The following is a 288,358-nucleotide window of genomic DNA, read 5'->3' on the forward strand; positions in this document are numbered from 1 at the left end:
TTCCTCATGCACCCGTCCGTTACACACCTTTCTCGCGCATCCTCTTGCGCACACTCTCCCGTTACATCCTCTGTAACACTCACCACAGGCGTGCATTCTCCCTTACTCTTGACAGCGCACTCTTTCCCCGTGCACCTGTCCATTACACACCTTTCTCGCGCATCCTCTTGCGCACACTCTCTCGTTACTCCCTCCGTAACACTCACCACAGGTGTACACTCTCTCGTTACATCCTCTGTAACACTCCCCACTACGCGCTTCCATGTGCTCCCTCGCCCACGCGCTACGACCAACTCGCTCTCGACAGCACACTCACTCCTCGGCGCGCACTTTTTCCTCACACACCCCAGAGTCGGACATTCTCGCACACCTCCTCCTTCCTCTTCTTCACCATTTCTTCCCTCTGGTCCTGAGTTACCCCTAACCCCTCTTCTAGCTCACCCACCTGTATCCGATCGCCTTGACTATCCATGGCGCGATTTCAAAATTCGGGTTTTTTAAAACAAAACAAATTTCGGCAGCTTGTAATTTTGAGCGCGTTAAGCGCGCTTTGGGTCCGACTCCGCTCCCGACACCAATTGTTACGGACCGCGGATAAGATGTTGTGTTTGCCGAGCGGATGGCACCGCGGCCGGACAGTTACCCCGACTAACCCGATTCCCTAACGTTGGCCGGATCGCGCCACAGGTAGTCAATAGGGAATAGACAAAGGCGACACGGATGTGAAGAAGAAGAAGAAGACAAAAAGGTTGGAAATACTACTACATTTATTCCTACTATTTACACGCTCAAAATTAACCAAGGAAGAAGGAAAGATAAGAAAATAATTTACAGAAGATATTAGAGACACAGTGAAAATCGCTAGCTTACCTACAGTCTTAATTAACCCAGGGACAAGACACACAGAACAAACTCACGTACACAAAAGGATGGAAAGGCAGGAGGTGGATGGCTGGAGGGAGAGGAAGGTCCAAAGGGTCCTGCAGCACGATCGGCGTGTTTCGCAGCCGCCGTTCCTTCGCGGCCCTGCTCAAAACTGCCGTCCAGGCCCCAAGCTGCTGTTGTTGCTGCTGTGGCTGTTGCTGCTGCGGCTGTGTGGACGGCGCGTGCTCTTTTCAGGACTCGTCTCTCTCGTCTTGTCAAAGCTCATGTGGTCCAACCACTCAACTCAACAACTTGCACGTCTCCCTGTCCAACTACTCAACTCAACAACTCCCTTGCTTAGTCCAACCACACAACTCAACAACAACCTTGCTTGGTCCAACCACTGCACTCAACAACTTGCACGTCTCCCTGTCCAACTACTACTCGGTTCTTGCGCGCGCGCTTTTATAGCGCCTCAGGCGATCAAGCCGCCGGCCTTCAGGACACGCCCCTCGGTCAGCTCGCCTCGGCCCTGATTGGTCGGCACGGCCCTCTGGCTCCGCCCTTGATGACGATGGGCGGCCACGCCCTTCTTCCCCGAGCTGAGCACATGTTCAATGGCGGCTTTGGGACGAAATCAGCAACCCACCGCTGTAACAAACCTGGCAAACTGCCCAGTGCGGTTGGCAATGGAGACTTGGAGGGGATGTAGCTGGAAATGGAGATTTTGGGAATGGGAATGAAAGGGGATCTATCTTGTTTCACTTGGTGCAATGGAGTGTCATCTTAATGGAAGACAAGGCCTTACCCTAATACACATAATAAAGATATAACTATCAACAAGGGGGAAATCTATGATTAGCTGACGTGATTGTTTATGACCTAATTATGGGACGCCCTTTGCCTTTATACATAACTGGAGTAAGGAGGGTCCAGAATAAAGCAATAATAATAAAAAACACAATAAAAAAAACACAATCCTCATATCCACAACAATATATATATATATATATATATATATATATATATATATATATATATATATATATATATATATATATATATATATATATTGTTGAGGTTTTGAGATTGTACATATAACATCATTAAAGGTTAAAGGTTTGCCCCCCATAGTTAGTCCACAAGCAACACGTAGGCCCATTAGAATTAGTTATGTCATAGTATGTGTAAGAGTAGGCCATTTCCCTAGTGACATCTGCGTTGTGTAAAGAATTGAGCTTAGGTCCTTTCATTTTGCGGCCACCCTCCAATTTCTATCTATGGGCAAACTCGATCCCGCGCCCCATTTTGGCTGATCCCTCCATGTGTGGCGCTTTGGCTGCCAGCAGCATTAGCTGTCCTTTGCTCGCTCAAACTAGTCCAATGACACAAGGTAGGCCTGGAAAGAGGGAGGAGCACGAGGTTGGGGTGTGGCCGCGACAAGCACATCAGAAGGCGGTGATGGTAAGAGCAACAGCCAACCAGAGCTCGGTGGGCATGGCATGATAGGGCGTGGCAAGAAACGCCTGGTGAGGCTCATAGTTAGTGGACGGATAGCGATAGTGTTGAGAAATGGTACCCTGCATGGGCGAATGGTAGCGTTACCATTCACACATTGGGGCACATGAGCATTAGATTATGGGATGGCAGTGAAAACTAGCCGAGGGCGGGCTAGGATATTGATAGGGATTTAGAGATGACAATAGGAGTGTTCCCTGGCAATCCCTGGCAATGGATTATGGATGATGGGGTGGCAATAGGAGACAATCCCTGGTGTTGGGCTAGCGGCTAGGGTGCCGGCTTAGGATACCTAGGATCCTGGGTTCGAATCCCGGTCGATCGCTGAATTAACGCCAGGGGGGTTGACTCAGCCTGTCATCCTTTCGAGGTCGGCAAATTGAGTACCAGTTCACTGGTAATTCCCTGTTTGTCGTTAAAGCGGCAAAAAGGGTTGGCGTCAGGAAGGGCATCCGGCCGTAAAACATTGCTTCAAAAAGGGGACCAAAAAACAACAACAACCACGGTTCCCGAAAAAGGCCAACCCCCGCTTGCGGGGAAAAATGGCCTCTAAAGGTGGTTATTTTTTTTTATAATAGGAGACGTGAGATTTAAGTAGTGACTTTTGTACCGGTAGAGGGGACGTAGTCAGATTAGATGGATGATAATGATGAGGGTGTGCTTAGTGTAAGGGAAGACAGGAAAGCGCGAGTATTTAGGTATTAGTGATTAGTCCTACGACCCTACTTCGCGCTGCCCGGGAGTGACGTCATAGGTCCCGGGTCCTGTCGGCCAGTAAAAGACAAGGGGACTAATCCCCCCTTGGTAAGGGGAAAAGGCCGGCGCTGAGATCCGCAACAATATATTGTTGCGGTTTTGAGAACCCACACTTGTAAATAAATATCACATCATTAAAAGTTAAAGGTAGCACCCCATAGATAGGCCACAAGCAACACATAGGTCACCATAGGACTTCAGTTATTCCTTCGTATGTGTTAGATAAGGCCATCTTCCCAATAGTTGAATCTGCGTTGTGTCAATTAAATAAGAAGTAGGCCCCATTCGTCCATTTTGACGGCCTCCCTCTCCAAGCGACGCCATAAAGCACGCTCCCCAGTCTGTGCCCCATGGCCCTTCCCAATTTGTTACGCGCCTTTGTTAGCAGCATTCGCTGCCCTTGAGCGTGAGCTCGCTAAACGCCGCCATAAGCCACAAGGTGAGGCCCGGAAAAAGGGGGCGGAGCACCAGGGAGAAGGTGTGGCCACGTCACCCAGCCATCAGGGCGGAGCCGGTAAGCCCTCACCAGCCAACCAGGGCTGTAGTGACATCGCCTGATAGGCGTGGCTTTTGGGCTCGCGGAGCGATCGCTGGCTGGATTATAAAAGCGAGCGCACAAAGCCCTTTCACAGGACTCGTTGGAAGGTTGGCTTTGTCAGGACTTGTTGGAAGCGCGCTTGGTAAACGGACTACTGTGATTTTGGAGAACTTACAGCGAAAGCGTGTGCTGACAGGACTTGTTGGGAGAGCACACTGGCAAAAGCACTGCGAGGATGAATGCGCTTGATCGTGGACTTGCACAATTGGAGCTTGCGTATAGGGCATTGGAGAGGGGGCGTTTGGCGCGAGTCGTGCAAATATTACGTACGCCGCCAGGATACCAGCCTTCCCCCAGTGATATAATTGGCCGTTCGCGTTACACTGTGAAGAGCAGCCTGCCGGGTTTTCCATCGCCTGGACCGGAGCCGGACGCGCTGGTGACCATCAACCTGTTCCTCTACAACCCCCGTGTGAGTGTCTGTGTGTGTGAGACGGGCTCCAAATTGTTTGGAGATCTTTTTAAATCCCTTCCCAGACTCGTAGGCATATATAACCTTCTTTCTGAAGGCCTCAGAGGGCTCTTTTGGTCTAGGCATGTTAACGCCGCACACTTCAACAACAAAGAGCAAACCAAACTAAATGTCTGAGGTTTAAATAAGACAGGTTCCTCCAAGATCCTCTCGAACGATGTTCTAATCATTTACACCTGAGCTGGTGCACCTGATTCTAATTTTAGGTATTTGAAGTAGTGATAAATGTAGGGGTGTACTTACATTTTACACATGTGAAATTTGCATTTATGTTTATTTAAATTATACAATGGACTACAAAATGTAAATGTTTCATGATATTTGTTATATTATATCACCTTTATATATCAATATTGTTGAAATGAGGATCAAATAGCTGTATGTTGAAATATGTTGAAAAAGTCAAAACCTTACATGGGGGGTACTTACTTTTTCACGTGACTGCATATATATATATATCTATTATATATATATATATATATATTAGTCCCCTTGCCCTTGACTGACCAGGCGTGATCCAAGGCCTATGACGTCCCTTCCGGACAGCGCGAAATAGGGTATTAGGACTGAAATTCGCTATTACCTAATTACTCGTGCTGCCCTGAAGCGAGGAAATACGCCTCGCACGAACCACGTGTTGAGACGCTGAGCGGTCCGTACACGCGATCTGTGCCATTTAGATGGTGAACCCGGTTCTAGCAGTCTTATTCGTGCCACGCTTAGTAAATGGCGAAATCACAAAGGCGATCAAATTGGAAAAAGGAAGAACAAGATTTATTTACATGATACAATGGTTCAAGAAAAAGGGGACACAGTGCAGCCTTATACAGTCTTACTTAATACCCAGGACAAACGGGCCCATCTCACACACACACACACACACACACACACACACACACACACACACACACACACACACACACACACACACACACACACACACACTCACACGGGGCTTGCAGCTGCAGGATGATGGTCCGCGCGTCCAGGGATGGCTCTCGTGCAGTTCCCTCCGGTCTCTGGCTCGTCCCGTGCAGATGGGAGGAGGAGAAGGCAGGAGCTCGTAGCGCGCTGTTTGGACGCACAGGGTTATTACGGGGCGAACGGTAGGGGGTGGGCTCTGGTGCGGTTGGCGGTTAATCACTGGCGGCTATGGCCGCGTTTACTTGCGTGGCTGGAATATTCGCTATTCACCACCGGCGCGTTTGGCTGTGGCCGCATACTCGTACCGCCAATGCCTCTTCTTCTTCCCCACTGGCGAGTTACAGTTCAAAGCCTCAAAGCGAGCGAGTCCTCAAATCCTCAAAGTGCTCTCGATATGCGCTCGTGGAAAAGTCCTTCTCCCTCAAAGTTCTGCTCGTAAGTCCTCCACATAAGTCCTTTCTCTGCGAGTCCTGTTCAAGGGCTTTGCACAGCGACTTATATAGGCACGCCCCGCGAACCTTCTCGAACTCACTAGACGCGCCTCTCCACGCCCTCTCACACCATGCCGCGAGAACCCTGATTGGCTGGTGGCTCTTACCGTCATCGCCTCTGACGCTCCGATCTCAACGCCGCCCCCACCCCGACCCCGTGCTCCTCCTTCTCAGGCCTACCTCGTGTTACTCGACTAGTGGACAGCCACTGCTTAACAATCTGAGCGGGCAGCCAATGCATAACAAACTGAGCGGGCAGCCAAATGGGGCGCGGGATGGATTCCGCCCATCGAGGTGGAATTGGAGGGTGGACGCAACATGAACGGGACCTAATCTCATGTCTTTACACAACGCAGATATTAATCGGGGAAATGGCCTATACTTACACATACTATGACATAACTAATACTACAAGTGGGCCTACGTGTTGCTCGTGGAACTAACTATGAGGGGCAAACCTTTAGCATTTATTGAAGTCAATATGTGCAAATCTCAAAACCGTAGCACTATATATATATATATATATATATATATATATATATATATATATATATATATATATATATATATATATATATATATATATATATACATATATATATATATTGTTACGGTTCTCCACCGCCCCTCTTCCCCTTACCAAGGGGGGATTAATCCCCTTGTTCTTTCTGGGCTTGGCGGAACCGGGAGAATTGAAACGCCTCTTCCGGGCTAGCCCGATCCCAAGCGCGCCAAAACCCTTTTTGCGCCAAACACATTCACACTCACCTTGGGGACCTTCTCTCTCCGGCAACACCTGCAAACTTTTATTGGGGTTAGCAAGCCCGACATCACGATGTGAACACGAACGTTGTGTGCATTCCATTTCTTCCCACGATTTATTTTCTAATTCTGCCGTCTCTTCGGCCCCAATTGTTTCTTCTATTTCAACTATTTCCTCGACGACCGCCGGCACGCATAAAATTTTTCTGTCCAATTCGGCGGCCGTCGGCTCTTTTATACCCCGAGTCGTGATTTCTATACCCTCGGTCAACTTGGCTGCGCTCTGCCCAAGCTCGCTCCCCATGCGCTCCTCACACCGCGTCACCTCGTCATGTCCCAATGCGACCTCCTCGCTCAACCTGCGCCTTATGTCCTTCCCTGCATTTTTCGTGTCCTTCTTCGATGCCGCCATAAAGTTTTCCAATTCCCGGGTGGGTTTGTCCCCTATTTCTTTCAATGTATTCTCCTGGATGTCCATTTTCCCATTCATTTTATTCATGTTATCATTTAGTCCCCGAATTTCGTCCTTCATTTCCCTTCTTGTTTTGTCCCCTTCCCTTTTTATTGATGCCATGAATTGAGTTAGGAGTAATTGCAGGTCTGAACCCCCTGGCGCCGCGGGCTCGGCTCTCGCCGCCACGTGCGAAGTGCCACCATTTTCTTCGCCAGCTACCGCCCCCTCATCAGTTCCTCCTCTTCTACCAATTCTTCCCGTGGGTCCTGGATCATTAATTCCTCCTTATCATCTACCTCCACCGGCATTCGACCGCCTTGGCTAGCCATGGTACGAATATACAATTTTGGATTAAAAAAACTAAATTTTGGTCGCTCGTAATTTGGAGCCAATTCGTCAAAAAAAATTTGGTTAGGGTTCCAAATCCCACTCCCGGACACCAAATGTTACGGCCAATATGTAAATTTGGTGTCCAAAATTTTGTCAAAACTTTTTGGCCCGGGTTCCAAATCCCCACTCCTGACTACCAAATGTTACGGTTCTCCGCCGCCCCTCTTCCCCTTACCAAGGGGGGATTAATCCCCTTGTTCTTTCTGGGCTTGGCGGAACCGGGAGACTTGAAACGCCTCTTCCATGCAAAACGCAAGGTAGGGTTTCGGGAACAAGTCTCGCTCGTACCTAAATCCCTGCGCCGCCACGGAAGTGAGGAAGCAAGCCTCGCACGAGCCGCATGTGATCTGGGTACACCGAGCGGATTGAGTAGCACGTGGCCCGTGCAGTTTTAGTAGTGGAACCCGATTTGAGCGGTTCTATTCGTACCACGCTGAGCCAATGAGGAAATCACAGGAACAATCGAATGGAAAAGGAAGAACACAGGTTTAATTATTATTCCCACACGTATGTACAATGATCGGGATGCAGAGACACAGAGCAGCACTTAGTCAGTCTTATCTTATTTCCCAGACTCGGGCCCATCACACTCACACAGGGAATTGCAGATGGGTTGATGTTCCAGCCAGACGCGTCGACATGGCTGTCCAGGAACGGCCCTGTCCGGCTCTCCACGGTCCCAGCACATCCCGCGAAGATGGCAGCAGGCGGTGGAAGGAACCTCGTAGCGCGTCTCCCGAGCAAAGGCAGCCGATGAGGTAGGAGAATGCGCGTCTCTCAGCGCGGCTGGCGATTACACAGCCGTTATCACTTGCGTGACTTAATGCACTGTACGCAGCTCGGCCTCCAGCTCAACGGAGCGTCACTTTATAATAGCGCGTATTCCGGTTCATGCGCGTCTTTCTTCACCCGCGTATCTCTCAATCATCAGCCGATCCTCCTGCGCTAGTCCTCCTTCTCTGCTGCGAGTCGAGTCGAGTCCTTTGATGCTCAGTGCGCGCGAGTCCTCCTGGGGGCTTTGCACAACTGCTTATATAGATACGTCCCGAACCTTCTTGAACCCTCTCGAACCTTCCAACCACGCCCTGTGACGCAGTGCTGCCGCCACAACCTCTGAGGCCTGATTGGCGGCTCGTGCTTACCGTCAGCTCCTCTGCCACCCCTCATTCGGCTTCGCCCCAACCCTCCGAGGCCTGCCTCGTGTTAATTCGCCCAAAATGAACCAAAGTCCGCACCAAGGGGCATGAGGTTAGGGAGGCTGGAGAGTCAGTAGAAGTAGGACCTATTTTCCTGACTCTACTCAACGCAGAACTAACATAGGAAAAGGACTTCGCTCACAAATACTAAGAAATAACTACACTATCGCGAGGCTACATGTTGCTTGTGTGACTAACTATGAGGGGGAAATTTTAACCTTTATTATACTGACTGTACAAACTCAAAACCACAACATATACAGACTTGGCATTTAATATGGAATTTTTTTTTTCTTCACTTGGGTTTACTTTCTTAACTCAGTATATCAATCTGGTGAGTTTCTTTTACACTTTGGTGATTTATTTGTTAAAAGAACCATGTCACTGATTGTCTGTCGCAGCAAGAAGTCAACAACAGGATTATATCACAGGTGGCGTGGCAAAATGTACGGACAGGTGCATTTGATGATTGGCTTCACAGTCGGGTATACAAGGGTTGTTGCGTTCTGTATTAGTGGAAAACAACTGCTGCACGTCTCCAAAAGTTATTGCCCCTTCCTCTGGAGATGGTCCGTCAACTCGACAATGCTGTTTGTCATGGAGTGGTGGCTTTACGAAATTACGGCATGAAACAGCGTGCTATTGCTCGGCAGTATGGCATCACTCAAGGTCAGGTGTCAAAAATCCTGAAACGAAATGCTCAGAGGGGTGTCCCTACTCCAATACCGAGGCCAGGACGTCCCCGCAGAACCACAAGGAGGGATCATCGCCAGCTGCACCGGTTAGTCCGCAATGGCCGTACCAAGTCAGCTAATCGGCTTAGGGCTGAGTGGCAGCAACTGACAAATGTGCCTGTATCCAGAAGGCTAGTCAACCAATGACTGGCTCAAGCAGGCTATCGTGCCAGGCGTCCCCTGAGAAAGCCACGCCTGACCAGACAACACTGCCAGCACAGATTGCAGTGGGCCAGAGAGCACCGTCAATGGCAGCCAGGACACTGGAATCACATGATCTTCAGTGACGAGTCGAGATTTCTGGTCTATCGTCAAGGTGGCCGCGTCCGGGTGCACAGACAAGTGCATGAAGCCTACAACAAAGATTGTATCGTGCCAAGAGTCCAAGCTGGAGGTGGTGGGGTGACCGTTTGGGCTGCTTTTCATGCAGGGGGAAAACTGACCTGGTTGTTCTGAATGGAAACCTGAACCAGTTCAAGTACAGGGCCATTCTGGAAGAAACATTGCTTCCATTTGCTCGTGCAGCCTTTCGAGGAAACTTTGTCTTCCAAGATGACAATGCACGGCCTCATCGTGCTCACATGATCCAACACTTTCTTGCTGACTGTGGTGTAGAGCATATGGAGTGGCCTGCCATGTCCCCGGATATTAATCCGATAGAGAACTTGTGGGCAGAATTAACGCGTCAAATCGACCACTTGGACCAGCAGCCGACCTCTGTGCTTGAATTGCAGCAGGCTATTGTCACTGCATGGCAAGCGATTCCTGTCCAAACCTTGGTAAATCTCGTGAACATTATGCCTCAACGTGTGCGTGCTCTCCTGAATGCTCGTGGGGGTTACACGAAGTACTGAACTGTAATTTTACTGTCCGTAATCCCAGTCGTAATTTTCCTTTTGTTTTTGTTAAAAAAAAAATTGGCTAATGTGCAAAATAAAGAGATACTTCTGGAAAACGTACAGAAGTTTAACACAGTACTGTCCATGAATTGAGTTCGATATCAGTTTACATCACTTTCAAGGATCAATTTATTTGTTTCGAAATGTCAAATGTGGTTTTTGTTTCTTCTAAAGGTCACATTAACAAAATCTAGAATAATTTCAACATAATTCCAATGAACTTTTGGTTCTAAGACATCTTGAAAAGTAAGTTCACCCCCACAAAAAAAAAAATTCCATATTAAATGCCAAGTCTTTATATATATATATATATATATATATATATATTCCTCCAACTTGGCAAAGCAGTGAGGCGCAGACCGAGTCCCATAACAGCAAATGTGGCATGATCTATTAGCCGCAAGTGTTGTCTCCCACATGTACACATTGTCTCTGTCTTGTTGAGCATCAGTTAGGAGGTGATGGTACGCATTGTCTCTGCGAGGTTTCAATCAAGCAAGATAAGTTAAACCAAAAGCGACTTTCTGTCGCTGAACGAGACATGATGCTGATGTCATGCACATATGCAAACCACCGCATCACCTCCAAACTCGGATGGCCTTTGTGGGATACGCAGGTCTTTCAAGATGGTGATTAAATGGTCACACGTAAATTATTGCAAAACTGTCAACTGGTTTTACCCTTATTTGAGCTCATCAGGACCGCATGCTGCAAATTTGGTTACTTGTGACCATGCTTAGTTTGTTTAAATACATATTAGTGAGACAGCGAGGCAGGAGAGTCCCACAACGGCAAATTCTGTATGACCTCTTAGAGACAAGCATCTTTTCCCACACAAACATATTATCTCTGCCCTGCTGAGCACCAATTAGGAGGTGAGGTCCAATCAGGAATGATAAAGTAAACCAAAAATTAATCTTCGGACCCTGAATGTGGCATGAGGCTAACGCAGAGCCATGCGTCAACGTCATGTGACATATCGCATTCAGGATTGGCAGAGTAATTTTTAGCTCACCTGGAACATTGTTCATGTGAGGTATTGGCGTCGCGAGATTCCATCAGTGTCAGTCAGTGAGTCAGTCTGTATGTAAACACTCGGATCTTCTCGGAAACTACACACACGATTTCGATGAAACTTGACATAGCGGCTAGGGTGCTGGCTTAGGATCCTAGGATCCTGGGTTCGAATCCCGGTCAATCGCTGAATTAACACCAGGGGGGTTGACTCAGCCTGTCATCCTTCTGAAGTCGGCAAATTGAGTACCAGTTCATTGGTAGTTCCCTGTGTGTCGCGAGAGGCGACTAACAGGGTTGGTGGCAGGAACGGCATCCGGCTGTAAAACATTGCTTCAAAAAGGGGGCCATGGTGCCCAAAAAAGGCCAACCCCTGCTCTGCAGAGAAAAATGGCCTCTAAAAGTGGTTATTCTTTCTTCTTCTTCTTTTTGACCACAACCTTCATGACCCAAGATGTACCAAAGTTTGTTCATGGCATTAAAAAAATCACGGTCTATGGAGTGGTATGGGAGTCAAAGTTGGTCAAGGCTTGACCCCCCAAAATACGTATTTGCTTTCTCCTCTGAAACTACACACGATTTCGATGAAACTTGACCACAACCTTCATCACTCGTGATGCTAAAACGAATAGTCCTACATTCACCAAACTTTGTAAAACTTCTGAGGATATAGGCCCTCCTGATGCCTTGCAAATCCCATGAAAAATTACATATAAAGTCGGTCAATTTAAAGGTCATAAGTCATTCGGATTCAGGGATTAACTTGTTAGGAATCATCTCTGCATGGTGCTTTCAGAAGTTTGTTCAAACCATGTTTTTCAATACCATTTATATATATTTTTGGGTCATCCACGCCGACCAGTGGTTTCCTGGTTGGTCATCTGTATTCAGTTATAAGAGCTTATTCCGACTTTTATTTGCAGTCTGTGAAAGACAGAACCATCCACTGCACACGAGCAGTGTGTTAATTGCTACCCGCAATATCAGTCAACCCACCATATTTAGCAATGTGAACCCACCCCCTTGGGAAGGGAATTGATCCATGGATACATTTCTGGCTCACTGGCCATGTGGTTTAAATAATTATTCCTAAACTGTTCAATATCACCTGAAAGTCGTTGAAATATATCCGTGGCCTGTCATTTCCGATGCTTTAATCCTAACCTGAACTAGCTCTGCTTGCTGTGCCCCACAAAATTGATTATTAAGGCATGAAAGCACCATCAATATATCTCAAATGACAGCTCTGCTCTTTGTTTAAAATTTCCTGTGCCTGACCCTTAAGAAGCTACTAAATGTGCAGAGTTTTCACTTTCCAACCAATTATTACCTGCGCCACCAAGGGAGGATGGGGATTATATTTTCACCCCTCTTTGTCTGTTTGCTTTGACGAAAATTGAACATTTTTGGTCTGTCTTGTTTGTCTGTGAGTATGATAACTCGTGAACGCTTTCAGCTATCTTCGTCAAACTTTACCAGAGGATTCTGAAGGCCAAAACTGAGGCTGTCAATGTTTTTTGACTATATAGGTCAAAGGTCAAGGTCAAAGATCTAGGTTCTAGTTTGTCCGGTCAATATCCTTTGAGCTAGGAAGCTGAAATTTCGGCACGGTAGTGAACAGTCCGCTTCGGTCCCCTTGTGTTTTATACCTCTCCCCCCCCCCCCCTCCCCTTCCCACGCCTCCTGCCCCCAAGCCCTCTCCCTCCCACACTTCTCCCTGCTCTCAAATGTTGTGGTTGTGTGCTTCCCCTTCTCTCCCCATCTTGTCTTCCGCTCCCTTTTTGTATATTTTGTTTGTCTGGTTGATTTGTTTGTGAAATAAATGTTAGCTCTTTCACGAGCCTCGATTCAGTATACAAAAAAAACAAAAAAAAAACAAAAAAAAAACACGTGCTTTGGAAAAAACGATTTTTTTTATTTTGAGTAATTAATTGATTCATTAATTACTTAATTATTATCGATTTATTAGGTGCTTATATATTTCCTTTCTCATCTGGGCAATATCTCAGGCACCTTTTGAGTAAGGAAACTGATATTTGGACATGACAATGACCAAATGATTTGGCTGAAAATGGTATTTTTGATTTACTTATTGATCAATTTATTGATTAATTTTTTTTTTTTTGATTCATTACCTAATTCATTAATTTTCAAAAAGTAACAAATTTGGATGAAACAGTGGTGGTTTAGGTATACTATTAGGCAATTGATTACGAATTTTTAAAAACTATTATTATATATTTCTTTTAATTACACAATTCATCAATCAATTGTTGATTCTCTTGATTTTAATCATACTTGTCAGGCTACCACCTGATGCCTTCTTGTCTGTTTGTCTGTCTGTGAGCAGGATATCTGCAATCGTTATTGAAAGATTCGGACGAAACTTGGTGGATGAGTTGAGTAGGCGGAAAGAACAAGCCGATTAGATTTTCGTTCAGGTCCGAATCTAGATATGGCATATCAGTGAGATGCAAAACATAAACTGTTCAGCCTGGTGGAGGTATGTGCTCTACTGAGTATCGTTCTAGTCTTACCTTGCAATACACCTCAACTGCGTCAAACATGGTTCCACATTTTCCTCCGCATCATATTTACACAACTTGTGAACTTGCTTCATCACCATTTTTATGCCTCCGTTTAATTTTGTTTTGAGGCATGTCACGTTAAGGTGGGTTAGACAGTGCGGTCCCCAATGTAAGAGTTTAAATCTGGCTGGGCTGAGTGGCGGGGGCGGTTTGGGGAACTCAGGGAGACTTTCCTTTGACATACAAATCCCCCCGAATCACATGCTCCATCCATTTTTCTGCCGAATATAATAGTCCGTGGGCTGAGTAGGGTTTACATGCACCCCCCCCCCCCCACAACTTAACTTCCCGGGTATGTCCATGTACCCCCCACCCTCAGGGTTAGGAAAAACGATGTTAACAGAAAAAAACTCATTCCCTCATAGTTTGACCTCTGGTGACCTCATTAGCGACCTCATTTGCATATAACACATATCATTGTAAAGAGTGTCCCAGGACAAACATTTTGAGGGGTCATATGCAACCATACGATGACTAGGTAAAGAGTTATGGCCATTTGAATTTCGCCTACCCCTAATTTTCGGAAATCACTGACACAGGGGGGGGGGGTAACATCAAAATATGCGTGGTAGGTACCTTGGGAATGAGTTTTTTTCTGTTAACATGGTTTTTCCTAACCCCTAGGGTGGGGGGTACATGGACATACCCGGGAAGTTAAGTTGTGGGGGGGGGGGGGTGCATGTAAACCCTACTCAGCCCACGGACTATAACTGCGGCCGAGTATATCTACATTTGATTAGGTTTTCCTCCATTTCCGAATCCTTTTCTTCATTTTTTTTCGTTGAGTGCCTTCTTGTGTTGCAGCTACATTCGTCTTTCACACGTTTCTACTCTCTGATCACCAAGTTCCACTCAATTTGATTCACAATTGTTCACAAAATCACTCACCCTGTGGACATCCTTACTCACACTTTCTTGATTTTGTTTCAATCTATATACTTTCCTTTTTCTTTTTTCAATTTTTTTCCCAAAAACAATGCGTTCTTTTTTCCTTTTTCGAGTTCCTATTCCCCATTGTTTATCCATTATTCTTTACTGCTTGCCTCATCACCTCATTTTAGCATTCCTTTTAGTCATGCCATCCCTTGCCTTCACGGTGGCAGTAACCACAGGAGTCTTCACACTTGCAATCTCTGCATTTACATTATAAAACTTTGCATACACCTTAACACTCATCTCAGTAATCTGTCCTATCATTTTTTTGTATCCAGTTCATTGACTTTCCCATTTTCGTTACTTTATACTCCATAATTTATTCCAAAGTTGCACAGTGGTCAATGGTCATCCATTCTAGCTTTTATTGTCTATATTATCATTCAAAATCTTTATGCTATCCTGTAAGTCCCAAAAACCCATTTGACTTTCTCAGGGTGTTTTAGCATTTGACAAATGTGTTTTAGCCTCAATGGTCCAAAAATATTTCTCACCACAACAACGCACACAAAAGCCTGAGCTGTGGTGCCTTCGCAACTAAGATTGCTGATTACTCAACTTATTATCAAAATCTCACACCATGGATGAGCAGAGAAGATAAAATGGAGACACTATAATTACAAAAACAATCCGACTTATTCAGCAGAGGCCGAGCAAAGTGAGGTCGAGGCTGTTTATTCATGATACATGAAACACCCTGCAACCCATGCCGACAGACAACAGACCTTTTGGAATGCCAATCATCACGTGACTTTGTTGAAAAAATTATACATGGGAAGGCGATTGTACGTTTAAAGTTTTGCGTCAATCACTCAAGCGGTTACAGAGAAATTAATTTAAAATAGAACGAGAAAACATCTGAAAATGCAAAGCCCGTCCGCGTCCGATTTGTATTCAGAATTATTCTTCCATATGCTAAACATGATGAAAGCAGCTAAAAGAATACAGAAGAATTGGCGATTTTAGATGGCTGTGACCTTTTGACCTCAAAAGCAATAGGCTCCAGTGACTAAATATGCAAAACCTGCTCAAATTTCAAGTCAATCGGATGAAAATTGACGATTTTATGCAACCTTGACCTTTTTGATCTGAAAAAAATAAACAATCGGCTTCTAGCTTTTGATTGGTGAACTAATTCAGTGACCCAACATGCAAATTTTTCAAATTTGATCCGGTCAATCATATGAAAATTGACGATTTCATGCAACCTTGACCTTTGACCTTTGGATCTAAAAAAACAAAAACAATCGGCTTCTAGCATTTGATTGGTAAACCAATTCTGTGATCCAATATGCAAATTCTTAAAATTTCAAGTGACTGTAAAAAGTAGAAATAAAGTTGAAAAAGTGAGGATGAAAGCAAAGAAAAAATGAGGGCCAATAATGGTTGTGGGCACTTACAACAACAACAACAACAACAACAGGCATTTTAAGGCCATTTCCCTGCAAGAGCGGGGGTTAGGGAATTGTTAATTATTTTGTTAGGGAAAAAGTTAAATTACATATGGAACCAAAAAAGCATTTCCGTTACTAAATGTCATTCAGTTCACATGTCAATCATATTGTTACAGTCGCCGGGTGTGGTGTTTCAAATCCCATGCCTCACCACTGTGACATCATGGGTCAGGTAACTCTGAACGGGATGTGTCTATGAAAAGACCACAGATGCCATCTACAACCCTCACCTCTGGCCAAATATTTGTGCCCAGGGTCCGTTTACCCACACCTGTGAGATGAACGAAGCAGACGGGGTACTGTACCTGCGACTATGCAGCGGCTACTAATTGGCCGAGCGAACCAATGCTACGTGTCACACTATTATTAAATAACGAGCCGATTGGTACTTGAACTACTACTCGCAGAAGCACTATCTCCTACCAAACCCAATCAGGATAAGTCAAGATATGATAATAAAACTTCCAAGCACTTTTTTGCAGTGAACAATTGAGCAGGAAATGATGGGAGGAATGGCAGTTGGGGAATTCAAATGGGAAAATGGCAGGAGAATTCAGAGAAGGCAAAGCAAAGCTTATTCAATAATTTACAACACTCATACGTTCCACTGATCCCCTTTGCGATAATACCCGCCCTCGGATGTCTTATTACGATGACTTATCACCTGTACACTAAACTGGACCCAGACATCCAAAGAAAACACTGAGAGTTTGGGAAGAGGGGTAAAAAAATTGGAGGTACGAAATTGTTTTGCATCTGACGCACCTTTTGCAACCCCGGTTGAGGCTGCAATTAACTTGTGACTCAGCAGTTCAGGCTTTCATGCCCCCCATGCAACTACTCCTGGCCAATCCCTCCTGCTCTGACGACACCTGATCATATGGGGTCACTCGAACTTGTGCCAATCATGATAGTCTGAGTGGCTGCGGTTTCTGGTGCCGAGGCGCAAGGGAGGTGCTGACTTGACAGCTTGCTTGTAACCGGGGTGCATAAACAGCATGCTGGGTGGGGTATGTCGGGTGTAAAAGCCATGATCAGTCTAGAAAGAAGAAATTAAAATAAGTCAGAAAGAGAAAAGTGGAAGGTCGGCAAGTTAGGAAGTTGGAAAAGAGAAGAAGAAGAAACATCGATGTCCATGTAGAAATGGTGCGGAGAGAAAACGTGAAGGGTGGAGCAGCTTGAACGAAAGACGAAAGCCTCTGAACCCATGAAAGGACCCAATTGAACTGCTACGAACTGTTTGTGCGTTCCTTCGTTTATTCCTTCCCCTCTCTTCCTCGAATTGGCATCCGCTCATTGATGCAGTGTTTGTGAGGGTGGTTTAGCAGCCCATGATGGTTATTGGTGGGCACCACTTCCCAAGGACGATTTGCTTCTACTTGAGGTCTCTGTGCAGAGATGTTAGGCTAACCTGAACAGGACCTTACAAAAGGGTTGAACATTGGGAATTCCTTTCCTATCCCTTTCTCCTAGTTTAAATAGTCAGTTGCATGTATTTGAATCAATGCAGGAACAGGTAGAGAGGATGAGTGGGAGGCAGTATAGCCAAGCTTTGGCGCAGCTTACCCAGCACGATGTATCAAAATGGTTGTGTCAGAAACACACAAACACCAACAACCAGGAGGACAGATTTACTTCCTTAGTGAAGTCACAAAATGGTGGAAACCACTCCTGGGCCTCAGACAAATGCAAGTGCAGTGCAAGTCAATCCCAAAGTCCAATCTGGCCTGAATAGTGTGGTTCATTTTTCTTGTTTTCCGACACCTTCCCACATCATCGTCTTTTTCCCGCACCTATATTGTGACTATTACATCAACGTCACTCACAGGGTGAGGTGTCGGTGCCACCACTCCCCCGACCGTGGGATCCCACAGATGTTGCTGTCAAAACTGTTGTACTTCTACTCAGTTGTAAATGGACCGCAACAGTTCCTTTTGGGATAATTATTACACAGCTGCCTTGAAACAATAAATGATGGTCATTCTTAGGCTCAGCCAACAGTCCCTCCCTTCCATTATATAACAACGGGTACAGGCAATACAAAAGTTGTTTGTTTTTTTTCTGTACAAGATCGAGGCTGGTGTAAGAGCTAACATTAATCACATAAAAACAAACTGACACATAAAACATATGATAAAGGGAGCGGGAGACAAGATGGAGAGAGAGAGAGGGAAGCACACAAGTCCAACAGTAGAAAACGGGGACATCGGAAGATCTGTGGGAGGGAGAGAGAGGGCTTGGATGAGATTCAAGTTTGACATGGAACGTTCCAGCGCAAATGCCTTGGCAAACTAACGCAGGCCCACAAGTATCCCTACATTCCTTTCCATGTAACATCACTGTTCTGACCCAGTATGTGCGCAGACACATATAGCAACTGATAATATATCACTCCCTATATGCCCATTTTATCCATACAAAAGCACATGTCACAACACACTCCCTTACATTTATCCCACTGCTGGAAATAATTTATATTGTTGCCATTAATCTTCTGATGGTTGCTGTTAGTTTAGCCACACTGTCTTCACAGCAGAGTATTTCTGAAAGATACTATTGGTGTCGCTGATGGGTTTTTTCATGAACCTTTTTTTAAGCCATATCGGCCATACCATTCTTCCCATCGAGCTAGAAGCAATAATGAGCACACCACGTGCTCCCACATGTCAATGAAGCCAGTTTCATATCCGTAACTTCTTCTTTTTTTTTTTTACATTGGGGACTTCAGGCAGTTCCTGCTATGCACCATCTTCAGCTAAAAGTTTTCTGTTGGGATGTGTCTTTTCTACATCAATACTATGATCCGGTCTTTATCTGCTGGAGCAGAGAGCAAATTCTCATCCCGACAAGTTATTGCAGAAGTTTCACACTTACTTTTCAGCTGCCCAGTTTCAGTGCCTCATAGGCAGGCTTTTGCTTCAATGACCTTGATATCTCTTTTGCCTTCAATGAACTCTCAAATTGGGGCCTCATGGGCAGGCTTTTGCTTCATTGACCTTGATATCTCTTTTGCCTTCAATGAACTCTCAAATTGGGGCCTCATAGGCAGGCTTTTGCTTCAATGACCTTGATATCTCTTTTGCCTTCAATGAACTCTCAAATTTGGGCCTCATCGGCAGGCTTTTGCTTCATTGACCTTGATATCTCTTTTGCCTTCAATAAACTCTCAAATTGGGGCCTCATAGGCAGGCTTTTGCTTCAATGACCTTGATATGTCTTTTGCCTTCAATGAACTCTCAAATTGGGGCCTCATGGGCAGGCTTTTGCTTCATTGACCTAGATGTATATTTTGCCTTCAGTAAACTCTCAAATCGGGGCCTCATAGGCAGGCTTTTGCTTCAAATGACCTTGACGTCTCTCGGATGATGCTAAATTTGGAACTGTTCTGCTGGAATTAGTTGTTGAATGTTAAAGATCTCACTACATCTCCTGATGAATAGTAGGTGAGGGCATGACTTGGCCCAATATATTTCGGAAAGAGGAAGGGTAAATAGTTGATGGGGGTTTAGAGGGGTTAACAGTCTTGACCCAAGTTGCCCAGCTAAGAGTGAAGCTCAATTTGGCAGAATCATAGTACATTACTCCAGGTTTGTCATTTTTGTCAACCAACTGGTGACAAATCAGGAGTAGTGTACTGTTCCACATGCAGGGACTGCAACAAATTCTATCTTAGTGAAACTGGAAGGAATCAGAAACAAAGGGTAGACGAGCATGATAGAGCAATCCGGCTGGGAAAGGAGACATAGTCGACTAGAGCACAATTCCCTGTAGTCAGGCCGCACATGGTTGCGGGCCATGTCCTAGATATGAAACCCATCAAACACCGATTGATTCTGGAGACATGGCACGTCAAGAGCCGAGAGTGGTCTAACTGGGGAAACCAGCGAAATACCCACACAATAAATTCCTCTGGACCTGTCCTATTCCTAATCTTTAAAAAACAATCGCTCTGACGCTGGAAAATCCTCTTTATCTCTTCACTGATGATACCACCCTCTGCCGTGACATCCCTCGTCCTTCAGAGAGGAAGGCTGCAGCCTCTTCCCCCTCTTCAGACATTGATGGAATCACAAGCTGGTGAAGCACTTGGAATATGTTTTTCAATCCTGACAAATCTCACACACTCTCTCTCTGAAAGCACCATCTGGCAAACCCTCCCATCTACTTTCTTAACAATCCTCATGAAGAAGTTCAGTCATTCAAACTTTTGAGTCCCACTATCAACTATAATTTTTCTTGGGCAAACCACATTCCTAAGTTGGCGTCCAAAGCCCTTCGCCAATTGGGCATCCTCCGTCATGCAAAATCCTTCCTCCGCACACCTGAACTCTTTTTCACCTACAAGGCTTTCATGTGCAGTTTTATGGAACACTGGTCTCCCCTCTGGGCTGGCTCCCCGCCTCCCATCTTGCTCAGATTGCCACCGTGAAAACCAAGACCTTCAATATAATTGGAATCTCCTGCGATGAAGCTGAGCCAATGCGCCCTATGACTCCCAAATCGCAGACAGGTCGGTGAATTTTCTGTCGTCTACCGCCTCCTTTCTGGTCTTGCAACCTCTGCTCTTCCCATCCTTTGTTTTCCCCTCCCTCACCCTCCCCACAGCTGCCCCACAGGTTTCTTCAAGAAGCACCGTCAACCAGCAAGCCCCTTCTGGTGAAACTCTCAATATCCAGAATCACTGCTCACCTCCACTCTTTTATTCATCTTTTTCCCCTGGCTGTTGAACTAACTTCCACATTTTCTTCAATCCCATTTGTCTCTTCAGGTCTCCAAAACAGCTCTTCACCACCATCTGACATCACCCCTCATCCAAATCCATGATCTTTTCTATCCCCATTTACCCTCCCCAATATATTCAAAATAGACCATTGTGAACACACATTCGTGTTAAAAGATTGACCTTTAAAACCTACCCTTGTGAACGGGGACAGACATCTGTACAAACACACAAACTGACATTGTGTTTCATATGGTAGATATATATTGTTACTGATCGCGGTTAGGATGTTATAGACCGAGCGGTGGTTTAAAACCGCGACCTAACAAAACTCACCCGATTCCACCCGAACGTTGGTTGTATCGCACCCTAGCTGCTCAATGAGGGAAAAGACAAAAGCGACGCAATGCAAGAGGAAAACGGAGACAAAAAAAGGTTTGAAATACTACTACATTTATTCCTACTATTTACACACAAGCAAAAAGACAGATGTCACGTTTATTTACAAGCACAAGACGCAGGTGACACAGTGCAAATTTAGCTTACCTACAGACTTAACTTATATCCCAGGACAGAACAAACAGAACGCTGACTCACGCGGGGAATGCCAGGGATGGCAGAAGGTGGATGGCTGGCGGGAGAGGAAAGGTCCAAGGGGGGGTCTTGCAGCTCAATCGTGCGTTTGGCAGCCGCCGTTCCTTTTTGTTGGCCCTGCTCCAAACCGCCGTTCAGGCCCCCTTTGGCGGTTGCCGGGTGTCGCTGCTGCGGCGGCCTCCGTCCGCTGCGTTCCCAGGACTTGTCTCACTGGTCTGGTCCCTCAACCCTCAACCCTCAACTCTTTCTTGCTTCTCTCACTTCTCACCACCGACTCCTCTCTCTGGCAACCGACTGTGACCAACTCCTTGCAACCAACTCCTCCTCTCTTTCTCTCAACCGACCCAGACCAACCCAGAGTGCTTCTCTCTTTCTTCTTCTCCCCTCCACTTCCGGTTGCGCCCTTTTATAGCGCCCCCAGCGATCACGCCCCCGGCGCTTTGGACACGCCCATCGGGGCGCTCACCTCGGCCCTGGCTGGTCGCACGACCCTCGGGCTCCGCCCCGGACGACGACGGGCGGGCGCGCCCCTCCCCTCCTCTGACGAGGTGGAGACACGCCTTTCTTCCCTGACTCGAGCCTCGTGGTCAATGGCGGTTATTGGAGGGGAGGTGATTGGGAATCGAGGGCTCAGCAATGACGAGAGGGGATGTAATATGGCAATCGAGGGTCGGCAATCACGAAAGGGGGATGTGAAGGAAATGGGGATTTTTTGGGGATGGGAATGAAAGGGGGATCTATTCTCTTTCACTGGTGCAATGGAGTACTTCAATTAATGGGAGACACAGCCTTATCCTAAAACACAGAATAAGATATAACTGTCAAAAGAAAAGATATATCGTGTCCTGCATGTATGTTTTTATGGACTAACTACGGGAACGCCCTTTGACCTTTATACAACCACAACGGAGGGAGGAGGGGTGATATTTTACAACATTTTACCACCACAACAAAATTTAAAAAAACATTCTCATATTCACAACAATATATATATATATACACACACAAACCCCCGCTAGAGTGGGGGTTAGCCTTGCGGGCCCCATGAGCTCATGGTTCCCTGTTTGAGGCAATGTTTTTTTATGGCTGGCAGGTATCTTATCTTAACAATCTTAACGATTGCTGGCAGGTATATATAATCAAGCACACAGTCATGCAATCTCCATAGACAAACATTGGCAGTGGAATGGGCCGTACTGAAGAGCTCATTGACTTTCAACGTGGCACCGTCATGGGATGCCACCTTTCCAACAAGTCAGTTCATCAAATGTCTGCCCTGCTGGAGCTACCCCGGTCAACTGTAAGTGTTGTTATTGTGAAGTGGAAACGTCTCGGAGCAACAACAGCTCAGCCGCAAAGTGGTAGGCCACACAAGATCACAGAATGGGACCGCCGAGTGCTGAAGCGCATAGCATGTAAAAATCGGCTGTCCTCTGTTGCAACACTCACTACCGAGTTCCAAACAGCCTCTGGAAGCAATGTCAACACAACAACTGCTCATCGGGAGCTTCATGAAATGGGTTTCCATGGCCGAGCAGCCGCGCACAAGCCTAAGATCACCATGTGGCTGGAGTGGTGCAAAGCTTGCTGTCATTCGACTCTGGATCATTTGAAACGTGTTCTCTAGAATGATGAATCACGCTTCACCATCTGGCAGTCTGACAAATTAATCTGGGTTTGGTGGATGCCAGGAGACCGCTACCTGCCCAAATGCATAGTGCTAACTATAAAGTTTGGTGGAGGAGGAATAACGGTCTGGGGCTGTTTTTCATGGTTCGGGCTTGGCCCCTTCGTTCCAGTGAAGGGAAATCTTAACGCTACAGCATGCAATGACATTCCAGACAATTGTGTGCTTCCAACTTTGTGGCAACAGTTTGGGGAAGGCCCTTTCCTGTTTCACCATGACAATGCCCCCGTGCACAGAGCTAGGTCCATACAGAAATGGTTTATCGAGATCAGTGTGGAAGAACTTGACTGGCCTGCACAGAGCCCTGACCTCAACCACATCGAACACGTTTGGGATGAATTGGAACGCCGACTGTGAGCCAGGCCTAATCAGCCCAACATCAGTGCCCGACCTCACTAATGCTCTTGTGGCTGAATGGAAGCAAATTCTCACAGCGCAGCAATGTTCCAACATCTAGTGGAAAGCTTTCCCAGAAGAGTGGAGGCTGATATAGCAGCAAAGGGGGGACCAACTCCATATTAATGACCATGATTTTGGAATGAGATGTTCGATTTTGGGTGTCCACATACTTTTGGTCATGTAGTGTATATATATATACAGCACACACACACACACACACACACACACACACACACACACACACACACACACACACACACACACACACACACACTAATAGAAAAAACATTGAGAGAAATGTGCCATCTTTAAGATTCCTGTGCTCATTAGTCTCTGAACTTAAAAGGAAACAAGAGCATCATTGGAGTTCTATTTGGTTGTGCATGGGTAGATGTCCAAAAGGAAGGATTGATTCAGGTTGTGCTATTTCTGGAATAGTAAGCTTGAGAAAATTGTGGTGAGTCAAAGATTAAGGCCTATCCAACTTCCCTTTGGCGAAACTGATGAGGGTCGATGATGAAAAGGCCATTTAAGCAGATTGCACAAGGGCAACTAGCTCATCAAGGCCTCTGCCATTTCTTATTTTGACTATCCATGCTGAAGAGCACTTGATAAGCAGGCCTGAGGGAGTATTGGAGGCATGGGTTATGGGAACAGACATTGGAAGCAAACCATGGTCCCAAAGAGATTATCGAGCTTGGACGACCCATCTCGGCTGGAATAGTGACACTAGCTGGTTCGTTTGAGGCTTGTCTGGTTATATTCCATCTATAATTGGCTTAATTCATATGAGGAGCATGATGGCAGCAGGTCTTGGGAATCGCATCTTGAAAGCTGATTATGTCTTAATGTATGCACACAAATACTGCCTGTGGCTCTGAGGTCAGCTCTTGAGCCTCAGTGGCTGGGAAAAAGGAGGTGTGTGAAAGGGTTTGAAGAGCCAAGTGAGGTGCAAGCTTTTTCATCAGAAGTATATAATAGTTAATGATACATTGATTTAAACAATATAGATATCAGCATATACTTTCTGATAAATATAGCAATTTTAAAAATTTTCATACACATCACCTAATCCTTTATTATATGCATATACGTATATATATATATATACACACAAGGTGTTTCAAACAGAGTGATACAACTTTAAACGTTTATTTACAAAGAAACAGAAACCTCAGTAACGTGAACCAAACATTTCTGGAAAGCTTATGACATGGTATTTTCTATCATTGATTGCTATTGCAGTAAGTCCCTGCTAAAGTTAGTGAAAGCCCAAAGTCTGAAATTGGCATTTATGCAAAATCCTTGTAATTGACGTTCTCGATGTGTGCCCCTCAGCAGTTCAGACAGGCATTGATCCTGACTCCAAAGTTCTGTCCAACTTTCCTGTAGGTCTCATGTGGCACTGCCTGGAGGTAATCTGACACCTCTTGCTTCAGATCATCCAGTGTGGCAGGGCGGTTGACGTAGACGGAGCCCTTGGCAGCCCCCCAGAACCAGTAGTCCAGAGGTTTCAAGTCTTGGATATGGGGTGCCCAGTCATTTTTTTTTTTTTTTTTGTATACTGAATCGAGGCTCGTGAAAGAGCTGACATTTACTACACAAACAAATCAACCAGACAAACAAAATATATAATAAAGAGGGAGCGGAAGACAAGATGGGGAGAGAAGGGGAAGCACACAAACACTTGAGAGCACACAACATTTGAGAGCAGGGAGATGTGTGGGAGGGAGAGGGCTTGGGGGGAGGAGGCGTGGGAAGAGGAGGGGGGGGGGGTGGGAGAAGTATAAAACACAAGGACACCAAGGACTTCCAGGACAGAAGTTGGTATTTCAAAAAAGTGGAATTGGGATGAAATTAGCAGGGGTAGAAAAGATCAAGGTTTTGGATGGGGGAAGATAAGAGATGGTGGTGAACAGCTGTTTTAAAGACCTGGAGGGTGGAGTGGGATTGAAGAGAGTGAGGGAGTTTGTTCCAGAGGCGGGAGAAAAGAGGAATGAAGGAGTGAAGGTGATATGAGCAGAAAGTCTTGATTTTGGCAGTTTAACCATAAGAGAGTTGCAGGCAGATCTTGTGCGACCTGTAGGAATATTAGGGGGACAGAGCCCAGAGAGAGCTGGGGGATCAAGACTGGAGAGGAGTCGGTAGAAGACAGAAAGACCACCAACCTGCCTGCGGTGAGTAAGTGAAAGGCCCTCGGAGTTAGCCTCATCGCGGGAGATTCCAATGACTGAAAGCTTTGGTTTCAACAGCGTGAGGCCGAGCTAGGTGTGAGGCAGGAGCATCGGCCCAGAGGGGAGAACAGTATTCCATTGAGCTGCGGATGAGAGCCTTGTATGTGATGAGGAGCTCAGGACTTCGCACGACGGAGGATGCCCAGTCGGCGACTGGCTTTGGAAGCCAGATTTGAAATGTGGTTTTCCCAGGAAAGATCATGGCAGATAGTGAGACCCAAAATCTTGAGTGACAGAACTTCTTGGAGAGCATTATTCAGAAAGTGGATGGGAGGGTTGTCCATTCGGTCTTTTCGGAGAGACAAAGTAAGACTGAGATTTGTCAGGATTGAAAGACATATTCCACTTGTTTGACCAGTCTGTGATTTTGTCCAGGTCTGCAGAGAGTGAGGGGGCTGCAGACTGCCGATCTGAGGGATGAGGAATGGAGCGGCAGAGAGTGCAGTCATCAGCAAAGAGATATAGAGGATTTTCAAGAGAGTCAGAGAGATCATTGATGAATGAATATGAATGAATGATCGTTTTAAAGGCCATTTTCCCTGCTAGAGCGGAGGTTAGCCTTGTGGGCCCCATGACAATCATGGTTCCCTGTTTGAGGCAATGTTTTTATGGCCGGATGCACCTTCCTGACACCAACCCTTGGTCCCGATCTTACGATGCGCAGGGATACAGTGTACCTATTCTAAACCGGGGTACACACCCACATCATTCATCCCAGCAAGCTGGTACTCAATTTGCCAACCGCAGAAGGATGACAGGCTGAGTCAACCCCCCTGGCGTTAATTCAGCGATCGACCGGGATTCGAACCCAGGATCCTAGGATCCCAAGCTGGCACCTTAACCACTAAGCCAACACCAGGCTAGAGAGATCATTGATGAAGACCAGAAAAAGCACAGGGCCCAGAACACTGCCTTGGGGAACTCCAGCCTGAACAGGAAGGGGGAGATGAGAGAAACACATTCAGGGCCACACGTTGACTACGACTGGAGAGGAAGTCCGCAAGCCATGCATGGAGATTTCCATGGATACCATAGGAGAGTTTGGTGAGCAGAGCGGGGTGCCAGACCGTATCGAAGGCACGTGATATGTCAAGGGAGACAGCTCTAATTTCCTGTTTGGCATTGAGGACCTCCATCCATTGTTGAGACAGCAGAAGTAGCATGTCCAGAGGAGAGTGACCTGGTCTGAAACCAAATTGATGATCAGAGATCAAGCCATTTAAGAAGAGGAAAGATTTGATATCCGAAGCAATGATGGATTCCATGACTTTGCTGATAATTGGGAGAAGGCTGATTGGTCTGTAGTTGCAAGGATCTGTTTTTGCACCTTTTTGTGTAAAGCGGTGATGTTGGCTGATTTCCAAGTTGATGCATGATGACCTTCAGCAAAAGAGAGGGTGAAGAGAACAGAGAGAGGGAGTGAAAGAGCGGCAGAGCAGGATTTTAGGACCCGTGGGCTGATGCCGTCAGGTCCAGTTGCAGAATCAGAGTCGAGGGCTGACAGAAACTTTTCCACCTTGTCAGGAGGAAAGGACACAGAGTCCAGGAGCAGCTGGGTACGACTGGGTACGGTGGGTACAGAGAGGGATGGGTTTGGGACACAAGATTTAGAGGCAAACACAGAGTTGAGGCATTCAGCTTTTTCACATGCGGAGTCAGCTGTGTAGCCGTTTGAGGTTAGGGAGGGGATGGAGGGGGAACAAACACCAGAAACGGATTTAACCAGACGCCACCAGGATTTGGAAGAGGGAGACAGGTTTGAGAGTAGTTTGAGGTCTTGAGAACGGAGAGATATTGTTTCCTGGCTCTTCTGAGGGTGGACACACACTTGTTTCGGGCTTTGTGAAAGGAAATGAGATTTCCTTCCGTTGGATTTGCTTTCCAGGAGGTGAAGGCAAGTTGTTTCTGGGCAACTGCCTCACTACAAGAATCCGTGTACCATGGACGGGAGGAAGGGTATGACAACTGAAGACGAGATGGGATAAATCTGTGCATGAGAGAGCAAATTACTTTGGAAGAATTCCCAGGATGAGTTGATGTCAGAGGCAGTAGAGTTGGGAAACCAGAAGAGCAGCAGACATTTGCAGGGAGTAACATTTGCAGGGAGTAATATTTTCGGGTACTGCTCTATCCTGTCACTGAGCCAATTGCACATATCAAGTCTCCTTCTCATGTCATCTTGACTCAGATTATGCCTAATAGAGATGATGTATGGGATAAGCTTCAGTTCCTTAGTGAGGATACACCAGACTGATGTTAGTTTGATGCCAAGCTCCTGGGAGCGCCGGCGGTGGGACTTTTTGGGACTGTCCACTGCAGAATCCCGCACGGCGTCTATGTTGGCTTGGCTCTTGGTTACTGATGCTGGCCTGCCACTGTTGCCCTTGCTCTGGTTGTGCACTGTACCCTTGTGCTCAAAATGTTTTACAAGATGTTGAGTGGCACAATGTGTGGGTCCATCACGTGTTCTGAAGTCATATTCCCGGCAGAACCTCCGGCGGGTGTCTACATATCATTTAGCCTCATACCACAGAGTTGACACTTTTGACTTCTGCTCCACTGTCATTGGCATCGTTGAGCTACGGAGCTAGAAATCCCAGGGAACAAACACCACGATAACATCACCAAACGCTGAAAAGAAAAACGGTATTGATCAAAACACAAAGAAATGGCAGGAAGTCAAAGTTGTATCAATCTTTTTGAAACACTGTATATATACAGTGCTTTATAGATTACACTATAAAGGTCTACACCCCCTTTCAAAATTTTCACCTTTTGTTGCCTTATAGCCTGGAATTAAAATGCATTAAATCAGACTTTTTCTGCCTTTATTTACACACCATAACCAACAACTTCCCAGTGAAAAATAAATTCTACAAATTTCAGAAAATTCATTGAAAATACAAAGCTAGAATATATTGGTTGGAAGAGTATCTTGGTTGGAAAAGTGTCCCTTATAATAGCAATTGTAAATAAGCTCATGTGTAACCAATCACCTTCAAAATCACACACAAAGTTAATTGGCCTCCATCTGTGTTAAATTGTAGCGATTCTGATTATTTCAGAATAAAATCAGCTGTTCCTAAAGGTTTGCTCTGCTGGGCGGTGCATTTCACAGCAAAGACTCAACCATGAGCACCAAGGAGCTTTTGAAGACCTCTGGGATAACATTGTGATCAGGGGATGGGTATAGAAATATTTCAAAGACCCAAAATATCCCTTGGAGCACAGTCAAGATGATCATTAAAAAGTGGAAGGCGTATGGCACCACCAAGACCATGCCTAGATCAGGCGGTCCCTCCAAACTGGATGACGAAGCAAGGAGGAGACTGATCAGGGAGGCCACCAGGAGGCCAATGGCAACGTTGAAAGATCTACAGGCCGTTATGGCAAAGACTGGTCACTGTGTGCACGTGACAACAATATCCCAAGCACTCCACAAGTCTGGCCTGTATGGTAGACTGGTAGAGTGGCAAGAAGGAAGACACTACTCAAAAAGCCCACCTGTTTGGGGTATGCAAAAAACCACTCTGGAGATTATGAAGCCATGTGCAAAAAAGGTTTGTTGTCTGATGAAACAAACATGGAACTTTTTGGCCTAAATGCAAAATATTACGTTTGGTGCAAACCCAATACAGCACATCACCCAAAGAACACCATCCCTACTGTGAAGCATGGTGGTGGCAGCATCATGTTATGGGGATGTTTCTCATCTGTAGGGACTGGGGCACTTGTCAGGATAGAAGGGACCCGCTTATAATTTGAAAGGGGGTACAGAAATACAGAAAATTCCAAAATACAGAAAAATCCGAGAGGAAAACCTGCTGCCCTCTGCAAGAAAGCTGAAATTAGGATGGAAGTTTACCTTTCAGCATGACAACGACCCAAAGCACACAGCCATACAAAAATATATATATTGCCCAATCAAGGTGTGCAAAATTGGTAGAGACCTATACCAACAGACTCACAGCTGTAATTGCTGTCAAAGTTGCTTCCACCAAGTATTAACTCAGGTGGGTGGACACTTATCCAACCAAGATATTAGTTTTGTAGTTTTTAATTAATTTTCTAAAATTTGTGGGTTACGATATATTAATTAAGGTGGAAAAATTCAGATTGATACATTTTAATTCCAGGCTATAAGGCAACAAAAGGTGAAAATTTTGAAAGGGGGTGTAGACTTTCTATAGGCACTGTACATGTGTAGGCACTGTATATATAAACATATATATAACTGTGTCAGATACACACACACACACACACAAAAAAAAAAGTGCTCCTCCCCCCCCCTCCCTCCCCCGTCAACAACCCCCCTCTTATTACAAGATGCTCTTACTGGTCATTCTATGTCTTTTTATTCTTATAAGTTAATTTTGTCGATCATGTCTGGGAAAAGTCAAAGCCTTCTTGCTAAACAATTATGGGAAGGTGTTGGCGTGCTCCTTCAGCCCCCTGTGCTACGGCAATGGCAAGAGGCCCCAGCCCTTTGAGCTGGTCTCAGTGGCTTGAATGTTGAAGCGTGAACGTGATATAGAGGTGAGGCCGTCGTGCACTTGAGTTACCCTGTCAAGGCACTGGGCTTGATTGTGCACTTAATCTGCTTAGCGTGTGAAGCGGTGTGGTCCAGACACAGCCATTCACACAAATTGGACCCCCTTGGTGGTGTTCTTTTCAGACAAAATCATTGAAAGGGACAGGGTGGTTCTGCAAGTTTTTCATTCCATGATTGTGGTGGCAGTTCAACATGCTAGCAGCCATAGTCGAGACCAAAAGTATTCTGAGACAGGGGCACCAGACAAAAGCAATTTGCTTGAATCTTCTTTGGATCTACTACTTCCCATGTAAGGAAAAACGTCAGGAAGAAAACATTATATGCAAAATCTTGCTCAGTCTTGAATATTTTTTACTACAACATATGATAAATAAAGAGTAAAACATCTGTACAAATCTATCTATTAAAATTGTCATGTTTGCTTTATATCTAACTAGAGGGAGTACCCGACGTTGCCCGGTGATGTTCTAATCCTGTTGCCATTTTGAAGAAATGAATTTTATTTTTCTATTTTTTTTTTTCTGGGGACCGAAAACACATCCCTACACCCACTGAGGAAAAATTATATTTAATATTATATTGCACACATGCACACACTAATCGTGAATAATTTAACATTACCTTTCACATAAGGTAATGTGAAAGCGCGAAGCGAGCCACGAAGCGCCCGCCTGGTGTTGGCTTAGCGGTTAGGGTGCCGGCTTGGGATCCGAGGATCCTGAGTTCGAATCCCGGTCGATCGCTGAATTAACGCCAGGGGGGTTGACTCAGCCTGTCATCCTTCCGAGGTCGGCAAATTGAGTACCAGCTTGCTGGGATGAATGATTCTGGTGTGTACCCCGGTTTAGAATAGGTACACCGTATCCCTGCGCATCGTAAGAGCGTGACCAAGGGTTGGCGTCAGGAAGGGCATCCGGCCAAAAAAAAAAAAAACATTGCCTCAAACAGGGAACCATGATTGTCATGGGGCCCGCAAGGCTAACCCCCGCTCTAGCGGGGAAAATGGCCTTAAAACGATCATTCATTTTCACATAGCTACAAAGGCTCAGGCACTATAGAACGAATAAAAATAAATAAAAATTAAAAAAAAACAAAACAAAAGAACAAAAATTTTAAAATCTAATTTTAAAAAAAATGTTTTTGCCTAAAACACTCCCCGGCACTCACTGAAGAACCTCTGAAGGGTTGATAACGATCCGTTCAGCCATCTCTGAGACATGGTGACACACAAAGACACAGACAAACGGCTCTATTACAGTGTAGACTATTTATTACCTCGCATATTAATGGCTGCCTTATTATTTTTCACAATCAGCAGCAATAACTTTTATATAACAGCTTTATAAACCTAAAATAACTTGAATCGATTGATTACTCAAAAACAACTTTAAATATGGCGATTGAACTGCTCTGTCTTTTGTTGTTCATACCCAGAGTGAAATCGCTCAATATTGCAAGTTGTTATGGCTTGTTATGTGACAGTTGGATGCTCAAATAGAGCCTAAAACTCAGGTGTATCATTCTATCGGTTACCTGCAGCGAATTCAGAAAGGAGAGGCAAGTGTATCGCCCAGTGAAGAAATAAAAATGGAGCCTGAGTGAGCATTCGCGATTGCCAACACTTCGCTTGAGGTAGGCCTGAACATGAGCGAGCACACACCATCCATTCTCATCTATCTATAATTCCAGTAATCTCTGTGTGTGTGTGTGTTTGTCTGTGTGTTTGTCTGTGACCGCTGTTTCTCGACAACCACGGGTCCGATATACTTTAAACTTGCCAGGTATATTGCTGGGGACCCGAGGATGTGCCTTTTCAAGGTTTCATATTAATCGGAGAAGTAGTTACCGAGCTATGTCCAAAAAACGATTCAACCAATCAGAGAGCAGCGAGCTATCACGTGTGCCGAACGTGCCGAACAGACTCTGCCTCGGACGGCACATTTGAGAGCGTATTCATTTATTTCACGTTGGCAAACTATGTTGGCGCTATGTTGGCGTTAAACTATGTTTTAAAACTAATTAAAACTAATTTGCGATTCATCGTAACTGCGATATGCGACCTTCCGGACAGTCAAATGAGGACGTCACTTCCGGACTTACGGATAGTCATAGTGACGACGTACTGATGCTGAACGTGGCGAGCAGACGCTGCCTCGGACGGCACATTTGAGAGCGTATTCATTTATTTGACGTTGCAATCTGTGTTGATTGTTGTAAGGTACGATCGATTGTAGTACACGTTTATAATAACTCTGCCGATACAGGCCCGATTAACTGCAGCGCCATCCGAGCTGCGGCGTCGGGACGATACATTCATTGTACGGTCACATCACGCACTTACGGGCACGCCCATGGGCCCATGGGCACGCCCATGCATGCATGGGCGAAGACATTTTTTTTTTTTTTTTTGTTGGCAAGGAACGGGCACCCACGTACGGGCACGTCCTAGTGTATTTAATGCGTAAAGTAACTGCTTAAACATATTAAATACACATGAAATGTTTATTCCTTTACTTGGTTTTGATGTGAAGCTTGGTTTTTGTTTGGAAACTTATGCTAGGTTGCTTTAAAGAAAGTTTGTTGAATTTCTTGCTATCAGGAGCAACATTTGCTGTTACAGTATGCTATCAGTACCACCAAAGGTGGACAGAAGTTATGCTTTCACCCACTGTTTGTTACTTGCGAAAATCGAAGATTTTTCAAGCGTATTCGTTGGTTGCGTGTGTTATTATGTCTGTCTGTTTGTATGTCAATCGCCTACAATTTTAAACCGATCTTCACGAAACTTCAACCAACGCCAGTAAAGAGTACCGTAAATGCCTCTCCTTCCTTCGGAGCGAAAAAAAATAAAACCGCCTTTAGAGGCCATTTTTCCCCGCAAAGCAGGGTTTGGCCTTTTTCGGGGACTGTGGTTGTTGTTGTTTTTCGGTCCCCTTTTTGAAGCAATGTTTTACGGCCGGATGCCCTTCCTGCCGCCAACCCTTTTTGTCGCCTTTTACGACAAGCAGGGAATTACCAGTGAACTGGTACTCAATTAGCCGACCTCGGAAGGATGACCGACTGAGTCAACCCCCCTGGCGTTAATTCAGCGATCGACCGGGATTACGAACCCAGGATCCTAGGATCCTAAGCTGGCACCCTAGCCGCTAGCCCAACACCAGCTCCTTCGGAGCGAATGTCCAACCAAAATACGTTCAGGCTTTGTTACATCAGCTTTTAATCATCGCACTTTATCGGATGACGAGGCAACACCACACCAAGATGGACAAGACACCGGAACTGCCGGGCCGCGCATGCGCAATAGCGTTGATGCATGCCTACCGGCATCACTTACCAACAACAGTAACCACATTAACATATAATGGCCTGACTAATTTTCACGTCTTGCTGATCACCATACTGCGCACAACCGGATCCACAATTTTATACTAGATTGGAACCTGGGAAATGTACAACAATTAACGATAGCCAATACGTGTGGTTATAGAGTTAAGTTTGTCAACTCAGTCCGGAACACAGAAGCAGGGACACATGAAGGCCAACAGCAACACCTATCTGCAGTCAACCCAACCACCATATATACATATACAAACAATGGCGAGATCATATTTCCCTTTGACTTCTGCTTCAGCTCCCACACACAATAAACCAAGTGAGTACCTACAAGGCAGGAGTGTTCAATGGCAGATCAACATATTATATATAGCAGTTGAGATGTTATTCATACAACAACAACAACAACGGCATTTTAAGGCCATTTTCCCTGCTAGAGCAGGGGTTAGCCTTGCAAACTGTGGCAACCTCAAAAGGGGTCTTTGAGACCCGGAACGGCACAGGCGGCAGAAGCGGTATAGGTGGTGACACGCAGGGGGTGGTGGTGTCCAACAATCCCCGGTATACTCCAGGTCGCAATCAGACTCCCAATGATAGCGTTGGAAGATCGTGCCAGCGGAGGAAGGATGGACGTGAGCTGGAACCCGACAACATCCGTCCTTGCGAACCCCATAGGCGGATGAATGCAGCATGCTTAAACCACGTGCCAAGCACTAACGTCATAGGCACAACAACAAGGTTGTCTTCCTCCCCTTCTTCTACATTACAATCGTCAATGGTTAAAGGGTAGTCGTTACTCCTCATGCCACAATCACTGACCTCGTAGGCATGAGGCTCAGGTTTCACGTCAAAGTTGTGTTCCTCTTCTTCTTCTTCACTATCGGCATTAATCCACAGAGGCTTCATATCAAGGTCCTTGTAAGCATGAGGGTCAGACTCTACACCAAGTACGTCTTCCTCCTCTCCTTCCCTCATAACAGAAATTGATCGTCAATTGGGTAGTCGTTAATCTCCATGTCACAAGCACTGACCTCGTAGGCACGATGCTCAGGTTTCACGTAAAAGTTGTGTTCTTCTTCTTCTTCCCCGTCGGAACAGTCGGTAACCCAACAGTCTAACGTATTCTTCTTCCTCCTCAATCTCGTAGTTGGTAATCCCCACGTGACGAGTACCAGCCATAAAGCGATGGTCAGGCTCGGGAAGAAACTTGCATTTACCTAAGAAAGGTTGTGGAGGCCGAGCAGTTGTCGTACACGGTGGACACAATTTGCTCAGCACACTCGAACGATCTTTCAGGTGGTCATCAGGTGAACAGTTGATTAAATTCTAGTCTATGAAATGGGCCCCAGATGTGTGAAATCCGTAATGGAGCCAAATGGAGGCCAAAGATGTAGAGGCCTTCACGATAGAGCCTCTGGAGATGATGGGACAATAATGAGCGATTTGATTCGGCATGAAGTGCAGGTGCAGCTCTTTCTGTTGTGCATTGCGTCGCAAGGCAGCAGGAACGCGTCCTCTCCGGCATCTGCAAGACCTCGAATGGGCGAATGGTTGGTTTTCTGTCCTCATGTGACGCCGTCGCTAAGAAAATATGAAAAGTTTGGATCGATTGAAAGGTTATACTGGACATTTTGTCGCCAGTTCTCTCGAAAGACGTAAATGTTTCCTGCTTCGTCAGACTCAATTGTTTGGGAGCCCGATGTGCCGCCGCCATTTTGGGAGTGCGGAGTTCTTCGACTGTTTCTGGGAGCCGGTCGGGCACATACGTACGACCTCTTCGGTCAGGAAATTGTCTTGGTGCCCGGTGTATATTTGCCATGTTTTACACTGTGTGCTGACGAAATGACAAAGCCCGTGCTATCCAGATTAGTATTCCTCTGCCTGGTTGGTCACGTATGTGTGAAAACGCTCGTGTGGAACGAGGTGGGAAATTACCAGTTCGTTCGTCGTCGGTTGTTGAATCAGCGGGCGAATGGTTCGAAGACGCTGCCACCGCCAGCGAAAGGTAAACGCCTCTCCTTCCTTCGAAGCGAATGCCCAACCAAAACACGTTCAGGCTTTGTTACATCAGCTTTTAATCATCGCACTTTATCGGATGACGAGGCAACAGCATCCCGAGATGGACAAGACACCGGAACTGCCGCGCATGCGCAATAGCGATGATGCATGCCTACGTCACTTACCAACAACAGTAACCACATTAACATATAATGGCGCAAATGGTTTTTCATAACGAAGAAATCTTTTGATTTTGAGGTCAACAGGTCAACATAGCCAAACTTTACCAAATTTCTAAAATCCTAAATTTTCATTCGATTGACTTTAAATTTGAAGAGTATTTACAGATCAGGTTGCTGAATTCAACCGCCAATTATTTTTGAGGTCAACATAGGCCAAAGGTCAACAACTTAGGTACGTACAATTTCGAAAATCTTCCAATTTTCATTTGATTGACTTGTTTTTCTAAAACGATCTTTCATGTTATCTTGATCTTCCAATTCCATGAGTCTCGAAGTAGTATATAAAAAGATAACTATTACTTTCGTTATGATAGAATGTACAGTATGTGTAACGATTGGGCAATGCAAGGTAACTGGTAGATGGCCTGTTTGTGGTATTTTATTTTGTAGTCTGCTATTAATTGGTTGCAGGTATTAATTGGTTTTTACCTTCAACCTGTGCTAATATTTGGATATTTGTGCATGCATTTGTATAAATTAGAGAGCTATAAAACAACAGTGGAGCATTTGATGAGTCATGTCAATAGCATACAGGACGAAATGATTGAACATGTCACAGGTTTGCAGCAAAAAATAGGATTGAGGCCGCTCAATTCCATATGACGTTGAGAGCGGAGGTAAAAGGGTCAGTAGACCAACTTAAGGAACAAATGGAGTTAATGCCGAGGACCCCTACTCGTGGCAATATTTGGGCCCAGAGGCCCAGTAGAGCTGAGAGGAAAGGGCTGGGAAAGTTAAGTGGTAATTTGGGAATGGATGTGGCTGGTACTCTGCATTCGGCCTCAGTCAAGGCCATTCCATTGGTTAATTTTGTGAAACAGGAAGCGTGGAGGCCTTCATTACCTAAATTGATTGTTTTCCAAATGAATGACTGTGGCTATTTCATTTTGACCTCCAACAGATGTGATAGCTGTGGTTCCTAAGAGGCAAATTGGGAGCCAAGAAATCATTGCAGCCCTAAGTTGCTGTTTTAACATCCGGAATCAAATTGAATTGGTACGGGTCAATTTCGACATCAGGGATGGTGCTCGGGCATCGGAGAGGAGTCATATCCTGATTTCCGAGTTTGGTCGTCTCGCAGCTGTAGGGGCAGCTCCATGAGCTCGGTCCTACATGGGCCTGAAGTTGAAGTTTTTGTTCAGCTTTTCCCTCTCCCTCCTGAGTCTGTGGTTCATTCTGTGCCCTTTTACACCCCGCTCACGCTCTCATGGCTTTCTCGCTGGGATCCTCTCTCCCAACCTGCATGGTAATGAATAGCATTTCAGCTCTCTGTGTTTCTGCTCTCAGGACTCTCCCATCAGGCTTCGCTTGTCTCATTTTAAATCCTTCCACCATTTGATTCAATTTATTCCACATTGCTATTTGCTGCCCCTGCTGGCTTACAGCATTATACATACATTAGTGTTATTGTTGCTTATTTATTATTCTTTCCTCTATTTTTTGTTATTGTAAGGCAATAATACTTTTTCTTTGTTTATAATCAATGTGGTGTTAGTCGTTTGCCCCAGTGATGCAATTAGTTCTCAATTAAACAATTTGGAAGGTTAGGAGAATGGGTTTCCTCGGCCTTGATTGACCATCTGACCTCACATTCATAATTTACCACTGGGCATTCATTACAAACTGCTGCTCGGAGTTGCATGACAATGTGTACCAATGGTTGCCTTGCAAAGATGGTGATTAGCTTAATCGCTACAATGTGGCACTCTGTAATGATGCGTCATCCATGATGGTGCTCATTATAACTTTTAGGGATTATGTCTATTATATTATTTAACTGGAAAATTCATAGAACACATTACCCCACGGTGTCTTGAGAAACATCTAAACATTTGTATGGAAAGAAAGTTTTCACCGTGTTCAAACTTTCCTCCTTGAAGGTGGGGAGTGTTACGGATCCGTCACTTCCGCCTTTGTTATTATATACTTGTAGAATATTTTTAGTTCAGGTGATTTTTTTTTGCCGGTGCCAGTCTACGAGCCGCAAATTTGATGGGTCGTGATGGCGTAAAATGCCGTAATATTTTGTCCAAATCTTGCTGAACCGAAGGGGTTTTGAAAGTGAAAAAAGGAAAGTTGTGTTCTACAGTGTTCAAGTACATAATTCAATCGAAATAAAACAAAAGATTTTAAAGGCTCTAGAAAAAAAAATTCTGGAAGTTTATCACCGTTGATGCAGCGTCTTCTACACCACCCTATCAGGTACAGTAGTTCTTCGTGCCTGTTGTTTGTGTCCTTTATGACGTCTTTAAAAACAGTAAGCTTCCTGTTTGGAATGATTTTCGACTTAGTTTGACTATTAGACAGTCAGGGAGAGTAAAAACATTAACCTGCTCTTCTCTACATTCGGGATGAATTCAGAGCCAAAGTACTGTTAAACTGCAGGTTCGTTTCCAATTCATGTTCAAAATGTAACGTTCAATTGAAATTAAGTTGTTGCTTGATCATAAATTGACATTTGTATACATCCCCAGCTCTCTCTGGCTCTGTCCCCCAAATACTCCTACAGATCGCACAAGATCTGACAGCAACCCTCTTATGGTTAAACTGCCAAAATCAAGACTCTCTATTCACCTTCACTCTTTCATTCCTCTTTTCTCCCACCTCTGGAACAAATCCCTCACTCTATTCAATCCCACTCCTCCCTCCAGGTCTTTAAAACAGCTGTTCACCACCATCTCTTATCTTCCCCCATCCAAAACCTTGATCTTTTCTACCCCCGTTAATTCACCCCAGATCCACTTTTTTGAAATACCGAATTCTTTCCTGGAAGTCCTAGCAGTGTCCATGTGTTTGTTTGGTTTTTTCTACCTCTCCCACCCACCCCCCCCTTCCCCTGCCCCGTCCCCCCAAGCCCTCTCCCTCACACAGATCTCCCGATGTCCCTTCTCTCCATATTGTCACCCGCTCCCTTTATCATATGTTTTATGTTTTATGTGTGAGTTTGTCTTTTTGTGATCAATGTTAGCTCTTTCACAAGCCTCGATTTTGTATACAAAAAAAAAAAGGACAGACAGACAGGAGTGAATCAATTGCCAATTGTGAGAGATGAACATCCACACCAGGAGGTACTACTACCACGAATGGTGCCAATTTGGTCAGTCAGATGCCAGGGAGGTGTGGCGAGTGACACTATTCTGAGTGTGGGATATGCCAGTTATCATGATGAGTTTTAACTAAATTTAATCCCCCAGGATAACAAATTACTCTGAACAAGCAACACGTGGGAGGCAGATTCCACAGCAGACACGCACATCTTATGAAATAATGATTTATTGAACAACAATAAAAGACATAAAATGTCATAACCCCCATGGTTTTAGTAATTTTGCTGTGCGGAGTTAAAGGCCGTCAGTCGGCCATCTTTGGTCAGATTACAAAACAAAATCTTCTACATATGTGTACTCACGTGTATTGTCTTTGTGCCAAGTTTGAACAAAATAGGTCCATGCATATCGAGAAATGGGGGGGGAAACTTTTAAGTAACAAAATAGCCGCCAGTCGGCCATATTTGATCGCATCGCGAAACAGAATTATGTGAATATGTATACCGTCATGTATTGTCTTTTTGCCAAGCATGAACAAAATCGGTCCGTACATCTCTGAGATATGGTTGCAGACGCACACACAGATGGACGGACGGACGGAGGAGACCCAATCCATAAGCCCCCGTTTTGGACTAAATCCAATGGGGGCTAATAAAAGGACCCAGGCACAAGATAAACAGATGGTTCAAAGGGATGACAAACACGATTAAGGTCAAAATTAAGAAATAGATAAACCATTTATGCGAGGATATATATGAGCTGTGTACGTGTGTGTACGTGTGTGTGTACGTACGTATGTACGCATATACACGTGTAGACCCCGAACACCCAAGAGACTCCAAAGACACAATAGACCCAGAATACCCCAGAGACCCTTAAAGACCCAAAAGACCATGAAGACCATGAAGACCCCAAGTACCATGAATACCCAAAAGACAACGGAGACCCTTAAAGACCCAAAACACCATGACGACCTAAAAGACCCTGAAAGCCCAAAACATCCTGATGACCCAAAACACCCTGATGGCCAAAAAAGACCGTTAAAGACCCTAAATACCCCCCCCCCCCCAAAAAAAACACAGTAAAGACCCTGTAGGCCCAAAAGACTTTGAGGACCCAAACTATGCCAAGGACTCTTAAAGCTCCCAAACACCCAAATTACCCAAAAGACACTTAAAAACCCCGAAGACCATTAATAACCACGAAGACCCAAAGCTAATATCCTCAGTAAAACAAGCCCGTGTCTCTGCAGCAACGTGTGGTGAGGCGAGCGTCGTGAGCCGATCCACACTAGTCGAAATATCTATAAAGCTCAGTTGACGTTTTGCTCCACCAAATAACAGCGAAACAGAGTTGAGTAAAAGGGTGAAAATTCTACAGATGCTGTGATAAATAACTACCTCTATCGGTTTGAATGTTTGAAAGAGAATTGACGTCTGGATCAATTTTTGAATTAAGTTTAAATCCCGATTTATCTCTATTATATAAAGGAGGAGTGTCTGTGTGTCTGTCTGGATGTCCGCTTATAACTCAAGAACTACACATCGGAGAAAAGTTTTAGACACAGATTCGGAATCAGCATAAAATTCCGGTGGTTAAAGGCTACTTTTTATTTTAATATCAATGGTTTAAAAAACCGCGCCAGCTGCAATTCCATGGTGTAGTTTGTGGCGGCGCTATTGCCCCTTTCCGATCCCATGACGCATTGCGGTTCCGATTCTCGATAAGGTCTATGCGCTATCACTGACACTTTTCCATATTTTCCATACCTTTTAATCAGATTTACCTTATCGTCCATCGTAACCACATTACGCTTGGAAACACTAGCATTATCCTTCTTCGGACCCATGGCTAACACAGACACAGTAAAGGAATACTGTATGTCGCCTCTGTTTTGAATGAGAATCAGCGGTTGCGCGTACGTACAGTATACTGTACGTACATATTTATATATATTGTTACTGATCGCGGTTAGGATGTTATAGACCGAGCGGTGGTTTAAAACCGCGACCTAACAAAACTCACCCGATTCCACCCGAACGTTGGTTGTATCGCACCCTAGCTGCTCAATGAGGGAAAAGACAAAAGCGATGCAATGCAAGAGGAAAACGGAGACAAAAAAAGGTTTGAAATACTACTACATTTATTCCTACTATTTACACACAAGCAAAAAGACAGATGTCACGTTTATTTACAAGCACAAGACGCAGGTGACACAGTGCAAATTTAGCTTACCTACAGACTTAACTTATATCCCAGGACAGAACAAACAGAACGCTGACTCACGCGGGGAATGCCAGGGATGGCAGAAGGTGGATGGCTGGAGGGAGAGGAAAGGTCCAAGGGGGGTCCCGCAGCACAACCGGCGCGTTCAGCAGCCGCCGTTCCGTTTCGGCCCTGCTCCGAACCGCCGTTCAGGCCCCCTTTGGCGGTTGGGTGGCGCTGCTGCGGCCGCCTGCACTTGCCTTGCCAGGCCTTGTCTCACTCGTCACCACCGACTCCTCACCACCGCAACCAACTGACCACCGACTCCTTTCTCTGGCAACCGACTGTCACCAACTCCTTGCAACCAACTCCTCCTCTCTTTCTCTCAACCGACCCAGACCAACCCAGAGTGCATCTCTCTTTCTTCTTCTCTCGCTCCACTTCCGGTTGCGCCCTTTTATAGCGCCCCCAGCGATCACGCCCCCGGCGCTTTGGACACGCCCATCGGGGCGCTCACCTCGGCCCTGGCTGGTCGCACGACCCTCGGGCTCCGCCCCGGACGACGACGGGCGGGCGCGCCCCTCCCCTCCTCTGACGAGGTGGAGACACGCCATTCTTCCCTGACTCGAGCCTCGTGGTCAATGGCGGTTATTGGAGGGGAGGTGATTGGGAATCGAGGGCTCAGCAATGACGAGAGGGGATGTAATATGGCAATCGAGGGTCGGCAATCACGAAAGGGGGATGTGAAGGAAATGGGGATTTTTGGGGATGGGAATGAAAGGGGATCTATTCTCTTTCACTGGTGCAATGGAGTACTTCAATTAATGGGAGACACAGCCTTATCCTAAAACACAGAATAAGATATAACTGTCAAAAGAAAAGATATATCGTGTCCTGCATGTATGTTTTTATGGACTAACTACGGGAACGCCCTTTGACCTTTATACAACCACAACGGAGGGAGGAGGGGTGATATTTTACAACATTTTACCACCACAACAAAATAAAAAAAACATTCTCATATTCACAACAATATTTAATGTGCTTTTTATTGTATTTTAAATTGTTTTTTTGCCTCTTTTATTGTTAATTTATGTACTATTTTATTTATTTTAAATATATTTTTAAGGAAAACAAATGTTTTCGCATCCGTAGGAGCGACATAATGTCGCACATAATGACGTTCGCTGCCCGGTCATGAAAGAAATTATGACTCTCTTGACAAAGTGACATGAAGATCAGGCAGTAAACCTCCAAACTGAGTTTCTCAACAGTCGTCAGCCTCAATTCTAAAATCCTTAATTTTCATCCTATTGACTTGAACTTTGAATAGGATTTACATATCGGCTTACTGAATTAAACCACCAACTATTTTTGAGATCGGCTTAGGCCAAAAGGTCAACGTAGGCCAAAGGTCAACCACATTTTTTTTTAGTTTCTAAAATCCTCATTTTTCATCCGATTCACTTGAAATTTGAATGGGATTTACATATCAGCAAACTGAATTCAACCAACAACTATTTTTGAGATCACCATAGGCCAAAAGAGCAACATAGGCCAAAAGTCAACAACAATTTCAAATTTCTAAAATCCTCAACTTTCATCTAATTGACTTGAAATGTGAAGAGGATTTGCATATCAGGTCACTGAAATTGAACCACCAATTCTTTTTGAGGTCAGCATAGGCCAAAAAGTAAACATAGGCCAAAGGTCAACAACTTTAGGTGAAGTTTTTAAAATCCTACATTTTCATCCAATTGACTTGAAATTTGGATAGGATTTGCATATCGGGTCACCTAATTCAACCACCAATTATTTTTGAGGTCTATAGGTGAAAATATCAATATGGGCCAAATTTCTAAAATCGTCAATTTTCATCTAATTGACTTGAAATTTGAAGAGGATTTGCATATCAGATCACTGAATTAAACCACCAATTATTTTTGAGGTTAACATAGGCCAAAAGGTAAACAACTTATTTCAAGAATATTTCAAGACATATTTCTGGCGCAGGGGCAATCAATGAAGGTTGTAGGCCTGAACTTCACAGAACAAGTGTTTGCCCCATGGCCTGCTGTACGTGGGCTGCTCGAGGGTTGGAAAACCAAGCAATCTTTGTCTTGGCACCAAGTAAGAAAACCAGAAATGTTGTATACCAGAGGTTTTGAGAAATTGAAAATTGAAAAAACGTCATGTCGGAAATGTACTGTGATATTGCTCTAAAATATACATGTTCTTTTCATCATATATTTGTATTATTCTTATTCAACCCGGGCGAAGCCGGGTACCTCACCTAGTATATATATATAAACGCGGGTTGTCTGTGTGTGTGTCCACGTTTTATTCAGAGATGGCTGAAAGGATCTTCATCAAACTTTCAGAGGTTCATCAGTGAGTGCCTAGGAGTGTTTTAGGGGGGGGTGGGGGGGGGGGGGGGGGGAGGAATCGTTTTTTTTGGAGTAAAAAAATAATAATAACAATAATCGCTCGATAGTGCCGAAGCCTTTTAAAATGAATGACAGTTATATACAAGTACACATTCGCATAAATAAATACAAAACAAGTGCAGATACATTCAAAGTACACCGCCCCCATGCCAAATAATTAAATATCCTACAGCGCGGCATTGCTGGGGCGCCTCAGGCACCAGGCAATACCGCAGTGCAGCTCATAGAGGCTGCATTGGGAGGGAGAGGTGTACGCTAATTGATTGATTAATTGTATAATTAAAATCAATAAAAGATTATCACAAAATTTTTTCTTAATAAATTGGTTAATAGCATAACTAAACCACTAGTGCTTCATCCGAAGATGTATCTTTTAGAAATTTAATTAAATAACTCATTAATAAAAAATTTAATAATAATTGATTAATCAATAAATAATTAATCGATTAAATGATTAATCAATAAATCAAAAATATCCTTGATAGCCACATCACTTGGTCACTGTCATGTCCAAATATTAGCTTCCCGGCTCTAAAAGGTGCCTGAGATATTGGCCAAATGAGAAAGAAAATAAATAAATGATTAATAATGAAAATAAATAAATAATAATCATGAAAAAATTAAATTATTAATCAATTCGGTCACAGAACACATAAACCACTACCATTTCATCAGAATCTGTAACTGATTATTTTTTTATTTTTTTTAGTAATTAATCGAATAATTAAATAATTAATCGATTAATTGATTAATTCATTAATCAATAAATCAAAAATATCCTTGATAGCCACATCACTTGGTCACTCATGTCCAAATATTAGCTTCCGAGCTCAAAAGGTGCCTGAGATATTGGCCAAATGTGAAAGAAAATAAATAAATGATTAATAATGGAAATAAATAAATAATAATCATAAAAAAATTAAATTATTAATCAATTTGGTCAGAGAACACATAAACCACCACCATTTCATCAGAATCTGTAACTTTAAAAGAAAATTATTTTTAGTCATTAATCGAATAATTAAATAATTAATCGATTAATTGATTAATTGATTAATTAATAAATCAAAAATAGCCTTTGCAGCCAAATCACCTGGTCATTGGCATGTCCAAATATCAGCTTCCTAACTCAAAAGGTGCCTGAGTTAATGGTCAGAAGAGAAATGAAATTTAATTAATTAAATAAGTACTTAATTAATCGCTAATAATTAAATAACTCCTTAATTAATTGGTTATTCAAAAAACAAAAAATACCGTTTTTGACAAAGGACTTGCTCACGACTGTGCCGAAATTTCAGCTTCCTAGCTCAAAGGATGGCTGAGATATCGTCCGGACAAACAAACAAGAAAGCAAGAAAGCAAGAAAAACAAACAAACAACCAGAGTGAAAACTGAGTACTCCCTTTCAGCGTGCGTCACTGGCGAGCCCCCTTTGGTGCCTGGCAATGACAATTTGCAATGCCTGGAGATGGCATAGGAAAGGTGTGGTGTACAACAATTACCAGACATTTGAATACAAATTAATCGAACAATTCCGGAAGTGTACGAATTTGGTAGTATGGCTTCTTCTTCTTCCTGATCGGCATCACACTTAACTCAGAAACGTGAGCCACATTCACTCAGAAACGTGAGCCACATTCACTCAGAAACGTGAGCAACATTCACTCAGAAACCTGAGCCACATTCACTCAGAAACGTGAGCCACATTCACTCAGAAACGTGAGCCACATTCACTCAGAAACGTGAGCCACATTCACTCAGAAACGTGAGCCACTCCCCTTCCTCTCCTGCCTCCCCCCTCCCCTCCCCTTCCCCCCCCCCCCTCACCCCCTCTCCCCACCATTCACCCCTCCTTCCCCCCCTCCGCTCCCTTCCCCTTTAAGATATATATTCTCTGTAAAAGAGCTTCCACTTCTAACTGCTCCCCTTCCATCTCTCCCCACCCTTCCCACCTCCTCCCCCCCTCCCCTCCCCCTCCCGTTCTCCCCTCCCCTCCCCTTTAAGATATAAATTCTCCGTAAAAGAGCTTCCACTTCTGACTGCTCCCCTTCGCCCCCTCCCCTCCCCCCCCGTCCCCTGCCCCCCCATTCCCATCTCCTCCCCGTTCCCCTCCCCCCTCCCCCGTTCCCCTCCCCTCCCCCACCCGGCAACGCCGGGTACTTCTGCTAGTTATAATATAAATGCCACAATTACAATAAATATCATGCATAATAAACGAAGATGCAATTCCCAATTAATATATCAGGTCAGCAATAAATCCGTTGACTGTCCAAACAGACCCCACATTCCCTAAAATGCTTTGATGAACTATATAAGCATTTTTTTTTCTTCCACACAAAATGTATATAGATTTAGTTTTCAAGTTGCAGAAATGCAAAATGTGTTACTTTTCTGAAAAATTTTAATGTGTGGAAATTTTAACAATATTCCTGTTCGATTTGTAAAAGGTGTTCCTTTGTAAATCATGAAAGTTGAAATCTTCCAAAGTCTGGCAATGGCTGAAGAAACTATTGATTCTCATGAGTGCTCAGGATCATCCGGACGCCCCTTAAAAGGCACCTGCCCGCATTCTTTGGAGTACATCTTGCTGTTATTGTAAATGTTGTTTTGACAGGCACCGACAGCCATAGGCCGAGGAGTTGTGGAAAAGTAAACAGATGGCTGCACCATTTTGCTCTTCCTCGTCTCACGTTCACCTTGCAGAGTGACACGCCCGCGTGCACGGTGCCACCCTGCGTGCACGGTGCCACCCCCGCGTGCACGGTGCCACCCCTGGGCAGAATGCTTCACGTGCCGCCACCACTGCATCGAATCGTGGATCAGCGCCTCTGAGCTTTCGGTCCATCCTCGGCTCTATCTCGCAATTCGCATCAGAATGAGGGGCTTCGTGAACATTTGGTCTGTGAAATTGCTTCGTGCCTGAATGTGGCAGCCATCCATTGGCAGAGCTTCAGCAACTCAGGCTGAAAAAGGGCAAAAGGGAACGAGCCGAATGCACGTTAAGTTCCATCGGATGCACGTTCAGCCGAGTACACCTTCTACTCACATTAGTCGGTTACCTGACCAGTTAGTTCGTCCAACTCTTGTGCCAAAACCTTTCCCCTGCCAACCTCATAAGAAAGTAGGATTAATTGGGGGAAAGGAATTAAAGGAGTCTTCAATGTATTACTATCGTCATCTCAGTGTGAAGCCGAGCGGCGTTTCTATATCTTAGGGATGGGGGGGATATCTTAGGGATATGTCCAGGAGTTATTATTTCAGAAGAGACTGAGGTCGTGCTTTGTTTTCCAAACACTTGTTGCAATCTTTACCTTTATGTCCCCTTCAATTGGATTGGCCTTATGTTCCCTTCAATTGGATTGGCCTTGCAGTTTCAAAGGGCAGGTTGCTTGGTAACATTTGCTTCCAAACATGTCTTTGCATAATAAAGCCTGAAAGGCAATTAACTCCAGAAGTCTCCATATATCAGCACCATGAAGCAATAAAAGGGAAGTGTTAAACAGTCTCTGGTTTGCAAAAATGTACATCTACAACAGTTTGGAATGCCTGGTCTGAATTTTATGGCTTCATTGAGATTAAGACTGGTTGATAGATTAGTATGAATTCCAAAGAGTTGTTTTGATTTCTTTCAATGCTGTTGAAAAATTTGTAACGTGTTTTGGAGAGTTTTCTTTCTTGTATGTTCTCCAAAGGGACATTTTAATTCAGCTGTCCTATCTTCTTCTTCTTTGGCTCACTTGTGAATGTCAAAGGTCCCACAACATCTATTACAAAAAGTAGGCCATTGGATGACATACTTGGCCAAATCTCACTTTCTTTGCATTGAGTAAACAGTTGTTGAGCCCTTTGTCTCCAAGAAGATCTGCAGCCGCCCCATTGGGGCTTCAGAATTGGGTGGTGAAGATCCATTGTGGTCTCAGGTCAGAGATCAGATTGAAGGAACACCTGGCCAAAATTGTTGAAAAGTATGCATCCTGTTATGAGTTATAAGGGTGCAACATCATGGAGTTTACACTGTTTCCAAAGCTCTGTGTGTCTTTTTTGCCCACCCAACACCTTGTGAGTATGATGGTGCCAGAGGGGGATGATTCTCAACTCTTGTTGTCTACCATCAAGGCATCGCAGCGCAGATCAAAGTGGAAGAGAGGATGTGATTCAGGATGCTGTAAAAAATGTAGAGCAAGGCCAGTTGTATTGCAGAGAGCAGTCTGAGTGGATGCGCACACCTGGTGGAATATGCTACTGGTTGCGGTGGACGATGCGATATTTGTGAGGAGTGACGGCAGCTAGAGAGAGATTTATGAGCATCAAGTTTCATCCAGATTGTTTTGAGCTTGTCTACCTGCTTCAAGGTTGCTGAGTTCTCGGAATGCGTTGCTACCAGATGCACATTTTTTCCTGACCCGGCCGACCTCATATAGAGGTAAGCCCTTTGCTGTTTCAAAATGGCCGTACCCATGGTGGACTTTCCTCTTCGGTAATCCAGCCGACACATGTTACCCCTTGGGATCTATCAAGGGATTCCTGTGCCAATTAGCATCAACAATGCTCAACACACCCTCAGATAAACCCCATGCAAATTATAAAGTAGAAAATCCAAAAAATCCCCACTTGTATCAGTAGACATAGTTTCTTTTTGTGCATGGAACGATATTCACTTTAACAAACCGGTACAGACTGGTTCCATCTTTGACCCTTCTGCTTTTGCATTACCTGTGTTCCTGAATGTGTGAAAAAAACGTTTATATTGTAGATTCCTGAATCGTAGATGTTTATTCATTTAAACCGTGCTCGCTGAATGATACCTAACCATGTAAATGTGTGCAAAATAGCTAAGCACCAAACCCTGACAATCTGTATGCTTAAAGCTTTTTTGGTACATTGGTTTTAGCCAGATCTGGATTCCCATGTGATTACTCGTGTTTTTGTGGTATTCAATCGGTATGCTTCTTTGGTGTTCCCTGGATTCTTCCCAATACGCCTGGAATTCACAATAACTTTTTGCACATATGTTCATTGCCTGAGATGTAGATTTAGTTGAGCCATAAACCCAGAATTTCCATCTTTTGCACAGATGACTTGACCATTGTTCTTTTTGACTCTTACGCACGACCCACATGTTTAGGTACTTCACCCAAGCTGTGTGAAGCGTACTCAGGATGTTTTGGCATTCCAGGTCTCCAAAGGAAGAAAACCAATCGGCACGTCCGCCCGCAATAAGCACTGGTCCATCAGACCTCACTGGAGTAAGAGAAAGCCGCCATGCTCATAACACTGATTTTGAATGTTACAGCCTGTTGCATATTCATTGTTTTTGGTACCATTATGCTTAATGAATGATAACGTTTTCTGCCTCATTAATTTGTTGCATACCCTCAGCATATTTGGGTTATACTTAATAATATGCTTTACATTTCCTTTTCCAAAACATAATGTTGCCATGAATATCGATGGGGTTGTATAAAATAATCAGGAGTACAAACTATATTTATAGGATCACAAAAATATTCTCCACAACATTTATGCATAAAATATTTCATTAGCATGTTCTGTTCCTCTGAATGCTTACCTTATGCTGTAGTCCCATGTCAAAATTCCACATACTGTGTTCATTTGTCCATCATAATGGTATTGATATATATATTCCGGAAGTGTTGATATATATATTCCGGAAGTGTTGATATATATATATATATTCCGGAAGTGTACGAATTTGGTAGTATGGCTTCTTCTTCCTGATCGGCATCACACTTAACTCAGCAACGTGAGCCACATTGAAGGTACAAACATTGAAGGTACAAATATATATGTATATATATATACCGTAAATATACATATATATATATATATATATATACCGTAAATATACATATATATATACCGTAAATATATGTATATATATATATACCGTAAATATACATATATATATATATATATACCGTAAATATACATATATATACCGTAAATATACATATATATATACCGTAATATATATATATATATATATATATATATATATAGTATATATATATATATATATATATATATATATATATATATATATATATATATATATATATATATATATATATATATATACATATATACATATATTTGTACCTTCAATGTTGCCAAACCCCTGTGCCAATTTCCCTGAAATGTCTGTACTACATAAATTTCACACTTGGCAGGTCAAGGTCACAATAAAAACTTTCAATTCATAATGAAATTGGTTACATACATAAAATAACAGCGCCTCTAGCGGTCTTGTATCGTCTTCTGGGTGAAGCATTCCATGCTCCGCCCCTCTCCTGGCCGAGAGAGTGATGTGCCACCATTGGATGATCAATAAAGCACTAATACGAAAGTCTAGATATCCCAATATTGATTGGTGGCCAAACTTGCTGTCATACATGTCTCCCAAGTCATGTTACAAACATGTCTCCAGGTCTTTAAAACAGCTGTTCACCACCATCTCTTATCTTCCCCCATCCATAACCTTGATCTTTTCTACCCCCACTAATTCACCCCAGATCCACCTTGTTTGAAATTCCAACTTATTTCCTGGATATCCTGGCAGTGTCCATATGTTTATACCTCTCCCACCCCCCCCCCCTTCACATACCTCCCCCCCAAAGCCCTCTCCCTCCCACAGATCTCTCGATGTCTCCATGTCTCTCGGTCCCTGCTCTCAAATGTTGTGTTTGTGTCCTTCCCCCTCTCTCCCCATCTTGTCTACCGCTCCCGATGTTATTTGTTTTATGTGTCTGTTTGTCTTTCTGTGTGATTAATTTTCGCTCTTTCACGAGCCTCGATCTTGTATACAAAAAAAAAAAAAAAAAAAAAAAAAAAAAAATATTAACCCCATGCTCTTCCAGCCAAAGAAAGCCAGGTAAAGCAAACAAGAAAGGCGACACAAGGTAAACCCTTTTCTGTTTCAAACACTGCCTGGTTCCTCCACAGCTGCAGACAATGACAAGTAGTACATAGATGAGAATCCCAATACCACATGCTCCTTTAGTCGCTGGATCGGCGTCATCACTTGTTGGCAAGTCATCAGTCACAGCCTCCGCACAGTAAATAAATCCGTATTAGTAATTATGGGGCTGCGACTTTGTAAATCTCTTATTTTATGGAATTGTCTTGTGAATCTTTGAACAGATGAGGTTATGCATTTGGTAATATGGAGATCACCGATAGGCTGAAGGGATGGAGGAGTCTTGGGTTATAATTGTTAGACAGTAATTACATATTGATCAGATCCAGATGTCTCACCATATGAGCTCAATTAGCGATGACTGACGGCCAGGATCACGTGTCAAGTTAGTTCTTAAAATTCCTTGTCTTCCTCTCTTTTCCTTTCCATGTCTTGGATTGGAATCCCCACTTTTGTATAATTTCATCCCCTTCATAGCGTGTGCGGAGATCCGAGGATAATTGTATTCAGTGTACTTTCTTCATTTTCCCCTCTTTCATGGGTAGAGTTTCCTTAGGCCCAGCCGACGTGTACACACAAGATACGCCATGACGTATGATGTATGGTGGGGACAGACGTGTGAGAGGAAAAAAGTGAAGGGTCTGGACATAAAGGTAAATGTGATGAGAGGCCTCAGTGAGTGTGTTGGGCTAGCAGGAAGGCATAAAGGTATGCACACTCACCTCTCAGCTGTCTCACCTGGGATTGAATCCTGACTTGGCTATAAGCTGTCATCTTGGTGTTTCACAGGCGGGTGATTAATCAATGTGTGTGCGGTGTAAGGTACTGCTTTATTCATCAAAGGCCATACCTATGTGGTGTCGTATCGCGAGATCTCACGTGATCCCATTTGAGTCGGAAGGGCACATGGTGCCATCCCTTGTTTGGACATTAAATTTGGCATCCCGCCTGCCACCATTAGTTGGCGGACGATATAGATCCCACAGTGTTCTTCGGAAAGAGTGAAGGAGCAGAGAGAAGGCAGCTCAGCTCTATTGCTGAGACTCCTGGTGAAACTTAGAGCTCTTTCATATGCCCCCTCCCACCTCCAGCCCCCCCCCCCCCCTCCCTCAACCAATAGAAATTCTTGACTATGCCAGTGCCTATGGAAAGCAAGTATTGACCTTTGGCCCCAGGCACCACAAACCTAACTACAACACTGATAGCAGTTAACACATAAATAACAAGACCCAATCATGTCTCTCACCCATTCATTGCTTATTTTTTTAAATCCTATCCTGATTTTCGTGGGAAGGCAATGGCAAATCACCCAGAGTATTCTCTAGCCAAACTGCTTTGGCAGCAGTGGCAGCTCCTAATTACTGCAAGAGAAAACAATGAAAAGTACACAGCTAAGTAAATCAGATTTGCTTGCGAAGTGTCAACATCAAAATTGATGCAATTTGAACTTTGTTTTGTAAAAGCCAAGCGAGCCAGGAAGAGTGGGCCCAGCAAGCCTAACAGAAGGCGTGTTGATGAATTGTTGTTTAACTAAAGCTTCACTGAACCTTATGACAGCATTCTGTTATGAGTTGTTTTTTACTGGTTGTTTGCCTTCGTTGTTTCTTAACAATTATTTTGACGCAGACTCTGTTCTTGTCCGCTATACATGCTAGAAGCCTGTTCAAAGAACGAAAACATCTGCGATTCATAGCAGCAGGTGTTATTTCAACCACGGAGTTTATTTGTTTCCCCACCTGCATTGTATGACACATAAAGAAAGTTACTTACATACTTGATATAAAAAGAGTTGATGAATGAGAAAAAAACAACCTTTGAGGGGAGAACGATACAAAAGTCCAAAAATCCCATTTCCCAAAATTTTCTGACATTCCCGACATCGGTTGGCCGATTCTCGTATTTACCCGGGATGAGCTGTGGTTCGTGTGGTTTGGTTTGATGTATTGTTTGCGTGGTGTGGGATGCGATGGATGGAGTCCATATTGGTCTGCCAGTCCTGCACCAAACTAAACTTTAAATGTTAGTTCGTGAGTCTCAGGACACGTCACCTCGTGAATAAGTGCATTGGTTTTGAAGCCAAGATGAATCAATGGAACAAATGACTTTTCATGTAATCTGAGGATTTCTTTGTACCATATGATGTATCCCTTATTTATAGGCCTGTACAAAAATATGCATCAACAAAAAAGGAAGATGAAAGATTGAGGCATGATATAGCTGCCACTTTCAGTAAAAAAAAAAAAAAAAAAAAAAAAATCAGGTCGTACGTGAAGGAGGATGGAATAAATTAGAGCTGTTCACATAATAATAGTTTCCTTTTGACCTTTTGTGAAGCTCTTGTATGTCACAGATCATTTATTTGGAGGTCAAGCTATAAGAGATAGCATGCCAGAAATGCATAGATTTTTCTTGTTAAAACAAGTATGCAAACCAAAAACCTGAGCAAAACTCGAGAGTTCATAGAACAACTTACCCCACGCAGTCTTGAGAAAAAGTACAAACCTTCACTTTTAAACACTTCCTTGCATTTATACAATTCATATTTCCTAAGAGCCGCAATTTTGCCTGAGTGCAAGTGGCAAATTTGATTGGTCGAAATGGCATAAAGTTTTGTCCAAATACTGCAACATTGGAGCTTTTTAGAAGTATCAAGAAGGCGATTTGTGTTCTGCAGTGTAAGTAAACAATTAAATTGAAATAAAAAAGATTTTAAAGGATGCAGAAAAAAAATAATTGGGAAGTTTATCGCCATTGATGCAGCATCTTTTACACCACCTTATTTAACACGTTACATTAGTTATCCGTGCCTGTTGTATGTGTCCTTTACGACGTCCTTAACAACAGTAGGTTTTCTATTTTGGAATTATTTTCAATTTTGGTTGACTGCCAGGCAGGCAAATATCCTAAATATGACAGACAGTTGAATAAGGAAGCATGCCTTGTAATGATAGACGTGTCATGTGGTTTGATGTGATCACTTTACAGATTATCTGCTACGAAGAAACCTCATTGAGAATAGCTTTCACTACTTGCACAAGTTGGAAAGCAAAACTCGTTTCATTAATTTAAGACAAGAGTTACAGTAAGTGAAGATATTCAAATCACAGTGCTGTGGTTGTATTGTATGGCTTGTGGCCTGTAATCTCATGTAATTGTAATCCTGTAATTGTAATCTCATGGTATTGTATGCCTTGTGGCCTGTAGGTCTTCTTTCACATTCTATCGTTTTTGTTACGAAATTACGTCGTTGCTTTTGAAAGTGAATAAAACTATTGATTCATGGTGATTCCACTACTCTTTGGAGCTCCCACTCCATAGTCTGATATATAGCTCCTCCATAGGTAGTCTCACATTGTGATGTCAGAGATTATGGCAAGATGCCTGAGTGGCAAGGTAACAATTCAGACATTTTCACAATTACTTGTAATGTATGAAAAAAACCAGTTCATTTAAAAGTTTTTGACAGTTTTGTTACTAATGTCAAATAAATTGTGACACTAATATTGATACATTTTCTCTCAGGTAATGGAATACGTTTGTTGTTCTAACTCACATAAAACCAAGCATAATGTCAAAAATATAGGTGTGAGTGTGAGTGTGCATCGTCAGTTGCTATCTCCAAATGTGAATTTCAGAAGGTGGGAATGGAGCCTCCCAATTATCAGTATACACCGTGTGTGTGTGTGTGTGTGTGTGTGTGTGTGTGTGTGTGTGTGTGTGTGTGTGTGTGTGTGTGTGTGTGTGTGTGTGTGTGTGTGTGTGTGTGTGAACGAACGTGTGCTTTTCCTCCTTGCTATAATTGTGCAAGTCCACGGACACTTCCATGTCGGATTGGAACAGATGACGATTCTGCCTCATATATGTGTCATGCACGGATGCAGCCTAAATAATCAGTGTCACCAAGAACAGATGGAGAAGCCATCAAGCGTTCAGCTCGTGCCAATCCGGCCACGCAGTTGCAGCTGCCACAGACTTGTCACCCTCCGGAGAGTCAGCAGCTTAAGCCACTGCTGCTGTCTGCATTTTTTTCCCCATCAAAAGACATCAGCTAGGGCCTTTGGTACTTGCTCTCATGGGTCCAAGAGTTACCGCCCATTCTTGAGGGTGCTCTCACATTTAGCTCCGATCCCTCCACTGCTGGAATCCTCATACCGCGGCATCCTTTATTCTCGCGTCTGCTTTTCAACCGGCATCTCAATCTTTTTTTTCTTCTTCTTAGATCCCAATGTCTCCCATGCCTGCAGTGAGTGCTTCCTTTACCGTAAAAAATGGCATTTTCAACCACCATAAAATCTGATTAAGGTAGACACATATCCCCAAATCTGTCATGGGCCCCTTTTGTTGTAATCTGCAATCCCTATGTCCTAATTTCACACTTGCGTTACCACCAGGTGATCCTCTTGCTCATCTGTCTGAAATAACAATTAAGTTTGTTTGCTGCCAACAGATGGCAGATGGAGCAGGAGGAAGGCTTTTCAAACTTTCTAAAGAAAACTTTTTTCCCTCCAGTATTTGGTTTCATTTACAAAGAAACATTATTATTACATAATCACAGAGGACCGGCAAATGGCTATTACCAAGTGGATACCTATTGCTTATTTGACTTGTGGTGCCACACATCCCATTTACTATCGGTGTGCGTACAATATGCCGCAAGACGAGTAGCAACCCAACAGATTCCGATTTGATTCACAGACACGTCAAGTTTTCAAATATTTTACCATAATCAGCCATTATCCCTGTCGTCATTCACTTGTGTAGAGAAAAAAAAACAAAAGAGACAGCAGTTTGCAAACGTGAAGGCTGGTTTGTACCAAAAGACTGCATTTAATCAAGCCTGCGGATGGAGGTCGGGAAGGGGAGGCTGGGTGGTTACCGAGGATGCTTTGGGTTCTGCCAGTCACTCCGCAGTGTTTGTTGTATGGGAGATGTACCACAGTGTGGGGTCTTTTAGAAACCCATTGTCCTTCCATACTCGGCACACACAAGGCCACTCAAGCCAAGGTGCCGGGCTTCCTGCGGCCCCTTTCAGGCCTCCATTCTCATGAGGTAAACGGCATTTGCACTTTCTTTTTTTTCCACTTGCTTTTATCCCCATTTATTCTCCTCTCTTTTCAGATTCTAAGCCCACACTGTGCGATGGCAAGGATTTCCTTGGATGTGGATTTCAATATATATGTGAGTGAACGAGTAGAACAAAGCAGCATCAACTTAAAGATTTATTCAGAGCTTTGCGAACCTTTGCATTTGTTTGTAAAGCTACATTGTCAAAATGCAACTATGAACATCATTATGGATTGCTTATTCCCCTTTATAAGATAATAGCCATACATCTTAAATTAAATAACGTAACAATAAACGTGAAAGGTTGCGATGAAACTCGGTTACGAAAGAGCACTACAGTTAATGGGAAGGTCCCTTATAATACGGGCTCTTCATGGTCGCTCCGAAAGAGAAGAAGCGGAGTAACGGAACACATCGACCCGAATGTACACTCTTTCCTTTTTCTCACAACAATTGTTTAACCAACTTTGAGATTTATTTCCCTTTTCTCCATCTACTTCTACTTCTAAAAATGTCTACAGCTTACAGATAATGCATTTTGCTCTTTTCCAATAATCATAGCATGTGTTAATAATGACATTTAAATCGAAGATTAACTTGACATAAAGTATTACTTACTATGATGTAAATATATATTTATATATATTTATATATATATAGAAAACGCCAGTGCCAAACACACCAACATTTATACAAAACACTTAAAACAAGCCTTCGTTTTCAAAATGATAAATTATACTGTTACCAATGATCATTACAAGGCGAAACCTACAAATACATTGTCAATTCAGATGCAGCACCCACGAACAAAATGGCAACACTGAAAGCGTTATTGAATATCCGATGAACATCAAAACCTTGTTGCTTTCGCTTTGTCTCCACAACCATGCTGCGGTCGTCCAGTGAACCCATGAGATTTCAAACAGAATCCTGCACTTCATACGTCGGTCTTAAAGGGAATAAAAACAAACAGTTGTGTAAAGTTTCCAACCTGGAGTTCTACGCTGAAGCAATGCTCTAAGTGGTAAAGTGACACCTTTTTCTGAAGTTCTGCTCAACATCTCAATCTTCCATGTTGCACCACGGGTTTTTTTTGTGGGTGTCGAGCAAACTGGTTTTCTCATGAACAATGGCTTCCATACAGTGGACACACTTTTTCTCCCGTTCAAAGCCTTATGGGTTTCAGAGTTGTACGTTGTTTAAATGGCTCTGCAGCCACATGTGCACAGCGAGGAAAGCCTGGCTCTTCTGGTTTCCTTTCTTCATCATAAGCTGTGTTCATGTGTCCTTTAATGCCATGATTTTCTGGTTATGTAAGCACGGGTGAACTCTCTCCTGTTGCGAGATACTAAAATGGCATGCGTCATTATAGACAGACATCAACATGCCTTGCTTCATGAAATAGTCAGTCCCATCGAACTTATTTTTGATAATTGTGAAAAGCAAAAAAAAAATTGTTTTTAAAGAATGAAGACTGTAAATATTTTTTCTTTTTGTTAAAACATCCCGACCTCTTTCCCCCAACCAACATCTCTCTTTCCATACACTGACGATATCCAAACCGCTGCACGATTGAACCAAGAAGGCATTTACTGTAGATATCTAAACGAGGCAATAATGGATCGTGGACTAGGTGACCCTTTGAAGCATGCTTTTCTTTCCTTCCTTCTCAAAGGAATTCATAAAAATCAACTCCACCACCTCCCTTCGCTTCCCATATCACAACAGCAGGCTGCTTGCCCTGGACTGCTCACGGCTTGCTGCAGCGGCCCTTCTTGTCGCGATGGTGGTACTTGCGCAGTCGCCTTGCCCACTGATCCCGCCATTGCATGACCACACTGCTGCGGCCGAGGGTTAGTCCACCATGTCGAGAAGCTTCTCTGCCAACGGCGCCGGCCCTGTTGCTTTCTGTGCCCAGCACCAGATACTTGCGGCCCGGCTGAAGGCGAGGGCAGCGGCACGCGGCATCACGAGCCGGGACCCACAACGCAAGGTCACCGTGCCGCGCGGGACTGGATCCTCGTCGTTTGAACACGGACACGACATTAACGGCGAACTGCATCCACTCACCGAGCAGCTGCTTGTGTAGGACATGCACCTGTATCGCTGTGGGAAAACAAGCAGGTTATTTCGCAATACAGATTTTTCATCTCTTTCGATACGCTGACAACTGATGTTTCATTTAAACTGGGTTTACATCTGGAACGACATCAGAACTGGATTGAATTTAGTTGCAAATTTTTTATGTTTCTGCAAATCGATAATACATACAACACATGTCACTTTGTTTTGATACATCATACAACCAACAACAACAGGCATTTAAAGGCCATTTTCCCTGCTAGAGCAGGGGTTAGCCTTGTGGGCCCCATGACAATCTTCTCCATTTTGCCCTATTTTCTGCATCTCTCCTTGTTAACCCCCTTGCCCACATTCCTTCTTCCACCACCTTTAGCCAAGTCTTTCTCGGTCTTCCCCGTCCTCTACTATCTCATACGTTCATTTCCATCACTCTTCTCAACCAGTCACTTTCATCCTTCCTCAACACATGATCAAACTATCTCAACCTGTTTCTCTTCACAGCATCCATCACAGGCTCTATTCCCATCTTTCGCAATTCATCATTTGTCTTCCTCTCTCTCAACGATACTCCACACATCCACCGAACGATTCGCATTTTCACCCTTTCCAGCCTTCGTTGCTGCTCTACGTTCATTACCCATGTCTCGCTCCCATAAATCATAACACTTCTCACACATGCAGCATACACCTTTCCCTTCAGATTAAACGACACTCCCCCCCTCATCAGCACGCCACTCAGTTCCCGAAACTTCTTTCATGCACATCTCACTCGAGCAACCGTTTCCGAGTCTGATCCACCTTCTCCATTCAGAATGTCTCCTAGGTAGCAAAATATTTTCACACCTTCCAGCTTCACGCCATCTCCAAGATCCAACTCGACATTTCCTCCATCTGCAGCTCCCTCTGTGCACACCTTACACTTGAACGTAGCTGCCACACTGGTGAATGACCCTCTCAGACCACTGCATTTTTGATGAACCCACTCAGCGCACATTGTACATTGAATGGAGTTCACTCCGACACTCTTCCTGCACACAGCACACGGCCACTTCCCAGTTCTTTCCACCTCACCACATGCTTTACCACTTGCGAGGGGGAGTTTAGGGTGAGAACAGCAAGGGAGAGTCTCGGAGGGGAGGGGTGTGGGGGGAGTTTAGGAGGGAAGGGGCAAGGGGGAAGATTTGAAAGAGATGGGTGATGGGGAAGATTTGGAGGGGAGGGGCAAGGGGGTAGATGTGGAGGGGAGGGGTGTCTTCTTCTTCCCCTCGATCTTTCCCTCGAACTCACCACTGTTCCCGTCCTTCGTCCTTACAGCTGTGCGCGCTCTCTCGTACATTGCCATCACTACTCTGATCAACCATTCCTCCACTCCTAACTTCCTCAATGCCCATGTCACTACTTTGCGTGGTACCCTATCGAATGCTTTCTCCAGATAAACGAACCCAAGAAACAACTTCTTCCCCTTCTCCATGTACTTCTCCTGCAACTGCCTAACAATAAAAAGTGCATCTGTCGTTCCTCTTCCTGGCATAAATCCAAACTGCATTTCGTCGATCTTCACTTTCTTCCTTATCCTCCTCTCCAACACCCTTTCCAATACCTTCATTCCATGCTTGAATAACTTTATCGCTCTACATGAGCCACAGTCCAAAGGGTCACCTTTGCCCTTGTAAAGAGGGACGAGGGTACTCAGTTCCCAATCAGATACATCATGCTCATATCAAACTCAAATTACTTGAAATATTTAAAAACATCAAATGAAAACCCAACTTCTGTGAATTATGTTGAAAGTGGTGTATTTTATGGTTTGGTAGGGTAAATGGAAGGTATATGGAAGGTTTCATCTAAGTACATTAATATACTTACACAGACGTTATGCAAAATAGATCGAGAGCATTGCCTAATTGTCAAAAACCTCATTTACACCGTTTACCATTTTAATAAAACAACATAGGAGCAATTGTTCTTTTGGTCTGCTTTTATCATGGTTTATATGGACAACGATTACACGTTTGGAAAATACTATATATGTGTATATGTATATGTATATATAATTACATACAGTCATAACCAAAAATATTGGCACCCTTGCACTTTTTTCAAATAACTCACAATTTCCTCTAAAAATAAGTTGAAATTGACTAAACTATTTGGTCTCTACAATTCTTTATTTCACTGTTAATATTACAGAACCTTTGTTTTTGATTCAGAACTTAATATATCCTTTTAAATCAGAAAATAAAAGAAATGGCATTGACAAAATTAGTGACACCCTAGACTTGATATTTGGTAGCACAGCCCTTGGACAAAATAACTGCAGTCAAGAGCTGCCTATAACCATGAATGAGCTTCCTAAACCTCTCTACTGGCAGTTTGTCCCACTCTTCTTGGGCAAACTGCTCCAGTATTCCCAGACTTGAAGGGAACCTTCTCCCAACTGCTGTTTTCAGATCTCCCCACAGGTGTTCAATGGGATTTAGATCTGGACTCATTGCTGGCCACTTCAGAACAGTCCAGTGTTTCGTCTTGAACCATTCCTGGGTGCTTCTTTTTTTTTTTTTTTTGTATACTGAATCGAGGCTCGTGAAAGAGCTAACATTTATTTCACAAACAAATCAACCAGACAAACAAAATATACAAAAAGAGGGAGCGGAAGACAAGATGGGGAGAGAAGGGGAAGCACACAACCACAACATTTGAGAGCAGGGAGAAGTGTGGGAGGGAGAGGGCTTGGGGGCAGGAGGCGTGGGAAGGGGAGGGGGGGGGTGGCGGGGGAGGTATAAAACACAAGGGGACCGAAATTAGCGGGGGTAGAAAAGATCACGGTTTTGGATGGGGGAGGATAAGAGATGGTGGTGAACAGCTGTTTTAAAGACCTGGAGGGTGGAGTGGGATTGAAGAGAGTGAGGGAGTTTGTTCCAGAGGCGGGAGAAAAGAGGAATGAAGGAGTGAAGGTGAGCAGAAAGTCTTGATTTTGGCAGTTTAACCATAAGAGGGTTGCAGGCAGATCTTGTGCGACCTGTAGGAATATTTGGGGGACAGAGCCCAGAGAGGGCTGGGGGGGCAAGGCCAGAGAGGAGTCGATAGAAGGCGGAAAGACCACCAACCTGCCTGCGGTGAGTGAGTGAAAGGCCCTTGGAGTTAGCTTCATCGCGGGAGATTCCAATGATTCTGAACGCTTTGGTTTCAACAGCGTGAAGACGGGCTAGGTGTGAGGCAGGAGCACCAGACCAGAGGGGAGAGCAGTATTCCATAGAGCTGCGGATGAAAGCCTTGTATGTGGTGAGGAGCTCAGGTGCGCCAAGGAAGGACTTCGCACGACGGAGGATGCCCAGTCGGCGACTGGCTTTGGAGGCCAGATTTGAAATGTGGTTTTCCCAGGAAAGATCATGGCAAATAGTGAGACCCAAAAGCTTGAGTGACAGAACTTCTTGGAGAAGATTATTCAGAAAGTGGATGGGAGGGTTTTCCAGTCGGTCTTTTCGGAGAGACATCGTAAGAGTGTGAGATTTATCAGGATTGAAAGACATGTTCCATTTGTTTGCCCAGTCTGTGATTTTGTCCAGGTCTTCAGAGAGTGAGGAGGCTGCAGACTGCCGATCTGAGGGAAGAGGAATGGAGCGACAGAGAGTAGAGTCGTCAGCAAAGAGATAGAGAGGATTTTCAAGAGAGTCAGAGAGATCATTGATGAAGACCAGAAAAAGCACAGGGCCCAGAACACTACCTTGGGGAACTCCAGCCTGAGCAGGAAGAGGAGATGAGAGAAACCCATTCAGGGCCACACGTTGACTACGACCAGAGAGGAAGTCCGCCAGCCATGCGTGGAGATTTCCATGGATACCAAAGGAGGAGAGTTTGGTGAGCAGAGCAGGGTGCCAGACCGTATCGAAGGCACGTGAAATGTCAAGGGAGACAGCTCTAATTTCCTGTTTGGCGTTGAGGACCTCCATCCATTGTTGAGAAAGCAGAAGCAGCATGTCCAGAGTAGAGTGACCAGGTCTGAAACCAAATTGATGATCAGAGATCAAGCCATTGGAGAAGAGGAAAGATTTCATATCTGAAGCAATGATGGATTCCATGACTTTGCTGATAATTGGGAGAAGGCTGATTGGTCTGTAGTTGCTGGGATCTGTTTTTGCACCTTTTTTGTGCAAAGCGGTGATGTTGGCTGATTTCCAAGCAGATGGCAGATGACCTTGAGCAAAAGAGAGGGTGAAGAGAACAGAAAGAGGGAGTGATAGAGCGGAAGAACATGATTTTAGGACCCGTGGGCTGATGCCGTCAGGACCAGTTGCAGAATCAGAGTCGAGGGTTGACAGAAACTTTTCCACCTTGTCAGGAGGAAAGGACACAGAGTCCAGGAGCAGCTGGGTACGACTGGGTACGGTGGGTACAGAGAGGGATGGGTTTGGGACACAAGATTTAGAGGCAAACACAGAGTTGAGGCATTCAGCTTTTTCACGTGCGGAGTCAGCCGTTAAGCCGTTTGAGGTGAGGGAGGGGATGGAGGGGGAACAAACACCAGAAACAGATTTGACCAGACGCCACCAGGATTTGGAAGAGGGAGACAGATAAGAGAGTTCGGTCTTGAGAACGGTGAGATATTGTTTCCTGGCTCTCCTGAGGGTGGACACACACTTGTTTCGGGCTTTGTGAAAGGAAATGAGATTTCCTTCCATTGGATTTGCTTTCCAGGAGACGAAAGCAAGTTGTTTCAGGGCAGCAAGTTGTTTCAGGGGAATTGTAAATGAATCTCCTTTACTTTGGAATTGAACTCATCTGTGGTGAGTTGCAGGTGCCTGCAATATAAAAATCACTCATTCAACCAGTTTGAAGAGAGAAAAGGAGTCGTTCTGCTGTTATTTGAAAAAAGTGCAAGGGTGCCAATATTTTTGGCCACGACTGTGTGTGTGTGTATATATGTGTCACGCTACCAGATTCTTGTACCAGATGCGCTAAACATCTACTGCGTATAAACGCCGTTGAAAGGCGGTGCCGCGTGTTTCACCGTTTTCGCTTCCGGATTGATCGTTTATCAGCAATAAACCACCGGAAATATACCTTTATTGGCCATCTGGTGACTCTGCTGCTGTTGGTGGCAAGTATGCCAGGCCAACCTGCTCTCACTGTAAGCCGGCCGGCCATCGCAGAAGCAACAGGGGTGTTGTGACCTGTCCACTACTTATATGACAATCTGATTCATTTTGTTGACTCATGCCTGAAAATGATTGAGACAGTCATTATAGTTTGTACAATTGATAAGACCTGTGCATGCTGCTCAGTGCTGTGCATCCAGTGTGCATGATATTTTATTCATATACTAGACAAAGAATATCGTTTACCGAACAATGCTGTACTTGTATGTACTTTGTGAATTAGGCTCACAAGACAATGACTTGACCTTTGAATCACACTTCTGGCTGCCAACTTAATATCCCGTGGGGTTTTCAAGTGTAAGTAGTATGATGCCACATGCATTTATTGTCCTTCATGGATAGGTCAAGCCTTGTGTACATACTTCTTGTAAATGGTGCTTCACCAAACATGTGTGTGAAAATTCTATACATGTAGGCCTACTCGTCATTTTGCCTTGATATTTTGGCATGACAGCTTGGGCTAGCATACAGATGGGGGGGGGGGGGGGGGGTGAGGATTTACAGTATTTGTGCACAGTTGCAATGCAGATTATGCTTGAAGATTCAATGCAGATTTATGCTGCACATAATAAATACAGCAGTAGTAGAAGAAACATGAGCGTGTTTGTTTCCCATAAATTCCAATTAAAATCAGTGCTGGTCACAACTTATTTGCTAGGAAAAAGTGAAAAATACAGAATATTGGCAAGGTGCCAAAAAAAATTGGCACTCGGCCAATAACTCTTATGGTACTTTTATTTACTTTACTTGTCCAACATCATGCTTGAAAAAAACCTTTAGAACTCTAGAAATTGATTCTGATTGTAAATTACTGGTTGGTATTTTTTGTGAAATTTTCTAGATTTCCTGGCATGAAAAGTTGAAAAACTTGACATTTTGGGTAACACATGAATATTTAAATTTTTGTTTTCATGCATTTGTAATTCCCCAATTTGACAAACCCTGCTATTTTATGGAGGTACAGGGTTGGTACTTTAATGCTGCAGGTATAACTCTAAATCCATAATTTGAGCATCTGGTACAAGAATCTGGTAGCGTGACACATATATATATATATATATATATATATATATATATATATATATATATATATATATATATATATATATATATATATATATATTGTGTACATGTAGACTGTGTATATGTGTGTATTTATATATACTAGGGCATGCCCGTACTATATATATATCTAAAATTATATCCCCCCCCTCTATTTACATGAAATGGTTTGGTCCAAAGCGAACGGCTTGCGAGTACGGTGACAATCCCCCCCCTCTATTTACATGAAATGGTTTGGTCCAAAGCGAACGGCTTGCGAGTACGGTGTTTTTTATCGGACCCGTGGAATTATAGATAGTAGTTTTAATTAGTTTTAAAACATAGTTTAACGCCAACATAGTTTGCCAACGTGAAATAAATGAATACGCTCTCAAATGTGCCGTCCGAGGCAGAGTCTGTTCGCCACGTTCGGCACACGTGATAACTCGCTGCTCTCTGATTGGTTGAATCGTTTTTTGGACATAGCTCGGTAACTACTTGTCCGATTAATATGAAACCTTGAAAAGGCACATCCTCGGGTCCCCAGCAATATACCTGGCAAGTTTAAAGTATATCGGACCCGTGGTTGTCGAGAAACAGCGGTCACAAACAAACATACAAACATACAAACATACAAACATACACACACACAGAGATTAGTGGAATTATAGATAGATATTTATATAAATATATATATATATATATATATATATATATATATATATATATATATTAGGGTGGGCTTCAAAAAATCAAAATGAAGATTTTCTCCGGGACATGGTCTATTTTTGTTCCTTTTGGTGTCAAAGGAACCCACACCAAATTTGAATGGAATCCAATAATACTTAGGGGTGCCACATCAGTGATGAATTTTCCCCCATGCAAAAATAGGAATTCCCATTTTTTGGGCTGTATATACACAAAATAAATACATAATTATATATATACATTAAATATAATATTAAAAATAAATATATAGTAAATATACATTAAATAATAATAATATATATTATATTATACATTATATATACAATTATACAATAGACAATTATACAAATATAGACAAATATAATACATTAAATAATGTATTAAAAATAAATATAATATATTAAAATTTAAATATAATAAATAAATATATAGTTATACAATATATATACATTATAATTAAATATACATTAAATTTATACATAAAATATACATTAAATAATAAATATACATAAATACACATTATACATTATATATATAGTTATATACAATATATTATACATACAGTTTTGAGACTTCCTATGATCACTACCTGGGCAATTTTCATGCATGTTTTGTACAGGTTCCCGGGGTCAGGGGTACGCTTTTTTAGTGTGTAATATGTAGGCCTAACTTATTGACTGTGGCTCTTTTGTAGAGAGTGACCCTGTGGAGTAAGAATTAACAGGATTTTACCCACATTCTTGCGTATTTTGCAGATATGGCATGTGCTAGTACCAGTGTTTCATTGAAAACTCGGGCTCAGGATAATGTGTATCTCATTGGGTCCACTTCTGGAGATGCCATCAAAGGTGCCAAGCTCCCGACTGTGCATCAATCTCTTGTCCTGTTTTTCCATCACCTGAAGAAGGAGAATCGCACTGCCCGGGAGAGTGCAACCCTCACCATTGAAGAGGTTGTGAAGTTCTGGGAAAAAGCTCACCTACCTACAACGACGAAGCAGCACTGCATCCATCGTTTGGAGAGGCTATATGAAGAATGGAGGAGCCTCCAAAAAGGTGCAAAGCGGGGTGGTGCGACCCAAGAGAAAAAGGAAGCATCCTTCAAGGCCTCCTTGGAGAAGACGTTTGATCTTAGGCATGCAGATTCGGAGGCCATAATCACCAACCCCGAGGACAGGAAGCTTCTTCACGATCAATTCTCAGAGAGGAAGGCTTCAATGGGATCTGTGGACACTGTGTTGGAAGCAAAAACGAAGCGAAAGAAAGAAAGGGAAGAAAAGGAGAAGACTAAGGCAGAGAAGGAAAATAAGAGACAGGAAATGGTCATGAAGGGTGCTACTGCTATGGAAGTCACAGACTCAGACTCTGACTCTGAGACCACGGCACAGGCTGGTTCTTCATCATCTGATGGTGGGATATCTCGTCCCAAGAAAAGAAGGCCTATCAACATTGATACCTACCTATCAACATTGATCCTGAAGTCGCAGCTTCTTTGGATCGTACGAAAACAAGTGACCGAATGGCTGTCCACAACTTGGCATCCATTTGTAGAGCAGTAGGATGGGATCCTGCAGAGCTGGCACTGAACCGATGGACAGTGCGGCGGAATCGCATGATGCATCGATGCAAAACCATGGACGAAATAAAAGAAGCATTTCATCATAATGTGCAGGGTCCTTTAGTGGTCCATTGGGATGGAAAGCTTCTTCCCGATGTCACTGGAGATTTTGTGCATGTGAAGGTGGATCGTCTTCCAATCCTTGTGTCCAACCAGTACCATGGAATGGAGCAGCTGTTGAATGTTCCCAAGTTACCTGACGGGGGAGGAGAAGCTATGGCAACCGCTGTAGTGGACACACTGAAGAGCTGGAACCTTGTGGGCAAGGTGAAGGCTTTGTCTTTTGACACAACGGCCAGCAATTCAGGTGTTCGTGGAGGGGCTGCTGTCCTCATTGAAAAGAAGCTACAGACTGAACTAATTCATTTGGCTTGCCGCCATCATGCGCACGAAATCATTCTGGGAGATGTTTTCACCACTCTTTTCGGTCCTTCATCAGGCCCTGACATCCAGCTTTTTAAGCGGTTTCAGGCGGAGTGGCCGTCCATTGCCCATCACCAACCAAAAAATGGATTCACAGATCCTGATACGGCAGCTGAGTTTGCACAGAACAATGACATGATGGATGAAGCTCTGGAATTTGCTCTTGTGTGTTTGAAAGATCAGCAGCCACGAGATGATTATCGTGAACTCCTAGAACTGACTGTCATCTACATGGGAGGAATCCCACCTCGTGGAATCCGGATCATGGCTCCAGGAGCAATGCACAGAGCCAGATGGATGGCAAAAGCACTATATTCACCACAGGTGTTCATGTTTCGGTCAGAGTTCCACTTGACACTTCGAGAGGCGAGAGAACTCCGAGCCTTCAACATTTTTGTCTGCCTTGTGTATGTACAGGCTTGGTTTCGGGCTCCACAAGCTATTGAGGCTCCCCTGAATGACATTAACCTCTTCAAGAAGTTGGAAAAGTTTGAACAAATCAATCAGAAGATGGCTCAGGCAGCCTTGAAGGCACTTGGCCGCCACATGTGGTCCATGAGCCCAGTACTAGTGGCATTTGCATTCTTTGACACCAGAATTGACAAAGAAAGCAAGATCAATATGATTGAAGCATTGAAAAATGACGGTGAAAACCCCTCTCCAAAGAGACCAGCTATCAAACGAGGAACCGCCCTGTCAATCGCTGGCCTCATAACAAAACACACCAAGCATTTCTTCAGCATCCTAGGGACCCCAACTGATTGGATGGATAAGGATCCTGGTTCATGGGAGCAAGAAACCAGCTTTCAGGAAGCAAAGAAAGCCGCCAGTGGCTTAGTCGTGGTGAACGACAGGGCAGAAAGGGGTGTCGCATTGATACAAGACTACAATAAGCTCCTTACAAAGGATGAAGAGCAAAAGCAAGCTCTGCTCCAAGTTGTTGCTACTCACAGGAAGATGTACCCCGATGCCAAGAAGGCAACAGTGGTGAAAAGGCCCAGAAATAGGAGTTACATTTCTCATTATATTTGGGTTTTTTAATATTATGTGATATGGTGTCTCTTCATTTTATGAACTGAACATTTGGATTGTTATCATTGAATTTGAGTTTTCATAGCAATATAGTGCTATTTGTGCAGCTATTGTAACTTGTGTTTGCTAGAATACAAAGAAAGTGAGTGGAGGGTGGATTTTCATAAAACAAACTTCTGGTTTTGCTTTCGATCCATATATAGAAAAGTTTTGTAGACACCTTTAGTTTGAAGGCTGATGTGGCACCCCTAAATAAAATCAGATTGCTTTCATATTTGGTGTCTTTTCATTTTGGAACAAAAGGAACAACATAAAGCCATGTCCCAGTAAATATTTAAAAAAAATTATTTTGAGCACCACCCTAATATATATATATATATATATATATATATATATATATATATATATATAATTACATCTGCCAAAGGTGGACGGAGGATGTTTTCACCCCTGTCTGTCTGTTTGTCGGTGATCAGGATATCGCAAAAAGTTGTGGACAGATTATGACAAAACTTGGTGAAGGACAAGAACAAGCTCATTTCATTTTGGTTCAGGTTGCCGACCGCATGCAGATACGACGTAGCAGTGGGATACAAAGGGTACACTGTTCAACCTGGCAGAGGTACACGTTTTACCAAGTGCCATTCTAGTTTCCATTGTTTTTATTTGCTTCCCTAAAGTTGGCATGTGATAGTACTCTGATGTGCTACTACTACTACCACTACGAATTAAAAAGCCCAAATTATTCCCATCTTCTTGTGGGGACAGCTGGGGAATGCTATTGGCCCAAGTCTTTCAGGAGCCGGCTGGCCAGGTCTGATGTTCAACTTCATGAAAAGAATTTGGAACTTAACGAGGGTGCTAACAATAACTCGCCAACTCTTTGCAAAGAACACCATTGTATCTTTAACGTCCACCAACTAATGTCAGCAGACGCCCAGTTTAACGTCCATTGGCGGGACGGTACACACATGATGCTTTGGTCTGACTACAACACACCAGGATGAGAGTTTATAGCTCAGTCGAGTTTCAAAAGCAGGTTAGACAGCTCAGAGGAGAGTGTGCGTACATCTGGGATCTCCTGTCAGCCCTATGAACTACTACTGCAGAATGCATCAATTGTTGCTAAACATATAATATACTGAAAACTTTGCTTCTACAAGTTATCTTCCTATTTTACAGGAAAACTAACTTTCAGTTATTGAACATTGATTAATGAGGAAAAGGCATCATGGGTGCCCTCCACGATGCCCCTCGGGTGGGTGTAAGTGAATAAAAGGACTATGAAAAGGATGAATAATAATTGGCGATAACATAAGCAGCTGGGGCGAAATGTTTCTCTTTCTTGCACAGTGTGTTCCTTGCACATTCTTTAAAAATGCAGTAACACTCACTAGCCATTCACAGATGACTCACTGTTTTGGCTCACATTTCACTTTTTCTCAGAATAACTTTACAGGGCATGTTGCATCATCCCATTGGAGCCCCTGAGAAATAAACCAGGCATTCTCACATCCATGGCCAAATTGAGTTTAAGCACGCTAAAGTAATCTTTCATTGTCCGTACACCTTTGGTGTTGATGCCAGCTATGAACAAAATGTTTGAGGCTGATACTGATCCGTGTTCAATGGGAATTGGATGGCATTCTAAATTGGAAGCTGAACTTTGGGCCCTTCATTATCAAAAGTTGTATTATGTGGTGTAGCCTGCTTTACTTCTCAGGGGCTCATTTATTCCACCTGTCATCATTACAAAATAAGGTTAAATAGTCTGACACTATCAAATGTGTTAGTGTGACATGTCCATACATTGTAGGTTTGGAAAAAAGACCATTTGAATTCCTTAAATTCTTTCCCCCCACTACAGCATGAAGGGAAATAATAATCATGAGAATGAAATGCACAACGCTCAGATTTCTTTTGTTTTTTTCTTTTCTTTCATGATTTTCTTTTTCTTTGCAGGAGCGAGGTTCAAAGTGGGACAAACATCAAGGAAATGATCGAACAGTTTAAGAGGAAGGGAGGAAAGACTGAAAATAGCTCTTACAGTAAGAAGTTAGCTCTTACAGTAAAAGTTCGCTCTCACACGAGCCTCGACTTGGTATACAAAAAAAACCAAGATGGTTCTGTTAGGAAAGGTAAATGGGGGGTAATAAAGATCATGGTTTGGAATGGAATTGGGAATGACCAGAGATGGCAGTGCACTGCTTGCTTGATGCTCTGGAGAGAAGAGCAAGACAGCCTCTGGAAGATGATTCCATAGACAGAAGTAAGGAATAAAATAGTTGAGGTGTGCAGTCAGCCTGGACTTTTGAAATTTAACCAGGAAGGGGTTACTGGAAGAATGCGTGCATGCTGGAGTAGATAGGGAGGATGGAATAACTGAGAGAGCAGAGGGAGCAATATTGTAGAAGAGGCGATTGAAAAAAAACCAAAAAAAAACAGACCACCGAACTGCCTAGAGCAACAGACCATGTGCTTCAGCTTTGGCATGAGCGATTCCAATATTTGTGAGAGCTTTGGATTCCACATAATCCAGGAGAAAAATATTTCATGCTGGGGTACCAGCCCATAGAGGGGAGGAGTACTCCATTGAGCTACACTGCAACAGGATGCTCTAGACTCCGTTGTGCTTCACTGAAACTCAGAGGTGGCTCAGACTCACTCGGATCTCTGACATTGCTACAAGGTTCATGGTTTCACATTTTCGAGATTTCTTCATCATGAAGAACTGTTTAAAAGGTTTTGCAGTCAGGGTAGAATACTTATTTGAACAGGGCTGATGAATAAGAATAATAGAGGATTTTGTATCTGTTTTAAATTAAATGGAAGGACAAAATAACGTACGGATTAGACCGACTACTGAGTATGACATTGTGATCCAAATCCCAGTTATATGGGTGTGGAAGTAGTGCGGACACAGCAAGATTACCTTTATGCATGGTTAGAGCACCTGCGCCTTTGAATAATGAATCATGTGAGACTGATTTCTAGAATTGATGTTCTTCAGCTTAGACCTGCTGCTAATGTCTATGAAGAGATACAGTGTTTTTAATTACAGCAGCAAGTCTGCATTGAGCAAAGCCTCAGGTTAGGGGGAGGAGCTAACATGCTTTAACCCCATTAGAGCCTCATAGCAAAGGCTTGAAACATTGCTAGTACCTATGGTTAATAAGTATATACAATAGTTGCAATATATACTTGTAGATTGAATAATATATCCAGTACCATTGGTGTTTATTAGTCTCGACCTGCAGGGGATGCGAGACGATCGCAAAGCCCCGTCACTGTCTGTGTGTCCAAGTCCATATATTTTCGCTTTAAACATGTTTTGTCTTTACAACCGTTTCTCCGATCAATGCAAAACTTTAAACATAGGAAGCACTCCCCACGGAGAATATTTTATTGCTAAAACTGATGTCATAGGTCACGTGGTATGGCAGCCATATTGGATTAAAGGAAAAATTGACAAATTTCTCTGAAACCGCTCAACAGAAAATATTGAAACTTGGCATATGCCATCAACTTCCCATGGAGTATGTAGGGTGATAACGATGACATCATCGGTGAAGTGGTATTCCAGCCATAATTGGTTGAATCGAAATCCTTATCCAAAAAATCTGAAACTTCATATATTTGATATATTACCCGAGGTGAGTGAAGAATTAAATTTACGACATACATAACCCATGCCAAGAAACTATGTGAAATAATAGGGTGCATGGATGATACAGGATAACAAGCATTCTGAGTATTCCGCTGCAATACATGTCCCCTACCAAAGTTCAAAGTGCCTTAACTTTGTCAAAAATGATCGAATATGCAAATTTATGCACGGTTGATGATGGTTTTCAAACTTGATCTGAGGTATGCTGAGACACATGTGTGTCATGCCTCGCCTCATTCATAAGCCCGCAAGGTCGCTCCGTGGAGCGGCCTGCACGTATTGCACTGTGTGAATTATATAAATTATTACCAACTCACGGTCTGAGGAACTAGCGATTCAAGAAATATCCATTTCTTAAATATTTTCGTTTAATTAACGATATCTGCCAAACCACGTGCCCTATCGCAAATTCCAAAAGGACATTTTAGTAGACTGACATGGTGAACAGATTTGTGAAGTTTCCCCTCGATTGGATCAAAAATGAGGGAGGGGTTCGGTTTTAAAGGTTCATGCTTTAAAACGTCATAACACTGAAACCATCAGTAATTTATTATGTTTTCCGGTTCACGATCAATGATCGATGTGTATATATAATTATGTTGCTCGGCTTGGCTCCGCCCCTCCCGAAAGCGCGCGCTGTGTCACGCTGTTGACGTTCGCGAGATGAGGCTGAGGACGCGCAGTGCGGCTTGAGGAGAACTCGAGAATAAACAAGATATCCTTTAAAAATATATATTTTCGTTCAATTAACGATATCTGCCAAACCACGTGCCCTATTGCAAATTCCAAAAGGACATTTTAGTGCTGAACAGATCTGTGAAGTTTCCCCTCGATTGGATCAAAAATGAGGGAGGAGCTCGGTTTTAAAGGTTCATGCTTAAAAACGTCACAACTCTGAAACCATGTGACGCATGATGTCATGCTCGCTGACTTTTTTGTTCGTCATGGGTATGCGATTCAGCCTGCAAAGTTTGGCCTCGATCTGTTCAGCCGTTGCAGAGAAAAAGAGGTTTTCGTGTTTTCACGAAAAAGAATATGGCGACCGAACCACGTGGCCTGTGACGTCATAATTACCATTAAAATATTCTACAGACCGAGTCCATCATATGGTGAAAATTATATCTCAATCGGTCCTATTATTGCAGAGAAATTGGTTTTTAAAGGAAATTAAAACTTAAAATGGCACTGAGTTAAGGATCATCAGAATTATCAGAATTACCAAAGTTCAAAGTGCCATAACTTTGTTAAAAATGATCGAAACGTCGTGAGGTTCGAACTTGACCTGTAACTTATCATGAGGAAACCTTGTGCCAAGTTTGAAATCATTAGCTTTAAGCGTTTAGAAAAAGAAGTCCGGAAAACTGTTCTTTGCGTGACGGACTGACGGACTGACAGACGGAGGGACGGCATGCAAACCTATAGTCTCCTCCGGTGTACACTGGTAGGGGACTAATAACAGCAGTGGCCATAACAACAGTGGGCCATAATAGTAGCGTGTTCAGTTAACGATGATATTTTTGTTCAGAATGAACGTGCGAGGTGAGACTATGCGCTCTTGAGTGCCCTTCTAGTTGGATGATTGTTTTTCATTCCAAGAACATTGTGAACTTTCCCCTACCCCCATTCCCACATCTAAGTGAACATCCCCTGCATCTAATTTAATATATGCACGTATGTGTACACATGTATGTGTACACATGCACATGCACACACAAACACCTACTCACCTACACGTATATACAGTATCTAGGAAAGAAAAACTCTTCAGGTTGGAAAAACATTCTCGAGAAAGCAAACTATGATTGCAAATCTTCTGCTAGCAACCACTAACAGAGTGAAGTCAAAGAAGTGCCAGTGGTACGGAAGGGTAGTGGAACCCTAGATTGAAGAAATGCCATCAGAAGGTGGAAGGATTGCAGTATACTATGTCTCAGCTTCTATAAATGGAGTGCAGCATATATTAAGAATATAAGGATTAGCAATAATTCAGCTACCTTTGCAATCACCCAACAATGGATGGAGGCCCCCAATCACAGAGATGAGATCAGGGCTGTCTCTCTGGACATATCCCATGCTTTTGATAGTCTGGAATCCTGCCTTACTCTCCAAACTCCTTGCTTATGGAATCGAAGGGCAACTCCACACATGGCTTACTGACTTCCTATTGTAGCCAACGTGTGGTTCTCAACAGAATCCTTTCATTTCCTTTCCCTGCCAAGACTGGAGTTCCCCAAGGGTGTGTTCTGGGCCCAGTGCTATTCCTGATCTTCATAAATGATCTCTCTGACTCTGGAAAATCCTCTTTATCTATTTTCTGATGACTCCACCCTCTGCCGTGACATGTTTCATCTTTCAGACAGGCAGGCTGCAGACTCTTCCCTCTCTTCAGACCTTGAGAAAAAAAATCACAAGCTGGTCAAACACTTGTAATATGTCTTTCAATCCTGACACATCTCACACTCTCACTATCTCTCTCTCTCCAAAAGGACACCATGGCAAACCCCTTTCTCCATCTACTTTTGTAACAATCCTCTTGAGGAGGTTCAGTCATTCAAACTCCTGCGTCTCTCTATCAACGATGATGTTTTTTTGGGCAAACCACATTTCTAAGTTGGCCTCCAAAGCCAGTCGCCGACTGGGCATCCTCTGTCATACAAAGTCCTTCCTTGACACACCTCTCTGTCTTCTACCGCTTAATTTCTGGTCTTGCTCCCTCTGCTATTTCCATACTTTGTCTCTCCTCCCAGGTTTCTGCAGGGCACACACCGTGCACTGTCAACCCCCTTCTGGTGAAACTACTTAAATCCATGATCAATACTCACCTACACTCATTTATTGCTCTTTTGCCCACCAGTGGAGCCAACTTCCATATTCTCTTCAATCTCATTCTACAATCCAGGTCTTCCAGACAGTTGTTCATCACCATTGCAGATAATCTCCAATCCAAAATCATGATCTTTTCTACCCTCGTTAACTCACCCAACCCCACGCAAATCCCTCCTCCTTCCAAATTTCCAGTTTCCCCTCCTGAGAGCTTCCTTCTCTATCCATATTGTACACACCATGCATCCTCTCCTGCCCCTACCCTAATTTCTCCTCATGCCCATTGTTTGTCCAAGTCTCCCTCTATCTCGGCCATCAACTCTGCTGTTGGTGTTTTCCCCTCTCTCAAATGTTCCTTTTGTCTTGTTGTGTCCTGATCCATTCAGTGTACTATTACTAGCTCTTCCATGAGCCATGACTATGTAAATTGTCAACGAAAAGATAAAAATCTGCTTGCAACTACAGTTTATATGTTGGAACCCATCTGTGGATCGGTCCCATCGGCCAATGGGTCTGACCCGTTTGGCGACCCATCTGTGGATGCACGAGAAATGACAATGCAGACCCATCGGCCGATGGGTCTGCGCCATCTGCGGATGTGTTGTTCACCTTGAAGGAATGTGTATGCATCAATGGTGGATGAGTTAACCTAACCCTAACCCTAACCCTAACACCCTAACCCTAACAACCCTAACCCTAACCCTAACAACTAACCCTAACCCTAACCCTAACCCTAACCCTAACCCTAACCCTAACAACCCTAACCCTAACAACCCTAACCCTAACCCTAACCCTAACCCTAACAACCCTAACCATAACCCTAATCATCAGCACCTGCCACTCTCTACCCTGCCACCATTCCCCTCCGCCATTATCAGAAGAACACCTAATGTTTTGTATGAATGTTGAGCACCATTCTGTCAACACATTCCTTCAAGGTGAACAACACATCCGCAGATGGCGCAGACCCATCGGCCGATGGGTCTGCATTGTCATTTCTCGTGCATCCACAGATGGGTCGCCAAACGGGTCAGACCCATCGGCCGATGGGACCGATCCACAGATGGGTTCCAACATATACATTAATCTCAAATTCTCATGTCACTGAATAATATGAACTTGTGATCAAGTTTCCTATGATCCACCTGCACAAGCGCATGTCATTTAATTTTCATTGTGTGTGACGAAAAACTTTATAACTTTCAACTTTTCCTTTAACGTGCCCTTTTACTCATTCGACTTTGACTTATGTGACTTGTAAATTATTTCAAGATGAGTCTGAGTGATGGGGGCAGGCTTGATCAGCTGTAACTCTCTAGTGAGGAAACACGTTAAGGTGACCCGAGGCGTACTCGGCAGATGGAAAAAATTGAAATACGTTCCCCGGGAATCCCTTAAGGTAACAGAGGTGTTCTCCTTTGGGATGTAGCCCTCCTCCCAATCAGGGTAACTCCTTACAAAAGGTGGCTATTAAAACCTCCCTGACTCATCCATACCCAGATGACTGCATCTGTTAGAGATCCACATAATGTGATTGTTACAACAAGGAATAAATAAAAACTTTTATAATTGGTTCTTGCAAAGTAAGAATACGGAATTACAACGTTCGAGAAGTCTGACCTGAACGAAGTACAATATCCATGACCTGCAAGTCTGATACAGTACGGTATATTATTGACTTTGCAGCATTTATGGAGACTCAGCCCGCTGATTCTGGGCTAGTCAAAGAAGAGAGACATCATTATGTTTCCAAGGGCAACTTGGCATCATTATGCACATTATGCACAACACAAATGAGCAAAATTTGGAGTTATATTTGCAGTAAAAAGAAGTTTCATCAAACCACCTGAACTGACATAAGCTCACTCTGATCACCTTATGACCATACAAGTCACAGTTGGACCAAACCATTTTCTGACGTATTGTCCCACAAAGCAGCACGGTGAACAAACTAAGGTCGCATTTTAATGCTGATCTTACGAAAAGAATCAATGGAATGCTGACAGAAGACAAGCTGATCATTCTAGGAGATTTAATGCCTGTGAATGAAACTATTATTACACATGACCATGTGTACCGAGACTGTATGTGTTGGCCAGAAGGTCAATGCTCCCTGCTTGCTCTGCGACAGTGGGCCAACATAATCGGTTGGCAGAAGATTGAGAACAAAAGCAAAAAAAAACTCTCAACTGATTTAATAGTTTAGGTTTCAAGAATGATGAGTGATGTTATTTGCTGAAATTAAAGACACAAGGGTATGGTAGAATAGTTATAGTGTCTGCTCTAGAGTCTGGAAGGTGGCGGTTCAGTGGTGCAATGGTTATAGCATCCCTGTGACAATATCCCTAAAAGGTGTTGCGACATATTTGCACACACACAAGGAGCCATCTGGAGAGAAGATTCTAATCCACAAAAATGGAGGGAAGAGTCTGGAGGGGGAAGGGAAGAGTCTGGAGGGAGGACCTGGACTGGCTTTGAAGACCAACTTTGAAATGTGATTTGTCCAAGAAAGATGAAGCTGATAGTGAGGGCTAGAAGTTTGAATGAATGAACTTACTCAAGAGGATTGGTCAGACAGTAGATGGGGGTTTCCCGTACAGTCCTTTTGGAGATGGATTTATCAGGATTGAAAGACACATTCCAAGTGTTTGACCAGCTTGTGATTTTTTTCAAGGTCTGAAGAAAGGGAAGAGTCTGCAGCCTGCCTGTCTGAAAGATTAAGCATGTCACGGCAGAGGGTGGAGTCATCAGCAAAGAGATATAGATGATTTTCCAGCGAGTCACAGAGATCATTGATGAAGATGAGTAAAGCTCTGGTGCAATAAAGACTGTCGAATCAAATAACTGTCTCAGATTCCTTCATAATTTCTACTGTGGTTTTCTTCAAGGTGCAACCCACGATCCTGGACTCTTCAGTAGAAGAGAATCATTGTGTCAGCATGCATCACCAGCATCATGACATTCCTCATGCGAACAGTCATTAACTGTTGGAACTAAAGTTGTGTACTGAACTCCAACAATCCACAATGGCGACATTGGTATTTACTGGATTATGTGAATTCGATGTGACAAAAGCCACGAGAGGACAAATCACTATTTGGTTATAAGAAAAATGAAACTTCATGTTGGAGAACTAGGCAGACAGTAGTGCAGAAACTCCAAAACAAATTTGAGGTTAATAAGTTGAAAAACCCAGAAATCAAAACAAACTTTGAACAGTCACTTCAAGTCACTCAATCAAAAACACGAGGATTATTGGTGCACCTTACACAAAACAGAAAATGGCTACACGAAATTGGATGCATCGAGAAACAACACAAATAATGGATTGGTGACACTAATGGCAGAGTTTCGGAATTACTGAACGAGCATAGTATATTAACCAGGTGAGCAATGCAAAGCGGCAAATGTGACGATCAGTTCTGAATTGCGAGAAATGAAAAACAGATGCTGGCATGAAAAAGAACAGGAAATCCACCAACATGCTGACTCAGGAAATACAAAAGCTATGTTTGCTTCATTGAAAGCCATTTATGAACCATGCTGCAGTCATTCAGGAGTGAGGGTTACAACGCAGACACATCCACATTATTTACATCATCGACAGATATCACAGAAAGACAACGGAACACTTTAAGAACTTGCTCTCACAGTTAACCGACATACGTCAACCGTTATTGTTTTCTGAAACTTTGTCTTACCAGTATTAACTGCAACGGCACTCAGTAGAGAGCATATCTCTGCCTGGTTTCCCATATCACATAACGGTGAAGAATCACTTATCAAAAATTCTACTACCTGGATCCGGATGTGGATCTTCACCAAAATTGAATCGATACTTCCTGTCACACACACAACCTGTCCAACAAGTTTTGTACAAATCCATCCATAACTTTTTGAGATATCCTGCTATGTATCGTTTTTGGCCCCATCTCCCAATGGTGAAGTATCACTTAAAAAATTAAATAATTCTCATATCCGAATCCATATTCAAATCTTCACCAAAATCGAATCGAATCGACCTTGTGAGACACCCAGCCGGTCCACCAAGTTTAGTCCAAATCCGTCCACAACTTTTTGAGATATCCTGCTATGTATCGTTTTTGGCCCTATCTCCAAATGGTGAAGAATCACTTTAAATATTCTAGTAGCCGGATCCGAATCCTGATCTTCACCAAAATCTAATCATTTCGTCCTTGTCACATACGCTACATCTATGCCAAATTTCGTCCGAATCTGTCAACAACTTTTTGAGATATCTTGTTCACAGACGGACAGACAAACAGCCAGACAGGGGTGAAAACATAACCTCCATCCACCTTTGGTGGCAGAGGTAATGAAGGGTCAATACATTTGAGAGACGAAGAGCTAACATTTATGTGAGCAGTCTGATTATGCTATGTCGTGCATTACAAAACAGTACGGGAAATATTGACTCAAGTATAATTCATAAACTAATAGAATCGATGCCAAATGGAGTTATACCCCACAAAGGTTAATAACATGACCCTTCCTGCCACTACTGTGGAGTTCTTCCAAGGAGTTTTTCATGGCGTTTTTCCAAAGCTGCTTCTCATTACAAAAGTAACAAGAAAGAGCAATCAGAGCTTGCAGACCCTCGCCAGGATTTGTTTTTAGTAGTTTTTAAGGCTTCTGTGTTAAAACAAATATGGCGGCCGAACCACGTGACCGATGACCTCATAATTTAAAAAAAATTCTCCACCAATTTATCCATAGATGATGCTCAAGAAATATCTTCTTGATCGGATGAAGTTTTGTATTTGTCGAATTATGATGTCATAATGGAGTTGAAAAACTTTGATGTGCTGACTATGACATCAGCTGACTATGGCTGACTATGACATCATTATTAACATATATTATTCCCCATGGAGAGTTCTTTACAGTGAGACATGTCTCAATATTTTATATGCAGCGCTTTTGGAAATATAGAGGTGCAAAGTTTTTCGGTTTTTCAAGATGGCGCCCATACCACCTGACCTATGACATCATAATTATCATAAAAAAATTATACAGGAGAAGTTGCACCAATGGTGAAAATTTTGTCAATTGGACCAACGGTTGCAGAGAAAATCATATTTATTCTGTGAGAACAAACAGACAAAGAAACAGACAGACAGACAAACAGACAGACAGACAGACAGACAGACAAACAAACAAATGGACCCAAATGCAATACCCTCTCCTCTGGCGATGGTAATAACACTTATTATAATAGCATAATATTCATGATATCGCCTCCGCCCCTCCCCCTCCCCGCCCCCACACCCTTGTCGAAGTGAATTTTATTATCGGGAATCTGACCTTTTCAATGACCTGATCCTGAGTATAAGTAATATACTTTTTTGACCTTTGACCTCAAAAACTATGCTCAATGAACCAATACACAAACCCTATTCAAATTTCTAGTCAATGGGATGAAAATTGATGATTTTATGCTGCGTTGACCTTTAACCTTTTGACCTCAAAAGCAATAGGCTTCCATTCTCAGACTAGCTATACCAGGTGGTTACGTTTTGTGAAGATTGGTGAATAATTGCAACCTGTAGGCGAATGAAAGACAGACAGACTCGACCAACCAATAATCTTCGACTTCTCAACCAATTAATTGCTTACATAATAGCAAATTCAATAAAAGCCTAAATAATCGTAAGTTGAAGATTAATCAATTGTACAAAGTCTCTATCTTATATTATGTCCATCACAACAACTCATGTAAATGTCAGAGGTGGTGCGCAAGCCAGAGAGATAGCTGAAAGATTGCCACCGCGACCTGGCCATCAAAAGGCCACCATTGATCATGTCCTTTCTTTGAATAGAATATGTTTTAGCTTCGAAAGGCAGATGGGCCCGAGGAATTTTCGGAAAAATTGAGTGTTCTTGTTTGTTGTAGTTAGTTGCACAATAAACTTTATTGCAGGAGGTGGCCATTTGTTGGCCTGTCATGCTTGTACTATATCAACACCACATTAATTTAATATTTCTGTTTAGCAAAGTAATCTTACTGGTGGGGTTGGGGGTGCAGGTGGGGGAGTGTAGCAGATGATGATGCTATGATTCCTGTTATATCTACTTTTCTAGAAAGAAAAATCCATAAAGGTTGATCAGGGTGGGGTGTCCAGGGATGTGATCATTCCTCATCTCTCCATCCACCCTACCCTTTCAGAAACAAATGCTTTCGTTATTTTTATTGTTTTAACGTTCTTCCATAAATCACCTTTATTGCTTCTTCTTCTTCTTCTTTCATATGCAGCACAAGGCTGTGGGTAGCATCATTGGCTGAGGGTGTGACTGTGCCGCTGATGCAATTGATACATTGTGTAGGTTGGAGTGGGAATTTGTAGTTTTTTTTTCAAAAAATTTTCAGGGTGCCGGTGATAGCTCATCTACTCTTTGTGAAGGACACTGTGAGACATTTAACATCCACCAAATAATGGCGGCCGATGGGACGTTTAGTTTAATGTCCATCGGAGGGACGGCACACACATTGATGAATCACTGTGGCTGTGAAACATCGGGATGACAGTTTATAGCTGGGTCGACATTCGAACCCAGGCAAGACAGCTTAGAGGTGAGTGTGTGTGTACCTGTATACCATCCTGCCAGAGGTGTTATGGCTCAAGATTATGGCTGACTCGTATGGCTCAAGATTTTTACTTCAGCAATCCACCTTGAACTATGAAAGCTTCAACCTTGGAGACATTGGCCTATCCTGGCAGGTGGCCAATGCACCAGGATTAATGCTTTCTTTCTTGAGACAGACAGGTTGGTGGCATCTAAATCTTGTGCTGGCTCTCATATTCTCCTACCGCTTGTTGTATTTTCTCTCCTCCAATCTTCAGCTGCATGAGATTTTGTGTGTAACTCACCATGCCATTACTTAAGGCACCAATAATCTTCTCACCTACATACAATTATTAACAATCTTCCTACCAGTTATGGAGGTCTCCTCTACAGACATTATCCTGAGAACTGAAAACATCTACCGGTACCTGATTGATGTCCAACTTCATTTTGATTTAAGACATCATATTCTCACAAACCCTTACGTGGAACCACCTGTCAAGTATGTTGGCCTTTGGCTCTCATTGTTTGGCAATTTTGTGAACTTAGATGCCATATAAATATATATATAATTTCAAAACACACCTGGTCACAAGTGTGCCTAACTGACCGGGTCCTCAGTCGAGGTCCTCAGCATCATCCCGTTTCGGCCCTTCAACCTCGATACGGTCAGCTAAGGTGGGCCAGCAGGGGCACATATGCCTCCACATGCAGCAGCTACACCTGGATGCGTACATACCCCCACCCCCAACCAGTGAGAACACAGACTACAACAACAAAACCGCCTCCACTCCCAGAATCCACAGCCCCTCACCCACTCACTCACATACCAAAAAAAAAAACACACCTAACCAACCGACCACCTACCCTTACAACATCTACCACTCAAACAAAATCACATTCATGCAAAAGCACACCCACTCCTGCAACACACACACACACACACACACACACACACACACACACACACACACACACACACACACACACACACACACACACACCATCCACATCACACATCTCCATTTCTCTTCTGCGCTCAGTCACTACCCCTTTTGACCGAAATGAACCACCACCCACAACCTCAACCTACACCGTTCGACGTGACCTGCACCTCCATAAACCTCCTCCATATCCAAAATGAGCCTTTCAAGGCAACCTGGGCCACTTTGTCACACATCCTCCTTCTTTCTGTACCACACACTCCAAGCCGGGCAAGAAATGCAGAAAAAGGAATTGCCAATATACCCTCTACACCCCACCTCAAATGGCTGACACAAAACTCGCCAACCCTTCTCCCGGCACTCTGCCTCCAGCTCACTGTACTTTCCTCTCTTCTTCTCGTGCACCTCCTCCATGTTCTCTTGCCAATGTACAGACAATTCCCCTAAGATGACCTGTCTTGTTGCACCTGACCAGATGACAATGTCAGGCCGCAACCTTGTCACACAGATCTCCTCTGGAAATACCAATTGTGGCTTTAGGTCTGCCACCACCTACCAAACACAAGCATCTGACAGCCCTCTTGCTTTCCACCTCCTCCACTTTCCACCTCTTACCACTTAGCCATCTTTGACAAACAACACCTCTCCCCCATCGGTCTCCTTCTCCACTCTTCTCTCTCTCTCTATCTCTATCTCAGCACCTCTTGTTGCACGATCTGTAGTACCACCGCCAATATATACACTGTATATATAATTTCCAAAGATGGCAGTTACTTTGCAGTTTTGAAATATTGTTCCTGTTGGGTTATAATACGTTTACAATAATGTTTAATCTTACTGTAATCCCTTTTGCAGTATCTTTTGAAGTTCAATCTTTGCTTTGCCTTGGGACTCCGGCAATGTTTTTCACAATCTGCAAAGCAAAGACAAGGTGTTAGCAGTAGTAATTTAATCATACCAAGTAGAGAAACCATAGCCAACAAAGAGGTGACATGCCAGAAGACCGACTAATGCCTGATTAATAAGGACTACAGACAGCGATAACGAGACCATGCTTGGCATAATGGAAATATTAGTGGTATTAATTAGCAGATGGATCTTTACCACAGAGTTCCTTCAGATGACTTCAAGCCTGGACTTATCTAGTTATATTGATATCCCAGTGGGTGCCACACCCACAGACAGAGCACATGCATTGATCGGCCTGTGCGGTGTTTGTGCAGCAGACAGGCAGGCGTGCTTGTCTGAATGTCCACACAATGCCAGGCCACCATGGGAATAAGAAGTGCAGCGACACATTTCAAAGTAGATTTGGCCAGCTGCTTTGCCCTGAAAGTTATTTCCATCTTGCACTCCCAGCCTTCCCAAGCAAACAGATTATTGTTGATGGTACAATTACTAAAGTATATTTATTAATCAATAATATTAAGTCTTGAGTACCCCATCTCAAAAGTGAAGATATTCCTTTTCATTTTGAGAGAATTTCCCACATGTGTCTGATTTGTGTAATTTGCTTAATTGTGAATGTCACCAACATACCTACCTTGCAAATAGTCAGTAAACAGTTTTATCTATCAGTTTTAGAACATCATGTAAGGAGTTTAACACAGTCCAATGAAGAATAATATATTCCCATCAAAATAACGGGTTGGAACAGTTATTCGACGGTGCAGCCTTGTGAGCGTGTCAAAGTCTGAAGCCTCGACCTAGTGTCAGATGTGCGTATATCTTCTTTATTTATTAAACATCCTATGGATGTAAATGAACACTCATTTTAATCTGCACGCATTTCACATCACAGGTCAGGTCAGGTCGGGTATATGAGCATGCGCCGGAGCAGCGCGTCGCCGCATCCACTTTCCGACGGTACTCCAGGCGCCTCCATCTGGCCATCCCCTGGGCTGATGCCTGGCCCATCCCTATCTCCTTGAGATACCGATCAACCTGCTGCAACCACGAGGCACATGGTTGGCCCATTGGCCTCCTCCACTCACGAGGCTCCCTCCCTAGCTGAGAGTATCTGGTGAGCTGGATCAGCTTACGGAAAACAAGCCACATTTTCATACAACCGCAGCTGGCGCTCACGGACCATACAGGAAACAAATCTCATCTGAGTCTCTCTCAGCAACCGCTCGTTGGACACAAAATTCGACCAGCGATAGCCAAGGATTCTCCGAAGAGACTTGGTTCCAAAGGAGTTAAGTCTCATTCTCTGGCCCTTGGTAAGGGTCCAAGTCTCGCATCCGTAGAGCAAGACTGGAAGCACCAAGGACTTAAAAACTCTGACTTTCATCCTCCTATATAGATACCGACAGTGCCACACCCCATGAGCCAGTGAATCCATGACTCCCCAGGCCCGATCCAGACGCCTATCAACCTCTGGCTCGCAACATGCGGAGACATGAATAACACTGCCAAGGTAAGTGAATCTCTTCATGACTTCAACATCTTTGCCACAAACATGCACATACAAGACAGCAGCATCCGAGATGTCAATGAAAGCCTGGATCTCGGTTTTGACCCAGGAAATCCATAATCCCAGCGGCATAAATAATCCATAATCCATAATCCATAGGAAATCCATAATCCTCCTCATTCAGTGCCTGGAGGGCCCCCATAAGAATATCCAGCATCTCCACAAAGATGACTGCATCATCTGCGAAATCAAGGTCAGAGATCTTGACACTCCCAAACGATGCACCACAGCCTGAACTCTCCGACATCCTCCCCCGAGCCAGTCCATACAAGTGCTGAAGAGTGTGGGAGCCAGTACACCCACCCCTGCTGAACTCCAGTAACAACTGGAAATAAGTCAGAGGTGGAGCCACCACACCTCACAGCACTCTCAGTACCAGCGTATAGTTCAGAGAACAGATTGATCAGCGTTGGTGGCACCCCACAAAGACGAAGAATCCTCCAGAGGGCATCCCAATTCACCGAATCAAACGCTTTGTGGAGATCAACATAGGCTGCAAGAAGCCCCTGACGAAACTCTCACTTGCATGCGGTGAGGACCCGAAGCGCAAGGATACAGTTAATCGTTGAAATCTTTGGTGTAAAGCCCAACTGCTCTGGTCACTGGTGCTCAAGCAGATGGCGGCGAACCCTCTCAAGAATAGATCTTGCCCGGCACCGAGAGAAGCGTCACCCCTCAGTAGTTGTTGCAGTCCTGGTGATCACCCTTCCCTTTCTAGAGGGGTACAACAACGCCCGTCTTCCAGTCAGTTGGGATGGTGCCTGTGCTCCAAACAGAGCACAGAACTGCATGCAGCAACTCAAGAACAGCATTTCCATCAGCCTTGAGAAGCTCAGCATGGGTGCCACAAATCCCAGGAGCTTTGCCCCCTTTCAGCCGGTTCACCGCCACCTGTGTTTCCACAAGTGAAGGCGGTTCACAGTTAATTGGTGGGGTCAGCATTTGGGATAGCAACACCCTTGACATCCAAATCAACAGCTGTGGGTCAGCCTAGTACAGCTGCTCAAAGTAACCGGCCCAGCGGGCCTTCACTTCAGACCCCTCTGTCAAGAGGCCACCACCCTCTGCTCTAACTGCAGTACACCTAGGGACCTGCTTACACAGGAATCTGTGCATTGCATTCCTCTAAGCCTGACGAGAATCACATGTCCACAAGTGATGCTCTACCCTTTCACAGATTCCTCGCACATAGGCCTCCTTGTCCACCCTCAGCGAGCATACAGTTTTACGCCTCAGCTCTCGGAACAGTTCAGCTCTGCCAACGAGCCTGGCCCTGTGACTCTGGTCGATGGTATCAAGCGTCTCCTGAGAGACAAAGTTCTTCTTCGCCTGACAGTGGGTTCCAAGACAGCCACTGGCAAAATCAAGAATGGTGGTCTTCACGGCACTCCACAACTCCTCAGGATCCCCTGAAGCATCCAGACCCCCAAAACCCCACTCAACCTGTTCGCAAACTCCTCAGCGACCCTATCCTCCTTGAGCTTGCCCACATCCAGCCTAGGCTGGAATGATAGCATTCTCTTGAATTTGAGCTGCAACTTCAGAGTTGCTACAACAAGCCTGTGGTCAGTGTTGAGGAAATGAGGACTCTGGTCGACCATGCAGTTCTGGAGCATCCGCCATCGACCATCAATGAGCACATGGTCAATCTCCTTCGCCACACCACCAGGATTGGAATACCAAGTCCAGCGATGAGGCTGTGGGTGCTGAAACCATGAGCCAGCCACCCTAAGTCCATGACTTCTTGCAAAGCCGAAGAACTTAGTGCTATTCTGGTTCACAGTCCCAGATCCATGGGGAGCAACGCATGCCTCATAACCATCCCTATCAGTGCCAGTCGATGCATGGAAATCCCCCAAGACCAGAAGAGTATCTCTCCTGGGGCACTGATCGACCACAGACTCGAGCGTGGTGTAGAATGCCTCCTTCAAAGTGAAATGTTGCACATCACGTGCAGCGAATTTCACCTCCCTGCACCTTGTATGTATTGTTATTATTATTTTCATCCCTTCTGTACACTGCCCTTGATGCTCGGTTTGCAAGCCACCTTCTACAATTCCAATAGAAGAGCCATAATTACTCTTCTATGGAAAATGTTTTTCGAGTTAGTTTTATCCTCAAAAGTATACTGGAGTGAACACACATTCGTGTTATAAGATTGAACTTTAGAACCTACCCTTATGGAGGGGGACAGACATCTGTACAAACACACAAACTAACATTGTGTTTTATATGGTAGATTGGCTGTCATGTGTGTCAACCTCCAATGGAATAATTTAAACTGTTCTCACCAACTCAAATCAACCATCAGGAATGCTATATTGAAGTGGAACATTACAATCTAGAAGGCCATTAGAAAAATCACCTTTGGTGTTTCAGAGAGAACCCTGAGACAGATTGGTGTAATGGAACAGATGTGACTTGTCACATAATCCTGCCATTCAGTGACAAAACCGTTGCTGGAATCAATTCGATTTCAAGCAAAGCCTGCGCGCAGTTTGTCACGCTATACATTGCACAAAATGCCAAAGAAGAGGAGCTGAGCGAGCACAAGTCTTCCAATCTTCTTCACCAGCCACAATTATTGCCACATTCTTGCTGGGTTGTCCGGGGGATGTTTTGGTCCAACTTTGTCACGAACCGGCTGACCAGGGCTGACCCAAACATTCATGAATTTGGACATAATGTCTGCAATAGCTCGCCTATTCTGCACACAAGTCTTCCAATAGGGTGATCAATAATATGCATATTAGATCGGCAGTCGATTATAAATATTTTCTGATAACATGCTACAGGAAAAGCACAATTAGCTTTAAGTCGTCTAGTCTGGGTTCGGTTCCTGACCCGACTATAAACGGTCAGATTGGTGCTTCGCAAGCAGGATGTTTTATCACAAAATGCACCGTCCGTTGGAGGGGCATTAAGCAGGGTGTTCCGTCTGGTAAAATTAGCTGGTTGACGTTAAATATCTCATGGTGTCCTTCATGAAGAGTAGGCGAGTTCATCACAGGCACCCTGGACAAATTCCAAATTCTTACCACCTTCGGTCAAATGTCGCACCCGTCATCTGTTTCCTAAAATCTTGACCCAGAAACCTTCCCTGGTCAATCCCAAAATAAGGTGGGAATAATTGGGGTTGTCAAAAAAGTAGTAGCAGCAGCAGCAGCAGTAGTAGTAGTAGTAGTAGTAGTAGTAGTAGTAGTAGTAGTAGTAGTAACTCAGATGTGAACACTTTCCTAAGGGCTACGCATTTATGCCACCGACACAGTGCCCCATGAATGTTTTGCCAGGAATTTGTAATTTTGCCAAGGTGCTGGTAATACCTCACCTATTCTTTGTCAAATGATACTGTGGGATCTTTTATTAACATCCACCAAGTAATGCCTGAGAAATGAACCAAACACTGCCATTTCAAACACACATCATATAGAGGCAATGAATGGGAATCCGGAGACCTCCACATGTGAAGGAAGCTTTGGCAGAGCGATGGACGAATCCAGATACACATTGTTCAAGTCATATCGTCGGGTCTGAGATGTTGTGGAATGACAATTATAAGCGCAGTAACAATTACAAAAAATTTCAAAGGAACTAGGGGATGCACTATCCAAAGAATGGCAAATCTATGATAAACTGTTAACAGATGTTCAGCTTGGAATGATGGCACAAGGAGGCTTTACAAGGTATTTAATTGCTGCACACCAAAGATTGTTTGGCATGGTCAATAAAAAAAAACTTTTTTATTCCATGACTTTCAGGAGGAAAGTGGAGGAAACATCGGTACTTGTAGTGTAGAAATATAAGTACGGTATTCTAATGTATTGTGAAAACATATCAAAAAAACCGGGAAAAAGGTTGTGACTATAGCATGCGTAACAATATTACCCAGTAAAAACGATCAATAAAGCAATAACAACTAAAATTGTGATATTAAACAAATATGTACAGATCGATGTAGCACTGCGACCCGATGACTGGTTGGAATAGATCAAATACTACAAGAGTGAAAGCTTATTGGCTGATGAGTAATTATAGGACTGGCGGGATAGCCAAGCGAGCGTGTTGGTTTAGCGGTTAGGGTGCCGGCTTGGGATCCTCAGATCCTGGGTTTGAATCCCGGTCGATCGCTGAATTAACGCCACGGGGGTTGACTCAGCCTGTCATCCTTCCGAGGTCGGCAAATTGAGTACCAGCTTGCTGGTAATTCCGTGTTTATTGCAAGAGGCGACTAACAGGGTTGGCGGCAGGAAGGGCATCTGGCCATAAAACATTGCTTCAAAAAGGGGACCATGATGCCCGAAAAAGGCCGACCCCTGCTCTGCGGGGAAATGGCCTCTAAAGGTGGTTCAGGATAGCCAAGCGGTATGTGCATTTACCTTTGATCTGTCTATCCTGGGGTCGAATCTCTAATGAACTATGAATTCTCACCCTGGTGTATTCCATGCATGGAGAAGCTTCGATATCTGTATCAAAAATATATCAAGGCGGAGGACCATTATGCCAGCACGGTTCACTGGTGGACGTTCAATATTCTATGTGGTCATTTTTTAAGAGTAAGAGAGTTATCAGCGGCACCCGGAGTAAATTACAAATTCCTGCCACCTTGAGTCGAACGTCAGGCTTGGCCAGACGGTTTGTGAAAGACTTGGAAAAAAAATGTTTCACAAAAGGTGGGGATCATTTGTGTCGTTAAATAAGTAACATTACAAGAAAAACGAAAGCAAATGGAAATCGAATTATTCGAGTTATTTAATAACTAGAACGGCACTCGGTAGAGCGCATACCTCCGCCAGGCCAGACGGTTTGTGAAAGACTTGGAAAAAAAATGTTTCACAAAAGGTGGGGATCATTTGTGTCGTTAAATAAGTAACATTACAAGAAAAACGAAAGCAAATGGAAATCGAATTATTCGAGTTATTTAATAACTAGAACGGCACTCGGTAGAGCGCATACCTCCGCCAGGCTACACAGTTTATGTTTTGTAACCCACTGAAAGGAGAGATCCAGATCCGACACGAAACAAAATCGAATTGGCTTGTTCTTGTCACCTAACGATCTCATCCACCAGGTTTGGTCATAATCCGTCCAAAGCTTTTTGAAATATTATGCTGTATCGTTTTTGGCCCCATTTCCCAATGGTGAACCTTCGGTGAAGGAGGTAATTACACATAAATACTAGACGGGCACTTGGTAGAGAGCATACCTCCACCAGGCTGAACAGTTTGCGTTTTGTATGAATTGTATCCCACTGATGGGCCGGATCAGGATCCGGACATGAATCAAAATCGAATCAGCTTGTTCCTATCACCTATCAAACTCATCCGCCTAGTTTTGTCATAACTCGGACACAACTTTTTGAGATATCACGCTATATATAGTTTCGCCCTATCTCTCAATGGTGAAGAATCACTTAAGAAATTCTAGTACCCAGATCCAAATTTGTATCTTCACCAAAATCTAATAAATTCTTCCTTGTCACACATCCAACCACTCCACCAAATTTAGTCCGAATCTGTCCATAACTTTTTCAGATATCCTGCTCACAGACAGACAGGGGTGAAAACATAATTAACTTTTGTCCACTTTCGGTGGCGAAGGTAATAATTAACACTGAGTAATCAAAAAACAATCATAAAGAATGGCTAAAAAAATTCCAAGGAAACAATATGACAGTCAAATTGAAACTGGGTTCGGAATAAAGGCACAAGAAGAACATGTTAACGAAACTTATAAAAAGGATGCAACTCGAAATGTGAAAGAAATGACCCCCAGATGGTTTTCAAAGCAAAACTATAAAATGAAGAAGAATCATTTAGGCATTTGAAGGCTCGAACCTCAGACCAAATACATTCGAATGCGCACAACAGAAAAAAGAAGTAAAGGATATAATTTAGGGAAAACCGAAGTTCATTCACAGACAGTATTTCATCTGGAATCTCACAGAATCGTCAGTTTGTGAAAGTACAAATGGTGTTTTATAGGACACCTTAACAAGTTGGTTTAGTGCTCCCAGAATCATGCTCTACCACTTCCTAGACTGCTTTCTCCGTTTGGGGGCACTTCCTCGACCACCGTGCATTTTCCTGTGGGTTAATTGGAGAAATTGACCCTTGTAGAGCAGCCCCCTGTGGAGATCGTTAAATTCACACCCATAACGAGATGGAGGCAAGGTGGAGCCAAAGCCTGTGCCATCATAGTCGCTTGAAAAGGCGAGACCGGACACCCGCTGAGGACTTCACCTTCTGCAGCTCAGAGAGTCAAACAATGTGGGAAGACATTGAGCCATGCACACCCCCTTCCCCACCACAAGGCATTTGAGGATGCCACCTCATTTGGATTGTTGGCCCTGTCAGATCCTGAGCCATTGATTGATATTCATTGGATAAATTTGAGCCTGAAAGGAGCTTCAGGCTGTGATCTTGTATCTGTTAGAACACTTCTTTTGTGATATCTGCTATGGTATCATGTGCAGACAGCTTGTTAGTTTGACATTACTCTTCGTTACGTAACTCGAAGATGCTTTTCTTTCCCAGAATTTCCAGCAAAGGTATAATTAGGCAGGAAATCAGTGTCGTCCGTAGTAGGTTTGGCTCAAAGCCTGAAGGAACTAGTGGGTGGCATAGATCTCACGTCTGGTCCTCATTAAAATAATGGAAAGTGAGATCAAGTCTTTTGGGACAGATTCGTGTCTTTTTCCTTGTATCACGAGGCCAGGAATGGGCATTGTGCCTGGCTAGTCTCTTCGTGAATCTACAACAATCGTAATTGAAATAGCAGGCAGACATGTTGGTGTGATTTACAGAATGATTAACATGGATTGAAAATACAGACCACTTCTATTTCACGGTGCTGACCAAAACCACAAACTATCTACAACAGAACTGGATGCATGAACTTTCTCTGAGGCATTTCCAGGTGGCCATTATAAAGCCACAAGCACCTGCTGCTGAAGGGGCCTGCTTCCTCTCTGAAAGGTACAGGCAGGTATGGAAGGCCGATTCCGAACATGAGATTTCACTCATTTGCAATATTCGGTGGACGCCTTTTCTGTTCAAAACTGGCTGCGTCATTGTGATAATTCTGTTCATAATGCACAATAAAGCCTTTGATTCTCTACAATAATTGTCTTTTAATTTACAACAAATACACAGTGTCATAGGGCGCATTATAAATAACGTATGAAGCCAGAACGGCACTCTGTAGAGCGCAAGCCTCTGCCAGGCTGAACAGTTTACGTTTTGTATCCCAATGATAGGCCGGATCTGGACATGAACCAAAGTCTAATCGGCTTGTTCTTGTCGCATATCCCACTAATCCACCAAGTTTTGTCATAATCCATCAAATTTGTGAAACATCGTACTATATATCATTTTTGGTGCCATCTCTTAATTGTAAATAATAAATTTAGAAATTGAAATAAATCTTGCATCCACATATGAATCTGCACCAAATTTGAATCAATTTTTACACACGCAACCTGTCCACCAAGTAGGAGTGACTTTCTTAGTGACTTTCAACGTGGCACCGTCAAAAGATGCCACCTTTCCAACAAGTCAGTTCGTCAAATTTCTGCCCTGCTGGAGCTGCCCTGGTCAACTATAAGTGCTGTTATTGTTAAGTGGAAACATCTAGGAGCAGCAACAGCTCAGCCGCAAAAGTGGTAGGCCACACAAGCTCACAGAACGGGCCGCCGAGTGATGAAGAGCCTAGCGCATAAAAATCGTCTGTCCTCGGGTACAACACTCACTACCAAGTTCCAAACTGCCTCTGGAAGCAACATCAGCATAACAACTGTTCGTTGGGAGCTTTATGAAATGGGTTTCCATGGCCGAGCAGCCATACACAAGCCTAAGATCACCATGCGCAATGCCAAGCGTCAGCTGGAGTGGTGTAAAGCTCGCTGCCTTTCGATTCTGGAGCAGTGGAAACGTGTTATTTGGAGTGTTGAATCACGCTTCACCATCTGGCAGTCCGACAAATTAATCTGGGTTTGGCGGATGCCAGGAGAACGCTACCTGCCCGAATGTGTAGTGCCCACTGTAAAGTTTGGTGGAGGAGGAATAATGGTCTGGGGCTGCTTTTCATGGTTCGGGCTCGGCCTCTTAGTTCCAGTGAAGGGAAATCTTAATGTTACAGCATACAATGACATTCTAGACGATTGTGTGCTTCCAAATTTGTGGCAACAGTTTGGGGAAGGCCCTTTCCTGTTTCGGCATGACAATGCCCCCGTGCACAAAGCAAGGTCGGTGTGGAAGAACTTGACTGGCCTGCACAGAGCCCTGACCTCAACCCCATTGAATACCTTTGGGATGAATTGGAACGCTGGCTGTGAGCCAGGCTTAATCACCCAACATCAGTGCGCGGCCTCACTAATGCTCTTGTGGCTGAATGGAAGCAAATCCCCGCAGCAATGTTCCAACATCTAGTGGAAAGCCTTCCCAGAAGAGTGGAGGCTGTTATAGCAGCAATGGGGGGGATCAACTCCATATTAATGCCCATGATTTTGGAATGAGATGTTCGACGAGCACATACGGGTGTGATTCGTCACAATTGAGTGATAGGGATAAAAACGATATATCTCATGAAATCTCAAAAGGTTGTGGAAGGATTATAACAAAACGAGGTGGATGAGTTCGTTATGTGACATTAACAAGCTGATTCGACTTTGATTCAGGTCCAGATCCAGATCTACTGCCAGTGGGATACAAAATGTAAACTGTCCAGTGTAGCGGAGGTATACGCTCTACTGACTGCCGTTCTTGTAAAAATTTTGTCTTTTTGTTAAGCATTAAATAGTGAATATCTGGTTCATAAAACGAATTGTTTAAAGATAAGTAGTAAAAAAAAAGTAAGCAGTTTTTAGATGAGATAAGTAAAACTAGTTATTTAGAGATAATTTTATTCAACATCTATTTAAACTTCTCTTTTTGACGATTCTAACCCAACTCGATCGCAAACACTCTACCAACTTAGAGCAGCGATGTTCTATCCAATCAGAAACCCAATTATTTTGCTCAATTCAAATTTTCCTACAAGGATTTTGTTGTGTAGTAAAGCAGCGAGACTCACAAAATAATATACTTCATGGTCGGAATAGTAAAATACTGATTTATTTGATAATCACATCGACATATGCCAGGTGCACAATGACCAGCCACAGTATTCTGCCAATGATAACTAGTTCATCAAGACGTTGGTTTTATCTATCCGAAAAGGAAATTGGTACTTGTATGTTAGAGAAGAAGAAAAACCTCCATCAAAAGCACAAAAGTATGGCAAAGGAGTTCAAAAAGAGCCAATGGAACGTGAGGTAACTCACGAAGAGACATCATGAATTCACTTCAAAGCTTCATGGAGAAAGCTCTGTTTCTATTGGCGGTTAGAGCTATGTTCAGAGACATTATTAACCAAATAGAGAAATGGAAATACACCATTTAAGTCTTTCCTGTATTGTTGTCTGGATCGTTCATTGATAGAAAAGAAAGAAAATACAGCGATTTGCTTAAACAGATATTTCTGTATTTAATAAAAGAACCTTCAAAACATGTCAAAGATGAAAGAGTAACTGTTTCCATGTCCCTTTAACCCACAATCGGGTATGACAATTACTTTGAACGAATGCTGTTTCAACAACAAAATTGCTTTAAGGAATGTCTTCTGCTTTTAAGTATTTGTTTCATGGTAACTTAGACAACATATAAAGCGAGCATAATTAAAGTGAGACAATATGTGACTACACCAGGCAGAGATTGAAGGTTTATGGCAAGGGGTTCCCTGGGCAGCATGCAGATACTGCTGTTTAAAAATTTTCCATTTTGTATTTACCACTTGTCACATGGAAACGTCACCCATGGAAAGAAACTTCCTCCAAGGGATGCCACCACTATATAACAGCTCAGCCAGCCCTGAACTTCACCTACCACCGCAACGTTAACTTCCGAGAGGCGGTGTACCATGTCTACCACAAAACCAAGCTTTGAGAAGTTGTGTTGCAATCCTCAAGGCCAAGTATCACACCAATCCAGGTAAGTAAACACCTGACAAAATTTGATTTACCAGAGTATAAATATTCAGTACAATGCCATATTTTTGACAAGTGAGTATTGATCTTGCCTACACATACCCAGGAGTGATAAGAATTTCTAAATGTCTGAATAGGATCACACCGAGGAAAAGGTTGGGAACCCCTGCCTTATGGTGTCTAAGGAAACCCAAGGGAAGGAAAAGGCTTGCACAAAGAAGCTGTAGCGGAGCAGGGTGAAAGAGAGTTGGAGCAATTGCTTTGTGCTCCATTCTTCTACAGACGGCCTTTATTTTTCAACAAAACTGGTTTTCATTGGGTGGAATGTTAGACTTTGTTGAGGCTAGTGTCAGTCTTTGCCGCTGGATAATTCGCTGGAGAAGTTTTATCAACTGCTGATTCAGAAAGGTAGGCTAATCACCGTGGGAAGCAAAGTAAAGCTGACGTTTCGGGTTTTAGCCCTTCATCAGAGCAAGAGGGCGGTAACTTTTACACGTTCACCGCAAAGCGTATGAAATAAATCAAAAGCATTGGCACCATCGATAAAAGAGTAAACCTATTTAACATGTTGGTTTACTTGATCAGAAACACAAATGCGTTTCACTGAAATTGTCAAAGCAATTGATGGGATTTAGAAGAAGAATGCATGTCCGACTTCCAGTTTGAAATGAAATGTTACCTTTTACACTTTTACCCAAAGCACTGTTACTTGTAAAAAAAAATTAAAAAATTCTCAATACCTCCTGAAGGTGCCTTTTTCAATGTAGGTTTAACACACTAGGAGGGGGAAGGGGTGTATGCATGCAGCTGTGCATGCACAGGCGGTGTGCAAATTTGGGAACTTGAGGGCAAACATAATCCTCACGGGCCTTTCCAATGTGCCTAGTGACTGGACCTTGAAGTCTCAGCACACAATCACTTGTCAAGTGCAGGAAATCAGCGCATGTAACTAGTACGGGAACCAGGGAAGGCCTTCAAAGGCCATGCCAAGGTGCGGAACCCAGCACAGCTGAGCACACACTACCAGGGGAAGCCAACACGACTCATCTCTATTCCTCCATCTTGTCTTCTTTTCGCAATCTCCGGCATGCCATCCTGCCTCTGCCTATTTTTAAAATGCCAAAAAAATTGCACATGAAAACTTCGAAGAAAAAAAACGTTGATTGGATATTGAAGAACAATAATGACCGCACTGTGGTTACAACCTGAGACACAATCCGGTAATGGGCCAATTGGGAAACGTGCATTTAAAGCACTCTTAAACGATGAACAGCACAATTGGGAAACACATTTAATGCGCTATTAGCCTTTTGAACCCTACGCTCCTTGCACTTTCGGCTCCCCCATCCTAGGTAGGCTTCCTGGAGAAAAATCACTAAAAAGTTGAACTTAGTTTTATTTCGGTTTTCTGCCTGTAAAAAAAAATTTCTAGTCCTATAATTTTAGACCGAAGAGTAGGTGTAACGTAACGGAGCCGCCAATTGCTTAGAAAGTTGCTCGTGATATGTTTGTAAACAAGAGAAAATTAGCCTTAGACTATGTATAAAACAAGCTCCATTACGAGCCGTAAACAATAAAAAAGAAAAAGAAAAAGCATGTGGCGGCCGGTCTACCGGCAGCCAGGGTATGTGGAAGTTTGAATAGCGGCCGGTAGGATTCGGAGGGTTTAAAGATTAACTCGATACCTCTAATCCATGCCACCCTCCGCCACAGTTATATCAGATTGAGCCATTCGTCACACAGTCATGAATTATTTAACCCCTTGTTTAACCTGAATAATTCATTGTTTTGCTTTGTTTTGTTTTGTTTTTGTTTGTTTTGCTTTGCCCACCGTGTACCCCTCCATCCTCCCCCAGCCCTCTCCCTTCCACAGATCTACCGACGTCCCTGTTCTCTACTGTTGTTGTGCTTGTGTGCTTCCCTCTCTCTCTCCCTCTCTTGTCTCCCGCTCCCTTCATTGTATGTTTTATGTGTCTGTGCATGTTTTAATGTTCAATATGTTAGCTCTTACACGAGCCTCGATTCTGTATACAAAAAAAAACAAAAAAAAAAACCTCAATTTGGGGCCGTTCAAAAATTAAGTAATGCTATTTTTTATATGTAGATGCGTACAATGTGTGCTGACAGGCTTGGTTAAATCTTACTAATAATTTTATTGGACTTATGATTAGATTGTTTGGGGTCCCTCATCATGAGCAACACTCGACCCAAATAAAGGCTAGGATATCTGACGCAACAAACCCAGGCAGTGTGCAATCAGCAGAAGCCCACAGGCCGGATGTCCAGAAAACCAAGCTAACGGTCATATTAATTCATCTGGATGTCATGGTGGGTGGAGTCAAGTGAAAAATGTGGATGGGGTCCGGTATCTTCTGACCAATGGGTGCACATTTCAAAAATCGACCACCAAAAAGAACCACAACAGCGGCAACAACAACCATGTGGAGCTCCTGTAGACCTGAGACACATCACAGGTAAATTGGCAATTGGGTTGTTTATCGCAAGAAAGATCATAATAGATGAAATTGTAATGAAACATATAACACCTCAAATTTTGCTTAATATTGGCTGTTGGTATATGAAAGTAAAGAAAGATAACGATGTGGAGGTGAACAACTTTGATCAGCTTAAGCATGTACTAATCTACATTATCTCAATCTGTCTGGTCTTCCCATCCGAGCACTTATCTCGTGATGCTGATACTCAATAATTAAATCTGATATTGCGTCGATTTGTCAATTTTGCCCACTAATTTGCATTTAATTTAAATGTACACTGATGTGACGCATCTTTGTCTTACATGTGCTAACTGTGCAGCTCCTCAATGAGCAGTAGACACGACAGAAACTAGAACAGCACTCTTCGATGTCCCAACGTCGATGGATATGTCTCTGCCCACATTATTACATGATTGTACATACTTGTAGCAAGTTTGATTGAAATCCCTTAAAATATTCTCAAGTATCACATCTTTACCCGACATGACCTCTGACCTTCGATGCCGAAATCTAATCAGTTCATCTTTGCATCATAATATATACTTATACCAGGTTTGGTCAAAATCCCATTACTGGTTCACAAGTTAGCGCAGTAACAGAAGTCTTACCTAATGGGACCTCTGACCTTTGACCTCTTGATACTATAATCTAATCAGTTTATCTTTGCATCATTATAGATACTTGTGCCAACTTTGGCTAAGATCCCTTCAGCCGGTCGGACAGCCGGACGGACAACCTGAAACTTCGTCGGCGTAGGCATAAAAAGAAAACCCCATCAAATCGCAGATGTTCATGTAAAAATAAACTGTTAGACAAGGTTACAACAAGCTCACCATCAGATTCATACTTTCTGTCCAACTTCTTCTTCTTCATTCATATGCAACACAAGGCTGCGGGGTAGCATCATTGGCTGAGTGGGTGGATGTGCCGCTGATGAAATGCCCTCTGCTGGTTAAGGTGGGGATATAGGATATTTGGAATTTCACCAGGTGATAGCCAGTGATAGCTCGCCTACTCTTCGCAAAGGACACCGTGGGATATTTAACGTCCACCAACTAATGTTGGCAGATGGGACGCCCGTTTAACGTCCATCCGAGGGAAGGCACACATATTGATGAATCACCCTGCCTGTGAAACACCGGGATCGCAGTTTTTTTATAGCTGGATCGGGATTCAAACCCAGGCTAGACAGCTTAAAGGTGAGTGTGCATACCTCTCGGCCATCCTGTCTGCCCTCTGTCCAACTATTATCTGTAGACAAACATCTTATTATGTGTTTGATGAAAACATCTTTAGTTTGAATGCGATTTTAACCTTTCCAACTTCAATCCCTTCTTATAGCATTACCATCTGTACATTTGGCTCATGATGCTCAGGGCCCAGGTTTTAATCCTATACACGGTACTATGCGTTTGTCCATTGTCTATTAACATCCATATAATTTCAGTATAGGTACACTGATGTCTCCTGAAGTTATTCCCCTGCCTGTGAATTCCCTGCCTACCTGTAAAGCCTCAGCTCAATCTGCCACTTCCTCCCAAATAAAGTATAAAGACCCTCAAATTCACCCATTGTATCAGCACACAATTGTATATTCTTTTTAAATACTGTACATACAATGGAATCTTAAATTCTCAATGGCAAATGCCATCAGATTGGACAGCTGCCCTAGTGATGTATAAGGGTTGCTGTACTTTATTGTGCACAGCCCTGTTTGAAAAGCAGCACAGTACTCGGATCCTAATTTGTCCGGAATCGAAGCATGACTAGACAACTATGGAGCGAGTTCTCTATTACTCAGCTCTCCTCGGAGGACCTCTTTTCTCAAAACAAACCTGCAAAGTGCTGTTAAAAAAAAAAATAACCACATTTAGAGGCCATTTTTTCCCCGCAAAGCGGGGGTTGGCCTTTTTCGGGGACCGTGGTTGTTGTTGTTTTTTTGGTCCCCTTTTTGAAGCAATGTTTTACGGCCGGATGCCCTTCCTGCCGCCAACCCTTTTTGTCGCCTTTTACGACAAGCAGGGAATTACCAGTGAACTGGTACTCAAATGTTGATGTTATCATATTGAAATCGAAATTGAATTGAAATTTATTCATTGGTCCAGAAAATGTGGGGAATTGCAATGTCAAACGAAGCTCACGAAGCTCACAATCTATGGTGGCAACGGCAAAGCAAATGGCGAATGTTTCAGACAATTTTACTAGCTTTTACTAGTTAACGGTTTGAAATGCAAACAAAATCCTTTAACCAACTTAAGAATCTGAGATAACAATTTCTGCACAAATGTACAATAGCAAACAAGCAATGTGGAGTGAAACGTCACTGGTTCATTCATCAGTGCCCTCGGCCTGACGATTTTTACTTTCCACATCATAATGACATTGTTTCACCTTTTTGAACAAGTCTAAGAAGACGGTTTTGGGTTCTTATATCGTTGGTCCTTGTAGCCAAAGATGACCATTCACAAATGACACGGTAACACCTAGGTGTGTGAATTTGTGAATAGTGTAGGAGCTGCTGCCAGCACAGCCACCACACTCTGAGATACCAAGCAGCATGACCTGTTGTCAAGGAATACCTTAGAAGCCCGGTCCACTTGCCGCTGGCATTTTGGGGCCGGAATTTGGTGAACCGTCCAGGCTGCCGGTGATAACTCACATACTTTTTCAATAAAAATGCCATGGGATTATCATCGACGTGCAGCAACTAATGCTGGCAGGTGGATCTCCTGCTTATCGTCCACCCGAGGGCCGGCAGACTGTCTTGGTGCAACGCATGGATTGAGGAGCACTAATTTGATGGTTTATGGTCAGGTTGGAAAAAAAGCCAGACTAGAAACATCTGTACCATCTTGCCAACAGCTTTTGGTAACAATCAACTGAAAGTGAGGCAACCAGAACAAATGCGAGAGATTGTGTTTGGGTTGATGTTGGCGTTTTTAAAGCTTTACATGCAAGTGCAGAAAACATGGGAATATCTCACCTTCAGGGACAGTGTCAATACGGGTGGGTGTAGAAATTGGGATTTCTGCAAAAGACAAAGGAAAACGTTCGTCACAAACAGCTTTGTAGTGATGAGAACTACGACTGCAGCAAAATCTGGATATGCAGAAAGGCACAGGCTGGAAAGAGGGAAAGGGCCCGGGGGGCTGTGGAGGGGGCAGGGGAGGCGGTTTGGGGTTGAAGTCAGCACTGGAAACTTGTCCCCTTGGACTCGATGGTCACCGGAACAAAGTATGCGTTGTTCTTGAAACCAAAATAAACAGCTGCTCTTTCCTTTGCCACACCGCAGCTCGTATGAGAATGTTGCCCACTTCCCATTCACAAAACTCCCTAGAATTCACCTCTGAAACAATAAACTACTGGAATGCAAAACTGAAACCGACAACCCCGAAGAAAATTCTCATCAAGCAATTTGATTGTAGAAAAGATGAATCGTTGTAATTGCGGGCCAAAGATTATTTTGAGTTTTAACACAAGGCAAATCTGCTGAATCACTTTCGCAAATTATTTGTAAAGCTGTAAATCTGTTTTTAGCCAAGTATACTTCCCGAATTTAGCTGTACAAATCTTCAAAGTTATACAATGTGTCGCTTTTCAATGACATATATGTATCAAAACCTAGTGCGTAAAACTTATGAAGATGTATTATAACATTCCTGTATGAGTCTCGTTTCATTTGCATCACAGAGAACATGCTGTTTAAATGAAAACACCTGCTTCTTGAAATTCACTTTAAAGTTGTTCAAAATATTTTTCGACGTTTTATGTTACTTTTGGCTTATTACTCATTGGCTGCAGGCAGTGGAGTACAGACAACACTACTGTTTGCACCTGTTAAAGATTGACAGCAGCATCGTTCTTCCAGACGAGAACAATAATTGCTGCATGATATCACCAAAATAAGGTGTCTTTTTAATCGCTACTTCGATCATTGTCGAGAATAGGGCATCAAATGACATTCTTAACGGATATGATACCCATGGAACAGGTTTTATTTTAAAAGATTGATGTTCGGGTTATCTTTGTAAGTGTCGTGCATACCAATGTGTGACTCTGGGTAATGTTTCTGGCACTTTAAAAGCGGTTGTCTATCTGTTGTGAAGAATATAATGTTAAATAGGGACTGTATAATATTTGCAACATTATCTCATACCCAAGGGGACTAACAATTGTTGGCCATTTTTCAGTAAAGTATCTACCATATAAAACACAGTCAGTTTGTGTGTTTGTACAAATGTCTGTCCCCCTTCATCAGGGTAGGTTTTAAAGGCCAATCTTTTAACACGAATGTGTGTTCATACGGTCTATTTTTTGAGGATAAAACTAACTCGAAAAACATTTTCCATAAAAGAGAAATTATGTCTCTTCTATTGGAATTGTAGACGGTGGTTTGCAAACCGAGCCTCAAGGGTGGTGTACAGAAGCGTTTGTTTTAAAATAACAATAAATACAAGCACAGGGAGGTGAAATTCGCTGCATGTGATGTGCAATGAACACAGAGTAACCGAATGTTCATTTACACCCATAGGATGTCTAATGAATAAAGATATCAGCACACCTGACACTAGGCCAAGGTTTCAGACTTTGGCATGCTCACGAATAAACTAACAACCTGTCATTTTTGATGGGATTTTTACTCGTATATATAATTATATATACTAGTAATACATATTTATATATATATATATATATATATATATATATATATATATATAGATATAGAGATATATAGATACATCAAACAGCGGTTTGTGTCTGTGTGAAGACTTTTTTTGATTTTTTTTTTTTATATATACAATTCGTACCTCTGGGCCAATCGCCCCAAATTTGCAGTACTATACCACATTATTTTCACATCCAGAATAAGGCGAACATCACAATAAAAAAATTCACTTCTTAATCAATTTGATGCAAAAACTTGAAATAACAGCACTTTCCACAAACGAGCGTTGTATTTAGTCAAATAACGTATGCCTGCCCCTCATCTCGCACTGGCTCAGGTGGACTAAATAACCGATGATCAGGTTTCCCAACTTGTGTGTGTGTTTATACTTTGTGTGTGTGTTTATACTTTGTGTGTGTGTGTGTGTGTGTGTGTGTGTGTGTGTGTGTGTGTATGCGTGTATATATGTATGTATATATATATATATATATATATATATATATATATATATATATATATATATATATATATATATGCATACATGCATACACACTGTATATCCTTAACATAATCCTATCCTATCCTATCCAACAAAAAGTTCAAATGGAGCACCTTGCCACCATTGGAGCATTTAAATTTCATCAAATTTGGCAATAGATGTCAATTGTTGCTCCCAGCCTGTCGGCTTGATTACAGAAGACGCCATTTGCATTTTTTCCACCTCCAACCGTTACCCCGTTTATAATCCCGCGAGGGCATGGGCAGCCTGTTCGTCGAGCTAATGCATATGTTGCTAAATATATACAGTATACATATACAATGAAAACTTAAAAATTGGTCACTTGGCGCTTTACATCACAAAAAAACTTTAGTGTGGTTCAGCAAGCCAAAATAAAGTTATAATATGTCCCACAATAATTTTCAGGTGCAGTGTCCCAGAAAAAAATGAGGACTGCAAATTTAATATGTTTTGCATTTTACATCACAAAACTCTCGTGTTGGCCGGCAATGCCAAATATGATTACAGTCGCGCTACTCCCAAAAAAAAATTCAGGTGTACAGTGTGTCCCAGAAAACATATCGCTGTTATATGAATGACGCATGGCATTTGAAATAGTAAATCAAGTATCTGTGGCCCTTTTTATAAATGTCTGTAGTCATGTCTGTCCAGACATTGCAAATGTACAAGTTACTCATACAAAAAGCGTCTTATGGAATGGACGATACCAGGCATTGCTAAAAGTGATGGAATTGTTGGCACCTTGTTAGGTTGATTGTGTTATTGCCTCTGACCATATACAAAAAAAAGAAGTCAGACAAGATGGCACAAAGTTTGCACAATTGCCATGAAGCTGTTGAGTTTGGCTTTGATTCTCAAATCAAATATAAACTGAGACTGGTACTTCACAAATAGTCTGCCATCCCTTAAGCTGGCAAAACATCTATCAGCATCGATTGCTGGCAGATGGTAAAGATTCCACAATGCCTTTTAAAAAGCAGAGGCCACTGTGTGCTGGCACGGTGATCAAATTCCAAATTAATGTCCGAACTAGCTCTACAAAGTCCAACCACAGAGTTGGGGCTCTGCCACCCATCACACAACCAATGGCCACGAGGAAAATCTGAAACAAGGTTGGGATAGTTAACATATTCATCAAGAACAACAACAAACTAAAAAGTGGCTTCGAAATACCTACTGAATATGGCCAAGTTATAAACAATTTCCATGAGATTCCTTTCACTGTGTTCATCTAACCACTGTGAGATTGCGAATTTCTAGCATATTTAGTTAATTACATCCAGGCAAACAGGAACAAAAGTTGTGGCACAATAACATGGTGCTTCAATCACACCCTTAAACTGCTCGAATGAAAAGCTAGATTCAATATAGTTTATATGTGTTATTGCGCATTTGTGCATGTTGGTAAAATGACACACTAATCATACTTATTGGGAATGAGATCGTTCGTTAAAGCAACGTTCTGGAATCTTCAAAAAGCATTTTAAAATAAAGAATTTGGGAAGAAAACTGAAAGGTGTTGTTTGAGAGGTGCATTTGTGTGTTTGCATGTTATATATTGGTTTTGAAAATCTGTTTATGAGTGCAGTCTCTAAAGTCGAATGCGTGTAATCTTAACTTTTGATCCTGATGACGGATCACGCTAAAATTAAAGTTATAGTAAACCCGTGTGGGAATCTCAGTTGGGTTTTCCACCTGCTCTTTCTTTGTGCCATGTGGAGTTCTTGGCAAACAAACAATAAAATAATCTTTCCATTCCACGTCGGCTCATTTTTTGGCATTTTAAGAATCAATCAGGATTTGCAATCTAAACCCGATTTTTACAGACGAAGTTAAAATTGGGAAAGAAAGATGCTGTTTGAAAAGAATCTTCTATGTCTGCTTTGGATGTTCGTCATCATTTGGATGTGCATCCCCAGGCTGTTCATCAGCATTGGCTGGGATTTGTTTTTCTCTTTTTGAGAGTTTGGCCTCGAGTGATGCCATAAATGTAATTATTGGCTGCATGGTCTTGACTTTCACGTATGGTCTTGACTTTCAGAAAGCGGTTGGTGGGGTTAAGGTGTGAGAGAGCAGACACCAAGCAAGTGAAAAAAACATGTATCGATTTCACTAAAGTCAGGGGCAAGTGAAATTGCATTGGTCTCTGTTGCCGTTAATTTTCTGGCAACCCTGCTTTCTACCCTCATCTCCCCACCTCTTCTCCCTCCTCCCCTCTCATTCCAATATCTAAAAAAAAAAATTAAATGACAACTTTACCTTGTTTAATCCTTGTCCACTCTCATTTCCAAATCTCAAATCAAATTTTTATTTATTTATTGTTTTCCAGAAATGTGTAGGTGGGTTGGGGTGGTCGGCCCACCAGTCCCAATGGTGAGCCCATACCTGGAATAGACCTTTGCTTAGCACTTTATTGCTCTCATGTTCAAATTTTAACCTTTTCAATTTTCATTGTAGACTGCCAAAGTAATATGAGGACTATCAAATCTCAAAATCTTGCATTCTACTAGCCAACCAGTTGCTTAACTTAAAATCTGCACAATAATAAATGTGGAATAACTAATTGGTGAAAAAATCTGTTCATTTGACATATAGATGACAGCACTCATTTGACTGATTGAGTTTGTTTTTCACATAAGGTTGGCTCTCTCTAATGTTGTGGACATTTTCTTTTGCCCAGCTCTATAACCAAGGGGGCCCGCCTCACCCCTCCTCCAACCCGCTCAGCTAATGCTCTTTTCTCTTTTCTAGTACTTCCTGCCCACTATTTTTGACATCTTTGAACTCAAAACCAGGCCCCCTTTCCAACTATGGGCTTATATAAAGGCCTCTTTATGCCCAACTCTCACTTCTGCCGTATCAGCTTTGTACTCTAAACAATTTTCCTTCCATTCAAGCAATGCACTATACGTATACTGTGCAGCACTGAGTCTTGGAATCCTTCGTTGTACATGCATCTTGATATTGAGCTCACTTGGGCCTTTCAACAACTGTGGATTTTAACAGCTGTAGGTTCGATTAAGTACTTTACAGCAAAATGTTCAAGGGATTCTCAGGATGCCTAACCCTTTACAATGGTTTACGGGTGTTTTTACAAATGCTGTTTATGGCAAATGTGACCACTCAGGTCACCAGAAAACATGTTCACATTACAAAGATGGTGAAGTAGGCTACAGCAGATACTAAGCAAGTGAGGACCAAGTGAGAACCTTCCTACCATTTTCGGCCAACAGGATCAAACAAACATGATTGGGACTTGCGGCCTGGGTTTTTCAAGTTGTATCATCATTATTTATGATGACATTATTTTTAAATTGCATGACAAATTCAACATTCATTAGGGCAGCGCGGTCACGGTCAGAAACCCAAGCGATCCCCCATGGACCGACCCTTACACTCTTGTCTTTATTTCTGCCTCACTCTCTCTCTCTCTCTCTCTCTCTCTCTCTCTCTCTCTCTCTCTCTCTCTCTCTCTCTCTCTCTCTCTCTCTCTCTCTCTCTCTCTCTCTAACCTTGTCGTGGTCCTGACTTCGTGAAGGCGGGGGTGCATCATCCTGGATGTGGGGGATATCTGGGAGATCGATCGGCTGTCTCTGTGTGCTGGCTTGCTCCATAGAACTGCCTTGGGCTATACAGCAACTTCTTGACTAATAAATTTATCCGACATATGATCAATTTGGAATTTCTTGTTAAATAACCCCCTTCTTTGCCATGTCTCACACAATTGACAAAAGGCTGAAGCTGCATCCTTGTCTGCTGATGTGGACAAAAATATCAACTGGTCAATCACCAGGAAGATGTCACACTTTGTCTCAACTTAAGGGATGCGCTCAGAATTAATGATAATATTAAAGCCTGGCTGGCACAATCAACCTCTGGCAAATCAAGTACAGTCTTTGGAGCTATTTGCACTAACAATTAACCATGTTCTTTTCTGGGCCAAATATATGACATATCTGGCCTCCAGGGGAATAAGGCACGTTTTTCCCCTCCGCTGCTTCAAGATAGTGAGCCATTGCCAAATGATGACACCCATTACACTTTTTTATATTTTCTTCTCCCACTGATTCTCCTCTTCAGTTTCCCTGCACTTTCCCACATTTCCAAGTCCCTGAAGACCCAAAAGACCCTGAAGACCCAAAAGACCCTGAAGACCCCAAAGACCCAAAACACCCCAAAGACCGAAAATACCCTTAAAGGCCCAGAGGATCCAAAAGACCCTGAAGACCCAAAACACCCCGAAGACCCAAAACGCCCCGAAGACCCAAAACACCCCGAAGACCCAAAACGCCCCGAAGACCCAAAACACCCCGAAGACCCAAAACACCCCGAAGACCAAAAACACCTCGAGGACCCAAAACACCTCGCGGACCCAAAACACCCTCAAGACCAAAAACACCCTGAAGACCAAAAACATCCTGAAGACCCAAAACATCCTGAAGACCCAAAACATCCTGAAGACCCAAAACACCCTGAAGACCCAAAACACCCTGAAGACCCCAAAGACCCTTAAAGGCCACGAAGACCCAAAATACCCCGAAGGACCAAAATACCCTTAAATACCCAGAAGACCCAAAAGCCCCTGAAGACCCCGAAGATCCAAAAGACCCCAAAGACCCCAAAACACCCCAAAAACCCAAAATACCCTTAAAGGCCCAGAGGATTCAAAAGACCACGAAGACCCAAATGACCCTGAGGACCCAAAAGACCCCAAATACCCAAAACACTGTGAAGACCCAAAATACCCTGCAGACCCAAAACACCCTGAAGACCCAAACACCCTGAAGACCAAAAACACCCCGAAGACCCAAAACACCCTGAAGACTCAAAACACCCTAAAGACCCAAAAGACCCCAAAGGCCCAAAATACTAAAAATACCGTGGAGACCCTTAAAGACCCTGAAGACCCAAAATACTACAAATACCGAAAAGACCCTTAAGGACCCAGAAAACCTTAAATAACCTGAAGACCCAAAAGACCCCAGAGACCCTTAAAGACCTAAAAATGCCCTGAAGACCCCAAAACACCCCAAAGATCCAAAAGACCATTAAAGACTCCGAAGAACCAAAATACCCCAAAGACCCTTAAAGACCCAGAGAAACTAAAAGACCCAAAAGACCCCGAAGACACAAAATATCCCAAAGACCAAAAATACCCTGAAGACCCAATTTTGGCCGCTCTCCCCCACCATCCCCCCATCACCATCCACCCCATCCCCCTCCACCATTCCCACCATCCCTCACTCCCTGAGAAAGCAGACATGGTCAAAGATGCCTATCCCACTGAAACGATGTGTGGTGAGGCACACGGAGCGCGCCGAGTCACGCTAGTATACACACACACACACACACACACACACACACACGTATATAATATATTTTATGTACGGTATATATATATATATATATATATATATATATATATATATATATATATATATATATATATATATATATATATATATATATATATATATTATATATATATATATACATACACACACATACATACATACAGTAAATACATACAGTAAATACATGCATACAGTAAATACTAAATTAATATATGTAATTAATAAGTAAAAATTATTTTGAAAATGTTTTTTATTTAGATTATTATATCTTTTTATACCTTTTTGTTCTAGTTTTTCGTTACCTTTTTCCCATCTTGGGCTATTGTAAGTATTTTGTTCAAATAACTTTTTGAATGTTACTCATGGTGCTCAAAACACAAAAGGCCAAAAGGGTGGAATAGCTCATGATGGTTCTGACATACTCGATTATGACATTTCATAAAAAGAAAAAACACAGAGTAAGTCTGATAGTTGAAAACTCGGTCATACCATCGATATACTCTTACAAACACCACACATATAGCACATAGGTGTGGTGGTAACCTACCGATGCATGGTGCAATGGGTGAACGGCTCTGCTGATAGCCCTTGGCACAGCGGTTGCAGGTAATGCCTGTTACGCCATCTTTGCATGGACACTGACCAGTCGTCTGGTTGCAGGTCTTTCCAGCAGCACCAACAGGGTGACAATCACAAGCTGGTTTATGCAAATAAGAAAAAAAAAACAATTAGCATTTTCAGTTCAGAAGGATGCAACAATACCTCAAACTGCATTGATTAGTCTTCTACTGGTTTCGCTGGATGGAACTATAGGTTTGCTGTCCATCTCTGTGTCTGTCCGTCTGTCCCAACTGTGGTTTTTCAGACGATTTCCATACCCATTAACATATTAGCATGTTCAACTGAAACTTGGTACATGACTTTATTATTATAAGTTACAGAACAACTTCGAGTTTCAAGGCGTTTTGTCAATTTTTCATAGAGCTATGCCCTTTTTGGACTTGGAAAATATCACATCGGTAAGGGACATCTATTGCAAAGCAATTCTCGCTCTTGTTTTCACCTTTCATGGGAAGGCCTCAACATTTACAACTTCAGAGCTTTTGCAAAAATAAACAGCACTCGTTTCATATTGTAAGTGAAAAAGAAATGTTTGACAACATTTCTTTACCAGTATAAGTTTTATACTATCTGAATTTTATGATATATTTTTATTATTATGGTTGAAAACCCAGTATGGTGAAACACAAACGGAGACCTTCAGCAGCTCAGGTCTTTTCAACTTGTGCATCGACCCTTTCAATGTTTTATGCATCTTCACTGATTCATTCGGATATTTTGTATGTGGAGTTTAACTGCAATTGCTGACATTACGGTTTTGTGGTTTCTGATTAACAAAGCTTTTCACAAAATGAAATCCACTTATGGGTGTCTGACAAGAAGGTCAGACCCATTTGCTGTCATGGTGGGACAACTTGGCATTGCTTGATTTTTACTAACGAATGTGGCAGTACACTTTGTATTGTGTGATATTGTATATTTTGTATTATCATACCTTGTCTTAAGTAACTTCTATTACTTACTATCATGCACTCTGTACTATCGTCCTGAGAATTTGAATATCTTTCAGAATGCAGATGAAGATCACGTAGTTACATGATTACGGAATGTATGGTTTGCATTCTGGGTGTTTTTTTTCTATATTCTCCCAGATCCTCACTTGTTAAAAGGTTAGGATACAAAACTAACAGGGATCTGCGGAACATCCGTGCAAAGTATCTCACAAACCCAAAGTCCGCAACCTCCACCTCTAAACCCCAAGTTCTCCTCCTTCCAATCCTAAGGCATCAATCCTCTCCACACTCCAAACCTTCAAACCCCCTTCCCACCACAACTCCTCTTCAATCTGAGCCCCCAACGAAAGTCCTCAAACCCTTCCCACAAGCCTCAAGTCCCCTTCCCAATTCGGTCCCATCTGTGCTTCGCCCTCCCTCCCCCATCCCACCCCACCAACCCAAACTCTGTCCTACCCTCCTCACCCTCCTCACACTCATAAAAGCAAATGGGCAATGCAATATCAAAACAGCAAAATATTTAATGCTTTCCCTTCCCCTATCATGCTATCACCGACTTCACAAAAACAAACGATTGAAACAGCTCCAACATGTCATGACTCATCATGGTCGCCTGTCCAACTCATAATCCCGTGAGATATGCGGAAAAAATATGTGACCATGAGCAGGTTATTATGCCAATAAATGACCCAAAACCTTTTTCTTCTTCCTGATGCATGGTTACACATTGTCAAAATATCGTTAAACACATCGTCAAAAGTAAATATTGACCTTGGACAAAGACCTTTATTATGGCATGGATATTATGACATGGATATGACATTATTATGACTTTATTATGACATTGATTACAGGTAGTGAGAATGTGACATAATGAGGTGATGAGAGATAATTAAGGCATGTAGCAAACATACAGATTGTGCTCGATTGTTCATGCTGTGTTGAGTGCATGACCATAAACTACAGCTTTAACACTCAAATGAGTCCTTAATGAGTGTTTGTATACAAGATCGAGGCTCGTGTAAGAGCTAACATTAATCACACAAAAAAAAATATGGACACACAAAACATACAATAAAAGTAGGGGGAGAGAAGAAATGTGACATCGGAAGATCTGTGGGAGGGAGAGTGCTTGGGGGCAGGAGGCATGGGAAGGGAGGGCGGGAGAGGTATAAAACACATGGACACTGCTAGGACTTCCAGGAAAGAAGTTGGAATTTCGAAAAAGTGTATCTGGGGTGAATTAGTGGGGGTAGAAAAGATCAAGGTTTTGGATGGGGGAAGATGAGAGATGGTGGTGAACAGCTGTTTTAAAGACCTGGAGGGAGGAGTGGGATTGAAGGGAGTGGGGGAGTTTGCTCCAGAGGCGGGAGAAAAGGGGAATGAAGGAGTGAAGGTGAGCAGAGAGGCTTGATTTTGGCAGTTTAACCATAAGAGGGTTGCTGGCAGATCTTGTGCGACCTGTAGGAATATTTGGGAGACAGAGCACAGACAGACCTGGAGGAGCAAGGCCGGAGAGGAGTCGGTAGAAAACAGAAAGAAAGAAAGAAAGAAAGAGTGTTACCACTTTCGTTGATGGTTATGCACCAAATGCCGCCAAGATAACTAAAAAAAAATCACTGCTTTAGGTTCAGGTAATTAAATGTTAATGAATGTAGTTGATGATTGATCATTTATTAGTCTTCTAAACCAGTTTTGTGGCGTGAAAGAATGTGATTGTTTATTATTGACTGTAAAATTTATGGACATTTATAGAATGGCAATATGGCAATTACATTCAAAATGGAAAGCCATACAGGTGTTCCCTTGATCTCGTCAAAGTGTTTGCAGTGTAGATGCGCCTTTTGGTTTTCTTATGTATACAATGGAAATCTCCCTTATCTTTTCCCATATTAACTTTATTTTACTCCAAGATTCCTTTTCTTTGTCAATCTACTTATGCTTCAACGTCCATGCCCATTGGTTGTGAGGACTCCCACAGATCTCGTATGCGCATTGTGGGAGTGTTATTTGCTCGGCCGCATCCTGGTGAGAACAGCTTGCGGCTGCAGACAACATTCATGTCCCACTCCCTCTGCCTTCGTTCATTACAAGGGTTGGATAGATGCTAGACAGGTGTGGAAGAAAGTGTTGACAAACCTGGGAGTGGTCCACCACATAATTGTGGGCAACAGAGCTACTAATTAACTGCAAAATGGAACAATTGCTTAGTGTTGGCAGGTTGGTGGTCTTGCGGTGTTTTACAAGCTCTATGCAAGTGTTATACTACATATTGGTGGTGCAGTAAAGAAATATCAACACATACCCTACACAGCTTAATAAACGAGATATAGAAGCAAGAAAAAATGCCTGAGGAATCGAAGCATGGTCTCATAATCAAACTACCAAACAAAGGGGACATAACGGAATGCAGGAACTGGAGAGGAGTGACCCTACTGTGCATTGCAAGCAAAGTTATTTGAAAGATAATGCTGAACAGAATGTAAAAGGTTGTTGACAGCACCGTAAGAAAGGAACAAGCTGGGTTCAGGAGAACCAGAGAATGCAGCCGATCAGATATTCACACAAAGAATAAGAGAACAATCCAATGAATGGAGTGGAAGCCTTTACCTATCATCACTTGACTCTAAAACGGCGTTCGACAGTGCGACGAGACAGGCAATGTGGAAGATACTGAGACATTATGGAGTACCAGATACATGTGTACAGATGATAAAGAGTTAAATGATACCTACAATGGATACAAGTACAGTGTCATAGTTCTGAACCGTTGTCAATGAGTACAATAAGTTGTCATCCGAATTTGAATTTACTACAGGAGTCCGACCAGGAATTGCTTGTTGTTGTTGTTGTTGTTGTTGTTGTTGTTGTTGTTGTATAGCCCTGGACAGTTCTCTCGAACAAGCCCGCAGTACGGAGACAACCAATCGATCTCCCAGGAGTGACCCAGAGATCCCACATATCCAGGATGGTGTACCCCCACCTTCACTAAGTCAGGGCCACAACGGAGTTAGAGTTAGAGTTAGAGTTAGAGAGAGAGAGAGAGAGAGAGAGAGAGAGAGAGAGAGAGAGAGAGAGAGAGAGAGAGAGACAGACAGACAGACAGACAAGGAAAAGGGCCGGCCCATGTGTACTGATTGGCGCTCTGACTGTGACCGTGCTGCCCGGACAAATCCGAGCAACAGCGAAGAATGGGGAAGATTTGGCCCCTGACTTGTACAACCATCGAGAAGTGGCATACCCGAGAGTTGTCGGAATTGCTTGTTGTCTATATTACTGTTTTTAGTGGTGTTGGACCGAGTGTTGCATTAAACAACTGAGCAGAGAAGAAACGAGATACTAGTCAGGTTCACTATGTTTTTTCGTTCAAAATCATGGTAGATTAGCAAACCTATACATTTTTGGAAACGTTATTACATGGAAAATCTGAAAATCAATGTTTACATTTGCCAATTCCGACCAATTCGATTCGACCAATTCGACCAATTCGACCAATCGACCAATTCCATTCGACCAATTCGACCATTCGACCAATCGCTTCGATCGACCATTCGACCAATTCGATCGATTCGATTCATCGAATTCGATTCGATCGACCATTCGACCAATTCGATTTGCCAATCAATTTGACCGACCTTTGCTCGTGTGGAACGGACTGTGAAAACGATGTGGACTATATTGTCGGATACGACACACAGGACAGTGATGACGAACTCTAAATGGCATATTCTGTAATCGTGTATGTTTGATGCCATTGACTGCCTGTGTATATTTTGTCATTGACTGCCTGTGTCGATGTGAAGTTATACTGACCGCATGTGTATATATGATTTTGCTGACTGCCTGTGTATGTTTGGTGATATGAATTATTGTGACACATTTTGATGTTATTAACTGCCTGTACAAAATGATAACATGTATTTGATTATGCAACTTATCGCGAATATAAAGACAGTATTTTGCAATTCAAAACCTTTGATTCGTATCTTTCCATTCCCCATAGCACTAATTTGATACTTTCATTGGATTCCTTGTCCCTGAAAATATAGGTTTAGTATATTTTAAAAGGTTTTTAGGGTAATTAGAGGCAGAAATAGAACAAAATATGTATTTTACAGTGGCCATTTTGAAAATCCAAAATGGCCGCCATACAGGTATCTCTCCAAATGTAAACATTGATTTTTAGTTTCCTTATGCTATAACCTTTCCAAAAATGTATAGGTTTGCTAATCTACCATGATTTTGAACGAAATATAATTTATTGACATAGTGAACCTGACTATACCTTGGAGAAAATTTTGAACAGCTAGGCTAGAGGAACTTTGCTTTGCAGATGACATATTCCTGATGTTACAGTCCTCACATAGCATACAGGTGGAAGTAAGTAGGCCACATAAGTACACGGTACAAGTGAGACTGAAAATTAACAGACAAAACGGAAAGCATGAACACAAATGCCACACACAAAACGACATCATACATTGTACAGCAATTCACCAATTCAAGAGGTTGACAAGTTTACATATCTTGGGTCCATGGTTACCATAACACAAGGGGCGATGCAGATGTACCACAATGGATACAAAAGGCAAGAGGTAAATTCATGAGACTCAAGGAAACTTTGGAAGTCAAAGAAGTGTAACTCCCTGATCAAGATGAGGATATTCGACAGCAACGTGAAATCAGTCCTTCTATTTGGGTGTGGATCTTGGAAAATCACCAAGGAAATAGCAAGCTGGAGTCTATAATCGACAGCAGCCATGAGAAAATCTTGAGAATCTTCTGGCCTGACAATGGTCAGTAAGAAAGAGGTTGAAAGGTTAACAGAGAGGACAAGAATGACTGCACTGTAGTCACAACTTGCAACAAAATCTGGTAACGGGCCGATTGGGAAATGTGCATTTAAAGCACTCTTAAAAGATGGATAGTGTGATTGGGAAACACATATTTAATGTGCTATTGAAAGATTAACTCGACACCTCTCATCCATGTCAGCCTCCGCCACGGTTATATCAGAGCGAGCCTATTTGTCACACAGTTATGGGTTGTTTAACTCCAGTATGGGGCCGATCAAAAAATAAGAAACTATTTTTTTAGGGAGGCGTGTACCACGTGCACTGACGGGCTTGATTAAACCTTAATAATAATTTTTATTCAACATTGATTAGATTTTTCGGGATCCCTCATCGTGATTAACACTCTATCCAAACAATCCAATGGAAATCTGATGCAACAAACCCAGGTAGTGTATTATCAGTTCATTTCTTCGGCCCACCAGAAAACCAAGATGGTGGCCATATTATTTCGTCGACGTGCTATGGTGGGTGGAGTCAGGGGCCAATTGTGGGTGCGGTCCGGCAGCTGTCTGACCAATGGGTGAACATTTCAAAAATCGCAACTCAACAAGAAAATTAGGAGTAATTGTATTGGTCACGTGTCATGCATGGAGGATCCATGATATATCGAAAAGAGCAATATGCTGGGCACCTGGTGGGTAGAGAAGGACTGGGCGGACAAGAGAGACCTAGCGACGTACCGTTGAGAAAGGAAATGAAAGGAATGAAAGTCATCTGGAATAAAATCGGAACATAGGCAAAAGACCGACGAAAGTGGCAAAAGTTCATAAAAGCTCCATATGTCAGGCGGACCGATTGGATAAATAAGCAATACTGGTCTTGCTACTCCTGCAGTCTCACCTCTCCACCCATTCTGTTCCGCTCTAATGTGCATGCATTCTGCCACAAATCCTTTCCTTCTTACCCGTCCTAAGTCTCACTTCAATGCTCACCTCCATTCTTTCATAACCCTCTCGCTTGTGGAGATGTCTCTCTGTGTCTGTTGTGTTGAACTCTTTGTAACAGGATTTCAAGTCCGCTGTCCTCATGGTCTCTTCCATATCCACTACTGATCTTTATTTCACCCACTGAGACCCTGGACTTCTCCAACAATTCCTCTGATCGTGCTGTGGTGCGATCGGTGAATACAGGCCTCCCTAAACTACCATTACTACTACTAGGTTGGTGCATCCATTTGTTGTCGTCTCAATGTTTCCCCCTATTTTGTCTAATGATCCATTGCCCCTGTCATTCTACTCTTCCAGGAGTCTCGACACCTTTGTTAAACGTAATAAAAAAGTTGGAAGAAACTGGAGACATGAACTTTTGGAAAATTGGAACTGCAAGGAATTCATATCCCCAAGAAACGTAATTTATAGTCTTTGGGGTGCTTTTAGGTTGCATTTCATTTGGGGTCCTGTCTTTTATGACCTTGTAGACTAATAAGTCTTTGACAGACATTATCCATCAGCTGAGGGAAAAGCTGGAATTGGGAAAGGCTGTCGGTTAATGACTTCCATTTTAGTGGCTCTGATGGCAGGAGGCAACTGTAACAGCGGCTTAACCGTGTGCCGATACATAGTACAGCTCGGAAAATAATTAGTAATCCAGCAAAATACGTCCTGGAAGATTTGGAGGTACAAATAATGTAAAGGCAGTGGCTTAGTGTGATCCACCTGCATGTTTGAGACTGCTTTGAATCAAATCATGGGTCGGTCTGTTTAGCGTTCCCATCTTAGCCCATGGCTCATGATGGTGATATCCCAGGTACATTTGAACCTGGAATATCACCATCATGAGCCAATGCTAAACAGGTCCATTTTTGGCCTCTTTAGCTTTCACATCTAAACTGATGGCTCATGATGTTCAGAACTCGGGCTCAAATCTCATACGCTACACTACATGTGTCTGCCTATTGCGTACGGATGTCATTGTAATTAACATTCGAGTACACTGATGTCTACGACTGTCTGGCCTGCATGTGATTGATGTACAAGCTCCACTAGCGATCGAGCATGAGATTAATGAAAGAAAAAAAAAGCATTCCTAATTATCAATTTATCAGCTGCTTTCTCTCGTCCCCTTCGTGTTTCCTCTTTCCCTCAAAACTCAAATAAATAGAATTAAAAATTAGGAAAATATATTATTTGTTTAAATTTCTTGAGCAACAAGACATCACGGTTGTTTTACATTACGTTTTACTACTACTACTACTACTACTACTACTACTACTACTACTACTACTACTACTACTACTACTACTACTACTACTACAGGTCTTGAGCAACAAGACCTCATGGTTTTTTCACATTACGTTTTACGACTACTACGACTACGACTACTACTACTACTACTACTACGACTACTACGACTACTACTTCTACTACTACTACTACTACTACTACTACTACTACTACGACTACTACTACTACTACTACTACTACTACTACTACTACTACTACTACTACTACTACTACAGGTCTTGAGCAACAAGACCTCACGGTTTTTTTGCATTACGTTTTACGACTACTACGACTACTACTACGACTACTATTACTACTATTACTATTAGTAATACTTACTTCTACTCTTGAGCAACAAGACCTCACGGTTTTTTCACATTACGTTTTACAACTACGACTACTACGCCCAGTTTAACGTCCATCCAAAGGACGGCACACACATTGATGAATCACCGTGCTTGTGAAACACGGGATGACATTTTATAGCTGGGTCGAGATTCAAATCCAGGCTACACAGCTTCGACAGAGTGTGCATACTTCTTGGCCATCCTGCCAGCCGGACAATTTTATAGTTTATGAAATGCAAAAATTACATCAATTAGAAAAGGCACTTTTCAATTTCCATGCTCAATATTCATCTTCACAGACTGAAAATTGCTTTTATTTATTCCCTCACTCTCGCATTTTGGAAACTGCTTTGACTTAAGCCTCTGAGCTTGTCGAGTTGGCATTCACATTCCTTCTCAAGCAATAGTTTGTGCACTGCTGTTTACCTGTAAACGTTGCAAAAAGGTAAAAGATCACATCAATATAATATACTACATCTCTGTTAAAAAGAATTAATAATAATAATAATAATAATACAATGAGGTTATCTTACAAGGGACTTCAATGCAGTAGGCCAATAGGCCCTTCAAGCGTATGCAATGGTTCCCAACCTATAGCTGTTTGTCCATGCGCTTTCCTTTTTAAATACTGATATGCCAAGCAAGGAAGCAGCAAGTGCGATTTTTAAAGTCATTGGGATGGCTCAACAGGGGTTCGAACCACAAACCTCCCAGTCCACCTAACGATGACAGCAGACTTCGGTAAATTCTGTTCCAAAGGAATCATTTTATTATTTATCGTCTTTTACTGCCGAGAAAACTGCTGTTCGTGCCACAGTATGCTGAATCAATTATCTTGGTCGTTTTTATTATCTTGAACTGGCTAGCTCTGCCAACATTAGTTAGTGCATACCAAACAACACACATGATGGACGAGATCATTGAAGGGACTTTGAGGTGATGGTGTTGTGAAAAATGTGCTTCCTAATGAGCCAATGTGGAATGATTCAATAGAGGGTTACGAGTCCATAAGTTGTGAGTCGCTTCTTCTCCAAAGAAATGTGAAATATAATACCAAATTTTTCTTATGGTGCCAAAATTGGTGACTGCCTTCGTTTAGTGTATATATATATCGTTTAGTGTAGTACTTACTTTTTCCACATGCGAAATTTGCATTTGTGTCTATTTAAATTATACAATGGACTACAAAATGTAAATGTTTCATGATATTTGTTATATTTTATCACCTTTATCTATCAATATTGTTGAAATGAAGATCAAATAGCTGTATGTTGAAATATGTTGAAAAAGTCAAAACTTTACATGGGGTGTACTTACTTTTTCATGTGCCTTTCACTAATCATTGTTCCAGAAGTGCTGGTCTTTGCCTCGGTGTTCATTGGCAAACTATAGTCTTGTCCTGATATTCTTTCTTGACAGCAAAGGTTTCCTCCTGGCACACCTCCCATGTAGATCAAATTTGTGCAGCCTCTTTCTAATGGTGGACTCGTGCACTTTGACATCAACAGTGGCAAGAGCTACCTGTAGGTCCCGTGATGACATTCTGGGGTTCTTAGAGACTTCTTTCAGCATCTTGCGGTCTGCTCTCGGGCTGAATTTGCTGGGGCGGCCTGGCCTGAACAAGTTGGCAGTTGTTTGGAATCTTCTCCACTTGTAGGTGATCTTCCGGACAGTCGAATGATTGATTTCAAATTGTTTGGAGATCTTTTTAAATCCCTTCCCAGACTCGTAGGCATCTGTAACCTTCTTTCTGAAGGCCTCAGAGAGCTCTTTTGATCTAGGCATGGTGACACCGCACACTTCAACAACAAAGAGCAAACCAAACTAAATGTCTGAGGTTTAAATAAGACAGGTTCCTCCAAGATCCTCTCGAACGATGTTCTAATCATTTGCACCTGAGCTGGTGCACCTGATTCTAATTTTAGGTATTTGAAGTAGTGATAAATGTACGGGTGGACTTACTTTTTCCACATGCGAAATTTGCATTTATGTTTATTTAAATTATACAATGGACTACAAAATGTAAATGTTTCATGATATTTGTTATATTATATCACCTTTATCTATCAATATTGTTGAAATGAAGATCAAATAGCTGTATGTAAATATGTTGAAAAAGTCAATACTTTACATGGGGTGTACTTACTTTTTCACATGACTGTACTGTACATATATATGTATAGCAAAGTACCAACAGATAAACACTGATAACTGAGAGAATGACAAAAGAGCAAGAAGGTATAAAAAAAACAGTTGGACAGACTGGGCATAGACAAACAAGGATCACTGGAATGGCTAAGAAGAGGTCAGTTCAACTGGAATGGAGAACAATTCGTTATAAATGCCCAAGACCAAGGACACCACAGCAATTGCTTTAAGAAGATGGTGGGACTGAGTCAATCAGACTAGTGTAGGTTCTGCAAGGTGGAAACAAAGTATAAGCCACCTCCTATCTGGATGCAAAAAAAAACTCATGTCAGAACACCTGTACACCCAAAGGCACAATAAGATGTTTCGAGTAATCCACTGGAACATCTGCAAAATTTTCAATATCCCAGTTCCAGAAAACTCATGGAAACATGAACCAAAAGCAATCACTGAAAACAAGTAATGTGTACTTATGACCTCATTATCCAATCGAGCATGAAAATAGAAAATAAAGCACTGTGACCGGATATAGCAATGAGGTACAAAAAAAAAGAAAGGAAGACATTGCTAATTGAGGTGTCAGTATCCATTGATTTTGGCCTAAACAATGCAGAAGTCAAGAAAATGACCAAATACCAAGACAACAAAAATGAAATGAAAAGACCCTGGAAGCAGAAGAGCGCCGAAATTGTACCAGTGATTAATGGAGCAACGGGAATGATAAAAAACGTCTAACGTCCATCCAAGGGGATGTCACACACATTGATGAATCACCATGGCTGTGAAACACCAAGATGACAGTTTATAGTTGTGCTGAGATTCCAACCCATGCTAGACAGCTTAGAGGCGAGTGTGCGTTCCCAGAGGCCATTCTGTCAGCCCAAAGAATAAATTATCTGAAGATAATTTCCTGAAATTGAAAAGACAAGGAGTATTTTTCTTGGACATTTACCTTGTAAGGATTGAATCTTTTGCATTGTATCATAATATTTATTCGGCTGAGGGGGCAAGGGAAACGTAGATTATTTAATGAACAGAGAAGAAAACTTGTGTTCGTAAAACAAAAATCGTTAAAACTGAATGCAATCAAATAATTATAGCCAAAAAACACGATATTCAGCCCGCATGAGATTTCTTTTGGTAGAAAATTATGAAAAAGGTACACGATGGGAAATTAATAATATTCGTTATAAAGTGAAAATATCCAGGATACACAACTATTCCAAATTGCACACAGCAACTTTTTCATTCAAACTTAATTTTTATTCCCCCTGACAATGATGGCGTAGTTTAAACAGAAACTTCCCGCAGCTGTGCCAGATATGTTATTGTTTGGCATTATATGGATGATAAATGAAGCTTAGTGTAATAATCCATCTGACTTTAGAACCGCATGTGTTTGCAGAAAAAAGATGTACGGCCAAGAGTATTTATTATGTATGCTCACCGAAATTGCTGAGATTAAACAATATTGGCAGGAAAATGAGAATGAACTTGGAATTTGGTTCGGGAAGGGGGGGGGCAGCGGGAAAGGGGGGGGCGGGGGGGATCTAAATTTTCGATGCAAATGTGAATCATGTTACGCCACTCCGGGTGGAAGAGTGTATTACAAGTCCCAGCTATTAACAAATTAAAATAGTATATCTGTATGAAAACCTTGTCGCATCCAACTCTACTTCGCCAATTTACGCGCGTGCTCTGTATTTTATGCACTGCTGTACCCGCGCTGAAAACAAAATAATTTGAAAAGTGGTGGTGGTACTCTGGGGGTGCATGGAAATGTTCTACTAAGTTGGGATGACCACATCCAACTTAGGCTTTTACTGTTATGTCAAAATGGGGAATTATCATAAGTCAAATATCATAAGTCATATCATAAGTCAAATTTCCCCATATCAAATGGGGAAATTCCAACTTCTTTCCTGGAAGTCCTGGCAGTGTCCATATGTTTTATACGTCTCCCACCGCCCCCTTCCCATGCCCCCCCCCCCAAAGCCCTCGCCCTCTCTCAGATCTCTCGATGTCTCCATGTCTCTCGGTCCCTGCTCTCAAATGTTGTGTTTGTGTCCTTCCCCCTCTCTCCCCATCTTGTCTACCGCTCCCGATGTTATATGTTTTATGTGTCGGTTTGTCGTTCTGTGTGATTAATGTTCGCTCTTTCACGAGCCTCGATCTTGTATACAAAAAAAAAAAAAAAAAAAAAAAAAGTGGGTGAATCATCATACCTGAGAATGCAATCCTCTACCGCCGGAGAGAATAACTTAAAAACTGGATGTTATACTGGGTGGCACTGCGTTAAAGAAGGCTGCCTCGGCCTGATTATATCCATATATTTATATATTTATATATAAATATATATTGTATACCAGTTCAAGACTCATGGAAGAGCGAGAACCTTGAATGGATCAGGATGCCACAGAACAAAAAGAACAGTAGAAAAAGAAGGGAAACAGCAACAGCACAGTTGAAGGATAAAATAGAGGGAGGCTTGGACAAATAAAGGAAGTTGGGAGGAATGAGGGGTAAGGGAGGATACACGTGGGGTGGACAAGATGGAGACAGAAGCAGACTCTCAGGAAGGGAAAACTGGAGTTTGGAAGGAGGAGAGACTGGGGTGAGGCAGGGGAGAGGGTTAAGGAGGGTAGAAAAGATCAAGTTTTGGATTGGGGATGGTCTGAGATGGAGGTGAACAGGTGTCTTGAATACCTAGTGGGAAGAATAAGATTGAAGTGAATATGGAAGTTGATTCCACAGGTGGGAAAAAAGAGGAATGAATGAGTGGAGGTGAGCAGTGATTCTGGATTTAGATGGAGTAGCTAAGGAACAAAAATATAAATGTCCTTAAATTGACCAGTCAGAGCCACAACCTAAATCCAATTGAAAATCTGTTGTGTAACTTGAAGATTGCTGTCCATCAACACTCCCCACGCACCTTGAGTGATATTGAACAGTTATGTACAGAAGGATGGGCAAATATTGCCCAATCAAGGTGTGCAAAATTGGTAGAGACCTATCATAACAGACTCACAGCTGTAAGTTGCTTCCACCAAGTATTAACTCAGGAGGGTGGACACTTATCCAATCAAGATATTCTAGTTTTGTATTTTTAATTAATTTTCTGAAAAAAGAATTTGTTTTTCAGTTGGAAGTTGTTGTGGGTTACGATGTGTAAATAAAGGTGGACAAAGTCTGATTTCATGCAATTTAATTCCAGAGGCTATAAGGCAACAAAAGGTGAAAACTTTGAAAGGGGTGTAGACTTTCCATACATATATATATATACTGAAACGCAAAAGAAACTTACCACCTTTGAAACCTTTAAATATCAACAATAACACTGCGTGTAGTAAATGTGTGAACTTATTTGTGGACAATAGTGTCCTCACTGTCAGACAAAACGGTCACGGATGGTCACTTGAACCTTCAATGGTCACTTCATAGCACAGCTGTTGAACAGCCGTTTTGACTGTCAGTGATTAGCCAAGGGGTACGGGATGATTTTAATGAGCTGCACGTGATGTCTTGATATTGGCTTTAAAAGGGCCAGTGCAAAATGGGCATTTCAATCAACATGCCACGATTGTCAAGGGATCAACGGCAGCGTGCCCTGGGCATGCTGCAAGGCGGACTGAGCTACCGTGAGGTGGCACGTCGCCTTGGCTGTTCACACCAGACGATATCGGCCCTGGTGGACAGAGACACCCTCCACAACTCTGCAGATGACAGACCTCGATCAGGGAGGCCAAGAGTCACCACTGCAAGGCAGGACAGGCAGATGGTCCGAAGTCACCTGCGGGATCGATTCCGTCCAGCATCCCGCACTGCGGCAGAAACTCCGGGGCGTGCAAACCCACGGATCTCCAATGATACTGCACGAAGACGACTGCATGACTATGGCCTGACTACCAGAAGACCATACAGAGGCCCCGTGATGACGGCTGCCCATCGCCGCAACCGACAGAGATGGTGCCAGCAGCATCAGCGGTGGACCTTGGCGCAGTGGAACGAGGTCGCTTTCAGCGATGAGTCAAGGTTCTGTGTGGACAGTCCTGATGGGCGTGAGCGTGTCTGGAGAAGAACTGGCGAGCGATATGCCGATTGTTGCGTGCGTCAAGCCAACAGGTGGGGTGGCCCAAGTGTGATGGTGTGGGCCGCCATATCAGGCCGGTACAGGACGCCACTGGTGGTTGTGGATGGGAATCTTAACGCCCAGCGGTATGTGGATAACATCCTGCGACCTCATCTGCTGCCATTCCTGCTAGAACACCCAGAACTGAGAACCTTTCAGCATGACAATGCTCGTCCCCATGTTGCTCGCTTTACCACTGCATTTCTCCAAGGCGAGAACATCAACACCATGCAGTGGCCTGCGCTCTCCCCTGACCTGAATCCCATAGAGCACCTGTGGGATGAGCTTGGGAGACGCGTAGTTGGCAGGGCCAGGACACGGGCAGAGCTGCTTCAGACATTGAGGACTGAGTGGGACAGAATCCAGCAGCAATCCATCCAAAGACTGGTAGGCAGTATACGCCGATGATGCACTGCCTGTATCCAAAACAATGGTGGCCACACACGCTATTGAAAGGGGACTGACATTGCACCCTGTGCTGTTCTGTACTGTAGAACAAACTGATGAGATGGTGTATCTTGGTCAAAAACTTGACATGTCATCAATAAAATGCCAATGTTTCAATTAGCAATTGTTGGTTTGTTTTATTTTGAACTGTTACAATTTTATTACATTTCAAACAAGTGGTAAGTTTCTTTTGCGTTTTCGGTCTTTTTGAAGTTGGTCAAAATGGTCAAAATGGTCAAATCTTTCGGTCAAAATGCCCATTTTGCACTGGCCTTTTTAAAGCCAATATCAAGACATCACGTGCAGCTCATTAAAATCATCCCATACCCCTTGGCTAATCACTGACCGTCAAAACGGCTGTTCAACGGCTGTGCTATGAAGTGACCATTGAAGGTTCAAGTGACCATCCGTGACCGTTTTGTCTGACAGTGAGGACACTATTGTCCACAAATAAGTTCACACATTTACTACACGCAGTGTTATTGTTGATATTTAAAGGTTTCAAAGGTGGTAAGTTTCTTTTGCGTTTTCGGTCTTTTTGAAGTTGGTCAAAATGGTCAAATTTTTCGGTCAAAATGCCCATTTTGCACTGGCCTTTTTAAAGCCAATATCAAGACATCACGTGCAGCTCATTAAAATCATCCCGTACCCCTTGGCTAATCACTGACAGTCAAAACGGCTGTTCAACAGCTGTGCTATGAAGTGACCATTGAAGGTTCAAGTGACCATCCGTGACCGTTTTGTCTGACAGTGAGGACACTATTGTCCGCAAATAAGTTCACACATTTACTACACGCAGTGTTATTGTTGATATTTAAAGGTTTCAAAGGTGGTAAGTTTCTTTTGCGTTTCAGTATATATTACCTTTATTCATGAGCTTTGAATAACAGGTGTGATGGCAACCATATTAAGCCGGTGTGGATCAAACGGAGCAGTCCCGAGCTGACCTTCTGCCAACTCTTTTCTTGGAGAAACTGACGATTTTGAAACGATCTTTGAGAAAAAGATGCACGGACCAAACAGATCTTTTGGACGAAGTTAACTCTGTCGTTGCATCGCCAGGCACCGCCATTTTGTCTGAAACTCACTGTTATTGCACCCTCAGAGCACACAACAAATTGGATTGGTCGAAATGGCGTACAATTTTGCTCAAGTACTGTGCTGATAAACTGAAGGAGCAATCAAGGCAATTTGTGTTCCACAGTCTTTAAATATATATTTCAATTGAAATAAGATTAAAGTTTTAAAGGCTGCAGAAAAAAGCATTGAATTAGCAGTTAAATTTACATGTTAAATTAGTTATCCATGCCTCTTATTTCTGTCCTTTATGATGTCCCTAAAACAGTAAGTTTCATGTTTAGAATGATTCTCACTTTCGTTTGTCCGTCATACATACAGACAGACTGAACCAATTGCTTTGCCACGCAGTGCGCATGCCCACTCGGGATGAGGCGCTGTACAATTCGCCAAATTCAGAGCCAAAGTACTGCTAAACTGTAGGTTTGAGTTCCGATTCGTTCCGATTTGTGTTCTACATTGTTGAAAAAAATAAAATTCAATAATTGCAATAAAGTCGTTCCTCAATCATATAAATAGACTAAGCTTGATGTTGGCTTAACAGTTAAGGTGGCTGGCTTTAGGATCTTACGGTCTTCGGTTCGAGCACGTGTCGTGTCATTGACATAACACCAGGTGGGTTGGCTCAGCCTGTTATCCTTCTAGTCAGGTTCACTATGTTTTTTCGTTCAAAATTTTGGTAGATTAGCAAAACTATACATTTTTGGAATATTCAGAGCATGAGGAATCCAAAAATTAATGTTTACATTTGCGTAGACACCTTTGCGAAAATGACACTCAGGACAGTGATGAAGATCTGTAAAAGCATATTCCTGAACGGTATAGACCTCGTAGATCCTGTGTATAGGACTTATAGTTCAATCTGATACTACCTATAACTTCCTATAACAACTTATAACTTCAAAGGACTTGCAATATCATGTATTATGTAATACAGGTATATCACAAATATAAAGACAATGGTTTTTAATTACCTTTGTTTGTTGCTTTTCTATAATCCTGAGCACTATTTTGAGGCCTTTATTGGATTCCTTGACCCAGAAAACATAGGATTAGCATATTTAATTAAGTCTCTAGGTTGACTAGAAGCCGAGATCGCGCAAAATATGTATTTTATGGCGGCCATTTTCAAAATCCAAAATGGCGGCCATGCAGGTGTCTGTGCAAATGCCAACATTGATTTTCAGATTCCTCATGCTCTGAAGATTCCAAAAATGTACAGGTTTGCTAATCCCAAATTTTTGAAAGAAATTATATTTGTTAACATAGTGAACCTGACTATTCTGAGGTCGTCGGTAAAATGAGTACCAGCTTACTGGTAACAGGTGAACTGCATCAGCAGCAGAGCCGCGCTTCCAGAAATGATGCAACCAGCAGCCATAGGCTGCATCCAAAACAACAACAACAACAACAAAACTGACTGATAGACAGAGTGAACCAATTGCTTCGGGCTGCTTTGCGCTATGCGTGGAATGTGATAACTTGCAACTTTCACCATGAACCACATTGTAGTTATACTACATAAATGATGACATAAAATGAAAACAAAAATAACTAGAACGGCACTCAGTAGTGAGCATACCTCCACCTGGTTGGCCATATCACTCAATGGTGAAGAATCACTTTAAAAAATTAATAATTCTCATATCTGAATCCATATTCAGATCTTCACCAAATTCGAATCGAATCGTCCTTGTCAAACACACAACATGTCCACCAAGTTTCGTCCAAATCCACCCACAACTTTTTGAGATATCCTGCTATGTAACGTTTTTGGCCCTATCTCCCAATGGTGAAGAATCACTTTAAAAATTCTAGTAGGCGAATCCGAATCCTGATCTTCACCAAAATCTAATCATTTCGTCGGTGTCACATACACTACATCTCTGCCAAATTTCGTCTGAATCTGTCCACAACTTTTTGAGATATTTTGTTCAGAAACGGTCAGACAGACAGATAAACGGACAGACAGACAGATAAACGGACAGACAGACAGGGGTGAAAACATAACCTCCCTCCACCTTTTGTGGCGGAGGTAATCAGAGAGTGAACCTTTAAACAATTGAGAATGACAATATAAGAAGCACGTGTGACCTGATCCTTCCATCTGGTGACACGAAAATGAAGCAGTTTTACTCGATATAGTGATAAGAAAAAGAAAAGAACACAACACTGATATATATATATATATATAATTGGAGTGTCTGCAAACAATTAACTTGGTGTAAAGAGGGCAGAAAATAAGTAAAACAAACAACACCTAAAATCAAAAACATTTTTGGAAGAGCATGTAATAAATTGGAGACATCTGCAATGATGTTTAGAGAATCTTATGCGAGCAAGACCAATATATGCTATTGGTATATGAAATGAATCTGTAAACAGGTGAAAAGAGCCTTGCCTGCCATAGGTAAGAGCTTTCCTGCAAGCAGGGCCATGCTGCAAAGCATAGTTAGGGATTTTCCCGAAGCACATCAAAAGAATGATGGAATAATGGAAGAAGCATGTACACAATTACACAAAAACAATTACGTTATTAAAAACAAAAGAGGACTAGTAGTGTGAAGAGTGCATAAAAGGGAAGCGTTTGCGGAGTGGGGTGACGATGTTCACAGACCATGATGCACAAGTCATACCGAGGGTAGTATTTCACATTTTACATGGATGCAACATGTAAAATGCACCTAGCATGACATCCGCATCACCCCATGCATTAACCTTTCTTCACGTCGCAGGGGTTCTTTCAAATTGTTTCAACTGTAAGGCATCCCTCACTTCCTCTCTCCATCTTTAGCTTTCAGATAAGCCTTTTGTACTCCTCCTAAACCACCTACTCTTCTGCAGCGTGGGACGCACCCAGCACATCCTCTTCCATCCCTGCTTTATCGATTAGAATATACAGGTGCGTCCATGAACATATCTGCACCTTCACTTAATGAAGTTGAAATGCTTCCAAAATGAAAATGAAAGGTAGCCAATTTCATCCAACAATGATTTGCGTCTTTACTTTAGGGAGGTGAAGGAAGGGACTCTCAAATCGCTGTCTGAGAGTTTGTTGCAGTTGTAATACACCTAACGGGGGATTCTTTAATGCGTGGAAAAGTCGTGGTGTGCACATTGCATGTACATCACACTTGTACGTGAAGATCATTGCATCAGTGGCAGAATTAACGACTTGAATCATTAAAACATGATGTGACGAGGAGGCAAAAAGCAACAATCAGAATAAAAAATTACATCACCAGAAATATCGGCTGGCAAGATGGCCGAGAGGTAAGCATAGTCGCCTCTGAGCTGTCCAGCCAGGGTTCCAATCTCGGCCCAACTATAAGCTGCCATCCCGATGCTTCAGGTGGTTCGTCAGTGTGTGTTCCATCCCTCCGATGGATGCTAAACTGGGTGTCTCATCTACCAGCATTAGTTGCGGTGGATGTTAAAGATCCCACGATGTCCTTCACGATGAGACCATCACCTGCACCCTGAACAAATTCCCAAAATTCCTGTCTAACCTACAGGGGGCGCTGCGGCAACGGAACAGCCATGCTCCCGGGGATAAATCCGATGATGCAACCAGCAGCCCTGGACTGCATAGAAAATGAGCGAATGAGCCGGAACTATAAAACAAGATTAACAGAAAAAAGACATTCTTGTATTTATGTTATTTTACGATCTGGTGCGCAATGCGCAACTCACATTGGTTGTAATTTATCCTCATGTGGATATCAAAAGGCAGAATGAGAGACACTCACCCAAAGTATGCCAAGGTACTCATATTCCATTGCTCTCCTGACTCATATTTCATCTCTACATGCTCACATTGCCTCACCTTTGATGGCATTCTCTCATCTGCACATGCCATAGCAGCAACCTTGGATACATTCCTGCTCCTGCAAGCGATCAACAACTCCGCTGCCTCCTTGGAAAGCTACCTTTTCCTTTTTTGTGGTTATTTATTACTTGCAAAATCGAAGATTTTTCAAGTACAGTATATTGGTTGGTTGCGTTTGTGGTTCTGTCTGTCTGTTTGTCTGTCTGTTTGTTTGTCTGTCTGTTTGTCACCGGCCTACAGGTCACAATTCAAAAGCGATCGTCACGAAACTTCACCACGTTGTATAGGTCGTCCCAATTGAGAAGCCTATTGATTTTGAGGTCAAAGGTCATCTGGAGGTCAAATTTCTAACATCGCCATTTTAAATCCGATTGACTTGAAAATTGAATAGCATTTGTATATTGAGTCACTAAATTGGGAAACATACTATTTTTGAGGTCAAAAGGTCGAAGGTAAACTCAAGGTCAAGTTTTTAAAATCATCAATTTTCATCGAAAAAGCCGTCAATTATCAACCGATTGACTTGAAAATTGAACAGCATTTGCATATCGAGTCACTAAATTGGGAAACATACTATTTGAGGTCAAAAGGTCAAAGGTCAACTCAAGGTCAAATTTTAAAAATCATCAATTTTCATCTAAAAAGCTGTCAATTCTCAACCGATTGACTTGAAAATTGCACAGCATTTGCATATCGAGTCACTAAATTGGGAAACCAAATTATTGAAATTATGGGAAATTGAAAAAGCTATTTTTGAGTTCAAAAGGTCAAAGGTCAAGTCAAGGTCAACTTTCCAAAATCATCATTTTTCATCTGAAAAATCGTCACTTTCTTCCTATTGATCTGAGCTTTGATCAATATTGTCAATTTTAATCTTGATAAAATTGACAATTTGCTGTATCAATGGATTTTTTTTTCTTGGGGAGGGGGGGGGGGCGGATTTTGCAAGTATCGTGCTCCGCATGACGTCTTCTTGTTTATTTATTCGTATGCAGCCTGTGGCTGCTTGGCTAGGTCATTTTTCTGAGGGCACAGCTGATCTGCTGATGCAATGCCCCAGCTAGCTGGTAATCATTTTGCCGACTGTGGAAGGATGACATGCTGAGTCGACCTGCCTGGTGTTAATTCAACGGTCCAACAGGGGCTTGAACTCAAGACCCTAGGCCTAGGATCTTAAGTCAGCCAACCTAACCGTTAAGCCAATAATAGGCTTCCTTTTTGTGGTGGTTCAACTATACTGGATAACCCCTGCACATCCTTCAGCTGCAGATTTTCTCTCCTTCAAAATAGAGGGTCATGCCTCGAACCATGCAGGACAGCTACAAAACACTACAAGAATATGTTAGAGGCAGTGAAAGCCTTAGGGTATAAATAACATTACTTTGACTTAAATACATTGACATTGATCATTGAGAGAAGCAGTTCCTCGTCCAACATGAGAAATATGCTAAACCCCTTCAGCACGTCATGATTTATAGAATTTAATTGTTGATTTTAGAAAACTTATCAGCACAACCTCCAATATATTTCTCCAATCAGCCTCCTGCAGATGTGCAGTCTTTGGAGCTCCTTGGAATAACATTGTGCCATGACCTTTCCTGGAATGGTCACGTGTCTGCTCTGGCTTCCAGGGCAGGTGCCTTAGAGTCCTGCACAGAGCTAAATGATTCCTCGACCAGTCTCAGCTTTGAACCGTGTACGAAGCTTTCATCCGCATGTCCTATGTGAGCTGTTTGCGAGTTTTTCCTGTCTACTTACATGTTCATTGTCGACTCAACCCACCCGATTACCTTGTCCTGTGTGCATGCTGCCTGCGTGTTCATGCCTTACGAATTTCTGTAACCTTGCTGTATCAAACACACCTCCCTTGTGTGCTAACTCCTACTTCATCGCTATGTCAACGTCCCCCCTCTGTCATTCAGCTCTCCCATGAGCCTCGATCTCTGCAAAGAAAAGTGTTTTACAATTATTAACCACTGGCAAAAGATTGTGCAAACACAACTAAAGGCCACATAGCATTTCCAAAACCATGTATTCTACAAAAAAATGTGCTGTTAATGGATAATGTTCTGACAGCTGCCATGAGGATTGATTTTGTTGGCATACGTGCAATATTACAAGCTGCCACTTTGCTAAGCTGTTAGCTATGTTGCTAAATGCCCAACTACACCTTCCCGTCAACCAACACCTCCCCAATCCCTACTCTCACATTTCCATCCTACATTTCTTCTCCTTAGTTCTTGTCCTATCATGCTTCTTAGGATTATTTCTATTATAGTACAGATTCACAGCAACTCCCAGTTCAGGAATAGTGAATGGCTTTGTTTTCATTACTCTTGTATGAACTATTTTGCATTGCCAACATACGTATACTCACAAAAAAGCAACAAAAGTTTTGATGCACGTATTATTTTTATTGTATGTTCAAACGTGCTCATATTTAATATTAACATATACACTCCATAAACAAACAAAAAACATCCATAAACAAACATAAAACATCCATAAACAAAATTAGTGGAAACCAAAGTTAGGTTGTTATGGCAAAACATGTCCGTTCGAAAAGATCATTGAAATTGGAAACTATGCCAATCCATAAATGATCACAGACCAGTTCAAATTTTGGGATAAGTTAAATCGGAAGGTGGGACTTTGCTATTAGGCCATCGGAATGATCTCATTCCTTTAACTGACAAGACTCATAGCGACATCCGAATGATGACAAGATAAGTTAATAAGCTAACTTGAAAACAAGCCGAACACACAAAGAGGCTCAATATATGTATGTCCTGCAGGTAGCAGGAGAAATTGATAGACCGACTGGTCAATGGTAGTAATTGAACCTAATAATGACATTCCAATAATGTTGAGAGCTTTTGGTTCCATTGACTCGGGGAGTTACCTGTGATACTGGGGGGCCAGCCAATAGAGAAGTGCCATACTCCATTGACCTATGAACGAAGGCGTTTTGTAGGCTGTGAGTTGGTGTTATTATTTTCAAGAAATGACTTGGAACGATGTAAGATAACCAGTCTGTGGCCGACCTTGCAGGCCAGCTTTGCAGTGTGGTTGGTCAATGAGAGGACATGGCTGATGGTGAGGCCTAGAAGTTCAAGAAGCTCAACCACTTCCAGTAACTCTTTCTTGGTTGAACTCCGAAAATCCATGGTAACTGCACACCTACACCCTTTTCTTCCTGTTTTCTCCAATTTGTTGAAATGCCTTCATGAGGATGTTCAATTGCATTGTTCCCCCCAGTGTCAAGCAAGTGGTGCCCCACCATCTCATGTCATCCCCCATCTATCCTTGGGACATTTTCTACTCCAATTTTCTACTACCTAAGTTAACCCTCATACCTGCAGGTTACTGTGTTTTCTTCCCTCCTCTCTAACCTCTTTTCCTGTTCGTGTAGCCCCTTCCTTGTTGAGTCCAAATGCGGCCCACTGCCCCAATGTCAGTTTGTTGCCTATTTTCCATCTGCCATCTCGCACTTCCATGAGCCTCGATCTTATATATTTTAAAACTGTAATTTGGATACAGTGTATGTTTAAGATTTCCTCCTGCCTGTTTGTATTTTATATTTACCGTAATACTAGTTTGGCTTTTACGTCAAAAAGATTATGGATGGCTATCATAGTTTATCTATGGAGAAAATATTAGAAAAAGGCCAAATAGTACCAAAACAGCAAGAAGTCCAAGCAACGGTAGAAAAAAAAAAAAACAGTGAGTGCTTCAACTTTTTCTGTCAATGTCCTTTAAAAAGTTAATGCACGACTAAGCCAAAGATGAATGATGCTGTCTGCCAGAGCCAAAGTACTTCAAAGTAATCGATGCTAATCCTTTGTGGCCCAGATCTACCAGCGCAAGATAAGACCAACAAATAAAGATGTTCAATATTAAGTGTATGTTCTACAGGTAGCAGGATAAAATTGATGGATGGACTTGTCAATCGTTTTAATTGAACCGTGCTGTAATAATAATAATAATAATTCATTTATTTTGTATAGCGCTTTTCAAGAAGCCCAAAGGCGCTTTGACAGAGTGGAAAACATAATGCATAACAACACATGAAAACAACAATTGCAAAAAGACAAGAATCAATAGGGAAATATTTAAAGCAAAAGGAGGGAGAAGGAGAGGAGATAATCAGGGGTTAAATGAGACGTAGACTGTAGTGAGACGTCTTGAATTACATACGTCCTCCAGAAGGAATAGAAACTTGTAAGAGGCACTGGGCATCATTCCTTCTTATTTAGATTAAACTTTTTTTGAAATGTAATTTGTATTCTTGACTTAAAGGAACTGTAAATTTACATTCACACGACGTTGCCATCACAGGTGAGAACTAGAAAAGCACTCAGCAGAGTGCATATACCTCCGCCAGGCTGAAGAGTTTACGGTTTATATTCCACCGATAAGTCGGATATGCATCCGGACCTTAACCAAAATCGAATCAGCTTGTTCTTCTCACATACCCAACGCATCCACCAAGTTTAGTCTGAATCTGTCCAAAACTCTTTGAAATATCATGCCATATCTCGTTTTTGGCATAATCTCTCAATGGTGAAGAATCACTTCGAAAAAATATATATATATCATATTTGGATCTGGATCCGGATCTTCTCCAAAATCGAATCGATTCATCCTTGTCCACTAACCTGTCCACTCCACAAGACTGTCCTGTCCACAAGAGGACAACTGGTAACAAGAGGACCTTGTCCTGAACCTGAACTGAACCTGTCCACAAAGTTTCATCCAAATCCATCCATAGCATTTTGAGATATCCTGCTCACAGACAGACAAAAGACAGACATGGGTAAAAACAATCTCTGTCCACCTTTGGTGGTGGAGGTAACAAGAGGACAACTGGTGTTTAGCACAAAAGTAACAGTACAAAGTTGTGTCAAGTCCTCAGAGAGTGAGAATGTGGTATATTGCCATCCTTAAAAGTGCAGAAGGAAGTAGCAGATGCAGTAACTGATGTTATTGCTCTTTAATGAAATTCGCTGTTGTAGAGAAAAAAGGAGATTGAAAGTAAAAATTCTAAAAAATTCCAAATTAGTTGATGGACACAATATGATGGATCCTCACAGAGTTGCTGTCTTTGGTCAAGGTAAATCTGTTAATGCATGCAAGGACTAAAGTAAAGTAAGTAGATCACAAAATGTTAACCAGTGGAAATGGCATTCACAGAAATGGCAAAAAATTGACAACATTGCAGGACAAAAAGTGAAAGCCTCCAGTCACGACCAATGATGACTTCTCTGGTGCTTTCAATTATCTCCGGGTGAGCAATACATAAAAACATGAAAAACACACCCGAACAAACAATCATTTTAAGTTGTGGGCAACCACCCAAGAAACACGTGACATTTCAAGGTTTCCATAATATCTTTTACAGTTCTTTTTATGATTAACGTGATTGTTTGCCATGTTTTTATAACGGTTTTATAACGTGACTGCTTCTCTGGCGGATATCATGGTTGCATGCACTCTTTAAACCTGATGCCAGATAATATCGGTGTTGTGTAAAAGCTTTGTGGCCTTGTGTACATTCCACTTATTATTACAACACAAGATGTAATAAGTTTTAAACATTCCAAATACATATTTGATATTCTCATTTTTCCTGTAATATTGTTATTGGAACAGTGAAGAATAGCTGATTAATTTATTGCACAATGCCAATGCTTGCTTCAACTTGTTTTCCGTACAAAAGTCAAGACTTGCTCTTTGTGAGCGAAACTCGGAATTTCGTGAAAAAATGTCATGACGCTCCGTCGGGACAATAAACTTGCAACAAATATGAGGGAAGCTGAAATAAGTAAGGTTACGTTTTTCTGTGACAATTTATGAAGAGCATTAGAGATTGGAAATAATTAACTTCACAGTCAGAGGTATCGGTGAGTGTGAACTTTGACAGTCTGGAGAAAAGAAAATGTGATCATTCTGGCACGATTTTGCATTGCGAAGTATGTTGTTGGGTACGGCAGGACAAGAGTCCTAGTTGAGGTAAAATACCCATGTCGGAAATAACAAAAATCTACAAGGTCTTCACTGATGTTTGTGGAGTGAACGGCTGTTCCCATTTATTTCTTACAGCTAGTACATACCAAATATGTCAGCAGGTGCTTACCTAACAAACTGTGGTGGAAAACGAATGCATTGTTATTTTTTGAATATGGTTGTTTTCGCTCAGCTGAGTGCCTTTCCATGTCATATCCTACATCAAAGAAGTTGTAAAAATTACTATCCCAAGCATCAGGCACAATACCTTTTGGGGAATTGTTAAGGCAACCCAAAGCTCATTCCAGTTATGAACATCTTGCATTCACAGTAACTTCAGTGTTAGAGCCTTTCAGAATCTCAGCAAAGCGACAAACAGCTTCATTCAACATACATTACAACATACCCAACTAACATACACCATGTCGGATTTAATGTTGTACGTGCTACGCCTGAAAATAGCATGAAAATACATGCGATGTTGCCTTACCCATTAATAGCCAAATCAATAAAACTCTATTCACAGCAGAAGGAGCCGAGTTCAAATCCAGACATTTACTTTCACTCCAGCAACTCGTGGCGAAAACTCTAAGTGCGTCACCTTGCCTTCAAATTAAGTGGCTAAATGCAATGAAACGAAAGATGGATAAAATTATCTTCGTAATATTTGGTGTATAATTTAATACACGTGGATGTGCTATGACCTTTAACTGAGGTATGCTTAAGACATTATTATTAAGAAAAATTAAGAAATATTTATGTAGGAATTTGGATTTTGTCCAGGGCCACCAGCGATACCTTACCTATTTTTCATCAAAAGATACAATAGAATCGAAATACAGTCCACTCGGTTATGCTGGCAGACTGGTCCCAAACGTACTGTCTATTTGAAGGGAGGGTACTCAGAGATGTATTATAACAACATAATTGGCAACATAATTCAGTCAATCACAGCCATGATCGAATCAGGTTGAGATAGTCATGAGGAATAGACATCTTCAATAAAAAATAAAAAGAATTCCCTTTTTAACGCCTTTTTCCCTGCTAGAGAGAGGGTTCGTCTCGCGGGCTCCATGACAATCCCTTTTTGAGGCAATGTTTTTATGGCCGGATGCCCTTCCTGACACCAACCCTTTAGTCGCCTCTTATGACACGCAGGGATACGGTGTACCGATTCTAAACTGGGGCACACACCGGCACATTTATCCCAACAAGCTGGTACTCAATTTGCCGACCTCGGAAGGATGACAGTCTGAGTCAACCCCCCTGGCGTTAATTCAACGATCAACCAGGATTCGAACTCAGGATCCTAAGATCCCAAGCCGGCACCCTAACCGCCAAGCCAGCACCAGGTTTAACAGACATCTTCAATATGAAAACAAAATTTTCAAAAGTGCATGGTCGGTTGGTCAGTCGGTCGGACGGATGGTCGGTCGGACGGATGCTCGGTCGGACGGATGGTCGGTCGGACGGATGGTCGGTCAGTCGTTTGGTCGGATGGATGGTCGGTCGGTCGGTTGGATGGTCGATCGGTCAGTCGGTTGGTCGGACAGAGCTCATTTTAATGTCCCCCATCTCCGACATTGTCAGAGGAACACGGGACAGAAATGAAATGGCCTCTGTTTCTTTTCAAATAATGATTTCCTTCCATTCCTTTTTATACAGCGATAATAATGTCGTTATTTTTGGGAGTATTAAACACAGGCAAAATGTTTCCACATTCTGTCAATGTCCAGCTACATCAACATTAACAGTGCAAGGATTGATTTTCTACAAATTCAAATGTGGGGACAGGAGTTGAATCCATCCTGGTTTGGCGTTTTGTAAATACCTTGTTTTCCCGAGAATAAAATAGCATGGAAAGAAGTGTACTGGATATTAAAAGAACAAATTTCAATCTTTTTTCATGCATTATAATGTGACATTGTCCATACACTGTGCTGTTGAGAAGCAAAATTCTTGACACTAATGGGGTTATGCTTTGTACTATTGTACATTGTATAAAGTGAAGAGCTGCTGAGGACTGTGGCTAAGTTCAAGGAATGCGGAGTAGGTATTTGGATGCTCTTTGTGAATATCTCTGTTATTTCCAATGAAAAAGACCTAATTATTTTCATGTGAAGAGTGTATGCTAGAGATTTGCACAACATTTATTACCGTAGTAATTCAAGCTTTATAAAGCTATATTCATTAAAAAGCAGCAACAGTGAAAGAGTACTTGACATTTAAAATTTCAAAACATTTTAACGATGAAAACATACATTTAAAGACGTAAAAAGAAACTCGTGTAAACAAGCCACAATGCACTGACGCTCAAACGAACTACATATAATGTAGTTAGTTATATGGTATGAGTGGATGAGCTATTTTCAAAGAACTTTTACAAAAGAGAATATATAATATATGTGTATATATATATATATATATATATATATATATGTATATATTTATATACATATATAAATATATATATATATTAATACATGTTTTTATATGTATATGTATCTGTGTGTATATACATATGTGTGTGTGTATATGTGTGTCTATATATATATATATATATATATATATATATATATATATATATATATATATATATATATATATATATCTCTCTATATATATATCTCTATCTCTATATATAAAGGAGGAGTGTCTGTCTGTCTGTCTTGATGTCCGCTTATAACTCAAGAACTACACATCGGAGAAAAGTTTTAGACACAGATTCGGAATCAGCATAAAATCCCAGTGGTTCAGGCGACTTTTTATTTTAATATCAATGGTTTAAAAAACCGCGCCAGCTGCAATTCCATGGTGTAGTTTGTGGCGGCGCTATTGCCCCTTTCTGATCCCATGACACATTGCGGTTCCGATTCGCGATAAGGTCTATGCGCTATCACTGACACTTTTCCACCTTTTCCATACCTTTTAATCAGATTTACCTTATCGTCCATCGTAACCACATTACGCTTGGAAACACTAGCATTATCCTTCTTCGGACCCATGGCTAACACAGACAGAGTAAAGGAATACTGTACGTTGCCTCTGTTGTGAATGTGAAGCAGCGGTTGCGCGTACGTACAGTATACTGTACGTACATATTTATATATTTTTAATGTGCTTTTTATTGTATTTTTAATTGTTTTTTAGCTTCTTTTATTGTTAATTTATGTACTATTTTATTTATTTTAAATATATCTTTGAGGAAAACAAATGTTTTCACGTCCGTAGGAGTGACGTAAAGTCGCACATAATGACAAAATGCGCGCCATTTTTTTGCGCCAAGAACGAATAAACGGTTTTTTTTAAAGTTGAGATTTTATTCGAATTCAAATTTCATTAAATTCCAACTGTTGGAAACAATAATTATTTCAACTGTTGGAAATATTTTTTTGGTTAACCAACGACGGTCGATTTAATCTCGACCTTCCCCAAATGCGGAAGTGTGCAGCACTGCAGGAGCGCAGGTGAAACCCAGGAAATGCACGTTGGTGTTCACAGTGGAAATGCCCATGGACCGCATCGTGGTTAACGGCATCGTGGTTAATGGCATCGTGGTTAACGGCATCATGGTTAATGGCATCGTGGTTAACGGCATCGTGGTTAACGGCATTGCTACGAATTCCTTCTGGGAATCTGACCCAAGCCACAATCTCCCAAACCCATATCCGTGCAAGTCCTTCTCTTCCCAGACACGGTAATGACTAACGTACCCTCCGACCTCCCCTCATCCTGCTTCCAGGCCCTGGGCTCCTCTGGCTTTGCCGATTGTGAGAGTCCAAAGCTTTTTAGCTCCAGTCAGAGCTGACTCGGTGCTGCAAAGTCTGCCATTTCAATCGTTGTGGGACGGGTTGGGTGTTGTGGGACGGGTCGGGTGTTGTGGGACGGGTCGGGTGTTGTGGGATGGGTCGGGTGTTGTGGGACGGGTCGGGTGTTGTGGGACGGGTCGGGTGTTGTGGGACTGGTCGGGTATTGTGGGACGGGTCGGGTGTTGTGGGACGGGTCGGGTGTTGTGGGACGGGTCGGGTGTTGTGGGACGGGTCGGGTGTTGTGGGACGGGTCGGGTGTTGTGGGACTGGTCGGGTATTGTGGGTCGGGTCGGGTGTTGTGGGATGGGTCGGGTGTTGTGGGACGGGTCGGGTGTTGTGGGACGGGTCGGGTGTTGTGGGACTGGTCGGGTGTTGTGGGACGGGTCGGGTGTTGTGGGACGGGTCGGGTGTTGTGGGACTGGTCGGGTATTGTGGGACGGGTCGGGTATTGTGGGACGGGTCGGGTACTGTGGGACGGGTCAGGTACTGTGGGACGGGTCGGGTACGTGGGACGGGTCGGGTGTTGTGGGACGGGTCGGGTGTTGTGGGACGGGTCGGGTGTTGTGGGACGGGTCAGGTGTTGTGTGACGGGTCGGGTGTTGTGGGACTGGTCGGGTGTTGTGGGACTGGTCGGGTGTTGTGGGACGGGTCGGGTGTTGTGGGACGGGTCGGGTGTTGTGGGACTGGTCGGGTATTGTGGGACGGGTCGGGTATTGTGGGACGGGTCGGGTATTGTGGAACGGGTCGGGTACTGTGGGACGGATCGGGTACTGTGGGACGGGTCGGGTACTGTGGGACGGGTCGGGTACTGTGGGACGGGTCGGGTACTGTGGGACGGGTCAGGTACTGTGGGATGGGTCGGGTACTGTGGGACGGGTCGGGTACTGTGGGACGGGTCGGGTACTGTGGGACGGCTCGGGTACTGTGGGACAGGTCGGGTATTGTGGGACGGGTGATGTTGAAGCGATCGTCAGAACGATGTTGTATCGAGACCAGAATCCCGCTCGGTTGACAGTCACACTGCCAAAGATAGGCAAAAGTGTCCTCAAGGGGCGGCTGGGAAATCACACCTTCGGGTATGGACGTTCAACGGCTCCCAATCGACGAACCGCAAATTCCCACTCAAAATCCACGTTACACACACACACCAGATTAACGTCTGGATGGTTGTGAAAATGGTTGAAGCGAGGTGAAGAACCTGGAGCGATGCGAAATCAGGCGCGAGACAAAACGTCATGTAGGCAATGTACTGTGATATTGCTCTAAAATATACATGTTCTTTTCATCATATATTTGTCTTATTCTTATTCAACCCGGGCGAAGCCGGGTACCTCAGCTAGTATATATATATATATATATATATATATATATATATATATATATATATATATATATATATATATATATATATATATATATATATATAGATATATATATATAGATATAGATATAGATAGATAGATAGATATATATATATATATATATATATATATATATATATATATATATATATATATATATATATATATATATAGGAATATATATATATATATATATATATATACACATATATATATATACACAGACTTGGCATTTAATATGGAATATATATTTTTTCTTGACTTGGGTTTACTTTCTTAACTCAGTATATCAATCTGGTGAGTTTCTTTTACCCTTCGGTGATGTCTTTGTTGAAAGAACCATGTCACTGATTGTCTGTCGCAGCAAGAAGTCCACAACAGGATTATATCACAGGTGGCGGGACAAAATGTACGGACAGGTACATTTGATGATTGGCTTCACAGTCGGGTATATAAGGGTTGTTGCGTTCTGTATTGGTGGAAAACAACTGCTGCACGTCTCCAAAAGTTATTGCCGCTTCCTCTGGAGATGGTCCGTCAACTCGACAATGCTGTTTGTCATGGAGTGGTGGCTTTACGAAATTCCGGCATGAAACAGCGTGCTATTGCTCGGCAGTATGGCATCACTCAAGGTCAGGTGTCAAAGATCCTGAAACGAAATGCTCAGAGGGGTGTCCCTACTCCAATACCGAGGCCAGGACGTCCCCGCAGAACCACAAGGAGGGATGATCGCCAGCTGCACCGGTTAGTCCGCAATGGCCGTACCAAGTCAGATAATCGGCTTAGGGCTGAGTGGCAGCAAATGACAAACAGAAGGCTAGTCGACCAACGACTGGTTCAAGCAGGCTATCGTGCCAGGCGTCCCCTGATAAAGCCACGCCTGACCAGACAACACCCAGCGCTGATTGCAGTGGGCCAGAGAGCACCATCAATGGCAGCCAGGACACTGGAATCACGTGATCTTCAGTGACGAGTCTAGATTTCTGGTCTATCGTCAAGATGGCTGCGTCCGAGTGCGCAGACAAGTGCATGAAGCCTACAACAAAGATTGTATAGTGCCAAGAGTCCAAGCTGGAGGTGGTGGGGTGAACGTTTGGGCTGCTTTTCATGCAGGGGGCAAAACTGACCTGGTTGTTCTGAATGGAAACCTGAACCAGTTCAAGTACAGGGCCATTCTGGAAGAAACATTGCTTCCATTTGCTCGTGCAGCCTTTCGAGGAAACTTTGTCTTCCAAGATGACAATGCACGGCCTCATCGTGCTCGCATGATCCAACACTTTCTTGCTGACCATGGTGTAGAGCATATGGAGTGGCCTGCCATGTCCCTGGATATGAATCCGATAGAGAACTTGTGGGCAGAATTAACGCGTCAAATCGACTACTTGGACCAGCAGCCGACCTCTGTGCATGAATTGCAGCAGACTATTGTCACTGCATGGCAAGCGATTCCTGTCCAAACCTTGGCAAATCTCATGAACAGCATGCCTCGATGTGTACGTGCTCTCCTGAATGCTCGTGGGGATTACACGAAGTACTGAACTGTAATTTTACTGTCCGTAATCCCAGTCATAATTTAGCTTTTGTTTTTGTTAAAAAATTTTTTGGCTAATGTGCAAAATAAAGAGATACTTCTGAAAAACGCACAGAAGTTTAACATAGTACTGTCCATGAATTGAGTTCGATATCAGTTTACATCACTTTCAAGGATCAATTTATTTGCTTCGAAATGTCAAATGTGGTTTTTGTTTCTTTTAAAGGTCACATTAACAAAATCTAGAATAATTTCAATATAATTGCAATGAACTTTTGGTTCTAAGACATCTTGAAAAGTAAGTTCACCCCCTCAAAAAAAACATTCCATATTAAATGCCAAGTCTGTATATATACGAGCTGAATGCATCCGGCGTTGCCCGGGTTCTTTTTGAATGAATTTAATCTTCTGTACATCGGTCTGACGCGAGCCCAGTATCAGTTAGTGCTCAACGATTCCTTGTACCGCATTTCGTTCATTTACTACTATAATTCAGCTTTTACTTGCGGCCGTAGAAGATTGACTACTATAATTCAGCTTTTACTCACGGCCATAGAAGATTGACGACTATAATTCAGCTTTTACTCGTGGCCGTAGAAGATTGACTACTATAATTCAGCTTTTACTCGCGGCCGTAGAAGATTGACTACTATAATTCAGCTTTTACTTACGGCCGTAGAAGATTGACTACTATTATTCAGCTTTTACTCAAGGCCGTAGAAGATTGACTACTATAATTCAGTTTTTACTTGCGGCCGTAGAAGATTGACTACTATAATTCAGCTTTTACTTGTGGCCATAGAAGATTGACTACTATAATTCAGCTTTTACTTGCGGCCATAGAAGATTTACTACTATAATTCAGCTTTTACTTGTGGCCATAGAAGATTGACTACTATAATTCAGCTTTTACTTGCGGTCGTAGAAGATTGACTTCTATAATTCAACTTTTACTTGCGGCCATAGAAGATTGACTACTATAATTCAGCTTTCACTTGTGGCCGTAGAAGATTGACTACTATAATTCAGCTTTTACTCGCGGCCATAGAAGATTGACTACTGTAATTCAGCTTTTACTTGCAGCCGTAGAAGATTGACTACTATAATTCAGCTTTTACTTGCGGCCGTAGAAGATTGACTACTATAATTCAGCTTTTACTTGCGGCCGTAGAAGATTGACTACTATAATTCAGCTTTTACTTGCAGCCGTAGAAGATTGACTACGATAATACAGCTTTTACTTGTGGCCGTAGAAGATTGACTACTATAATTCAGCTTTTACTTGCGGCCATAGAAGATTGACTAATATAATTCAGCTTTTACTTGCGGCCGTAGAAGATTGACTACTATAATTCAGCTTTTACTTGCGGCCGTAGAAGATTGACTACTATAATTCAGCTTTTACTTGCGGCCATAGAAGATTGACTACTATAATTCAGCTCAGCTTTTAATTGCGAAATGGGCCCAGCCCGGGGGAGGTGGGCCTCGACCGGCCTCGCCACCTAGCCTATAACCTTCCCGGGGCCCGTCCCGACATTTTTTGTTGCAGAGGTTTCCTCCTATCTTTCACCATTCAGGAGATTAGTGCGTGCAGACAAACAAACAAAAACTTTCTTTTATATATACTAGGGCATGCCCGTACTATATCTATATCTAAAATTATATCCCCCCCCCTCTATTTACATGAAATGGTTTGGTCCAAAGCGAACGGCTTGCGAGTACGGTGACAATCCCCCCCCTCTATTTACATGAAATGGTTTGGTCCAAAGCGAACGGCTTGCGGAGTTTGGTAAAGAAATCGCCATAGCATGCACAAACGCGCAGGAAAGCGAAAGAATCGCAAATTAGTTTTAATTAGTTTTAAAACATCGTTTAACGCCAACATAGCGGCAACATAGTTTGCCAACGTGAAATAAATGAATACGCTCTCAAATGTGCCGTCCGAGGCAGAGTCTGTTCGCCACGTTCGGCACACGTGATAGCTCGCTGCTCTCTGATTGGTTGAATCGTTTTTTGGACATAGCTCGGTAACTACTTCTCCGATTAATATGAAACCTTGAAAAGGCACATCCTCGGGTCCCCAGCAATATACCTGGCAAGTTTAAAGTATATCGGACCCGTGGTTGTCGAGAAACAGCGGTCACAGACATACAGACATACAAACATACAAACATACAAACATACAAACATACAAACATACACACAGAGATTACTGGAATTATAGATAGATATATATATATATATATATATATATATAATAATAATAATAATAATAATATATAAAATATTATATATATATATTGTTGCGGATATGAGGACTGTATTTTTTTTATTGTGTGCTTTATTATTACTAGGACGTGCCCGTACGTGGGTGCCCGTTCGGAAAAACATTCCAAACCGCGTGGCAGTAACGACCACAGAACCCCCCCCTCTATTAACATGAAATGGTTTGGTCCATTCGCAAAGCCAAAGCGAACGACCACAGAACCCCCCCCCCCCCCCCCCCTCTATTTACATGAATGGTTTGGTCCATTCGCAAAGCCAAAGCGAACGGCGAACGGCTAAATCGCCATAGCTCGGTAACTACTTCTCCGATTAATATGAAACCTTGAAAAGGCACATCCTCAGGTCCCCAGCAATATACCTGGCAAGTTTCAAGTATATCGGACCCGTGGTTGTCGAGAAACAGCGGTCACAGACATACACACAGACATACAGAGATTACTGGAATTATAGATAGATTATTGTTTATTCTGTGCCTCCTGCCTCCGGAGTTGTGTAAAGGTCAAAGGGCGTCCCATAATTAGTCCAAAAGCATACACGTCAGCCAATCATAGAATACCCCTGTTCGATAGTTATATCTTATTATGTGTTTTAGGGTAAGGCTGTGTCTCCCATTAATTGAAATACTCCATTGCACCAGTGAAAGAGATAGATTCCCTTCATTCCCATTCCCAAAACCTCCATTTCCCCTTTCGTCATTGCCAGGCCTCGATCGCCATTGCCAATTACATCCCCTCCAATTGCCGCCATTGACCACGAGGCAGGGTTGGTGAAGAAAGGCGGGTCCCCACCTCGTCAGGGAGGGGAGGAGTGAGCCAGCCCCACTCGACCAACCATGAACAAGGGGTTTGGCTTGAGAGGGCGGAGAGAGAACGTTTGGGGGAGGTTCGAAAAGGTTGAGGGGCGGGGCCTATATAACCCGCCGGCGGGGCGTTCCCAAGTGCAGACGAGAGGGAGTCCAAGCAGTTGAGACAAGGAGGGAGAGACATGAGATGGGCTGAGAAAGGAGAGGAGCTTTTAAGAGAGTCGCAAAAAGGTCCAAGGCAGATGAGCTGAGAAGAGAGAGGGTCCAAGAAAGAGCTGAGTTGTGAGGTCCAACAAGCAGAGATCATCCAAGGAAGCACCAAGCCTGCTATTCGTCACCTTGCTCGCGAGCGGCAGCGTCTACAGCAGCAGCAGCAACAACGCTCGCCAGCCGCTAAGGGGCCTGGACGGCAGTTCGGAGCAGGGCCGCGAAGGAACGGCGGCTGCCCAACGTGCGGATCGTGCTGCCGGACCTAGTGGACTTTCCTCTCCTTCCAGCCAATTCCTGTCATCATTCCCCGTGTGAGTCGTCTTTGTTTGTTCTGTCCTGGGTAGGTAATTAAGCTTGTATAAGCTAAAGATTTCACTGTGTCACCTGCGTCTCATGTGCCTGTAAATAAACGTGACTGCTTTCTTCTTGCTTATATGTGTAAATAATAAACCCAGTTACTCTTCTGTACGTCTTCTTCCTCTTTGCATTCGGTCGCTTTAGAGTTTTCCATATTGAGCAGCTGCGGTGCGATACGGCCAACGTTTGGGGTTGAATCGGGTTAGTCGGGGAATAACTGTTCGGTCGCGGAGCCTCCGCTCGGCAAATATAACATCTTTAACCGCGTACCGTAACTATATATATATATATATATATATATATATATATATATATATATATATACGTATATTATATATATATATATATATATATATACATATATATATATATATATATATATATGTATATATATATACTCGTGTATATATATATATAGTTGGTGGTTTGCCATTGCCTTCCCAACAGTATGGACAAGGGATGAATTTGTTCACACACACACACACACACACACACACACACACACACACACACACACACACACACACACACACCACTGCTTTTTTTAAACAATTATCTCCCTTGGCATAACTAGCTGATCGTGATGTAAAAGCAGCCACATACTGATTACGTTCCATGACTATATCATATGTTCGCTGAACTTAATTTATGATGACATTTAACTCCTTAATCATGACTTTTTCATTACTCTTATTGGTGATCCATAGCCATCAAAGTATTTTTGAAGCCATATAGTTTCCTACAACTTCTAGTTATTGTTAACTTTTCTATTAATTACTTCCGATGCTTCTATTAACTCCTCTTGCAAAGAAGTCACTTACGCTTGCAGGCCTTGCGGTTGTCCATGGCCCGGTTGAGATCACGATAGTATCCCTCCTTGCAGTAATGGCAGTGACGGCCAGCAGTGTTGTGTCGGCAGTTGAGGCAGATGCCTCCACTTTTTCTTCCTGACAGCTTGTACAGTTCCATGTTGAAACGGCATTTCCGAGCATGCAAGTTGCAGCTGCAAGCTAGAGTGGGAGTTGGAAGAAGCAAGAAATCAGAAATTAACTGAAGAATAAAGTATGACCATGTACCACCAACAACTTCAATTGGCAACCAAGATCATTGTATCGTTACTAGCATTGAGATTCCCGCCATCTCGCAACTTCGGTGGGCAATTTAAAGTGCTAATATTTCCACAAAGTGATACTTTTTTGTGGGACACAATGTACACTTGAAAAGAATTAGGATATACTGTAACCATATTTGGCCTTGCTGGACCACACTGTAAGGTTTTTGTGATGTAAAATGCCAAGGGCCAAATTTAAGAAAGGTGTTTAATGAGTGTCTTCCTGACACACGCCTAATCCTTAAAATCCTTAAACGTTGAGAAAAACATGAAAAACATCTTTGTAGGCGCACAGCTAATTACCCGTTTAAACATCAATTTACGAAGGGACATTAACATCCGTTTAGTTGTGCGCGTCTAAAAAGCCGATTGGCATGTGAACACTGAACATACAACATATCTCCAACATACGATTGAAATGATGCACTTGCATAGAATCAAAGAGCTACCTGGACAATTGTTGGAGGGGATTCAGCGCATTGTTCTTCATCGTAATCCAGGTCATCTTGCATTAGATTCAGCAGCCAACAAAATAATTCATTCAAGAGATCCATCCCTCCGAGATTATCCATCCCTCCTTCCTTCCACTCATCCATACCTCCTTTCACTCATCCATCCCTCCTTCCACTCATCCATACCTCCTTCCACTCATTCATCCCTCCTTCCACTCATCCATCCCTCCTACTCATCCATCCCTCCTTTCCCATATTCATCCCTCCAATGACCAATCATTGTTCATGGAATACAAAATCTGGAATGTGTACAATCTCTGTATCCGAGCTATGGTTCCCACATGTTTGCCACTCCGGGTAATCTGAATTGAAGTGATCGATGATTGTTATTGAAACATCTATCATGTTTTATGTTTGGGTTGTACACATAGTATTAAATTAATTAATGCCTATCTAATTATTTGGTATGCAGATCTGGTGACATTTTGCCACTCTTTCCATACCCTAAAATGGGCCGAATTTACGAAAGGCGTTTAGTGAGTGTCTTGCTAACCCACGCCTAACACTTAAACACTGACAAAACCATATTTGTTCGTGCAGAGCTAATTACCCGTTTAAACAGCTATTTACGAAGGGAGACTAACATCCGTTTAGCCGTGCGGGATAAACAGCAAAACAGCCATTTAGTTATGCACGCCTAAGGTATGATTCGTTCCTTTTAATCGTTTATTTTGTGTTCAGAGCAAAATATAGGAGGTTACCAAACCAAGTAACCTCAGTGACTCCGCATTGGCCTCGTCATACAACAAGTTCAAGTTTTAGTTTGTGTATTCCAACGGTGGCAGCATGTCGGTGGAAAAAAGAGGGGACAATTTTTCATTCGAGCAACGAATGGGTTTAGTCAAGGTAATGAAGGTTCACCAAGGAACAATCCAAGACAAGATAATTGACATATGGATGCAAATAAGAAAAAGCAGCTTGCATGGGAATGGATTTCAAAAAGGATGGCTGCCCATTTTCCAGAGTGCACAACATCCTCTGCCAGGGAACTCCGAGAACTGCCGAGGAGGATGAAGATGAAGATGAAGATGAAGGCAAAGGCACTGACTAGTGAGAAGAAACTGGGCATGCAAAAAACAGGAGGTGGGGAAGCTACGATCTGGATTCGGACCTGAACCAAAATCTAATCAGCTTGTTCTTGTCACCTAACCAACTCATCCAACCAAGTTTACTCAGAACTCGTCCATAACTTTTTTTAAATATCATGTTATATTTCGCTTTTCGCCCTGTCAATGGTGAAGAATCACATAAAAATTAAATAATTCTCGTATCCGAATCCACATTCAAATCTTCACCAAAACCAGATCGATTAGTCCTTGTCACACACACAACCTGTCCAACAAGTTTCGTCGAAATCGATCCATAACTTTTTGAAATATCCTGCTATGTATCGTTTTTGGCCTGTCTCCCAATGGTGAAAAGTCACTTACAAAATTAAATAATTATCATATCCGAATCCATATTCAAATCTTCACCAAAATCGAATCGTCCTTGTCAGACACCCAACCGGTCCACCAAGTTTCGTCCAAATCCGTCCACACCTTTTTGAGATATCCTGCTATGTATCGTTTTGGCCCGATCTCCAAATGGTGAAGAATCACTTGAAAATTTCGACAAGCCAGATCCGGATCCGGATATCAACCAAAATCTAATCATTTTGTCCTTGTCACATACCCAACCTCTCCGAAAAATTTCGTCCCAATGCGTCCTCAACTTTATGAGATAACCTGTTCACAATCAAACAGACAGACAGACATGGGTGAAAACACAACCTCCATCCACCTTCGGTGGCGGAGGTAAATATGTAAAGCACTTCCCATCTTAACATTTTTTTTCAATTTAAAATACAATTTATTATACTATAAAGCTGAAATTGGACAGCACAGTACCTATCTGAAAATATTCACTCAGGGTTATGACAATTTCCTGAAATATTTTGTTGGTGTTCTCCTTTTCTCTTTACAAGTGGTGATGTCAAATGATGAAAGGTCGTTGAAATAATATTGAAATCGTTAAAAAAAAGTCGTTTTCATTCAAATGAAAGTCGTAAAAAGAATCCACAAATTATTATATCGTTAATATCACAAATAAAACTTTGTTATATGTAGAAAGCTTAAAAGTAGTAAAATCATTCATTTTCACATTCCCACCAAGTACTTGAACATCACAAATTTGAATGTCAACTTGCAGTAATGAAATTTCAATCGCATTTGCTTGAATAAAGGTCAAAAGTGTGCAGCGATTCACTTTCATATCTCCATCAAAAACGTTATGAATGTCATAAAGAGAAACATAAAGGAAATTTCTCATTTAGCTGTGTTACTGATCTTGCTTGACCTTCATTCCTCATTTAAATTTCCATTATACTTTGCAACATCCATAGTTGCCTTACGTCTCGTCTGGTTATTGTTCCCATTGGTGCGCTGTTCCAGCATCGCTCTTGTGAAAGGCTCAATCATTCTGCTCATTTTCAAAAAGTAATGAAAAGCCTGGCAGCATTCTGAGACTGAGAGACCTGACCTGTATTCTTCTCTTTCACTAAAGGACTAATCAACAAGCATTGATTTTGCCCTTTGACAGGCATTAACTGTTCTATGGATTGGTTCTGCAATGACTGGCTTTTTCTGACATTAAATAGTTTATTCCATTTCATGTATGGCATCTACACTCTGCTCCAGTCTGGTTGTTTGTCCGTTCATGGGTGGGGCTTCACTCGTTGAGGGAGGGGTTACACCCGTTCTGGGAGGGGCTTCAAAAGCAAATCTCCACCATTTTGTTTTCTCCACATAACTCTGAGGCTCTCTCGGCCTCTGGTGTCCATTTTCAGACTGAATCAACACGTCTTCTATCATAACAAGTTATCTTTTGAAGAAACAAAGGTACATTTTGATTACAACTCATGCAAAGGAAACATTGCAATGCATGTTTCGGTCACAGAGATCGCAGCAGCGGTCTATTATACACTGCCCAAAGAAGATGCGTTTTCATAATGCAGAGGAAATAAATAAACACAGAGGGGAAATTGCTGAGAGATTTTTTTTAGTTCTTATTTTAGAAGTTATGTGCACGTACATTTTGAAGAAGATTATTTGAAATCTTTAATTTGAAAATGTCCTTTTGTATGCTGTAACGAAAAGAGTAATTTTGTTTTTCGCTGGAGAGAAGGACGTCTATCCCTGTGGGTTTCCCACGGATGCCCCACTAGTCTACACTATAATACTCTCCTCCAGTCTGTCTGCCAGTCCTTTCGGGTGGGGCTTCCCCTATTCATGGAGGAGCTTCACCCGTTCGTTCAGGGAGGGACTACACACGTTCAGTGAGAGGCTTCAAAAACAAATCTCACCCATTTTGTTTGCTTCGCATAGTTCTGGAGGCCTCATAAGCCTCATTTGTAAGGCTCGCGCTTTCTGACTCTCTCACGGATTTATCTCAACTCTAATTCACCATCTGATTTCATTTTTCAAAGTCGCTAAGATGGTTTAAGACTCGGTTGCAAAGAACGGGAAGAAAATTGTACGAAAGTTAGCATTTTAAGTCAAAAATGCATTTTAAATGCAATGAAGGCCTGTAATATAAAGTCCATTCAGAGTCCCTCACAGCTTTTCTCTACTCTAATTCACCATCTGATTTCATTTTTTGTAGTCGCTAAGATGGTTTAAGACTCCGTTGCAGCAAAATGTGAGGAAATTGTACGAATATTAACGTTTTATTGGCAAAAATGCATTCTAATATCCGTCGTTAATGTATCTGGTCGGATGTGATATGGGGATGGGGAGAGGAGGTGAGGAGTAAGGAGGCAGAGGCGAGGCGGGTGGGGGGGGGGGCAGGGGCGGATCAAGGGGGGGTTCAATGGGTGCACGTGAACCCCCACCCCCCACCACATCCGCCCCTACATTTTTTTTACCTCCGCCAACCAGAATGGACAGAGGTTGTTTTCACCGCTGTCAGTTTGTTTGCGTGCAGGATATCTCAAAAGGTTAGATGGATTTCGATGAAAACTGGTAAGCAGGAAGAGTGTGTGACAAAGACGAATTGATTTGAATTTTGTGAAAATCCGAATCCGGATCCGGATACGAGAATTATTAATTTACTAAATGATCAGATCAGATCAGATCTCGCGAGATCTTGGAGACGGCGGCAGGGATTTTCGAAGCTCCACACGGTCTCCACGTTTTTCGAAGTTAAGTCTGTTCACAATTGTATTTTGTCGAAACTGTATTTATCTTTCGGTGTGTGAAGTTATTGTGTGCAACTTTGGTTGTTTCTCGGTGTTTATCTTTCATAAATTGATCGTCTGTTTGCCGTGTCGCGAGCAAGGCCTTGTACAGTGTGCACTGTACAACCTTGAGGCTTTGTTTTTCTCTCAGTGGTCCGTCGTTTGTGATCCAATAACTTTCGTTCTCTGTATTCCCAGTCTTTTCACCCATAGCCTACTTCCTTGTGTAAATCTCAACTCAAAAAAAAAAAACAAAAAAAACATTTCCTTCTCTGTTCTCATTCGTTTATTCATTCTTATTCGTTCGTTCGTTCTTCGACCACATGTTTCTCCCCCATTTCCCCAGATAGTTTTCACTCATTAACCTTCAATGTTTACACTTTCCCCTCAAGTTATGTATTCCGTCATATTTTATAACACCTTTTTCTTCTTCTTCTTTAAAAGGCTGCTTTCGACTTGCTCACCAAATCAATTCATCCCAAAAAAAATATCCATCTCCTATAGTGCCTTTGTTCTACATTCCCTAAACTCTCCTGCACTCCATCCTCCATCCAGCGTCCTAAAACGTATTTTTAACTCGAAGGTCACAAGAAACTCATTTTGCAATAAATGTTCGTTTCCCATAAATCGTACACTTTCAAAAATCCAATCTCACCCCTCCCCTCCAAATCTTCCCCATAACCCCTCCCCTCCAAATCTTCCCCATCACCCCTCCCCTCCAAATCTTCCCCATCACCCATCCCTTTCAAATCTCCCCCCTTGCCCCCTCCCTCCTAAACTACCCCCTCACCCCTCCCCGCCAAGACGCCCCCTCGCCCCTCCCCTCCTAGACTCCTGCCTCACCCCTCCCCTCCAAATCTCCCCCATATCCCATCCCTTTCAAATCCCTCCCCTTGTCCCTTCCCTCCCAAACTCCCCCCTCACCCCTCCCCTTCAAATCTCCCCACCCTCATTGCTTCTCAATTTCCCCCCGCTCACTCCCCCTCCTCAAAGCGTCCTCCCCGCTTCTTCCCCCTTCAAACTCTCACCTCCATCTCCCCCAACCTTCTGCCTCGCTCTTCCCCCTCCTCAAATAACACCTCATTGTGGCTCACCCAATCACCATCAAACCTTTTGTCCGCCCCATCCTTCCCTTTCTCCGAGCTATTCTGAAATCTCTGACACACCTTCAACAGCTCTCCCTACCTCTTCCACCTCTTCCACATCTTACCCTACCCCTCCTCCCCCCTGTTCTGTATCTGATGCTCCCCCTTCCTCTTCATTAACGGTATGGACCTCAAACATCCGGGGCCTTCGTTCAAACTTAACCGATCTCTCCATACAGGTTGCTTCTGTCAAACCAGACGTGATCTGCTTAACAGAAACTTTCCTCCTTTATGATGTCTCTGATTCCATAGTATCTCTCCCGGGCTACTCCCTCCTCCGGTATGATAGACCTGAGCCTCGTCCTGGAGGCGGGGTTGCTATCTTTATCAAAAACTCTCTTCCTCACTCGCCCTGCACTGCACTCTCTCCACCTCACCCCCAGGAATACCTCTGGCTACGGCTTCCCCTTCGCTCCCACCTCTTGTTCATATGTGTGTTGTACCGTCCACCAAACAGTGATGACTCCATCTACATCTCGCTGTCTGATGATATGGACCAACTTCTATCTACTCATCCCAACTCTCTCTTCCTCATATGTGGTGATTTCAACTGTCATCATGCCAGTTGGCTGGGTGTGGGTACCTCTCTCACCAGCCATGGCTCCTCAGCAAAGGACTTCTGCGACTCACTGGGACTGACACAATCTGTCAATTTCCCGACCCGGATCTCAGTCAACGGAACATCTTCTCTTCTGGACTTGGTTATGACTAACTTCCCTGAAAATGTCTGCTGCTCTTCTTCTGCTCCGATCGGAACATCTGATCATGTCCTTGTTAAAGTGGACATCTCTCTGACCATCCTCAGGGAGCCTGCTCAGCGTCGACGAGTCTGGCATTTCACTCAGGCCAACTGGCACGGTCTTCAAGCAGCCATCAATCATCTGGACTGGTCTCCCATCTCTACCACCTCTGACATCAACTCATCCTGGGAATTCTTCCAAAGTAAATTGCTCTCTCTCATGCACAGATTTATCCCATCTCGTCTTCAGTTGTCATACCCTTCCTCCCGTCCATGGTACACGGAATCTTGTGGTGAGGCTGTTGCCCAGAAACAACTTGCCTTCGTCTCCTGGAAAGCAAATCCAACGGAAGGAAATCTCATTTCCTTTCACAAAGCCCGAAACAAGTGTGTGTCCACCCTCAGGAGAGCCAGGAAACAATATCTCTCCGTTCTCAAGACCGAACTCTCTTATCTGTCTCCCTCTTCCAAATCCTGGTGGCGTCTGGTCAAATCCGTTTCTGGTGTTTGTTCCCCCTCCATCCCCTCCCTTACCTCAAACGGCTACACAGCTGACTCCGCACGTGAAAAAGCTGAATGCCTCAACTCTGTGTTTGCCTCTAAATCTTGTGTCCCAAACCCATCCCTCTCTGTACCCACCATACCCTGCTGCTCCTGGACTCCGTGTCCTTTCCTCCTGACAAGGTGGAAAAGTTTCTGTCAACCCTCGACTCTGATTCTGCAACTGGACCCGACGGCATCAGCCCACGGGTCCTAAAATCCTGCTCTGCTGCTCTATCTCACCCTCTCTCTGTTCTCTTCACCCTCTCTTTTGCTCAAGGTCAACTGCCATCTGCTTGGAAATCAGCCAACATCACCGCTTTGCACAAAAAAGGTGCAAAAACAGATCCTAGCAACTACAGACCAATCAGCCTTCTCCCAATTATCAGCAAAGTCATGGAATCCATCATTGCTTCTGATATGAAATATTTCCTCTTCTCCAATGGCTTGATCTCTGATCATCAATTTGGTTTCAGACCAGGTCACTCTACTCTGGACATGCTGCTTCTGCTGTCTCAACAATGGATGGAGGTCCTCAATGCCAAACAGGAAATTAGAGCTGTCTCCCTCGACATATCACGTGCCTTCGACACGGTCTGGCACCCCGCTCTGCTCACCAAACTCTCCTCCTTTGGTATCCATGGAAATCTCCACGCATGGCTGGCGGACTTCCTCTCTAGTCGTCGTCAACGTGTGGCCCTGAATGGGTTTCTCTCATCTCCTCTTCCTGTTCAGGCTGGAGTTCCCCAAGGCAGTGTTCTGGGCCCCGTGCTTTTTCTGGTCTTCATCAATGATCTCTCTGACTCTCTCGAAAATCCTCTCTATCTCTTTGCTGATGACTCCACTCTCTGCCGCTCCATTCCTCTTCCCTCAGATCGGCAGTCTGCTGCCTCCTCACTCTCTGAAGACCTGGACAAAATCACAGACTGGTCAAACAAGTGGAACATGTCTTTCAATCCTGACAAATCTCACACTCTTACTATGTCTCTCCGAAAAGATCGACTGGACAACCCTCCCATCTACTTTCTCAACAATCCTCTCCAAGAAGTTCTGTCGCTCAAGATTTTGGGTCTCACTATCTGCCATGATCTTTCTTGGGAAAACCACATTTCCAAGCTGGCCTCCAAAGCCAGTCGCCGACTGGGCATCCTCCGTCGTGCGAAGTCCTTCCTCGGCACACCTGAGCTCCTCACCACATACAAGGCTTTCATCCGCAGCTCAATGGAATACTGTTCTCCCCTATGGGCCGGTGCTCCTGCCTCACACCTAGCTCGGCTTCACGCTGTTGAAACCAAAGCTTTCAGAATTATTGGAATCTCCCGCGATGAAGCTATCTCTGAGGGCCTTTCACTCACTCACCGCAGGCAGGTAGGTGGTCTTTCTGTCTTCTACCGACTCCTCTCCGGCCTTGCACCCCCAGCTCTCTCTGTGCTCTGTCCCCCAAATATTCCTACAGGTCGCACAAGATCTGCCAGCAACCCTCTGATGGTTAAACTGCCGAAATCTCGGCTCTCCGCTCACCTTCACTCTTTCATTCCTCTTTTCTCCCGCCTCTGGAACAAACTCCCTCACTCCCTTCAATCCCACTCCTCCCTCCAGGTCTTTAAAACAGCTGTTCACCACCATCTCTTATCTTCCCCCATCCAAAACCTTGATCTTTTCTACCCCCGCTAATTCACCCCAGATCCACCTTGTTTGAAATTCCAACTTCTTTCCTGGAAGTCCTGGCAGTGTCCATATGTTTTATACCTCTCCCACTGCCCCCTTCCCACGCCCCCCCCCCCCCCCCCCCCAAAGCCCTCGCCCTCTCTCAGATCTCTCGATGTCTCCATGTCTCTCGGTCCCTGCTCTCAAATGTTGTGTTTGTGTCCTTCCCCCTCTCTCCCCATCTTGTCTACCGCTCCCTATGTTATATGTTTTATGTGTCGGTTTGTCTTTCTGTGTGATTAATGTTCGCTCTTTCACGAGCCTCGATATTGTATACAAAAAAAAAGAAAAAAAAAAGTGATTCTTTGCCATTGAGAGCTACCGCAACAACGATGTATCGCACGATATTTCAAAATATTGTGGATGGATTCGGTCAAATCTTGGTGGGCAGGCCCAATGTGTGACAAGGAAGAATCGATTCGATTTTGATGATGATCCGAATATGGATCCAGATATGAGAATTTTTACAGTGATTCTTCGCTATTGTGAGATCGGGCAACAATGATATATCGCACGATATTTCAAAAAGTTATGGACGGATTTGGACGAAACATTGTTGACATGTTGGGTTTGTGACAAGGACAAATCGATTAGATTTTGGTGAATATCCGGATCAGGATCCAGATACGATGATTATTTAATTTTATAATTGATTATTATATATTATTCACCATTGCGTGATCGGGCTAAAAGCGATATATAGCATGTTATCTCAAAAAGTGGTGGACGTTTTATAACTAAACTTCGTGGATGAGTTGGTTAGGCGACAATAAGAAGCCGATTAGATTTTGGTTCAGGTCCGAATCCAGATACGGCCTATCAGTGGGATACAAACATAACCTGTTCAACCTGGTGGAGGTTTTTTGGGGGTTTTTTTGTATACAAGATCGAGGCTCGTGTAGGAGCCAACATCAATGTTGATCTGGGGTGTTTTAACGGGGGTAGAAAAGATCAAGGTTTTGGATGGGGGAAGATAAGAGATGATGGTGAACAGCTGTTTTAAAGACCTGGAGGGAGGAGTGGGATTGAAGAGAGTGAGGGAGTTTGTTCCAGAGGCGGGAGAAAAGAGGAATGAAGGAGCGAAGGTGAGCAGAGAGTCTTGATTTTGGCAGTTTCACCATAAGAGGGTTGCAGGCAGATCATGTGCGACCTGTATGAATATTTGGGGGACAGAGCACAGAGAGAGCTGGGGGAGCAAGGCCGGAGAGGAGTCGGTAGAAGTCAGAAAGACCACCAACCTGCCTGCGGTGAGTGAGTGAAAGGCCCTTGGAGTTAGCTTCATCGCGGGAGATTCCAATGATTCTGAACGCTTTGGTTTCAACAGCGTGAAGCCGAGCTAGGCGTGAGGCAGGAGCACCAGCCCAGAGGGGAGAGCAGTATTCCATTGAGCTGCGGATGAAAGCCTTGTACGTGGTGAGGAGCTCAGGTGTGCCAAGGAAGGACTTCGCACGACGGAGGATGCCCAGTCGGCGACTGGCTTTGGAGGCCAGATTTGGAATGTGGTTTTCCCAAGAAAGATCATGGCAGATCGTGAGACCCAAAAGCTTGATTGACAGAACTTCTTGGAGAGGATTGTTCAGAAAGTAGATGGGAGGCTTGTAATGGTATGCTCTGGTTGTAAAGATGTAATGTAATGGTTGTAAAAAAAAGTCGATGGGAGGTATGCTCCCTACCGAGTGCCTTTCTAGTCTGTCACATGATCATCGTGCGAAATGTCATTGGATAATGGACAATCACGTTCATATTTTCCTTTCACACAGCAATTAATCCAAGCCACGTTACTTTTCTCATCTAGCTCTGTGTTAATTCCTGTATGCAGTGTTTAGATTTGTTGTAAAATATTGTCATTTTACATCTTTTAGCTAAATATTGTCAAGTGAAAAAACAGAAGACAAATACATTGACTTGAATAAGGCTTGGTGATAGATTTTTCGATTTGTGAATATTTTAACCTCAAGTGAACCCCCCCTAAAAAAATTCTGGATCCGCCCCTGGGGTGGGTGGGGGGAGGAGAAGGAGAGAGGGAGGAGGGGAGAGGAGTGAAGGTGTGGAGAGGAGAGTGAGGAGGGAGAGGAGAGTGAAGGAGGGAGGAGAAGGAGAGAGGGAGAGGCATGAGGAGTGGCGAGGAGTGAGGAGTGGAGAGGAGAGAGAGGGGGAGAGGAGAATGAGGAGGAGAGGAGAATGAGGAAGATGAGGAGAGTGAGGGGGTAGAGGAGAGTGGGGGTGGAGAGGAGTGAGGAGTGAAGAGGAGTGATAGGGGAAGGGTGAGAGGAAGGGGAGGGATATAGGAGGTAGGGGTGGAGAGGGATGAGGGGTGGAGAGGAGAGGGAGGAGTAGAGGAGAGTGAGGAGAGTGAGGGGAAGGGGAGAGCAGGCATGGGGAGGAATTGAAGAGGAGTGAGGGGAGCGGGGTGAGGAGTGAAGGAAGGTTAGGGTTCCCTGCAGGGAAATTCGTTATTTATTATTACTTAGTAAATGTATTGTGACTGAAAACTGAAGTTAAGGATCGAACTGCAGTGTAAATATTTTTTAGCCGCGTCGCAGACGCTGCTGATAGAGGAGTGCCCTCTGCTGTTGTTGTTGTTCTTCTTCTTCTTCTTGTTGTTCTTGCAGAGAAGACAAAACCTCAAAGCTCCACCCATTCTGGGAACCATAGCTCCACCCATTCTGGGAGAGGCTTCATATAAACAAATATCCACCATTTTATTAACTCGCATAGCTTTGAGGCCTGTTTTGTAGGCCCGTGGTGTCTTCCTCTCTCACACAGTTTTATTTCAAATCAAATTAGATATATCATTTCATTTTTCACAGTCGCTAACATAGTTTTAGACTCGGTTGAAAAAAACGGGAAGAAAATCCGATGAAAGTTGCCCTTTATAGAACGAAATGAATTCTCAAAGGCCTGTAACTTCAAGTCCATTGAGATATATATTTTTTAAATCGCGGCATGGTCAGTCATACACCGCCCGAAATAACAGACGGGAAAATGCCAAGATATATTAAAAATTCGTCCATTTGATGACAATCGTCACGATGAAATATTTAATTTATACGTCGTCACAATAATGTGGAGAGAGGAGCATAGCTTCGTTCACGTGTCGCCACACACGGGAAATTGCCGAGATATATATATTTAAAATCGCGGCATGGTCAGTCATACACCGCCTGAAATAACAGACGGGAAAATGCCGAGATATATTAAAAATTCGTCGCCACACACGGGAAATTGCCGAGATATATTTTCACTTTGCACAAAAATAACATCAAGTAATCGAATCAATAGGAATGTCCTGTGCCTATAACATCGACGTTATAGGCACAGCTGCATCTAGGCATTGTGTAACATCGACGCGGCTTTTGTTTTAATTAAAACTTTTTGTACTTGTTTTCATATTCCTGGGGTGTATATAAAGAGTTTATTTCAGGTGAGTTTACTCTTTTCCAACTATGTAATTAAACAATACTTCGAAAAATCTTGTAGGTAATAAATTGTATATGTGGACTCACTATTGAATATAATATTTATGAAATAATAACATTTGGTTTTAAGCTATTTTTAATTTGTAAAGCGAAGTGTATTCGATGCTTTCAGATTTAAAAATGAACAACAGAAGTAAGTCAGTCAAACCCCCCCCCCCCCCACCCCCCCTCTCAAGTTAAGGTAGAAGTGTCACTCTCCCCCTTCTCCAACCTCTCTCACCTTTCTCCCCACTACCCTCCCTACTCTCCCCCTCACCCCTGTATAGTGTGCGTGATGAGAGGGTGGAGGGGGGGGGGGTGGAAGATTTGAGGTGTTGAAGTCACATTTTACATTATGTGGAATTACACATTACAAACTGTATTTACCAAGTGCGTAGACATGTATTCACATATTAGTGTATATGAAGTAAATAAATTGTGTAGATTACATCATTTCTGGATCTGACGAGTTGCCACTAACCATTTTGTAAAACTCTGGATGTCCAATGTCACACACGTATTTGCCCGTGGGTTTCCCACGGGTGCCCCACTAGTTCTATATTACAAAAGGAGCTACGTGTGTCTGTCTGTATGTTCGTCATGTTATAACTTGAGAACGGATTGACGAATTTCAGGATCTGTTAATCTCAGGAAGAATTGACGGATTAACGGGTCTTACATCTATCTATAATTCCAGCAATCTCTGTGTGTCTGTCTGTGTGTCTGTGTGTCTGTGTGTCTGTGTGTCTGTGTGTCTGTGTGTCTGTGACCGCTGTTTCTCGACAACCACGGGTCCGATATACTTGAAACTTGCCAGGTATATTGCTGGGGACCCGAGGATGTGCCTTTTCAAGGTTTCATATTAATCGGACAATTACTTACCGAGATATGTCCAAAAAACGCTTCAACCAATCAGAGAGCAGCGAGCTATCACGTGTGCCGAACGTGGCGATCAGACTCTGCCTCGGACGGCACATTTGACAGCGTATTCATTTATTTCACGTTGGAAAACTATGTTGCCGTTAAACTATGTTTTAAAACGAATTCAAACTGCGATTAAATTAAAACGATTCATCCTAACTGCGATTTGCGAACTTCCGGACAGTGACGACTGTCCGGCAGCACGCTTTCCGGCATCCAATCACAGAACGCTTTGTTGCGTAGGCGTGGCCGATGTGAGACGAGCGGAGCTGAGCGCGTTACGAGCTGACCGCCATTACGGTACGTAATTCGATTTCTTATGCGCATTATTTCTCCCAATTCATTCATCTCCCAATTTCTCCCAATTCAATTCGTATCACTAATAAAAACGAATTTGCGATTCATTCGCTTTCCTGCGCGTTTGTGCACGCGATGGCGATTGCTTTACCAAACTCCGGAAGCCGTTCGCTTTGGACCAAACCATTGCATGAGGGGGGGGTTCTGTGGTCGTTGCGAATGGACCAAACCATTCATGTAAATAGAGGGGGGGGATTGTCACTGTACTCGCAAGCCGTTCGCCGTTCGCTTTGGCGTTGCGAATGAACCAAACCATTTCATGTAAATAGAGGGGGGGGGGGGGATATAATTTTAGATAGATATATAGTACGGGCATATATATAGTACGGGCATGCCCTAGTCTATCTATAATTCCAGCAATCTCTGTGTGTGTGTCTGTGTGTGTGTGTGTGTGTCTGTGTGTGTGTTTGTTTGTCTGTGACCGCTGTTTCTCGACAACCACGGGTCCGATATACTTTAAACTTGCCAGGTATATTGCTGGGGACCCGAGGATGTGCCTTTTCAAGGTTTTAAATTAATCGCAGAAGTAGTTACCGAGCTATGTCCAAAAAACGATTCAACCAATCAGAGAGCAGCGAGCTATCACGTGTGCCGAACGTGGCGAACACACTCTGCCTCGGATGGCACATTTGAGAGCGTATTCATTTATTTCCCGTCGGCAAACTATGTTGGCGCTATGTTGGCGTTAAACGATGTTTTAAAACTAATTAAAACTAATTTGCGATTCTTTCGCTTTCCTGCGATATGCGACCTTCCGGAGCTCCTGTGAGAGCGTGCGCCATTACGGATAGTACGGGTACGGGCATGCCATATGTTGGCGTTAAACTATGTTTTAAAACTAACTAAAACCATTTCATGTAAATAGAGGGGGGGGGGGATTGTCACTGTACTCGCAAGCCGTTCGCCGTTCGCTTTGGCGTTGCGAATGGACCAAAACATTTCATGGACCAAACCATTTCATGTAAAGCGTTCGCCGTTCGCTTTGGCGTTGCGAATGGACCAAAACATTTCATGAACCAAACCATTTCATGTAAATAGAGGGGGGGGATATAATTTTAGATATATATATAGTACGGACATGCCCTAGTGTTAGCAATTATAACATTCACCTTACTCCTCCACACAAACTTGCAAAGATGAGCATCTACAAGGCTGAAAAATAATTTATGTTTTTATTCGACTCATTTTTCCATGATCCTCAACCTTGTAAAGGAAAAATAAGTAAATTAATAATTAGATTGAATTAAATTAAAAGACCAATCAACAGATTTCTGAAGTAAAGTCTGTAGTGTCTGATCTGTCTCTAACTACAGTGTGCGTTGTCAGCGAATCAAAAAATGCACCCTTTGTGTTTGCTCCTGCTTTATTTGATTTGGTTACAATGGATCATTATATACGTCGACAGATAAATCTGCATCACCAGCCTCTGTGGCATCGTGGTTAGTATCCGCTCTGAGTCTGGGAGATCTGTGGTTTGATAATGATACTGGCTGAGTCATACTAAAGACTATAAGAATAGTACATGCTGCTTCCTTGCTTACCACTCAGCATTTAGAGGATAGAGCATGGACAAACCCCATATTTTTTTTATAGGGTCAAAGGTTCTTGGAAGAGCTATCACACAAATCATGCACACACACGCAGACGGAAACACCAGCCAATCCAGTTGACATTCCATGTGCGTAGAGGGGCAGATAAATTTTCCTTAATTGCCCCACTGACTGTGATTGCTTACTTCTCTTCCCCCAAGGTCACTGGCTGTGTGTGTCTGAAGTCAAGTTCTGTGTTGTCTATTGTCACTGTATGCATGTACGTGCTTGATTTGTATGACAGCTCTTCCAAGAGCCTTAAACAATAAAAAAAAAAAAAACTCAAAAGGGTGAACAGTAAGTCCTTGGCCTGCCATAAACCTTCTCCACATGCCATGAAGTACCATCCCTTGTGGCCCAGAGCTCTTGCATTGAATCTCAATTCCAGATGCAGACAACTCTCAGACATTGTCCACTTCTTGAAACGAGACCGAGACATGTGGCTTGTTGCTTTGTCAGTACAGACGGGTGGGTAGCCTTTCATCTTGTACCACTTAAGCTATGTTTATAGTGGAGTGCTAACATCCAAGCCGAGCAAGTCACAATGATGAATGTGACCATGCATGACAGCAAATAACATATCCAAACTAGAACGGTATATTCGGTCGAGCACATACCTCTTTCAGGCTGAACAGGTTATATTTTGTATCCCACTGATAGGCCGGATCTGGATTCAGACTTGGACCAAAATCTAATCGGCTTGTTCTTGTCACCTCACCAACTCATTCACCAAGTTTAGTCATAACTTGTCCATAACTTTTTAAAATATCATGTTATACATCGCTTTTCACCCGATCACTCAATGGTGAAGAATCACTAGAAAATTAAATAATTCTCATATCCGAATCCATCTTCAGGTCTTCACCAAAATCTAATCGATTCTTCCTTGTCAGACACCCAACCTGTCCACCAAGTTTCGTCCAAATCCGTCCCCAACTTTTTGAGATATCCTGCTTTGTATCGTTTTTGGCCCGATCTCCCAATGGTGAAGAATAACTTTAAAAATTCTAGTAGCCGGATCCGAATCCGGATGTTCACCAAAATCGAATCATTTCGTCCGTGTCGCATGCACTACATCTCTGCCAAATTTCGTCTGGATCTGTCCACACCTTTTTGAGATATCTTGTTCACAGACAGACAAACAAACAGACAGACAGACAGGGGGTGAAAACATAACCTCCATCCACCTTCGGTGGCGGTGGTAACAAGCTGGTATCATGGAAATCGATCACATGTAATCACTACCCTTTTTCACGTACAACGTAAATGAGTCCTGATGTCTCATCTCACACCTTCAGCTCTTCTTGTTAAACTCCCAACATCCAGGCTCACTGCTCACCTCCACTCATTTGTTTCTCCTTTCTCTCGCAAGTGGAACCAACTTCCACAGTCTGTACATCCCCGTTCTTCCTTCCAGGGTTTCAAGACAGCTGTTCACCACTACCTCGGGTCATCCCCCATCCACGCTCATGCCCCCAAATGACCCCATTTCCAAGCACTGCCATTTTCCAGGTGATTGAGGTTTTTTTTTTCTCCCTCTCCCTCACCTCTTTTTCTAAATTACTTGTCTTTTGATTTGTTCCTTTTCTGTTTCATCCTTGCTTTCCTCTTCATCTTCTTGCTGTGGTTCATTCAGCTTGCGTGCAGCTCGTTCACCCCCATGTGTCCATCTCCCCCTCCACTTGATCTTGTTCTCACTTCGACTCCACTGTTGGTGTTTCCACCTTTCCACTCTAGCCAGGAGCGTTGATCGCTATTGAAAAGTGGGGGGAACATTTTCTGGGAAAATTATTTTGAAATGGCTATGAAGAAGATCATTATGTTTTTTGTCATTTTCATGAACATTTCATGCTGTGACAAATCTGCGACAGCAGCACACAAAGGGTTAAAAGTTTGAACAGCATCGCTGAACTACAAAATTGACAGAACAGAAATATCCCGTTTGTAATTCTTCTTTTCATTTCAGACAGTAACTCAACATTGGGTTAAACTCAGTACCTTGTTCAAACGTGAGTATACTGTATGTTACAGTCGGAAGGTCCATGACACCTCAAACTTTAAAGGATTCCACGAAAAGCAGGTGTAACTGCATATTTACACATTGGGCAATGATGTGCCAAGAGAGGTGGGCGGAACTACGACTATCAATCAGGCTGATGGGGGCGGGGCCACAAAACACATTTGACCGTATGTTCTATTTACAATGTTAGATCGTCTATAAAGTATGTACAGTGCTGTACCATTACAATGTGAGAACATCTATAAAGTTTGGACTACAACATTTATAAACTAGATGGTATTCATAGAATACTTACCCTGCGCAGTCAACTTCGTGTGAGCCAACTCTTCTGTTTTTGAACGTTGTTTTTTAAAATCCAATATGGCTGCTAGACCACGTGAGCAATGACATCATAAATTTATATTCTCTAATACAATTGTTGCATAGATCATGCTGAATAAATTTCAAACTGATCAGACTAAGTGTTGTCCCTGTCGAATTATGACGTCATAATTATGGCACCAATGACGTCATCGTTAACAACACCTATTCCCCATATTGAGTTATTTACAATGAGCCACGTTTCAATTTTTTTCCATAGAGCCGTTTTGGAGATATAGAGGTGCAACATTTTTCAGTTTTTCCAAAATGGCGCCTGTAACACATGACATGACGTTATGATTACCATTAAAATATTCTAAAGGAGGAAGCACTCCTTTGGTGTAAATTTTGTGTCCATCAGAGCAACAGTTGCTGAATTATTTTTAATAATGATCGGATGGATAAGTGTTGTATTTGTCGAATTATGACGTCATAACGAAGACACCGATGACATCATCATTAACATATCTTATTCCCCATGGGGAGTCTTTGACAATGAGCCAGGTCTCAATTTTTTCCACGGAGTGGTTTCGAGGATATAGAGGTGCAAAGTTTTTCCAAGATGGCGCCTGTATTACGTGACCTATGACGTCATAATAATCATTAAAATATTCTGCAGGAGGAGGCCCTCCTATGGTGAAAATTTCGTGTCAATCGGACCAAGAATTGAAGAGAAAAAAAATTCATACTGATCGAATCAAGCGTTGTACTTGTGGAATTATGACATTAAAGCGCGATGCTGCGCACGCTAATGCTTACGCAAAGAGCAAGCGGACAACGCGGTTCATAAAAGAGTCTTTATTCAAAGTACTCAAACTGCAGCACTAAGCTGCTCAGGGCTGCGCGCTCCGCGTATATCGTGAGGCCACGCCTCTCTCCCTGGCGTGGCCCATCCCCACTTGGTGTGCGGGGTGATGTCACCGCGTCAGTGCTTTCGTGTCCGCCACACGCGCCCCCCCCCCAGAATCCCCGCGCACCTGAAGGGTCAGTTTGCGGGGCAAACGGATGACCCGGCCGAAGCGCCCCCTGGCGACTGGCGGCGTCTGGGATGCAGGGATGCCATCTGGGATGCCTCCGGCAGCAGGACCGGGGGGCGGCGTGGCGGCGGGGCTGGGCGGTGCCGGGGTCCGCCCGCAAGGGGGCGGCCCCGACGCGGGGGTCGGGCCACTGGCGGTGGATGGTCCACGTCGAGGTGGGCCGGCTTGAGGCGGTCTACAGAAACGCGGTCAGGAGTACCGCCGATGTCCAGGGTGAAGTGCTTCGCCCCGGTCTCCAGCACGCGGAAAGGCCCGTCGTACGGGGGCCGCAGTGGTGTCCGGTGGGCATCGTGATGGACAAAGACGTACTCTGCCGTGCGAAGCTCCGGGGCGACGTGCGTCGGTGGGTGCCCGTGGCATGCCGTTGGCACCGGGGCGAACCTCTGGGCGGTCTCTTGCAGAGCAGAGCGCTGCTGTGCCGCGGACCATGGTGCCGTGGAGTCGGGGAGGAACTCGCCCGGCACCCGCAGTGGTTTCCTGAAGACCAACTCCGCCGCGGATGCGCGCAGGTCCTCCTTGGGCGCCGTCCGGAGGCCCAGCAGGACCCAGGGGAGCCTGTCGACCCAGCCGCCGTCGCGGAGGGTGGCCCGGAGCGCGGCCTTCAATGAGCGGTGAAATCGCTCACACAGGCCGTTAGCCTGGGGGTGGTATGCCGTGGTTCGGTGCAGCCGGACCCCGAGCCCCTGCGCGACCGCCCCCCAGAGCTCCGAGGTGAACTGGGGGCCGCGGTCGGACGAGATGTCTGAGGGGGCGCCGAACCGGGCGACCCAGGTGGCGATGAAAGCCTGCGCGACATCCGCCGCCGTCGTCGACGCCAAGGGCACGGCCTCCGGCCACCGGGTGGTGTGGTCCACCATGGTGAGGACATGGGTGAAACCCCGCGAGGGGGGCAGAGGTCCCACCAGGTCCACGTGGACGTGGTCAAACCGGCGTTCCGGCACCATGAACGGGGCCAACGGGGCCTGGGTGTGCCGGTGCACCTTGGCGCGCTGGCACGCGAGGCACGTCCTGGCCCAGCCGCGGACGGCCTTCCGGAGGCCATGCCAGACGAACTTGTCGGCGATCAACCTTTGGGAGGCCTTCGCGCCCGGGTGGGACAGGCCGTGGATGGCGTCAAACACCTGGCGCTGCCAGCCCGCGGGCACGATGGGGCGAGGACGCCCGAGGGAGACGTCGCACAAGAGGGCCGCGCCTGCGCCGTCGAATGGCACCTCGGTGACACGGAGGCCCGTGACGGCGGTCCGCAAGGCCTGGACGTCGGGGTCAGCGGCCTGGTCCGCTGCCATCCGGGCATAGTCGATGCCGAGGTGGACTGCGTGGGCGACGGCCCGGGAAAGGCAATCCGCCACCGGCTTGTCCTTCCCCGCGACGTGCCGGATGTCCGTCGTGTACTCGGACACGGCCGAGAGGTGACGCTGCTGCCGGGCCGACCACGGCTCGGTGACCTTGCCCATCGCGAAGATCAGCGGCTTGTGGTCGACGAAGGCCGTGAACGCACGGCCCTCGAGCAGATGGCGGAAGTGCCTGACCGCCAAGTGAAGCCCGAGCAACTCGCGGTCGAAGGTACTGTAACGGCGTTCGGGCGGGCGTAGCTGCCGGCTAAAGAACGCCAGCGGTTGCCAAGCTCCACGCACCCATTGCTTGTGCACCGCGCCCACCGCGTAGTCCGAGGCGTCGGTGGTGAGGGCGATCGGTGCATCGGGCGCCGGGTGCGCGAGCATGGTGGCGTTAGCCAAGGCGAGCTTCGCGCCCGTGAACGCCGTGTCCATCTGCTCGGTCCAGGTAACGTCGCCTTTGCCCGGCTTACCTCGGAGAGCTTCGTGCAGGGGGCGCAGGAGCTGGGCGATACGGGGCAGGAACCGATGGTAAAAGTTCACCATGCCCATGAACTCCTGCAGCCCTCTGATCGTGCGGGGGCGCGGAAACCCCTTCACCGCCTCCACCTTGGCCGGCAGGGGGACGGCTCCATGCCTGGTGACACGGTGCCCCAGAAAATCGATTATGGCGGCGCCGAACCGGCACTTTGCGGGGTTCACAATCAGGCCATGCTGGCCCAGGCGTTCGAAGAGCGTGCGGAGGTGGCGTAGGTGCTCTTCGCGGGACGCGCTGGCGACGAGGATATCGTCCAGGTAGACGTAGACAAAATCCAAGTCGCGCAGGACGCTGTCCATCAGTCGCTGGAACGCCTGAGCCGCATTCTTCAGACCGAAGGGCATCCGCAGGAACTCGAAGAGTCCGAATGGCGTGATGACCGCCGTCTTCGGGACGTCCTCCGGCCTGACGGGGACCTGATGGTAGCCGCGTATGAGGTCCACCTTCGAGAAGAAGGACATGCCCGCCAAATGGGCGGAAAAGTCCTGAATGTGGGGGACGGGGTAGCGGTCGGGGGTGGTGGCGTCATTGAGACGGCGATAGTCCCCGCACGGTCGCCATCCCCCGCCGGGCTTCGGCACGATGTGCAGCGGCGACGCCCAAGCGCTCTCTGAGCGCCGAACGATGCCGAGCCGCTCCAGGGTAGCGAACGCCACTTTTGCCACCGCCAGCTTCGTCGGCTCGAGGCGGCGTGCCCGGGCGTAGACCGGTGGCCCGACGGTGGGGATGTGATGGGCCACCCCGTGCTTGACGGCCCCCGCCGAGAAGGTGGGCCGCGTGAGGGCCGTGAATCCGGCGAGGAGGCGGGTGAATGCGTCCGCTGCCGGAAGCGTACAGACCAACGTGGCCGGAACCGAACCGTTCCGCAAACCGCTTGGCAAGCCGCTCGTTGAGCTGCTCGACGAGCTGGGCAGCGCACAAGCGAGCGAGCTGAACGTCTCGGCCTGGACAAGACGTCTGCGCTTTACGTCGACCAGGAGCCCATTAGTGCACAGGAAGTCCGCGCCAAGCAGTGCCTTGGGCACGTCGGCGGTGACGAACGTCCATCGGAAAACCTGCCCTCCGAACCGCAGAGAGAGGCAGCGTTTTCCGTACGTACGGATGGGCGTCCCGTTCGCGGCAAGCAGCGCGGGGCGGGGCCCCCGCCCGCGGCGTGCTTGTCTGACGTGCCGGCGGGAACGACACTCACCTGCGCTCCCGTGTCGCACAGGTAACGGCGCCCGGATAAGGTGTCCGTTATGAACAGCAGGCTGCTCGAACGGCCGGCGCTCATCGCCACTATTGAGCGCCGGCCCGGGCGTTTCCCGACCTGTTGAAGGAGCATGGCGGATGACATTGCCGAGCCTCGTGGCCAAACTTGGCGTGGAACCAGCACCAGGTGGTGGAGCTGGAGGAGCGCGGCTGGCTCCGCCAGGCCGGTGGAGTTGGCGGGTTTCCCCGCGGTGGCGGTTTTCACCGCGGCGGTGGGCGGGGCGTGGCGGGGGTCACGAGGTGCGTATCAGCATGCTGCGTATGCTGTATAAGCTGATGCTGTGGAACAGCAGCATCAGCAGCATTAGCAGCATCAGCCACGAGGGCCGTGACGGCCACGCCGACTCTCGCCCACGTGTCCGAAGCGGCGAAGTACTTGTCCGCCTCGGCCGCCAATGCTCGGGGTTCCGTTAGCCCGGTCCCGGCCAACGCGAGGCGAACCTGCGCTGGAAGTTGGCGACGGAAAAGCGCCCGGAATAGAGAACCGGGGGCTTCGTCGCCCAACAGTGACAGCATATGGTCCATTCTGACCGACGGGCGCGTGTCGCCGAGCTCGGGGAGATCCAGGAGGCGGTCGGCCCGTGCGTCGTCCGTGAGGCCGAACGTGGCTAGGAGTAGCCGCTTGAGTGCCTCGTACTTGTGGCCGTCCGGTGGGTGGCGAAGGACGGACACAACTCGAGCGGCCGTGCCGGGCCCGAGGGAGGCGACGACGTGGCAGTAGCGCATGTCGTCGTTGGTGAGGCGCCGAAGCTGAAATTGGGCTTCGGCTTGAACGAACCAGACTTCGGCCTGGGCCTCCCAAAATTCGGGAAGTTTAATCGCCATTGCCTTGTCGTTGGCCATTGCAATGGCGTCGTGTTCGGAAGGATCGCTACGGCAGATCCAACGTCGAGGTCACCATATAAAGCGCGATGCTGCGCACGCTAATGCTTACGCAAAGAGCAAGCGGACAACGCGGTTCATAAAAGAGTCTTTATTCAAAGTACTCAAACTGCAGCACTAAGCTGCTCAGGGCTGCGCGCTCCGCGTATATCGTGAGGCCACGCCTCTCTCCCTGGCGTGGCCCATCCCCACTTGGTGTGTGGGGTGATGTCACCGCGTCAGTGCTTTCGTATCCGCCACAACATAATAATTAAGGGGCCGATGACATCATCATTAACATATCCTATATGTTAATATTTTGACTAACCAACTATCCCCAAGCGGAGTACTTGACAATGAGCCATGTTTCAATTTTTTTCCATGGAGCGGTTTCGAAGATAGAGGTGCAACTTTTTTCGAATTTTCCAAGATGGCGCCTATACCACGTGACCTATGACGTCATAATTATCATTTTAAAAATTCCACAGGAGGAGCCGCTCATATTCTGAAAATTTCGTGCCAATCGGACTAACAGTTGCAGAGGAATTTTTTTTTTCATACTGATCAGATCAAGCGTTGTACTTGTCTAATTATGACATTATAATTAAGGCACCGATGACATCATCATCAACATATCTTAATCCCCATGGGGAGTACTTGACAATGAGCCATGTTTCCATTTTTTTCCATTGAGTGGTTTGGGAGATATCGAGGTGTAACCTTTTTCCAAGATGGCGTCCGTACCACGTGACCTATGACGTCATAATTATGAATAAAAAATTATGCAGGCGGAGGCGCTTCTATGGTAAAATTTAGTGTCAATCGGACCAACGGTTGCCGAGAAAATGAATTTTTAAAATGCAGACACGGCACACGTACGCACATGAATGCTTAACCGCGCTGTTCGCTTCGCCAGCGCAGGGTAACTAGAATGTCACTTATAAACTAGAGAGCATACCTCGGCCAGGGTGAACAGTTCACGTTTTGTATCCCTCTGACACTGATAGGTCAGATCTGGATCCAGACCTGACCCAAACTCTAATTGGCTTGTTTTTGTTGCCTAACCAACTCATCCACCAAGTTTTGTCGTCCACAACCTTTTGAAATATCATCGTATGTATCATTTTTGGCCCTATCACTCAATGGTGAAGAATCAACTGTAGAATTAAAAACAAGACCGAAAGTCAAACAGCGGTGTCGCCGGGCTTGTAAAATATTACAAACCACAAACACACATGAATAGCTTTTTAAACAGTCGCTAATGCTCTTAATAACATTAAACAAAGAAATTTGGAGGAATCCAGACATCCATGAGGTAAGTTTTACTTGCAGAACTGAGCGAAGATCTACTGTAATCTATATACCCCTTAAGGGTTGGAGGTGTGCTCATTTACCAAGCAGCTAGCTAGCGCTTGCCAAGCCAGCTGTTCCTTATGGGTTTTGAATGGAGTGCTTGCTCGAATGTTTAAACCACTTGGTGATCTCTCCACAAGAAACTTGGTAAATGAACACACACCCAATGTTCTTGAGACCCGATCATAGAGAGACTGTAATCTATCTACCCCAAAGAGAAATGACCCTTCCTGCAGCTCACATCGTGAGCGCGTGAAGGCCTACTTGTAAATTGAAATGTTGGTCGGTGGAGTTAGCCGTCGTAATGACATTGTAGACGTAATGACATAACGGACACAAAACTGCCGCTACTTTAATATGTCGAAGATGATATATTTTAACTTCCAGTACGTTTTCAGTCACTACGAAGGGATTAGTGTTACGATTAGATTTACTATAATATGAACGTTACGTTTATCATTATTGCGAAAATGATATTACGATCAAAAAATCGAGGATAATTCCTTACTTCCTCGGTTATTAATATTAGTTCCGAACACCACCCATCATTGCTCATGAACCATACACCGCTTCAATCCACTAACTTTCCATTCACGACATTGGGATTAAAGTGCTATGGTCATATTTACTATATTATTCCGAAAACGATACTACTGAAACGATACCCTCCTGTATTAAGAAACGTGGGCTTAATTTGTGTGAAGCGGTCCGAAGGTGAGGCATAACGCCGAAGGCCTATACGTACCATATTGTTGAAAGAGCCGTAACGCCGATGCTTTCAATATTTGATGATCATTTTAACAATGATCCCCCCCCCCCCCCCCAAAGCCCTCGCCCTCTCTCAGATCTCTCGATGTCTCCATGTCTCTCGGTCCCTGCTCTCAAATGTTGTGTTTGTGTCCTTCCCCCTCTCTCCCCATCTTGTCTACCGCTCCCGATGTTATATGTTTTATGTGTCGGTTTGTCTTTCTGTGTGATTAATGTTCGCTCTTTCATGAGCCTCGATCTTGCATACAAAAAAAAAAAAAAAAAAAAAAAAAAAAAATCGGTTTGTTTATGTTTCACACTGAATAAAAAACGTAAAGGTAGAGAATGGCGATTGTGATATATGGCAGGTTCGACGATATGTATGGCATGATCGAAATTGGAATCAAAATGGCGGTGTGTGGAGTCAGCCGCCGCACTGCCGTAATGACATCAGACGTCATCACATCACCATGTCATGTGACGAGATCCTCAGCTCCGATTGGTATACGTTTGAGGGGACATACATACATATATACATACATACATACATACATACATACATACGGATGGACAAACACTGTTCTAGACTGCTTAGCCCTATGAGCTACGCCGTAAAAACCCTTGTATCCCTTGTATCTTGACCAAAATTTCACCTTTAACCTTCACCAAAAAGCTTCAAAAAAACCCTTGTATCTTCACCAAAATTGAATCAATTCTGGCTCAGTTGGCACTTTCTCCAATGTAACAACAAGTAAATAAACTTTTCTTACCTGACAATTTAACTATGGGCGAGCAAAAAGGCTCCTTCGGAAGAAAACGTGAAGGAACATAGTTACACTGCACCACGGCGGGAATGTCTACCTGTATCACACTTTCAGTATTCACTAATCACATGATACATTTTTAGCGCATGCGTGCACCGTGCATTCCGTTCTTCGACCAATGAAATCCAGCACGACACGTACGAGCCGTTACCGCTCTATGTTATTAAATAATTCCCACCAGCGCAGTATCGATTTAAGAGATACCTTATTTGGGGAAAGTTAATATTGATTTATACATAATTAGAAGTATTTGGAGAACATCCCTCATCCGGGCCTGTCTGCATTGTACAGAGCAACGCATTTTATGTTATATTCAAGTAGCAGAATTCCTCCCCCCCCCCCCCCCCCTTCCCATGCCTCCTCGCCCCCCGGGTCCTCTCCCTCCCACGGATCTCCCGATGTCCCTGCTCTCCATCTTGTCTCCCGCTCCCTTTGTCGTGTGTTTTGTGTGTCAGTTTGTTTTTTTGTGATCAATGGTAGCTCTTACACGAGCCTCGATCCTGTATGCAACAACAAAATAAAAAAAGCAGAAAATCAATTTTATGTTAATCGATCAGTGTGTTCACAATGGAAGATGGACTCTTCAATAAAATTTTTGCATCCACCCAGGTGATGCATATATGTTGTTTTCAGGCAGGATATTGCAACTGCTGGTCTCCATGAGGATAATTCCTGGTAATTCAGACATAAGCATGAAAAGTGTCCAACAACCGGAATTGCTCAGCACAAATCTATTTTAGCGATGACTACTAACAACTGACAGCCACAAAACCACCTTCATAAAAAGAGAACAATGTGCACCATCAATATTCATATATTCATTGTGCTGGGTAAGTATAGGTTCCATTGTTTTCACTGGATTTGGTACTTAAATCAAACTAGCTTGAGCATTTAATTTGACCTTAGAGGACTAAGTAATGAATTGCAGAAAATATGTCGAAGCAAAGAGATTTTCTCCAATTTTTGCCTTTTGTTCGGATTTCCACTTTGGCATGCAAATGAGTGAGTCAGGAAACGTGTCTTGTGATGTAGCTTGGGCTTAACTGGCTGGGCAATTTGGTGGCTTAAAATTTCCAACCAAAGGGATTTGTGAACGATGTGCTTTGTACAAGCTTTGAAATTCCTGAGCTCGCATCTTGAGCCATTATTCCCATTTACGTGTGTTGGCCAAAACTTTAGGCAGAGCTTCCTTCGTGCATGCGATGCAGTTCCATCGCAAGTCATAAAATATTTTGAATGTGCATACATACCAATATATACATATAATACATATAATTTTCATATAATATATACTTTTTTTCTTTTTTTTTATACATACCGAACTATAACTATAACTGAAGCAAACCTTTGTACAGCTTTTCAAAATCCCATTCAATTTGAAGCATTTCAAGCATTTTGATTTAATTACTATACTGTACTGTATTTAACAATTTTACCATATTGTGGTGCTGTGCACACACGATTCGTTTGCCAAGAAGGTAGGCCACCACGCGTTGTACAAACTGAAATGCTTTATTAACAGCTCGCACGTAAGCACTGGGCGGGCTCGACTATCGAGCTCGCATATATGTCCCGAGGCCACGCCTTGCCCCCGGGCCTGGTCGGTCGGCCGAAAGGCGGGGCATGTCCTCAGTTCCACCTTGCGCCTCATGACGCCTTCGCTCCGGGCGTGGCCCGAGCTGCGCTTCCACGCCCGGACGCTCGCGCCACCCACTGGTGCGCGGAATTATTGCCCATTGACAATGTGTCCGCCAAACGCGCCCGCCCAGAATTCCCACGCACCTGAAGGGTGAGCTTGCGGGGAAGTCAGATGACCCGGCCGAAACGCCCTCTGGCGATGCGTGCAGGGCTGGGGGGTAGCGGGACGGCGGGGCTGGGGGGTGCCGGGGGTCTGACCACCGGGGGGCGGCCTCGACGCGGAGGCAGTGCTGCTTGCGGGGGGTGGTCCAGATCGAGGTGGGCCAGCTTGAGGCGGTCCACGGAGATACGATCCGGAGTACCGCCGATGTCCACGGTGAAATGTTTGTCCCCGGTCTCCAGCACACGGAAGGGCCCGTCATACGGGGACCACAGCGGTGCCCGGTGGGCGTCGTGCCGGACGAAAACGTACTCCGCCGTGCGAAGCTCCGGGGCGACGTGGGAGGACGGGCAACCGTGGTGTGCCGTCGGCACCGCGGCGAACCTCCTGGCAGTCTCCTGCAGGGTGGAGCGCTGTTGTGCCGTGGACCAAGGAGCCGTGGAGTAGGGGATAAATTCGCCCGATACCCACAGCGGTTGTCCGAAGACCAGCTCCACCGAGGACGCGTGCAGGTCGTCCTTGGGCGCCGTCCTGAGGCCCAGCAGGACCCAGGGGAGCCTGTCGGCCCAGCTGCCGTCGCGGAGGCTGGCCCGGAGCGCGGCCTTCATTGAGCGATGAAAGCGCTCGCACAGGCCGTTGGCCTGGGGGTGGTAGGCCGTGGTGTGGTGCAGCTTGACGCCGAGCCCTTGCGCCACCGCTCCCCAGAGCTCCGAGGTGAACTGGGGGCCGCGGTCAGACGAGATGTCCGAGGGGGCACCGAACCGGGCAACCCACGTGGCGATGAAGGCTTGCGCAACGTCAGCTGCAGCCGTCGCCGCCAATGGCACGGCCTCCGGCCACCGGGTGGTGTGGTCCACCATGGTGAGGAGGTGGGTGAAACCCCACGCGGGGGGCAGAGGTCCCACCAAGTCGACGTCGACGTGGTCGAACCGACGCTCGGGCACCGTAAACGGGGCCAACGGGGCCTGGGTGTGGCGGTGGACCTTTGCGCGCTGGCACGCAAGGCACGTCCTGGCCCAGTCGCGGACGTTCTTCCTGAGGCCATGCCAGACGAACTTCGCCGCGACGAGCTTCTGGGAGGCCTTCGTGCCCGGGTGGGACAGGCCGTGGATGGCGTCAAACACCGGGCGCTGCCAACTAGCGGGCACGATGGGGCGAGGCCGGCTGAGGGAGACGTCGCACAAGAGGGCAGTGCCTGCGACATCGAATGGCACCTCGGTGACTCGGAGGCCCGTGACGGCGGTCCGCAAGGCCTGGACGTCGGGGTCGGTGGTCTGGTCCTCCGCCATCCGGGCATCGTCGATCCCGAGGTGGACCGCGTGTGCGATGGACCAGGAAAGGCAATCTGCCACTGGGTTGTCCTTACCCGCGACGTGACGGATGTCCGTCGTGTACTCGGACACGGCAGAGAGGTGACTTTGCTGCCGGGCCGACCATGGCTCGGTGACCTTGGCCATCGCGAACACAAGGGGCTTGTGATCGACGAAAGCCGTGAACGGGCGTCCCTCGAGCAGATGGCGGAAGTGTCGGACCGCCAGGTGGAGCCCGAGCAGCTCGCGGTCGAAGGTGCTGCAGTGGCGTTCGTGCGGGCGAAGCTGCCGGCTAAAAAACGCCAGCGGCTGCCAAGCACCACTCACCCACTGCTCGTGCACCGCGCCCACCGCGTAGTCCGACGCGTCGGTGGTGAGGGCGATTGGTGCATCGGGCGCCAGGTGCGCCAGCATGGTGGCGTTGGCCAATGCCAGCTTTGCGCCCGCAAACGCCATGGCCATCGGCTCCATCCAGGCGATGTCACCTTTGCCCGGCTTCCCCCGGAGGGCCTCGTGTATGGGGCGGAGGAGCTGGGCGACGCGGGGCACGAAGCGGTGATAAAAATTCACCATGCCCAGGAATTCCTGGAGCCCCTTGATCGTGCAGGGGTGCGGGAAACTCCTGACCGCCTCCACCTTGGCCGACAAAGGGATGGCCCCATGCCTGGTGATGCGGTGCCCCAAGAAGTCGATGGCGGTGACGCCGAATCGGCACTTCGCGGGGTTGATTATCAGGCCATGCTGGCCCAGGCGTTCGAAGAGCGTGCGGAGGTGGAGCATGTGCTCCTCCCGGGATGTGCTCGCAACTAGGATGTCGTCCAGGTAGACGTAGATGAAAGGTAAGTCATGCAAGACGCTGTCCATGAGCCGCTGGAACGCCTGGGCTGCATTTTTCAACCCAAAAGGCATCCGCAGGAACTCAAAGAGGCCGAAAGGGGTGATGACGGCCATCTTTGGTACATCGTCCGGTTGTACAGGGACCTGGTGGTAGCCCCGGATGAGGTCCACCTTGGAGAAAACGGTCGTGTTTGCCAACCGGGCGGAAAAGTCCTGAATATGCGGGACCGGGTAGCGGTCGGGGGTGGTGGCATCGTTGAGCCGGCGTTAGTCACCGCACGGCCGCCATCCACCGCCGGGCTTGGGCAAAATGTGCAGAGGAGAGGCCCATGCGCTGTTGGAGCGCCGTACGATGCCCAGCAGCTCCAACGTGGCGAACTCCGCTTTCGCCACGGCGAGCTTCGTGGGGTCGAGGCGGCGTGCCCAGGCATAGATCGGTGGTCCGACGGTGGGGATATGGTGCTCCACCCCCTTGTTTGACGGCCACCGCTGAAAAGGTGGGCCGCGTGAGTGCCGGGAAACTGGCGAGGAGGCGGGTAAACTCGTCCGCTGCCGGAAGCGTACAGACTAACCTCGCTGGGATGGAACCACTCAGCAAGCCGCTTGGCAAGCCGCTCGGTGAGCCGCTCAGCGAGCTGCTCAACGAGCCGCTCAGCGAACAAGCGAGCGAGCTGAATGTTTCGGCCTGGACGAGACGTCGACACTTAATGTCCACCAACAGCCCATGCGCACAAAGGAAGTCTGCACCGAGCAGGGCCATTGGCACGCTGGCGGTGACGAAAGAACATTGGAAGTGCTGCCCTCTGAACCGCAGTGAGAGGCAACACTTCCCGAATGTGCGGATGGGTGTTCCGTTGGCGGCGAGCAAAGCGGGGCCCCGGCCCGCGGCTTGCTTGTCGAACACGGAGGCAGGGAGGACGCTTACCTGCACTCCTGTGTCGCACAGAAAACGACGACCAGACGAGGTGTCCATGATGAACAGGAGGCTGCCGGAATGGCCGACGCTCATGGCCTCAAGTGAGCGCCGGCCCGGTCGTTTCCCGACCCGTCGAAAGAACACGGCGGGCGGCACGTTCAAGCCTTGCGGCCGAACCTGGCGTGATAGTAGCACCAGGTTTGCGGTGGTGGCGGCCGCGTCGGCCATGCCGGCGGCGGTGGTGGTGGCGGCGGCAGTAGTGGGCGGGGCGTAGCAGCGGCCACGAGGGAAGCAGGGGGCGCTGTGGCCTCTGCACCGGGATCCACTACGGCAGCACCGTACATCGACCGCGTGTCGCAGGCCGCGAAAAATTTGTCGGCCTCTCCGGCCAGGGCACGGGGTTCCATTCATTTTGAACCGGCCAGCGGGAGCCGCACCTGCACAGGTAGCTGGCAGAGGAAAAGTGCTCGGAACAGGAAATCCGGGCGCTGGTCTCCAAGAAGGGACAGCATAAAATCCATCCGAACGGACGGTCGTGTGCCATCGAGGGCGGGAAGGTCCAGGAGGCGGTCGGCGCGTTCGACCTCCGTGAGCCCGAACGTGGCGAGGAGGAGACGTTTGAGCGCCGCGTACTTGTGGTCGCCAGGCGGACGCCGAAGGATGGACACGACGTGGGCAGCAGTGCCGGGCCCGAGGGCGGCAACCACGTGGTAGTACATGGTCTCGTCCGCCGTGATGCCCCGGAGCTGGAATTGAGCTTCGGCCTGCACAAACCAAACGTCGGCTTGCGCTTCCCAGAACTCCGTGAGTTTGACGGCGACAGCGTTGGTAGCCATGGCGCGTTCGGCGGTCAGCTACGGCTTAACCAGTCGGGTCACCAGTGTGGTGCTGTGCACACACGATTCGTTTGCCAATAAGGTAGGCCACCACGCGTTGTACAAACTGAAATGCTTTATTAACAGCTCGCACATAAGCAATGGACGGGTCGACTATCGAGCCCGCATATATGTCCCGAGGCCACGCCTTGCCCCCGGGCCTGGTCGGTCGGCCGAAAGGCGGGGCATGTCCTCAGTTCCACCCTGCGCCTCGTGACGCCTTCGCTCCGGGCATGGCCCGAGCTGCGCTTCCACGCCCGGACGCTCGCGCCACCCACTGGTGCATGGAATTATTGCCCATTGCCAATGTGTCCGCCACAATATCGTCATATTCCAACACTTTTGTCACTTATAAAAATTTCAAATCAAACCTTTCAATTGGTTAATTTGTGACCGAAGAAAAAGCATACATTGGTCAACCTCCTTTTTTATCAAAGACAAGATTTGTCAGTGTGGTAAAAAGTGAATTGATGCAGAATGGTCTGAATGTCCGAATAATAGCAGCAGAAAGTGTATGTAGTTTGAAATTGGAATTATATAGGTACAAGTACCTCAAAGCATTGGAGACAGAGGGGTACAGGGATATTGGCAGGACTTGTAAGTAACATTCGTGTGGATGGATGATCGTATACATGTGTATAGTGATTGTGATGTCTGTGGGAAAGTCCAGCCCCAACCCTCAAAAATCTATAGTTATAGTAATAATAAGAATAACTAAGATGGCACTCGGTAGAGCGCATACCTCCGCCACGCCGAACAGTCTACGTTTTGTATGCCCCTGATAGGTCAGATCTAGATCCGACATGAACCAAAATCGAATCAGCTTGTTCTTGTCACCTACTCAATTCTTCCACCGAGTTTTGTCATACGTCATTCACAATTTTTTGAAATATCATGCTACATATCATTTTGGCCCGATCACTCAACGAAGAATCACTCCAAAAAATTCTCGTATCTGGATTTGAATAATCACCAAAATTGAATCAATTCTTCCTTGTCATACACCCAACCTGTCCACCAAGTTTCATCTGATTCCGTCCACAACTTTTTGTGATATCGTGCTATATATCGATTTTTGCCCTATCTCTCAATGATGAAGAATCACTTTAAAATGCTCAGATCCTGATCCGGATTCAGATCTTCAACAAAAGCGAATATCTCGTCATTGTCACATACCCAACATCTTTGCCAAATTCCGTCCGAATCCGTCCACAACATTGAGATATTTTGATCAAAAAACAGGCAAACAGACACAAAGGGATGAAAATATAACCTCCACACTCCTTTGGTGACGAAGGTAATAAAAATACCTGTCGTTTAAATATTATTGTTTCCATATACAGTCTTGGCCAAAAATATTGGCACCTTTGCACTTTTTTCAAATAACTCACAATTTTCTCGAAAAATAAGTTGAAATTGGTAAACGTATTTGGTCTCCACAATTCTTTATTTAAATGTTAATATGACTGAACCTTTGATTTTTATTCAGAACTTAATATATCCTTTTAAATCAAAAAATAAAAAGAAATGGCATTGACAAAATCATTGACACCACAGGCTTAATATTTGGTAGCACGGCCTTTGGACAAAATAACTGCAGTCAAGCACTTCCTGTAGCCATGAATGAGCTTCCTACATCTTTCTATTGGCAGTTTGACCCACTCTTCTTGTGCAAAATGCTCCAGTTCTCCCAGATTTGAAGGGTGCCTTCTCCCAACTGCTGTTTCCAGATCTCCCTACAGGTGTTCAATGGGATTTAGATCTGGACTCATTGCTGGCCACTTCAGAACAGTCCAGCATTTTGTCTTGAACCATTCCCTGGTGCTTTTTGAAGTGTGTTTGAGGTCATTGTCCCGCTGCAAGACCCATGACCTTTGACGGAGACCTAGCTTTTTGACACTGGGTTGAACATTGTGCTCGAAAATGCCTTGGTAACCTCCTGATTTCATGATGCCATGCACACATTCAAGGCACCCAGTGCCAGAGACAGCACAACAACCCCAAAACATCACTGAACCTCCTCCATGTTTGACTGTCGGGAAGGTGTTCTTTTCTTTGAAGGCTTCATTTTGCTTTCTGTAAACATAGAGTTCAGGTGCTTTGCCAAAAAGCTCTAATTTGGTCTCATCGGTCCACAGGACATTCTCCCAGAAGGATTTTGGCTTGTTCAGGTGTGTTTTGGCAAACTCCAGTCAGGCTTTCGTAGCAATAGGGTCCTCCTGGGTCTCCTACCATAGAACCCCCTTTTATTGAGTTGGCGACGGATGGTGCGAGTTGAAACTGTCGTACCTTGTGTCTGATGGTCACCTTGAATCTGTTTGGCAGTTGATCGAGGTGCTTTCTCCACCATTCAGACAATCATCCGCTGCAATCTTCGATGAAGTCTTCCCTTGCGACCACGCCAGGGAGGTTGGCTACAATGCCATGGGCCTTAAACTTCCTGATAACATTGCGTATGGTGGACACAGGAACATCAAGGGTCTCTAGAGATGGACTTGTAGCCTTGAGGTTGTCCATGCTTGGCTACAAACTTGTGTGTGACCTCCTCAGACAATTCTCTGGTTTTCTTTCTTTTCTCCATGCTCATTGTGGTACACACAGTGACACAAAACAGTAGAATGACTCCTTTTCTCTATTCAAGCAGGTTGAATGAATGATTTTTTTTTGCAGGCACATGTAGCTCACCACAGGTGAGTTCAATTCCAAAGTAAAGGAGAATCACCTGCTTGAACTCTAATTATTTCTAACAACTTCTAAAAGCTGCCAATAATATTGTCCGGGCCATTTTAGGATTTCTGTGTGGAATAAGCTAAGATTTAGTAATTCTTTTCAGCTTTTTTGGTTTTGTTCCACTGCAAACCAAAGAAATACATTTGTGGATACCAGAAGATTTTTTTAATTTCAACATTTTTCTGGAAGACATGTTGCATTATTTGAAAAAAGTGCAAAGGTGCCAATATTTTGGCCAAGACTGTATGGAACCTCCCCACGACTCCATTGAGATCGAGTCTGTGGTGTGAGTCCGATTCGTTTGGTCTGGTATTGGTGTAATGCACACGTGGTGGCAAGAATGGCCTCCTCCTGCATCAACTTTCCTTGTTATTCCATGTTAACACTAAGCAGCTAGGAATTAAGATAATCACGGTGCAAACTTTAAACATCACATGGTACAAATCATTATAAAATAATCTGCTTGTGGCTGGCACCATGGGTGAATAAAGCGTAAACAAATTCCACCCTCTCTCGACTCATATTAGGTGATATAAAAGTCATGGTTGACGACACTTATCAACACCGAGGGTTCGCGAAATGCAACCAGTGTTATAAAACTCTGTAAAGTTGGACAACTCTTATCGCAGTCTGACCAGCAAAGATGAATATCCAGAGAACAATGCCAAAAGACAGCAAACAGTTATACTTGATCTTAGAATAACAAGCTAATTGTGACGTCCCAAGTCAGAGTTAGTAATGGTGGATGATATATAACACTGAAGGATGTCATTGTTATTTTTCTTCACTTTGTTATTTAACCAATTGTATCACTTTTTCGTTTGATCTTTTATCCTGCCACGTTTTTTCTTAAGTATCACAATTCTTGTAGCAGGGTTACTTTTGAAACTAGAACGGCACTCAGTGGAGAGCATATCTCCGCCTGGTAGGCCATCACTCAATGGTGAAGAATCACTTAAAAATTATACTAGCCGGATCCGGATCCAGATCTTCACCAAAATTGAATCGATTCTTCCTTATCACACACAAACAATCTGTCCAACAAGTTTCGTCCAAATGCATCCATCAATTTTTGAGATATCCTGCTATATGTTGGTTTTTGCCATATCTCTCAATCATGAAGAATCACTTACAAAAAAAAAAAATTCTCATATGCAACACAACAACAACATGCATTTTAAGGCCATTTTCCCTGCAAGAGCGGGGGTTCGCCTTGCGGTCCCCATGACAATCTTCTCCATTTTGCCCTATTTTCTGCATCTCCCCTTGTTAACCCCCTTGCCCGCATTTCTTCTTCCACCATCTTTAGCCAAGTCTTTCTCGGTCTTCCCCATCCTCTACTTCCTTCTACATTCATTTCCATCACTCTTCTCAACCAGTCACTTTGATCCTTCCTCAACACATGACCAAACCATCTCAACCTGTTCCTCTTCACAGCATCAATCACAGGCTCTATTCCCATCATCTTTCGCAATTCATCATTTGTCTTCCTCTCTCGCAACGAGAAAGTTTTTATTTTCCTCAACGAGGAACTCTTCTCAACAAAAATAATTCTCATATGCGAATCCATATTCAGATCTTTACCAAAATCGAATCGAATCGTCCTTGTCAGACACTCAACCTGTCCACCAAGTTTCGTCAAAATCCGTCCATAACTTTTTGAGATATCCTGCTATGTATCGTTTTTGGCCCGATCTCTCAATGGTGAAGAATCACTTCAAAAATTCTAGTAGCCAGATCAGAATCCGGATCGTCACCAAAATCTAATCATTTCGTCATTGTCACATACGCAATATCTATGCCAAATTTCGTCCGAATCTGTCCACGACTTTTTGAGATATTTTGTTCGCAAACTGACAGACAGACGTGAAAACATCACCATCCACCTTTGGTGGCGGAGGTAATAAAAGTTTTTACGTGAAAATAATTTATTATCTTCATTAATTGAGAACTTTCCTTCAGGTATAAGTGTTAAACTTTCTCAAAAGTTTGCATCGACTTAAATGGGATTTGAAAGCCTGTGGAAAAGTTGTATCGCTGAATAAAGATTGAGAAAACTAAAGGCATAATGGTGTGAATAAAATGGTCTTTTTAAACCTTTGACATTCGCAAACATTGGCCTATCAGCACAAGGTGGAAAACGCAGGTGTTTTTCAAAATTTGGAAAACTTTCAAAACTAACTTCATGAAGCGCTGCTTTTAAAGCCGTTAATAAAAGGACTTTGACTTTACTTTGAAAGGACTTTGAAGGGAATTAAGGAAACAGATTTTATAGCATATGAAATTAATCCCTAAGTGACCTATACCTCTTTACTATATAGGAAACTGCTATGAATGGTTTAATGAATGCACAAAGATTTTTACTTCTGCCAACAAAGGTGGATGGAGGTTATGTTTTCACTCCTGTCTGTGAGCAGGATATCTCAAAATGTTATGGATGGATTGAGACAAAATTTAGTGGACAGGTTGGGTCAAACAAGGATGAATTGATTCAATTTCGGTGAAAATCCGGATCTGGATCCGGATACGAGAATTTTTTAAGCGATTCTTCACCATCGAGTATTAGGGCCAAAAACTATATATAGTATCTCAAAAAGATGTGGACGAATTCAAACGAAACTGTGGACAGGTTGGGTGACTGCCAAGCATGGAATCGATTCGATTTTTGGTGAATATCCGGACGGACACTATAATTTTAAGTGACTTCACCATTGAGAGATGGGGCCAAAAACAATATATATATATATATATATATATATATATATATATATATATATATATATATATATATACAGTATATATATATATATATATATATATATATATATATATATATATATATATATATATATATATATATATATATATATATATATATATATATATATATTGTCGTGCGTAGCCTCCGGTTAATACCAGAGGCTCGCGGATGGACCGAAAACGGCATAAATTGAGGCTACGGCCAATACGGATTTTGCTATGGTCGCGCGGGAGGAAGAAGGAAAGTGGGAGCTGCGGTAAAAGCTTACCTGGAGCACGCCGACGGCAGCTTCGATTCTGCAAGGAAATTAACTCGACATGGACACAAGCTTTTGAATGGAAGGGGAATATAATACAAGGGTTTATTAAATAAAAGGACGGGACAGGGAAACGCGATATTAACTAAAACTCCTAAATTGGGATCCCACACACCAGACCTCAAACACAAACAGGGGACTGAATCACGAAAATAACACGTTCGTTATGTAGTGTACGTGGCGTGCGGTCTTATCTGGTCTCGTCGTCTTGCAGTGTAACACAGCCCCGCTCGGCCCCGCTCGCGTGCCACCAGGCCCCACTCCAAGCCTCCTGCCGCTCACGAGGTCCGTGCACCAAGCTCCAAAGCACCGAGCACCACGCGTCCAACGCCCCAAAAGCACCACATGGCCCTCCACACAAGGTCGATCTCCAGTCACGATCGGTCTGCCAAGACAACGAGAGCGTGCTGCGCAAGACGAAGCGCCGGATGTCCAAGAGGAAGGGCTGCGCAAACAAGAACCGGATGTGCTCTCTCCAAAATGTCGTTCGGCGCACGCTGATATAACCTTGCCAGTGATGTCAGCCTTGGCGTGCTACCAACCAGCGACTTCCACCGAACCTTCCAGCTTCGCGCCTCTCGCACTCGTTGGCTGGAGGTTCGCACCTAGCGCGCTGACCAATCACAGGACTGTAGCGTGGTGATAGCTCGTATCGTGTAGCGTGATAGCTCGTAGCGTGTAGCGTGGTGTTACATATTTATGTGAATGTATGTGAATTACCATTCAGGTCTTTGCTTATCCGTGTGTAGTATATTAAGTTGTTGTAGTTGTAGTTGTTGTGTAGTTGTTGTGGTTGGAGGGTCAGGAGCCCTTCTGAAACAGTGGCCGGAAACGGAAGTGACCGGAAACGGAAGAAGAAAAGACACGAGGAAGAAAAGGGGCGAGTAGTATTCTTCCTCGCCCCGCTCCGACAAAAGGTGGGATCGACCTTGCGCTGCGTGGAAAAGCGGCGTTCCGAAGCCTGTCTGGTGAGAGGAATTACCGGGACGTGTACCTGCCCGGTGGAGACGTCAAGTTGACGTGGGGCCGTGCATCGACCCCGCGTCGGGCATCGTTCGCGGCACCGTCTAAACAGACGCGTGCGGGTCGCACGTTGGGGCCTAACGCGCCTTGCAAGCGGCGTGGGGTTTGGCTTGCTCTACCGTACCCGCTTCGCGTGGCCACGAGGGGCTGCAGCCACGGTGCCTGGTACGATACCTGCCCGGTGGAGAAACGTCCACCCGGGGTTCGTTCAACCGCCGGAGTGCGGCGACGCCGACCAGTATCTTGGTCAGGAGGGGCCCAGAGACATTGTGAGGAGCAGAGACCGAAAGGGGGTTGTGAGTACTCACCGGGACACACATATAGAAGATGGCCATCTTACTCATAGGGAAGTGCTTGTGAATTGGGAATTGTTGATGGTTGTATATGGTTGATTGCTCGGGGAAAATCTCCGTGGTTGTGTCATTGAAATTGTATGGTCATTCCCATTGAAATATATCCTTGAACGTCAGTTGTCTCTTGGGTGAAATTCATATGGATTGCGTGGCGAAAGCGCATATATAATACAGCTTTCTGGCGAAGTTCCTCTCACGGTCCGGGGGTCACCGAGACCAGGTATTCACCGAGGGGACCACGTAACAGAATTGGGGGCTCGTCCAAATTACGATTTGCGGTTTCGCAATTGGGTCTACGTCCGGGATCTAAAATTGTATAACATAATAAAATAATAATATTTTATTAATTAAAATTTATTAATTAATTATTAATTGGTAAATTTTTTTGAGAAATTGGGGTAAAGTCTTGGGTGAAGGTTAACAGGTGTTAACGATAGACACCATGGCGTTTGTGGCACAGAACTTTGGGGTAACCCCGAGTGAGGCACAGTTCCGAGCGTTGCTAAAGTCGGACCTCTTGAAATTGGCCAAACATTTTAACTTGGAGGTCCGAACTAATTTGAGGAAGGCAGAGTTGCAGGCCACGGTGATACAATCTATGGTGGGATTAGGAACATGGGACGAGTTAGCCTGGGAGTGGCTACCCGAAGAACCAGAAGATGTTGAGCTCCGGAAACTGGAGTTGCAATTACGGAGCCAGGAACGGATTAAAGAAGAAGAAAGGAAAGCAGAAAAGGAAAGAGCAGAAGAAGAAAGGAAAGCAGAAGAGAGGAGAGAAGAGAAGCAAGCAGAGGAAAGGAGAGTGGAACGAGAACTCCAGGAAAGGTTAAAAGAAGAAGAAAGGAAAGCAGAAAAGGAAAGAGCAGAAGAAGAAAGGAAAGCAGAAGCGAGGAGAGAAGAGAAACAAGCAGAGGAAAGGAGAGTGGAACGAGAACTCCAGGAAAGGATGAAAACAGAGGAAAGGAAAGCAGAAGCAGAGGAGAGGAGAGCTGCAAGGGAACTCGAAGCAGAGGAGAGAAAAGCGGAAAGGGAATTAAAGGAACGTGACATGGAGCTTCAGCAAGAAATCAAATTCAAGGAGCTGGAGTTAATGAGAGAACGGGGAGAGGCACCACCCTTGCTGACGGGGTCGACACCTAACCAGAAAACCTGGGATGTGGGCAGACATGTGAGGCTGGTTCCACCGTTCAGTGAAAAAGAAGTCGCGAAATTTTTTCCACACTTTGAGAAAGTGGCTCGACAATTAAACTGGCCGGAGGAGGCCTGGACCATACTCGTGCAAAGTGTGCTGGTGGGGAAAGCTCAGGAAATTTATTCGGCGCTACCAATGGACCAATGTGCAGATTATGAGGTACTGAAGAAGCACATCCTCAAAGCCTATGAGTTGGTTCCGGAAGCTTACAGGCAAAAATTCAGGAATGCCAGGAAGAGGGAGAGTGAGACCCATGTGGAGTTTGCCAGAGTGAAAGAAAACATGTTTGATCGGTGGTGTGAGTCAAAAGGAGTCGGGAAAGACTTCGAAACATTGCGGGACTTGATCCTGGTAGAGGAATTCCAGCAGTGTGTCCACGAGGACATCAAAGTGTACCTGCAGGAAAAGAAAGTACCGAAGTTGTGGGACGCAGCCACCATGGCAGATGATTATGCCTTAACCCACCGAATAGGGGTCCACGAACCTAACTCCTCGCCTAGATCTCCGCAGGGGAGGTGGGGAACAGCAGGTGCGGAGAACGACAATACATGGCGGCGACCTCGAGATGATTATGGGGACAACTATGATACCCCAACTGTTAGAAATCAGAGGGCTACGGACCCAAGACAAACTTATTTTTCGGGGGGCTCAAGGCCGACCCCGAGGTTCTCCCCCGGGCCTACTTGTGCTTTTTGCCATAAAACTGGACACTTGATGTCCCAATGTTACCTCCGGAAAAGGGAAGACCCAGAGCGGAGTCTGACTATTACGACTCCAAATGCAATGGCCATTGTGAGAAATCGCCATCAAAAGGGTTACCAACCATTTATTTCAGAGGGGTTTGTGTCACGGGATGGAGCCTCGACTAACCGGAAACCGGTTAGGATATTGAGGGACACAGGGGCACATCAATCTTTAATGCTTGAAGGCATTTTGCCATGGTCCGAGGAGACGGCAACGGGGGATAGTGTTCGTTTACAGGGGATCGGGGGCGGTGTTAGTGCTCCCCTTCATGTCATCCATTTGGAGTCCGATTTGGTGTCAGGACCGGTCACCGTCGGTTTACAAGCCACGCTTCCTGTAGAGGGTGTATCTGTGGTTATCGGGAATGATTTGGCCGGGGGTCAAGTTTATGGTAACCTGAGGGTTGGTAAAGATCCCAGCAGGGAAAATAACACCACACCAGCTCGGGATGGCGACAAAAGTGCCAAGTTATTTGTAGGGGGACTGAACTTCAAAACAGAGGAAGAAGTTCTGACCTCTGTCTTCAACAGATATGGGCCGCTGGTGGAAGTGCGGTTGGTAAGAGACTGGGAAACGCAACAGTCAAGAGGGTTCGGCTTTGTCACGTTTGCAAGCACAGAAGACGCCAGAGAGGCAGAGAAGAATTGGAATGGCAAGGATTTGGAGGGTCGGACCATAACAGTAGGGAAGGCATTTCGTAGGCGTCGAGAAGTCTACAGGAGAGGACAACTGGGCGGTAGTGTTGGTGGTGGCCGCAATCAATATTATTATGGAGGCTCCCTGAGTTACGGCAGCTCCCGAAGGAAGGATTGTCCAAGTAGTGGCCGAGAAGGAGACCGCTATTCATGGGACTACAGGGACAAGCGGTCCCACCATAATTATTAGGGAAGTTCTGAGAAGTTGAAGCACTGAAGGCGGCGGAGCCGCCGAGCCAAGATTCCTACACGGATTAACCGTGAACGCCGTTCCTAAAGGCGTCCATGTAGTGAACTTTCATGCACGGACTAACCGTGAACTTCACGTTCCTAAAGGCATCTATGTAGTGAATACTCGGCTTGGCCTCCCGGAAAAAGTGCTATCGAGTTGCTTAACTTTGGATCTTTGATCAACCCCTTAACCTTCATTCACAAGAAACTGATGGTCAAAGTCAGAGGGTCATGAGATGGAGTTTGATTTAGCAGGGACAATGTCGTTGCTGGTGCTTAGTCCAGAGGGAGTAATCTGGAGGGGTTGTGGGGAAATTTTGGTTGCTTTATTTTTAAGTGATAACTGTGCCCGGGGGGAACTGATAATGTGGGGGGGTTGAGTTATCTGGTTTGTTTCTCCAAATTGGCCGGCAAAGAAAGTTTTCGCTGGGTTCAAACTTTCTTTCTTGAAGGGGGGGAGTGTTACATATTTATGTGAATGTATGTGAATTACCATTCAGGTCTTTGCTTATCCGTGTGTAGTATATTAAGTTGTTGTAGTTGTAGTTGTTGTGTAGTTGTTGTGGTTGGAGGGTCAGGAGCCCTTCTGAAACAGTGGCCGGAAACGGAAGTGACCGGAAACGGAAGAAGAAAAGACACGAGGAAGAAAAGGGACGAGTAGTATTCTTCCTCGCCCCGCTCCGACAAAAGGTGGGATCGACCTTGCGCTGCGTGGAAAAGCGGCGTTCCGAAGCCTGTCTGGCGAGAGGAATTACCGGGACGTGTACCTGCCCGGTGGAGACGTCAAGTTGACGTGGGGCCGTGCATCGACCCCGCGTCGGGCATCGTTCGCGGCACCGTCTAAACAGACGCGTGCGGGTCGCACGTTGGGGCCTAACGCGCCTTGCAAGCGGCGTGGGGTTTGGCTTGCTCTACCGTACCCGCTTCGCGTGGCCACGAGGGGCTGCAGCCACGGTGCCTGGTACGATACCTGCCCGGTGGAGAAACGTCCACCCGGGGTTCGTTCAACCGCCCGAGTGCGGCGACGCCGACCAGTATCTTGGTCAGGAGGGGCCCAGAGACATTGTGAGGAGCAGAGACCGAAACGGGGTTGTGAGTACTCACCGGGACACACATATAGAAGATGGCCATCTTACTCATAGGGAAGTGCTTGTGAATTGGGAATTGTTGATGGTTGTATATGGTTGATTGCTCGGGGAAAATCTCCGTGGTTGTGTCATTGAAATTGTATGGTCATTCCCATTGAAATATATCCTTGAACGTCAGTTGTCTCTTGGGTGAAATTCATATGGATTGCGTGGCGAAAGCGCATATATAATACAGCTTTCTGGCGAAGTTCCTCTCACGGTCCGGGGGTCACCGAGACCAGGTATTCACCGAGGGGACCACGTAACAGTGGTCATAGCACGTGCTACTCGATGTTCCTAGGCCTGCCGGAGGTGTTGTTGGCGGCGGCCATCATCGGCGGTGTCCTGGCCTGGTTTCCTTTTGCCTGTTCTCTTCCAAAGTCCTTGTCAGGGAAGGGAGTTATTTAATGTTGCGCTAGGGACCTAACTAAATGTCTATGTTGGTGTGCATTGCCAGAAAGGACCCAGGTTTGACGCACAGGGGTTTATCTTTAATCCCTAGCTATTTAACACTCGAGCATCTTGGTATGTTCACAGGTATACATCTTAACCCACCAAGCCGGACTACACAGAACTTATTACAAGGTAGATTCCCTATCACGACAGTCGGATACATACCTACACAGATCTATCTGGCTCTACATATCACTACCCCACCTGACATAACACATTGATGACAAAACGAGCCGGATGAAAGGAGTAGTTTACAAGAACAAGGTGATTCGATGTTGGTTCAGGTCCGAATCCAGATTCGGCCTATAAGTGGGATACAAAATATAAACTGTTCAGCAGGATGGAGGTATTCACTCCACCGAGTGCCGTTCTGGTTTGTTAATGCTGTTCGTATTTCTCTACATTTAGAGTTATACAACAGGGTTTTGACCAAACAGCTTGTCTGAATTGTGGGAGGAAAGACACTTGGAACAATATTCAACTATCATACTTTGATAAACTGTATGGTAACATGACAAAGCTCAAACTAACGCAAAACACACACAACAAGTGCAACATACAACTTTTTTTTACTTTTCCTGGGATGATTTAATGGACCAAAAGTAAATTTACCTTCTTTTTGCAATTGTTCGTTATCTATGACTCATTGCATTGTCTGTGCCATCGTATGTGGTCTGATGCACATTATGACACACAAACAGTACAATTGGGGTGAATTCACACTTTGACCTTTGTGCCCCAAACCCAAGCCTGATTTTTTTTTCCTGCTACTGAATTGCCACTGCACCGTTTCTCGCAATCATGTGAAATAGCGTCTCTTCTGAATTAGCGTCTCTTCTTCAGGCAAAGTGAAGAATACTCATACCACTTTGTGGAAGACATGTTAGGTTAAAGAGGTGGTAGAGTTTGTCTGTTTGTCCGTTTGTGAACAACATGCCTCAAAAAGTTGTGGAATAAATTTGGCAGAGAGGTAGCGTATGTGACAAGGATGAAATGATTAGATTTTGGTGAAGATCTGGATTCGGCTAGTAGAATTTTAAGTTATTCTTCACCATTGGGAGATAGTGTCAAAAACGATACATAGCAGGATATCTCAAAAGGTTGTGGACGGATTTGGACGAAACTTGGTGGACCGGTTGGGTGTCCAACAAGGAAGAATCGAGTCAATATTGGTGAAGATCCGGATCCGGCTAGTAGAATTTTTGTTAAGTGATTCTTCACCATTGGGAGATAGGACCAAAAACGATATATAGCAGGATATCTCAAAAAGTTGTGGACGGATGATTTTGATTAAATGTGATTCTGTATGATGATTTTCTGGTCTACTCTGGGATACAAAACGTAAACTGTTCACTTGGTGGAGGTATGCTATCTACTGAGTGCCGTTCTAGTTACTATTTGAATTTGGATCGGGAATTTATAGACACCCTGTACATGAGACAACACTGAAATATAATTTGTCGAACATTGTTTATTTTCAGCTAAATTTCAATGTATTCGTTAAAATGTCATGACCTAATTATCTGAACGTGGATGAAAAAAGCAATCTTGAAATGATTCGTTACGATTTATTCAAAAACTGTTGGGTCACTTATATGTATCCATCCGTACGTTTCAAAAATTGATGTTCACATCATAGATCCGTGTCATTTGCTGCAGTTTGTCCAAGTCACCTACTCAATGCCTGTGCCATGGAACAGTAATTGAGGGGCTTGGTTTTTCACCAGTGATGAAACCACATCACTATCTTTGGTAGTTTTAACTATGGAAGTGCATAAGCAGCTATGAACTCCTAAAGAAGCAACCAAAAGAGTTTGCAGCTGAATACGACAGTTGTGCAGCACGCATGATTGTAATGACTTTGGGGAAAATTAGGAGTTTTATTTAATTAATAACGAGAATATGTGGTGGGAGGATCGTTTCCTTTCTGAAAATAGAAATACAATTTTTGGACATGGTTGTGCTGAGAGCAAAACTATTTAAATGGCACGATCATGTATATCGGGTGAGAAACAACACTCATCCAATTGGAAGCCTCATTAAGGGATCACAGACCCAAGGAAAGAGTGGCCAGAAACAAAGGGAGATGGTGGAATTTCCAAACGTGAATTTTACCCAAACAACTGATTCTGCAAAAATGGTCACCCTGTGCATGCACACACTGCCTTAACCTTTTTGTGCACACGCAGCATGCTGTGCACATTAATAGCTTGAATCCAATAAATGTCTGTAGATTTTACTGCACTTTTAGACAACCACTGAATTTTGTACATTTAGGGTACAAATTGGAAAGATCGCACAATCTGTCTCAATGCACCATTTCTCGGGATTACTGTGCTTTGCCAAGCGGAACCACATCACTGTTGAAAACCAACTGCTCATTCTGCCGTATAATATTCATGAGCAATCGGCAGCCGTACTGGCAATTGCATATGCACATATCATGCGCATCTATAATTCATTCATTCATATTCCTTAAAATATTAGTGCCAAGGGTACGCAGCAAAGTGCCTGTTGCCTCCGGTATGTAATCAAAAGCGGATTGCTTGAGATCCTGCATACGAGATAATATTTTGGTCTTAAATATGGACCCCCATGGAATCATTATCGGTGTGCCCTTCACACTACCGAATATTCATCTCCGCAACCTCCCTTTAGAACCCCTCTGGACTTCCTTTATGTATTGCGCTGCATGTACTTGCCATACAGTTTGCAGGCCACTTAATTTTGGCATTTTCAGCTCTTTCACTGACCTTCGCCAGTATATGTATATACATATACATATACATATACATATACATATACATATACATAAAGTGCTTAAATAAATTCTACATCCCCTTTCAAATTTTTAACCTTTTTTGCGTTATAGCCTGGAATTAAATTGCATTAAATCAGACTTTTTACATCTTCCTTTACACATTGTAATCCACAACTTCCAAGTGAAAAACAAATTCTACAAATTTCAGAAAATGAATTAAAAATACAAAACTAGAATATCTTGGTTGGATCAGTGTTCACCCCTCTTATAATAGCAATTGTAAATTAACTCAGGTGTAACAAATCACCTTAAAAATCACACACCAAGTGAATAGGCCTCCACCTATGTTAAATTGTAGTGATTTTGATTATTTAAGAATAAAATCAGCGTTCCTGTAGGTTTCCTCTGCTGTGTGGTGCATTTCACAGCAAAGATTCGACCATGAGCACCGAGGAGCTCAGACCTCTGGGATAAAATTGTGGAAAGGGACAGATTAGAGGATGGGTATAAAAATATTTCAAAGAACTTGAAATATATATGTTGTTACGGATTCGTCACTTCCGTTGTCGTGGTTTTCATCCCCTTGAAACATTTCTGGTTCTATGTGGTATTATTATTATTGTTTGAGGGAGATAGCCATTATTATTGTCACAAGGTAAAAATGTTAATGTTAAATGAAACAGGAAACCGGATTGGGAACCGGAAGACGAGGAAGAAGAGGGGAGGGAGAAAAAGAGGCGGGGCGAGTGAAGTCGGACAAGAAGCGAGTCGCTTCAAGCTCCGTAGCGAGCATTGTCGAACGAAAGTCGCGAGTGAACTTTGAGTTCATTGAAAGGAATTCCTGCGATAGGTGTTATCGCTGGGATTGAGAAACCTGCGTGGTCAGGTTTGGCGTTGGGATTCTGACGAATCATCGCCGGGTCGTTTCGACTCAAGTACGAGCCATTGGCCATTTTGACCCTTGCCCTTTGTTCATCGCAAAAGGTCTTTGCTACACGGCAGTTCTGTCACCATCCTGTCGTCTGTCGGAGATGTGTGTGCGCAACGCGGAGTTTGAAGATTAATTTGCGGTTCGCCGACTGAACAGTGAACGTTCATATCTGGAGGGCGCCTTTGGATTCCCATTCCTCCGTGAGTTTGCCTGACACGGTTTTGGACCACATGACTCTTTATGCCGCTTTGGCCGCCTACGCCTGTGAGCTGTTTTGGGAGTGTGACCGGACCCGTCATCTGAACGGGGTTCGGGTTTCGATTTGATCTCGCTCTGACACTCGCTGGAGGGGATCACCTTTGAGTTATAGAGACATTGGGGAGTGTTCTTTTTCACTCACTTGGAGCACAGTGAGTTATCTTACCCAAGCTGATGGTACCATCATAAGATGTGTTGATTGTATTGTTGATTGCTATCATTGTTGTATCGTTATTCCTGTGTGATTTTTAATACATTATTTGTTTGTTGATAACCATTGGTGTGGTTTCCAAATTGATTTTGACACGGAATAACACATTTTTCTGCCGTGGCTCCTCTCGGGGTTCGGAGGTACACCGTGACCAGGGGGTCAGGGAGGAGCACGTAACAGAAATTGGGGGCTCGTCCAATTGACTCGGGGGCTCGAAATTGGGTCTTCGTCCGGGATTAAATTCCCTAATAACACTCATCTGGGATTAAATTCCCTGATAATTCATCCAGGAGAGAATTTCCTAGCATTCCCAAAATTCCCAAATTTGGAATTTTTCTAACATAATTTTGTGTGAAGGTTAACAGGTGCTAACTAATAGTCACCATGGTGTTTGACACAGGAGAGTTTGCGGGGTCCCCTAATGAGGCACAGTTCCAAGCATTAAAAAAATCGGAACTCTTGATATTGGCCAGACATTTTAACTTGGAGGTCCGAGTTAGTATGAAGAAGGCAGAGATGCAGACATTGGTGGTAGAATCTCTGGTGAGACAGGGAACATGGACAGAGGTAGCCTTGGATTGGTTACCCGAGAAAAAAGAAAATGTGGAGCCCCGGAAAATGGAGATGCAACTGCGGAGCCAGGAAAGGTTAAAAGCAGAGGAAAGGAAAGCAGAAGAAAGAAGAGCAGGGGAAAGAGCAGAGGAAAGGAGAGCTGCAAGTGAACTCGAGGAGAGAAGAGCAGACGAAAGGAGAACTGAAAGGGAACTCGAAGAAAGAAGAGAAAAGGAAAGGGCAGAGGAACGAAGAGCCGAAAGGCAGTTAAAGGAACGTGACATGGAGTGTCAGAGGGAACTTAAACTCAAGCAGCTGCAAATAAAGGCAGAACGTGGAGAGGTAACATCCATGCCGGCTAGTTCGACAACTAGTCAGAACACCTGGGATGTTGGTAGGCATGTGAGGCTGGTTCCACCCTTCAATGAAAAGGAGGTAGCCAACTTTTTTTTACACTTTGAGAAAGTGGCTCGAATGCTAAAATGGCCTGAGGAGTCCTGCACCATGTTAGTGAAAAGTGTTCTGGTGGGTAAAGCTCAGGATATTTTTTCGGCTCTACCAATTGACCAATGTGCAGATTATGAGATAGTGAAGAAAACCATTCTCAAAGCCTATGAATTGGTCCCTGAAGCTTACCGGCAAAAACTCCGGAATGCCAGGAAGAGGGAGAGTGAGACCCATGTGGAGTTTGCCAGAATGAAGGAAACCATGTTTGATCAGTGGTGTGATTCGAAAGGGGTTGGGAAAGACTTCAAACTGTTGCGAAAATTGATCCTGGTGGAGGAATTCAAACAGTGTGTCCACGAGGACATTAAAGTACATCTGGAGGAAAAGAAGGTACCAGAGTTGTATGAGGCAGCAACCGTGGCAGATGACTATGCCTTGACACACAGGATGGGGCTCCACAAACCTAACTTCTCGCCTAAAATTAGCCAGGGAAGTTATGGTACATCCGGTGCGGAGAACGAAAATTCATGGGGGCGGCCTGGAGAGGACTATGAGGACAAATCTGATACCGCGACTTTTAGGGATCAGAAGACTACAGTTCCAAGACAGACCTATCTTTCGGGGGGCTCGAGGCAAACCACGAGTTTCTCCACCGGGCCTACTTGCGCTTTTTGCAAGAAACCTGGACACTTGATGTCCCACTGTTATGCCCTGGAAAGGAAAAATCAGGAGCGGAATCAGACTAGTACAACTCCAAATGCATTGGCAAATGTGAGAAATCGCCCTCAAAAGGGTTACAAACCATTTATATCAGAGGGGTTTGTGTCAATGGATGGAGCCTTGACTAACCAGAGACCTGTTAGGGTGTTCAGGGACACAGAAGCACATCAATCTTTGATGCTTGAGGGCATTTTCCCATTGTCAGAGAAGACGGCAACTGGTGTTCGTGTTCATTTACAGGGGGTTGGTGGCTGTATTAAAGCTCCACTTCATGTCATCCATTTAGAGTGTGGTGCTGTGCACACACGACTCGATTGCCAGAGAGGTAGGCCACAACGCGTTGGTACAAACAAAGAGTCTTTATTAAGAGCTCGCACTTCAGCACTGGGCGGGCTCGAGCTTAGAGACTGCATATATGTCCCGAGGCCACGCCTTGCCCCCGGGCGTGGCCGATCGGTCGAAAAGCGGGTCATGCGTTTTCGTTCCCCACCTCGACGCTCGCGCCACCCACTGGTGCGCGGAATTATTGTCCCTTGTGCCCGCCACACGCGCCCCCCCAGAATTCCCACGCACCTGAAGGGTGAGTTTGCGGGGAAGCCGGATGACCTGGCCGAAAGGCCCCCTGGCGATGCGTGCAGGGCTGGGGGGTAGTGGGACGGCGGGGCTGGGGGGTGCCGGGGGTCCGACTGCCGGGGGCCGGCCTCGAGGCGGAGGCAGAGCTGCTTGCGGGGGGTGGTCCAGATCGAGGTGGGCCGGCTTGAGGCGGTCCACGGAGATGCGATCCGGGGCACCGCCGATGTCGACGGTGAAATATTTGTCCCCGGTCTCCAGCACGCAGAAGGGCCCGTCGTACGGGGGCCGTAGCGATGCCGGGTGGGCGTCGTGCCGGACGAAGACGTACTCCGCCATGCGAAGCTCTGGGGCGACGTGGGAAGACGGGCAACCATGGTGTGCCGTCGGCACCGGGGCGAACCTCCGGGTGGTCTCCTGAAGGGTGGAGCGCTGTTGCGCCGTGGACCAAGGAGCCGTGGAGTCGGAGATAAATTCGCCCGGTACCCGCAGTGGTTGCCCAAAGACCAGCTCCACCGAGGACGCGCGCAGGTCCTCCTTGGGCGCCGTCCTGAGGCCCAGCAGGACCCAGGGGAGCCTGTCGGCCCAGCTGCCGTCGCGGAGGCTGGCCCGGAGCGCGGCCTTCATCGAGCGATGAAAGCGCTCGCACAGGCCATTGGCCTGGGGGTGGTAGGCCGTGCTGCAGTGTAGTTTTACGCCGAGCCCTTGCGCCACCGCGGCCCAGAGCTCCGAGGTGAACTGGGGGCCGCGGTCGGACGAGATGTCCGAGGGGGCACCGAACCAGGCAACCCAAGTGGCGATGATGGCTTGCGCCACATCAGCCACAGACGTCGCCGCCAATGGGACGGCCTCCGGCCACCGTGTGGTGCGGTCCACCATGGTGAGGAGGTGGGTGAACCCCCGCGAGGGGGGCAGTGGTCCAAACAAGTCGACGTGCACGTGGTCGAACCGACGCTCGGGCACCGCAAATGGGGCCAACGGGGCCTGGGTGTGGCGGTGGACCTTTGCGCGCTGGCACGCGAGGCACGTCCTGGCCCAGTCGCAGAGGTCCTTCCTGAGGCCATGCCAGACGAACTTCACCGCGATGAGCTTCTGGGAGGCCTTCGTGCCCGGGTGGGACAGGCCGTGGATGGCGTCGAACACTGGGCGCTGCCAACCAGCGGGCACGATGGGGCGAGGCCGGCCGAGGGAGACGTCGCACAGGAGGGCCGCGCCCACGGCGTCGATCAGCACCTCGGTGACGGGGAGGCCCGTGACGGCGGTCCGCAAGGCCTGGACGCCGGGGTCGGCGGTCTGGTCCTCCGCCATCCGGGCATAGTCAATCCCGAGGTGGACCGCGTGCGCGACGGACCGGGAAAGGCAATCCGCCACCGGGTTGTCTTTACCCGCCACGTGACGGATGTCCGTCATATACTCGGACACGGCAGAGAGGTGACGCTGCTGCCATGCCGACCATGGCTCGGCGACCTTGGCCATCGCGAACACAAGGGGCTTGTGGTCGACAAAAGCCGTGAACGGGCGGCCCTCCAGCAGATGGCGGAAGTGTCGGACCGCCAGGTGGAGCCCGAGCAGCTCGCGGTCGAAGGTGCTGTAGCGGCGTTCGTGCGGGCAAAGCTGCCGGCTAAAAACCGCCAGCGGTTGCAAGCACCACGCACCCACTGCTCGTGCACCGCGCCCACCGCGTAGTCCGACGCGTCGGTGGTGAGGGTGATCGGCGCATCGGGCGCCGGGTGCGTCAGCATGGTGGCGTTGGCCAGGGCCAGCTTTGCGCCCGCAAACGCCGCGGCCATCGGCTCCGACCAGGCGATGTCACCTTTGCCCGGCTTGCCCCGGGGGGCCTCATGCAGGGGGCGGAGGAGCTGGGCGACGTGGGGCACGAAGCGGTGGTAAAAATTTACCATGCCCAGGAACTCATGGAGCCCCTTGATCGTGCGGGGTCGCGGGAAATCCCTGACCGCCTCCACCTTGGCCGGTAAAGGGACGGCCCCGTGCCTGGTAATGCGGTGCCCCAAGAAGTCGATGGTGGCGATGCCAAAACGGCACTTTGCGGGGTTGATGATTAGGCCATGCTGGCCCAGGCGTTCGAAAAGCATGCGGAGGTGGAGCAGGTCTTCCTCCCGGGACGCGCTCGCGACTAGGATGTCGTCCAGGTAGACATGGAGGAAAGGTAAGTCGCGCAAGACGCTGTCCATAAGTCGTTGGAACGCCTGGGCCGCATTCTTCAACCCGAAAGGCATTCGCAGGAACTCGAAGAGGCCGAAAGGGGTGATGACGGCCGTCTTCGGGACATCGTCCAGTTGTACGGGGACCTGGTGGTAGCCCCGGATGAGGTCCACCTTGGAAAACACGGTCGTGTTTGCCAACCGGGCGGAAAAGTCCTGGATATGCGGGACCGGGTAGCGGTCGGGGGTGGAGGCATCATTGAGCCGGCGGTAGTCACCGCACGGCCGCCATCCTATGCCGGGCTTCGGCACAATGTGCAGCGGAGAGGCCCAAGCACTGTTTGAGCGCCGCACGATACCCAGCCGTTCCAGCGTGGCGAACTCCGCCTTCGCCACAGCGAGCTTCGTGGGTTCGAGTCGGCGTGCCCGGGCGTAGACCGGCGGCCCGACCGTGGGTATATGGTGCTCCACCCCATGTTTAACGGCCACCGCTGAGAAGGTGGGCCGCGTGACGGCCGGGAAACTGGCTAGGAGGCGGGTAAAGTCGTCCGCTGCCGGAAGCATGCAAACTAAACTCGCCGGACGGAACCCTTCAGCACGCCACTTGGCAAGCCGCTCGGTGAGCCGCTCAGTGAGCCGCTCAACGAGCCGCTCAGTGAGCCGCTCAACGAGCCGCTCAGCGAACAAGCGAGCGAGCTGAAGGTTTCGGCCTGGACGAGACGTCTGCGCTTAACGTCGACCAACAGCCCATGTGCACATAGGAAGTCCGCGCCCAGCAGGGCCATTGGCATGCTGGCGGTCACGAACGACCATTGAAAGCGCTGCCCTCTGAACCGCAGTGAGAGGCAACACTTCCCGAATGTGCGGATGGGTGTACCGTTGGCAGCAAGCAAAGCGGGGCCCCGGCCCGCGGCCTGCTTGTCGGACGTGGAGGCAGGGAGGACGCTTACCTGCGCTCCTGTGTCGCAAAGAAAACGGCGCCCGGACAAGGTGTCCATGATGAACAGGAGGCTGCCGGAATGGCCGACGCTCATGGCCGCAAGTGAGCACCGGTCGTTTCCCGACCTGTCAAAAGAACACGGCGGGCGGCACGTTTTAGCCTTGCGGCCGAACCTGGCATGGTAGTAGCACCAGGTTTGCGGCGGTGGCCCCCGTGGCGGCCGTGTTGGCGGCGGTGGTGGTGACAGCGGCGGTAGTGGGCGTGGCGTAGCAGCGGCCACGAGGGAAGCAGGGGGGCGCTGGAGCCTCTGCACCAGGAGCCACTACGGCAGCACCGTACACCGACCGCATGTCGCAGGCCGCGAAATACTTGTCGGCCTCTCCAGCCAGGGCACGGGGTTTCGTTAGTTTGGAACCGTCCAGCGCGAGGCGCACCTGTGCAGGTAGCTGGCATAGGAAAAGTGCTCGGAATAAGAAATCCGGCGCTGGTCTCCAAGCAGGGACAGCATGAAATCCATCCGGATGGATGGTCGTGTGTCGCCGAGGGCGGGAAGGTCCAGGAGGCGGCCGGCACGTTCGACCTCTGTGAGCCCGAACGTGGCGAGGAGGAGATGTTTGAGCACCACGTACTTGTGGTCGCCCGGCGGGCGCCAAAGGATGGACACGATTCGGGCGGCAGTGCCGGGCCCGCGGGTAGCGACCACGTGGTAGTACCGGGTTTCGTCCGCCGTGATGCCTCGGAGCTGAAATTGAGCTTCGGCCTGCACAAACCAAATGTCGGCTTGCGCTTCCCAAAACTCTGGGAGTTTGACGGCGACGGCGTTGGTAGCCATGGCGCGTTCGGGGGTCAGAAACGGCTGAACCAATCGGGGTCACCAGTGTGGTGCTGTGCACACACGACTCGATTGCCAGAGAGGTAGGCCACAACGCGTTGGTACAAACAAAGAGTCTTTATTAAGAGCTCGCACTTCAGCACAGGGCGGGCTCGAACTTCGAGCCCGCATATATGTCCCGAGGCCACGCCTTGCCCCCGGGCGTGGCCGATCGTTCGAAAGGCGGGGCATGCGTTTTCGTTCCCTGCCTGGACGCTCGCGCCACCCACTGGTGCGCGGAATTATTGTCCCTTGTGCCCGCCACAAGAGTCTGATTTGGTGTCAGGACCGGTCACCATAGGTTTACAAGCCACTCTTCCTGTAGAGGGAGTATCTTTTGTTATCGGGAATGATTTGGCCGGTGGTCAAGTTTCTGGTAACCCGATGTTTGTTGGAAAGCCTAGTATGGAAAATAACACTGCACAGTTAGAGCAGGAGATTCCAAGTATCTTTCCATCCTGTACCGCGACTCGTGTTATGAGTAGGAAGTGCCCTGACGAGAAGAAGAAGTACCCTGAAACTAAGTGTCAGCACACACAAGTCAGGGATGGAGGCAGTGTTGGCAAGCTCTTTGTAGGTGGACTGAACTTCAACACAAAGGAAGATGTTCTGGACTCTGTCTTCGGCAGATATGGAACGCTCTTGGAAGTGCTGCTGATAAAAGACAGGGAGACGCAAAAGTCAAGAGGGTTTGGCTTTGTCACGTTTGAAAACACAAAGGACGCCAAAGATGCAGAAAAGGATTTGGATGGCAAGGATTTGGAGGGTCGGACCATAACAGTAGAGAAGGCAGGCCATAGGCGTCGAGGGGGCTACAGAGGAGGAAAACGTGGAGGTAGTTTCAGGGGTGGCTATGGCTCCCGGGGTGGGAGTAGTAGTTTTGGTGGTGGCCGCAGTCGATATTACTATGGAGGCTCCCAGAGTTACGGCAGCTCCCGAAGGGATGAATATCAGGGTAGTGGCTGAGAAGGAGACCGCTATTCACGTGACTACAGCGACAAGCGGTCCAACAGTGATTATTATGAAAGTTAGGAAGAGTTGAAGCACTGAATGCTGCGGAGCAGCTGAACGAACTTTCCCACACGGATTAACCGTGAACTCCACGTTCCTAAAGGCGTCCATGTAGTGAACTTTCCTACACGGATTAACCGAGAACTCCACATTCCTAAAGGCGTCCATGTAGTGAATACTTCCAGGCCTCACCACCCAACAACCATGGAACCTGGCTCTCAGCTCGGCTTCCCGGAAAAAGTGCTATAGATTTGTTTGCCTTTGGATTTTTGATCACAACCCCTTAACCTTCATTCAAAAGAAACTAAAAATATAAATCAGAGGTTGATGAGATGGAGTTTGGCTTTGCAGGGGCTCAACTTGGAAATTGAGCATGTAAAGGGCAGGGACAATGTCGTTGCTGATGCTTTGTCCAGAGTGAATTAACTTTGGAAATCTCTGTAAGTTGTTTGAAGTTTTGTTGCTTTATTTTGGGGAAATATTGATTATTGTTGCTCACGGGAATTGATGATTTGGGGTGTGAGTCTACTTTTGTTTGTTTAAAGAATTTTGCCTGCAAAGAAAGTTTTCACGATGTTCAAACGTTCTTTCTAGAGGGGAGGAAGTGTTACGGATTAGTCACTTCCATTGTCGTGGTTTTCATCCCCTTGAAACATTTCTGGTTCTATGTAGTATTATTGTTATTGTTTGAGGGAGATAGCCATTATTATTGTCACAAGGTAAAAATGTTAATGTTAAATGAAACAGGAAACCGGATCGGGAACCGGAAGACGAGGAAGAAGAGGGGAGGGAGAAAAAGAGGCGGGGCGAGTGAAGTCGGACAAGAAGCGAGTCGGTTCAAGCTCCGTAGCGAGCATTGTCGAACGAAAGTCACGAGTGAACTTTGAGTTCCTTGAAAGGAATTCCTGCGATAGGTGTTATCGCTGGGATTGAGAAACCTGCGTGGTCAGGTTTGGCGTTGGGATTCTGACGAATCATCGCCGGGTCGTTTTGACTCAAGTACGAGCCGTTGGCCATTTTGACCCCCGCGCTTTGTTCATCACAAATGGTCTTTGCTATGCGTCAGTTCTGTCACCATCCTGTCGTCTGTCGGGGATGTGTGTGCGCAACGCGGAGTTTGAAGATTAATTTGCGGTTCACCGACTGAACAGTGAACGTTCATATCTGGAGGGCGCCTTTGGATTCCCATTCCTCCGTGAGTTTGCCTGACACGGTTTTGGACCACGGGACTCTTTATGCCGCTTCGGCCGCCTACGCCTGTGAGCTGTTTTGGCAGTGTGACCGGGCCCGTCATCTGAACGGGGTTCGGGTTTTGATTTGATCTCGCTCTGACACTTGCTGGAGGGGATCACCTTTGAGTTATAGAGACATTGGGGAGTGTTATTTTTCACTCACTTGGAGCACAGTGAGTTATCTTACCCTAGCTGATGGTACCATCATAAGATGTGTTGATTGTATTGTTGATTGCTATCATTGTTGTATCGTTATTCCTGTGTGATTTTTAATACATTATTTGTTTGTTGATAACCATTGGTGTGGTTTCAATATTGATTTTGACACGGAATAACACATTTTTCTGCCGTGGCTCCTCTCGGGGTTCGGAGGTACACCATGACCAGGGGTCTGGGAGGAGTACGTAACAATGTGTACACACAGTCATGGCCAAAAATATTAGCACCCTTGCACTTTTTTCCAATAATGCACAATTTTCTCAAAAATAAGTTGAAATTGACAAAAGTATATGGTCTCCACAATTCTATATTTCACTGTTAATATTACAGAACCTTTCTTTTTGATTCAGAGCTTAATATATCCTTTTAAATCACAAAATGAAAAGAAATGGCATTGACAAAACTATTGACACCCTGGACTTAATATTTGGTAGCATGGCCTTTGGACAAAATAACTGCAGTGAAGTGCTTCCTATAGCCATGAATGAGCTTCCTACACCTCTCCTCTCTACACCTCTTGAAGATTTGAGGTCACGTCTTTTCGATGCTGTCCATGCGCTCACGCTTTCGAAGTTAAGTAATTTTTCACAATTGTGTTTTTGTCGAAACTGTATCTATGTTTCGGTGTGTGTACCTATAGTGTCTTTAGTAAGATTATCGGTGTTAATTTTTCATACCTGTATGCAAAATCGTCGGTTAATTCGTGTCACGTATTTTGAGGCCTAGTAGGCTACCATGTCCAACCTTGAGGCTTTGTTTTTCTCTAAGCGGTCCGTCGATTGCGCTGCAATTACTTTCGTTCTCTGTTTTTGTCCCAGTCTTTCACCCCATACTTTCTTGTTTAAAATCTCAACTCCCAAAAAAAAAACAAAGAAAAATATTTCCTTCTCTGTTCTTATTCGCTTATTCGTTGTTCTTATTTTTTCGTTCGTTCTTCGATCACGTGTTCCACCCCCATTTACATTTTCCATTTCCCCAGTTAGTTTTCACTGCTCAATTTTAAAATGTTTAAACTTTCCCATGAAGAACTGTATTCTGTCGTATATTAAAACACCTTTTTCTTCTTCTTCTAGAAAAGGATGATTTCGACTTGCTCACCAAATCTATTCATTCCAAAAAAAAATCCATCTCTTACAGTTCCTCTTTTCTACATTCCCGAAACTCTCCTGCACTCCACCCCTCCTTCAGCGTCCTCAAACGTATTTTTGACTCGAAGGTCACAAGAAACTCATTTTGCAATAAATGTTCGTTTCCCATTAATCGTACACTTTTCAAAATCCAATCTCACCCCTCCCCTCCAAATCTTCCCCATCACCCCTTCCCTCCAAAACTTCCCCATCACCCCTCCCCTCCAAAACTTCCCCATCACCCCTCCCCTCCAAATCTACCCCCTTGCCCCTCCCCTCCAAATCTTCCCCATCACCCATCTCTTTCAAATCTTCCCCCTTGCCCCTCCCCTCCAAATCTTCCCCATCACCCATCCCTTTCAAATCTCCCCCCTTGCCCCTTCCCTCTGAAACTTCCCCCACACCCCGTGTCCGACCTTGAGGCTTTGTTTTTCTCTAAGCGGTCCGTCGATTGCGCTGCAATTACTTTCGTTCTCTGTTTTTGTCCCAGTCTTTCACCCCATACTTCCTTGTTTAAAATCTCAACTCCAAAAAAAAAAAACCAAAGAAAAATATTTCCTTCTCTGTTCTTATTCGCTTATTCATTGTTCTTATTTTTTCGTTCGTTCTTCGATCACGTGTTTCACCCCCATTTCCATTTTCCATTTCCCCAGTTAGTTTTCACTGCTCAATTTAAAAATGTTTAAACTTTCCCCTGAAGAACTGTATTCTGTTGTATATTATAACACCTTTTTCTTCTTCTTCTAGAAAAGGATGATTTCGACTTGCTCACCAAATCTATTCATTCCAAAAAAAAATTCCATCTCTTACAGTTCCTCTTTTCTACATTCCCGAAACTCTCCTGCACTCCACCCCTCCTTCAGCGTCCTCAAACGTATTTTTGACTCGAAGATCACAAGAAACTCATTTTGCAATAAATGTTCGTTTCCCATTAATCGTACACTTTTCAAAATCCAATCTCACCCCTCCCCTCCAAATCTTCCCCATCACCCCTTCCCTCCAAAACTTCCCCATCACCCCTCCCCTCCAAAACTTCCCCATCACCCCTCCCCTCCAAATCTACCCACTTGCCCCTCCCCTCCAAATCTTCCCCATCACCCATCTCTTTCAAATATTCCCCCTTGCCCCTCCCCTCCAAATCTTCCCCATCACCCATCCCTTTCAAATCTTCCCCCTTGCCCCTCCCCTCAAAATCTACCCCCTTGCCCCTCCCCTCCAAATCTTCCCCATCACCCATCTCTTTCAAATCTTCCCCCTTGCCCCTCCCCTCCAAATCTTCCCCATCACCCATCCCTTTCAAATCTCCCCCCTTGCCCCTTCCCTCCGAAACTCCCCCCACACCCCTCCACTCCGAGACTCTCCCTCGCTCCTCCCCTCCTAGACTCCCCTCTCACCCCTCCTGCTCAAAGCGTCCTCTCCGCTTCTTCCCCCTTCCAACTTTCACCTTCATCTCCCCCAACCTTCCGCTTCGCTCTTCCCCCTCCTCAAATAACACCTCACTGTGCCTCACCCAATCACCATCAAACCTTTTGTCCGCCCCATTCTTCCCTTTCTCCAAGCTATTCTGAAATCTCTGACACACCTTCAACAGCTCTCCCTATCACTTCCTCCTCTTCCACATCTTACCCTACCCCTCCCCCCCCCCCTGTTCTGTATCCGATGCTCCCCCCCCCCCTCTTCATTAACGGTATGGACCTCAAACATCCCGGGCCTTCGCTCAAACTTGACTGATCTCTCCATACAGGTTGCTTCTGACAAACCAGACGTGATCTGCTTAACAGAAACTTTCCTCCTTCATGATGTCTCTGATTCCTTGGTATCTCTCCCAGGTTATTCCTCCTCCGGTATGATAGACCTGAGCCTCGTCCTGGAGGTGGGGTTGCTATCTTTATAAAAAAACTCTTCCTCACTCGCCCTGCACTGCCCTCTCTCCACCTCACCCCCAGGAATACCTTTGGCTACGGCTTCCCCTTCGCTTCCACCTTGTGTTCATATGTGTGTTGTACCGTCCACCAAACAGTGATGACTCCATCTACATCTCACTGTCTGATAATATGGACCAACTGCTATTTACCCATCCCAACTCTCTCTTCCTCATATGTGGTGATTTAAGTTGTCACCATGCCAATTGGCTGGGTGTGAGTACCTCTCTCACCAGCCATGGCTCTTCAGCAAAGGACTTTTGCGTCTCACTGGGACTGACACAATCTGTCAATTTCCCGACCCGGATCTCAGTCAACGGAGCATCTTCTCTTCTGGACTTGGTTATGACTAACTTCTCTGAAACTGTCTGCTGCTCTTCTTCTGCTCCAATCGGCTCATCTGATCATGTGCTTGTTAAAGTGGACATCTCTCTGACCGTTCTCAGAGAGCCTCCTCAGCGTCGACGAGTCTGGCATTTCACTCAGGCCAACTGGCACGGTCTTCAAGCAGCCATCAATCATCTGGACTGGTCTCCCATCTCTACCGCCTCTGACATCAACTCATCCTGGGAATTCTTCCAAAGTAAATTGCTCTCTCTGATGCACAGATTTATCCCATCTCGTCTTCAATTGTCGTACCCTTCCTCCCATCCATGGTACACGGAATCTTGTGGTGAGGCTGTTGCCCAGAAACAACTTGCTTTTGTCTCCTGGAAAGCAAATCCAATGGAAGGAAATCTCATTTCCTTTCACAAAGCCCGAAACAAGTGTGTCCACCCTCAGGAGAGCCAGGAAACAATATCTCTCCGTTCTCAAGACCGAACTCTCTTATCTGTCTCCCTCTTCCAAATCCTGGTGGCGTCTGGTCAAATCTGTTTCTGGTGTTTGTTCCCCCTCCATCCCCTCCCTCACCTCAAATGGCTCCACGGCTGACTCCGCACGTGAAAAAGCTGAATGCCTCAACTCTGTGTTTGTCTCTAAATCTTGTGTCCCAAACCCATCCCTCTCTGTACCCACAGTACCCAGTCGTACCCAGCTGCTCCTGGACTCTGTGTCCTTTCCTCCGAACAAGGTGGAAAAGTTTCTGTCAACCCTCGACTCTGATTCTGCAACTGGACCTGACGGCATCAGCCCACGGGTCCTAAAATCCTGTTCTTCTGCTCTTTCACTCCCTCTCTCTGTTCTCTTCACCCTCTGTTTTGCTCAAGGTCATCTGCCATCTGCTTGGAAATCAGCCAACATCACCGCTTTGCACAAAAAATGTGCAAAAACAGATCCTAGCAACTACAGACCAATCAGCCTTCTCCCAATTATCAGCAAAGTCATGGAATCCATCATTGCTTTGGATATGAAATCTTTCCTCTTCTCGAATGGCTTGATCTCTGATCATCAATTTGGTTTCAGACCTGGTCACTCTACTCTGAACATGCTGCTTCTGCTTTCTCAACAATGGATGGAGGTCCTCAATGCCAAACAGGAAATTAGAGCTGTCTCCCTTGACATATCACGTGCCTTCGATACGGTCTGGCACCCGGCTCTGCTCACCAAACTCTCCTCCTTTGGTATCCATGGAAATCTCCACGCATGGCTGGTGGACTTCCTCTCGAGTCGTAGTCAACATGTGGCCCTGAATGGGTTTCTCTCATCTCCTCTTCCTGTTCAGGCTGGAGTTCCCCAAGGCAGTGTTCTGGGCCCTGTGCTTTTTCTGGTCTTCATCAATGATCTCCCTGACTCTCTTGAAAATCCTCTCTATCTCTTTGCTGATGACTCTACTCTCTGTCGCTCCATTCCTCATCCCTCAGATCGGCAGTCTGCAGCCTCCTCACTCTCTGCAGGCCTGGACAAAATCACAGACTGGGCAAACAAGTGGAACATGCCTTTCAATCCTGACAAATCTCACACTCTTACGATGTCTCTCCGAAAAGACCGACTGGACAACCCTCCCATCCACTTTCTGAATAATCCTCTCCAAGAAGTTCTGTCACTCAAGCTTTTGGGTCTCACTATCTGCCATGATCTTTCCTGGGAAAACCACATTTCAAATCTTGCCTCCAAAGCCAGTCGCCGACTGGGCATCCTCCGTCGTGCGAAGTCCTTCATTGGCACACCTGAGCTCCTCACCACATGCAAGGCTTTCATCCACAGCTCAATGGAATACTGCTCTCCCATCTGGGCTGGTGCTCCTGGCTCACACCTAGCTCGTCTTCACGCTGTTGAAACCAAAGCGTTCAGAATCATTGGAATCTCCCGCGATGAAGCTAACTCCAAGGGCCTTTCACTCACTCACCGTAGGCAGGTTGGTGGTCTTTCCGTATTCTACCGACTCCTCTCTGGCCTTGCCCCCCAGCTCTCTCTGGGCTCTGTCCCCCAAATATTCCTACAGGTCGCACAAGATCTGCCTGCAACCCTCTTATGGTTAAACTGCCAAAATCAAGGCTCTCTGCTCACCTTCACTCCTTCATTCCTCTTTTCTCCCGCCTCTGGAACAAACTCCCTCACTCTCTTCAATCCCACTCCACCCTCCAGGTCTTTAAAACTGCTTTTCACCACCATCTCTTATCTTCCCCCATTCAAAACCTTGATCTTTTCTACCCCTGCTAATTTCACCCCAAATCCACTTTTTTGAAATACCAACTTCTGTCCTGGAAGTCCTTGGTGTCCTTGTGTTCAATACTTCTCCCACCCCCGCCCCCCTTCCCACGCCTCCTCCCCCCAAGCCCTCTCCCTCCCACACATCTCCCTGCTCTCAAATGTTGTGTTTGTGTGCTTCCCCTTCTCTCCCCATCTTGTCTTCCGCTCCCTCTTTTCATATATTTTGTTTGTCTGTTTGATTTGTTTGTGAAATAAATGTTAGCTCTTTCACGAGCCTCGATTCTGTATCCAAAAAAAAATAAAATCTCTACTGGCAGTTTGTCCCACTCTTCTTGTACAAACTGCTCCAGTTCTCCCAGATTTGAAGGGTGCCTTCTCACAAATGCTGTTTTCAGATCTCTCCATAGGTGTTTGGGATTTAGATCTGCACTCATTGCCGGCGACTTCAGAACAGTCCAATGTTTTACCTTGAACCATTCCTGGCTGCTTTTGAAGTGTGTTTGGGGTCATTGTCCTGCTACAAGACCCATGACATTCGACCGAGACCCAGCTTTCTGACACTGGGTTCAACATTGCGCTCCAAAATGCCTTGGTAATATCCTGATTTCATGATGCCATGTACACATTCAAGGCACCCAGTGCCAGAGGCAGCACAGCGCCCAAAAACATCACTGAACATCCTCAATGTTTGACTGTAGGGAAGATTTTCTTTTCTTTGAAGGCTTCATTTTGTTTCCTGTAAACATCGAGATGTGGCTCAGTAATATTAACAGTGAAATAAAGAATTGAGGAGACAAAATACTTTCGTCAATTTCAACTTGTTTTTAGAGGAAATTGTGTTATTTGGAAAAAGTGCTAGGGTACCAATATTTTTGGCCAAGACTGTGTATATATGTGTATAATAGTGTGTGTGTGTGTGTATATATATATATACACACACACATGTGGACCTCTGATCATTTATCACACAGGTTGTGAGCAGTCAAAGTAGCAGGTATTTGGAGCGGTGAATTAGTGATTGCGCCATGGTATATAATTGTGGAAGTAGGTTAGCTGTAACAAAGCAATTCCACTCTGCCATATGCTTTGCTTCTATATCTCCTTCTGGAGTCAAACACTGCGTGGGTGCCTCAAATCGTCTGCCCTTAATTGAGAGGATTTATAATACTAGGGCATTGCCCGTACTATATCTATATCTAAAATTATATCCCCCCCCTCTATTTACATGAAATGGTTTGGTCCAAAGCGAACGGCTTCCGGAGTTTGGTAAAGAAATCGCCATCGCGTGCACAAACGCGCAGGAAAGCGAATGAATCGCAAATTCGTTTTTATTAGTTGTAAAACATAGTTTAACGCCAACATAGTTTGCAAACGTGAAATAAATGAATACGCTCTCAAATGTGCCATCCGAGGCAGAGTGTGCCCGCCACGTTCGGCACACGCGATCGTTCGCTGCTCTCTGATTGGTTGAATCGTTTTTTGGACATAGCTCGGTAAGTAATTGTCCGATTAATATGAAACCTTGAAAAGGCACATCCTCGGGTCCCCAGCAATATACCTGGCAAGTTAAAAGTATATCGGACCCGTGGTTGTCGAGAAACAGCGGTCACAGACAAACGTACAGACAGAGATTACTGGAATTATAGATAGATATTATGCAAAGGGAATAAACTAAACACAGAACTAAATGTAAACAACGTTTCTGTTTGAAATGCTTGTGTTTGCGTCCGGAAACCTCGCATCGCTTTCCATGCTCCACGCCACGATGTTCGTTTGCTGCACGTGGTTGTCGTGACACCCCACGCTTTTGCCTTGCAAACATATACACGCAATCGAGCACGAAAGGAAACCCTTAAACATCACCTGCCTGCATGTGGTCCATTATAAGCTACATGATTACTAAGCTATTTTTTTTGTTCCACCATTGATGCTTTCTTCTTTGATTCAGGATCAGAAGCGGGTAAGATGCGCACACGCGTTTCAATCCGACGATTACGAGAAAAGCCCATTCAAGTTCGATGTTTTGGAGATCGAAGCTGTGCACACCTATCCTTTACTCACCTGCCTTGTGAAAGCATGTCTCATTTGTCCACGTATAATCAGTGGTGCACCCCATTTGTCTAACCTATATGTGCACACCTCACCCGTGCATGACTAATTTGCACACACCTCGCTTGTGCACGTCTAATGCGTGAACCTCTAATGTGTGAACACCTTACATGTGCACGTCTAATCTGTGCACATCTAATGCATGAGCACCTTGCATGTGCATGTCTAATGTGTGTGCACTTCAAATGTGTCAACACCTCACATGTGCATGTCTAATTTGTGAACACCTCACATGTGCATGTCTAATATGTGAACACCTCAAATATGCACATGGATATACAGTCACGTGAAAAAGTAAGTACACCCCATGTAAAGTTTTGACTGATATTATGGCTCGTTGGTGCCGACTGGGTGTCGTCTGGGTGTTGTGTGGAGTAGACGGTGAGTGGACGGGCACGGCCTGCTCGCTTTGCGCTCGAAGGCTAGAGGAGCAAGCTGTGCGCCAAGGCCTGTCCTCGCAAATGGACTTTACGCCAGGGCGTGTGTTTCCCCTGTGGGGAAGCGGGACCTTCGATGGCCCCGGACGGTCACGGATGCCAGATGGAGTGCTGGCAAATGCACCGCACAAACACTACACAATATTTTCACCTTTATATTTCCCCTTGTGTTGTATACGAGTCCGTATGGAGGGTCCCTCAATTAGGAAATTTAGTTCACCATGCATTCTTTTGTTACTGGCATTCCTTTCAATAAAGCCAGTATTTGTACATTTTAATTCCATGTCTGTTTGAATTGATTAACAGGGTCATAGACATTCGGTGGAGTCCGTACAGGTAAGAGCTTCGCTACCTCCCGCTGCTCTCCCCAGCGCCTATAAAGAAGGTCGGCCATCATTGACTGAATGCCTCGGAGTTTTATGCTTGCTCGGCTATTATATCCGTCCCCAGGGGTTCCACCCCTGGGAACGCAACAATATGTATATATACACTATATACATATGTATCACAATAAAAAGGTTCGAGAGCAGTTGCAAATAAATACCTTACGGAGGGGAGGAAGAGGAAGCAGAACTTGGAGTACTTGTTTACTATAGTGCTGCTGGAAAAACATGTTGAAATTGTGTGTGTGAGAATTTCTACTCACTTGTGGTCATATGATGGTTAGATGTTTGCTGGCAATTCTCTGTCTCCCTTGTGCTCGCCGAACGTGGCGAAATGGGAGTAAAGGTGGATATTCCACCGTGTTGCAGCCAGTGCTCCCCAGAAGCTGGTCAACTGTCTCGGCGGGTAAACCCGTCATGAAATATTGGTTTTTCAGGAGACGAAAATACCAATGCTTTGGGGGTGACCTGAACAATGGTTAAACAGAATGATGGCGGCAATGATCTAAAATGGCGGCAGAAAAATATAACCCCTTGAAATATAAAAGTTTGTCAGGTTGTTATGGCCAGTGAGAAGATGGTGAAGTAACACTCTGCTGATAGTGCCAAGGGAAACCAAAGAACAGTGAAGTACAGTATTTATCCACTCCACGTAATCACGTCATTTTAGCTCAAAACTCCACGAGAGTCGAAAGTCCAGTTAAAACCTTTTCTTCTTCACCGTCGTGCTTCATTCTTCATGTACTCAAAGTTGATTGGTTGATTCTGGTTTTAAACCACGCCTGCTAGGAGCACTTCAGTGTGTGAGGAACGATCTTGGTGAATTGATTCTGCCTGCACCATCCGTTCATGTAGAAAATGATGCATGTAAAACGAAGTCAAACACACAAACAAACAATGTCTTCCCTCTTAGGGATAGAGTGGGGGTAATTGGTTACGAGTTAAAAGGGGCAAGTAAAAGATAAGGTGAGATCGGGGATAAATAGTGTTTAGGGATTTGTAAAAGAAACAGGAGCTTGTGGTGCTGCGCACACACGACTCGATTGCCAGAGAGGTAGGCCACAACGCGTTGGAACAAACAAAGAGTCTTTATTCAGAGCTCGCACTTCAGCACTGGGCGGGCTCGAGCTTAGAGCCCGCATATATGTCCCGAGGCCACGCCTTGTCCCCAGGCGTGGCCGATCGGTCGAAAGGCGGGGCATGCACTTTCGTTCCCCGCCTGGACGCTCGCGCCACCCACTGGTGCGTGGAATTATTGTCCCTTGTGCCGCCACACGCGCCCCCCCCAGAATTCCCGCGCACCTGAAGGGTGAGTTTGTGGGGAAGCCGGATGACCCGGCCGAAACGCCCCCTGGCAATGGGTGCAGGGCTGGGGGGTTGCGGGATGGTGGGGCCGGGGGGTGCCGGGGGTCCGACCGCCAGGGGGCGGCCTCAACGCGGAGGCAGAGCTGCTGGCGGGGGGTGGTCCAGATCGAGGTGGGCCGGCTTGAGGCGGTCCACGGAGATGCGATCCGGGGCACCGCCGATGTCGATGGTGAAATATTTGTCCCCGGTCTCCAGCACGCAGAAGGGCCCGTCGTACGGGGGCCGTGGCGGTGCCTGGTGGGCGTCGTGCCGGACGAAGATGTACTCCGCCATGCGAAGCTCCGGGGCGACGTGGGAAGACAGGCAACCGTGGTGTGCCGTCGGCACCGGGGCGAAACGCCGGGCGGTCTCCTGAAGGGCGGAGCGCTGTTGTGCCACGGACCAAGGAGCCGTGGAGTCGGGGATAAATTCGCCCGGTACCCGCAGTGGTTGCCCGAAGACCAGCTCCGCCGAGGACGCGCGCAGGTCGTCCTTGGGCGCCGTCCTGAGGCCCAGCAGGACCCAGGGGAGCCTGTCGGCCCAGCTGCCGTCGCGGAGGCTGGCCCGGAGCGCGGCCTTCATCGAGCGATGAAAGCGCTCGCACAGGCCATTGGCCTGGGGGTGGTAGGCCGTGGTGCGGTGTAGTTTCACGTCGAGCCCTTGTGCCACCATGGCCCAGAGCTCCAAGGTGAACTGGGGGCCGCGGTCGGACGAGATGTCTGAGGGGGCACCGAACCAGGCAACCCAAGTGGCGATGAAGGCTTGCGCCACATCAGCCGCAGACGTCACCGCCAATGGGACGGCCTCCGGCCACCGTGTGGTGCGGTCCACCATGGTGAGGAGGTGGGTGAACCCCCGCGAGGGGGGCAGAGGTCCCACCAAGTCGACGTGCACGTGGTCGAACCGACTTGGAAGACAAAGTTTCCTCGAAAGGCTGCACGAGCAAATGGAAGCAATGTTTCTTCCAGAATGGCCCTGTACTTGAACTGGTTCAGGTTTCCATTCAGAACAACCAGGTCAGTTTTTCCCCCTGCATGAAAAGCAGCCTAAACGGTCACCCCACCACCTCCAGCTTGCACTCTTGGCACTATACAATCTTCGTTGTAGGCTTCATGCACTTGTCTGCGCACTCGGATGTGGCCATCTTGACGATAGACCAGAAATCAAGACTCGTCACTGAAGATCACGTGATTCCAGTGTCCTGGCTGCCATTGACGGTGCTCTCTGGCCCACTGCAATCGGCGCTGGCGGTGTTGTCTGGTCAGGCATGGCTTTCTCAGGGGATGCCTGGCATGATAGCCTGCTTGAACCAGTCGTTGGTTGACTAGCCTTCTGGATACATGCACATTTGTCAGTTGCTGCCACTCAGCCCTAAGCCGATTAGCTGACTTGGTACGGCCATTGCGGACTAACCGGTGCAGCTGGCGATCATCCCTCCTTGTGGTTCTGTGGGAACGTCCTGGCCTCGGTATTGGAGTAAGGACACCCCTCTGAACATTTCGTTTCAGGATCTTAGACACCTGACCTTGAGTGATGCCATACTGCCGAGCAATAGCACGCTGTTTCATGCCGGAATTTCGTAAAGCCACCACTCCATGACAAACACCATTGTCGAGTTGACGGACCATCTCCAGAGGAAGCGGCAATAACTTTTGTGGACATGCAGCAGTTGTTTTCCACTAATAAAGAACGCAACAACCCTTATATACCCGATTGTGAAGCCAATCGTCAAATGTACCTATCCGTACATTTTGTCATGCCACCTGTGATATAATCCTGTTATTGACTTCTTTCTGCGACAGACAATCAGTGACATGGTTCTTTTAACAAAGAAATCACCGAAGCGTAAAAGAAACTCACCAGATTGATATACTGATTTCAAAAAGTAAACCTAAGTCAAGGGAAAAAAATATTCCATATTAAATGCCAAGTCTGTATATATATATAGATTCACACATTTTGACTTTTTTTCAAATTGTTTTGTTACAGCCTGAATTAAAAATGAAGATGACATTGAGATTTTTTTGTCACTGATCGACACATAATGTCGAAGTGGATTTTTTTTTTTTTTTTTTAACAAAATAATTAAAAATGAAAACATGAAAAAATTCTTGAGTCAATAAGTATTCAACCCCTTTGCTATGTCACTCCAAATTGAGCTCAGGGGCATCCAATTTCCTTTGATCATCCTTGAGATGTCTCTACAACTTCATTGGAGTCCACCTGTGGCGAATTCAAGTGATTGGACATGATATAGAAAGAAACACACCTTTTTATACAAGGTCCCACAGTTGACGGTGCATGTCAGAACAGAAACTCTACCTTGAAGTGCAAGGAACTGTCTGTAGAATCCCGAGAATTGTGAGGAGGCATAGATCTGGGACAGGGTATAAAACAATTTCTAGATTGTTGAAAGTTCCCAAGAGCACAGTGACCTCCATCATTAGGAAATGGAAAGAATATGGAACTACCCAGACCCTTCCGAGAGCTGGCCGTCTGACCAACCTAAACAATCGGGAAAGCAGGACCTTGCTCGGGGGGGGGGGGGGGGGGGGGGGGTGACCAAGAACAAACAATATATATATATATTTTTTTTGTATACAAGATCGAGGCTTGTGTAAGAGCTAACATTAATCACAAAAAAAAAAACGGACACATAAAACATACAATGAAGGGAGCGGGAGACAAGATGGGGAGAAGAGAGGGAAGCATGCAAGTACAACAGTAGGGAACAGGGACATCGGGAGATCTGTGGGAGGAAGAGGGCTAGGGGGGAGGGGGCAGGGGAAGGGAGGGGTGGGAGAGGTATAAAACAAATGTACAATGCTCTGACTTCCAGTAAAGAAGTTGGTATTTCAAAAAGGTGGATCTGGGGCGAATTAAAGGGGGTAGACAGGGGCAGATCCAGGAATTTCAAGACGGGGGGGGGGGGGTGCATGAAACTATAGCGCTGGGGGGGGGTAAAGGGAGGGGTCTGGGGGTCCTCCCCCAAGAATTTTAAAAAAATTTGATCGTCAGAAACGGCATTTCGTGCGTTCTTGGAAGTTTCTGCAGTTCCTTGTGTTCTTCCCTGGTCCAACAGTTGAGCAGATTCGCACCGCCTGCACCCCCCCCTGGATCCACCCCTGGTAGAAAAGATCAAGGTTTTGGATGGGGGAAGATAAGAGATGGTGGTGGACAGCTATTTTAAAGACCTGGAGGGAGGATTGGGATTAAAGAGAGTGAGGGAGTTTGTTCCTGAGGCGGGAGAAAATAGGAATGAAAGAGTGAAGGTGAGCAAAGAGTCTTGATTTTGGTAGTTTCACCAGAAACTTTTCACCAGAATTTGACCATCGAGACAGAACTACAGAATTCCTTCACAGGAATGGGAGAACCTGCCGGAAGGATATCAGTCTCTGCAGCACTTCACAAATCTAGGTTTTATGGGAGAGTGACCAGATGGAAGCTACTCCAGAGAAAACGGCACATGACAGAACGCCTGGAGTTTTCCAAAAGGCACAAGAAAGACTGAGAGCATGAGGCAAAATGTTCTGTGATCTGACAAAATGAAAAATGAACTCTGGCCTGAATGCAAAGTGCGACATCTGGCTGGAACTGAACACAGCCCATTAAACACCATTCCTACCATGAATCATGATGGTGGCAGCATCATGCTATGGGGATACTTTTCAGCGGCAGGGACTGGGAGACTTATAAGGATAGAGGGGCCAATGAATGGAGCCAAATAGAGGCAAATCCTTGAGGAGAACCTGCTTCACAGTGTCAAAGATCTTAGATTGTGGTGAAGATTTATGTTCCAACAGGACAATGACCCGAAGCATACAGCCAAAGCAACACTGGAATGGCTTCAGAACAAGAAAGTAAAAGTCCTTGAGTGGCTCAGCCAAAGCCCTGACTTGAATCCCATTGAGAATCTATGGAAAGACTTGAAGATTGCTGTTCACCGACGCTCCCCATACAACTTGACAGAGCTTGAGAAAATCTGCAAGGAAGAATGGGAGAAACTCCCCAAATCCAGATGTGCAAAGCTGATACAGACATACCCAAGAAGACTCGAAGCTACAAGTACAATCGCTGCCAAAGACACTTATACGAAGTATTAACTTCAGAGCGTTGAATACTTATGTAAATTATATATTTCAACATTTCATTTTTAATCAATTCGTAAAATTTTCAAAAACAAAAATTCCAATTTGACATTATGGGACATGATGTGTCAATCTGTGACAAACAAAATCTGAATTTAATCAATTTTAAATTCAAGCTGTAACAGCAAAATGTGAAAAAAGTGAAGGGGTGTGAATACTTTCTGAAGGCACTAAGTATACCGATTTTGGCAATCTGCAAGACTGCTTTTATTCTTGGACACAATTTGCTTGAACCACACATGCTCAATAACTTGTCATACATCTCGTCCACACATCCTGTGAGTGGCCCTTATTGAACCCCCCTCACATGTGACATTATAAACATACGTATTCAGAAAATGTGGATTAATAACTCATATTAGTGTAGATATGTAGTGTGAAGTGAATATTTGAAATGTTCGATAACTCCCCCACATGGTAAAATTAGAATATTATACCGTAAATAGTAGTGTAGTGAATCAATCCGATGTGTATGTATTTAAGCCAGCGCGACAAGGAATTATCAACACTGACATTGTGGGATCACACACAACCCGTGTGCCTTTGCAATGAATCACCGTAGGTGGTTTACCTGACCTCACTAAATTCTCTATATTGTTCTTACATAGATGAATATTAACAATGTAACTACAGTCATGTGAAAAAGTAAGTACACCCCATGTAAAGTTTTGACTTTTTCAACATATTTCAACATACAGCTATTGGATCTTCATTTCAACAATATTGCTAGACAAAGGTGATATAATATAACAAATATCATGAAACATTTACATTTTGTAGTCCATTGTATAATTTAAATGAACATGAATGCAAATTTCGCATGTGGAAAAAGTAAGTACACCCTCGGCTCGAATAGGTGGTATTGCCCCCTTTGGCAGAAACAACCTCAAGTAGGCATTTCTTATAACTGTCTACAAGTCTCTGACATCGACTGGGAGAATTTTTTTCCCCCTCCTCCATGCAGTATTCTTTCAGCTGTGTGATGTTTGAGGGGTTTCTTGCATGCACAGCTCGTTTCAAATCCCCCCACAGCATCTCGATGGGATTTAGATCCGGGCTTTGACTTGGCCATTCCAGAACCCTCCATTTCTTTCTTTTCAGCCATTCCTTGGTGGATTTACTGGTATCTTTAGGGTCATTGTCATGTTGCAAGGTCCACCTTCGGTTGACCTTAAACTTTCCAACAGATGGCCTCACATTATCCTCAAGCACCCTCTGGTACAATGAAGAATTCATAGTGGACTCTATGATGGTGAGCTGCCCAGGCCCTGATGCAGCAAAGCTGCCCCAAACCATAATATTTCCACCACCATGCTTTACAGTTGGTATCAGGTTCTTGTGGTCAAATGCTGTATTTGGTTTTCGCCAAACATGTCTTCTGGTACTGTGGCCAAATAGCTCTACCTTTGACTCATCTGTCCAGAGCACATTGTTCCAGAAGTGCTGGTCTTTGCCTCGGTGTTAATTGGCAAACTTTAGTCTTGCCCTGATGTTCTTTCTGGACAGCAAAGGTTTCTTCCTGGCACACCTCCCATGTAGATCAAATTTGTGCAGCCCCTTTCTAATGGTAGACTCGTGCACTTTGACATCAACGGTGGCAAGAGCTACCTGTAGGTCCCGTGATGACATTCTGGGGTTCTTAGAGACTTCTTTCAGCATCTTGCGGTCTGCTCTCGGGCTGAACTTGCTGGGGCGGCCTCGCCTGAACAAGTTGGCAGTTGTTTGGAATCTTCTCCACTTGTAGATGATCTTCCGGACAGTCGAATGATTGATTTCAAATTGTTTGGAGATCTTTTTAAATCCCTTCCCAGACTCGTAGGCATCTATAACCTTCTTTCTGAAGGCCTCAGAGAGCTCTTTTTGATCTAGGCATGGTGACGCCACACACGTCAACAACAAGGAGCAAACCAAACTAAATGTCTGAGGTTTAAATAAGACAGGTTCCTCCAAGATCCTCTCGAACGATGTTCTTTTCATTTGCACCTGAGCTGGTGCACCTGATTCTAATTTTAGGTATTTGAAGTAGTGATAAACGTAGGGGTGTACTTACTTTTTCCACATGCGAAATTTGCATTTATGTTTATTTAAATTATACAATTGACTACAAAATGTAAATGTTTCATGATATTTGTTATATTATATCACCTTTATCTATCAACATTGTTGAAACGAAGATCAAATAGCTGTATGTTGAAATATGTTGAAAAAGTCAAAACTTAACATGGGGTGTACTTACTTTTTCACGTGACTGTATATCCTTGATTGTAAATGATAGAAAAGAGGCTCAAATTTGTGACAAAAACTATGTGTGTGTGACACGTGTGTATATATATATATATATATATATATATATATATATATATATATATATATATATATATATATAAAAGGTGTACATGTGAGGTGTTCACACATTAAAGGTGCACATGTGAAGTGTTCACACATTAAAGGTGCATATTTGAAGTGTTCACATATTAGACATGCACATGTGAGGTGTTGACACATTTGAAGTGCACACACATTAGACATGCACATGCAAGGTGCTCATGCATTAGATGTGCGCAGATTAGACGTGCACATGTAAGGTGTTCACACATTAGAGGTTCACGCATTAGACGTGCACAAGCGAGGTGTGTGCAAATTAGTCATGCACGGGTGAGGTGTGCACATATAGGTTAGACAAATGAGGTGCACCACTGATTATACGTGGACAAATGAGACATGCTTTCACAAGGCAGGTGTGTAAAGGGTAGGTGTGCACATCTTCGATCTCCAAAACATCGATCTTGAATGGGCTTTTCTCGTAATCGTCGGATTGAAACGCGTGTGCGCATCTTACCCGCTTCTGATCCTGAATCAAAGAAGAAAACATCAATGGTGGAACAAAAAAAATAGCTTATTAATCATGTAGCTTATAATGGACCACATGCAGGCAGGTGATGTTTAAGGGTTTCCTTTCGTGCTAGATTGCGTGTATATGTTTGCAAGGCAAAAGCGTGGGGTGTCACGACAACCACGTGCAGCAAACGAACATCGTGGCGTGGAGCATGGAAAGCGATGCGATGTTCCCGGACGCAAACACAAGCATTTCAAACAGAAACGTTGTTTTCATTTCGTTCTGTGTTTAGTTTATTCCCTTTGCATAATATATTATAAATACTCTCAATTAAGGGCAGACGATTTGAGGCACCCACGCAGTGTTTGACTCCAGAAGGAGATATAGAAGCAAAGCATATGGCAGAGTTGAATTGCTTTGTTACAGCTAACCTACTTCCACAATTATATACCATGGCGCAATCACTAATTCACCGCTCCAAATACCTGCTACTTTGACTGCTCACAACCTGTGTGATAAATGATCAGAGGTCCACATGTGTGTGTGTATATATATATATATATATATATATATATATATATATATATATATATATATACACACACAATGCACACACTATTATACACATATATACACAGTCGTGGCCAAAAATATTGGCACCCTCGCACCTTTTTCAAATAACACAATTTTCTCTAAAAACAAGTTGAAATTGACGAAAGTATTTTGTCTCTACAATTGTTTATTTCACTGTTAATATTACTGAGCCTTTACTTTTGACTCAGAACTTAATATATCCTTTAAATCAGAAAAGAAAAAGAAATGGCATTGACACCCGAGACTTAATATTTGGTAGCACAGCCTTTGGACAAAATAACTGCAGTGAAGTGCATCCTATAGCCATGAATGAGCTTCCTACACCTCTCTATTGGCAGTTTGGCCGACTCTTCTTGTGCAAACTGCTCTAGTTCTCCCAGATTTGAAGGGTGCCTTCACCGAACTGCTGTTTTCAGATCTCCCCACAGGTAATGGGATTTAGATCTGGACTCATTGCTGGCCAATTCAGAAAGGTCCAGCATTTTGTCTTGAACCATTCCTGGGTGCTTTTTGAAGTGTGTTTGGGGTCATTGTCCTGCTGCAAGACCCATGACCTTCAACAGAGACCCAGCTTTCTGACATTGGGTTTAACGTTGTGCTCCAAAATGCCTTGGTAATCTCCTGATTTCATGATGCCATACACACATTCAAGGTACGTGGTGCCAGAAGCAGCACAGCAACCCCAAAACATCACTGAACCTCTTCCATGTTTGACTGTAGGGAAGATGTTCTTTTCTTTGGAAGATTCATTTTGTTTTCTGTAAACAGAGATGATGTACTTTGCCAAAAAGCTCTAATTTGGTCTCATCTGTCCACAGAACATTTTCCCAGAAGGATTTTGGCTTGTTCAGGTGTGTTTTGGAAAACTCCATTCAGGCTTTCTTACGTCTCTCCCTCAGCAGTGGGGTCCTCCTGGGTCTCCTACCATATAACCCCCTTTAATTGAGTTGGAGATGGATGGTGCAAGTTGAAACTGTCGTACCTGGTGTCTGAAGGTCAGCTTGTATCTGTTTGGCAGTTGATCGAGGTGCTTTCTCCACCATTCGAACAATCCTTCACTGCAATCTTCGATCAGGTTTTCTCTTGCGGCAACGTCCAGGGAGGTTGGCTACAGTGTCATGGGCCTTAAACCTCCTGATAACATTGCAAACGGTGGACACAGGAACATTAAGATCTCTGGAGATGGAGTTGTAGCCTTGAGATTGTCCATCCTTGGCTACAATCTTGTGTCTGACCCCAAACAATTCTCTGGTTTTCTTTCTTTTCTCCATGCCCATTATGGTACACAGAGTGACACAAAACAGCAGAATGACCCCTTTTCTCTCTTCAAACTGGTTGAACGAGTGATTTTTATATTGCAGGCACCTGCAACTCATCCAGGTGAGTTCAATTCCAAAGTAAAGGAGAATCACCTGCTTGAAATCTAATTATTTCCAACCACTTTTAAAAGGTGCCAATAATATTGTCCGGGCTATTTTAGGATTTCTGTGTGGAATAAGCTAAGATTTCGTAATTTTTTCAGTTTTTGGGGTTTTGTTTCACTGCAAACCAAAGAAATACATTTGTGGATACAAGAATATTTTTTAAATTTGAACAATTTTCTGGAAGAAATAGTGAATTGTTTGAAAAAAGTGCAAGGGTGCCAATATTTTTGGCCACGACTGTATGTCATTTTGAGTATGAAGACGCTCTCTCCCCAAGTGTAAACTCATTCACGGGTTCAGCAATAGCAGGTTCACCATTTACCGCATGTGGGAAACATTCGCTGGTTCAGTAATGTCTGAACAAAATTGAGATTTTGCGCATTTCCACCTGTATGACGCAAATCCATAAAATTTCTCAACTTTTTTTTTCTGAGATTTTGGCCTCCCGACCTTGCAATATGCGCACACACACACCCACCCACAGACACAAACACACACACACACACACACACACACACACACACACACACACGATTAGAAAGAAATACATACAGATGCAGATACTCCGTTCAGATACCTGTACATTGAGCAATTATGAAGATAAAGCTGCCAGTTTTCGGGACAAATGTGAGTATCTCATTCCGATAACCTTTTGAATGCCCTTCGTAATATATTCAAAGGTGTTGAAACTACAACCTGCAACACAACTGATGCTCGAACAAGGGCTGCTCGAAACAATTATTTCCAAAGCACAATGGGATTCTTTGTTGCAGTCGGGAACGGCGAATTGGAAGCACCCACACACATTCACACCCTCCTGTGTGCACGGCGACGTCATGGCTCATACCTGTGCACTTGTAGGCTTCACGAGCGGTGGCACGCTGCCACGGCCGGTCCAAGTGGAACGGCTTGCACTGCTCGCAGTCCGGCCCGGCTGTGTTGTGCTTGCACTCGCAGGTCAGGGTCCCGTCGTGGCCCCGCAGGCAGCGTGCCGCGTGTCCGTTGCACTTGCAACGTCCACCCACTTGCAGGTCGGACACGGCATAGTAACTGCGGGCACCGTGCGGGCGCTGCGCGTTCTCCTCCCCTTCAGGTGCGTCGTGCGCGTGCAAGCGCGTGAACACGACCCGAACGTCGGTGGCCGTGACCCAGTCCTGCAACACGGGGCTGCTGTCGAAGTCGTGCGCGGAGGGTCTCCCGTCGAGCGTGCTGAATGCGACGAGGCCCCCGGCGTGCGGCCGCGACTCCACGTGCCCGTCCGTGCACAGCGCCGCCTGCTCGTTCTGCTTGCTGATGGTGACCCGTTGTGCTTTCCCGTACACCTTGCGGCACTGCGTGGAGTAGAACTGGAAAGGCACCCACGTTCTACCGAAGTCCATGGACTTGTAAATGGCCATGGATTCTGGACGGGTCAAGCAAAATTGCAGACTCACGTAAGTCACCTCAAATTTTTTGCCCAAGGAGAGCGTGAGGCTCACGTTCCGGGGGTACTCCATGTGTGTTTCCGACTGCCAGCACGTGAGGTTGTGCGGATTGTTGAGATCCGTGAGGTAGGCGGCGGGGTGCGCGCGCTTCGGGTCCGACGCGTCGCACACCTGGTTGCACGAACGTACAGATTCTTCCCGCGAGTGGCTCTGCTCGGAATGCAGGCAGTAGCGTGTCGGGGGCTTTCCGCAGGTGCTGGTCGCACGCACCTCCTGACCGAACGCCGCATTAACAAAGTCCGGGATGCAGCGACGTGGCCTTTCCATGTCGTCGGTGCATGGATCCGGTGGACTTTGTTGAGCCGCGAACATCGCCAGTCCGTAGCGAGCGCCGGTCAGTTGAGACGCGCAAAGCAGTAGCGATGCGTAAAGAGGCATCGCGAGTCGCACGCAACGCCCCATGGTGACTTCTGCTGTGGCTCCGTCGCTCTTTCTCTCTGTTCTTTGAGCGGCTCTGTGGGCGGGAAGAGGTGGGGGGTATTCAAGCAGCAAATAGTACCGACGGTGCTTTTTTTTTTTTGCTACACTTGCTGACGATCCCCCGGTCTTGACCTCATGAGCACATCGAGCCACCGACGCGAGTCAAACTAGCTCTCGGAGCGAGCGGGCAGCCTGGATTGAAGGAATAGGAGGGGGAGGAGGCACCTGGATGTGGGCGCAAGACCTGCGAGTCTCCAATGCGTTTCTAAAAAATAAATAAAGTTTGTCTCCGTAAACATCGTTTCACTGCACGCCGTGGATCGTGTACCTTTACAAAATTACTAAACAACACAGATTGCGCACTTTACAAAACCAATTCGCATCACAAAATCGACACCTTTACAAAATCACAGCAAACCACAAATTAAACCCTTCCACCAAAAGACCACAACATGACTACCACACCTTTAGAAAATGAGTGCATACCACCAATATTACACCGCTACCAAAACACTGCACGCCTCGATTACAGAAACTTTAAAAAAGAAAAACTGCTGTAGGACACAGATTACGCACCACAAGTTGAATGCACACCATGAATTGCACACCTTTACACAATCACCGAACCCCACAAATTGAACACCTTTACACAATCGCTGAACGCCACAAATGGTGCATTTTTACCAAAACATTGCACGTTATGATTACAGTGTACACTACAGGTTACGTATTTACCAAAACATTGCACACCACAAATTACGCACTTTTTTAAATTCACTGCACACCACAAATTGCGCACTTTTGCTGAAACATTATACACCACAAATTATGCACCCTTTTAAGAACACTTTCACTTTCTCATTCCTAAACCTTTACAAAACCACTGCATGCCACAAATGCCACACCTTTACAAACACAACCCACACCACAAATTCACGCTCATAAAATTCACTGCATGTGCACCTTTACACACACTGCACAGCATGAAACTTGCACTTTTATCAAAGCATGTCATGTTACGATTCCCAAACCTTTACGAAATTACTGCATGACACAAACTGCACACCTTTACAAACCGTTCCCATGCAACAAATTACACACCTTTACAAACCATGCACAATGCAACATATTGCATAGCTTTACAAACCATGTGCATGCAACTAATTGCACACCTTTACAAACCATGCACATGCAACAAATTGCACACCTTTACAAACCATGTGCATGCAACTAATTGCACACCTTTACAAACCATGTGCATGCAACTAATTGCACACCTTTACAAACCATGCACATGCAACTAATTGCACACCTTTACAAACCATGCACATGCAACAAATTGCACACCTTTACAAACCATGTGCATGCAACAAATTGCACAACATTACAAACCATGTACCAGCTAAAAATTGCACACCTTTATAAACAATGTGCATGCAACAAATTGCACACCTTTACCAACCATGCACATGCAAATTGCACACCTTCACAAACCATGTGCATGTAAATTGCACACCTTTATAAACCATGTGCACGCAACAAATTGCCCAAAATTTCCCAAACCATGTGCATGCAACAAATTGCATAGCTTTACAAATCATGTGCCTGCAACAAATTGCACGCATTTACCAACCATGTGCAAGCACATTGCACGCCGTTACAAACCATGTGAACGCAACAAAATGCATATCTTTACAAACTATGTGCCTGCAACAAATTGCACACCTTTACAAACCATGTACATGCAACAAATTTCACACCATTACAAACCATGTACTGGCTAAAATTGCACACCTTCACTAACCATGTGCATGCAACAATAGCACACCTTTATAAACAATGTGCATGCAAATTGCACACTTACGAAATCAACTGAATGCCACAACTTGTGCATTTTTACTGAAACACTGCACGCCACAAATTATACACCTTCATACTAAAAATCGGAAATTCTCTGCTTGTATGTCTGAACCTTATAGAGTTGGAAACTTCTTGGCCAATTTCCCTCAAATTTTGCTCATATGCTCGGGGGTACCCAGAGTCAGGTCATGGGCAAGAAAGAAATCTCTCACACTTCCACAATGGTGGGGAGACGACTTGCAATTTCCATGTGTACATATGGCATAGTGCAAGTTGTTTAATCACCGGCCCCTGCCAGGGAGGGTTATTGAGGGTGTGGAAACAACAGACATGGAATTGTGCAAGTGATTCACTGACGCCATATTTCGCTGCTGTAGGAAGCGGGTATTACTAGTTATAAAGGCGCTCCATGCAATGTATTGAATTGCGCACCTTTACACAATCACTACACCCCACGAATTGTGCACTATTGTCAAAATACTGCACACTTGCACAAATTGCATCCTGAACATAATTGCAGGCAACAAATTGTGCACATGAAAAAAAAATCACTACACACCACAAATTCTTGCCTTTCCCAAAACACCGTAAACTAGGAACACTGTGCCTTTCCACCCAAAAACCATTGTACACCAAAGATCGTGCATCAGTAAAACATTAGCTCACGTGAACTCATCCTCACATACAGCTTTTCCTTACATTGATATACAACAAAATTATACATCAATTGCATGCAGGACAAATCCATCAGTACACATCATTGTACTTGTGCTCGAATTGCAAGGAAAACAGTAAACGATGGACAAATGCAATTATTTCGCACGTGCGTGTGGGATTTACACCTCCAAGGAACCCCACAATCCAGACTTATATGGGAACAATAAGCAAACAAACCTTATCAACATTTTTTTTTCTTAATGTTAAACTTTACATCGTAACATACATCACTCACATTATGAGTGTGAGTGAGTGTGAGTGCGCACCTTGTATTCGCAAGTGTTCGCTACAGAAACGGTGGCCAGACTCGAGCGTGCAAGTTGCCGAAGGCTCAGTCACAAACTGCCAGACGCACCTGCCTATTACCCCCTTTCGATTTGATCCGAGAGGCAAGGTCCATAATGTAATGGGGATGCTTTACGTACAAAACGGTTCATTAAAGGGTACACGGGCACTTTTCAGCCACCCCCAGCACGTCTCCGGCCCAAAGATCCCAGACCCACCCCTGCGGGGACGGTTCGGGGTTAGAGTGGGGTGATCGTCCTGGAAGGGGAGTGGGAGTGCGAGCACCAAAGCTCGCTACGACGTGGCACCGGGTGGCTTCTTGCCAAGAAAGTCCGATAATTCGCGCGCATTTTTTGCTGCCAAAACCGACAGCAAGAGTGGAAAACATTCAGACATCGATTACGCTGCCGGGACAATCGCTTACAATTTCCGCTTTTTATATTTAGAAATTCTCTCACGAACGCGCAACCCTCGGCGCCACGGCCACAACCGTAACACCATCTCCCCTAAATACGCTCCTCACCGACCAATAACATCATACGTCCAAACGCGTTATCGTACGTTGACGAGGTCAAAACAAAAAAAAAAACCTCGTTTGTTCCCAATTCGATCCGAAATCGATCCAGATGACGATCTGTGCGACCGACGTTTTCGGATCTACACGCGTTTCGGAATTGGTGCAGGGCGAGAGTGTTTGTGCAACTCGCGGCACGTGCGTTGCGTTATTGCCATGGAGAACGTGACGAGTGAAGCAACACGTGCCCGTGCGCTCGTGCGTTAACCCGACGGTCGGTGCTCGAACGCGAAGCCAAAGCACTCGAGCGCCGCTTCAACCTTATAGGTGTTTATTTACTCAACGCACATCGTCTTACTAAATTCCAGCCAAGCTCTGCGCGTCTCTCCGCTTCATCCGTGCGTGTCCTTTTTGTTCCCCTAAATTAAAGTCTAACGATGCACGAGTTTTTAAGAAATGTTTTAACTAGAGTCCTTAGGACATCATTTATTTACTTTTTCCTTAGTCCTTTTGGATTTTATCCCGAGGGAAATTTGCCGCGAGCGCACTTTTATTTTACTTTTCTTATTTTTGCGCACTTTTCTTATTTTATTAACCCTTCAGAGTGCGCTCTTTAACTCTCCTTTGAGTTGCCTCGCCAGAGTACCAATATACCAGCACCGGTGGTTGGTGGACGTTAAATATCCCAAGGTGCAGTCTTTCGCAAAAAAGTAGAAAAGTTAGGTGAACAAACTGTCATATTCCTGCGGTCTTCAGTCGAACGTCACCCCTGGCCAGCCGGTTCGTGAAAGACTTAAGCCGAAAACGTTCCCCCGCCAGACACCGCAAAAAGGTGAATGCATTAAGTTGTTTAATAATAATCGCTCATACACCTGCTCGGATGACGCTTCCTCGCCCCAGCAAATGTTGGTCTCTATCTTCTTTGAATGGAAACGAGTCCGTGTAGGTCACTTTTCGCCAATCTGGCGACCTCTTCCCTCCCACACTTCCTGAGCTAAACAGCACCTGTGTGTGAGTAAACCCAAAGCCCGGGCTGTTAGAGAAGTTGCCTTATCGTTTACAAATGCACATTTGGATCTTCTTAGAACACGCTGTCCTCAACAATGGATGCTTCACTTCTTACATAAAACAGGTGCAGCAACAAGTTCGATATTATGTTCTCAAAACGTTACCTTTAAAAAAAAACTTCCAGATCGAGTTGAGAGTTTCACCTATAACGTTCTAAGAATGATATTCAGTATACGAGGAGAGTTCACAATGTTTACAGAATGAGATAATCACAATGGTTCAACAAATATCAACGTTTCTTTTATATGTATCAATTAGAAAGAGCAATCAGAGATTGCAGACCCTCACCAAGACTTCTTGTTTTGTGTGGTTTCATAGTACGTATTTTACAGATGTACTCACATACTAATTGTACATACTCCATCGAGGTATTCAGGTGAAAAAGATACCCCAACTATTAATATGCAATTGCTCACTGGCTTTGACGCCAATATAAACTTTTATTATGGACCTTAGGTATCAAAAAGCTACATATATCGACCAATTTCAGATGGAGCACCTCGCCCGCAATTAGCGCATTTAGATGTCATCAGATGCGGCAATAAATGTGAATTGTTGCTCCCACCTTGCCGGCTCGATGACTGAGGATGCCATTTGCATTTTGCCACCACCATCCCTACTCCGTTTAGAATCCCGTGCAGACACGGGCAACTTGATGGTGTATAAAAAATTGCGATCTACGTTAGCATATTCTGTGCGGACAAACAGACAGACAAACGGACCCAGGTGCATAACCTCTCCTCTGGTGAGGGTAAACATAGGGGCAATTCACCTAGTATAATAAACAGTATAAGGGTATTTTAAACCAATTTCAGTGGTTGCTGGAAGACAGGGTAGCATGTAGAATCATACCAACATAATCATAAAACTTTAAACAAACAAACAAATACCTATTTTGGGGGGCAAACCACCCCTCCCCAAACCCCATATAACTCCTAAGACCCCAATTTTTCTAATACCTTGAACAAACATTGGTCCATCATGGGTGATTAAGGTTGTGGTGAAGTTTCATAAAAATTGCGTGTAGTTTCTAAAAAAGAAAGAAACTACCTATTTTGCCCCCCCCCCCCCCCCTGTAGCACCCTAAAGGAGCAGATTTTTTTTAATGCCGTGAACAAACTTTGGTACAGCACGGGTGGTGAAGGTTGTGGTGAATTTCATCGAAATAGCTTGTGTAGTTTCAGAAAAGAAAGCAAATACCTATTTTGGAGGGTCAAACCTGGATCCACTTTAACCCCTCCCCCCCCCCTCCCCCCCCCCCCCCCCGTATGCCATCTTAGACTTTGAATTTCTTAGTGCCGTGAACACCCTTTAGTCACAACACAACAAATATAATTTGTGTCAAGTTTGGTGGCAATCCCATCAGCGGTTTCGGAGAAGAAGTTTCAAGTGTTTACGGGACGGACGGACAAAGCACCATCGCATAAGCTCCCCAGAACTTCGTTCCAGGTGAGCTAATAATAGACATGTGTGAATGTGATTGGAAAGGTGGCTGGCAGAATGGCCAAGAGGACCCACGCTCGCTGTCTAGCCTGGGTTTGAATCTCAACCCAACTATAAACTGTCATCCCAGTGTTTCACAGGCAAGGTAATTCATCAGTGTGTGTGTGCTGTCCCTTGGATATGGATGTTACTTGGAGTCCCATCTATCGGCATTTGTTGGTGGATGTGAAAGACCGCATAGTGTCCTTTGCGAAGAGTAGGTCAGCTATCACCGGAACCATGAACAAATTACAAATTACTGCTCTAACTACTGCTGGGAAAGGGATGACAAAACCACCCAGTATATAACCCTTGCAGAGAAACTGCTTCGGGAGATGGTACATTCGATCACTGCTCATATGGCAGTATAAAATGGGGGGACTGAACATAAAAAGTGCTATTCTTCGACAATGGTGATACATATATGCAGACAAATACCAAGAAATAAAAGCTGACCTTCTGTACTCTTGTGTCATTCATATTTTGATCTCAAATCAAATCACTTGAGTATATAGCAATAATAACAAATTTGACTTCACTGTTCCAACACTTATGTTGAGCACTGTATACATACACACACACACACACACACACATTTAGTATTATTATAATATACCGGTATATATATATATGTTTATATATATATATATATATTATAGTGAGGTATGCTTACACATTGTAAGCAATAACGAACCGTCCTTTGTGCATACAGAGAAAGTATTCTTACGTTTGTGGGGGTAGGGATACTTTAGTCCAGGTAGAGTGTATGGATTAGTGTGCTCCGACTGTCGCAAAGAAGAAGAACCACCTCTATGTACGCGCCAGCGAGTAGGGATCCGGTAGCCCGTGTGTTCGAGGAGTGGGGTATTTTAACTAGCTCAGGGATTATGGGTAATTTATCCCCTGTACGTCGTTACCTCTGTACTTATTCTTACCTCTGTACTCTGTATGGCCTTTGGCACCACACCATAGAAACATAGCCAAGCCACGCAGTCGCCTGCATTTAAACTCACTAATTAAAAAGCTAACCAGAAGTCATGCACCAAGCCCTACCGCTGACGACCCCGACTTGGGAAGCGCACAGGTCGGGCAGGCCGGGGCCATGCCCTGAGGAGCCGTGATTAGGCGGGGTTTTGATTGACGGGAAGGACTGGTGGGAAGCAACTCGCTGATTGGTGAAGCACCCCATATGACGTCAGAGCCTGGATGTTAAAGAAACGCGCTGGCGGACATTTTCTCTTCGCTCTTATTCTTGGCTTGACGTGCTAGCGGCCATTCTCTGTTCTCTTCTCCTTGGCTCCTCGCTCTGACTGATTCCCTCTTGTACCTGCTTGTTTTAAACTTTGTTGGTGAACAATCGCATTTTTATCTCTCCGCATCAACGCCCTTCTGGTTCTTCTCTGATTTTGTATCTCATCGCTGGCGGCCGTGCATCGATATCTTGCTGGTGGTCGTGAGGAGGAAGAGCCGTGGCTTTCCAAGCCAGAGCGATGGGTGGACGAGCGCTGCTGGCTCGCTGCAGTGCGACACACAGCGAGGCCTGGGTTCCCGCCAACGAACGAGAGGTTCTCACCAAAGTGCGAGCGCATTTTACCGTGAAGGCCTGGACAAGCCCTGACGAGACACCCCGGCCAAGTTGAGTTAAGTGCACACATACGCCTATTTAATTTCAGTTATTTTCCCTTTTGTCTGCCTTTCAAGTCTGTTGTGGGGGCATCCCGTTTAGGAATTTAGTTTACCACGCGTTTTCTTTGTACCAGCATTTATTTAAGTAAATCCATTGTTTGTGAACATTTTAAATTCGTTTTCGTTTGAGTTATTTTTTTCAGGTGTGGAGACGTCGAGTGGAAGCCGTTCAGGTAAGGCTCCAGTTTCCTCTCTCCCTCTTGCTCCCCCACGTGTATTATCTGCCATTTGATTGAACGCCTCAGAGTAACAGCTCGTTTGGTCATCCGTGCTATCCTCAGTGTTCACCACACAAGGTAGTCACACGACAGCATTCACACCCCTTGACTTTTTCACATTTTATGGTGTTAGAGCCTGAATTTAAAATGGATAAAATCGAGAATTTTTGTCACTCATCTACACATGATGAGTGGAATTTTTGTCATGTCAAAATGGAATTTTGTCAAAGTGGAATTTTGTCAAAGTGGAATTTTGTCAAAGTGGAACCCCATCATGTCAAAGTGGAATTAATTTTTTTATATAAATTTTTTTAAATAATTAAAAAGAAAACACAGTAATATCTAATCGACATAAGTATTCAAACCCCCGAGTCAATACTTCAAAGAAGCACCTTTGGCAGCGATCACGGCTTCGAGTCTTCTTGGGTATGTCTGTATCAGCTTTGCAAATCTGGATTCGGAGAGTTTCTCCCATTTTTCCTTGCACATTTTCTCAAGCTTAGTCAGTTGGATGGGGAGCGTCAGTGAACAGCAATCTTCAGGTCTTTCTGTATATTTTCAATGCGATTCCAGTCTGGGCTTTGGTTGGGCCACTCAAGGACATTCACATTCTCGTTCTGAAGCCATTCCAGTGTTGCTTTGGCTATATGCTTCGGGTCATTGTCCTGTTGGAATGTAAATCTTCGCCTCAGTCTAAGGTCTTTGACACTCTGAAGCAGGTTCTCCTCAAGAAGGATTTGCCTCTATTTGGCTTCATTCATTGTTCCCTCTATCCTTTCAAGTCTCTCTGTCCCTGCCGCTGAAGAGCATCCCCATAGCATGATGCTGCCCCCACCATGCTTAACAATAGGGATGGTGTTAGATGGGTTATGAGCTGTGTTCGGTTTCTGCCAGACGTAGCGCTTTGCATTCAGGCCAGAGTTCAATTTTCGTCTCGTCAGACCACAGAATATTTAGCCTCATGCTCTCATAGTTTTCCATGTGCTTGTTTGCAAACTCCAAGTGTGTTGTCATGTGCCTTTTTCTTAAAAGTGTTTTCCGTCAGGCCACTCGCTCATAAAGCCTGGATTTTAAAAAAGTTTGGCAGAGACTGTTGTCCTTCTGACAGGTTCTCCCATCTCAGCCAGGGAACTCTGTAGTTTTGACAGAATGGTCATTGGGTTCTTGGTCACCTCCCTGATGAAGGTGCTTCTTGCCCAGTTTGGTCGGATCCAGTTGCTCAGCTCTAGGAAGAGTTTTGATAGTTCCATATTCTTTCCATTTCCTAATGATGGAGCTCACTGTGCTCTTGTGAACTTTCAACATTCTAGAAATTATTTTATACCCTTCCCCAGATCGATGCCTCTATAATGAAGTTATAGAGACATCTCCAGGATGATCAATGGAAATTGGATGCACCTGAGCTCAATTTGGTGTCTTAACAAAGGGATTGAATACTTGTTGGTTCAAGACATTTCAGCTTTTCATTTTAATTAATTTGTAAAAAAAAAAAAAAAAAAAAATAAAAAAAAAATTGACGTCATATGTGTAGATCAGTGACAAAAACTCAGTTGAATCCATTTTAAATTCAGGCTGTAACACAACAAAATGTGAAAAGGTCAAGGTGTATGAATACTTTCTGAAGGAACTGTAGGTAGATAAATAGAAGCTTTATGATTATCGGCAAGCATCACCGACCTCCTGCTAGATGTTTATTGACGTTTGTTGGAAAATTGTTTTTTTTACAGACACGTTTCAGTTTTTTACGTAAATTTTCATTGAGGTTTTTATGCCACAGTTTACACTTATATAAATTTCAATTTTCAAATGCTAGATATCAACTGTGTTTTTATTATTTTTACGGATGCGTTTACGTTTTTTTTACATAAATTATTATTTATGAAAGCTTTCCGATGGTTCTGTGATTTTTGTCGGTGTATCAGCTTTGATGCCCGTCAGCACGTGAAATTTCAGCTTTCTACATCACCCGGAAAGTCCCGAACATTAATATCAGTGAGTGAGTGGTTAGAATGACCTTTATATATTAGATATATTCACACAAACAAATGACTTTCCTTGATTAAAACCTACCCCTCACCTTTGATATTTAGCAAATTGATCCGGAAGAACACTGAAATTCTTGCCAAATAAAATACTGACAAGGAAAACAGCGAAATAAGTTTCTGAAAATAAAGAAGAAAACAGCGAAACAAACTTTGTTTGTCCGTGTCCCTTTTTTGCATGGGTACTTCATCTTCCTTGTCATTATGTTGGCCTCTCACCCTGTCTTCCAGCTCTTCCTTGAGCCTCGACCTCTGAATCTAAAAAGCACACACCCACTTATTTGGACTGATGTTTAGGCCATGACACAATAAACCAATTAAACATGATATGCGATTCCTTTACATGATTTTGACAAGGCTAGGCTGTCTAATTTAGATGACATTACTCACGAAGTTTTGCCAATTAGATGAAAATCATGGCAGAAGAATAACTTTCGCAGATGATATGAAATCCTTCCTTTTCTCCAACAACCACATCTCAGATCACCAAGACCAGGACACTTCACCTTGGACAGCCTCATCTCAGATCACCAAGACCAGGACACTTCACCTTGGACAGCCTCATCTCAGATCACCAAGACCAGGACACTTCACCTTGGACAACCTCATCTCAGATCACCAAGACCAGGACACTTCACCTTGGACAACCTCATCTCAGATCACCAAGACCAGGACACTTCACCTTGGACATGCTGTTTCTACTCACCCATTAATGGATGGAGGTCCTCAATGTCAGACATGAGTTCATGGCCATCTCCTTGGACATAGCTCGTGCTTTTGATACAGTCTGGCATCCCGCCTTACTCTCCAAACACTGCCTATGGCATCCAAGGCAAAATCCACACATGGCTGACTGACTTCCTTTACTCTCTTAGCCAACGTGTGTCTCTCAAGGGAATGCTTTCATCTCCTCTCCCTGTCAAGGCTGGAGTGCCCCAAGGCAGCGTTCTAGGCTCAGCCCTATTTCTGATCTTCACTTAAGATCTATCTCTCTGACTATCTGGAAAATCTTCCTTATCCATTTGCTGATGACTCCACCTCCTGCCATGACATCCCTCATCCTTCATAAAGCCAGGCTGTAGCCTCTTCCCTCTCTTCAGACCTTGACAAAATCACAAGCTGGCCAAACATTTGGAATATGTCTTTCAATTCTGACAAATCTCACACTCTCACTATCTCTCTCCAAAAGGACCATGTGGCCAACCCTCCTATTTACTTTATTAACAATCCTCTTGAGGAAGTTCAGTCATTCAAACTCCTGGGTCTCACTATCAACCATGATTTTTCTTGAGCAAATCACATTTCAACGTTGGACTCCAATGTCAGCCGTTAATTGGAATCCTCTGTCGTGTAAAGTCCTTCCTTGGCACACCTGAACTCCTATTCACCTACAAGGCTTTCATCCGCACCTTGATGGAGTACTGCTCTCCCCTCTGGGCTGGCTCTCCTGCCTTAAATTTTGCTCAGATTAACGCTGCGAAAACCAAAGCCTACAGGATTATTAGAATCTCCCACGATGAAGCTAGGTCTATGGGCCTATCACTTCACCATCATAGACAGGTCGGTGGTCTCTGTCTTCCTGCACCTCCTTCTGGCCTTGCACACTCTGCTCTTTAAATGCTTTGTCTCCTGTAGGTTTCTTCAGGGCCCACACTGTACAAGATCAACTCCCTTCTGGTGATGCTACCCAAATCCCTGATCAATGCTCAACAACACTCATTCGTTCCTATTTTCCACACCTGTTGAACCAACTTACACATTCTCTTTAATCTCATTTTTCCATCCACGTCTTCAAGACAGCTGTTCACCATCATTGCAGATCGTCCCTAATCCAAAACCATGATATTTTCTACCCTCGTTAACCCCCACCCCCCCGCACTACCACACCTCAGTCCCTCCTCCTTCCAAATTTCCAGTGTTCTCTCCTGAGACTTTCCTTCTATATCCATCTTGTCCACCCCGTGCATCCTCTCCACACCCATTGTTTGTCGCCTCCCTTTTACCCTGCTGTTGGTGTTTCCTCCCTCTCTCTACGATTGCTTTTGTCCTGTTGCGTCCTGATCTGTTCAGTGTAATAGTACTAGCTCTTTCATAAGCCTTGACTATGTGTATTGAAAATTAATAACAACAAATAGTCAGTGCAATTTTACATGAACAACAAGGACATCATTTAGTAGATAATAATGCTTAATGCTGCATCCAATCAAAATAATACATACTATTCCCCAAAAAAAAATCTATATATGACATGGAATTAAAAAATCAAAATCAAATCAATATACTACCTTGTATTCAAAAACCCAAATCGATGTACCAGATGGGATTCAAAAACTCAAATCAGTACACTACATGGGATTCAAAAAACCAAATCGATATACTACATGGGATTCACAAACCAAATCGATATACTATATTTGATTTTTAAAAACCCAAATCAATGAAAAACATGATTCAAAAACCCAAATCAATATATGACATGGGAATCAATAAAAATCAAATCAATGTAATACATGGGATTCTAAACCCCAAATCAACATACTATATGGGATTCAAAAACCCAAATCAATATACTACATGGGATTCATAAACCCAAAGCAAAATACTACATGGGATTCAAAAACCCAAATCAACATACTATATGGGATTCAACAACCCAAATCAATATAATAAATTTGATTCAAAAACCCAAATCAATATACTATATGCGATTCAAAAACCCAAATAAATATATTGCAAGGGATTGAAACACCCAAATCAATATACTATATGCGATTCAAAAACTCAAATCAATATACTGCATGGGATCCAAAAAACACAAATCGTTATACTATATGAGATTTAGAAAATCAAATCAATCAATATGGCTTTAAAAAAAAATCTATGTACATTGGATTCAAACACACAAATCAATATGCTACATGGGATTCAAAAACTCAAATCAATGTAATACATGGGTTTAAAAACAAAAACAAATCAATACTCTACATGAGATTCAAAAACCCAAATCAATAGAATACATGGGATACAAAAAAAATAATCAATATACCACATAGGATTCAAAAACCAAAATCAGTGTAATACATGGGATTCAAAAAAAACAAATGTATATACTACCTGGGATTCAAAAACCCAAATCAATGTAATACATGGGTTTAAAATAACTGATAAAAAAACTACATGGGATTCAAAAACCCAAATCGATACACCACATCAGACTCAAAAACCAAAATCAATGTAATACATCGGTTTAAAATAATTGATAAAAAACTACATGGGATTCAAAAACCCAAATCGATACACCACATCAGACTCAAAAAACAAAATCAATGTAATACATCAGTTTAAAATAATTGATAAAAAAACTACATGGGATTCAAAAACCCAAATCGATACACATCAGACTCGAAAACCAAAATCAATGTAATACATGGGTTTAAAATAACTAGGGCATGCCCGTACTATATATATATCTAAAATTATATCCCCCCCCCCCCCTCTATTTGCATGAAATGGTTTGGTCCATGAAATGTTTTGGTCCATTCGCAACGCCAAAGCGAACGGCGAACGCTTTACATGAAATGGTTTGGTCCATGAAATGTTTTGGTCCATTCGCAACGCCAAAGCGAACGGCGAACGGCTTGCGAGTACAGTGACAATCCCCCCCCCCCCCCCCCCTCTATTTACATGAAATGGTTTTAATTAGTTTTAAAACATAGTTTAACGCCAACATAGCGGCAACATAGTTTGCCAACGTGAAATAAATGAATACGCTCTCAAATGTGCCGTCCGAGGCAGAGTGTGTTCGCCACGTTCGGCACACGCGATAGCTCGCTGCTCTCTGATTGGTTGAATCGTTTTTTGGACATAGCTCGGTAAGTAATTGTCCGATTAATATGAAACCTTGAAAAGGCACATCCTCGGGTCCCCAGCAATATACCTGGCAAGTTTCAAGTATATCGGACCGGTAGTTGTCGAGAAACAGCGGTCGCATACACACACACACACACACACACACAGACAGAGATTAGTGGAATTATAGATAGATTGATTAAAAAAAACTACATGGGATTCAAAAACCCAAATCGATACACCACATCAGACTCAAAAACCAAAATCAATGTAATACATGGGTGTAAAATAATTGATAAAAAACTACATGGGATTCAAAAACCCAAATCGATACACATCAGACTCGAAAACCAAAATCAATTTAATAGATGGGATTCAAAAACCCACATCAATATAATATATGGGATTCAAAAACCCAAATCAATATAATACATGGGATTAAAAACCCAAATATATATATATATATTATATGGGATTCAAAAAAGCAAATGGATGTACTAAATGGGATTCAAAAACCCAAATCAATATAATATATGGGATTCAAAAACCCAAATCAATATAATATATGTGATTCAAAGATCCAAATCAATACAATATATGGGATTCAAAAACCCAAATCAATATAGTATGTGGGATTCAAAAACCCAAATCAATATAATACATGGGATTAAAAACACAAATAAATATATTATATGGGATTCATAAAACCAAATGGATATACTATATGGGATTCAAAAAATAGTCAAATCAGTATACAGCATTGGGATTCAAAAATCCAAATCAGTATACTGCATAGGATTCAAAAATCCAAATCAATATAATACATGGGATTCAAAAACCCAAATCAATATAATACATGGGATTAAAAACACAAATAAATATATTATATGGGATTCATAAAACCAAATGGATATACTATATGGGATTCAAAAAATAGTCAAATCAGTATACAGCATTGGGATTCAAAAATCCAAATCAGTATACTGCATAGGATTCAAAAATCCAAATCAATACAATATATGGGATTCAAAAACCCAAATCAATATAACACATGGGATTAAAAACACAAATAAATATATTATATGGGATTCATAAAACCAAATGGATATACTATATGGGATTCAAAAAATAGTCAAATCAGTATACAGCATTGGGATTCAAAAATCCAAATCAGTATACTGCATAGGATTCAAAAATCCAAATCAATATAATACATGGGATTCAAAAACCAAAATCATTGTAATAGATGGGACTCAAACGCCCAAATCAATATACTACATGGGATTTAAAAAAAAACTCTATTAAGTGTAATACATGGGGTTGAAAAACCCAAATCAATGTAATAATACATGAGATTCAAAAACCAAATCGATATACAACATGGAATTCAAAAACCCAAATCATCGTAATACAATGGATTCAAAAACCCAAATCATTGTAATACATGGGATTCAAAAACCCAAATCATTGTAATACAATGGATTAAAAAACCCAAATCATTGTAATACAATGGATTAAAAAACCCAAATCATTGTAATACATGGGATTCAAAAACCCAAATCAAAATACCACATGGGATTGAAAAATCCACATCAATATGAATGAATGAATGAATGAATGAATGAATGAATGATCGTTACCCAAATCATTGTAATACATGGAGTATTCAAAAACCAAAATTAATGTAATACATGGGATTCAAAAACCCAAATCAAAATACCACATGGGATTGAAAAATCCACATCAATATACTACATGGAATTCAAAAACCCAAATCATTTTAATAAAAGGAATTCAAAAACCCAAATCATTGTAATACATGGAATTCAAAAACCCAAATCAATATACATGGAATTCAAGAAACCAGATCATGGTAATACATGGAATCCAAAAACCCATATCATTGTAATACATGGGATTCAATAACCCAAATCATTGTAATACATGGGATTCAAAAACCCAAATCATTGTAATACATGGAATTCAAAAACCCAAATCAATATACATGGAATTCAAGAAACCAGATCATGGTAATACATGGCATCCAAAAACCCATATCATTGTAATACATGGGATTCAATAACCCAAATCATTGTAATAAGTGGAATTCAATAACCCAAATCATTGTAATACATGGAATTCAAAAAGCCAAATCATTATAATACATGGGACTCAAAAACCTAAATCATTATACGATATGGGATTCAAAAAGCCAAATCAATATACTACTTGGAATTCCACAATCCAAATCATTGTAATACAGGGATTTAAAAAACCCAAATCAAAATACTATATGGGATTGATAGACTTGAACCTTGGTCACAGCATTACAAGGTAATTGCTGAGATGAAAACCCCAAGCAGTCCAATCCATATTTAATGTGGCGTAACTTATATGCCTTCAGGGCAGGATTATGCAAACTATCCGAGCAGTGTTCCAATGCACGTGAGCCTCGGCAGGTGTGCATTCGAAAGCATGCTGTGTTGTGTACCTTACACACTTGACCTCCCCGTGTCGGCGTTTACGTGCGCACGTAACGCTTTCTTCCTCCTCTCCCGTGCTCTGGTGCATCACCGAACACAGAGGCGCGTTTATGTTTTTGAAAGCGAACGGAAGAGCATGGGGCGCCCTCAGATTCGCCTCACTTTTGCAACTGCTGCCCTCCCTCCCCGAGCCCTAGCTGCTGCTGGTGGTACAGGTAGCACACCTGTGACACGGAATGGAACGCTCGGGGTCACTGCAGGAGCGCTCGTCTGTGCAGCACATGAATGTCATCAAACCTTTCAAAGAGTGAACATCGCTTGACAAAACAGTATATTGAACGTTTGAATCCACCTCTGAGTGGATGTTGCACATTCATATTGAAATATACACCTTGAACATCCATTGATGATCCATCCACAGGTGTCACATTCATTCGGGGAATTATAAGGTATGCGATGAAGAATTAGTGTAAAAAGTTTCGACTCATTTATTTAATAAATAGTTGTGTCGCATCCTTGGGAATCCATCGCTCATCACCGGATACCAACTCATCACCGGATACCAACGTGGAACTTACGCTTTGTAGATCGCACTAACTGACCATCCATGATTCACTTGTATAGGTAAGAAACAAGCCACCACTGTATGCATCACCATCTACGTTCATCATGTAATCTGTCTTCACCACCGCTTGATTTTTTTTTTTTTCTAGTCCCAGTGCACAGGTTCGCCGAGAATGCGATTGTGCGCTCCATTCTCATGGCTGGATGAACGGGAAAGACCGTTTAGGGTGTGGGTGTGCAAAGAGTGTGCTCTCCAGATTGTACGCAAAGCACTCCGGCATGTCAGCACATATTCCCTGCAAGAGCACGATCTAAATTCAATGCAAGGACATCGCCGTTTAGCCCATTACTCCAAACAAAGGTGATGCACGCCATGCATGGACAACGAGAACCGTCGTCTGTTTGAAAACATCACCAAGTTGGCGGCGGCTCATATTTGACGACTTTACCTTCATGCTGTACGTGTGCCCTGCCGTGCCGAAACGCCAAGAGAATTGCCACGCTTTCTCAACAGGTGCGTTATTGTCCAAATCCCATAAGCAGCGGAATGTGCAGCACGTGTTTCCCGTTACCCTTTTTGTCAACAGAGAAGCGTGGCGAGGGCAGTGGCAGGGAACGCACCTTCAAAGGACAAACGCCACCGTAATGATGCACCCGTGCAATGTAACCAGAGGGCAAGGGCAAGAGGACAAGGGCAAGGTACACATGTTGTCGTGTGGGCTTTCCTATGGCAAAGTGCTCTGCACATTTCAGAGATGAGCACAGTAACACCAACTACGGACGACAGAGAGCGTATGCTCAGCCATGGGTGTGCTGAGAATACTCACGTGTGCAAGCAGTAAAGCCAACCGCCGACCGACTCAGGACGTGTCAGCTCCGCCGAGGAATGGACACCGGAGGGAACGTCCTGGAGTGATTGCTCGCGCGGCGATGGCGCTTTTAAAACGCACCCCATGTGCGTAATTCCATCTGGCGTGGCTCCAGCAAACACGCAGCCCTGCTTGGGCAGGAGGCGGCTCCACGGCGAACCTTCTCTGCTCTCGGAGGCCATACTACAGCCCACAAAACACAAGGACCCTGATGCTGACTCACTTTTTATCCACGTGTTTTCCGGTGATCAATAAGTGACATTTTCCGTGCAGAAAACGACGATATTAGAGTCGAATCTGACTCTGCCAGCATTTTCGGTTTAGGACCAAGTTGACTAACTACTGGGTATTTTCTGCTGAGAAACTCGGTACGTGAACTCATTGTGCCTTGGATCAGTGCGTCGGTCGAGAGCGAGCATTTGGAAATAGCAGTTGCCTGGGTGTGCACAAGCATATAGGGTCCACCCCTTTGTCTTTCATGTGCAAAAGGTTTGAAGCCTGGTTGGGTGTCGATAAGGTTGCCCTCAAAAGCGTCAACTAGGTGCTCATGGGTATTGGGTATTGACCCCGGTCAGTCCCTGGGGGCTGTAAAAAGGCAAAGGAAGAAAGGGTCCTAAACTTGAACACCCACAACCAGGCATGGTTATCGGGGCTTCGTCTAAACTTTCACTGAAAATGTTGTCACACAAAGCCTAGTGCCAACCTGGAATATCGTGATTTTTATTTGTTTTGATATCTTGCATCAGGAAATCGAGGGAACCTACACTTTGCTCTTGCTGTAGTTCCTATTGAGTTTGCATTTGCGACGATATAACTATCTCAAGTTGTACAAAAATCAAGTATGTCAATTGAAAGATGGCAAATAGATTTACACTAGTGTAAAAGCCCGTCAAAATGACGGATTGGACCAGTTTATTCGACGGTACAGACACGTGAGCGTGCCAACGTCTGAGGCCTCGGCCTAGTGTCAGGTGTGCATATATCTTCTTTATTTATTAGACATCAGACGGATGTAAATGAACACTCATTTTACTCTTTGCACGTTGCACATCACGTGCAGAGAATTTCACCTCCCTGCACCATGTAATTATTGCTATTTTAAAAAAACGTTTCTGTACACCACCCTTGAGGCTCGGTTTGCAAGCCACCGTCTACACTCCCAATAGAAGAGACATAATTACTCTTTTATGGAAAATGTTTTTCGAGTTTGTTTTATTCTCAAAAAATAGGCCGTAGTGAATACACATTCGTGTTAAAAGATTGGCCTTTAAAACCCGACTCAAATCGTCCTTATGAAGGAGGACAGACTTCAGTACAAACACACAAACAGACATTGTGTTTTATATGGTAGATTCTCATGAGCTCATCCTTTAAGGAAGTGGACTCAAAACACTCGAGTTTTCTCATTGAGATCACCAATAAGTGACGCAGAGCAAGTGACCATTTAATGCAAGAATTGATCAAGATGTCGAGCAAGCTAATCATAATCTGAATATACCATTGCTCTCATAAGGGGTTTAAGAGAAAGAGATTGGACAAATAAACAACCGTTACAATGGGGGAAATTTGCTTTTTCCCACTCAAAAAGGACTTTCCATTCTTTTTTGCTTTCCAAAATATTCCCATCAAGTATAACTCAACATATTCATATTCAAAGAGCATTGTTTTGTTTTTTTTAAATCAAAGTTTCATAAAAATTGTCCTGCATGTAAAATGTCTGCACAGCAATATTCTTAAAATCCAAATGTTGAGATTTGGGAAAAAATTTTTTAGACATTTACACAAGGGTCCTCAATGAATTATGTATGCAAATAAGCCAGGCTACCACACTGAACAAATACCTCTTATATTCCAACCCATTCCTCCTCTTTCATCCCTCTTCCCTTTTCTCCCCTCCATCCTCAAAAACACACACACAGCTATCCTCTATTCCCTCTCCTATCATCACACGGTGTCCTTTGCCTTTAAGTCAAGGTTGTTTTTTCATAAGTCTCATATTAACCTTTTGGTGAAACCATAAAGGCCAGACCTCACGCTTATTAACTTCTTTCTGTTGGGACATCTGAAGTCTGACATCGACTTCGACCTTCCCGGGAACATCGATGGGCTGAAGAAAATATGGTACGAGTGTAGGTACGACCATTGACAACATGTTGAGGAATAATGAAGCATTCTGTGTGATTGAGAATGTACCTATGTTGAGTTGTTGTTTTGTATGCAGCCTGTGGCTGCTGGTAGCATCTTTTTCTGGAAGGACCACTCTGCCGATGATGCAGTGTCCCTGTTACCCGCAAGCTGGCACTCATTTTGCCGAACTTGGAAGGATGACAAGCTGAGTCAACCCACCTGGTGTTATTTCAACGGCACGACGAAGACCCAAACTCAAGACCCTAAGATCTTAAGCCAGTCACCTTAACCGTCAAGCCAACACCAGGCTTCCTATGTTGAGTGAACATTTTGAATATCGATGTAATTTACTGTCTAAAGGTGAGATATTAAAACGTAAATGTGAAATCCTTTCTGTGTCTGACTTACACCACACCCAGTATTAATAAGTCCAACATTACTCCAACATTATACTTTAGAAAGGAAAAAAATAATAACTGGGAACAAGGGAACCTCCTGAACTCCGGTTGTACAAAAGAGAAAAAACACAGCATTACACCTAGACCAATAAAGCAAAAAGGTAGTCACAAATGGTAAGTACCGTAAAATGGGGCGAATAGGGACAGCAAGGTGAATAGGGACACAAACTGAAAAAAAGTTCGGAAACTTTTTCGCTGAAAATTGATAACCATACTGATTTGTTGATATTCGGGTTGAAAGTGTTCTCTTGTTTTTTTTAAAAGCAACTTATAGTCCCTATTAACCCCATATATGGGTTAAATAGGAATAAATAGGATTTTTATGGCTGTCCCTATACACCCCGTTTTACGGGTGAATAGGGACAGTCACTAATACAAAAAAATAATAATCAAGAAACAATCCTGAGTTTCCAACTTATTGCTAAATTGATAGCTCAGATGGATGCACATAATATGCACCCATAATATAAACCACGGTGCCAATGAAAAAAAAATATGGGATAAAAAGTTTCTCCAAACTGTCCCTATTTCTTGATTATTATTATTTTTTTATTAGTGACTGTCCCTATTCACCCGTAAAACGGGGTGAATAGGGACAGCCATAAAAATCCTATTTATTCCTATTTAACCCATATATGGGGTTAATACGGACTATAAGTTGCTTTTTTTTAAAAACAAGAGAATACTTTCAACCCAAATATCAACAAATCAGTATGGTTATAAATTTTCAGCGAAAAAAGTTTCCGAACTTTTTTTCAGTTTGTGTCCCTATTCACCTTGCTGTCCCTATTCACCCCCATTTCACGGTATAACGAGATGGATCTCGAAAGGAAAGTACTCATGGAACATTCCCAAAAGGAGCAGCGGTAACATGGATTTTCACAAGTTAATGTCCAAATTAGTCTGAGACATCATTATTTTGAACGAGAAGTACTCAAAATAAAAGTTCATTCAAAGTTTCAGCAAACAAAGCCCTTGGTTTTTGAGAGCATGCTGGATCTCCTGAATGCAACGGTGCAGAAGGTATTAAAACATTTTTGTTTACAAAACATTGGCTCATGGAAGAGCGAGGTGAAAGAGGTGCAAAAAGGAAAAGGAACCATCTTGGGAGAGTGGGGCAACAGACGGATGAGTCAAGAAAGGGAATGAATGAACAGGAAAGAGGAGCGAGATGAAGGGAGGAAATACAGTAACCGACAAGAAGAGGGTGAGTTCGGGAAGGAGGGTAATTGGTTTATGAAAGAACGAGCATATGGATGGAGGACGGTCTGGAATGGTGGTGCACCACTAACTTAAAGCCCTCAATGGGATTGAACAGCCTCAGGAAAGCTGTTCCACAAACGGGAGATTAGAGGAACAAAAGAGAAGAGATGAGTAGTAAGCATGGCTTTTGGAAGTCTAACCAGGAGGGGGTTACTGAAAGAACGCATGTGGCCTGGAGGTTCGAGGATCTGGGGAGGATACAAGAGCTGAAAGAACAGATGGAGATAGACCAGGAAAAGTTTTTTTTTTTTTTTTTTAAGAAACAGAGGCCACAGACATGTCTACGTTGTGATGGCAACAGGCCTTGTGGTTCAACACCGTCATGGAAGATGCCAGTAATGTTGAGAGCCTTTATTTCCATGGCCAGCTTTGATACATGGCCAATCCAGTCGTACATTGAGAATCCTCTGTCGATCCAGGTCTTTCCTTGAAAAATCAGAACTACTCAATTCTACAAGGCCTTTGACCATAGCAGAATGAACTACTGTTCTCCACTATGGGCTGGCACTCCAGCATCACATCTGTCTCTCGTGGATTCTGTGGTTTCTAAAGATCACAAACTCATTGGAATCTCCCCTGATGAAGCCGAGGTATGGGGTTTGTTGCTCTCACATTGCTAGCAGGTCGTTAGTCTGTCTTTCTGTTTTTTACCGTCTGTTCTCCAACATTGTTCCCTCAGCTCTCTCAGTCATCTGACCCTCCAAAGTAACTGCAGGATTCATGCATTCTTCCAATAGCCCCCTCCTGATGAAACTTCCAAAATCAACTTTTCGTCCTTGCTTCTCCCATCGATGGGAACCCCATTCCAGAGGATTTCTGTCTCACTCTTCCCACTAGAACGTCAGGTAAGTAGTGCATCGCCATATCTTGTCATCACCAATATACTGAACAATTATCTTTATTACCCCATTAACCTTTCCCAACTCGACCATTTAATTACTACTTTCAGTTTTCTCCCCAACTCACTCTCCCCTTTCCTGTTAGTTAATTCCCTCGATGTTGTCCCACTGTCAGATATACATTGCTCTTCCATGACCCAAGCTCCTGTAAAGAGAAAAAGAGGAAGAAAAAATACGGCATTTCTTAGACTCTTTATTGTTGTATTATTATTACTAGCAACGGTACCCGCCCCACGGGCGGGGCTTCAATTTGGAGGGTCAAAAGAAAAGGGAAAATATCAGAAATTGAAGGTTTTTTTTATTTTAAACGATTTATATAAACATCCGTTAAATCATATCACACGCAACTTATCAAAATCTAAACAGTATTTGTAGAATTTCAATAAAAGCCACATCACTGTTCATATCGGTAAATATTATTCAATCGTGTTTGAAAAAACTCGAAAATTGGAAAATTGGGGGAAAAAATTGGAAAAACAATATAGCCTATTTTACTCCAGGGGGTCCCAGGATTACCCACCCAAAATTTCGTTGCGATCGATTCAGCCGTTTTTGCGGTACCTGGGAACAGACGGACAGACACATAGATTATAGTAAGATTGAGAGTACGATTGCATTATTTTTGTTGTTGTTCCATTTCTGCTTCTTTCCCCGTGTTCCTTTCTATTTCTATGAATGAGAGTTTGCACCTGTATCCAGCTTGTTTACCCCTTGTGTCCTCCTCCCCCAAGTCCTTTATTTTTACAAGTCTCCCTCGATTATACCCCCAACCCTGCTGTCAGCGTGTCCTCCCTCCCCTATCCCCTCTTTCCACTATTCTTTTCGCTCACTTATGTCCTCATCCATTCTGTGTTCTAGCTCTTCCATGAGCCTCGACTCTGAATAAAATAAAAACCAACAAAGGTCATGACTGAGGTGACTCCAAAATCTTCAAGTGGCTGGCCGTGGAAATGTGTACAGGTCTGTCGTTTCATTTGATGATCCTTCCGAATAGACAAGATGAGATTGAGAGCATTTTCAGGGTTGAAATAAGTGTTCCATTTGTCAGACCAACATCAAATATTTTCCACATCAGCTGAGAGTGGCAGTCATCTGTGTCATCTGCAAAAAGAAAGAGGGGCTTTCCAACCAGACTATCTGAGAGGCCTTTATTGTATACTAGCAAAGGTACCCAGAGTTGCCCAATCCCTACACCCAACCTTTCCCCTCCCTCCATCTTCCTTCCCCACCTCCTCCCCCCACCCCCTCACCTTACATCCTCCCTGCCTCCTACCAACCACCGCTTCCCCTCTCTCCTCTCACATTCACCTAAGCACTGCCAGTGAATAAAGCGTTTTTAAACATGTTTGGTAAAAATATATAATTAAAACAAAACCCACTTTCGATTCCTACCAACCCGCGTTTCGTCGATGCCACGTGTCATGTCAAAATCTGACCCTGAGGGACTAATTCATCAATATGGCCAAAATAGGTCATGGTATAGATGTTTATCCTTGTCGCCATGTAAAGAAATCTGGGGTGTGTTCAAATACCAAGTTTCTTATAGAGAGCTTGCCAAGTGGATTAAGCACTCAAGCAAGCACTCCATTTGAAACGTTGATAAGGAACAGCTGGCTTGGCAAGCACTAACTGAACACACCCCCGGACATCTCAAATGCATACAGTATAAATACAAGTGCCGAAAAAAGGACTTTTAAAAAATAACGACTTCAAATATTAATCAATCACAAGTATCACGGGTCCCAGACCCAGTGGAGCGACACTCTATCCCATGGAGGTATGAATTAAGACAACAGTGCAGAATAAGGGATTGACAGCTTTGCTTACATAAATACACCGAGTTATAAGAATTGCTAGTTTCTTAAAATCTCCAGATTTCACTCCAGATTCCGACACTTATTTAGTCCACGAAATCCGATCCTCAAATCCGAAGCCAAATCGATTACATACTTTAATTAGTCCGTAAGCCTGGTGTTGGCTTAACGGTTAAGGTGGCTGGCTTAAGATCCTTGGGTCTTGAGTTCAAGCTCCTGTCATTCCTTTGAATTAACACCAGGCAGGTCAACTCAGCCTGTCATCCTTCTGAGGTCAGCAAAATGAGTACCAGCCAGCTGCTAAGTGGGCTTTGCATCAGGAGCACAGCCACGCCCCCAAAAAATGATACAGCCAAGCAGCCACAGGCTGCATACGAATAAATACATTAGTCTGTGAGAGGTCATCGTGTTTCCAAGGCAAGGCATTTTTGAGCAGGCCGAACAAAATGGTAGCTTAAGAACCCATCAATGTGACAGATGGCTGACCAAGATTGTGCACAGCCATTTTGATAAGGCTTATTTTGGTCTTTTTTGATGAGCAACCCCTAAATTTACTTTAAAATGGTTATTTAAATGTATCAATCACCCAGTTGTCATCCATGCGCTCCCTACGAGTTCCCGTAGTACGCATGCAAGGTTTTGGGTCGCTAGATTTCATGGTTTTGGAGTTATGGAGCAGACACACACACACACACACACTCACATTTATTTCTAGCAAATACAACCTGTTGCTTCGCAAATGGAATATTAAGAGAGGGGGGAGAGAGAGGATGGGAGAGAGAGAGGTGGAGAGCAAGGAAGAGGGGTGGGGAGAGGGAGGGAAGAATGACGCCTCACCATACGTCACTATACACTCCAGGAGGGAGTGGGAATGAGGTGGATGGGGGAGCGAGGATGGAAGGGGGAAGTAGGGAGAGAAAGGGGATATTCTGGACTTGCATTTGGTAGGGGGACTTGAGGGAAAAAGTGGTTGAAGGGTTCTCTACTTTCATTTGGTAGGAGAGTTGAGAGGAAGGGGTGGTTTTGACTTGTAGATGGTCGGGGGACTTGAGGAGAAGTGGGGAGATGATCCCGTCTGCCAGCATTAATGCAGGTTTGAACAAAATTGGGTACATTAAAACAGCACGTTCTCACGGGTTATACTAAACACCGCCCAGAGACACCCGGATATATCCATGGGAGAGGAAGAGTGCAGGGGGTTGGGAGGAGGTGAGGGGAGGGGAATGGAAGGAAGAGCGTTTTCCTTCAATCAACGAAAAAGACGTGCCAGGGCTCGTGCCTTTATTTAATTTCTGCACACGTTTTACAACTAAAATGTGATAAGCTCCAGAATCTCGTAACCAGAGCCAAATTAAAAAAAATTAAACTGCGGAATTGATATTAGCAGCAGTTCCGACTGCTAAAAAAAAGTATTCAATTGTCCAATTTGCACATTCTTCGACACCCCTTCCTCTCCTTGATCTCCGTAGAGTTGTATATGGTGGTGGAGGGAGTTTGGGAGGAGATTAGCGTGAGGGAAGGGGAAGGGAATATAGCATGAGAGAGAGGCACCCTACATCTGGCCAATAAAATACATTTACTTCTTCATGCAGCTGTATGAATCAACTTTTCCAGAGCATTACATGGTTCCTCCTAAGAACACAAGGGTAGTCCAGCATGCACACGAGATTTTTTGAATGTCCCTTCTTTTCTATTTTTTGGCATTTTCTACAAGCTACAAGTCCCTTCTTTTCTATAGTTTGCCACATGGCACATACCCTTATATAAAGGGACCTTTTCTATACCCCTGGCATTTTTCCCAAGATGCACTCAATATCTCAAATTATTTGTAGGAAGAATAGAATAAAGGCAGAAGGAAATACTCGGTCATGCGGCCAAAGACATGCTTCGAGTACAAAAATACATAATAAATCAGACTAAAATACGCAATTTGGTGTCGGTCTGTCTGTCTGACGGCGATGCATTCGGTCATTACAGATCCAATCTCAACCAAACTTTCCAGTGGGAGGAAAGGTCACATGACAGGTTGTAGCGACTTAGTTTGTTCTCCTCCCCAAAGGGGTTTTCTGCCTCCGACAAACCCTGTGTCAAGGTGTATAAATACAGTAGCTTAACGTAAAAACAGGCGGTAAAAATTATTATAACCACAAACGATTAAGTTAATTCTATCCAACGTACGATTACCTTTTTGAAGAGTTGCTACAAAACTGGAAGTAGTTTGGAGGAAGCTCGACGGGCTTAAGACATGATATGCTTATCGTGTCCCCCACAGACCAACGGATCAGAATTGTCTTAACTTGCTAGGCCTCTAGGTAAGCGGCAATAACGTTTAGCTAAAAAGGTACTTAAATGAGTCTTTACTCATTAATGATGAATCCCACTGCATGTACAATTTTTTTTAGCCATTATCACATCGTATGAGGACTGTATATGGATTGAATGAATGAATGAATGATCGTTTTAAGGCCATTTTCCCTGCTAGAGTGGGGTTAGCCTTGCGGGCCCCATGACAATCATGGTTCCCTGTTTGAGGCAATGTTTTTATGGCCGGATGCCCTTCCTGACGCCAACCCTTTAGTCACCTCTTACGATGCACAGGGATACGGTGTACCTATTCTAAATCATGGTACACATCAGGATCATTCATTCCAGCAAGCTGGTACTCAATTGGTCGACCTCGGAAGGATGACAGGCTGAGTCAACACCCCTGGCGTTAATTCAGTGATCAACTGGGATTGCAAACTCAGGATCCTATGATCCCAAGCCAGCACCCTAACCGCTAAGCCAACACCAGGACTGTTTATGGATTGTTTAATGTGATATTGCCACCGACACCTTACGGCCCAATTGTGACCTTTATTTGAGGCATGGCCCTGTTCCTAAGGGTCGCGTTAGCATTGTTCAATTCTCGCCTGAGGAAAATTTGGAGAAAATTGGACGTACTTACACATGGGTGGTGTATCGGCTCATAGCCGCTGGTCCGCACACCTATCGGAAGTAAAAAATTATTATAGCCAGTTATCCACTTCCGTCAAGTCGTGTCCAACTTCTGGTGACAATCATGATCAGATTTTTCCAGACATCCCCATCCTGCCCTGCTTTCCGAAGCTCTGGCAGAGACCGCTTGGTTGTAGCCTTTACTCGAACCATGAAGCGTATGCAAGGTCTGCCTCGTCCTCCTCTTCCCTCAACCATACCCAGCATGGTTGACTTCTCCAGACTCGTTCTCTGCACACATGATGTGCCCAAAGCATGACAGTTTCTATTTTAGCATCAGTGCTTCTAATGTACACAGTGGTCTAATTTCTTTAAACATGTTCTTCGTTTGTTCGTTCTGCTTGCAATCCACGGAATTAAAATTCATCTCCAACAGCACATTTAAAAACTGTCAATCTTATTCCTTTCTTCCTTTTTCACTGTCCACGACTCACATCCATACATCGCAACTGGACATACCAGAGCATCACCGGCCTCCTCTAGGTTTGTTTTGTCACATATTTGTCTGTCTCGGTCTTTGTCAATCCTCACATTGCTGTTCTCGCCAATGCTAACCGTCCATTAACTTCCCTTCCACATGCTCCAGTCATTTCAATATTAGAACCCAGGAAGATTTAAAACTTTCCATATTTTCCATGTGATTGTCTCCAAATCTGAACACGTTGATATTCTCAGTTGACAATATTTTAGTCTTTTTCAGATATAAATAAAGACCAGCTTTTTCACCTCTGGCAGGATGGCCTCGAGTTAGGTACACTGTCTTGCAAGCTGTCGGTATACAAAGGGTTCGAATCCCGACCAAGCTATAAACTGTTTCACAGACAGGGTGATTCATCAGTGTGTGCCGTTCCTCGGATGGACATTAAATGGGTGTCCTGTCTGCCAGTATTTGTTGGTGGACGTTAAAGATCCCACGGTGTCCTTCGCAAAGAGTAGGTGAGCTATCAGCGGCATATACTGAACAAATTACAAATTCCTGGCTTAACCTTAGTCCAACATCATACCTGGCAAGCCAGTTTGTGAAAGACTTGGCTTCATCCAGCCATACACACATATTTCCAAAGCAAACTGCTTTCTCTCTCATGCACAGATTTATCCCATCTCGTCTTCAGTTGTCTTACCCTTCCTCCCGTCCATGGTACACTGAATCTTGTGGTGAGGCAGTTGCCCTGAAACACCTTGCCTTTGCCTCTTGGAAGGCAAATCCAACTGAAGGAAATCTCAGTTCCTTCCACCAAGCTCGGAACAAGTGTGTGTCTACCCTCAGGAGTGCCTGGAAGCACTATCTCTCCACACTCAAGATTGAACTCTCAAACCTGTCTCCTTCCTCCAAATCCTGGTGGCGTATCTTGTCAAATCTGTTTCTGGTGTTTGTTCCCCCTCCATCCCCTTCCTTACTTCAAACGGCTACATAGCTGACACTGCACGTGACAAAGCCGAATGCCTCAAAATCTTGTCTCCCAAACCCATCTCTCTCTGTTCCCACCTTACCCAGTCGAATCCAGCTGCTCCTGGACTCCGTGTCCTTCTCTCATGACAAGGTAGAAAAGTTTCTGTCAAACCTCGACTCTGATTCTATAACTGAACCAGGCGGCATCAGCCCAATCCTGCTCTGCCACTCTATCTCACCCTCTCTCTGTTCTCTTCACACTCTCTTTTGCTCAAGGTCATCTGCCAGCATCTTGGAAATCAGCAAACATTACCGCTTTACACAAAAAAGGTGCAAAAACAGATCCTTGCAACTACAGACCAATCAGCCTTCTCCAAATTATCAGCAAAGTCATGGAATCCATCATTGCTTCGGATATCAAAACTTTCCTCTTCTCCAATGCTTTGATCTCCATCATCAATTTGGATTCACACCAGGTCACTCTACTGTGGACATGCTGCTTCTGCTGTCTCAACAATGGATGGAGGTCCTCAATGCCAAACAGGAAATCAGAGCTGTCTCCCTCGACATATCCCGTGCCTTCGATACGGTCTGGCACCCAGCTCTGCTTAACAAATTCAACTCCTATGGTATCCATGGAAATCTCCATGCATGGCTGGCAGACTTCCTCTCTAGTCATAGTCAACGTGTGGCCCTGAATGGATTTCGCTCATCTCCCCTTCCTGTTCAGGCTGGAGTTCCTCGAGGCAATGTTCTGGGCCCTGAGCTTTTTCTGGTCTTCATCAATGATCTCTCCGACTCTCTGGAAAATCCTCTCTATCTCTTTGCTGATTACTCCACTCTCTGTCGCTCCATTCCTCTTCCCTCAGTTCGGCAGTCTGCAGCCTCCGCACTCTCTGCACACCTGGACAAAATCACAGACTGGTCAAACAAGTGGAACATGTCTTTCAATCCTGACAAATCTCACACTCTTACGATGTCTCTCCGAAAAGACCGACTGGACAACCCTCCCATCCACTTTCTGAATAATCATCTCTAAGAAGTTCTGTCACTCAAGCTTTTGGGTCTCACTATCTGCCATGATCTTTCCTGGGAAAACCACATTTCCAAGCTGGCCTCCAAAGCCAGTCGCCGACTGGGCATCCTCCGTCGTGCGAAGTCCTTCCTTGGCCCACCCGAGCTCCTCACCACATACAAGGCTTTCATCCGCAGCTCAATGGAGTACTGTTCCCCCGTCTGGGCTGGTGCTCCTTCATCATACCTAGCTCGGCTTCACGCTGTTGAAACCAAAGCTTTCAGAATCATTGGAATCTCCTGCGATGAAGGTGATTGTGAGAGCCATTCACTCACACTCCGAAGGCAGGTTGGTGGTCTTTCTGTCTTCTACCGACTCCTCTCTGGCCTAGCTCCCCCAGCTCTATCTGTGCTCTGTCCCCCAAATATTCCTACAGGTCGCACAAGATCTTCCTGCAACCCTCTTCTGGTGAAACTGCCAAAATCAAGACTCTCTGCTCACCTTCACTCTTTCATTCTTCTTTACTCCCGCCTCTGGAACAAACTCCCTCACTCTCTTCAATCCCACTCCTCCCTCCGGGTCTTTAAATCAGCTGTTCACCACCATCTCTTATCTTCCCCCATCCAAAACCTTGATCTTTTCTACCCCCGTTAATTCACCCCAGATCCACTTTTTTCAAATACCGACTTCTTTCCTGGAAGTCCGAGCAGTGTCCATGTGTTTTATACTTCACCCACCCACCACCCCCTTCCCATGCCTCCTCCCCCCCAAGCCCTCTCGCTCCCACATATCTCCCGATGTCCCTGTTCTCTACTGTTGTACTTGTGTGCTTCCCTCTCTCTCCCCATCTTGTCTCTCACTCCCTTTATTGTATGTTTTGTGTGTCCGTTTGTTTTTGTTTTTTTTGTGATTAATGTTAGCTCTTACACGAGCCTCGATCTTGTGTACAAAAAAAAACCTCACAATAAGGTGGAAAATATTGTGGCCGTTAAAGAAGAATAAGAAGAATATTAACAACGGAAGCGGGCATTTATAGTAATTTTAAAAGCAAGAAATATTCCCGACATTCTAATGTTAAAAAAAAATACAGATTTATTCTGTTGTTCTATGTTGCACACCAAGCTCATAACGGGTATTAAAACGATGGCAAGTCCTAAACATTATAGAGGGGATTGCAGTGCTGCTCAGGAATGCATACGCATACATATGCATTTTAGCTCTTTCACGAGCCTCGATTCAGTATACATTAAAAAAACAAAAAACATATCCCCACACACACACACACACACACACACACACACACACACACACACACACACACACACACACACACACACACACACACACGCATGTACACACACACACGCATGTACACACACACGCATGTACACACACACACGCATGTACACAGACACACACACGCATGTACACACACACGCATGTGCACACACACACATGTATACATACATACACACGCACACACACACATACACACAAATCATAAATCCAACTTGTATTGCAAAGCTCTTTTATGGGGGAAACAAGGTGACAGCGATTACAAGGTACAGTGGTCGGGCTGCTACCAAACTGTGTGCAAGGCTTACACACACAATGAATATTAAGTGTAGAAATTAAAACTGTCTCCTCTACACAATGAACCGCACCAATGACTTCCTACATCCACTGCAAGCACCTTGCTCTGCATTCGTTCTGCAGATTTTTCGCATTCATTTTCCTCGAATTTCTAGTTCATTTTGAAAGACAAACACGGAGATTCTCAAGTCGACAGGTCGTTGAGAACAAAATAATGTTTCGATGTTTCAATGGAAAACATAAAATTATACACTGCAGGGTTTATAATATTAAATCGTAACTATATTAAATACGAGCAGGAGTACCTGGCGTTGCTGGTGGGGGAGGGGGGAGGCAGGACAGGAAGGGGTGAGGAAGGGAGTGGGGGGGAGTGGAATAGGGAGGGGATGGGTAAGTGAGGGGAAAGGGAGGGGAAAGATATACTACATATACATCTTTTGGGGAGGGGGGTGGCTTTGACAGGCCCCTCCGTTTTGGGGGAGGGAGGGACGGGAAGGAGGAAAAAATTTCTCGTTCAAAGAGTACTTCATAACCTCAGTGTTGCACAGGTAAAAAAGGAAATTGTAATACTCTCTGTCTCAATCACCAGGTGGTACCCCACACCACACCACACAGAATTTACATAGTACCCCACACCCCCGCATGAGGCCACATAGCCTATGTTACCCCCCAGACAAAGTTGTATTTGTATTTGTACCCCCGAGTAAAGTATATATAAGCGTTTAGAGCTGGAGTACCCGGCGTTACTCAAGCTAAAAAGAAACATTAACATATTTGAAATGAGGGAAAATATAATGGAAAAGCAATTACATCCAAATCAGAATCCATCACAAATGTCAAATTGTGGAGCTATGCTCGCACGATAAAGCCGGACAAAATGGACGACACCAGGAACGAAGTTTCACTGAGCTATTTATTTTAGCTCAACTCGAAAGAACTCAAAAGCACTGAATAGCCCGTTAACACGGGCGGCAATTTATATCAAAAGCTCACCACACAAAAGCCACGCCTCTCAGGCGGGGCGTGGTATGCAAATCGCGAGTCCGCCTGGGCAAGGCAAGTCCGGACGCGTCCGGGCGAGTCCGGGCAAGTAACCGCCCGCCGGTTACGTCATCGGCCGGTGCAAGGTGATTGTGTCATGCTTCCGGTAACCACGACATGTGCCCCCCCATAATTAACTTGCACCGGGAGAGTCAGTTTGAGGGGGGTCTTGATGACCCGGCCGAAACGACCCCTGGCGATTCGTGTGGGGGTGGTAGGTGGCGTGGCGGTGGATGGTCGGGCAGGGGGCTTGGTTGACGGGGGACGGCCCCATCGTGGAGGAAGGGCCAACCATGGAGGTTGGTCGAGGTCCAAATGGGCCGGCTTGAGGCGGTCCACGGAGTTGCGGTCCGGCTTGCCGCCGAGGTCAATGATGAACGACTTGTCGTCCCTCTTCAGGACCCGGAAAGGTCCATCGTACGGCGGCCGGAGCGGTCCCCGGTGTGCGTCGTTCCGGATAAAAACGTTCTCCGCAGTGCGAAGTGCTGGGGGGACGTGGGGTTGGGGGCAGCCGTGGTGGGACGTGGGCACGGGGGCAAATCTCCTGGCGACCTCCTGGAGGACCGAGCGTTGGCGAGCCGTGGACCAGGGGCCGGTGGCGTCAGGGATGAACTCGCCCGGCACGCGCAGTGGCTGGCCGTAGACCAGCTCGGCGGTGGAAGCCTGGAGGTCCTCTTTAGGGGCCATTCGGAGGCCCAATAGGACCCACGGGAGCCTGTCGGCCCAACCGTCCTCCTGGAGGCTGGCCCTGAGAGCGGCCTTCATGGAGCGGTGTAACCGCTTGCACAAGCCGTTGGCTTGGGGGTGGTAGGCCGTGGTGCGGTGTAGCTTGACCCCCAAGGCCTGGGCGACCGCGCCCCAAAGCTCGGAGGTGAATTGCGGGCCTCTGTCGGAGGAGATGTCCGAGAGGGCGCCGAAACGGGCAATCCAGGTGCCAATGAAGGCCTGCGCCACGTCGGCGGATGTTGTTGATGCCAGCGGGATGGCCACCGGCCACCTGGTGGTCCTGTCCACCATCGTGAGGAGGTGGGTGAAGCCCCGCGAGGAGGGAAGGGGTCCCACCAGGTCCACATTGACGTGGTCGAAGCGCCACGCGGGCATGTCGAATGGTGCCAACGGGGCCTGGGTGTGGCGGTGGACCTTCGCGCGCTGGCAGGCGACACAGGCGTTGGCCCAGTCGCGGACGTCCTTACGGAGCCCGTGCCAGACGAACTTTGCTGCCACGAGCTTCTGCAACGCTTTCCGGCCCGGGTGGGAAAGGCCGTGGAGGGCGTCAAAAATGTGCCGCTGCCATCCGGTGGGCACGATGGGGCGAGGTTGGCCCAGGGAAACGTCCACAGGAGAACTGTGCCTGTGTCCTCAAAGGGGACGTCGGCCAACCGCAGGCCTGTGTCCGCTGTCCGGAGGGCTTGCACCGTGGTGTCGGTGGTCTGGTCGGCCGCCATGTGGGCGAAGTCCACACCGAGGTGGACGGCGTTTGCGCCGGACCGGGAGAGGCAATCGGCCACAGTGTTGTCCTTGCCCGTGACGTGCCGGATGTCCATCGTAAATTCGGGACACGGCGCAGAGGTGGCGCTGCTGGCGGGCCGACCATGGCTCTGCAACCTTGGCCATGGCGAAGACCAGGGATTTGTGGTCCACAAACGCCATGAACGGGCGGCCCTCTAAAAGATTGCGGAAGTGGCGAACGGCCAGGTAAAGGCCGAGGAGCTCGCGGTCGAAAGTGCTATACTTGCGCTCGTTAGGGCGAAGCTGCCGGCTGAAGAAGGCCAGCGGTTGCCAAGCCCCGTTCACCCACTGTTCATGCAAGGCGCCCACCACGTAGTCGGAAGCGTCCGTGGTGAGGGTGATGGGTGCGTCGAGCGCCGGGTGCGCCAGCATGGTCACGTTGGCGAGGGCCAGCTTAGCACCCGTGAATGCCTCGTCCATCTCTTTGGTCCAGGCGACGTCGTGCTTGGCCGGCTTGCCCCGGAGGGCTTCGTACAGGGGGCGCATGAGTTGTGCGGCGCGAGGCACGAACCGGTGGTAGAAATTTACCATCCCCAAAAATTCCTGTAGGGCCTTGATGGAGCGGGGGCGCGGGAAACTTGTGACTGCCTCCACCTTGGTAGGCAGCGGGACGGCCCCGCGCTTCGTGATGCGGTGCCCCAGGAGGTTGATGGCCGTTCCGCCAAACTGGCATTTCGCCGCGTTGATGATGAGGCCGTCCTGGCCGAGGTACTCAAAAAACGTGCGCAGGTGGATGAGGTGCTCCGCCCGGGAAGTGCTGGCGACGAGAATGTCGTCCAAGTAGACGAAAAGGATGGTGAGGTCGCGCAGCACGCTGTGCATCAGCCGCTGGAAGGCCTGGGCCGCGTTCTTAAGGCCGAACGGCATGCGAAGGAACTCGAAGAGGCCAAAAGGTGTAATTACCGCCGTCTTCGGCACTTCGGCCGGCCGGACGGGTACCTGGTGGTAGCCCCGAATGAGGTCGACCTTGGAAAAGATCACCCACCCCGCCAAACGGGCGGAAAAGTCCTGTATGTGTGGTATCGGGTACCGGTCGGGGGTGGTGGCGTCGTTCAGGCGGCGGTAATCGCCGCATGGTCGCCATCCGCCACCCGGTTTGGGCACGATGTTCAGGGGCGAGGCCCACGCGCTATTCGAGCGCCGCACAATGCCCAATCGCTCCAGCGCGTCGAATTCCGCCTTCGCCACGGCGAGTTTGGTCGGGTCGAGGCGACGAGCCCTGGCGTAGACCGGTGGACCTGTGGTCGGGATGTGGTGTTTGACGCCGTGTTTGACAGCGACAGCCGAAAACGTCGGCTGCGTGAGGGCGGGAAACTCGGCGAGCAGGCGGGTGAAATCGTGCGTGGCCGGGAGCGCGCAGTCTAGCTTGGTTGGTGCGGAGCCGCTCAATGAGCAAGCGAGCAAGCTGAAGGTCTCCACGTTGATGAGCCGACGCCGTTTGACGTCCACCAAAAGCCCATGCGCGCACAGAAAATCTGCACCCAGCAAGGCCATGGGCACGTTCGCCGTGATGAAGTCCCACCTGAAGCGCTGGCCCCCGAAGCAGAATGCGACGCTGCGCGAACCGAAGGTGCGGATGGAGGAGCCGTTTGCGGCGACCAAGGCGGGCCGCAAAGCGCGGCCTTTTGTCCTGCACCAAGGCGGGTATCACGCTCAGCTGAGCGCCGGTGTCGCACAAAAAACGCCGCCCGGACGCTGTGTCCGTAATAAACAGAAGGCTGCCTGAATGGCCGACGCTCATGGCAGGCAGCGAGCGCCAGCCTGGTCGTTTCCCGACCTGCCGAAAGTGCATGGTGGGCGGCACGTTCTGGCCTTCTGCCCGAACCTGGCGTGGTTGTAGCACATGGTCCGCTCTGGTGGAGGCTCCGGCGGTCGCGTCGGGTTCGGTCGACCGGGCGTCGCGGCGGCCGCTGCCGCCAGTGGCGCTAACTCGGCCGGTGGTGGCGCCGGTCGTGGCGCGGGCATTGCCTCGGTCGGCCCAGGGTTCCAGGCAGCCACTCCGATGTGTCGCCTTGCCGAGAACAATTTATCGGCCTCCTTGGCCAGGGCGCGAGGGTCCGTGACGGGCGAATTAGCCAAAGCTAATCGTACCTGCCCGGGTAGCTGCCGGAGGAACAGCTCGCGGAAGAGGAAATCTGGGCTGTGGTCACCGAGTAGAGCAAGCATGTGGTCCATGCATTCGGATGGACAGGCCTCACCCAGCTCCGGGAGGTCGAGCAGTTGTCGCGCGCGTTCGGTCTCCGTGAGTCCAAACGCACCGAGGAGTAGGCCTTTCAGCGCGCCGTATTTGTCGGCGTTCGGCGGGTTCTGTAGGAAGCTCAGGACCCGGGCAGCAGTGGAGGCATTGAGCGCGGAGACCACATGGTGGTAGCGCGTCGTGTCCTCCATAATGTTCCGCAGGGCGAATTGAGAATCCGCTTGGGCGAACCAGACGGCTGCGTGCGATTCCCAAAAGCCAGGGAGCTTCAAAGCTACAGATGACTCCATCGCCATGTTCTTGAAAAGGGGTCACCAATTGTGGAGCTATGCTCGCACGATAAAGCCGGACAAAATGGACGACACCAGGAACGAAGTTTCACTGAGATATTTATTTTAGCTCAACTCGAAAGAACTCAAAAGCACTGAATAGCCCGTTCACACGGGCGGCAATTTATATCAAAAGTTCACCACACAAAAGCCACGCCTCTCAGGCGGGGCGTGGTATGCAAATAAGTCAGCCACGCCTCTCAACGGGGCGTGGTATGCAAATCGAGAGTCCGCCCGGGAAAGGCAAGTCCGGACACGTCCGGGCGAGTCCGGGCAAGTAACCGCCCGCTGGTTACGTCATCGGCCGGTGCAAGGTGATTGTGTCATACTTCCGGTAACCGCTACATGATCATCATTTTACCTTTTCGTTAAATATATGCTGCTGAATGTGCCGTTCATCACGTTTCTGAGTTAGGTTTGATGACATTCAGCAAGAAGAAGAAGCCGTAACATCAACTTCGACTGCTTCCGTAAATGTTTTATCATTTGTGTTCAAATGTCTGGTGATTGTTTTGTATTTATTTATGCGAATGTGTACTTGTATATAACTGTCATTAATCAAAAAGGTTTAGGCATTATAGAGATTTTTTTTTAATCAATCCAAAAAAACGAACTATTTTTTTTTTTCAAAATAAAATATATATATCCCCTAATACACTCCCAAGCACTCACGGATGAACCTCTGAAAGTTTGACGAAGAGATCCGTTCAGCCATCTCAGAGAAAAATGGCAACACCGACAAATGGCTCTCTTATATACAGTAGTAGATACAAGTAGTGGACTCTCAGTCTTCTACCGCCTCCTTTATGGTCTTGAACCATCTACCCTGCCCTTGCATTGCTCACCCTCCCAATGTCAGGAGCATATGGTCCACCATCAACTCCCTTCTGGTGAAACTCTCTAGATCCAGGATCACTGCTCACCTCTATTCATTCGTTCCTCTTTTTCCCCACCTGTGGAACCAACTTCAGGTGGGTTGACTCAGGCTACCACCTTTCTGAGGGTGGCACAATAAGCACCAGCTTACTGGTAACAGGGCACTGCATCAGTGGCACAGCCTTGCCTCCAGAAAATGATGCAAACAGCATCCTCAGGCTGCATACAAAACAACAACAACCACCATCTTAGATCATCCCCAATCCAGAACCTGGATCTTTTCTACCCCTCTTATAAAACCACCTCACCCCCAATCCCAAATTTCCAGTTTTTCTTTCCTGAGAGTTTGCTCCTCTATCCATCTAGTCCACCACCATACATCCTCTCCTGCTCCTCATTCTTACCCGCATCCTTCGTTAGTCTGCCTTTGTCAATTTTAACCCTCAGCCCTGCTGTTGGTGTGGTTCCCTCCCTTGTCTTTCTGATGCTCCTTTTATTTTGTTGTGTCCTCATCCATTGTGTGTTCTCGCTCTTTGACGAGTCTCAACGTTGTTAAAAAAAAATATATATATATATATATTAAAAAAGAGAGAGAGAACTCATGGCTGAAAGTGAGACCCAAGAGTTTTAGTGACTGAACCTCTTCGAGAGGGATGATGAGAAAGTAGATGGGAGGATTTGCCGCACAGTCCTTTCGTTGAGAGAGAGATAGACAGAGACAGAGACAGAGACAGAGACAGAGAGAGAGAGAGAGAGAGAGAGAGAGAGAGAGAGAGAGAGAGAGAGAGAGAGAGAGAGAGAATGAATGAATATGTGGGATTTCTCAGGATTGCAAGACATGTTCCACGTGTTTGACCAGCTTGTGATTTTGTCAAGATCTGAGGAGAGGGAAGAGGCTGGTGTCTGTCTGTCAGAAGGCTGAAGGATGTCATGGTGGAGAATAGAGTCATCAACACATAGATAAAGGGGATTTTCTCAGAGATCATTGATGACAATTAGGATTAATATGAGGAGAAGAAAGGGTTCCGTTGAGAGCCACACATTGGCTACGAGAGTGGACGAAGTCAGTAATCCAAGAGTGGAGTTGGCCTTGGATTCCATCGACAGACAGTTTGGAGAGCAAGGCGGAATGCCAGACTGTATCACATGCTTAAGATATGTCCAGATGGACGACCCTGATGTTTGACATTGAGGGCCTCCATGCATTGTTGGATTGTTGAGAGAGTAGAAGCAGCATCTCCAAGGTAGAGTGGCCAGGTCTGAATCCAAATTGATGATCTGAGATGAGGGTTGATGAAGAATCAGAAATTTCTACATTGACCAGTCATGGGGAATCAAACCCAAATCAGTGAGGGTAATGCACTGAGGATGAATAAAATCACTCAGTATTCTTTATTGTTAAAACAAAATGCTCTGTCCTCAATACCTGTTTTACCCACAAATAAAATGTGCTAATATAGCAAAGGCTGACAATATACTCGTATATACGAGCAAAAGTACCCGGTGTTGCCGGGCAGCGCTGGGCCACTTCGTGCCAGGAATATGAAGAGAGGAGGGAGGGGAGTGGGAAAGGGGGGGCGAGGGGGGAGGGAAGGAATGCGGAGGGAAGGTAAGGGAGGAGTGGGAGGCAGGAGGCATAGGGAAGGCAGGGTGAGGGCAGGGGGAGGAAAGGGTGGGAAGGGGTGAGGAGGAGCAGGAGGAAAGGGGAGAGGAGGAGTGGAGGGGCGAGAGGATGGGAGTAGAGGCGGAGGAAGGGGAGGGAGGAGAGGGAGGGGAGAGAAGTGGGGGGGAGGGGAAGTGGGAGGGAGAGGGTAAGAGGTAGTGGGGGAGGGTAGAAGAGAGGGGGGAGAGACTGAGAGGGGCAGTAGAAAGACAGAGGAGCAGGGGAAAGACAGAGAGGGGCAGAGGAGAGCGAGGGGAGGAGTGGGGGGAAAAAAAAGAGTGAAAGGAGGGGGAAGGTTAGCAAAGAGAATAATAGGTTATGCGTAATGACCAAACACACACACACACAAAGACACACACACACACAAAGACACACACACACACACAAATACACACACACGCAAAGACACACACATACACAAAGACACACATAAACAAAGACACACATAAACAAAGACACACATACACAAAGACACACACACACACACACACCGGATTAAGCCTTGCCAGGGCCAGAAACAAAGAATATCTTCGGGCAGGTCTCATCATGAGCACAGGTTGTCTGAGGTTGAGTAAACAATCTCTCGTCTCTCTGGCTTATTCAGATTTTGAGTTGAAGGAGTTATATTAATAAAATACGTTTTTTTATTTTACTCATTTAATTGATTACCTATACAAATATATACACGGAACTCACGGCCCTCCTTATGCAGTTCCCTCACACGGCTCTTCAGAATCTGGCAAAATGTTAAGCCCCCACCCAAACCCACAAATCCCATACCCACAAGAAAATTCTCTCTGTAGGTTTGTGTATATCTGAAGATCATTGGGAAAAAAAAACGGCTCGGTGAAGCTCCACCAGATTTTGCATACGTGCTGGAGGAACCCATGGTCAGGTCACAGACACAAAAATCGCCTACCCTCCTCCCCCAACAAGGATATTCTCTGTGTATATGTTTGTATATACCTGAAAATCATCAAAGAAAACTTTTGGGTCAATCTCCACTAGATTTTGCATACGTGCTGGGGGTACCGAGGGTCAGGTCAGGGGCACAACCCCCCCTCCGCCCTCACATCCCCACAAGGCAATTCTCCATATGTATGTGTTTGTACAGGTAAAAATCAAGAAACTGACTTCAAACAAGGAAATGAGGCCATTTGTCCCATCATTGCTGTGGTGCACTCGGGTTATTTTTTGTTACTGCTTTAAACATCAACCTTCTTCATGGTTTACTGAAGCCTAAATAATCCGATCTTGATTGAGTGACCAAGATTGGTTGGGGGTACCCAGCGTCGCAAAGGAAAAAACTATGTAGGGGTTCCGGCACATCGGCTTTGAAAACGTTGAAATCTTATTATAACCCTATTTGTGAACATCTGTTTGTTCGGTTGTACCTCACGGGTAGCCTAAGGAAGTGAGTTATAGAGGGAAGAGGGTGTCCATGGGGGCAAGCGGGGGGGGGACTTTTCACGACAAAAAACATGGGCGTATCAGATTTAGACGAGGGGCGTGCCCAAGGGGCGTGGCTTCCTCTGACTATAAAAAGCCCACTACACACACGTGACTGACTTTATTTTCCGGGCAACGCCGGGTAACTCTGCTCGTCTTGTAAATATTTTCAAGTGTTTATTTGTGCGTTTGTTTGTGTTTGTATTTTTACGGCCATACTGTAGCACCGAGAGTGCAGGTGTCTGTACCACCTTGTGGGTGTTGGTACTTCAGAGTCTGGGCAAGGATTTAAGCTACCACATGTTGGCCTTGATGTCCGTTTTGAGGCCCCTATAACGTGTATATTGGGATTTGGAGTGAGGTAGGGCTGTTGCCAGCTGGCAGGCAAAGGACAACCACCATGAGCACAACAACTCCATTGCTTTTCAATGTCTAACAAGACCCGAAAACACCACCGGAAAAAGCCCACAGAGCTGGGCAGAACTGTTCTGGCTGTTCTCACAACTGTTTATGTACCACAGACAGGTAAATGTGTGCAGGCATTTCCTGTTGGTTAGAATGCATTCAGGAATTGTAGGTGTGGCACTTGCTTCCTGGCACACACTAAAGTAATGTCGTTTGATCTATATATACATATATAAAGATATGAAGAAGAAGCACCTTTTCACGTCTTCAGACTTCATGACTCGTTCTTCGGAAGGATGACAGGTTGAGTCAACTTCACCTGGTGTTGTGTTAACAGCATGACAGGAGCTTAAACTCAGAACCTTAACATTTTAAGGCAGCCGACTTAACTGTTAATCCAACACCACACTCAGCACGCACAGAAGGAAGGTTTTTATGTCTTGTGCCTTCCTCTTTCTGTCTTGCTTTGTGTGGTGAGGGGATTGGATAAGCCGTCAAAATAGCGTGGGGGTTTAATTATTTGTCGAAAATTACTGATTAGTGATTAATTTGCTTCTTGCGATTCCTTCCCTTTGGTGTTGGAAATAAATCCTGTTTTTCCACCACTGGTAGTGTGTAGTTCGGATTTAGGAACAGTAATTAACTGAGTGAGTAAGACCACGGTCGTTATAAAATTGGCACAAGAAGCCCTTGTTTGGGGCTTAAAACGGAGTCGTTCGTCCCAGGTTTCCGCTCGGACCATCCATATATATATATATATGTATATATATATATATATATACTGTATATGGATGGCTTATGATCCTCCTTGTGCTGTAAGTAACATGAGGCTACCAAGCCAGTTTCATTGGTTGGGTCCTGGATGGTCACCATTTCAAACCAGGATACTCCACTGGCTCACGTTTTCAAGCAAGCTGGTACTCATTTGACCAACCTTAGAAGAATGACAGGCTGAATCAATCCACCCGGTGGTATTTGTCATGGCTGAGGCTTGAACTCAAGACCTTATGATCCTATGCCAAATGCCTTAACCATGAAACCATCACCAAGCCTATATGTATATATGTATATATGTATATATATATATATATATATATATATATATATATATATATATATATATATATATATATATATATATATATATATATATATATATATATATATATATATATATTATATATATAAATAAATATATATATATATATATATATGTATGTATGTATGTATGTATGTATGTATGTATGTATGTATATATATATATATATATATATATATATATATATATATACATATATATATATATAGTCACATGAAAAAGTAAGTACACCCCATGTAAAGTTTTGACTTTTTCAACATATTTCAACATACAGCTATTTGATCTTCATTTCAACAATATTGAAAGATAAAGGTGATATAATATAACAAATATCATGAAACATTTACATTTGTAGTCCATTGTATAATTTAAATAAACATGAATGCAAATTTCGCATGTGGAAAAAGTAAGTACACCCTTGGCTCTAATAGTTGGTATTGCCCCCTTTGGCAGAAACAACCTCAAGAAGGTGTTTCTTATAACTGTCTACCAGTCTCTGACATCAACTGGGAGATGTTTTTGACCACTCCATGCAGAATTCTTTCAGCTATGCGATGTTTGAGGGGTTTCTTGCATGCACAGCTCGTTTCAAATCCGCCCACAACATCTCAAAGGGATTTATATCCGGGCTTTGACTTGGCCATTCCAGAACTCTCCATTTCTTTCTTTTCAGCCATTCCTTGGTGGATTTACTGGTATGTTTAGGGTCATTGTCATGTTGCAAGGTCCACCTTCGGTGGAGCTTCAACTTTCCGACAGATGGCCTCACATTATCCACAAGCACCCTCTGGTACAATGAAGAACTCATAGTGTATTCTATGATGGTGAGCTGCCCAGGCCCTGATGCAGCAAAGCTGCCCAAACCATAATATTTCCACCACCATGCTTTACAGTTGGTATCCGGTTCTTGTGGTCAAATGCTGTCTTTGGTTTTCCCCAAACATGTCTTCTGGTACTGTGGCCAAATAGCTCGAACATCTGTCCAGAGCACATTGTTCCAGAAGTGCTGGTCTTTGCTTCGGTGTTCATTGGCAAACTTTAGTCTTTCCCTGATGTTCTTTCTGGACAGCAAAGGTTTCCTCCTGGCACACCTCCCATGTAGATCAAATGTGTGCAGCCTCTTTCTAATGATAGACTCGTGCACTTTGACATCAACAGTGGCAAGAGCTACCTTTAGGTCCCGTGATGACATTCTGGGATTCTTAGAGACTTCTTTCAGCATCTGGCGGTCTGCTCTCGGGCTGAACTTGCTGGGGCGGCCTGGCCTGAACAAGTTGGCAGTTGTTTGGAATCTTCTCCACTTGTAGATGATCTTCCGGACAGTCGAATGATTGATTTCAAATTGTTTGGAGATCTTTTTAAATCCCTTCCCAGACTCATAGGCATCTATAACCTTCTTTCTGAAGGCCTCAGAGAGCTCTTTTGATCTAGGCATGGTGACGCCACACACTTCAACAACAAAGAGCAAACCAAACTAAATGTCTGAGGTTTAAATGAGACAGGTTCCTCCAAGATCCTCTCCAACGATGTTCTAATCATTTGCACCTGAGCTGGTGCACCTGATTCTAATTTTAGGTATTTGAAGTAGTGATAAATGTAGGGGTGTACTTACTTTTTCCACATGCGAAATTTGCATTTATGTTTATTTAAATTATACAATGGACTACAAAATGTAAATGTTTCATGATATTTGTTATATTATATCACCTTTATCTGTCAATATTGTTGAAATGAAGATCAAATACTGGCAGTACATGTGTCCATATGTCAGTGTACATATGGCACTCTGGCAGTGTCCATATGTTTATACCTCTCCCACCCCCCCCCCCCCCTTCACATGCCTCCCCCCCAAAGCCCTCTCCCTCCCACAGATCTCTCGATGTCTCCATGTCTCTCGGTCCCTGTTCTCAAATGTTGTGTTTGTGTCCTTCCCCCTCTCTCCCCATCTTGTCTACCGCTCCCGATGTTATTTGTTTTATGTGTCTGTTTGTCTTTCTGTGTGATTAATGTTCGCTCTTTCACGAGCCTCGATCTTGTATACAAAAAATAATAATAATAAAAAAAAATAAAAAAATAGCTGTATGTTGAAATATGTTGAAAAAGTCAAAACTTTACATGGGGTGTTCTTACTTTTTCAGGTGACTGTATATATATATACACATACATATATATGAAGGAGTCCGGGCTCCAGCAGAATACGGACAAAAGGATGGCAAGACACAAACTCGTCCGAGAAGATATTTATTCGTAAAACCAACTCGGGAACACTGAAAAGCCCGTTTATCGGGGGCTGCATTATAAAGCACAACCAGAAACCGAAACCGAAAGCCACGCCTCTCAAGCGAGGCGTGCTTCGGTGGTCACGTGATCAACAGGTGTAGCTGATTATACCCGGCACGCGCGGCACGCTTTGGCGGTCACGTGACCAGCCACTCTGGCGCCGTGGTTCCCCGCCGGTGACGTCACCGGCTGGAGCAAGGAGATTCTGATGCTGGTCTTGCTTGGGGGACCCATGGGTCGCTACACACGCCCCCCCCAGAATGGACTTGGTCCAGGGAGGTCAACCTGAGGGGGGTCCGGATGACCCAACCGAAACGACCCCTGGCCGGTCACGGGTGGGGGGGGGGGGTCCGGTGTGGTGGTGGATGGTCGGACGGGGGGTGTATTGGACGGAGGGCGGCCGCGCCGTGGTGGTAGAGCCAGCTGTGGCGGCTGGCCGACGTCCATGTGGGCCGGTTTGAGGCGGTCCAGCGAGATCCGGTCCGCCCGGCCGCCGATGCTGACGATGAAGGACTTGTTGTCCCGGCGTAGGACCCGGAAGGGTCCGTCGTAAGGTGGCCGGAGCAGCCCCCGGTGCGCGTCGTGGCACACAAAGACGTACTCCGCCGTGCAGACTGCTGGAGGGATGTAGGAGTGGGTGTCGCCGTGGCGGGACGTTGGCACCGGGGCGAAACGTTGGGCGGCCTCCTGGAAGTCCGTGCGCTGGAGCGCGGCGGACCAGGGGCTGGTGGCGTCGGGCACGAACTCGCCCGGGACGCGGAGAGTCTGGCCGTACACCAGCTCGGCGGTGGGCGCCTGGAGGTCCTCCTTGGGGGCCGTGCGGAGGCCCAAAAGGACCCACGGGAGCCGGTCGGCCCACCCGTCGTCCTGGAGGCCGGCCATGAGTGTGGCCTTCATGGAACGGTGAAACCGCTCACACAACCCGTTGGCTTGGGGGTGGGTAGGCCGTGGTGCGGTGCAGAGTGACTCCCAACGAGCGGGCGACCACGCCCCAAAGTTCGGACGTGAACTGTGGGCCGCGGTCAGACGAGATGTCCGCTGGTGCGCCGAAGCGCGCGACCCAGGTGGCGATGAACGCCTGCGCCACGTCGGCGGTGGTGGTGGAGGTGAGGGGCACGGCCTCCAGCCACCTGGTGGTCCTGTCCACCATGGTGAGCAGGTGGGTGAACCCCCGCGATGGGGGCAGGGGACCCACCAGGTCCACGTGGACGTGGTCGAAACGCTGCTCAGGCACAGTGAAAGGAGCCAACGGAGCCAGGGTGTGACGGTGGACCTTGGCCCGCTGGCAGACTGTGCAGGCGTTGGCCCAGTCGCGGACGTCTCGACGCAACCCGTGCCAGACGAAGCGTGCCGACACCAGCTTCGGGGACGCCTTCCGGCCTGGGTGCGAAAGGTCGTGGAGGGAAGCGAAAATGCAGCGCCGCCAGGAGACCGGCACGACGGGGCACGGTCGGCCTTGGGAGACGTCGCAAAGCAGGACCGTGCCCGCGAAGGGGACGTCAGCCAAGCGGAGGCCCGTGTCTGCCACCCTGAGCGCCTGCACCATGCCGTCGGTGGCCTGGTCCGTCGCCATCAGGGCTAAATCCACGCCGAGGTGGACAGTGTTGGCGCCGGCCCGAGAAAGGCAGTCGGCCACGGTGTTGTCTTTCCCGGCGACGTGCCGGATGTCCGTGGTGTATTCCGACACGGCGGAGAGGTGGCGCTGCTGGCGGGTCGACCACGGCTCCGTGACCTTTGCCATTGCGAAAATCAATGGCTTGTGGTCGACAAAGGCCGTGAATAGGCGGCCCTCCAGGAGGTGGCGAAAATGGCGGACGGCCAGGTACAGCCCGAGGAGCTCGCGGTCGAACGTGCTGTACTTCAGCTCGTTGGGCAGGAGTTGCCGGCTGAAGAACGCGAGCGGCTGCCAGGCCCCGTTCACCCATTGTTCATGGACCGCACCCACGGCGTAGTCGGAGGCGTCCGTGGTGAGGGCGATGGGGGCATGGGGTACCGGGTGGGCCAGCAGCGTGGCATTGGCGAGGGCCCGTTTTGCGCCGGCAAAAGCCGCGTCCATGTCCGTGGACCAGACGACGTCGTGCTTCGCCGGCTGGCCACGGAGGGCGGCGTACAAGGGCCGCATGAGTTGCGCCACTCGGGGCACGAAGCGGTGGTAGAAGTTCACCATCCCGAGGAACTCCTGCAGCGCCTTGACGGAGCGGGGGCGCAGGAAAGCGGCGATGGCCTCGACTTTGGCCGGCAGCGGCACAGCGCCGTTCCGGGTGATGCGGTGGCCCAAAAAGTCAATCGTTGCCGCACCAAAGTGACATTTGGCCGGGTTGACAATCAAGCCGTGCTCGCTGAGGCGGCCGAAGAGCGTCCGGAGGTGGAGGATGTGCTCGGCTCTGGACGTGCTGGCGACGAGGATGTCGTCCAGGTAGGTGAAGAGGAACAGCAGGTCGCGCAGCACACCGTCCATCAGGCGCTGGAACGCCTGCGCCGCGTTTTTGAGGCCGAAGGGCATCTGGAGGAACTCGAAGAGGCCGAAAGGTGTGATCACGGCCGTCTTCGGGATGTCGGCCAGGCGGACGGGCACCTGGTGGTACCCCCGAATCAGGTCCACTTTAGAAAAAATGGTCCGCCCCGCCAACCGGGCGGAAAAATCCTGGATGTGCGGGACGGGGTACCTGTCGGGGGTAGTGGCGTCGTTGAGGCAGCGGTAGTCGCCGCATGGCCACCATCCACCCCCCGGCTTCGGGACAATGTGCAACGGCGAGGCCCAGGCGCTGCCGGAGCGCCGTACGATGCCGAGGCGCTCCAGCGCCGTGAACTTGGCCTTGGCGAGTTTGGCGGGGTCGAGACGGCGAGCCCGGGCGTACACCGGCGGGCCCGTAGTGGGGATGTGATGCTCGATGCCGTGCCTCACCGCGATGGCCGAAAACGTCGGCCGCGTGAGGGCTGCGAACTCTGCGAGGAGACGTGCGAAGTCGTCCACCAATGGGAGGGTGCAGGAAAATTCGGTGGGTGCGGCCCGGCTCAAGGTGCACGCCAGGGAGCTGAAAGTCTTGGTGTTGACGAGACGCCGGCGTTTCACGTCTACCAGCAGCCCGTGGGCGCACAAGAAATCGGCCCCGAGCAAAGCCATGGGGATGTCCGCCGTCACGAACTCCCAGTGAAAGAGCTGGCTGCCGAAGCGGAGGGCGACGGTGCGTGGGCCGAAAGTGCGGATGGCGGAGCCGTTGGCCGCGACCAATGGGGGGCCGCAGACGGCGGCCTGCCTGTCCTCCGCCGAAGCGGGAATGACGCTCAGCTGGGCGCCGGTGTCGCAGAGGAAGCGCCGCCCCGACGCTCGGTCCGCGATGAACAGCAGGTTTCCGGAACGGCCGGCGTTCATTGCTGGGAGGGAACGCCGGCTCGCCCATTTCGCGACTTGGCGAACGTGCACGGGGGTCGGCATGATCCGGCCTGCCGCCCGAACCTGGTGTGGAAATAGCACCAGGCCGGGTCCGGCGGGGGCTCCGGTCGACGCGTCGGGACTGGGCAACGCGGCGTCGCCGCTGCCAGTCGTGCCGGCCCGGCGGTCTCTGGGAAGGAGACTGCGTCACGGGCATCGGGCGGGTGGGCGGGAAGGCTCCCGGCCGCCACCCTGACGAGCTGGCTCGCCGCTCCGGCGAGCTGGCTTGCCGAAGCGATCTTGTCGGCCTCCTTGGTGAGGTCGCGGGGGTTTACGATGGTCATACCTGCCAGGGCGACCCGTACCGGGGCCGGGAGCTGGCGAAGAAAGAGCTCCTGAAACAGGAAATCCGAGGGGTGCTCGCAGAGCAATGCGAGCATGTAGTCCATGCGCTCGGACAGGCGCGTATCGCCGAGCTCAGGTAGGTCGAGCAGGCGTCGTGCGCGCTCAGCCGGGGAAAGGGCGAACGCGCCCAGCAGAAGTGCCTTGATGGCGTCGTACCTGCCGTCAGCGGGCGGGTTCTGGAGGAAGCTCAGGCAGCGGGCGGCGGTCGCGGAGCCGAGCGCGGTGACCACATAATGGTAGCGGGTGGCGTCCTCCGTGATGCCACGCAGGGCGAACTGGGAGTCCGCCTGCGCGAACCAGACGGCGGCATGTGCTTCCCAGAAGGTGGGCAGCTTGAGGGACACTGCGGTGTCCATCGCGTGTTGCAAATTCGGGGTCACCAGTGAAGGAGTCCGGGCTCCAGCAGAATACGGACAAAAGGATGGCAAGACACAAACTCGTCCGAGAAGATATTTATTCGTAAAACCAACTCGGGAACACTGAAAAGCCCGTTTATCGGGCTGCATTATAAAGCACAACCAGAAACCGAAACCGAAAGCCACGCCTCGTGGTCACGTGATCAACAGGTGTAGCTGATTATACCCGCACGCGCGGCACGCTTTGGCGGTCACGTGACCAGCCACTCTGGCGCCGTGGTTCCCCGCCGGTGACGTCACCGGCTGGAGCAAGGAGATTCTGATGCTGGTCTTGCTTGGGGGACCCATGGGTCGCTACATATATATATATATATATCACATTTTGTTATGTTGCAGCCTTATGCTGAAATCGTTTTGAATCCTTTTTCCCCTCATCAATCTGCACTCAATACCCCATAATGAGAAAGAGAAAACAGGATTTTAGAAAGTTTTGCAAATTTATTAAAAAGAAAAAATTGAAATATCACATTTACATAAGTATTCAGACCCTTTGCTATGACACTTGAAATTTAGCTCAGGTGCCTCCCATTTCTCTTGATCATCTTTGAGATGTTTCTACACCTTGATTGGAGTCCAGCTGTGCTAAATTCAATTGATTGGACATGATTTAGAAAGGCACACACCTGTCTATATAAGGTCTCACAGCTGAAAATGCATATCAGAGCAAAAACCAAGCCATGAGGTCGAAGGAACTGCCTGCAGAGCTCAGAGACAGGATTGTGTCGAGGCACAGATCTGGGGAAGCCTACAAAAAAATTTCTGCTGCATTGAAGGTTCCCAGGAGCACAGTGGCCTCCATAATTCTTAAATGTGTTACATATTTAGGTGAATGTATGTAAATTACCATGCAGGTCTTTGCTTCCGTGTGTAGTATATTAAGTTGTTGTGTAGTTGTTGTGGTTGGAGGGTCAGGAGCCCTTCTGAAAGAGTGGCAGGAAACGGAAGTGGCCGGAAGCGGAAGTGACGCAAAGGGAGGAAAAAGACACGAGGGAAAGGAAGGTTTTTCTTCTTCCTCGCCCCGCGACGACGAGAAGGTGGAATCGACCTTACGCTGCGCGGAAAACGCGCCGTTGCGAAACGTCTGGCGAGAGGAGTTACCTGGGCGGTAAATACCTTTGGACACGTCCAGTCACTGTGAGTTCGTGCACGAAACCAAGCGTCCGGGACAGTTTGCCCCGTCTACAAAGACGCGTACGGGTCCGCACGTTGGGCCTCGCTCGAGTCGGAAGCCGCGCTGGGTTTTGCCCCGTCTACAAAGACGCGTACGGGTCCGCACGTTGGGCCTCGCTCGCGTCGGAAGCCGCGCTGGGTTTTTGCCCATCTACAAGGACGCGTAAGAGTCGCACTTGGGGCCTCGCGCACGTTGGACGCCGCGCTGGGTTTGCCCCGTGGCTTGGCAAGGAGGTGCGCTGCAGCCGCGGCCCCAGTCCGAGACGGCACGTTTAGAGCACGTCCGCCCGGGGCTCGTTCAACCGCCCGTGTGCGGAGAGGAGAGACATTGACCACGGAGGGAGTCAGGAGTGGGGCTCACGTGAGGAATGTATAAGATTAAGATGGCCATCTTAGAGTTGTGTAGATGAGTTCACATGGTTGTAATATTGATTGTGCATTGTTGATGGTTGTTGATTGCTCCGTGAATATATTATTGATTATTCCGGATCCTTGGTGTGGGGTTTCTTCTTGACCGGAATTCATATTGATTGCGTACGAAAGCGTATAAACCATATATCTTTCTGGCGGGGTCCCTCCCACGGTCCGGGGGTCACCAAGACCAGGTAGTTACCGGGAGGACCACGTAACAGAATTGGGGGCTCGTCCAAATTACGATTTGCGGTTTCGCAATTGGGTCTACGTCCGGGATCTAAAAGTGTATAAAATAATAAAATAATAATATTTTTGGTAATTAAAATTTATTAATTAATTATTAATTGGTAATATTTTTTTTTTGAGAAATTGGGGAAAGTCTTGGGGTGAAGGTTAACAGGTGTTAACGATAGGCACCATGGCGTTTGTGGCACAGAACTTTGGGGTAACCCCGAGTGAGGCACAGTTCCGAGCGTTGCTAAAGTCGGATCTCTTGAAATTGGCCAAACATTTTAACTTGGAGGTCCGAACTAATTTGAGGAAGGCAGAGTTGCAGGCCACGGTGATACAATCTATGGTGGGATTAGGAACATGGGACGAGTTAGCCTGGGAGTGGCTACCCGAAGAACCAGAAGACGTGGAGCTCCGGAAACTGGAGTTACAATTACGGAGCCAGGAACGGATCAAAGAAGAAGAAAGGAAAGCAGAAAAGGAAAGAGCAGAAGAAGAAAGGAAAGCAGAAAAGGAAAGAGCAGAAGAAGAAAGGAAAGCAGAAAAGGAAAGAGCAGAAGAAGAAAGGAAAGCAGAGGAGAGGAGAGAAGAGAAACAAGCAGAGGAAAGGAGAGTGGAACGAGAACTCCAGGAAAGGTTAGCAGAAGAAGAAAGGAAAGCAGAAAAGGAAAGAGCAGAAGAAGAAAAGAAAGCAGAAAAGGAAAGAGCAGAGGAAGAAAGGAAAGCAGAGGAGAGGAGAGAAGAGAAACAAGCAGAGGAAAGGAGAGTGGAAAGAGAACTCCAGGAAAGAAGAGAAAAGGAACAAGCAGAGGAAAGGAGAGCTGCAAGGGACCTCGAAGCAGAGGAGAGAAAAGCGGAAAGGGAATTAAAGGAACGTGACATGCAGCTTCAGCAAGAAATCAAATTCAAGGAGCTGGAGTTAATGAGAGAACGGGGAGAGGCACCACCCTTGCTGACGGGGTCGACACCTAACCAGAAAACCTGGGATGTGGGCAGACATGTGAGGCTGGTTCCACCGTTCAGTGAAAAAGAAGTCGCGAAATTTTTTCCACACTTTGAGAAAGTGGCTCGACAATTAAACTGGCCGGAGGAGGCATGGACCATACTCGTGCAAAGTGTGCTGGTGGGGAAAGCTCAGGAAATTTATTCGGCGCTACCAATGGACCAATGTGCAGATTATGAGGTACTGAAGAAGCACATCCTCAAAGCCTATGAGTTGGTTCCGGAAGCTTACAGGCAAAAATTCAGGAATGCCAGGAAGAGGGAGAGTGAGACCCATGTGGAGTTTGCCAGAGTGAAAGAAAACATGTTTGATCGGTGGTGTGAGTCAAAAGGAGTCGGGAAAGACTTCGAGACATTGCGGGACTTGATCCTGGTGGAGGAATTCCAGCAGTGTGTCCACGAGGACATCAAAGTGTACCTGCAGGAAAAGAAGGTACCAAAGTTGTGGGACGCAGCCACCATGGCAGATGATTATGCCTTAACCCACCGAATAGGGGTCCACGAACCTAACTCCTCGCCTAGATCTCCGCAGGGGAGGTGGGGAACAGCAGGTGCGGAGAACGACCATACATGGCGGCGGCCTCGAGATGATTATGGGGACAACTATGATACCCCACCGGTTCGAAATCAGAGGGATGCGGGCCCAAGACAAACTTATAGTTCGGGGGGCCCGAGGCAGACCCCGAGTTTTTCCTCCGGGCCTACTTGCGCGTTTTGCAAAAAACCTGGACACTTGATGTCCAGTTGTTACCTCATGAAAAGGGACAACCCAGAGCGGAGTCCGACTATTACAACTCCGAATGCGATGGCTAGCGTAAGAAATCGCCATCAAGAGGGTTACCAACCATTTATTTCCGAGGGGTTTGTGTCACTGGATGGAGCCTCGACTAACCGGAGACCGGTTAGGATATTGAGAGACACAGGGGCCCATCAATCTTTAATGCTTGAAGGCATTTTGCCATGGTCCGAGGAGACGGCAACGAGGGATAGTGTTCGTTTACAGGGGATCGGGGGCGGTGTTAGTGCTCCCCTTCAGGTCATCCAGTTGGAGTCCGATTTGGTGTCAGGACCGGTCACCGTCGGTTTACAAGCCACGTTTCCTGTAGAGGGTGTATCTGTGGTTCTCGGGAATGATTTGGCCGGGGGTCAAGTTTATGGTAACCTGAGGGTTGATAAAGAGCCCAGCAGGGAAAATAACACCACACCAGCTCGGGATGGTGACAAAAGTGCCAAGTTATTTGTAGGGGGACTGAACTTCAAAACAGAGGAAGAAGTTCTGACCTCTGTCTTCAACAGATATGGGCCGCTGGTGGAAGTGCGGTTGGTAAGAGACTGGGAAACGCAACAGTCAAGAGGGTTCGGCTTTGTCACGTTTGCCAGCACAAAAGACGCCAGAGAGGCAGAGAAGAATTGGAATGGCAAGGATTTGGAGGGTCGGACCATAACAGTAGGGAAGGCATTTCGTAGGCGTCGAGAGGTCTACAGGAGAGGACAACTGGGCGGTAGTTTTGGTGGTGGCCGCAGTCAATATTATTATGGAGGCTCCCTGAGTTACGGCCGCTCCCGAAGGAAGAATTGGCAAAGTAGTGGCCGAGAAGAAGACCGGTATTCAGGGGACTACAGGGACCAGTGGTCCCACCCTAATTATTAGGGACGTTCTGAGAAGTTGAAGCACTGAAGGCGGCGGAGCCGCCGAGCCAAGATTCCTACACGAATTAACCGTGAACGCCGTTCCTAAAGGCGCCCATGTAGAGAACTTTCCTGCACGGACTAACCGTGAACTCCACGTTCCTCAAGGCGCCCATGTAGAGAACTTTCCTGCACGGACTAACCGTGAACTCCGCGTTCCTAAAGGCATCCATGTAGTGAATACTCGGCTTGGCCTCCCGGAAAAGTGCTATCGAGTGGCTTAACTGGCTTTATTTTTAAGTGATAACTGTGCCCGGGGGGAACTGATAATGTGGGGGGGTTGAGTTATCTGGTTGTTTCTCCAAATTGGCCGGCAAAGAAAGTTTTCGCTGGGTTCAAACTTTCTTTCTGGAAGGGGGGGAGTGTTACATATTTAGGTGAATGTATGTAAATTACCATGCAGGTCTTTGCTTCCGTGTGTAGTATATTAAGTTGTTGTGTAGTTGTTGTGGTTGGAGGGTCAGGAGCCCTTCTGAAAGAGTGGCAGGAAACGGAAGTGGCCGGAAGCGGAAGTGACGCAAAGGGAGGAAAAAGACACGAGGGAAAGGAAGGTTTTTCTTCTTCCTCGCCCCGCGACGACGAGAAGGTGGAATCGACCTTACGCTGCGCGGAAAACGCGCCGTTGCGAAACGTCTGGCGAGAGGAGTTACCTGGGCGGTAAATACCTTTGGACACGTCCAGTCACTGTGAGTTCGTGCACGAAACCAAGCGTCCGGGACAGTTTGCCCCGTCTACAAAGACGCGTACGGGTCCGCACGTTGGGCCTCGCTCGAGTCGGAAGCCGCGCTGGGTTTTGCCCCGTCTACAAAGACGCGTACGGGTCCGCACGTTGGGCCTCGCTCGCGTCGGAAGCCGCGCTGGGTTTTTGCCCATCTACAAGGACGCGTAAGAGTCGCACTTGGGGCCTCGCGCACGTTGGACGCCGCGCTGGGTTTGCCCCGTGGCTTGGCAAGGAGGTGCGCTGCAGCCGCGGCCCCAGTCCGAGACGGCACGTTTAGAGCACGTCCGCCCGGGGCTCGTTCAACCGCCCGTGTGCGGAGAGGAGAGACATTGACCACGGAGGGAGTCAGGAGTGGGGCTCACGTGAGGAATGTATAAGATTAAGATGGCCATCTTAGAGTTGTGTAGATGAGTTCACATGGTTGTAATATTGATTGTGCATTGTTGATGGTTGTTGATTGCTCAGTGAATATATTATTGATTATTCCGGATCCTTGGTGTGGGGTTTCTTCTTGACCGGAATTCATATTGATTGCGTACGAAAGCGTATAAACCATATATCTTTCTGGCGGGGTCCCTCCCACGGTCCGGGGGTCACCAAGACCAGGTAGTTACCGGGAGGACCACGTAACAGAATTGGGGGCTCGTCCAAATTACGATTTGCGGTTTCGCAATTGGGTCTACGTCCGGGATCTAAAAGTGTATAAAATAATAAAATAATAATATTTTTGGTAATTAAAATTTATTAATTAATTATTAATTGGTAATATTTTTTTTTTGAGAAATTGGGGAAAGTCTTGGGGTGAAGGTTAACAGGTGTTAACGATAGGCACCATGGCGTTTGTGGCACAGAACTTTGGGGTAACCCCGAGTGAGGCACAGTTCCGAGCGTTGCTAAAGTCGGATCTCTTGAAATTGGCCAAACATTTTAACTTGGAGGTCCGAACTAATTTGAGGAAGGCAGAGTTGCAGGCCACGGTGATACAATCTATGGTGGGATTAGGAACATGGGACGAGTTAGCCTGGGAGTGGCTACCCGAAGAACCAGAAGACGTGGAGCTCCGGAAACTGGAGTTACAATTACGGAGCCAGGAACGGATCAAAGAAGAAGAAAGGAAAGCAGAAAAGGAAAGAGCAGAAGAAGAAAGGAAAGCAGAAAAGGAAAGAGCAGAAGAAGAAAGGAAAGCAGAAAAGGAAAGAGCAGAAGAAGAAAGGAAAGCAGAGGAGAGGAGAGAAGAGAAACAAGCAGAGGAAAGGAGAGTGGAACGAGAACTCCAGGAAAGGTTAGCAGAAGAAGAAAGGAAAGCAGAAAAGGAAAGAGCAGAAGAAGAAAAGAAAGCAGAAAAGGAAAGAGCAGAGGAAGAAAGGAAAGCAGAGGAGAGGAGAGAAGAGAAACAAGCAGAGGAAAGGAGAGTGGAAAGAGAACTCCAGGAAAGAAGAGAAAAGGAACAAGCAGAGGAAAGGAGAGCTGCAAGGGACCTCGAAGCAGAGGAGAGAAAAGCGGAAAGGGAATTAAAGGAACGTGACATGCAGCTTCAGCAAGAAATCAAATTCAAGGAGCTGGAGTTAATGAGAGAACGGGGAGAGGCACCACCCTTGCTGACGGGGTCGACACCTAACCAGAAAACCTGGGATGTGGGCAGACATGTGAGGCTGGTTCCACCGTTCAGTGAAAAAGAAGTCGCGAAATTTTTTCCACACTTTGAGAAAGTGGCTCGACAATTAAACTGGCCGGAGGAGGCATGGACCATACTCGTGCAAAGTGTGCTGGTGGGGAAAGCTCAGGAAATTTATTCGGCGCTACCAATGGACCAATGTGCAGATTATGAGGTACTGAAGAAGCACATCCTCAAAGCCTATGAGTTGGTTCCGGAAGCTTACAGGCAAAAATTCAGGAATGCCAGGAAGAGGGAGAGTGAGACCCATGTGGAGTTTGCCAGAGTGAAAGAAAACATGTTTGATCGGTGGTGTGAGTCAAAAGGAGTCGGGAAAGACTTCGAGACATTGCGGGACTTGATCCTGGTGGAGGAATTCCAGCAGTGTGTCCACGAGGACATCAAAGTGTACCTGCAGGAAAAGAAGGTACCAAAGTTGTGGGACGCAGCCACCATGGCAGATGATTATGCCTTAACCCACCGAATAGGGGTCCACGAACCTAACTCCTCGCCTAGATCTCCGCAGGGGAGGTGGGGAACAGCAGGTGCGGAGAACGACCATACATGGCGGCGGCCTCGAGATGATTATGGGGACAACTATGATACCCCACCGGTTCGAAATCAGAGGGATGCGGGCCCAAGACAAACTTATAGTTCGGGGGGCCCGAGGCAGACCCCGAGTTTTTCCTCCGGGCCTACTTGCGCGTTTTGCAAAAAACCTGGACACTTGATGTCCAGTTGTTACCTCATGAAAAGGGACAACCCAGAGCGGAGTCCGACTATTACAACTCCGAATGCGATGGCTAGCGTAAGAAATCGCCATCAAGAGGGTTACCAACCATTTATTTCCGAGGGGTTTGTGTCACTGGATGGAGCCTCGACTAACCGGAGACCGGTTAGGATATTGAGAGACACAGGGGCCCATCAATCTTTAATGCTTGAAGGCATTTTGCCATGGTCCGAGGAGACGGCAACGAGGGATAGTGTTCGTTTACAGGGGATCGGGGGCGGTGTTAGTGCTCCCCTTCAGGTCATCCAGTTGGAGTCCGATTTGGTGTCAGGACCGGTCACCGTCGGTTTACAAGCCACGTTTCCTGTAGAGGGTGTATCTGTGGTTCTCGGGAATGATTTGGCCGGGGGTCAAGTTTATGGTAACCTGAGGGTTGATAAAGAGCCCAGCAGGGAAAATAACACCACACCAGCTCGGGATGGTGACAAAAGTGCCAAGTTATTTGTAGGGGGACTGAACTTCAAAACAGAGGAAGAAGTTCTGACCTCTGTCTTCAACAGATATGGGCCGCTGGTGGAAGTGCGGTTGGTAAGAGACTGGGAAACGCAACAGTCAAGAGGGTTCGGCTTTGTCACGTTTGCCAGCACAAAAGACGCCAGAGAGGCAGAGAAGAATTGGAATGGCAAGGATTTGGAGGGTCGGACCATAACAGTAGGGAAGGCATTTCGTAGGCGTCGAGAGGTCTACAGGAGAGGACAACTGGGCGGTAGTTTTGGTGGTGGCCGCAGTCAATATTATTATGGAGGCTCCCTGAGTTACGGCCGCTCCCGAAGGAAGAATTGGCAAAGTAGTGGCCGAGAAGAAGACCGGTATTCAGGGGACTACAGGGACCAGTGGTCCCACCCTAATTATTAGGGACGTTCTGAGAAGTTGAAGCACTGAAGGCGGCGGAGCCGCCGAGCCAAGATTCCTACACGAATTAACCGTGAACGCCGTTCCTAAAGGCGCCCATGTAGAGAACTTTCCTGCACGGACTAACCGTGAACTCCACGTTCCTCAAGGCGCCCATGTAGAGAACTTTCCTGCACGGACTAACCGTGAACTCCGCGTTCCTAAAGGCATCCATGTAGTGAATACTCGGCTTGGCCTCCCGGAAAAGTGCTATCGAGTGGCTTAACTGGCTTTATTTTTAAGTGATAACTGTGCCCGGGGGGAACTGATAATGTGGGGGGGTTGAGTTATCTGGTTGTTTCTCCAAATTGGCCGGCAAAGAAAGTTTTCGCTGGGTTCAAACTTTCTTTCTGGAAGGGGGGGAGTGTTACATATTTAGGTGAATGTATGTAAATTACCATGCAGGTCTTTGCTTCCGTGTGTAGTATATTAAGTTGTTGTGTAGTTGTTGTGGTTGGAGGGTCAGGAGCCCTTCTGAAAGAGTGGCAGGAAACGGAAGTGGCCGGAAGCGGAAGTGACGCAAAGGGAGGAAAAAGACACGAGGGAAAGGAAGGTTTTTCTTCTTCCTCGCCCCGCGACGACGAGAAGGTGGAATCGACCTTACGCTGCGCGGAAAACGCGCCGTTGCGAAACGTCTGGCGAGAGGAGTTACCTGGGCGGTAAATACCTTTGGACACGTCCAGTCACTGTGAGTTCGTGCACGAAACCAAGCGTCCGGGACAGTTTGCCCCGTCTACAAAGACGCGTACGGGTCCGCACGTTGGGCCTCGCTCGAGTCGGAAGCCGCGCTGGGTTTTGCCCCGTCTACAAAGACGCGTACGGGTCCGCACGTTGGGCCTCGCTCGCGTCGGAAGCCGCGCTGGGTTTTTGCCCATCTACAAGGACGCGTAAGAGTCGCACTTGGGGCCTCGCGCACGTTGGACGCCGCGCTGGGTTTGCCCCGTGGCTTGGCAAGGAGGTGCGCTGCAGCCGCGGCCCCAGTCCGAGACGGCACGTTTAGAGCACGTCCGCCCGGGGCTCGTTCAACCGCCCGTGTGCGGAGAGGAGAGACATTGACCACGGAGGGAGTCAGGAGTGGGGCTCACGTGAGGAATGTATAAGATTAAGATGGCCATCTTAGAGTTGTGTAGATGAGTTCACATGGTTGTAATATTGATTGTGCATTGTTGATGGTTGTTGATTGCTCAGTGAATATATTATTGATTATTCCGGATCCTTGGTGTGGGGTTTCTTCTTGACCGGAATTCATATTGATTGCGTACGAAAGCGTATAAACCATATATCTTTCTGGCGGGGTCCCTCCCACGGTCCGGGGGTCACCAAGACCAGGTAGTTACCGGGAGGACCACGTAACAAATGGAAGAAGTTTGGAACAACCAGGACACTTCCCAGAGCTGGCCGCCCGGCTAAACTGAGCAATCGGGGGAGAAGGGACTTGGTAAGAGAGGTGACCAAGAACCCGATGGTCACTCTGGCTGAGCTCCAGAGAACCTGTTTGGAGATGGGAGAAACTTCCAGAAGGACAACCATCACTGCAACACTCCACCGATCTGGGCTTTATGGCAGAGTGGCCAGACAGAAGCCTTTCCTCAGTGAAAGACACATGAAAGCCCGCTTGGAGTTTGCAAAAAAGCACCTAAAGGACTCTCAGACTGTGAGAAACAAGATTCTGTGGGCTGAATATACACAATTTCGATGAAACTTCACCACACTTTCATCATCCATGATGTACCAATGTTTGTTCCAAGGCATTGGAAAAATCTGAGGAGGTACACGAGGTGGGATGGAGGAGGAGGGCTTGCCCCCCAAAATAGGTCTTATGATTATGTTAGTATGACTCTACATGCTGCCCTGTCTTCTAGCAAGCATTTAAATTGGTTTAACATACCTTTAGTCAGTGCAGTATACCGTTTATTCTACCAGGTGAGCGCCAGGGGTATTGCCCTATGTTTTTTAATGCCGTGAACAAACTTTGGTACAACACGGGTGATGAGGATTGTGGTCAGGTTTCATCGAAATTGTGTGTGTAGTTTCTGAGAAAAAAGCAAATACCTATTTTGGGGGGCAACCCCCTCAGAGACCACCTTCGACCCCGATTTTTTAAATGCCGTGAACATACTTTGGTACAGTGCGGGTGGTGAAGGTTGTGGTCAAGTTTCATCGAAATAGTGTGTACTTTCAGAGGAAAAAGCAAGTTCCTATTTGGGGGAAGGGGTCAAACCTGGATCCACTTTGACCCCCTGTAGAACCCATAAAACCCCAAAAAGATTTAATGCCATGAATAAACTTTAGTCACAACATAACAAAATAATCACAACATAACAAAAATTTGGTCACAATCGCATCAGCGGTTTCGGAGAACAAGTTGCAAGTGTTTACGAACTGACGACACGCCATCCAGATAAGCTACCCGGAACTTCGTTCCAGGTGAGCTACAAATCATCAGAGCTGAGAAGCAAAACCTTGAAGCAACTGTCAGCGACATCAACAACAACCTCCAAAGCACAGGGGTGAAAGTATCGCAATCTACCGTATGCAGAAGACTTCGACAGCAGAATTACAAAGGTTACACCGCAAAATCCAAACATCTAATCAGCATCAAAATAGAAATGCAAGATTAGAATTTGCCAAAAAGTACAGAGGTGAGCCAGTAGAGTTCTGGAACAACATTATATGGACAGATGAGACCAAGCTAATCCTTTACGAGAGGGATGGAAAGGTGAAAGTGTGGAGAAAGGAAGGAACTGCATATGATCCAACAAAGCATACTACTTCATCTGCAAAGCATGGTTGAGATAGTGTCATGGCTTGGGCTTGTATGGCTGCCTCTGGAACTGGCTCACTCATCTTTATTACCTCTGCCACCAAAGGTGGATGCAGGTTATGTTTTCACCTACGTCCATTTATCAGTCTGTTTGTTTGCTTGTGAACAGGATATCTCAAAAAGTTGTGAATGAATTCGGACAAAACTTGCTGGACAGGTTGTGTGTTTGACAACGAAGAATTGATTCGATTTTGGTGAGGATCCAGATATGATAATTTTTTACATTTTTGAAGTGATTCTTCACCATTGAATGATAGGGCCAAAAAGGATACATAGCATGATATTTCAAAATATTGTGGATGACATGTGACAAATCTTGGTGGATGAATTGGTTAGGCGACAAAAACAAGCCGATTAGATTTTAGTTCAGGTCCAAATCCAGATCTGACCTTTCAGTTGGATACAAAACGGAAACTATTCAGCCGGGTGGAGGTATGCTCTACACGGAGTGCCGTTCTAGTTGATACAGCAGCAGATACAGCAGTAACTAATGACGACAGCAGCAGAATGAATTCGGAAGAATACAGAAACATTTTGTTTGCCGATGTGAAAGAAAATTCCTCCAAACTCATTGTGCGGCGCTTCAGCATGCAGCAAGACAATGACCCAAAACGCACTGCCAACGCAACCAAGGGGTTCATCAGGGGAAACCATGGAAGGTTTTATACTGGCCAAGTCAATCTCCTGATTTAAATCCAATGGAGCATGCATTTTACTTACTGAAGAGGAGACCAAAGTCAGAAAAAAATACAAAGAAAACAAACAAACTGAAAATGACTGCAGTAAAGACTTGGCAAAGCATCTCAAAGGAACATCTCAAAGGACTTTGCCAACTCTTCCCATCTCAAAGGAAGATACAACGGTGATGTCAATAGGTCACAGGCTCGATGCAGTTATTGCCTGCAAGGGATATGCAACCAAACTATTATACTGCTTTAACTAACTTTAAGTTAATGTGTTACAATGCTTATGTTTACCTAAAATGGGGAGGGGGGGGGGGGGAGGAGGGGGGAGGAGGCAGGCAGAACTGGACATAAAAAATGCTATTTTTCTGCAATGGTAAAATATATATGCACAGAAATACCAAAGAAATGAAAGATGACCTTCTGTACTCTTGCCTCACACATTCATCTTTTAATCTCAAATCCAAATTTATTGAGTACGGCTATTCGCCGTTGCGCTATTCACGGAATCCGTGTATTCGCAGTTGATAAAATGTGACATGTTTCGCTATTCGCGGAAAAATGTCCCGTGATTTCGCGGGTTTTTTTCTTTTCGCGGGTTTTTTTCCCCCTATTCGCGGCCATGTTCCACGAATTCGCGGTTTTTCAAAGGCGCAAAAAAAAAATTCACGAGCCGCTAGCTTGACACATTTATAAAACCCATCTTTTACCAGCCATGCATAAAGCAGGTGGACATACGCAAAAAAAACATCTTATAGAAGCCGTGAGCATGACCTGCTTATGCAATACAGTACAATACCGTACATTCACTGGTGTGTGCTGTGCGTTTTCATGGCTTTTGCGGGCGCGAATTTTAGCCGCACTATAAGCGAGATTCGCGGGATATCAAACCAGATGTGTAAACAAGTCAACTCAGTGAATTATAGAATGCAAACACTTCATTAAATTGATTACAGTTTGCAATTAACGATAAAGCATCATCAGAGATGTTACACAATGAAAACACTGCAGGGGATGTTCCATCAGCGACGAAAACATGTCATCCTCCGCGAATTATAGAATGCAAATGGTTCAATAAATGTGTTATTGAAATTAGCAAGTATGCTCGATACGGCATCATCCGATAACATCCCCCACAAACAATGGGCTCCCGCAAATACCCACAATGCTCACAATCGTACATATAAATACAGATTGTGTCCTCGATCTCGATCATTGTGCTCGTCCCGTTGCTTTGACCTGCGTTTTTGACACTCGCTCTGCTCATCGTTCAATAATGGCTCCCAAGCGCAAGACCAGTGCCGGAGATGCGTCGACTACCAAGAGGCAGAAGAAAGTGATGTTTCTGAGCCAGAAAGTGGAGCTGCTTGACCGGATTTCGAGAGTTGAGAGTGCGGCCTCTCTGGGCAGGCATTACGGCGTCAACAAATCCACCGTTCACTACATACGGAAGAAGGAGGAGGCCATTCGTGAGAGAGTTTCAGCGAGCGCTGCATTGAGTACAAAGGTGGTCACCCATGTCTGGAATGTCCACATGGAAAGGATGGAGAACACTCTCAGAATATAAATCGAGGACAATTCGCAGATGAGGGACTTCATGCTGAAAACCATGATGCTGAACCATTCCCTAAACCCGCTCATCGAGGACGATTTGGACGCCATTCCAAAGGTTTCTGAGGAGGAGGAGGCAGAGGCTGGCAGTAATGAGGAAGATATGCTGAGGTCCAACCTCACAGTCCAGTTTCTGGGCGAGTTGCTGTAGGACATGTGGGTGCTTGTCAACAGGGTACAAGATGATAACTCAGTCATGGAGAGGCACCTCAAGTTCAAGAGGGCCTTGGATGATGCGCGCTGCTCCCATATAAAGAGCTGCATCGAAATATTGGGCAATCTGTCAGGCAGCTCCTCATTACCCATTTCTTCAGCCCTGCTCCATCCACATCAAGATCACCAGCACCCTCTCCTGCCTTCCTCTCAGTGTCCTCATCAGCGTCCTCATCAGCGTCCTCACAAGCGTCCTCATCAGTGTCCTCACCAGCGTCCTCACCAGCCTTCTCACCAGCGTCCTCATCAGCATCCTCAACAGCGTCCTCACCAGCGTCCTCACCAGCGTCCTCACCAGCGTCCTCACCAGCGTCCTCACCAGCGTCCTCATCAGCATCATCATCAGCGTCCTCACCAGCGTCCTCATCAGCGTCCTCACCAGCCTTCTCACCAGCGTCCTCACCAGCCTTCTCACCAGCATCCTCACCAGCATCCTCACCAGCATCCTCACCAGCATCCTCACCAGTGTCCTCACCAACCTTCTCACCAGCGTCCTTACCAGCATCCTCACCAGCGTCCTCACCACCATCCTCACCAGCGTCCACACCAGCCTTCTCACTTAGCGTCCTCACCAGCGTCCTTACCAGCCTTCTCACCAGCCTCCTCACCAGCCTTCTCACCAGCGTCCTCACCAGCGTCCTTACCAGCCTTCTCACCAGCGGCCTCACCAGCATTCTCACCAGCGTCCTCACCTTCTCCTACCTCTCCTGGCTCTCACTTAGTGCACGATTTTGCTGCACCATCATTTGGGTTGTCCTCACAGTTCGAGGAATTCTTTGGATTTTAATTCATCACCAACATCAGCATTTGCAAGTTGTATGTGTTTGTAAAATAAAAAATTGAAACGGTACATGATGGTGTTGTGTTTTTGTTTTTTACTTTCACGGTACGGTGTGGTGAAGCACTTTTAATAATCTGTTAGCGCATTCCTTCAATAAATTGGAAATGGTACTGTAGTACCTCACGGTGTTGTCGTTTTTTTTACTTTCACGGTACGTTATGGTTAAGCACTTTTGATAAACTTTAAGCACATTCCTTCAATAAATTGGAAATGCTACGTGGTGGTGTCGTTTTGTTTTGTTTTTTCGAAGCATTTTTTGTGAAACAGTAATCATGTGCATTTGCGGTGGAAAACATTTTAAACTTTTAAAAAATTCCTCTATGAATCAGAAACCAAGAACCGCCAAGAACCTAGAACATATTCCCATTTTCCCCATTGAAACAATGCCGCAGAAATCAGCATACATTCATGGGATTTTCATCGACCTTCGCGTGTTTTGTCTCGCCATTTCCAGGACTTTCACTGACCTTCGCGGATTATCGTCAACATTCTCGGGATTTGCATCACCATTCGTGGATTTTGCCTCGCTGTTTGCGGTTTGGTCCTCTCTATTCGCGGATTTTCGCGACTCAGGAACCTACCCCCCCCCTTTTTCCATTGAACCAATGCCCCGCTATTTGCGGGTTTCGCTATTCGCGGATTATCGTCAACATTCTCGGGATTTGCATCACCATTCGTGGATTTTGCCTCGCCGTTCGTGGTTTGGTCCTCTCTATTCGCGGATTTTCGCCGACTCAGGAACCTATCTCCCCTTTTTCCATTGAACCAATGCCCCGCTATTTGCGGGTTTCGCTATTCGCGGATTTTCCAGGAACATATTATCCCCTGCGAATAGCAGGGTCCAACTGTATATATATATTTTTTTAATACAGAATGGAGATTCGTGTAAGAGCTAAAATACTTTTGTAATAACAAAAAATTTGACTTCACTGTTCCAATACTTATGGAGGGCACTGTACATATACATACATGTTGACTAGCCAACACCACAAGAAGGTGGGAATATGTGGGACCCATTAAAGCTACATCCCCAAATATTCCCACGTTCTTGTGGGTTTGGCCAGGGAATGTCTTTGGCGCGACTTTTACATACCAGCTGACTGTGCCTGTCATTCATGTTCACAGGATAAAGGTGTGACACCCTCGTTGTATTGACCTATTATAACCCTTGGCTTTCCGCACCGTATTCATAATTATTTCCAATACTGTATGTGTATTCTCCCATGGCTTAATCTCACCTTCCCAGCAGACTTCCTTTGTTCCATCTGCTCCTGGCAAAAAAGCACAGCACTGGTGCGAACATGCCCTCCCATTAAACAAACAAACAAACGAGGGCCGAGCGGCAAAGTTTTGTAACTCTGCTCTCCTTTTAAGGCTCCTGCACGTGGCAAATTGCCTATAAATGTCTATGTATTTGTTTCACGCTGCGACGAGACGAAGAAGGAACGTGATGGTTATTTAATCCTATTCAGGGGAAACGCATAAATTCCAGCTGCTCTGGCACATGCTCACGTTTGTGACCAAAAGGAGGGAGAGAGAGAGAGAGAGAGAGAGAGAGAGAGAGAGAGAGAGAGAGAGAGAGAGAGAGAGAGAGAGAGAGACAGAGACAGAGACAGAGACAGAGAGGTGGAGAGAGAGAGGTAGAGACAGAGAGAGAGAGAGAGACAGAGACAGAGACAGAGAGAGAGAGAGAGAGAGAGAGAGAGAGAGAGAGAGAGAGAGAGAGAGAGAGAGAGAGAGAGATAGTAACAGAATGAATGAAGGAGCGAATCTTATTCAAATCTCGACTATCATGACACTTTAACGGCCCCGATCATTCCCATCTTCTTGTGGGATCGGCCAAGGAAAGCTTTTAGTCCATCTTTCCCGAATCGACGTTCGACCAAAGGTTTCAGGAAATGTTGGGATTTGTTCAGGGTGCCGGCGATAACTCACCATCTCTTCACGGATGACACCAGACTCAGGTATCTGCAACATTCACCACAAGCAAACACACGGAACTCTCAGCGTATTAACATCCATCAGACTCCAGAGGGGCCTTGAGACGCAACACTCTATCTTTGAAGCACCGATATGACAGTTAGTAGTCGGTTCAGGAATCAAACCCGGACTAGACAGCTCAAAGATACCACCTCTGCACCACGCTGTCACACTGCATTTCGGATGTAAACATGAAGCATTTTGGAAATCCTGCTTACTGTTCTCGACCCTCCCAGGTTCGGTGAATGAAGAATACGTGATGAAAGTGTGCCCACGCCATTGTAGCGAACAAGCTGCTTGCAGTGTTGGCTTTGCAGGAGAAAATAAACATTTTTTGACATAATATTCAGACATCAGGATTTATAGTGGAATTCATCGAAGAAGGGTGAAAGGTTAATATAGCTTACTGACAGTGTTGGGTTGGTGGTCACTTAGGGAACAGGTGGTCACTTAGGGAGTTGTAGGTGAACAGTAAACGGCAAGAGCAAACAATATTTCAGGGCAATCTGGAAGACAGCCGAGTTTAGCAAGAGTAGAAAAGCTCACAGGTAGGTAGTTTTGAGAGATGGCTTTCGATAGCGCTGAGCCACCTCTTTGAAGTGCTGGCGGGAAGTGTGATTGGAATCCAGACAGCACGAGTGTCGAAAAGGCCCAGGTTTCAATCTCCTCCACGAGGTGCTCATACTCTTAGTCAGGTTCACTATGTTTTTTCGTTCAAAATTTTGGTAGATTAGCAAAACTATACATTTTTGGAATATTCAGAGCATGAGGAATCCAAAAATTAATGTTTACATTTGCGTAGACACCTTTGCGAAAATGACACTCAGGACAGTGATGAAGATCTGTAAAAGCATATTCCTGAACGGTATAGACCTCGTAGATCCTGTGTATAGGACTTATATAGTTCAATCTGATACTACCTATAATTTCCTATAACAACCTATAACTTCAAAGGACTTGCAATATCATGTATTATGTAATACAGGTATATCACAAATATAAAGACAATGGTTTTCAATTACCTTTGTTTGTTGCTTTTCTATAATCCTGAGCACTATTTTGAGGCCTTTATTGGATTCCTTGACCCAGAAAACATAGGATTAGCATATTTAATTAAGTCTCTAGGTTGACTAGAAGCCGAGATCGCGCAAAATATGTATTTTATGGCGGCCATTTTCAAAATCCAAAATGGCGGCCATGCAGGTGTTTATGCAAATGCCAACATTGATTTTCAGATTCTCCATGCTCTGAATATTCCAAAAATGTATAGTTTTGCTAATCTACCAAAACTTTGAACGAAATTATATTTGTTAACATAGTGAACCTGACTATCTGCTCGACTTGGGGATACCTTCGGAATGCAAGTATTTTGGTACGTACGAGAATATTACATGTAAGCTAGTGAGGATAATAGCAGGAGATGGGGAATGGGTGAGTGCTGTGACATGGGTAATGATTGCTTTAAGAAATATTCGTGGAGGCGTTATCACAATAATTGTTCCAGCATACGAATGTTTGATTAATTTGATTCTTTCAAAGAAACGTGCTCCCGCACGCGAGCCCGATTCACTCCAGCTGCAGTGCCATGATGCCGTGCCGTATCGCATCGTTTT

At 45.2% G+C, this 288,358-nt stretch overlaps 1 protein-coding gene across 1 annotated transcript; it reads right to left on the reverse strand.

Moving 5' to 3' along the window:
* Nucleotides 1-55,648: 55,648 nt before the first annotated feature.
* On the reverse strand, nucleotides 55,649-240,199 carry LOC137423456 (netrin-1). The gene is made up of 7 exons (XM_068110653.2): nucleotides 239,392-240,199; nucleotides 220,740-221,830; nucleotides 144,932-145,120; nucleotides 107,667-107,816; nucleotides 99,563-99,607; nucleotides 82,423-82,497; nucleotides 55,649-57,612 (listed from the first exon to the last, which is right to left on the reverse strand). Exons 1-7 carry the CDS (start codon nucleotides 239,613-239,615, stop codon nucleotides 57,257-57,259), a joined length of 2,130 nt encoding a protein of 709 aa, XP_067966754.2. The 5' UTR covers nucleotides 239,616-240,199; the 3' UTR covers nucleotides 55,649-57,256.
* Between the last annotated feature and the right edge of the window lie 48,159 nt (nucleotides 240,200-288,358).

This window comes from Myxine glutinosa, chromosome 3 (genome assembly GCF_964187855.1).
Source record: "Myxine glutinosa chromosome 3, kmMyxGlut1.1, whole genome shotgun sequence".
In the NCBI taxonomy this organism is placed as follows: Eukaryota; Metazoa; Chordata; class Myxini; order Myxiniformes; family Myxinidae; genus Myxine; species Myxine glutinosa.

Excerpts from the sequence above, each read along its gene's own strand:
- LOC137423456 (XM_068110653.2), bottom strand. The coding sequence starts at position 239,615 with ATGGCCTCCGAGAGCAGAGAAGGTTCGCCGTGGAGCCGCCTCCTGCCC. Across the intron at positions 221,831-239,391 it reads TGGCTTTACTGCTTGCACAC|AGCCGCTCAAAGAACAGAGA; the intron begins GTGAGTATTCTC and ends TCCCGCCCACAG. Across the intron at positions 107,817-144,931 it reads CAACCGCAAGGCCTGCAAGC|CTTGTGATTGTCACCCTGTT; the intron begins GTAAGTGACTTC and ends TGCATAAACCAG.